The sequence below is a fragment of the Lygodium microphyllum genome, chromosome 13 (assembly GCF_053477565.2).
Source record: "Lygodium microphyllum isolate KBCC chromosome 13, Lygodium_microphyllum_v1.1.10, whole genome shotgun sequence".
Classification (NCBI taxonomy): Eukaryota; Viridiplantae; Streptophyta; class Polypodiopsida; order Schizaeales; family Lygodiaceae; genus Lygodium; species Lygodium microphyllum.
In genome coordinates this window covers 142,276,469-142,564,826 of record NC_141147.1, presented here as the reverse complement: position 1 = coordinate 142,564,826, position 288,358 = coordinate 142,276,469, and the positions used below count along the sequence as shown (strand labels likewise).

General features: G+C 41.3%; 1 protein-coding gene across 1 annotated transcript; it reads right to left on the bottom strand.

Annotated features, from left to right (window-relative positions):
- Window positions 1-55,857: 55,857 nt before the first annotated feature.
- Window positions 55,858-256,746, bottom strand: LOC148027293 (pentatricopeptide repeat-containing protein At2g27610-like). Its single transcript, XM_087690410.1, is given in 3 exon segments — window positions 55,858-59,426; window positions 254,560-256,269; window positions 256,390-256,746. Coding segments are annotated over 2 exon segments (4,518 nt in total). The 5' UTR covers window positions 255,509-256,269; window positions 256,390-256,746.
- Window positions 256,747-288,358: the final 31,612 nt, after the last annotated feature.

Genomic DNA, 288,358 nt, shown 5'->3' with positions numbered 1-288,358 from the left:
CAAGGCACTTTAAATAAGGCATTTTTGAAAATTGTAACAAGCATTCCATATGTTCACTTGACAAAAGGTGCTTTAGACAATACATTTTCGAAAATTGTAACAAGATGTCTATCTGTTCAGATAACATGATTCACTAGTTACTCGTAATTGTTGAGTTACTCATAATTTTCTAGTGGTCAACACGTTTCAAAAACATTTGAAGCAAAAATTTTCTTCATTAACCTAGAGTTTTAGTCTCATCACTAGCTCTACAACAAGGGGTGAGATTGTGGTGGGGACAGGAAATATAAGAGCATAAATAGTTCCCTATAGATGGTCCTAGTTTTGGTCTTGCCACAAGCTCATTGAAATACCATGCCTTTGCATTTATGATTATGCTCAACCACATGCTCACATAAAGGTGATGTTGCATAGGTCTAGTTAGCTTGGCTACCTTCCTCTACAACCTGATCACCCTCCTCTCTCTACATAACTCAACCATCCATTTGTGCAATTCAGTCAATGAACCAATCAACATTGCAAGCTTGGCCACCCTTATGCATATGCAATGAACTTTTAATTGTTCCTGAGGTATGAAAGATATAGGGAAATTTCCATGGTGATATCTAGAAAGGGAAATTTTATTCTATAGGAATATTCTCTAAATAGGAGATTTTTCCTAATGGGGTGGGTCACCTTAAGTAAACTCCTACATCTCACCTACTACTACCAAAAAAAAAAAATCATCTGTTTATCTTTCTGTTCTCTTCTTTAGCATTCACATCACATTCATCTAAATCATATCTATAAAACCTGTGGTATTTTCCTCCTGTTATAGTTATTATTCACACTTTAACTCTTGTTTTTTGAAAGTATGACATGGAAATATTAAAAAATAATTGATATAAATTCCTAATTTCAATCAACATATATGATTACTACTAATGCAACCTTACTATTGCAACAATTTTAGTTTTGCGGATTGGACCCTATTAGAGATTTGTCTTTTAGAAGAATCCTGCTATATACTAGAACAAATCTACAATCTTTCTCTACTACTACTCTCATAGGTCAATTTTGTCAAATATCTACTAATGGTTCTCATGAACCTTTCCTATTGCATTTATTCACATTGAAAGTTTTGTTTGGGATAAAGGCACCTCTACCCAACCGCCCATGCATTCATTACAATGACAGTACTAGTAAATTGCAAGTGACACGTGTCCATTACTATCACTTTATTCTTTATTATTTTAGTGACATTTGAGTAAGGGAAAGCCATACACACATTGGGACTATTGGAGTTGCCACATCCCATGTCTCTTACATTGCTCTTGCTTCCTCACTCGCACGGGATTCCACTTTGGGCTTTCTCTCTTCAATTTTACTACTATTGTAAGTGAAAAGGTAAGATGGATGAATATGGAATTATTTGTATTACACATCATATAGGTTTGGAATATGTTTACTGTTTATGATGTACGCCATGTACTAGCTTTTATCAAAAGCCTACTTTCAGTTAGAAAGTTGTATGATGTAGGTTATATTGTGTCTTTTGGTGATTCCTTATGGAATGAAAGGCGACGATGTTAAGATGAGGTGCCAAGTTTGGTATCATCTTAACATCGCCGCCTTGGGCATATGTCATTGAAGGGAATGAAAATGCTTACTCATTTGCAATATCTTCCACCCATTGACCATAAGTCATTAGTCATTAACTGGTGTGAAATATTTTGTTACTTTCATTCACAATTATTCACATAAGGTCTAGCCATATCCCATAAAGCAAAAATAAGAAAATTTGGCTACATTTTAGTGTTGTCTTGCTTTTGTTGAAAATTAGTTTGGGTAAAGGTTGAAATGCCTATGACATAACAATAGGGGTGAGTATTTATCTAATACCTTTGAGAAGTTCTGTGAGGAGAGGGATATTAAGCATTACCGTGGCTATAAGTATCTCTCAATGTTGGGTCTACATTGGCTGCAATGTTACTAAAGAAACCTCTAACATTCAGATCTCTAGCTCTTGTATTTTGCCTCGAGTGTGAAGAAAATTTTGGGTTCTCTTTAATGCAAAACATTCATTTACTCAGGACAATGTTGAGTAACATATGCAAGGGTAACTAAACAATTTGAAGGATAAGTCTATGATACGAAGAGCATCACTAGAAGTATCCATCAAAATGGGTCCAAGGTCCACTAAACCATCCACCCCAAACTTGCTATCTAGAATATTATAGGACTGCAAAGTAGAGGTCTTTGCGAGATCCCCACGCTCTATACTCATGTATGTCCATCAAGCTTGAAGTGTTTTTCCTAGATGGGACAAACCTATCCTAGTCTTTTACTTTCTTATTTCTAAAACATGAGAAAATGGACAAACCTCTCCCTCTTGTCGTGATGTACTTTTTTGACCTTCTAAAATATGAGAAAATGGAGAGCAAGAATGCTAGAGTGCAAGAAAGTGGAAGAATTGATTACACATTGTATCCAAAAGTATGGTCTAAATACAAAGTGCCTCATTATGAGGTTAATGTGTAGGTGGAAAATTTGTCTGTAACATGTCTGCTTGTCCACTGTGGGACACGTCTTAGCAGTCCATCGGGAGGGGAGTCTAGAAAGCGCCACATGGCACTCGCAAGGAATGTCACAGGTTTTTCGATCTAGGTCTTCCTGAGTCTACCCTGAAATGGAAGTATTCGGCCATTCCCACTTAGGACCGACCTAAAGTCAAGGTTTCTTTCCTATCAGCCAAGTCTCTAGGAAGTAGCTAGTGTCGAGCTCTAGATGACCCACTTTGAGTAGGAACAATAGAGTCGAAGCAAATTTATGCTGCACTTGGTTCATGGAGAATGGAAAATGAGAGGGATGTGAAGCTCAACCTCTCTGCCCATAAGGCATAGTCCCATTCCGCTCCCCTAAAACAACATAAATCGAGATTCTAACTCTACTAACTCTAGGTCTTCACAGTTTCGTTATCACGTCTTTTGAGAAAAGTTCCCAGCTAACAGGGACCACCCTTCCATAGGACGGATCCAAGTCATGTCCACCGCACTTTCCTCGGGTTGCTTAGTTATCTAATTACCTACCACATTATGTTTGACATGCAAAGGTAGCTTCCTTAATTAATCAATTTAAACACGAGTTCCTTCACGTAACTTAGGCACTGACACAAAAACAATGTCAAGCAAGTTCATTTTTCAAATATCTGATCTTTATTTATCATAGTCCTGGAATATATCAAGTATCTTGCCCGAAGGCTATCCCAGCAATCATTAGGATTGCTACTCCAAGTTTCACCCGTAGACTAGTACATGGGCCTCGAGATCCCATCTCGAGTCACATCAGCCTCTTGTGCAGGATCCGGAGCCAAGGAATTTACGGCCAGAGCCTCCCCTGGCACCCAAGTGTCCTCTCGCTCCAAGCAGCACCCACGGAGAGACCTCTCGTGGCGGGTTCGGTCCATGCACCCAGCACGGCTAACAACCCCCTTGGATAGGCCCAGGCAGGTAGTCGAAGGTAACTAAACCTGCCTCTCTGTTGAGTGTTGAAATGACTTGTTTTTTGGCTGATTTTTGTTGTTTTTGAGAGCTGAATGGTTGATTTTATGGGATGATTGATTGATTTGGAAGTGGTTTGAGAGTGTTTTAGATGATATTGATTGTGTTTTGGAAGTTCATGATGTTTGTTGATGGTTCTGTGATGTTCTGATAGGTTTTGAATGGTTCTGTATACCTTCTGTTTTGTTTTGTTTTGGTCTATTTTGTTCTGATTGTCTTCTGTAAGGAGGGAAGGAGTATTGATTGATGAAGAATGAGATATTGTGAAAGTTTATTGAATGGTTTGTGAGAATTTGGAATGATTTGAGAATGAGTTATGTGGTTTTGATAACCTTCTGTAACCTTCTGTAGGTCTTCTGTAGAGCTTCTGCTTCTGTTCTGCTTCTGTTCTGTTTCTGTTCTGTTCTGTACTGTAGCTGTTCTGGTACTGTTCTGTATGCTTCTGTAAGTGTTCTGTGGAATGTATATGTGACTTTGGGAAAGTTTTCTAGCCTTGGAAAGAGGTAAATACAAGTGCAAAAGAGCTGAAAGAAGTGGAAGAAGTAGCTGCTGAAGACTCAAGAGAAGACTAGAGTGAAGTGACAGTAGTGAGCTGTGAAGAGACACTGTAGTGGCTCTGGTGACCCTTCATATCAAACATACCTCTTGGGAGGGGTATCCACGACCTAAGAGTGATTATTGAGAGTGATTTTGAGAGATTGTAGTGAGGATATGATGTATTATTGATGGAGTGTGAGAGAGAGAGTCAGAGATAGCCAATTCTACTGAAACAGAGTGATTGTATGTGAGAGATTGAGAGAGAAGACTATGAAGATATTGAAGATGAATACTATGTGATGTATTTCCATTCAAAGATGGTGTATTCCTTTGCTTTCTTTGTTCTATAGATGGATTTTATGAAGATATTGAAGAATATGGTTGATTCGATTAAATCCGTGGGAGATTTACATGATGCTGCATGAAGATTTGTTGTGCCTGGTGTTCTTTTCTTCATTGTGATTATATGAACCATGATAAACAAGCTTGTTGATGTTACAAGATAGATTTTCTTGCAAGAGAATTCCCTTTTTCTTGGTGTTCCTCTCGGGGCTCCATGTTTTTGGTGCGCAAACGGGGAAACTTGCCAACAACAAGCACCAAAAGAGGCTGAAAATGAAGGAAATGGCATTGCCAAGAAGCGAAGAATTCAATGGATGTTTGTAAAGTTCCTTCTTCCACAGAGTTGGAATTCCTCATAATCAAAGCCACTTTCCACAAGAAGTTCATCCCACAATGGCGGAAACACATCACCATCATGATGCATGCTCTATGTGGTGGATAGTTTCCTCTTCCTATTGAAGCAGCAGAAACTTGCGTCTTGGTGGCAAACTGTTTGGGAACAAACTGAAGAGCAAAAACAGAGAGAATGACCATCCATGGAAGATTTTGCATTCATTGAGAAGTTTCCAGACAACATCAAGTGGGAGATTGTGAAGAAGCTTCAGGAGTCTTGGTCTGTAGAGGTTCACAGGGACAAGAAGGAAAAGAGTTGGAATTTGTTCGTGGATGCTCAACAGCAAGATACATGGGATGCTTGGTGTACTGATAATCTTCTGTTTGTTCAATTAGCAACCCACTGGAAGTTGGTAGATAGAGTGTTTTTCACAACATACACTGTTGAAACCATCAGAAGCTGGCATTATTATGATGATGGCACCACCACCATGCTCAGACGTATGCATTTTGACACCTTCAGAACCGAATACCTTCCTCTGTGTAGTGGCATGAAAGCAGAATTCAGGGACGTTGAAAAGAAAGAAGTAGAAGAAATGTTGGCAAGAGAGTCCTCCAGATACTGAAGTCTTCTGTTAACCCTCTGTGGAGCACTAACAACATAGTGGAGCCAACCCCCTGATGAATGACGCAATAAAAAGGCAAGCGTTAGAACGAGTCCAGAGGTACGTTAGAAGAGAGAAAGCAAGAATCAGAGCCGAGAGCAAGCTCACAGCAGAAGCTGCCTTTGACGCCCTTGCGGAACTCTTTACAGAAGTCCCAATGGCACATCAACCCCTTCCTCCTCCTGCTGGAGGTTCACTTCCAAGCCAGATCCGTCCTGGAAATATTGATGACAGACCAGCGAATGTAGTCCCATTGCCAGTTTTTAAGGGAGAGTACAATGAAGACCCCGATCTTCATGTAGCAGAGTTTATGGTAGCGTGTGTGGCTAATAATGCCAGAACCCCTGAGCATTGGTTAGAGATATTCCCCGCCACTTTCAAGGACGCGGCGTTTCAGTGGTATGAGAGACAAGCAGCAGGAACTTTTGGCACATGGGACGACCTGAAGTTGGCCTTCCTCACTAAATTCAGGCGTGAAGGTTTTGAAGAGCGGATGAGAGAGGAATTTATGAACCTAAGTCAAACCTCTAGAGAAAGAGTAGAAGCCTATGTCTCACGAATGGAATCCATCCTGAAGAGATGGACTAACCATAATCTAGATGATGGCATTCAGAAGGGAGTGTTTCTCAGAGGATTACAACCAAAAGTCCGTAAGTTTGTGGAGCTACAAAGACCAGCCACCTTGCAAGCTGCAACAGAAGGTGCAAGACTGTACGATGAAGTGGAAGCTAGATTGGCGATGAATACAGGAAGAGGAGTCCTACCTCCTCTAGTGCCAGGAATGATGTACCCACCAAATGCAGTTCCAGGGACTGTTCCCTACCCTTACCAACAGATGCCCCCGATATCACAGTACAGTGCACCAAATCCACAGTGGCCACAATCCATGCCTCAAATGGTGGTTTAACTGCAACAACAATGGTCCCAACCAATTTCCTCAATGCCAAATCAGCAGCAACAGTGGAATCCTACCAACTGGAGCCAACAGTCAACAGTTCAAACCGGAGCTTTGAATCAGAACCAGAACAGAGACCCCTCTGTACCAGTCCAACCAGTTTATGCAGTGATTACAGAAACTCCTCAAAACCCTCCTGCCAGTGCCTCAGGAGGAGAAAGCTTGAAGGATTATTTATCCAACTCAGTTGCAAACATCAAAAAGGAGTTGATGGATGTGATTACAGAGCAGCTACAGACGATGAAAGTGAACACAGTGAGCATATCCAACGTTGCAGGAGCAGGAAGAGATGTGATGCGGTCAAATACTTGGTGTGGTAAGTGTCATCAATCAGGACATTTAGCCACTGAATGTACATGAAAACCAACCATCCCTGGAGCCTTCTGTTCCTACTGTTTGCGGAAGAACCATACAGAGGACATTTGCTCTCTGAAGGAGATGCATGATAGGAGAAGGAAGGAAGAAGACGCAAGATTCAACTTGCTGGAATCCAAAATGACAACACAAGATATTGGACCCAAGCCTAGAGAGTTTGGTCCTAATTTTGGACCCAGAAGATTTCCTTCTCAAAGTTACAGAGGAAGACAGTCTGGCGGTGGTCAGAGATCAGAAGTGGAATGTTACAGATGCGGAGAAAAGGGACACATTTCACCAAATTGTCCAAATCCTCGAAGGTCAGTGGATTACAAGCCCTTATGCAGTCGATGCAAAGGAAAAGGCCACACTGCAAAAGACTGTCCAAGTCCAGCCCCAGTGAAAAACAGTGCTACTGATAGTCCAGCCAAGGCCCAAGAGCCTACCTCCAATTTAGTGAAATTGGAAGTTGCTGCCATCACGCCTGCAAAGCAGAAGGAATCACCTACCCAGAAAGAAAATAACCCTCCTGCCAGAACAGTGAAGTTCAGTCTTCCACCAGAAGAACAAAACAGAACAGAGCCTAACAGTGACGTACAGAGCCCTACAGTGCCACAGAGAGTTACAGAGACAGTTACAGAGACAGGACCAGAGGTCCAGGAGACAAAAGAGGTGGACGTGCCACAATTGGCAGAAGAAGCTCCTGTAATTTCTCTGATGGAAGAAAGAGGGAAAATGAAAATGGGTGTTGTCCCATTCCCTAACCGATTAGAGAAGCCAGTGGATCCTATTAAGGAATACGATTTGGTCAGAGATCTAGATACCTTTAGACCAAATCTCACATTCCGACAATTATTGATGTTGTCTCCCAGTTGCCGGAAAATGTTCAAAAGTATACTGACAAGAAGACGTGGCTTAAGGATTGCTCCCTCAACAGCAACAAAGCCCAACAAGGCTCCAGAGCCTGTAAAAAAAGTGGATGTGGCTAATGCTTTCCTAGATCTGGGTACTCCAGAGACTGGCGTGTGGATAGAAGGCTGCTTCATTGCAAATGCACTGATTGATGGAGGCTCATCAGTGAACATTATGACGGATGTGACAATGAAGGATTTAGGCCTACAAGGTGTGCAACCAACCCAATGGCTCATTAGACTGGCGGATCAGAGCAGAATCAAGCCTTTGGGCATTCTTCCATATGTGAAGACTACAATGGCTGGAAAAGATTATTGGCTAACCTATCTGGTGGTGAAGCCAAACTCTTATGGTACATCCTATCCTTTGTTACTGGGCAGACCATGGCTTTTTGAAGCCCGAGCAAGGACGGATTGGTTTAAAGGAACTTTGACCTTGGGTAGAGGACCCAATAAAGTGGTGCTGAAACTGTATGGTTCTCAAAAAGGACATGGATCCACCTCCTTGGAATTATCTTCTGAATCCCCTAATGAGGCTACAGATAGAACATCAGCAGACGAAGATGCTGTCAAACAGATCCTTCCCAAGAAAACAGTGGCACATTCCTTAACAGTGGATAACTGTAAGCCGACTTCCAAAAGATGCAAAGCCATTATCAATGGGTGAATACTTCCTGCCTGAACCGGGAATGACTTCTGAAATCACTTCTGATAGTGAGATAGAAGCATGGATGTACTGCTCTCCCTGTTACATGGCCATAGCAGAAACAGAGACAGAGACAGGAGAGGAAACAGAGAATCTGTTCTTCTATTACAGAGCTCCTACAGAAGCAGAAACAGCAACAGAAACAGAAGCAGAGGCAGAAACAGCAGCAGAAGCAGAAGCAGAGATAGAGACAGAAGAGGATGGATATGATATGGACGAAGAAGATTATGAAAGTGAAATGGAAGAGTCTATCCCACCTGAAGAGGATACATTTGAAGAAGAAGTTCCAGAAGCATCAGAAACAGATGAGCTCATGCTATGGGACAGAATGGTGATGGTACCATTTGGTCTAGTAAATGGATCTTCTTATATGCAAAACCTTTATAAGGAATGGATTAAGAAGAACAAGCCATCTTTTAGCAGTGGCTCATGCCGTCCTAATCCACCCTTGCCGAAGAAAGATGATGATGATGCACCGTGCCAACAAGCACCAGTCCCACAAACCCAACAGGCGTCAGAGGGTCCCTGTTATGTGACGTTCCTGGATGTATCATCAGAAGAGGAGTCTTCAAGCCAAGAGGTAATTAATTTTGAAACCAAACCCGAAACAGCTTTAATCCCGTTCCAACATCTTAAGGAGCAACCTAAGTCTCCACCAAAAGAAGAAATTGGTTCTAGTGGGACATCAGAAGAGGATACCACTCCCTTGAAGGAGTCAGATCTGTATCCAGAAGCAGTCCGTGGGACCTTCATCCGTGAAGTAGAAGGTGAAAGGCAGTTAACCTTTGTGGATGCAGAAGGCACTGAACGCCACTTGAAGGTGGGTAGCAGTCTCCCAGAAGAGGAGTTGTCAACCTTGTACAACTTGTTGAAAGAAAATTTGGACGTGTTTGCATGGTCTTACAAAGACCTAAAGGGGATTGATCCCACAATATGTCAACATCATATTGACTTGGAGCCTGATGCCAAGCCAGTACGGCAATGACAGAGGCGAATGAACCCGAATTATTCCACATTGGTGAAAGCGGAGCTGTTGAAGCTTCTAGAAGCCGAGTTCATCTATCCAATGGCAAATAGTGAATGGGTTTCACCCATCGTGGTTGTACCCAAGAAGAATGGCAAATTGCGAATATGTGTGGATTTTCAAAAGCTTAATTCCAAGACAAAGAAGGATCGCTTTCCTATCCCTTTTATAGACCAACTGTTGGACACAGTGGCAGGACATGAGCTTTATTCCCTTTTGGATGGGTTCAGCGGATACAACCAAGTCCAAATCGCAGAAGAAGACCAATCCAAAACAACCTTCACCACAAAATGGGGGACCTACGCTTACCGAGTGATGCCATTTGGGCTCTGCAATGCTCCTGCTACTTTCCAATGAGTCATGATGGCCGCATTTCAAAATCATCTGCACGACTTCATTGAGGTATATTTGGATGACTTCTGTGTCTATAGTTTGATCCATGAACACTGGGAACACCTGGAACAATGCTTTGATCGATGCCGGGAGTATGGGATTTCCCTCAACCCCGACAAATGCATCTTTGGGGTCTCTTGTGGAGTTCTGTTGGGCCACATTGTCTCTGCACAAGGGATATCAACAGACCCTGCAAAGATTGAAAAGATTGCAGCTCTGACAGCACCCACCAACCTCAAACAGTTGAGGGGATTCCTAGGCCATGTGGGTTACTACAGGAGGTTCATAGCCCATTTTGCGACAAAGGCAACTTCCTTGCACAAGCTTCTGAGGAAAGATGCAGAGTTTACTTGGACAGAAGAATGTGACAAAGCCTTCCACATTCTGAAGCAGTGTCTAATTGAGGCACCCATTCTGCAACCTCCTGATTGGACGAAAGAGTTCCATGTACACACTGATGCATCAATTGAAGGCTTAGGTGCTGTCCTCTGCCAAAAGGGCTCCTCGAAGTTGGATCAACCGATCAATTATGCAAGCCGAAAAGTCACTGATAGGGAACGGAACTATACAGTGACCGAGCTGGAGTGCTTGGCAATGGTGTTTGCCCTAGAGAAGTTTCGCCACTACCTCCTATCTACCCACTTTAAATTTTGTGGATCATGAGGCCCTATCCTTCTTGATGAACAAAGCAGATGTGAAAGGACGAATGATGAGATGGCTCCTTCTATTCCAGGAGTTCGACTTTGAGGTGATTACTAAGCCTGGTCGTTCCCATGTTCTGGCTGATCATTTGTCGCGTATCCCACAAACTGCAGACAAGGAGCAGGATGATCCAGACCTCCCTGATGCTTCCCTATTCTTGGTAGAAACTGTAACTCCCTGGTATGCAGACATTGCTAATCTGCTAGCAACCCAACAGTACCCTCCTGGTATTTCTAGTCGGGAAAGGAAGAAGCTTATGCTAGAATCAGCCCCCTACACCCTGTTAGGCGGTGCACTGTACAAGAAAGGCAAAGATGAAGTGCTCAGAAGATGTGTTGCAGGAGAAGAGATTGGGATTGTTCTGAAGGCTTGCCACGACGAGCCATGTGGAGGTCACTTTGCAGGAGAAGCTACAACCACGAAGGCTCTGCTGGCAGGTTATTGGTGGCCTACCATTCACAAAGATTCCTATGATTACTGGAAAAGATGTGATGCCTGTCAAAGAATGGGGAAACCCACGAAGACAAGTGCCATGCCATTGCAACCTATCCTTCCCTTGAAGCCGTTTGAGAAGTGGGGCATTGACTTCGTAGGTCCGATCAATCCTCCCACTAGAAGGAAACAGAACAGATACATCCTCGTCTGTACGGATTATGTCACAAAGTGGTGTGAAGCTAAAGCCCTAAAGCGGGACGATGGTAACAGCGTGGCCCTGTTCATGTACGAGAATATCATCACCCGTTTTGGTAGTCCCTTAGAGCTGGTAAGTGACAGAGGCACTCATTTCCTCAACAAAGTCATGGAAGAGTTGACAGAATTGTATAAGATCCGCCATCGCAAGTCCACTCCTTATTACCCCAGAGCCAACGGCCAAGTCGAAGTCACGAATCGCATCCTCTGCTCGATCCTGACAAGAACAATTGCCACACATCGTCGTGATTGGGATGATCGACTTACAGAGGCCCTTTGGGCGTACAGAACCTCCCATAAAGCAGCAACGGGACAGACACCTTTCCAGTTGGTGTATGGAACAGAAGCTGTTTTTCCTGTTGAACTAGAATTACCCTCTTTGAATCAAAGAGCGTTTGGGGGATGATGATTCATTGCAACGTTGTCTCCTGCACTTGGAATGTTTGGACGAAATTCGTAGGATGGCTCTACAGTGCATGGAAGCCACGCAAGCTCGACGCAAGGCTTACCATGATAGTTTCATCAAGCACAAGGAGTTCAAAGAAGGTGATTTGGTCCTAGCCTATGATTCACACTTTGGCAAGTTTCCTGGCAAGCTTCAACAGCGGTGGATGGGCCCCTATAAGGTACTTGCCGTCAACCCTAATGGTTCTATCCAAGTGCAGACCGTTGATGCCTCTGATGATCCCTTTCTGATCAATGGATATCGCCTGAAGAAGTACTTCCCTCCTTGGGGATCTTGACAATTACGGACACTTGATCCTTTCTCTCATTGGCGTGGCACTATCCTTCTTATGATGCTACTTTTGATAGCCATTCTTCAGCCACTTCTGATGAGGTGGACGCAACCCTCTGTCCCCTCAAAACCCCCTTCCAGCCTTGATCTCTTATCCTCTATTTTCCACCAGCGACAATGGCGAGGTTGGTCTTGATACATGGTCTTTCTACCATTCCCTTGCTCAATTTGAAAAAAAAAAAAGAAGAAAAAAAAAAACATATCGGTCATGGGAGAAAAGGACTTAGGTCCCTATCATGCCGACCTATTCTTCAAGAAAAGGTGGTAAACACCCTTGGGCGAGAGGCTGGCTGTGGAAAAGGTGGAAACACCCTCGGGAATAGGGGAAAACAAGAAAAAAAAACCAAAGAAGAAAAAAAAACAAAACAAACAAATCTGTTATGAGAGAAAAGGAAGCAATTCCCTGTCATAGCAGGCCTCGTGCCAAGAAAAGGTGGTAAACACCCTTGGGCGAGAGGTTGGCTGTGGAAAAGGTGGTAACACCCAGCAGTCCAGAAAGTGGATTCATTGATTGATATCCCTCGGATCCAATTCCGAAGCTGCCTCCCTTGGTACGCTGTGTCCTCGGTCTCTTTGCAAAGTGACTACCTGTCCTCTAGCAGATGACATGTTCCTGTCCAATACAATATTCGATTTGATGGCTATCTCCCTGGGTACGCCTCTTCAACAACTGATGACGTGATCTTCATCGACAAACAATCGAGTGATGTGAGCTTTCATCCTAACCGGATGGGGATGTGAGTATGGGCTGCCCTCTTATAACTATCAACAGAGAGTGAGACAGAGGGTGGGTCGAGAGACCAGTCTTTTCCCTTCCAATTAAATGAGAGGTGAGAAGTGTGAATGAAGAGTTGCACGCACGGGATGGGCCTCTCAAAGCACAAAGCACAATTTGTTTCTATGCACTGTACCATAAGGCTCCCTGGCCTTCCTTCTCGCACCGTATGCCGGCATAGGGCGGGATGCACAGTTGCACCATCAAATGCGCACAAGGCATACAATCTTTGCACAAGTGACTGTGAGGATTACATCAATGGGTTTCAGGAAAAGGCTGCCCTCCTGTAACTATCCACAGAGCGTGAGATAGGGGTGGGCTGAGTGTGACTGGAGTTTCTTCAATCAAATACCGAGAGGTGAGATTGAGGGACGTTACGACACTTGGAGTCAGGTATGTTCCCGTTTCCCTATGCACCCACGGGATGGGTCTTTACCGTCAACACAAGACACTTCACCCTGTTCTGTACACTGCACCATAAGGCTCCCTTGCCTTCCTCCTTGCACTTATGCCAGACGGGTTAGACGCACTAATGCACCATCAAATGTGCACCCTGGCATACTCCTTCTGCACCATTTCCCCTTGTCGATTCCTCAACCGGGTATGAGATATGGGTTTTAATCATTCTTCCGCGAGTGATATTAGTCATGGGACGAGTGACTGTTCTTTCATTCCAATTGAGTGATTGTGAGTTGAGTGTAGTATCCCTCATCATCGACGAATTTCCTGCGATTCCTTCCATCAGCTACCTCCCTGGGTGCTGCCGCGTGGTCCCTTCCATGACGGACGTGTACGCTATAAAGATGCTTTGGTCCCTCCCGCGCCGACAACCACACTGGACGTGCCGTCAACACTCAACCTTGATTCTTGACAAAACGGGCCAAGTTTTTCTAACCCTACACTTTGGTTTCTTCGTGCCGGTCATGTTTTAAGTGTGGGAAAGTTAGTGGATGGTCTGTGGTGTGGTCCTAGGTCCATGTTGCTCGGTTAACCCTATCCGTTAAGGTCTTAAGTGTGGGGACGCGTCCCTGCGCGTCTATATTGCATACCCCTCTGCATATGCCTTACCTTGCTCATGCATGTATACCATGACTTGCTTTTACCCTAATGGGATCCCTTTCCACCCATCCAGTTATGTTCCACCCACCCTTGGGACTGTTCCCTTGCAGTTTTCCTTCATTCCCTAATTTTGAGGTCCTGCCATGTGAATGCACCCTACGTTCACCAAAGTCCCCATCCAACCTTATAACCCCGTTCCTCCCTTTGAACTGACCATTTTTCCTTTTTACCTACCTTTGTTCCGGTGCACGGTTTTTGAGTTATTAATTTTTTACGCATTTTGCGCAATTTAGCCGGTTTTTCATGTGAACGCGCTTTTCTTGCATCGGAACCGTGATCTGCCATCATAGCCTTACCAAGAATTTTTCCCTTGACATTTTTCCTTTTTATTCCGCATCATTCTGCTACACGGTTTGTCCATTATTAATTTTCCGGTTTTTTAAGACTTTTTCGTGTGTATTTTTGCTATTTTTCCATGTGAACCTACCCTATTTGTATCGGAATTCCAATTTGATTTGACAGCCGTGTCCCCTGTGCCTTCCTCCACCTTTTTCCTTTTTCCTCCACCCTTTTTCGACTTTCGGATTTTTACTTATTCATTTTTAAATGCGTTTTCGGGAGTATTTTTGGAGTTTTTCACATGTGAACCCCTCTTACTTCCACCGGAACTACGGTTTAACATGATAACCCTGTGCCACCCCTTCCTGCGGACATTTTTCCTTCTTACTGCATGTCATTCCGGTGAACGGTTTGTCCGATATTAATTTCCGATCCCCTTTTCGGGTTTGTTTTTTGGATTTTTTCCATGTGAACGTATCGTACCTCCATCGGAATTATGTTTTCATGTGATAGGATTGTTGGGCACATCTTTCTGCACAGTTTTCCTTTTTTCTGCACTTCGTTCCGATGCACGGATCTTTTGCTATTAATTTTTAATTGTGTTTTTTGGTTCGTTTTTTGTGTTTTTTTGCACGTGACCGCCTTTACCCCTCCCGGAGCCTCTGTCATATATTTTTCTTGTTTTCCCCCTGTTGTCCTGCCCACTTTTTGTTTTTACGCTATGTCATTTTGATGTCCGGATTGGGAGTTATTAATTTTTCTTTATTTTTATGTTTTTTCTCGCACCCATTTTGCGCGTGAACGCGCCCGTTTTCGATTTTACGAGTCTCCACGCGCCCTGGTCGTGTCCGCGTAACCCGTACCGTTTTCCCCGTGTCATTTCAATCCTGTCACGGCAAATTTTTTTACCCCGCCCCGCGCACGAGCGCGGGACGGGGGTACGCGCCCTTGCCCCCCATCCCTTCCCCCCCCAACTGCCCACCCCTTGGCCCCCCCCATGGGCCCCCCATCCCTTCCCCCCCCCCCCCCCCCCCAACTGCCCACCCCTTCCCCAACCGCCCTTCTCTTTCTTTCTTTCTTTCTCTCTCTCTTTCTTTCTCTCTCTCCTGCTGCGTCCTCTACCTCCCTGCCATCTCCACCCTCCCTCCTCGTCATTCTCCTCTCTTCTCCTCCCTCCCACGCGCTACCTCCCTCTCCATCCTCTCCCGCCGCCCCTTCTCCCTCCCTTCTCCCTGCGCCTCCCTTCTCCCGCACCTGCCTCCCCCCAGCGCCCGCCGTCTGCCTTCTTCTCCTTCCCCTACCTCCCGCCGTCTCCTCCCTCCTTCCCCAACCCCCCAGCCCGTCGCCCTCCCTCTCCTCCTCTCCCGCCTGCCTCCTACCCTTCTTCTGCGCCTTCCTCCCTACCCCTCCAGCCCGCCTCTTCCTCCTCGTCCTCTGGTCGACCGCCTCCCCCTCCTCTTCCTCTGTCCGGCCGCCGCCTTGGACCCGCCGCTGCCGCCAGGAGTCGCTTCGCCGCCGCCGCATCTGCCACCACCACCACCTCCTCTCCCCACCACCACCACTACCCTTAACTGCCTCCACTAACCCTATTCTAGTTAGTACACTAACCCTAGTTAGTTCAAACCTAACTAACCTAACTAAGAACACTAACCCTAGTTAGTTCAAGCCTAACTAACCTAACCTAACTTAGTTGACTAACCCCAACCTAGTTAACTTACCTTAGTTGACTAACCTAACTTAGTTAGCTAACCTAGCCTAGTTGACTCACCTAAGCAACCTAGACTAACCTGACTTGACTTAGGTAGACTAACATGACTTATCCCACTAACCAGACTTAACTGACTTATGCCTCACTGACTTATCTGATTAATGTGATTTAGGTGATTTAATTAATCACTACATTAATTTTTCCCTAAAAAAATTCAGAAAAATTTCTAAAAATTCCTTTTGCCTTTTGCCAATTTTTGGGAGTTTGTCCGCTGGAAATTGCCTACCCTATAATTTTTGAAAAATCAATATTTCCTAATTTCACCTCCAAATTGCCAATAAATGTAGAAAATTCATTTCAAAATAGTAAAAAAATTCTAAAAATTTTCTTAAAAAATTCTTAAAATTTTCCCTCACCTCCTTTCATCATTTTCCCTTTATTCAAACATAAATAATCACAACTTAACACAAAAAACAATAAAAAAATATAAATTAAAAAATAAAAAATAAAAAAATAAAAAAAATAAAAAATAAAAATCAACATAAACAACCAACACAAACCAAATCCACCCATCCGCTAAGGTGTTGTCATTGTTGTTTCATCAGTGGTCTTTACTTTTCCTTTCCTGGATTCCCTTCTTTTGGTGGACTCTTCCGTGTGCATTCCTGCATTACATACACACCCCTTCCAGGTATTTATTTTATGTGCTTTATTTATTTTTCATTTCCCCCTTAATCACAAATTAATTGTAAAAATGAACCCTTTAATTCACCCACAGTTTCCACGCGCATTCGCGCTAAACACACATACTTTTTAAATTAAAATCAACCAGCAGTTCACTTAGCACGCGCTATGTGCGCTAAAGAGGCACTTTAATTTTTTTTAAATTAAAAAGAACCAGCCGTCACATGAGCACGCGCTGGCAAAAAAACGCTCCACATCACTTTAATTTATAATCAATGAATTGCATTTAGAGACCCAGTCGGGAATCGAATAACTGCATCGTTTTCACCTAATAATTGGTAATTTAATTTATAATAAGGAACCGCCGTTTTCTTGTTAAGGTTTATCACCTAATAAAAATTCACCCATTTTTAATAAATGCTTAAAATCAACCCTTCATTCAATTAATTCCCCCCTCACTGCACTTAATTCCCCTTTTTAATGAACCGTTTCGTGGGATGGGTATACGCAGTCATTAGTGTTATTTTCCTTGGTCCAGTCTTGGTTCTATCACAGATGTAGTTTTGATATGTGTCGGCTATGGTATGGTTTTGGTTTCATGTCTTTGTTACGGTTACGGGTACGATATGCAGTTTTTTTTCTTTTATTGCCTGATACGGGGTTCAGGGTGTTTGTCTGATGCATCACATGAAGCTTTCGGTCGCATTTGTCTTGAGGTCATGTCAAATTTTTTCTAGGATGTGGTTTGCTTGGGGTTAGTTCCCTCCCTGAACAGTCTCGTTTCAGGAGATGCCATTCCTTTCCTCTGCAAGGATATTCAAAGTTCCATTGAGTTGTCAGTGACAGCCTGTGTTCAACAGCTGTACGCATCTTTCTATGAAGAGCTCATGCAGTCCAAAGACTAGTTGCATTAGGCAACATCTGAGTTAGCTTCTGCTAAGGATACCCTAGCAGATTTATTTAAGCAAATGGAACAGCAAACCCAACTGGTTGCCACCCAAAGCGATGAGATTTCTTCATTGAAGACCCAGTTACTAGAGGCTCAGTCACAGGTTACTAACCTTTCAGCAGAGAAGGAGAGGATGTCCAGTGAAGCGAAGGAATTCCAAGCTATCTTAGATGACAAGCTTTCAGCTTTACAGATGGCTAATGACACAGTGGCCAACCAAGCTTCCCAAATCCAGCAGTTGCAAGATCAGCTTGCAAAGTCCCGCTCTGTTCCTCCAAGCCCTCCTGTTCCATTAATTTCTTCTCTTTCACAGCAGGATTTGGCTGCCCTACAGAGACAGGCTACTTTGTGCCCTCTATTCCAAGATAAAGTGGAACGATTGCAGTCCAGAATGGACTTGTTATGGTCTACCTTTGAGCAGTTTCAGGAATATGTCTTACCTGACCATTCTTTCTTTGTCCACTACCACTTACAGAAGTTGGTCTTCTACATGAAGCTTTCCACGATGGATTTACCTTTTCCAGAGGATGGCTGGAGTGGGGCTTGGTCTGCTGAGTTGTTGACCAAGGTAGTCAGAATGGTCTTTCAAGATTCTGTCATGCCAGATACCATGTTGATGTCATACATGTATCTCCGAGGAGATTTGTTAATTCCAGATGAGGTAGATATGGCATGGTATGTGGGGGATGTGGTCTTACAGGCTGTTTTATATGTCAATTATTTGGAGTTGCGCATAGCTGATATGTTCCAGAGTTATTCCTCCAAAGTAGCTGATTGTCAGGATAATTTGTGGCATCCCATGATTGATTCGGTGGTCCTCAATCAAAGACAAAACATAGCTCCTACCTTTGTACAGAGTACTAACCAACTGAGGATGGATCTCTTAACCTATCTTTCCAAACATAATCCATTTGATGCTACCTTCTTTGATGCCTATCATAGACGATCTCTCTTGGGATCTTCTGTTCCTACCCTCCTCTATTACCAAAAAATGGCTCACCGCTATGCTATATATATTTCCCTTTGTCAATCTAATTCCACTATTTTACCCCTTCTTTTCCAACCTTCATCTTTCCCTCAAATTCCTATTTTCACTTACTGTTCCTTTATTGAGGATAGGGTATTTTCCCCTTCTCCACCCTGTCCTTCACCCCTCATTAATGTACCCTCCACATTTCCTATTTATCACTTAACACCGTTCCTTAGTGATTCCTTACAAATTTCTGCCACTCCTTCTTTAACCTTTTCTTCCTTTTATGATTTTTCCTATCCTTCCCTTCATCCACTTTCCCTTATTCCACTACCCTCTCCTAACACTTCCATATCTCAACCACCCCAGTTGGTTAGTGACTGTGACGGGTTTTGATAATCAGATTTCCAGAAGAAGGGGATGGAGTTCGAATGATTGCCTTACAGGACCGCAGATTAATTGGCCAGTAATTCCAGGAGAATGGACAGCTTCCAGTCAAGCTTATCAAAACTATGTTCATTTTGCCCAACAGTATTCACAGTCTGCAGATCCCTCAGTGAGATTAACTGCTCACTTTGCTTGGTACCTGGCGTATATGCATAGGCACTCTCATACTGATTCAAAGCCTATTCCAAAGTTGTGCATGAATGTCAATGTTAGCATTGATTCTCAACAGCTGGAGATACTGTATTTTCATGCTCTCTATTTGCCTAGCAGATACCTGGTCCTGTTGGAAAGGATGTGCTGTCTCCAAATTTTCCAAAATCCTCCCAAAAACTTTGTAGATGAATCCTTATCTATGGATCGATTCCGACAACATCAATCTTTTAAGAGGGATCATCTTCATTGATGCCTTTCCAATGTATGGTGGAAGCTTTTAATGAACACCTCTCTTTTTGCAGAAGTCATTCAGATGGTTGTGTTGTGTATTAGTGTTTGTGTTGTGAGTTCATTTATGTCAAACGAACGTGGTGGTTTCCTATTGGATTTCGTGTACGAGCTATGTTTTGGAGATTTGTAGAGTTGGGGTCGTAGTTGGAGAGTTGAAGCTGATGCTGAAGAAGAAGAAGCAAACTCTTATATCCTTTACAAATTTGTGGTGATTTTTAGTTTGATAAGAGGTGTTAATGTATAAAGAGTTTTCCTTTCTTTATATTTTTTATATCAGAAACAGGTTATAAGTTGGGGTCGTGGTGGACGGATTCTTTTTGTGAGAAGATATTGAAGATCAAAGTTGAGCTTTTCCTTGAACTTGTATTCCCTTTTTCCTGGGTTGCGAGGATGCTTCCTTATTAAGTGTGGGGATATGTTGAGTGTTGAAATGACTTGTTTTTTGGCTGATTTTTGTTGTTTTTGAGAGCTGAATGGTTGATTTTATGGGATGATTGATTGATTTGGAAGTGGTTTGAGAGTTTTTTAGATGATATTGATTGTGTTTTGGAAGTTCATGATGTTTGTTGATGGTTCTGTGATGTTCTTATAGGTTTTGAATGGTTCTGTATACCTTCTGTTTTGTTTTGTTTTGGTCTATTTTGTTCTGATTGTCTTCTGTAAGGAGGGAAGGAGTATTGATTGATGAAGAATGAGATATTGTGAAAGTTTATTGAATGGTTTGTGAGAATTTGGAATGATTTGAGAATGAGTTATGTGGTTTTGATAACCTTCTGTAACCTTCTGTAGGTCTTCTGTAGAGCTTCTGCTTCTGTTCTGCTTCTGTTCTATTTCTGTTCTGTTCTGTACTGTAGCTGTTCTGGTACTGTTCTGTATGCTTCTGTAAGTGTTCTGTGGAATGTATGTGTGACTTTGGAAAAGTTTTCTAGCCTTGGAAAGAGGTGAATACAAGTGCAAAAGAGCTGAAAGAAGTGGAAGAAGTAGCTGCTGAAGACTCAAGAGAAGACTAGAGTGAAGTGACAGTAGTGAGCTGTGAAGAGACACTGTAGTGGCTCTGGTGACCCTTCATATCAGACATACCTCTTGGGAGGGGTATCCACGACCTAAGAGTGATTATTGAGAGTGATTTTGAGAGATTGTAGTGAGGATATGATGTATTATTGATGGAGTGTGAGAGAGAGAGTCAGAGATAGCCAATTCTACTGAAACAGAGTGATTGTATGTGAGAGATTGAGAGAGAAGACTATGAAGATATTGAAGATGAATACTATGTGATGTATTTCCATTCAAAGATGGTGTATTCCTTTGCTTTCTTTGTTCTATAGATGGATTTTATGAAGATATTGAAGAATATTGTTGATTCGATTAAATCCGTGGGAGATTTACATGATGCTGCATGAAGATTTGTTGTGCCTGGTGTTCTTTTCTTCATTGTGATTATATGAACCATGATAAACAAGCTTGTTGATGTTACAAGATAGATTTTCTTGCAAGAGAATTCCCTTTTTCTTGGTGTTCCTCTCGAGGCTCCACTCTCCCTCCAGGCTTTTAACCTGAAGCATTAAGTTTTTTGCCTTGAATTAGTTCCTTGATCAAAGAAGTTCAAACAATGTACCTAAGTGTACAATCACAATCATTTCAGTGGTCGTTCGTATGACCAACTACTAAGGTATGATTCCATTTTTCCTGAATACTCCCAACATTCAATCCTAGATCGTTCGCGACTTGGTGAGATTCCGAGGGCTTGGCAAGCTAGGTGGCTTGTTTTCCCTTTTTCTTTGGGTTAGGGTTTGTACCCTACAGACCCCAATTAAAAATACCTTATTTTGAACCCTCATGATGTACACATATATTCATGAGTAACTTACCCAAGCAAAAAACACCCAAAAATCCAACAAAAAAATAGCTAAAAGCATAGTCATATCAACCCTCAACAATCTTATTCCAACTTATCATCCTAAAAGCATCCTTAATGTTAAAGAGATGCATGCAAAGGCTCTGAAGACGCAAGATCTCTAGAAGGCACAGCAAGTTAGAAAAGAGGAGGGACAAAATAAATTGTGATGAAACACAAGAAGAGAAGCTAATAAAACTTCTAATTTCAATTTCTATCAGTTTCTCTGAACTCATCCACTCGTTGTCATAAGTCACTATGACCAAAGAAGTAATCAAACAAACCTTAGTAGCATGAAGCATAAATAGACACAATGAAGCCATGAATCCAAGTGCAAGCATGATTAGACTCCTTTCGCCATTAAGCTCTTTCCTTCAAAAAAAATTATAGACTATTGTTAGCTCCAGTCCACCTAGTAGTTCATGTGATCACTTTATCTCTCTTCTACCATCATCAAGTATGTAAACTTCAAGTCCAAAGACAAGCTATTATTTTGGAGAATTAAGATTTTGATGGTTTATATGATATGGCAAGAGATGGAACTTGATACCTATAGAGTGGCAACCTCTCTTTAATTTTAGGTTAGTTTTTCTTTTTTATCCACCTTGAATACTTTTGAAGCAATTCTTGAAGAGATCCATATATTGATTGAAGTAGAGTTGTTATGGGAAGCTTCAAGCATGTGTATTTATTATACTATTTCTTACATTTGGAGTTCCTTTAGAAAAAATGGCATGTAAATATGGCTTGAGGGTAATGCCTTCTCATATATTTAATGCCCCATCTACAATAATAACTAGAGCCGCACTAGCTATGTGAAATATGAAAATAATATGTATTTGATATCAAGTCCAAACTTTAGTTGTCTTTTTGCTACTTCATCATTTGCACCCCCAATTGAGTCTACAAGGAATGAATTGCCTCTAGCACATAAAGGTCATGCCTTCTGGCTTGTTTCTCTTGCTCCACTGATCAAACAAAAAATTCGACACTTCATATAACACACCAATTTGCTACTATAGTGCCCTTGAAAAATAACAAAATCCCCTATTCCTAATCATAACAATTCCTTCCATAAAATCAACATTGCTCTCAACGTCAATAAGCATGGTGAAATGATCCAACACTCCCCCAACCTACCATCTGATATCCATGCAATGCTACTAATCTCTAGAATGTACAAACAAGCCCTCCCCTTTCTTTCTAGAAATACAACTACTGAACTCAATCTCATATGCTGTATTGAATCTCAATTCACTTATATATATCGCCCATAGAATCAAGGTATCCACCTCTAGATACCTTATCGTAACTCAAAAGACATTGCCTATAATTATGTTGCTAAGGTGATGAGCCTGCTTCAAATACACCGGTAGGTTGAGATGGTTCACTTCATGACTTCTACATTGTGAAGAGAGACTGCCCTAGTTTTTTTTTAATGCACTAGTCTTGACATCTTCTCTTGGCTCCAAGTTCTAATCAACTATGTTCCTCTCGGACTAAGTATGATGAACCTTTGACCCCTCTTGGGTATGCTTTTTCTCCCCTTGATGATCTTTTCTGTCCCCCAAAAGCATGCGCCACCCTCATCTCCAAGTCACTTTCTCTCCCTTCTTTCTCTTCTCATTAAATTGTATCCTTCTCTCCTTTGTCTTGCATGTCCCAAAAATAGGTAGCCCTTTCCCTAAAGTTGTCACATGTTGTCACACTAGTATCCATTACTAAGAATTAGACGTTTCTTGACACACAAATGTAATGTCTCATAGTTTATCATATCTAGAATTTTCATGTGGTGGATAAAAATTCGAGCGACAACATGACTTATAGTCATGATGATGTGAAAATTTATTACAAATGGTGGAAACCATACTCTTAATAATATTGATTTCAAGTGGTTGTTACGCCCTATCCTCTTGGTTGAAACACATAATATTTAGAAACTTCAAATGCAAGGAAAGATTGTGCTTTTAAGTCTCTAATCATGAAATTATGGTGCTTATGGCTCGCAAACATGGTGATACGGATACTAAGTCATAATGAACAAAACAAGGATTCAAAGTCATGAAATCCTGATGATTTGAGCTCCCAATCATGGAATCGTGTCTATACCATGTTGCAATTGTGATGATGTGATGGATCTCTCCATTTCTAGTTAAGCAATCATACAATACTCCTGGTAGATTTGTTGTGCATAGATCTTGTTGCCTATATAGTTACCATTATGATTTCAATCTAGGAAGAGAAAAATTATTAGATTTATGGATTAAAGAATACCAATCCATCTAGATGAGGAAGGGGCAAGCAAGAATAAAACAACTTTACTACATGCACCAATGTATCAAAAACAGGAACAAGTCTCATACACCTTGTAGGCAATGTGGGGGATGCAACTTTGACATTCAAGAAATTCATTGTCCTTAACAAGAGAAATAGAAAAAAATATTGAGTGTAAAGATTAAGAATCAGAATGTTTTTTTGTGGACAACGAGGAAAGATTATTTACATCTTACTATTTAGAGTGTAGGTCATCCAAGTTAAGAATCCCTAAGCAAGATTTGACAAGTTCTTTGAGGTCTTCATTACATCTATTACACGGGGCTAGATGTGCAATTTATAGTATCACGTGTGACTAAAGTTACACATAGGAAAAATGTAAAGGATTGGCCACATATGAAGCACAAGAAATGTGTTGGCCATCCTAGACCATTGGTTAGAAATTGAATTGCTAGACTAGTCACTTGAATAAATACATCCACGATGGAACATTCGCCCACCCATTATAACCCATCATAACTCTCTCTCTCCCCCCACATTAACCCATTCTCTCTCTCTCTCTCTCTCTCTCTCTCTCTCTCTCTCTCTCTCTCTCTCCATCCATCCATCCATCCATCCATCCTATGACCCTTCATTCTACATGTTGTTGAGATGGCAAGCTCAACACGTTCGGACATTGATAATGGACCGCCTATCTAGATGGGTCCGCAAGTCTACACTTAGCACGTTGGTGGTCATTATGATACTCACATGGCCAATGGCTTATCACTTATTATATTTAGTTTGTTACGCCTACCTATAGCTAGCAAAGACATAGCGCCAGTCGATTAGTGTAGTCAGTTATGCACTATTTGACTTAGTAGGCCAGTTTCCTTTGAGTTGTATCTTATCTACACTTTGTGTACATTGTATTTTGTGTGGAAGAAGAAGAAGAAATCAGCAAGAAAACGTTTTGGCCTCCATCTCTCTTCTTGTGTTCTTGAGTGAGCTTTCTCTTGTGTATACAGTGTGTGTTTGGCGCCGCAGCTCAAGCAAGTCCTCCCACCACGCAATTCTTGACATGGTATTAGAGCTGCGTCACTGTGAGAGGCTAATTTCAAAGGCTGAAGTGAAGGATAAGAAGCAAGGTTCGAGCAAGCAAGCAATGGGTAAGAAGCTCTCTCATTCTTCCACTCTCTCTCTTGGATAGTGCCTATGGAGGCACCAGAAGTTGGGTCGAGCAAAAATCTCAGACTGCTGTGAGATTTGATGTGCAAGAAAATCACTGTATATTCTAAAGACAAGCCCTTTAGGGCTTGTTCGCAGTTATTTTGGGTATCTGAGGCCGTTTCAGACCCCGTTTTAGAGCTGCAAGGTTGGGGACATCAGTTTTAGGGTACACTGTGATTTCGCCTATATTGATTGAAAGTAGATGCACAGGTTACAAATTGTGAATCTATAATTTTTGAGGTGTTTGCAGGAAGCAAACATAAGGTTTATTTGCAAACAGGTTGCAGATTACATGTACTATTGAGCAATCAGTGAAAAATGTTGCTTAGTGTATTGATGTGCATGTATTGTGAAAGATTGCAGAAGACTAGCTTGTTGTGTGGTATCCTTGTTTGTGATAATGGCAGAGAACAGTGGAAATTTGATTATTGAGAAGCTCGACAAGAACAACTACCCTTCATGGAAGTTCCGTGTGACGAACTTTCTTATTGTAAAGGGCCTTCATGAGTTTGTCTCAGGTGAAGAAAAGGAGCCAGAGCTGGGTATCCCTCCGACTGCAGATGAGTTAAAAGCATGGAAAGAGTGGAATGCAAAAGACAAGAAGGTCATGTATTGGCTATCTGCAGTAATTGATAATACTATACTGGGACATATCAGGAATGCAAAAACTTCACATGCAGCTTGGACGATTTTTGAGAGCATGTTTTCAGTAAATACAAAGGTACGAAAGATTCAACTCAAGCAAGAGTTGAATGCCTTGAAGAAAGGGAAAATGTCTATCAATGAGTATGTGTTGAAGGTGAGGAGCATTGCAGATGCTTTAGCAGCGATTGATGCAATGCCGGATGATGATGATTTGGTTTTATCCACTCTTAGTAGCCTTAACAATGAGAAGGCATGGAAATCATTAGTTACTTCAATATATGTATGGAAGCCATTTCTAGATTTTGATGAGATGATCTCTCTCATGATTACTGAAGAGATCAATATGCAAGGTGATTCGTGTGAAAGAAATGGTGAACAGGTCCAAGCATTTTACTCGAGTTCAAAAAGGGGACGTGGTAGATCCTCTTCGAGAGGCCGTGGTATAGGACATGCTAGCGATAACCAACAAAATAGGTTCAATCAACAGTTTGGTGAAATGCAAGTTCTTGGAGGCAGAGGAAACTTTAGAGGCAGGGGGAGCTCTAGAGGAATAGGTGGATGGTAGAATAGAGGTTCTGGAAATTCTACTATTGTTTGCCATTATTGTGGCAAAACAAGCCATATTGCAGCCCATTGCTATGCAAAGAAGGATGATATTCGCAGTGGTAAATTGCATCAAGGAAACTATGCATCGTCTTCATGACAGAATGAAGACAAAAATGAGTGTCTGTTTGTTATGAAGCATATGATGAATGCACTTACAGGAAAGGGGACACATGATGATGTATGGTATGTCGATTCAGGTGCATCTAATCATATGATCAGTCATGTTGAATGGTTTGGAGAGATGCAGGACTTACAAAACCCAGGTTATGTGCAGATGGGTGATGATTCATGCCACCCAATTTTACACATTGGAAAGGTTCCCTTGTCCTTGTATGATGGCCAAACAAAGAGTCTGACAGATGTATTACATGTGCCATCAATTACAAAGAATCTAGTATCTGTTGGCCAAATGGTAGAGCAGGGGTTGCACGTCCAATTCAATGCAAAAGGTTGTTTTGTAGAAGACTTTAATTATAAGTGTAGGTTGGTCGCAAAAGGAAGTAGAGTTGGCCGAATATTCACTTTAGATGCTGGAATTCCTGCAATGGATGCTGCTATGTATGCTAAAGGAAAATGAGTAGTTGCAGATATTGAAATATGGCATAAACGTATTGGACATGCAAATGTACAAAGGCTGAAATTAATGCAATCCAGAGGATTGGTTACAGGGTTTCCTTCTTTTAGAGTTGCAGAATTGCATAAAGTCTGTGAGGCATGCCAGTTTGGTAAGCAGGCGAGACAACTCTTCTTGCATGATAGAGAAGTGAGCAGAAACATACTTGATGTAGTATATACAGATGTCTGGGGGCCTACACAGAATGTATCTCTTGGTGGCAGCAAGTACTTTGTCACATTTATTAATGACTATTCAAGGAAGTTATGGGTATACTTCATGAAGGAAAAGAGTGATGTGTTTGAGCACTTCAAATCTTTTAAGGCAGCTGTTGAAACAGAAACAGGCTTAAAAGTGAAGTGCTTGAGATTAGATGGAGGGGGAGAATACCTCTCTAATGAGTTTAGTGGCTTCTTGAGGACTCATGGGATAAAGAGGCAATTTACTTGTAGGTATACCCCACAGCAAAATGGTGTTATAGAAAGAAAAAACAAGTATATTGCAGAAGTTGCATAGGCATTAATGGCTGAAAAGAATATGCCCAAACATTTTTTGTCTGAGGCTGTCCATACTGTTGTTTACATTATGAACAAAACTCCCACAGCTGTAGTTCATGGGATGACTCCTAAAGAATGCTTTATTGGCAAGAAGCTCGATGTATCTCACTTGAAGGTATTTGGTTGTGTTGCATACGTTCATGTGCCAAATGAGCTACGGAAGAAGCTTGATCCAAAAGTAGAAAAATGTTTTTTTATTGGATACTCTTTAGAGTAGAAAGGGTATCACTATTATAACCTTGTCACAGTTGAATTTAGAGTGAGCAGGGATGTTATCTTTGATGAGATGGGAAGTTGGTATACACCTACTGGTGATATTTTGGATGATGATAATGATTAGGATAGCTATGTGCATAAAGATAAACATCACAGAGTCTTAGTGGACTAGAAACATCATCTGGTACTACACCTACAGTGAACCCTTGGTCTGGGAGACTAAGGAGTAGCCCCACATCTTCAAGTGGATCTATAAGTGTTGCAGGGAAGGACAAAGGAAAGAAGAAAGTGCTGGATGGTAATGATGCATCTACCAGTCATTTGGGATTGGATGGAGATTCTAGTGGTTCGGAGATCTTGGATGATGAGCTTGGTACTCCTTCAGTCAGGACACCAGGTGTACAAAGAGCTCATAGTAATGTAAAGGCTCCATTGAGTGATCTGATGGTATGCAGATCTAGCAGGGTTAGATACCCTGTTAAAAGATTTGGTTTTGAAGGTTATGCAGCTCACCATTATGCTTATATGGTGAAACCAGTTGAGGACGTTGAGCCCACTTGTTTTGAGGATGCTATTGGTCATGCTCATTGGGATGTAGCAATGGATGAGGAGATGGCTGCATTAGAAGTTAATAAGACTTGGGATTTGGTACCCTTACCTAAGGGTAAGAAAGCCAGTGGCTGTAAGTGGGTTTACAAAGCAAGCATAATGCAGATGGTTCAGTTAGCAGGTATAAAGCTAGGCTGGTTGCAAAAGGCTATGCTCAAACATATGGCATAGATTATGAAGAGACATTCAGTCCAGTTGCTAAGATGGCAACTGTTAGATGTATAATTGCCTTGGCAGTAGCCAAAGATTGGAATTTGTAGCAAATGGATGTTAAGAATGCCTTCTTGCATGGTGAATTGCAAGAAGAAGTGTATATGGAGCAGCCAACAGGTTATGAGGATTAAGAGTATCCCACATATGTGTGCAGGTTAAAGAAGGCGCTCTATGGGCTGAAGCAAGCACCTAGAGCATGGTCTGACAAGATTGGAGAGTATCTTGTCAATATTGGATTTTGTATTTCTGATCCTGATCACTCACTTTATGTGAGAAAGGGAGATGCAGGTTTGGTCATCATAGTCATCTATGTGGATGACTTGATTATTACAGGTGACAATGACAATGGGATTGCTGAAGTTAAGGACTTCTTGAAGAAAAAGTTTGAGATGAAAGATTTGGGTGAGCTGAGATACTTTCTTGGTCTTGAAGTGATTAGATGTGATGATGGTATATGGCTATCCCAAAGGCAGTATGGCTTGGATATGTTATCCAAGTATGGTATGACAGCATGTAAGCCTCTTTCAATACCATTGGAGCAAAATGTGAAGTTGAATGCCTATGTTGGAGATGAGATAGAAGACCCTACTATGTTCAGGAGGATAGTAGGGAGTTTGATTTACATGACTATCACAAGGCCAGACTTGAGCTATGTTGTTGGCCTTGTCAGTCAGTTTATGCAGATGCCTAGAAAGCCTCATTTGGATGTTGTTAGACGTATATTGAGGTATGTGAAGTCTACTTTACATTATGGAATTTTTTATGAGGCAGGTAAGGACGAACATGTCTTTGGATACACAGATGCAGATTGGGCTGGTAGCATGTCGGGCAGAAGATCTACAAGTGGATTCATGTTTTCCAGATTTGGAAAAATGCAAATTTTGGGCATGGTGTGCATCAATCTCCTTGATTTTCTATGCCAAGAAGTTATGCCTTGACTTGAAGAACAACTCTCGAGAAGAAAGCTTGAATAGATATGGCCTGGTTGATGAGAATATGGCTACTCCAACAGAGGTAGGTAGGTGTTGTCCACAAACACAGCTATGGCAACAACTCTGAAAAGAGGCAATGCTGAAGCTATAGTTGCCAATCTCAATGATTGAGGAGCCAATGAGGAGCTCTAGAAGTAGAGAAACACTTCTCCAGAAGGAAGTTCAAAGAGATTTGGCCTGTGGAGAGAGATATGAAAGCTTCAAGCTAACAAGGATGCTGCTGGCTGTGGCTGCCATGGAAGCTTCATTGAATGTAGGAATGCAAATGAAGTTGGAGATAGGGTCCAGTACTCAAACTGAGCTGAGTAGAGATGGAAAAGAGCTGAGAGGAGTGAAAGGATAGTTCAGCCATTTAAAAATTCCAGATCTAAGTATTTTTCAACATAAAATCCCAACTCCAATGCATGACATCAAGTCCATATGACTTCCTAGCATATATCTATAATTCAACGGTACTCCTTAACAAGTTTGAGAGCTCCAAGCTCATGTTAGAGGTGCATACATGCTGTAGGTTGTCTGTATATAGCAGACCACTGTTATTTCAGATCTGTAATCAGTTCTTCAAGCTCCCAGATGAGCTCTCTGATAATTCTCCACCACTTACTTGAAGCATAGAACTTCACACAAGCAAATGCATACCTTTCAAGAATAATGGCTGCATGTCTGTTTCCTGCAGTAAACAGCCAGTCTATACAGGTCTATGCTGATTATCTCAAAATCTGTGAGGAATTTGAAAATTTTCTTTTGCAAAGTTGTAGACCACGTCAAAATGGTCGGGGGTCGCAAGCCGTTTCTCCAAAATCCATTTTTGTAGCAAGATATAGCTTCTGCAAAAAAACAGGCTATAGGCACAATCTCCTTTGAATATGTTTTTTTTAGATCTGATGTTTTGATGTCAAATAGCTACTGCCAAGCCTTCAAGCTTCAAGCATTCAAGCTCTAATACCATGTTAGAAGAGAGGGGGAGAGACAGAGTGGAGCAAAAGATGAGCCTCAGCTCATTGTTCTTCTTCCATCATACTCACTGAAAGAGACTTACACACATAAAGATAGATTGACTAAAAAGTAACGGGAGCTTGATATTCTAATACCCCAGTGTCATATTCTATAGTACCGATTTTCCTTTCACTCTCATCACTTAAGGAACAACATTCTTCATACTTGTCATCAGAGTTATCTCTGTCCAATTGGTCCTCACTTTCCAAGTCCTAATACGTCTCTTCTTACTTAAAGCCCAATTGTACCTCAAGTTTAAATCTTGTACCTTGGACCATCGCCATTCAAGCTTGTTTAAGAGATCTTGGAGTGGCTTCAAATTCATCGTTGGATTGCCAGCCAACTTGTCGGTCAAGCACCCTAGGATCTCCAGGAGCTCTCACGTAGGCTTCCAATCATCATGTAGACTGGCACCAAGGGTGTGTCCTTGGATCTGCCGATTGCCTTGATGGCTTGTTCGTACTTCTTAGTGTCTGATAATGGTAGGTCAATGGTAGCAAGGACATGCATCCAATATCGCTCGTCCTCACGGTATGGGATATACTTGGTAAGGACCTCATAGGATCCCCTAGTCTGTTCATCGCCCTTCAGCATGGTGGAGATGTCATCCAAGTCAACAGGCGTAGTCTTCAATGTGTCCATCTACACTCTTACAGCCTCTGTTTGATTGCCCAGGAAGATAAGACCGTTGCCCCAATCCTTTACGACCCTCGCATTACACATCCAGGGTCGGCCTAGCAGGATGTCGTAGTCCACTCCTTTCATGACTATAAAGTCAACAGAGAATTGGACTCCTGCAATCTTTAGTGGCCAATTTTTTAACACTCTGAATGGTCTCACCTTCATTCCATTATCTAGTGTGAATTGAACCTAGTAGCCTCGACCAATGGGTTACCCTAAGTTTGGAGTATCATATGGCTTAGCACACTCACTCCTGCCCCTGTGTCCACAATCCCCTTTTTGGTGGCGTCCCCCAGGGCTAAGACTAGTAGGACTGCGTGCATTTTCATGTCCTCCCAAAAAGCATTAACGTGCAAGGATTTAGGCATGGAGTACAACGTCAAACTCAGTATCTGAGTTTCTGCATCGTGCTCAGGCAAGTCTCTGGTACTTGGCTCATTTGGTTCTTCAATCCGATGTTTCTACTCTAGCCATAGCATTAGATGTTGTCTAAGCAGATCGCCTAAGCTTAGAGTTACAGGGGTGGTCACCAATGTATTGAGGAGGTTGCTAGCCGCTTGCCTTTCTCCTAATTCTATGGTTCTTGGCCAATGGACCTGACTAGTTTGCTGGCCCTGAGCATTTAGACTTTGTCTAGGCGGCCCTTCTTGTGGTGCCATCGCCACCCTTGACTTTGGTTGTGGGAGAGAGATTGGCATGCTTATGCTTGAGAGATCATCGATCTCATCTTCTAGTAGGCTCAGCATCCTATAGGTGCTCCTAGGCCTCCTTCACCCATTCTTTTACCTTCTTGATGGCTTCAAGTTGGCGCTTTGGGTTGGGGTACTCCCCGACATTAGCACTTCCCTTTTCGGCCATTCGTGGAGCCAACGCTTCTTCCTCTGTGTCAATAACTTTCCTCCCAATAGGTAGTGTTGTGGCACTTTCGATTTTGAGGGTGACCTTAGCGTTTGGTCTTTCCTTCCTTCGTCTCCGACTCTTCTTTCCAACTGAGGTTGCGTCAAGGTTGCTAGGCCCTGGCAACAATATGCCAGTTTGCTTCATCTACATGCGGGTTATGACATGCAATGGGATAGGTGCGGCCTCTCCATCGAGTGTCTCGACACCAAACAACCCCAATGGAACCGATGGCTCATTTTTCAAACTAGAGGATGGCCTTCGCCTAGGGCAATCGACTAAGAGATGAGTGATTCCACACTCAACGCATATCAGGTCTACTTTATCTCTATTTTCTTGCTCCCTCTTGGGGCAGGACGAAGAAATATGTCCGGGGTGACCGCAAGTCTGCTCTTGGGTCTGCCCTCTAGGCCTCTACCTCTCCCTCTACCTAATGCCATCACCGATACTAGTTGGTAGTCCATAAGGATTGTGTTGCCTTCCTCATCATACGACACATATGGACTTACATAAGGCTCATCGCCGCTAGGCTTGTCCACATAGTGGACTGGAGCATCACTCGATGGGTGGGTCACGTAGGGTCCACGTTGTCTGGGGATACATGTAGGGTTTATTCCCTTCCTTCGGGTGGACGGATTGGTGTTGTTAGGTGCCGGGAGAGCAAATGGGGCTCCTCTTGCAAAGAATTTCGGTGGCCTATTCGCAAGGTAGGGTAGACCGTAAGGTTGCGGGTATGGGAGCCTCCAAGGTAATCGACAATGCATGGTGTCATGGCCGAACCTACCACAATTAGCACAAGGTCGTGACCTATGGTCTTGACACTCAGCTGACAAGTGGTTTCTGCCACAATGCACACATTGGACATGTGGGCATGTTGGCCGTCTCATCATCTCTTGTAGTTTGGCTATGTCCATCCTAATCTCTGCTATCTCTTGTCCCAAATCAATGCCCTTCCCTTTGTCTTGCGTGCTTGGGTCTGCTCTCTCACTCGGTGTTGAGGCCCTCTCGGAACTCCTAGCACTAGACTCTTCTCGATCTGAGTCTCTGGAGCCTCTTTCCTTGAGCTGGTCATCCACTCTAATAGCTTCTTCAAAGACCCTTGCTAGTGGGTCTCGCTGTAAGCTCGAGTTACCGACCAAGGCTTTGTAGAGCTCTTCACTTCGTATTCCATTGACGAATACCATGCATACCGCTCTTTCAGTTGGTCTCTCGCCCATGGGGATTCTCTTGAAGAGGCTCCTCACATGGGTTACATAATCTTGAATATCCTCTTTCTCCCTTTGCTTGGCATTTATGAGTCGCACTAGCAGGTTATCAGAGTACCCTGGTTTGAAAAATCTATTAATGAAGAGATTTTTCAAGCCATTGAAATGGGCATGCTCTATAGCATCCAAACTCATGTACCATGTCAGCCCTTGTCGCCTAAGCACAGTCCGAAGGCTTGGGAGCGTTGAGTAGGATCAGTGTGGCCGTTGGCCTCACATACCTGCTCAAATTGTTCCACAAAGATGTATGGGTCATCGTTTTCTTTTGATATTTGTCCAGCTGCTTTGCCACCACTGGGATTTTTTATTGGCTCTTAGAGCCTTGGTTAACCCCTAACCCTGCTAGTAGTGATGTTGCTAATACTGCAGTGCTTTGCTATGTTGCCATGGGTTCTAACAGTTGCTTCGTCAGAAGCTCGCTCAGTGTGAGGTCTCCCTCTAGTCCTCTCTCGCTCTCCGATTGATTTTTGCATGCTAGGGCTAACACTCTTTGGATCTCTCACATTTCCAAACTCTAGCACAAGCTCCTAGATTGATGGTCCTAGTTGTACACGACTAGGCCTTGCAGAGCCCTGCTACGAGCCAGCTTCCTCTCTTCCTCGAGGTGTGCTATGATGTCCTCTATAGGTCTACCATGGTGTTTTAGCCATGTTTGAGCATCGTATTTGTGCAGTAACTGTTGGAATGGTCTCAGGAAAATCGCCTAGGTCCAACTCTTCATTGCTTCTACGGCCTGCGCTACCCTCTTTCATGTCCAAAGCTTCTTGTTCTGCCAAGTTGTCGATCAAGTTGATAAGGCTAGGTAGATCCACTTCCACGATAGTGCCTGTCCTTGTTGCATCCAACTTTTTAGCTATGTTCTTTACTTGGGCCTACCTTTGGGGATTCAATCACCCATCTATGTCTTTGGGTCTTCTCTTACTGGTGGGTTCCTTCAAGTTCTTAAGTTTGGGTGAATTCCTTGTTAATTACAACCAGTCCTCAACTTACCCTCGCTCTGTGTGTGTGTGTGTGTGTGTGTGCTCTTTTCTGTGTACTGTGTGAAATCAAGATTTTAGCTCTTTTCAAGTGTGCTTTGAGGTCTAAAAATCAAAGTGAGTGGGAAAACAAGGTGTCTATGCAACTCTAGAGCTCTTGTTTATGGGTTGGCTTGATAGGATGTGTTCGGTTTCTAATTGTCCTTGTCAGCTTATAGGTTTTTTCATCGTGCTATTCTGCTCAACTTGCTCATGGTCAAGTTGTGGTCTTACAACCAATCCACAATACCAGCCATGATTCCAAATTGTTCGGCCACGATTTCTAGGTCTGTAACTACCTATGAGGCGTTTAGTGGGTTCTTCCGATAGCATGGATTCTGTCGGCCAAAGTACGTGTCGATCACATTTTTTGTCAAAAATCTTTACTCAATTGTTGCTAGCACCTACAAGGACTTCTAGGAATCAAGGAGGAGTGTGGAGCAAGGCTGGGTTGTGAGTTTGGATTGGTGGAGTGAAACATTAATTTCCTTTCTCAATGGAGAGGTTTAGATAATAGTAAAGGATTTAGTTTAAACCAAGAAATCGTGTGTTGCATTGTTGTGTAGTACACAACACCTTAGATAGACTAGGCACAATTTTTCTCTGTGTATCCATCTCTTTGTGTGGTGCATTGTATGAATGGGTTGCATCACATTGATCTTGAATCGTACTCCTTTGACAATCATGAGTGCTAGAGCATGAAATTCATCTTCAAAGATATTTTCATTAGGAAGTGCCACATTCACAAATTCAAACAAAAGTTGAAGAAATTTTTGAAGGACCAAGTCTCTTCTCATGCAAAGTTCTATTATGTTCACGCTTAGCATGGCTCTAGAGCATGCATGACATTGGCAGCGCCTTGATACAGTAGTGAATGAAGCTTTGATAGCATTATAAGAGAAGTGATATTGAAATTCTCACTTCAAGCTTCTAGCAAATGCGTACTCCAGTGTAATGGACAATATGTGGTACTATAACATACTAAGACTTTTGTACATAGGCAAATTAGAGAACCTTTTTCATAATGTGATTTTATTTTTATATTTAAAAAGAAGAAAAGCTCAAATTATTTTTCAAAAATCATCAACTAAAAATCCAAAAGAAGAAAAAATGTAGGAACAAAGAATGGAGAAGGACGCATACTAAAGGCTAAGGCTCTCTAGCAAAATAGGCAAGGGTGGTGCTTATTAGGGGGGATAAGCAACTTGAGGTAGAGTTCCAATAGGTAGATGTTACATAAGATTACGAGTGTCAATATCTGAAGTGTATATGTAGTCTGAAGGCACTAAGGAGTCAGGGTACTAATATGTTAGTGGGATGACTATTATCTAGGGAGCTAATGCAAATTTTCATGCTAAGGCCAATGGCAATAGTGAGAGCTAATCATAATTTTCGAATACTACTCTCCTTTGGAAAATGTGATTATACAAAGGGATTACTAGCCATGACCTTTAGTGTGATGTCAACTGAAGTTGTTGTGGTGACATTCGAGAAGGTGGCACATGTGATGTGCCCAATGGTTATTGTAAAGGATGCAATTTGTTTTTTTGATGGGCATCAATGCTGTAGAAGTGATAGCATTGTTTATGGTTGTTCCTCTATTGGAGATGGCTAATGTAGATGCAGTTAGAGAGTGAGAGTTCTCTTCCATTAGGTGGTAGAGATTCTTTCACAAGGTAGCATTATTGAAGGGATTTTTTACCATTGCGATTGAGAATTTATGCTTTATATGAAGGTAAAGTTGTAGGGCAGCAATTGACCATTGGACTTGGAGATTGAGTTTCAAAGTTTGTAGTCGTATTTTATTATACGTTGGTAGTGATTTCTTGGATGGTGGTTGTCCAAGGAAAAAGGTGATAGTTTTTAACTTGGAGGAGGTTATTTCATCAACTCAATCAATAACTTTTAAAGCATGGTTGTGAAAGCTAGCATCCTTAGAGTGAAAAGCTAAGACCTTGCAAAGTTCGCATTTATTGTGAATGTGGATCATAAGGCTATTGGTGGTGAACCAAGGGATTAGCCTTGTTGGGATGACATGCTACTTTGAAAGACCAACCACTTGTTGGAATGATGGTAATTGTTACATGAAGCCTTGGCAATGTTCTAATGACTTGTGGATCTAGGGTCACACTTGCCTTGCGACATTGGCTTTCAAGTTTGTACTAGGCAACTTCTCCTCTTCTTTGCTATTTCAAACCCAAAGTTGGCATTGTTCAACTTTTTTCTTAAGTATAAGGTTCTTTTGAAGAATTTGGATTATTTTTTTGTTAGATTGGAATAGAATATTTTATCTTTGTACATAGTAGCAAGCTTTTTTGGTTGGTGTTGGAATTGGATAGTAAGATTGTTTTGTGCTTCATTGCTTCCCTTTAAAGACAATACTTCTTCATATTCTTGTTGGAATTGAGGGTGAAAACAAAAAGGGCGCAAACTTTTATGTTCTTTTGTAGTTCTCTTTACAAGAACTACAATAGATATGTTGCTTTTGGGTGGTTTTGTGATTAGATGTTATCCCCTAAGTATTGTTTGTGTCATTATTTGAGTTTTGAGCAAAATAGATAAAGAACTCAAGACCTTCACATTGTATTGTTGCTTTACCCTAACTACTAGAGGCACTTGGGGCTATTATATTGAGTTTTTCCTCGGTTGGGTTGTGAGTCATTTATTTTTTCATTGAATTTAACATCTAGTCAAGGTCAATCTTATATGTTGTCACTCCACTCCACAATGTCAAGTTGTAGATAGTGTTTTCGTTGTCTTTCGCTTGCTTGTCCTATGAGAGACCATATTGAATGTCTTAATCTTGATCATGAGCTTCAAGAGTCCTCCATTAATTAAAGAGGTCATAGAGATAGTCTATACATGATCCAGATTCTTCCTTAATGTGTGTATCTTCTACACCAAATTTCAATATAATAAGACTAGCCTCTTCCATTATTTTGAATACACCAATATATCTTGGTCTTTTCTTGACCATTTAGTTATAATGACAAGTCTAAGTCTTCTTGCCATGTGGCATCCATTACAATGTTAACAATTGTTATAATAACAACTAGTGCTCCTTGCACGTGGAATGCTATGCCGCTTCACAACAACTGCATGCTATCACACAAAGTAGCATCATGAGGAAAGCTACTCTCCCGCAAGGAGTGGCACAGGGTTATCACGTTAAACCGCAGTTCCGGTGGAAGTAGGAGGGGTTCACATGCAAAAAACTCCAAAAATACACTCAAAAACTCATTAAAAAATTAATAATAATAAATCCAGAAGGTGAAAGAGGGTGGAGAAAAAAGGAAAAAGGTGGGGGAAGGAACAGGGGACACGGCAGCCAAATCAAATTGGAATTCCAAGGCAAACAGGGCAGGTTCACATGGAAAAATGTCAAAAAGACGCACGAAAAAGTCGTAAAAAACCCAGAAAATTAATATTGGACAAACCATGTATCAGAATGACTCGGAGTAAAAAGGGAAAATGTCACGGGAAGAGCGGTTGTCAGGACTATGACGTCAGATCACGGTTTCGAAGCAAGCAAAGTGCATTCATATGGAAAACCGGCTAATGGGCGCAAAATGCTTCAAAAATTAATAACTCAAAAACTGGACACCGGAACAGGGTAGGTAAAAAGGAAAAATGGTCAATTCAAAGAGAGAAACAGGTCTAGAGGGTTGGATGTGGACATTGGTGAACGTAGGGTGTATTCACATGGCAGATCCTCAAAATCAGGGAATGAAGGAAAACTTCAAGGGAACAGCCCCAAGGGTGGGTGGAAAATGAACGGGTGGGTGGGAAGGGACCCCATCAGGGTAATAGCAAGGCATGGCATACATGCATGAGCAGGTTGAGGCATATGCAAAAGGATATGCAATGTAGACGCGCAGGGACGCGTCCCCACACTTAAGACCTCAATGGATAGGGTTAACCGAGCAACAGGGACCTAGGACCACGCCACAGACCATCCACTAACTTCCCCACACTTAAAACATGACCGTCACGGAGAAACAGAAGGTGTAGGGTTAGAAAAACTTGGCCCATTTTGTCAAGAAATAAGGTTGAGTGGCGATGGCACGTCCTTTGTTGTTGTCGGCTGCTGGAGGTACCAAGGCATCTTCTCGGCATACGTTTGTCATGGCAGGAACCATGTGGCAGCACCCAGGGAGGTAGCTGATGGAAAGAATCGCATGAAATTTATTGATGATGAGGGATATTGCACTCAACTCACAGTCACTCATATGGAATGAAAGAACAGTCACTCGCCCCATGACTAATATCACTCGAGGAAGAATGATGGAAACCCATATCTCATACCCAGGTTAGGAATCAACAGGGGAATGGTGCAGAGGGAGTATGCCAGGGTGCACAGTTGATGGTGCATTAGTGCATCCAACCCGTCTGGCATAAGTGCAAGGAGGAAGGCAAGGGAGCCTTACAACGCAGTGTACAGAACAGGGTGACGTGTCTTGTGATGACAATAGAGACCCATCCCGTGGGTGCATAAGGAAACGGGAACATACCTGACTCCAAGTATCGTAACGTCCCTCAATCTCACCTCTCGGTAATTGATTGAAGAAACTCCAGTCACACTCAGCCCACCCCCTCTGTCTCACGCTCTGTTGATAAATACAGAAGGGCAGCCTTTTCCTGAAACCCATTGATGTAATCCTCACGGTCACTTGTGCAAAGATTGTATGCCTTGTGCGCATTTGATGGTGCAACGGTGCATCCCTCCCTGTGCCGACATACGGTGCGAGAAGGAAGGCCAGGGAGCCTTATAGTGCAGTGCACAAGAACAAATCGTGCTTTGTGCATTGAGAGGCCCATCCCGTGCGTGCAACACTGCATTCACACTTCTCACCTCTCATTTGATTTGAAGGGAAAAGACTGGTCTCTCGCCCCACCCTCTGTCTCACTCTCTGTTGATAGTTATAGAGGGCAATCCATGCTCACGTCCCCATCTGGTTAGGATGAAAGCTCACATCACTCAAGGGGTTTGTCAATGAAAATCGCGTCGTCAGTTGTTGAAGAGGCGTACCCAGGGAGGTAGCCATTAAATCGAATGTTGTATTGGACAGGAATATGTCGTCTGCGAGAGGACAGTTAAGCACTTTGCAGAGAGACCCGGGACACAGCGTACCAAGGGAGGCAGCTTCTGAATTGGATCCTGGGGATATCAATTAATGAATCCACTTTCTGGACTGCTGGGTGTTGCCACCTTTTCCACAGCCAGCTTCGCGCCCAAGGGTGTTTATCACCTTTTCTTGGAACGAGGCCTGCTATGACAGGGAATTGCTTCCTTTTCTCTCATAACAGATTTTTTTTCTTGTTGTTGTTGTTTTTTTTTTTCTTTGTTTTTCCCTATTCCCGAGGGTGTTTCCACCTTTTCTCGAAGAATATGTCGGCATGACAGGGACCTTAGTCCTTTTCTCCCATGACCGATATGTATATTTTTCTTTTTATTTTTTGTTTTTTTTTTCTTCGAATTGAGTAAGGGAATGGTAGAAAGACCATTTGTCAGAACCAACCTCGCCACTGTCGCTAGTGGAAAATAGAGGATAAGAGATCAAGGCTGGAAGGTAGGATTGAGGGGACAGAGGGTTGCGTCCACCTCATCAGGAGTGGCTGAAGAATGGCTATCAGAAGTAGCATCATAAGAAGTACAGTGCCGCGCCAACGAGGGAAAGGATCAAGTGACCATGATTGTCAGGATCCCCAAGGAGGGAAGTACTTCTTCATGCGATATCCATTGATCCGAAAGGGATCATCAGAGGCATCAACGGTCTGCACTTGGATAGAGCCATTAGGGTTGACAGCAAGTACCTTATATGGGCCCATCCACCGTTGTTGGAGCTTGCCAGGAAACTTGCCAAATCGTGAATCATAGGCTAGGACCAAATCACCTTTTTTGAACTCCTTGTGCTTGATGAAGCTATCATGGTAAGCCTTACGTTGAGCTTCCGTGGCTTCCATGCACTGGAGAGCCATCCTACGAATTTCGTCCAAACATTCCAGGTGCAAGAGACAGCGTTGCAGTGAATCATCGTCCCCCAAACACTCTTTGATAGCCACTCTCAAAGAAGGTAATTCCAGTTCAACAGGGAAAACAGCTTCTGTACCATACACCAGCTGGAAAGGTGTCTGTCCTGTTGCTGCTTTATGGGAGGTTCTGTACGCCCAGAGGGCCTCTGTAAGTCGATCATCCCAATCACGACGATGTGCGGCAATTGTTCTTATCAGAATCAAGCGGAGGATGCGATTGGTGATTTCGACTTGGCCGTTGGCTCTGGAGTAATAAGGAGTGGACTTGCGATGGCGGATCTTATACAACTCTGTCAACTCTTCCATGACTTTATTAAGGAAATGAGTGCCTCTGTCACTTACCAACTCTAAGGGACTGCCAAAACGGGTGATGATATTCTCATACATGAACAGGGCCACGCTGTTACCATCGTCCTGCTTTAGGGCTTTAGCTTCACACCACTTTGTGACATAATCCGTACATACGAGGATGTATCGGTTCTGCTTCCTTCTGGTAGGAGGATCGATTGGGCCTACGAAATCAATGCCCCACTTCTCAAACGGCTTCAGGGGAAGGATAGGTTGCAGTGACATGGCACTTGTCTTGGTGGGTTTCCCCGTTCTCTGACAAGCATCACATCTTTTAGAGTAATCATAGGAATCCTTGTGAATGGTAGGCCACCAATATCCTGCTAGCAGAGCCTTCCTGCTGTAGCTTCTCCTGCAAAGTGGCCTCCACATGGCTCGTCATGGCAAGCCTTCAGAACAATCCCAATCTCTTCTCCTGCAACACATCTTCTGAGCACTTCATCTTTGCCTTTCTTGTACAGTGCGCCACCTAGCAGGGTGTAGGGGGCTGATTCTAGCATAAGCTTCTTCCTTTCCTGACTAGAAATGCCATGAGGGTAATGTTGGGTTGCCAACAGATTGGCAATGTCTGCATACCAGGGAGTGACAGTTTCTACCAAGAATAGGGAAGCATCAGGGAGGTCTGGATCATCCTGCTCCTCATCTGCAGTTTGTGGGATATGCGACAGATGATCGGCCAAAACATGGGAACGACCAGGCTTGGTAATTACCTCAAAGTCAAACTCCTAGAATAGAAGGAGCCATCTCAGCATTCGTCCTTTCACATCCGCTTTGTTCATCAGGAAGGACAGGGCTTCATGATCCACATAAAACTTAAAATGGGTGGATAGGAGGTAGTGGCGAAACTTCTCTAGGGCAAACACCATTGCCAAGCACTCCAGCTTTGTCACTGTATAGTTCTGTTCCCTATTAGTGACTTTTTGGCTTGCATAATAGATCGGTTGATCCAGCTTCGAGGAACCCTTCTGGCAGAGAACTGCGCCTAAACCTTCAATTGATGCATCAGTGTGTACATGGAACTCTTTCGTCCAATCAGGAGGTTGCAAAATGGGTGCCTCAATTAGACACTGCTTCAGAGTGTGGAAGGCTTTGTCACATTCTTCCGTCCAAGTAAACTCTGCATCTTTCCTCAGAAGCTTGTGCAAGGAGGTTGCCTTTGTTGCAAAATGGGCTATGAACCTTCTGTAGTAGTAACCCACATGGCCTAGGAATCCCCTCAACTGTTTGAGGTTGGTGGGTGCTGTCAAAGCTACAATCTTTTCGATCTTTGCAGGGTCTGTTGATATCCCTTGTGCAGAGACAATGTGGCCCAACAGAACTCCAGAAGAGACCCCAAAGATGCATTTGTCAGGGTTGAGGGAAATCCCATACTCCCGGCATCGGTCAAAGCATTGTTCCAGGTGTTCCCAGTGTTCACGGATCAAACTATAGACACAGAAGTCATCCAAATATACTTCAATAAAGTCGTGCAGATGATTTTGGAATGTGGCCATCATGACTCGTTGGAAAGTAGCAGGGGCATTGCAGAGCCCAAATGGCATCACTCGGTAAGCGTAGGTCCCCCATTCTGTGGTGAAGGTTGTTTTGGACTGGTCTTCTTCTGCGATTTGGACTTGGTTGTATTCACTGAATCCATCCAGAAGGGAATAAAGCTCATGTCCTGCCACTATGTCCAACAGTTGGTCTGTGAAAGGGATAGGAAAGTGATCCTTCTTTGTCTTGGAATTAAGCTTTCAGAAATCCACACATATTCGTAATTTGCCATTCTTCTTGGGTACAACCACGATGGGTGAAACCCATTCACTATTTGCCACTGGATAGATGAACTCGGCTTCCAGAAGCTTCAGCAGCTCCGCTTTCACCAATGTGAAATAATTCGGGTTCATTCGCCTCTGTTGTTGCCATACTGGCTTGGCATTAGGCTCCAAGTCAATATGATGTTGACATATTGTGGGATCAATCCCCTTTAGGTCTTTGTAAGACCATGCAAACATGTCCAAATTCTCTTTCAACAAGTTGTACAAGGTTGACAACTCCTCTTCTAGGAGGCTGCTACCCACCTTCAAGTGGCGTTCAGTGCCATCTGCATCCACAAAGGTTAACTGCCTTTCACCTTCTACTTCACGAATGAAGGTCCCACGGACTGCTTCTGGATACAGATCTGACTCCTTCAAGGGAGTGGTGTCCTCTTCTAATGTCCCACTAGAACTAACTTCTTCTTTTTGTGGAGACTTAGGTTGCTCCTTAAGATGTTGAAATGGGATTAGAGCCGTTTCGGGTTTGGTTTCAAAATTAATTACCTCTTGGCTTGAAGACTCCTCTTCTGAAGATGACACATCCAAGAACATCACATAACAGGGACCCTCTGATGCCTGTTGGGTTTGTGGGACTGGTGCTCGTTGGCACAGTGCATCATCATCATCTTTCTTTGGCAAGGATGGGTGAGGATGGTATGAGCCACTGTTGAAAGACGGCTTGTTCTTCTTAATCCATTTCTTATAAAAATTTTGCATATGAGAAGATCCATTTACCAGACCAAATGGTACCATCACCATTCTGTCCCATAGCATGAGCTCGTCTACTTCTGATGCTTCTGGAACTTCTTCTCCAAATGTATCCTCTTCGGGTGGAATAGACTCTTCTAGCTTACTTTCATAACCTTCTTTGTCCATATCATATTCATCCTCTTCTGTCTCTGTCTCTGCTTCTGCTTCTGTCTCTGCTTCTGTCTCTGCAGGCGCTCTGTAACAGAAGAACAGATTCTCTATTTCCTCTCCTGCCTCTGTCTCTGTCTCTGTTATGGCCATGTAACAGGGAGAGCAGTACATCCATGCTTCTATCTCACTGTCAGAAGTGATTTCAGAAGTCATTCCTGGTTCATGCAGGAAGTATTCACCCATTGATAATGGTTTTGCATCTTTTGGGATTTGGCTTACAGTATCCACTGTTAAGGAACGTGTCACTGTTTTCTTGGGAAGGATCTATTTGACAGTATCTTTGTATGCTGATGTTCCATCTGTAGCCTCATTAGGAGAGTCAGAAGATAATTCCAAGGAGGTAGATCCATGTCCTTTTTGAGAACCATACAGTTTCAGCACCACTTTATTTGGTCCTCTCCCCAAGGTCAAGGTTCCTTTGAACCAATCCGTCCTTGCTTTGGCTTCAAAAAGCCATGGTCTGCCCAGTAAATAGAGGATAGGATGTACCATAAGAGTTTGGCTTCACCACCAGATAGGTTAGCCAATAATCTTTTCCAGCCACTGTAGTCTTCACATATGGAAGAATGCCCAAAGGCTTGATTCTACTCTGATCCGCGAGTCTGATGAGCCATTGGGTGGGTTGCACACCTTGTAGGCCTAGATCCTTCATTGTCACATCCGTCATAATGTTCACTGATGAACCACCATCAATCACTGCATTTGCAATAAAGCAGCATTCTATCCACACGCCAGTCTCTGGGGTACTCGGATCTAGGAAGGCGTTAGCCACATCCATTTCTTTTACAGGCTCTGGAGCTTTATTGGATTTGGTTGCTGTTGAGGGAGCAATCCTTAATCCACGTCTTCTTGTCAGTATACTTTTGAACCTTTTTCGGCAACTGGGAGACAACATCAATAATTGTCGGAATGTGAGGTTTGGTCTAAAGGTATCTAGATCTCTGACCAGATCGTATTCCTTAATAGGATCCACTGGCTTCTCTAATCGGTTAGGGAATGGGACAACACCCATTTTCATTTTCCCTCTTTCTTCCAACAGAGGCATCATGGGAACGTCTTCTGCCACTTGTGGCACTTCCTCCTCTTCTATCTCTTGGATCTCTGGTCTTGTCTCTGTAGTAACTATCTCTGTAACTCTCTGGGGCACTGTAGGGCTCTGTACGGCACTGTCAGGCTCTGTTATGTTCTGTTCTTCTGGTGGAAGACTGAACTTCACTGTTCTGACTGGAGGGTTATTTTCTTTCTGGATAGGTGGTTCCATCTTCTTTGCACGCGTGATGGCAGCAACTTCCAATTCCACTAAATTGGAGGTAGGCTCTTGGGCCTTGGCCGGACTATCAGTAGTATTGTTTTTCACTGGGGCTGGGCTTGGACAGTCTTTTGCAGTGTGGCCTTCTCCTTTGCATCGACTACATAAGGGCTTGTAATCCACTGACCTTCTGGGATTTGGACAAATTGGTGAGATGTGTCCCTTTTCTCCACATCTATAACACTCCACTTCTGATCTCTGACCACCGCCAGACTGTCTTCCTCTGTAACTTTGAGAGGGAAATCTTCTAGGTCCGAAATTAGGACCAAACTCTCTAGGCTTGGGTCCAATATCCTGTGTTGTCATTTTGGATTTCAGCAAGTTAAATCTTGCGTCTTCTTCCTTCCTTCTCCTATCATGCATCTCTTTCAGAGAGCAAATGTCCTCTGTATGGTTCTTCCGTAAATAGTAGGAACAGAAGGCTCCAGGGATGGTTGGTTTGCATGTACATTCGGTGGCTAAATGGCCTGCTTGATGACACTTACCACACCAAGTATTTGACCGCATCACATCTCTTCCTACTCCTGCAACGTTGGATATGCTAGTAGTATTCACTTTCAGCGTCTGTAGCTGCTCTGTAATCACATCCATCAACTCCTTTTTGATGTTTGCAACTGAGTTGGATAAGTAATTCTTCAAGCTTTCTCCTCCTGAGGTACTAGCAGGAGGGTTTTGAGGAGCCTTTGTAATCACTGCATAAACAGGTTGGGTTGGTGCAGAGGAATCTCTGTTATGGTTCTGATTCAGAGCTCCTGTTTGAACTGTTGGCTGTTGACTCCAGTTGGTAGGATTCCACTATTGTTGCTGATTTGGCATTGAGGAAATTGGTTGGGACCATTGTTGTTGTGGTTGCACCATCATTTGAGGCATGGATTGTGGCCACTGTGGATTTAGTGCACTGTACTGTGATACTGGGGGCATCTGTTGGTAAGGGTAGGGAACAGTCCCTGGGACTGCATTTGGTGGGTACATCATTCCTGGCATCAGAGGAGGTAGGACTCCTCTTCCTGGATTCATCGCTAATCTAGCTTCCACTTCATCGTACAGTCTTGCATCTTTTGTTGTTGCAGCTTGCAGTGTGGCTGGTCTTTGCAGCTCCACAAACTTACGGACTTCTGGTTGTAATCCCTTGAGAAACACCCCCTTCTGAATGCCATTATCTAGATTATGGTTAGTCCATCTCTTCAGGATGGATTCCATTCGTGAGACATAAGCTTCTATTCTTTCTCCAGAGGACTGACTTAGGTTCATAAATTCCTCTCGCATCCGCTCTTCAAAACCTTCACGCCTGAATTTAATGAGGAAGGCTAACTTCAGGTCGTCCCATGTGCCAAAAGTTCCTGCTACTTGTCTCTCATACCACTGAAACGCCGCGCCCTTGAAAGTGGCGGGGAATATTGCTAACCAATGCTCAGGGGTTCTGGCATTCTTAGCCACACATTCTACCATAAACTCTGCTACATGAAGATCGGGGTCTTCATTGTACTCTCCCTTAAAAACTGGCAATGGGACTACATTCGCTGGCTTGTCATCAATATTTCCAGGACGGATCTGGCTTGGAAGTGGACCTCCAGCAGGAGGAGGAAGGGCTTGATGTGCCATTGGGACTTCTGTAAATAGTTCCGCAAGGGCGTCAAAGGCGGCTTCTGTTGCGAGCTTGTTCTCAGCCTTGATTTTTGCTTTCTCTCTTCTCACGTACCCCTGGACTCGTTCTAACGCTTGCCTCTTTATTACGTCATTCATCAGGGGGTTGGCTCCACTATGTTGTTAGTGCTCCACAGAGGGTTAACAGAAGGCTTCAGCCTCTGGAGGACTCTCTTGCCAACATTTCTTCTACTTCTTTCTTTTCAATGTCCCTGAATTCTACTTTCATTCCACTGCACAGAGGAAGGTATTCGGTTTTGAAGGTGTCAAAATGCATTCGTCTAAGCATTGTGGTGGTGCCATCATCATAGTAATGCCAGCTTATGATGGTTTCAACAGTGTATGTTGTGAAAAACACTCTGTCTACCAACTTCCAGTGGGTTGCTAATTGAACAAACAGAAGATTATCAGTACACCAAGCATCCCATGTATCTTGCTGTTGAGCATCCATGAACAAATTCCAACTCTTTTCCTTCTTGTCTTTGTGAACCTCTACAGACCAAGACTCCTAAAGCTTCTTCACAATCTCCCACTTGATGTTGTCTGGAAACTTCTCAATGAATGCCAAATCTTCCATGGATGGTCATTCTCTCTGTTTCTGCTCTTCAGTTTATTCCCAAACAGTTTGCCACCAAGATGCAAGTTTCTGCTGCTTCAACAGGAAGAGGAAACTGTCCACCACATAGAGCATGCATTATGATGGTGATGTGTTTCCGCCATTGAGGGATGAAATTCTTGTGGAAAGTGGCTTTGATTATGAGAAATTATAACTCTTCAGTGGAAGAAGGAACTTTACAAACATCCATTGAATTCTTCTCTTCTTGGCAATGCCATTTTCTTCATTTTCAGCCTCTTCTGGTGCTTGTTGATGGCAAGGTTCCTTGGCTGCGCACCAAAAACATGGAGCCCCAAGAGGAACACCAAGGAAAAGGGAATTCTCTTGCAATAAAATCTATCTTGTAACACCAACAAGCTTGTTTATTATGTTTCATATGATCACAATGAAGAAAAGAACACCAGGCACAACAAATCTTCATACAGCATCATGTAGATCTCCCACGGATTTGATAGAATCAATCATATTCTTCAATATCTTCACAAAATCCATCAACAGAACAAAGAAAGCAAAGGAATACACCATCTTTGAATGGAAATACATCACATAGTATTCATCTTCAATATCTTCATAGTCTTCTCTTTCAATCTCTCATATACAATCACTCTGTTTCAGTAGAATTGGCTATCTCTGACTCTCTCTCTCTCTCTCCATCAATAATACATCATATCCTCACTACAATATCTTAAAAATCACTCTCAATAATCCCTCTTAGGTCGTGGATACCCCTCCCAAGAGGTATGTCTGATATGAAGAGTCACCAGAGCCACTACAGTGTCCTTTCATAGCTCACTACTGTCACTTCACTCTAGTCTTCACTTGAGTCTTCAGTAGCTACTTCTTCCACTTCTTTCAGCTCTTTGGCACTTGTATTTACCTCTTTCCAAAGCTAAAAAACTTTCCCAAGCTACACTCTCATCCATCAGAACACATACAGAAGCATACAGAACAGTCACAGAATAGTACAGAACAGAACAGAAACATAAGACCTACAGAAGGTCATCAAAACCACATAACTCATTCTCAAACCATTCCAAACTTTCAAAAAACATTCAATAAGCTTTCACAATATCTCAATCTTCATCAATCAATACTCCATCCCTCCTTATAAAAGACAATCAGAACAAAACAGAGCAAAACAGAAGGTATACAGAACCAATCAGAACATCACAGAACCACATATCTCCATTAATAAACATCATGAACTTCCAAAACACAATCAATATCATCCAAAACACTCTCAAACCACTTCCAAACCAATCAATCATCTCATAAAATCAACCATTCAGCTCTCAAAAACAACAAAAATCAGCCAAAAAACAAGTCATTTCAACACTCAACAACTCATCTACAAATCATCAATGATAGCAACAAACCAAGCTATATCCTCCTTTTCATACCAATATTTCAACAATAAATTGAGCAAGTGGGTGTTGCATCCATTGTAGGTAGTTTGTGGATAGCACTCTTGTACAAATGCCGTAACATTTTTGTAATTATTTCCATTGTCCATAGGTACTTCCATGACATGTTGAGACCCTATCTCCAAATTTGCATAAAATCTTTGCAATGTACTCACCTTATTTAATCTTGCCTATGTTGTCTATGGCTTTTAAAAGTGTATGCCACCTTGGTAAAGCCGACATGATGTTTGTCAACGATTGTCATTGAACATTGGACTAACTGTTTGACACAATGGTACATATAGTGATGTTTAAGTTTCTTAGAACAACACTTTCAACATGTTCTTACCACTAAACAACAACAAAAGTATGAACTACAATTGCCCAAGCTAGGATGTTAGTCCAATAAAGAGATATCACACACATTTTACTACTTTTGTGTACTGGCAACTAGAGAAACACCAAATGTGGTAGGGCTCTTCTATTTATAGAGGTTTCTTTTTACTAGCAGGCCCACCAAGCTGTTTCAATTTCCTGGCATGCCCACCATGAAATTGACATAGCCCAATAGGCTAACCAACATAGCCATTTTTTTCCTAAATGAGTTTTTCATTGCTATTGGCATAACATCTTTAATCCAATGATGTGTATAATCACATGATTACAAAACTATATTCACATTTATGCACTAGAGAAAGACTTTTGTAAAAATTGTACAATTGAGGCTCCTAGCATAAGTAAAGTAGTTAGGGTAGGAGAAATTTTTTGTAGGACTTTTTGGGAAGAGATGTTAAGATTTTTATCAAGCTATCTCGCATCTAGTACTTAAGCTTGAGGAAATGATGAAGAAAGCAATTTATCTCAAGTGATACAACAATATATTGGGTGCTCAGAAGGGTTGGAAAGAGAAAGCTGCAAAATTGTTCAAAGTAAATCTAGCCTTAGACCTATTTGCAGCATGAACTACTAAGATTGATTTTAGAAGAGGAATAACTTCATGACAAATGTGGTACATTGGGTTATAAGTACATGACTTTGCGAGGCTTTGTTGAGTATGTGGCTTGCTTGCCATGTGGATGGGGGCTTGTAAGCATTAAACTCTAAGTGTTTTCAAACCTTAGGAAGGCTTAATGAAGGAAAATTGGCTTATTATGAATTGTGATAAGGAAATGCCCTCCACATGGGCTTGCTTGCCATGTGCATGGGGGCTTGTAAGCATTAAAGTCTAAGTGTTTTCAAACCTTAGGAAGGCTTAATGAAGGAAAATAGGCTTATTATGAATTGTGATAAGGAAATGCCCTCCACATGGGCTATGCCTGGAATAGAATGATCTAGATGATCAATAGTTTGCAACTTTTATCAAACCAACTTGGCTTGGGGGCAAAATTGGAAGGAGATTGAGAGATTGCCAAGTGTCGAATGAGTCAAGAGCTTGCATGGAAGACATGTGGACTTACTAGCAATGGCATCTTGGAAGAAAATGCTATAGAGTGAGCTTGGAAATTATTAGCAAAATCCCCAAGCCCTTTGTTTGAGCATTAGAAAGAGGCTACCATGAAGGGTTGCCAAAAATAATCTATTCTTTCTTCTTCTTTTTGGCATGACGATGGTCTAGATTACTCTTTACCCTTAAACTCTCACCCTTTGTTTCAGATCTTAGCCACAAATTAAAGCTTTGGATGTTCTCTTTAGATGCAATGGACATCCTAAGGAAGAAACAACTATTTTCATGAAGGTTCTTTTTTCAAGGCATAATTGAGTCCCTATCCCTATTTTTGAAAGACTAGTCCTTAGTCTATTTGACAAGGGAGACTTGCCTTATGTTTGTTACTTTTGATGGTTCTACTCACTTATTTTGTTTGTCAAGGAAGGAGAAGGGTGTTTTAACTTCCCACTTTGTAGTTCTACTACAAATGGATTAAGAAGAATAATTTTGCTATAGAAGCCATAAAGAGATTGTGTTCTTCTCAAAGGAGTACTGAAGCCTTTGTTGTGTCACTATAAACATATTTAAAAATCGATATCATAGGAAAAATACTTTTTTGTATAAGAACAAGCTTATGTGCTGTGGGGCATGTCTTGAACCCTCGGTTTGAATAGTGTGAGTGAAAGACATCCACTTTGAAATTCTCTTTCAAACTTGATCCCCAAATTATCATTCATTGTAATAAAAACTCTGCTCAAGTGGTAATCCATGAAGTCCTCCCAAATTGCATTACTCATGTAAAAAGTCCATGAATAAGTCTCTTGCAATTTTGTAACTACCTTGTGAACCAACTTGAACACATGCCTCTGTATTTGATTTTGGAGGTCCATAGGCCATGAACCATTCTCATACAATCCACGCTCAATGACACTAATCTCGGACGACCCATGGTGAAGCAAAGCAATAGAAGGAGTTTCACGCTCCCCTATTTTCACTACTGTTTCAGTGGTAGCCCTTGCCCAATGATTTCTTGTGTAATGACTTTGACGAATAAATCATAGAGTCTCTTCCCCATATTATTGCATCTGCCTTATTCTGCCATGCATATTGCTACAAGACAATGCATTTTCAGCCACTTTCTTCTCTTTTCCACATGGTGTCCATTGATTAGCAACATCTTGCATAGATAAAGTAGCACTTACATCATGCTCATATTCAGCCCATAGTCTTGGTCATAATCATGTATGGGTACCCATGTACAGAGGTAGTATCATGGCCATTCTCAGATGAGTGGACCAAAAGAGTTTCGTTGGATCTAGTCTATAGTGTGTCAATCGTTCCCGAGGAGGTCTCATCTTGAGAGCCTTATGTCAAAAATACCATTTCCTTGTTAAAGCTTGTAAATGCTCCAATGAATAACACATCTAGTGCATATGTACAATTATGGAATAAGAATAACGTTCTTTTAAGAGGTTTCTTCATGGTTTTTTTGTGGAAGTGCTATTATAAAATGGTTTATGAGTTTTAGTTTCCATAGTACCATGGTTCCTTGTATGGGAAAGAGGCAATATAGGTTTATGTTGCTTTTCACTGTCGTTTCCCAACAATATCATCTTTGATCCTTGGCCCTAATTGTATGTGGGGGAGTTTGAAAAGAGGGGCTAGGGGTTAGAGATAGAGCTAACCAATTGAGACCACTCAACACATCTAAATTGGGAACCCCTAAGTGTATGTGGGGGAGTTTGAAAAGAGGGGCTAGGGGTTAGAGACAAAGCTAACCAATTGAGACCACTCAGTGCATCTAAATTGGGAACCCCTAAGTGTCATGTAGTGCTTATGGGTGCATATTCCTTTTTCTTTTTATTTTCTTTTTCTCATCATTTTCAATAAATTATAAAAAAGAGTGCAATATTATCATCGTTCCTATCAGGCCTTTCAACCTTGCATGGATAGACGTGAAAATATAAGAGAATGTAGACTAATTAAAGATATTATATTTGGCTTTCAGGAGCATTGGGGCCAAGACCTTAGAAGTAGAAAGCCATGTTGGTGATGAGAATTGTTGAAGAAGAACCCAAGTGTGCCGATGAAGACTTGGGTTATTGATGAAGCAAGTTACAACTCCTCTCAAGTGTTATGACTAAGGTTAAAGCCAAGATATTTCTTTCTTGAAGAATTTATGGTATAAGGGTTAAATTTTTATTTTTATCCTTCCTATATTCCCCATTCACATGCTTGTAAGGATTGAGCATTTTTGAAGCTTATAAAGACAAGTTTTCATGGTAGAGCTTCTCAAGACTTGGATGTACTTTAAAAGTGTTGAGATCTTCCCACTACTTCAAGAGTTCTCATGTAAAAACCCCTTGACCTCATGTCTTCTTGGCCATGAGCAACCATTCCCTTATTCAATCTCTTTCCTTAAAATCCTTATGAGTATCTTGGAGTCTTGGATACATCAATTTCCTAAAATGGGTCCAGATGCTCAACATCATTATTTCTTGGATCTCATGTGACATTTAAAATAATCATAGAACTAGTGCAAACCTAAGATCAATATCAAACGCAACAACGTTTCTTAACTAATCCTAGCAATGCTTATCTTTGTGCTTTCTGACTACCTGTGCAACTAACACTAGTAGAAAAACATAATCTACATCATTTACAAGTGCCTCTCCTTTTAGGCAGGCAAAAAGAGCCCATCATATTCTCCTTGCTAGCTACTAAAGCATAACTATACTTAGCACAACAGTCAATAATTTGGCAATGTTATAAACTTATTCTTGGTCTTCATATGCATCATTTGTACCTTGGATTTCATCTACATCTTGTACCATTGCCATCTATCTAGCAAAATATTTATTGATTCTATTGTCATTCACTCTCCTTTTGTGAAATGCACCATCAAGGTCTTTCAATTGATATGTCCTATTGGCGAAATTCTAATGTACTTGGAATGGTCCCTACCACTTAAATTGAAATTTAGTTTTGAAGGTACTATCCAAAGTACTATTGTACCTTAGACCAATATCACTTTCTTTAATACCCTTTCGTTTCACCTTCTCATTATTAGCAATCCCTTAATTCTTCTCAAGTAGACTCTTATAGTGTTCTTGTGCTTGTAAATGGTCAAGTTGCAACTCATGTAAACCAAGTAGTCTTTTTTGTAGGTTGTTTCCACCTTGTTCTAATTGTTTCACCAACACCTTAAGTGCCAATATCTCCACTTTTATAGGAAGTAAAGCCTCTTTCCCATAGACTAGTGATACAGAGAGAACTCAGTCCATTGCTTTATATAGTAACCTTGTAAGCCCACAAAACTCCTAGAAGTTCTAGGTCCCAAGTTGTTCCATAACCCTTCATAGTTTTGGTGATTGTTAAGATGAACTCATTATTGAACATATCATTCATACCATTACATTAACAGTAGTATGCCTATCTTTTCTACCAATTTTACACACAAGATACTCAATGAGCTTTCCTCTAAAGCGTGATCCATTGTCAAATAAGATTTCACCTATCAATATTCCAATTGCATCAATATTTCAAAAATCTTATTCCATTGCAGTTAGACTACATCAATATTCCAATTTCAAAATTTTTGAAAGGCAAAAACACTTGCCTTAGTTCAGGCTTCAAGATCCTTGGTCCCATTTGTTGGCACTACATAAAAGTTGTACACCAATGTGCAATATCTCTTACTCACCAAGGTACTCATCTCAATACCAAATCTATACCCTTCATATACCAATCATCGCCCACAAGAATATATTTTGTTACCTTCTTCACAAAAGAATACTTATGATTCTTTTGTAGTCCACTAGGATTTCACCTATCAATAGAAAGTCGTCTTCTTTTTTTAGAGTTTCCCTACTATGAATAAGTTAGAAGCACTTTGCAAAATTGCTAGCCAAGAAACATTTTGCTATGCTATAGTATATGCCTCTTCATTTTGTGTACGGTTGATGTGTTTTATAGACCATTTTTCAAAATTTTTAAAAAACCTATTTACTCTTCCACAATTGTTTCAAATTTGCATTTTTAATCGACCAAACACCAAATACTTGTCTTACAATAAGGCATCACCAAATATCTAAATTTTATTGATCCCTATACCAAGGATAAAAGACGACCCTTTTAATCTCTACTTCATTGTGACTTTTGGCATGCAAAGAGAAAATATACATTGGGTAACTTACTTCCCATCTAGATCATAAAGGACAATACCTCTTGAAAACTTGTTTGAGTCCTTCGATAAGACCCATAAAAGGGCAATACATATGCATCCTTATCATGTGTGCTTCCTCCTCTTCAACTTCCTTTTGTTACATCACTTACCTCACATGCAATGGACTATCCCTATAAGTAAGTAGATCATTCAAACTAGCCCTTGTTGAACTTTCAACCAAAAAATAAAACCCAAATTACTATATTTCAATCACCCACTTCAGTATCCATTTAGACACATTGGTGTCATTCAATAACTATGGCAAGAGATCATAACATTTTAAGGATAACAAATGGATTTGGAAAAAGATAATGTGTAAAACATCTACAAGAAAAAATGAGGCTTGCTACGACCAAATCTACTTCTTCACATGCCCTCTCTATAAGGGCCTTGATTCTACTAGCATCGTAGATAGGTTGCAAATACATACTTGCATTTACAGCCATTGTGAATTAGTTAATAGCCTCATGTATGCTAGTTAGTAGTGCTAGTTAACAGTGTTGTTTACAGTAATATGTATCTTTACAAGCAATTGCATGCTAGTTAGCATAGTTGTCTGTATGCTAACTCGTATGCTAAATAGTAGCTCTATGCTAATTAACATATGTATATGAATTAGCAACTGTCTGTCAGCAATTGCTTGTGCTAGTTACTAGTTGTCTAACTACTAGTTAGCAATTTTTAATATGGCCGCGCGCCCCCCCCCCCCCCCCCCTAAGTGGCTTTGTGAAGATATCTAAAACTTGATCATGTGTGGAGCAATGAATCAAATCAATCTCTTGATTCAAGACTCTCTCTCTCGTGAAGTGGTAATGTATCTAAATATGTTGGTCTTGGCATGCAAGATAGGATTATTGGCAAGGTAGATACTCAAGAGATTATTGCAAAAGACTTCAGTGGGTCCTTCAAATGGTACAACAATATCTACAAGCATTATTCTCAACCATACAACATCATAAGTGACATTAGCTGCTCCTCTATAGTGATTTTAATTGATGTCATGGAGGAATCTTCATAGGGGACATACCTCATGGCTAGTTTCCACATGGCATAGGATCTTGCAAGTCCCTCTCCATACAAAGTACGCTACATTACATGATTAATTAAGGCAATACTTTGGGGTCTCCATGCATTTTCATGTAGTGATGACAGATCTCATCTTGTTGCGTCTATGCAAGCCAATTGCCAAGTGAAAGCCTTTCATGGGCCATCCTAGCCAGAGTCTCACTGCAAGAAGGAGAACCTCCTAGGTGACCAAATCACATATGCACTTCTATTCAAGAGTCTTATCATGCACTGCTGTGGTGTGCGTCTTATTCATAATGTAGCCTGCACACCACGCTATCTCTATCCAAAAATATCTAGGCAGGTGCTTCTCATTCGAGAGAGCCCTTCCAACCTCTGCAATGCTGTGATTTTTGTGCTCTGCAACACCATTTTGCTCAGCTGTGTATGCGCATGAAACCTGCCATTGAAATGCCATGCATATCCAAATAAGAATTGAACACCTTGGACATCCATCGGAACGGATGGTAACTACCCCACAGTGAAACATTTTACACTTTCCAAAGACTTCTAACTTTTCACAGAGAAAATAAAACCAGGTTTTCTGTGTGTAGTCATCAATGAAAGAGAAATAATAACACAGCCCACTCATCTTAGGATGTGAAGCTGTCCATATAATCTGTGCAAATCAGCTCTATCACTCTCTGTGCTCTTCCCCACTTTGGGAAATGGCCTGCGAGCTTGGTTGGCTAACTAGCAAGCACCATATATACATGATGGCCCTGTCACTTTGAACTTTGGAAGTCCTGTGACCAAACCTGAACTAGGAAAGCCTTGCAACCATTGAAAGTCCATACGTCCCTACCCACAACTGATCACATACAATGGTCAAAGATTGGTTGTGCTTCTGCTACATATAGAGGGGAGGAGAATAAAGACTAAGAATATGATGTGAACAAGAGCTATGATACTTCAAGGATTGTGGAAGTAAAAAGCAGCATGCAAGAACACAGTGAGGGATATTCATAAATAGCCTCAAGTCAAAAAGTAGGTCAATAGGACGACAAAATAAGATCTCTACATGTAAGAGCATTAAATGGAAAAGCCTTCACATGTAAGAGTCCGATTACCAATAGTCCTTACAGGAACATGTTCCATGTTCGAAGATATGAACACAATTAGCATCTCTGAGCACAATTTTTCGCTTCTCTATTTCAGATATGAGTGCTGTAGCTCGATGGCAATCATTACAGACCCGCATATTCTTAACAACACTTATAGTTGACCCCTCCGGTGTGTTGATCAAGGCACAGGCAATTGCCAACTTCTCACTGTGCTCGCACAGGACATCCTTCTTCATGTCATCAGATGTGTTTTGTGAAACACCCAAGCTCGGTGAATAACCCTCCTGTGACATTTTTTCTGTAAGATCTTGTAGCTTCTTGTAAATGTATTTGCTTTGTGGGTGCTTTTTGTCCCCAACTAAAAAGGAATGACTGTTTCCTTTGCCATCAATCCACCAACAACATCCTGGCTTCTTCCAAGCCTTATTTGCAACTCGCATGACTTCAATCTCCCCAGCATCCTCTTGCATTCTAGCTGCTGCATAAATATTAGCCATACAGACGTAGGTTGAAGCATCAGTTTTATCTATTTGAAGGATACGATCAAAAGCCAGTCTCCCAAGCCTCACATTCTTCCACTTCTGACAAGCACCCAACAAAGCCATCCAGACTGGAAGATAATCACTAGGTGGCATCATTTCAATAACTGCTAAAGCCTTGTTAAACTCCCCCGCACGACCAAAGAGATCAACCATACAACAGTGGTGTTCTACATCTGGTGTGACACCAAATTTGGCACTCATTTTCATAAAATACATTTGGCCCTCATCCAGTAGACCTGAGTGACTGCATGCATTGAGCATGCAAACAAAGGCACCTGGGTCTGGAGACACGCCCTCACATTGCATCTGTTCAAAACAGTCCAATACATCTGCATTATGGCCATGACTTGCATACCCTGCAATTAATGCACTCCATGAGACCACATTCCGCACAGGAAGTTCATCTAACACTTCCTGTGCTTTCGCAAGTGCACCACACTTGGCATACATATCCACCAAAGCACTGCCAAGCACAATGTCTCCTTCCAACAACCCCAACCTAACAATCTCTTCATGAATTTCTTTACCCTTGTCAATGGCACCTATGTTAGCACATGCTTTCAAGGCGCTCGAAAAGGTGACTGCATCAGGAATGTGACCCTCCCATTGCATCTTGTCAAAACATTTCAATGCTTCCTTACCTTGCCCGTGCTGTGCATATCCTGCAATAAGCGAACTCCAAGAGACAACATCCCTAACAGGAAGCTCATACAACACTCCCTCTGCTTTTGCAAATGCACCACACTTGTCATACATATTCACCACAGAATCGCCAAGCACACTATCTCTCTTCAACCACCCCAATCTATTTATCTCATCATGGATTTCTTCACCCTTTACAACTGCTCCTACATCTGCACATGCTTTCAAGGCACAAATGAAGGTGACTGCAGTGGGGGAGTGGCCCTCATGTCGCATTGCATCAAAACATTTCAATGCCTCCTTCCCTTGCCCATGCCGTGCATACCCTGCAATCAGTGCACTCCAAGTGAATACATCACGGACACGAAGCTTGTCCAAGACCTCTTCTGCTTTTGCAAATGCACCACACTTGGCATACATGTCCACCAAAGCACTGCCGAGTACAATATATGTCTCAAACAATCCCAATCTAACAATCTCATCATGAATTTGTTCGCCCTTATCAAGTGCTCCTACACTGGCACAGGCTTTCAATGCACATGTAAAGGTGACTGAATCAGGAAAGTGACCTTCGTGCCGCATCCTATCAAAGCATTTTAGAGCTTCATAACCATGGCCATTTTGTGCATACCCTACAATTAGTGCACTTCAGGAGACCACATTCCGCACATGAAGTTCATCTAACACTTCCTGTGCTTTCGCAAGTGCACCACACTTGGCATACATATCCACCAAAGCACTGCCAAGCACAATGTCTCCTTCCAACAACCCCAACCTAACAATCTCTTCATGAATTTCTTTACCCTTGTCAATGGCACCTATGTCAGCACATGCTTTCAAGGCGCTCGAAAAGGTGACTGCATCAGGAATGTCACCCTCCCATTGCATCTTGTCAAAACATTTCAATGCTTCCTTACCTTGCCCATGCTGTGCATATCCTGCAATAAGCGAACTCCAAGAGACAGCATCCCTAACAGGAAGCTCATACAACACTCCCTCTGCTTTTGCAAATGCACCACACTTGTCATACATATTCACCACAGAATCGCCAAGCACACTATCTCTCTTCAACCACCCCAATCTATTTATCTCATCATGAATTTCTTCACCCTTTACAACTGCTCCTACATCTGCACATGCTTTCAAGGCACAAATGAAGGTGACTGCAGTGGGGGAGTGGCCCTCATGTCGCATTGCATCAAAACATTTCAATGCCTCCTTCCCTTGCCCATGCCGTGCATACCCTGCAATCAGTGCACTCCAAGTGAATACATCACGGACACGAAGCTTGTCCAAGACCTCTTCTGCTTTTGCAAATGCACCACACTTGGCATACATGTCCACCAAAGCACTGCCGAGTACAATATATGTCTCAAACAATCCCAATCTAACAATCTCATCATGAATTTGTTCGCCCTTATCAAGTGCTCCTACACTGGCACAGGCTTTCAATGCACATGTAAAGGTGACTGAATCAGGAAAGTGACCTTCGTGCCGCATCCTATCAAAGCATTTTAGAGCTTCATAACCATGGCCATTTTGTGCATACCCTACAATTAGTGCACTTCAGGAGACCACATTCCGCACATGAAGTTCATCTAACACTTCTTGTGCTTTCGCAAGTGCACCACACTTGGCATACATATCCACCAAATCACTGCCAAGCACAACGTCTCCTTCCAACAACCCCAACCTAACAATCTCTTCATGAATTTCTTTACCCTTGTCAATGGCACCTATGTCAGCACATGCTTTCAAGGCGCTCGAAAAGGTGACTGCATCAGGAATGTGATCCTCCCATTGCATCTTGTCAAAACATTTCAATGCTTCCTTACCTTTTCCGTGCTGTGCATATCCTGCAATAAGCGAACTCCAAGAGACAACATCCCTAACAAGAAGCTCATACAACACTCCCTCTACTTTTGCAAATGCACCACACTTGGCATACATATTCACCACAGAATCACCAAGCACACTATCTCTCTTCAACCACCCCAATCTATTTATCTCATCATGAATTTCTTCACCCTTTACAATTGCTCCTACATCTGCACATGCTTTCAAGGCACAAATGAAGGTGATTGCAGTGGGGGAGTGGCCCTCATGTCGCATTGCATCAAAAAATTTCAATGCCTCCTTCCCTTGCCCATGCCGTGCATACCCTGCAATCAGTGCACTCCAAGTGAATACATCACGGACACGAAGCTCGTCCAAGACCTCTTCTGCTTTTGCAAATGCACCACACTTGGCATACATGTCCACCAAAGCACTACCAAGCACAACATCTCCCTCCAACAACCCCAACCTAACAATCTCTTCATGAATTTGTTCGCCCTTATCAAGTGCACCTACATTGGCACAGGCTTTCAATGCACATGTAAAGGTGACTGAATCAAGAAAGTGACCTTCATGCCGCATCTTATCAAAGCATTTTAGGGCTTCCTCACCGTGGCCATTTTGTGCATATCCTGCAATCAGTGCAGTCCAAGAGAATCTATCATGAATAGTACGTTTGTCAAGCACTTGTTGTGCTTTTGCAAGAGCACCGCATTTAGCATACATAGTTATTAGAGCGGTTGCAACATAGGGGCTTCTTTCAAGCAACCCCCACTTGCGAATGTCCTCATGTAGCCTTGTGCCTTTGAATAGATCCTTTTGCTTTGCACAAGCCTTCAAAAGTCCCACAACATGAGCAATCTCCTCTGGAAAGACAGCTCCTTTCTCCTCTCGAGCCTCCCCTTCACTCAATTCAAGTGTCGATGCTGGTTCCATTTTTCTGAGCTCTTCAAAAACCCAGGTTGGATTGTACCGGCAATCCAACCACAAGGCCTCTGCTGTCACTTTGTGCTTGAAATCCGGAGACCTTGCCCTGGCCTGCGGTTGCAGTGGGGTGAAAGCAAAAAAAACAAAGCCATGTCTCTTAGAGCTGCCAAGATTTCATGTTTTGCAGAGGCTGAATACGTTGTAATCAGATATATTGGGGCAACTAACCTTGCTGTTGCGATTGTCCCACCACTGCGAGGGATCTTTGAAGTACTGCGTCCATAAGGACTCCGTCCTCACCTCCCTGATGTTCGATTGAATGCAAAGGGGAGCCATGGACTGCAAGACGGGCTCTCTGCTGAGACTACGGAATGGATTGGAAACAAGCCATGGGTTATTTTCTCACCCAGAACCCTCTCCCAAAATAGAAGATTCCCACGTGACTCCGCTTTTCCATATCTAATTTGGGTTTGTGTTTGATGTTCTTTGCCCCACTTAATAGTGGTCCACCGGCGCACATAGCATCACTGAGCGACGCTACAACTGCCCTCCTCGCCTTCTCCCACTTTTATAGGTTGACTAGAAATTCGCCGCCACCTCCTCCTCCGTTTTGCCCTGTCTCCCATTTATCGTCTGCATCATTGTCCTCGATTTTGGCCTACACCTCTGCATCTAAGGTTTTTGAACGACCTACTTTGAGACTCCTCTATCACCACAGTGAGCATCGCAAAGGATGGAAAGGAATCTGTTGCTACTTGCGGGTACCATCCTGGTAAGCATTCTCGATCCAATCATCTACAAACCATAATTCTATTTTTGTCCTTCTGCATTTGATATGTCGAAACAATCTTCCTTCATAGCTCTCCTTCTCCCTTTCGCCCGTCGTATGTTTCTCATGCGCAGTGAGGAGATTGCCTGCACCACTCGCAACAGCCTGAGTGCATCCTCTTGAATCATCGATCACCACTAACTCCAGCTTCTGTAATAACCTTTGCAAATAGAAGAGGTTGCCTTCAATTGATTTCATGCTATCAGCTCATGGTTCCTAACTGTCAGGTGGTGTTGGTATGCCTATTTCTAATCTCATCAAACCATCAATATCTGAGGTGCAACACTCTGTGTACCACCATGTGCATTTCACCTCTTCAAGTACCACAAGTAATGGCTTGTGAGCACCCTTTGTAATCGATGTCCACCATGGATTCCAACTCCTCCTCTCGTGACCTTGCCATCATGAGTAATTGCCTTAGATTTAATTCGTGATGTGTACTCATTCTTCCTAACTTTGATAAGTTGTTGGCAAGCCTAATTTTGATTAAATCAAAAAAGGATTATTTGAATTGCAACACCTCGGTGTTTCACCGATTGCAATAGCTATCTCCAGGTATTCATCCATACGAATCGGATGCTTTATTCACATGCACAACCTATTAATCCCAGTTCCTGGTTTTGACTATAAATGTGTCACGTCATCGAATACAAATTGCACAATAGGCATAGATGCATGCATGTTGTTGTTTTGCACATTCGTTTGACTTGCGAAAAATAGGCCTGCATCATCAATACTTGCTACCATGTTTCATAGACATTGGCACATGGTATGTGGATGAGGCATTCCGTAATAAAAAACGTACTAAAAATCACACACAGTGAACGAGAAACTGTCAACATTTGAACTCAGAATTCTCGATTAAGTATGTGTAACGTGTCCGCCCTGTCCAAGCGCGTTTTTAGTGGTCCATCAAGTCTAAGCGACGTCGTCCAGCACTTCCATGGAATGTCACGCGTTCCCAGTGGTCAAGGTCTCCTGACAGCATTCTAGCACCTGGACATTCTACTTTATGCAGAGATACCCAAGCCGAAGTAGATCCATGCCGCACTTGGTTCAAAGAGAATGGGAAACGAGATGGATGTGCCGATCAACCTCTCTGCTCGTAGGGCATAGTCCCATTCTGGTCCCCTAAAATGGTATGAGTCGGGGTTTTGACCTAACAGTACTTAAGGGTCAAATGTCGGTAAAACCTTGTGAGAAGCCTCCCAGTTCTCTGAGACCACCCTGCCATAGGACAGACCCGTTGGGGGGTTCCGCCCACCCGCTTCCCTTAGTAGGTGTTCTTTGGTTATCTAATTAGGTCCTATCACATTTATGTGTGACATTCAAAATCGGCTTCCTTAATTAAGCCTTTTAGGGAACATGGTTTGTTCGCGTAACTTACAGCACAGACACGAAAACAGAGCAAGCAATCCTTTTGACAAACAAGTTCCTTAACTTATCTTCAAGTTAATCTTTGCCTCTTACTCATACAGGAGAAATTATATATCCCTTCTGTCCAACAGAAGTACCCAGTCCAAATCACATGGCACCATAATTTACATCCATTATCTAGAATAAGATCTTCCAAACGCCACAAACGTTGGGCTCACGGCAGTCTTCAACTCCGTTTCAGACAGGCAAGGGGTGTCCAGAGCTCCACTGACCCCAAGTGGCCTAAGAGTGAGAGACAATTTCCGTGGTTGGTCTTTTCACCACTCGACCTTCCGCCCGTGAATCGAGTAGTGCCCTCTCGGGTTGAAACACAGCGTGATCTTGGAGATGATCCACCCACACAAAATATCCTTCCTTAATTAATCCAATTAAGAACCAAGCACAATCAAGGCAATCAACCTGATATCATCTTCAAAGAAAACATTCCTTTATTCCCCATGGCAACTTGTCATCACTAACCCGTGCCATGAATTTTCCAACAATCATAAGCACTTGGAATAATCATCCAAACCACAATCCAACAATTAGTTGAATGTAAAAGCATTTAGGATGTTATTTGATCAATCAACAAAAACAATGGTATCCTTTTCTAAACATTGCAGGAATAGTCGCGATAACCTTTTCATCGCGTATTTGCTCTCCCCCTTGGGATCAGGAGCAGTTCTATGTAAAATTTACTTAACACACCCTTCTTTCGACTAAGGCATATGTTAAGGTTTCAAACACTGCACAATACATAAGTTTTATTAATCACTTACATTGATCGATAACCCAGCCTTCTTCCCAACAAGTACAAAAGCATCGATCTTTCCTTCATCGACTTAGGGTTTCCTAATCCCTAGAGCTCTCCACTTGCCTTTGAAGCTTGGAATTGTAGTTTGCACCTAGCTTAATCCCCGAGTTGGGTTGATGAAGGCTATGTTGCCAAACGGACCCCAAGGCATCTTAGTTTTTGCCCGTATGATTGTTGCGCTAACTATGTATAATATCAAGATCCCAGTGAACTAATAGTTTGTGATATCAACGAGAGGGCAAAGATCTTAGAGATTCGAGATTGATCTTCACCTAGGTTAAATTACTTACCATGCAATCCATCAAGCGTGCAAGCTACATCATACTTTCAATGTAGGGAAATACATATCTATTATCTTAACGAAAGGAAAGTCAACATTACCTTGGAATGCTATTATGCTATGTATGAACTTGTCGCATAGCATCTAGTTTACTTCTCTTGATACCCGCACTTTGCAACTTTATCTTTCGAATATTTAGGATGAACTTTATCCTTTCAATTAAACCATCCTCGTATGGCATAGTATGGTCTAATGCATCTCATGCGAAAATCAAAGCAAGCATTCGTAAATTTGAAAATGCATTACTTTTAACCAGTACTGCAGTTGGATTGGTAGTGATGTCCTTGCCCGAGGCTTCATTGCGAATTATGGGATTTTCTCCCGCACTCAATATTCTCCGCTTCGGGGCCATTCCCAATCTTCCTCGTTCCTAGGTGCAACCTTCGCAAGGTTTTCAACAGTCTCTTGCCTAAGAGAAGGGGGAAACAATTGGGGGGAAGTCGGCTCGTGGGATAGGGAATCCACTAAGAAAAAGAAAAGTGTGTGTGGCCACCCTCTAAGGAGAGGAAAAGAACCTTTTGGGGGGTTCTCTCTCTCTCTCTCCTCACCTCTCTTCCTTCCTCTTCATATTCTTCTTCTCTCTCTTCTCACCTCTCTTCCTTCTTCTTCTTCTTCTCTCTTCTCACCTCTCTTTCTTCTTCTTCTTCTCTCTCTCCCTTCTCACCTCTCTCTTTCTCTCCCTCTCTCTTCCTCCCTCTCTCTCTCTCTCAGGCCGGCGGGGGGGGGGGGGGGGAGGGAACAGATAGTGAGGGGAGGAGTGAGGTGGCACACGTGTGCCCCTCCCCCTTATTGTCATCTCCGTTGACTTCTACTTCGTTGGTGCCGTCGCATCTCCTCCACGTCGTTAGTGTTGGCGCCGTTGTCGCCCTCTTCTACCTTGTCAGCTTCGCCAGCTTCCCTTCCTCCCGCCTTGGCATCGTCGTCAACCTCCTTCCCCTCACCACCTGTTCGGCGGCGGCTGGGGGGTGGGATTAGAAAATTTAAACTAATTTTTATTAAAATTGTAGGGGGGGATTCGTATACGGGGGTATTACAGTATGTTATCAAATTTTCAGTTTTGAATGAGACACTGACCTTTTTGGACAACCATTGAATAGTGCAATCAAATTCATGCACTACATACATCTCCTGGTTTAATTTCTAACTTTAATCTTGCTATGCATCACGACATGTCTTATAATCCTATTCTTCTTGTTATACAAGAGTACTAGCTAGCATTTTTTCTCTCCCATGGGATAACACGAAAATTACTTGATCATTAGACGTATGTATCCAATTTGTTTAGGTTGTACATTATTTCCGATGGCAAAGATGTTTGCTAAAATATGTCAGTGATTTCATTTTCATAGTCTTGCTACTTGTGTTTGTTGAAATCATGGAGTTAAAAGTTCTTCTATAACCATCAAAACATAAATGTTTTCATTCAAGGATAGCAAGAGTGGTCTCACATGATGAGGTTGAGGTGCTAGATGACTCTTTTGTGCCATCATCTCAACTCAATGATCACACTATTGTTTCTCCCTTCCACTCTACATTGGGCCTTCATAACACTCTAGGAATGCATGTTGCCCATCGTACCAACCTACCTTTCTCTATTGTGCGACCATTTGGTTTTGGATTTGGTACTCCACACTTCCCAAGTGCCCCCCCCCCCCCCCCCCACATAATTCCACAAAGGCCCTGGAGAGGTCCAACTAGCACTTTCTCACCTGCCTCAAGCATTCCACTCAATACTTTCTCCCATACCATTCCTCAAATGGGCTTGTCTATACCGTTGCCTGTCAATGTGACATTATCATCGCCTTGCCATCAAGGATTTGCACTACCCAATCACAGTGGGAAGCTAGAAATACCAACTCCATCAAGCTATTGCATCAAATCCTAGAATGGGGGCAAGTATTATGCATGCATTCTCCCATGTCCACATGCCCCCTACTAAGTGCTTGGGTATGGTGTTCAATGTGCATGTCCAATCCCCTCCACACAACCCAAGTTGTTTTACATATGAACTAATAGCATGCCATTGGTATTTGTATGCATAATCATTCATAATGGTGTGACCTATAGAGACAGTTTCCTTAGTGGTGGGGTTGAGCAAGCACATTTAGAGGAGCAACAAGTTTGCATTGTTTATTGTAGACATTTATTTCATCTGTTCATTTGGCCACAAATACCAAGCATTGTTTGTACTGCAGAGCATGCAGCAACACAATGTACTCAAAAGACATTTGTATGCACAAAATAAGTTATCTAACTATGATGCAACTTACAAGATGATGTCATGCATGACATACGAAACCATCATATGATAGTCAAAGGACTAGCAAGGCAATAGTTTGAAGTGACAGAGGTGTATTGCACAATACTATGAATTCTTAGCAAATTCATACATATTCATCCTGAAACTGAATGATTTGCTAAAACTAACAATTTCTTGTTTCATCCAACATGTAGGTACAAGAATATGTGCCCTTTACTTATGATAAGATTTTGATCCCAGCAACAAACCCTTCAATGCTATCACACAGTTTGTGAAAATGCATTCTTCTACAAGGCAAGTTGGATAGCCAGATGTGAGAGATTCTGATGATTGTGTTTTATTTGATGAGAAGTGCATGTCTAACATCTCATTATCCTCCCATTTGCAAAGCCTTCGAACATTTAACTGCTAAAGGTTCCTGCACATGCAAAGCTATCATGAAAATCACAACTAAGATTTAGAACCATATTTTCCATTGACTATTTTGGCAAGAGTCAAGCAAAATGTTGGTGACTAGATTTTTTGTGATCTCTCACCATAATAGGGACTAGTCACATCAAAGGTATAAGCAGGGACTACTCTTGTGCAACATTTCTATAGTGCTAGCAAAGCGTAAAAGCACAGATTGTGCTATTGAGAAGGCTATGGGGAGTTGCAAAAGCTACAAAAGAGTTCTTGGTAGTAGAGCACACTGGGTGGTGCAAAGAAGGTGACAAGAGGAGGAACAATAGAGCTATTGATTGACTTAGAAGGGAGACTAGAATTTTGAAGTTTTAATTTATTTTTATTTTTATTGGGGGGGTTGAAAACCCTCCCATGTGGCCTATAATTTTTTCTAAAAACCATTTTCTCTTGTGTACTTTTTAAAAAAATATTCCCGACTGGAAGCCCTTGCGGGAACAACTCCTCAATTTCTCAAGGCACACAAGTGAGGTTTTTATTTTTTCCCATTTAGATCCAACATAGAAAACTTATTTTGGAATTTGAAACCAAGACAACAAGTTGAAATTTATTTTTCTTTTTTGGGAGGAGAGAAGAGAGTATGAACCATAGCTCCAAAATGACATCACTTGAGAGATGCTCTTTTGGATTACAAGGGGATAAATGTCTCATAATCTTAATCTGGGAACTATAAGCTATGTTAGGATGTTCAAAAGTTTTGAGTCTTTAGTTGTAAGGAAGCTTAAGGGCTCCTTGAGAGCATGAGCTTGTAACATAGTTTGTGTGTGTGTGTGTGTGTGTGTGTGTGTGTGTGTGTGTGTGTGTGTGTGTGTGTGTGTATGTGTGCGTGCGTGCGTGCGTGCGTGCGTGCGTGCACGCGTGCGCGTGCGTGTGCCTGCGTGCGTGCGTGTGCGTGTGCGTGTGCATGCACGTGGGCACGCATGCACGCGCGTGTGTGCACGTGTGTGCGTGCGTGCGTGAGTGTGTGTGCGTGTGCCTATTACTAGGAGACATTAACAAACTTGAAAGTAGAACGTATGGTAAAGATTCAAGTAAGTTTTTGGACAATAATGACCTCCTTCCATCATATTATTATACGATAACCCAACAACAAATTATGAATAAAACAAGAATTTGTGAAAGAGTTTTGTCTTAAAATATTTAGCAAGTTGAGGTCCTAGAAAAGTATGCCGAGATAGGGGTAAAGGAGCGAATTGGGGGTACCTATATGATCTGAACAAGCCCACATATTAGTAAGTACTAATAAGTAGTCATGTGTCACAAGTGTCAATTCTCGAGTCCTAGTTGCCATCCCTTTCCACCCATATACAGAGGTTAGCTTTGTGGAGCCAATATTGTTGAGTAGTTGCTAGAGGTTTGCTGTTATAGATTAGGAGAAGGTCCTTAGTGAATGCCATCAACAATATGAGTAGGAAGGAAACATCCATGTTGGGGGGGGGGGGGGGCTATATAAATCGGGTTTAGATGAAGAGGAGTGTGTCCTCCTTTTTACAAAGGATATAGAAGTGGAGTGGATATTTAGCTAGAAAGAGGGTACCCCTTGGTTGTAAGTGCTTGGGTAGTTACAACCATTGGGTGTCTATGGCAAGAGTACGAATTTGGGCAGCTGAAGGAGTAGTACATGTTGTTGATGGATTATCTACATACAACATGTCATGTTAAAGTGTCAATATGTTATCTGTTAAGATCCAAGGGCATACACCCTAGCATGCAAGTTTAGTGTAGGTATATGTGCAATTGCATAATAAACTATATGGGCATACATGCATGTATGTTGGGTACATATGCAATGAGTGACCATATCTAATGGGATTGCATACCACAATATCCAACATATCATGTTACTATGATCAAGCATCCTGATATAGAATATGTGCCAGCATATGCATGGTGCAATTTTCTAGTGAGAGATCACATTTAACTAGACTATGTATCGCAACATGCCACATTTTTATAATGTATTGGGCTATAATATATCATGCTAGTGTAGACATGCATCATGACATGGATTGTGTCACTACGTATATATGGCTATCACAACATGTATTGGGCTATAATATATCATGCCAGTGTAGACATGCATCACAACATGGATTGTGTCACTGTGTATATATGACTATCCCATCATAAGGACATACATCATGGGATGTGATGGTGATGTGTGAGATGATGCAATCATATCACATGCTATGGGTGCTATATGCAATGCAACAACATAACGTGTACCACATGACACTGTAATTTTTTGGTAGGAATCAAGGTAGCCAAAGGAGTAGTACATGTTATTGATCGATTATTTGCACACAATATGTCATGTTAAAGTGTCAATCCATTAATGTGTGAGGGCATACACCTCAGCATGTAAGTTCAATGTAGGTGTATGTGCAGTTGGGTAATAAACTATATGGGCATACATGCATGTATGTCATGTACATATGCAATGAGTGACCATATCTAATCAAATTACATACTATAGCATTATTTAGCATATCAAGCTAGTGTGATCAAGTGTCTTGGTATGGAATATGTGCCAACATATGCATGGTGAAAATGCAGTGAGAGATCACATCTAATTGGAGTGTGTATGCCACATATTTATAGCGACTTGGGCTATAGTGTATCATGCCAATGTAAATACTCATCATGATATGGACTGTGTGACTGCATATATATGGCTATCCCATCATAAGGACAAACATCAAGAATCGGATGTGATGGTGATGTGTGAGATGACACATGCATATCACATGTTGTGGGTGCCCTATGAAATGTGGGACAACATAACATATACCACATGACACTATAATTTATTGGCAAAGTAAAAGCACCCCAAGATGCTACATAGCCATATATGCATGGCTTGCAGAGTCAAATTTAGTACTTAAAAAGATACATCATAAAATATAAGATGTAGAGCACCATTGGATATTGCATAGCCACATATGCACAGCTTGTAGTATCAAGATCAAAACTCCACATATGTATGGGATGCCAAGCATCTCCGGTCATCGTCCATAGTTAGTATGGGGTTGGGTGATTAGTTAGCAATTTATTATATGATGTTTAGAGCTAGAATAAAGTGTCTAAGAGGAGGTGCCTGTGGAAATAATGGTTTGAGAATGATCCATGGCCTACCATAGAGCCATAGAGCCATAGAGACAGAGAGCCATAGAGTGGAGTGAGTGATTTTAGTACAAAGAGCAGGTAGAGTAGATAGGCATAGGGTAGTAGAGCAATATACGAAAGCAATGCCAAAACATAGGCTCCCAAGAATGAAAATAATTACAGTGGTATCCATTTGAACAAAGCATAGTAACCCTAACTTTGGATTGTGGAGGGTACGACACTTACCCATCCAGTTCTCCATTATTAAATCTTCCTCATTCTAAACTCGTCCACCTTGTCTTGCATTATTAAATTATTCTTCGGGATAAGGAATTAGGTAAGGAGTAGGAAATAGCCACCACACTCAACCACATGGAGACCCTGTGGCACAATTGTCCTTATCATTGAACATAATGTACTAGCCCATGTGCACACCCCCATGTAGTAGTCCACAACCCCCCATACACTAGCGGAGTACTCCTTCGACTTGTGCACTAAGAGTTGTGTGCACCTAGGACCTTGTGTACCTAACACCTCATGCACTGGCCCATATGCACACCCCCATGTGCTAGTCCACAACTCCCCCCATACATTAGCACAGTACTCCTTAGACTTGTGTAGTAAGAGTTGTGTGTAGTAGGATGACCTAGTGCACCACAACCCCCCTGATACACTAGTGCAATACTCCTTAGACTTGTGCACTAAGAGTTGTGTGTAGTAGGACCTGGTGTACCACAACCCTCCTGATACACTAGTGCAGTACTCCTTAGACTTGTGCACTAAGAGTTGTGTGTACTAGGACCTGGTGCACCACAACCCCCCCCCCCCCCCCCCCGCCCATACACTAGTGTAGTACTCCTTAGACTTGTGCACTAAAATTTGTGTGTACTAGGACCTTGTGCACCTGCTGGCACCTTGTGCACATCCATGTGCACAGCTTGATGCACCCCCCACTCTAATAGACCATACATTCATGCATTATAGTCATAGTGCACTAGGCTTGCACACTAGGAACACCATGCACATGACCCCCTTGCATTTATTCACACACACATAGAATCACTTGTGCACTAGTGCACACTAGCCCCTATATGTACACAACGATACATAAGAGTCTCGAACATACAAAAATTTTCATGCACATGTCTTGTGCGCATAAGGTTTTGTGCACACTATCACACTCTTTGGATCTATGACACCTTCCCTTTTTGGAAGGGAAAGTCAAAGGAGAGTTAGGAAGGGACTAGTGGGCATTGAATGCATTGAGTTGAGGGGGGAGGGGGAGATGGCTCATATATTCTTGTTTGCACATTATTTAATGTTGTGGTGTCTCCATCCTTTTAATTCCACCTTCTTGCACTCGATGACTTAGTTTTAATGCATTGCGGCCACCCCTATGCAGGATGCCAACCCACATGCACATATGCACACAACCTAGTGCACTTGTGCACACAACTAGACCACTAGTGCATGTGTGTACATAGTTAGGACACTCTACACTACATAGACACGTAGCCCTGTGCACAGAGCTTAGTGTGCACATCCCCATGCACACAATCTGTATACACAAGCCTCCTGCACATCAACTTTCCCACACATACACTATCATTCACCAACCAACCCTTATGAACCAGAAACCTTGCACTAAATGCATAGCCTCTTGCACTAAAAACCAAGATGCACACAACCGTTCATAGAGTCTCGTACACATAGAGACTCTCATGCGCGTGCCTCTTGTACTTATAGGATCTTGTGCACACTATCACTCTCATGCACGATAACTTGCCCTCTCATACTCTAGTGCACAATAAACAAAAACCCTTGTGCACAAACCCTATACATAGAGACTAGTGCACATGTGCACCCTCATGCACCCCGTGTGCAATGCATGTGCACCTACAAGTTGAACCCCCATGCACACAAACACCCACACCCCCATGTAGAGTCCCTATAGTCTTGTACACAACCTTGCACCAAATGAAGAACCCCAATGCACATAGACTCATGCATACAACCCTGTGCATATAGCCTCATGCATACAAAGTCTCATCCATAGCAATGCTCTTGCACTAAGCCTTATGCACTAGTTTAGGACCGGCTCCTCATCTCCTTCGCGAACGACGGCGGTGGCAGTGGTGGCAGCGGTGACAAGCCTTCTTCCTCTCCCTCTCTCACTCTCTATGCAAAACGGTCGCTCTCTCTCTCACTCTCCCTCTCAAAAAGTTTCACGAATGTGCGAAATGAAACGCGCTCGGGTTTCGGCCTGCTTTTTTTTCTTTGTGGGGCGTTGCTATTTACGTCGCTATTTTGCGACACTAATAGCGACGCAAATAGCGATGCCGCTATTCTGCGTCCCTAATCAGTGTCGCTATTGCTTTGTTTCCTTGTAGTGCTGTAGACATTTTCAGTCAGTTTACAGAGGTAAAGAGTGAGTACTAGCACTGAAGAGAAGGTCTCCCAAAGAGGTTTTGCAGACCTCAGTAACCCCCCCTATTAGTTTGGCACTTTAGTTGGGCACTACCCATCTCTTACAGGCCAAAACAGTCCCCTACTACTCTCAAACAGGGTGCAAGACTGCATAAAACAGCTACAGATTTTCTATTACAGAATTTCTATACTAAACCTGTAGCAATGTGCTTATGCTCAGTTTGAAGAGGACACCCTTGGCTTCAACTTGAACAAAAAAATAGGTCAATCGGAGCTCCCTAGCTCAAGTTACGAGCATAATAGTGAGTGGGGGTCTAACGGGACTACACTTAGCCATGGCAGGGAATAGGGGAAAAGCTAAGGCAAATGATGACCTCCAGCAACAAATAAGGGATGCACACGCCCCGAGGGCTGAAACTAACCCTGAGGTGGAAGATGAAGATTACTCTCATGACGTGGGGAGCCTCAGCGCACTCACTAACATCCTCAGTTTGCATGAGACAAAGTATGTTGAGAGGCATAGAGAATTGATAGAAGGCATTGGTCAAATGAGGACCACTATGGACACCCTTGTTGCTTGCCCAGCTCACTAAGTGGATGGAATTCCAAATGAAGGGAAAAGAGCAAGAAGATCGGTCACATGTACATATTGAAAGAACCACCTTCCCATCAGTTAATGTAAATTCTCATGGGCATTATGCACTCAATGCTTATGCTTATGGCCAACATGTATATGTTGATGGTACATACTATGACCTGCATGCATCTTATGAATATGGACAAGAGCAAGATGCAAACGAACATGAGCAATATGCAAGTACATCTAGACAGCATGTTAATGCTTATAGATATGATGTACCATGTCATAATGCAGAGTATCACTCCATTAAACCTTGGCAACAAAATGGTTACTATGGGCAACATGCTTATGCTTATGAGCATCTACCTTTTCAGCAACATAGTCATGATTATACATGTGAACCTTTCTTAGTTTAGCAGCCTAGTTCTTATGGACGTGATAATAATGATCATGCTTATCGGTACTCTTCTAGCTTTGATTAGCGGCAAGTTCATAACTACCATGGTATCATATATCCCAATCAATTCATACCTCATGATTACCCAAATGTAATGATGAGTTCTTTTCAAAGTGCTGATGATGAAGAAGAGAGCAATGAGCAGGCTAAACAACAAGACTAGGATAATGAGCAACATGATCAACAAGAAGATGAGCAAGAAGACCAAGAAGATGTACAAGAAGGGAACACTAAAGAGCAAGATGTACAAGTTGATGACATCTTAGGTGATGAATCACATGAGATACTCACAAATGTAGATGGTTATGCTGAAGGTTTTAGACTCTTTGAGAAACCTCATGATGATATTCTTGAGCATCAATTGACACTTAATCAAGGTTTACAACAGCCATTGAACGCATTTGATAATGAATACCTTGATCATGGTTACGATGACTGGTATATGTTTGATGATGATGATATACATGATTTGGGCATATATGAAGATGAAGATGGCATTGTGCTTCCCTATGATCCGGGAGATTATGGATGTAATTATGGACCTGATTATCGGGATACTTCACTATATCCATTTGATCCGAGTGGATTGGAGTATGTGGTTGATGGGCATTCTCTTCTGTTGGACAACCATTATGACAAAATACCTTTTGATCCAAGAGGCTAATTGATTGCTTGGGATCTCATTTAGACCAGCATCTATATTTTTTGGTAGACTCTTTTGGTTGAAGATTGGTTATCTATGGCCATATTTTAGTGCAAGGAAGATTGCAGACAACTCACTATTTTACACCGGATTTTACTCTAAACTCTGAATAGTCAAACCCAACCTACATGGGCTGAAAGCACTTACCAAGAGCTCCGTTTTGATGTGTAGCATGCCTTGATTGGAGTTCTCTATAGAAAGTTATCTCAAATTTACTATAGCAAGGTCTTGTAGTAAACAGTTTGCTATCCACTGTCTGCAGCTCGCATTTACTCAACATATGTGGGTCAAATTTTCATTTTTATAATTCCCCAATAAGGCTTATGTACCGTACATACCCCAATGACCCATCAGACACAATAATACTTCTTCATTCATTAGTATACCCCTGCAATAATGCAGCAGAGTAGTACTCTGATCTACTCTTGCCCAGTTATCATAAGTGCCCAAATTGTTTTTTAGGGCAAAAACCTTTGGGTCGGGATGGAATGTAAGAGAGGGGAATTTAATAAATACAAGCTACATTGGTTGGTATATAAGGTGTTAGGGACTTGATTTTTCACCATCAGATAATAATACAAGTCTCCTTTCATCTTCACCTCTCTCTCCAAGCTTTCATGGCTTCTTCTTCTCTCTTTCTGTCTTTCTCTCTCCTTTTCTAGTCTTTCTCTCTCTTCCTACAGTCTTTCTCTCTCTTCCTACAGTCTTTCTCTCTCTTCTGCACTCTCTCTCTCCACTTCTCTCTCTCCTATCCTCTTCTTGACACCTAAAACGGGCCTGACACTGGCTCTAAGCACTAGTCGGGCCTCTCTATACTCAAAGAACACACCCCCTCGGCCTCGCTGCCAAGAGTGTCTCTAAGGACATACTACCCTAACCTAACTTCTATCGTAAATTTTGCATTTGTTTTAAATTGTAGTCCAATAATTAAGCCTTCCCCACACTCCTCAGAGGAAGTCCCTACACATATATCGATGTTAAAACACCTCGTAAGCACAAACAAAAGGAGGCACTCCTCAGACTGAATGCCCTGGCCCCACTGCAGCTCTCCTACACCTCGGGGATTGGCCCCTCGATGCACCGCTAAAACAAATAACACGGATGTCACAAATTCATCTGTTATTTTAAAACGTTCCATGAGACAAGATATTTCCTCACTTAACAGTTTTCCACAAGGAACAAGATTGCCTAAGCCTACAGCTTGGGTATCTCACAACTTAGCGTGGGTGATATGTATAGGAAACCAATTGCAATGCATCCAGGAATTACACCATGTGATATGCCCAATGCAACTGTGAATGCCATAGTTCTCAAATATTTTATTATTTATAAATCAGCATAGTGAAGTGCAACAAACATGTATTTCAATGATTTCAGCCTACACGTCATGCTGCCTTGCTAAAGGTCAACACCGAGCATCCTCATGCTGCTTGACCCTTTTAAACTTAATTTATAAACGTCCTATATGTTATGCACAAAAAAATAGATCAGAATTTCAAACATTATCAGCAACTAATCAGCATCAAATCCCCTCTTTCCCCCTACCGTTTAGATTACGTATCATTGATAAGTGTAGAGAGCGGTATTTTCATGTGTTTTTCTTGTAAAAGAGGTAAAAAACGACTTTAACATGAAGACTGAACTGAGGCTTATCCCTCATGCTCCAGCCATGCCATATACTCATGAACACAAAGCATTTTTTTTAAACTTTTCTAGCGCAAAAATCTAAAATTTCTCTTTTTTTCCCCCTATTTTTCTTCATTTATTTAGATAAAAATTCAGATATTTTTGATTTATGAGTTGGGACTGATCACAAGTGCTGAGAATTGATTTTATATTCATTTCTACTCCATATGAACCCCAAAATCACAACAAAAGCCTCAAAATTTATCATTTTTATGAAAATTTCTTGATGTTGTTTCTCTTTAGGTTTAGGAAATTTCTCTTGGATCAATAAGAAGCAACCAACTATGGCATTATCTTCTACCGAAGCAAAGTACAAGGCAGCTTGGTTTGCTGCATGTAAAGTAGTATGGTTAAGGAGGATCTTATGGAATATGGGAGTACAAGATGAAGATCCAATAATGCTAGGATGTGACAATCAGAGTTGCATCACTATTTTCAAAAATCCAGTTTTTCATATACGCACCAAACATATTGAGATCTAGTATCACTATGTGTGTGACTTGATCGAAGATGGGATAGTAGACCTGGTCTACTATCCAATGGAGGAGAATGGAGTAGATATCTTCACCAAAGCTCTCATGAAGGATATTCTTCGATTTCATCTTTAGAGACTCATCAACATTGGGCCAAGAATGTAGTTCACCTATTGGGTGGACATTGAGGGGGGTGTTAGATATGCTCAATGCCCCACCCTCATAAGGTGCCACGAATGATCCATGTTGCTCAAAGTTGTAAGGCCCCCATTATGAGGAGAAGCTATGTGTGAGCACAAACCTTGGGTTGGTCCTAACTTGTATGGTAGATGAGGTCTATGTGATTGGATGGCAAAAAGGTAATCTTTGTGTATCTAGCCTTTGGGTTGGACAGAGTAGTTATGCTGGTAGCAACTTGAGGCACAATGCATCGAGTTGCAAGGTGTGGGAGTTATCAAGGGCCTCTATTGTGGGTTTTGAGGGCCGTAGAAGTGGCCCTTGGCTAGGGGGGTCTCAAGGGGGCCAGCAGCCCCCCTAATGGGGTCCGAGGACAATGCCTTGGCCCAATGGTAAAGGGAATATTCCCTAGAATATTCATTGGCTGACTAGGGAAGGTTCATTATATAGTTGGACTTGCCGACTAAACTATCTTCCTGGCTATAAAAGGAAGACTCCTCTAAAGCCATCATTAATCTATCTTTCACCGAGTCAGAGTCCTTCTAGCTATCCTAACCACTTCACCTATCATCTGCCAAGATTGCCATCTAAGCTTCATAGTGGAAGTGTAAAGGTGGTTAGAGCTATCTTTGTATCACTTTGTTTGAAATTAAAGCATTCTCTATTTTTCTCATATTTACTATGTGTTCTCTACTCCTTGCTCAGATTTTGTCTGCTCTACCATGTAAATTCTACAAGATGTTTACTCACTTTCAAAGCTTCAAAGCTTTGGTTGAGAAGGAGACATGGGTACATATCAAATGCCTAAGGTTGGATAAAGGGGTAGATCTTCTCCAATAAATTTTTTGATTTCTTGCAAAAAATGGTATTCAAAGGCAGTTTACATATAGGTACACTCCATAGCAGCAAAATGGAGTTGATGAGTGAAAAAATATGCATATTGTAAAGGTGGCTTGAGCATTCGTATCTAAAAGAGACTTGCCTCATTTAGTATTGGATTGAATTAGTTGCTATTGTTGTATACATTATGAACAAAACACTCACTGTGATACCTAGGAGAAGTATACATGCAAAAACCAAATCTCTCACATATGATGTATCATTTATGTGCATATTCCTGATGAGTTGTGCAATAGATCTGATCTCAAAGCAAAAAACGTGCATCTATGGAATATTCTCTTAAGCAAAAGAGGGATACAAATGCTATAGCCTTACCATACACGAATTGAGAGTTATTAGGGACACTCTTTGATGAAATGAGGAATTGGTATAGTAGTGTGATAAATACATTTGGGGCTGATGTGCATGAGAGTATGGCTATGTAGAAACTAGGTCAGTAGTCATCCAAACATTTAGTGGGCCATAGGAGTTTCCTAGTCATGGATCCATTGATAGATCCTGGAATGGTAGATTACGATCATAGGTCGCTCCACCAAGTATATCACAAGTATCAAGGAAAGGCAAGAAGAAGGTTGGATGCTCATCTATTATGACTTGTACATCATCATGTTTTTCTTATGTGAATGTGGATTTAGATGGTACTAAGCAAAGCTTAGGCGAAGAGTTTAAGATTCTATCTATTAAGACACCTAGTCTAAGAAAGACAAAAGAGGATGCTAAGACACCCGAATAGGGATCAAGGTAAGCCGATCACTCACTTTACGTATGTGAGAGTGATGTGGGTATTGTAGTCATCACTATATATGTAGATGACTTGATTATCATTGGTGATAATGACATAAAGATTGACCATGCGAAGAGTCTTCTCAAGGCAAAGTTTGAAAAGACATGGGACCATGTCTCACCATGTCTGAGGAATCCCTTTCTCATTTTCCCCTCTTGATTTGCTTTTACACACTTTCTCACTAGGTATGTCCATGCAAGGTTGTCCATCATTAGATATAATGTTGGGTATCTATTTCCATATTGTCACTATCTCGATGGCCAAGACTTGACCAAAAAACATCACTCGAGTCCACCCATGGCTTCTTGAACATTCTTGAAGAGGCTCCTCCAATTAATCGTGATTAGTGGTGCACTTGAGTTCTAAATACTTTATTTGCATACTTAAGTTTTGCATCAAGTATCTCAAGTTTATAATTTCTCTCTTCAAACTACAGTATGTGTCAAGATTGGATTCTTGATTCAAGGGTGTCACTTCATGTTATTCTTCATATGGACTAGTTTGCTACCTATGATGCAAGTAAAATGGGTTGTGTTTGCTTGAGAAATAAATTTCTTGGTTGTCTTAGGTACTAGAAAACATATGATGTCCTTTACCATTGCAAGGACTATGAAGTCTTCATCGAGAGAGACAATGTATCCAATCTTCTCCCTAAAGAATATGCACTTGCTCTTCTTGGCATAGAGTTTGTTCTTAGAGGGTTTGTAGTGCAACCCTTAGATGAACCTCATGATAACGCAAGGTCATCTAGGAAAGGCCAAAAGCTATCTTCCATCAATCAATTAAATACTACCATGGTATTAGTCAATCCAATGGACATGATCAAGAGTTCATATTATCCATATCTAGCATTGAACGTTGTTTTCAAGATGTCATATTCTCTAATTCAGATTTGGTGATACTCAGATATAGAATCCTATATTTAAAAGGACATTGGCTCTGTGTAATCAATCTAGGAGTTTGTTAATTCTGGACATAGGATACTTACTCTTGGCCATCACTTTGTTCAATCCTATAAAGTCAATGTAGAGCTTGAGAGATCCATCTTTCTATTTGTGGAAAAGGACAAGTGCACCCTGAGGTGAGTTATTGGGGTGGATAAATCCTTGCTTAATTAGTTGCCGTAATTATTCTCTAAGACCTATGGCTTTTAGGTGCACATATCTTGTATGATCACTTGGATTCTCCAACAAACAATTCTATTTCATAGTAGACCTCTCAATTTGGGATAGTTGCATTGATTCTTCTAGGAAGACATCTTCAAAGTTGTTGATCTATGAAGTAAAATGCCTTCCTTAACCTTCTCAACATGTAGAATTCTTATAGTTGTTAATATCTCTCACCCACATCATCACCTCTCTCTCTCTCTCTCTCTCTACTCTCTCTCTCTCTATGTGTGTGTGTGTGTGTGTGTGTGTGAGCATACATACATATATACATATTTAGTTGAATCATAGAGACTATTTGTCCTTTCTTAACCCCTTCCGAAGTTGACTTGCCATAGCTAGACTCTAGTCTTTCTAAGGTTTTCTGGGATCTTCAGGTGTTTCCTTCCAAGTCTTAGAAGATAACTTCCTCTTTGGTACACAAGATTTGGTCTTTATTATTATTGAGCCCATTCATACCCAAGATGCAATCATAGAAACCTAGTGGTAGGACTCGAAATTTGGCTTCAATACTTTGATTGTTTATTTCAAATCAAACTTTCTACAATTTTACTAAAAATGATTATCCAACTCTACAATCATCTTCTTTATTTCCCTAGAATGTAGATGCAACATTTTCCCAATGGTCCCATGTATGGTTGCTCTTTTGATTTCCTCACCCAAGGTGCATTCTCCTTTTTCTAGCTATCACATCATAGTGTTCACTCGAGCTCTAGCTACTCTTCCTTGTCCATGGCCTCTAGTATTATTGTCATTTCCACGACCTCTTTCACTTGGCTAGTTCGGATTAGGGTTCTGAGAACAATTTGGGTAATCATCTCTATAGTGTCTAGTCTTTCCATACTAATAGCATTGTTCTTTATTTAGCACACTTTTATTCCTTGAATAATAGCATTGTCTTGTCCATTTCCTCTAGTATTTCTAGCATTAGCTCCATGTTTTAGATAGTTCATTTTGTCGTTATTACTTATAAGATGGTTCTCTTAGCCATTCCAAGAAATCTATTTGTATGTAGGCTTTGCTTTCATAAGGGCATCTTTGAGGGTTGTTGGCCTCATTAATTCTAGATGAGTGTTCAAGGGTGGATTTGATTGGAAGAACCTTGTGATCTACTGAGTTCTTTTCATTGGTGATGCATACTAGAAATGGCTCACAAACTTCGAATAGTATCCTTCCAAGGTAAAGTTCAATTAACAAAGGCTATAGAATTCATTCATCTCGTGGAGACAAAGGATGGGAGTAAGTATCTTTCTTTCATTGCTTCCTTCATTTATTCCCAAGCTTCTGTGATTCCATTATGATGGCACCATTGTTTCCACCAAAGTTTAGCTTGATCATCAGTGAGATGAAGGTGTGTAGACATAGATTGATTTGTTATAGTAATCTCTACAGCCTTGAAATAGTCATCCATGTTTTTGATCCATGCTTTTACATCTTGTTCCATCTTGGATCCTTCTCCATTAAATTTAGTGGTGGGGTGTACTTCAAAATGAGTTTCTTTCTTGGAGCTCCTTGTAGGTGTTACCCAATCACAAGTATTTGCAATTTTGGTTAATACAAAAGTCAATTGTTTTAGAACACCATCGATCCAGAATATCAAATCTTTCTCTCTTATGCAACACAATAGTAACAAGATAATGCAACTTTCATTTAGTAAGGAAAAACCCAAAGCTCATAAGCCCATTAATTCATCTACCATGGGTTTGAAGGAGCCTATGTGTCCGCCAGTCTCAATCCAAGGCGCACCTTTTAGTAGTCCATCAGTAGGTTTTCCAAAATGATGTCGCCCGGCACTCCCTTGGAGTATCACGGGGTTTGTCACTTAGGCCCTACTGAGTCTACATCACAAACAACGGAAGAGTTCCGACCGAACCCACTAGGATCGACCTGAATTTTCGGGTTCCTAAAATCAATTGAAGCAGCCAGTTAGCGTCAATATTTTCGAGTTTCCACTTCCTACAGGATTACTCGAAAATTGAAGCGGACTTGCCATTGCACATGGGTCAAAGAGAATGGGAGATGTAGGGGAGTGCGGTACATCAACCCTCTTGCCTATAAGGCAAAATTCCATTTCAGATCCCTAAAACAATGCAAGTTGGTTTTACCTAACGACTAGTTGATCGTCTTTCTATTTTTATCACTGATTTAGAAAAGCTCCCAGCTAACCAGGACCACCCTACCATTGGACGGACCCGTTGTCGAGGGTCAAGCCCACCCGCTTTCCTTTGATAATGGTATCATCTTTAGTTTTTTAATTACCTACAACACATTTATTAAAACATATACAATCAGCTTCCTTAATTAGTCCGTTAAATCACAAGTTCCTTCACATAATTTAGTCCATGGACATGCATACAATTCAAACAACCCTTGAATAAAAAACAAATTTATTTATTATATTGGAATTTTATTACAATTTTCATCTTTTCGACCCCCCTTGGCATCCACATTTCCTACTCTAGCCTCACTATCTTTCATTTTTTCTTGTTTGTCAATGTCTTTAATCAGAGATCTAGATTCTAGCAAACACAAACAATCCACAATGATAATTACACCATCGTGTAGTTCACAGCTTCACATAGCCAAGGTAGATCCTTAACCCAAGGTAACCTTACATTCCAACAAGGATTCTTCTTTTCATAAAAGAGTGTCGAGTACAAATCTTTCAATGTTGTTAAGAAAGACCCGAATTTTCCATTTAGGGCTAACTTACCTAACATAAGCAAATTTCCTTTAGTTGGTACTTAGAAAAATATTGTGTCAATAATTTAACGAGATGATTTACAAGATTATTTAAATAGACTTTCACTTTTTAAGCGTTAATCAACTCCTAAGCATTATCGTGTTTGGCAATACATATATCAAGTTATTTTACTAATCTCAAGTTTGCATAACGTCCTTTACTCATTTCGTGCAATAACCTCTTGCAATTATTTCCATCATGATTCTACGAATTATAATCTCGATTAATCTATCTACAAATCATAGGTAGTAGTTAACCGTTTGTGCATGTATTAATACACTCTCTAGACAAAAATGACCACTCATGTAGGTGTAAATACAAAAGCTAACATTTTATGTACTTAATTTTAGAAAAAACCTTATTATTTTATATGATGATATGAAAATAATAGCCTATTTTAGAGTTATGAACAACCTGGTTTGGCACGACATCATTGGGAATTTCATCTTTACTTGCGCTTGCGTTCACCACACCCGACGTTCCATTGGTAGTGGCAATTTTGACAACCTCGGGCATTCCCCTATCTCTGGCAATACCCATTCTTTGAACGGTTGCGGTGGATTTCATGGTCTTTCTACCTCGTTGCTTTGGAGCCATCGTTCGCAAGTGGATTCGAGAGATAGAGAAGGTAGAATGAATTTGGGATGGGAGAGTGTGAGAGCAACTTGCCGAGTGTTGAAGACCGAGACAAGGGAGGTTGAGTTAATTCATTTCCTCTCTAACCCCCTCTCTAATTTCCTCTCTTGCAGCCTCTCAAGATCTTCTTCCCTCTCTCTCTCTCTCTAGTTCTCCCCCTCTCTAGCTCCCTCTCGCAGCCTCTCGTGAGGGGGGGTGTCCTTCTACCTCTCTCTCTTTTCCTCCCTCTTGCTCTATACTCCTAAGAAGGGCCTGTCCCCTCTTGCTCCAACCTCTCTCAACTACTCTCCATGCCTCTTATTTATAGCTAAATTAGAGAAGAAGGGTTGTGGCTAAGAAGAAGAGCTCTTTATGGAGGGGATCTTGGCAAAATCAACAATCTGAAGCTTCCAAGATGCACATTTGATGTTCAAATCACAAATCTGATGGTTTCATTGGCTTCGAAAGGGGGAAAGCCCCAAGACACCTGATCAAAAATCTTCCAGATCACTCCTTCTTCTCCCCATTTTCGGAGTGATGTTTGTTGCCTATAAAGTGCGATCGTGACGTGCGCAATTTTGCCAATCCTCCTTTTTGCATTAAATCTCTAAAACTGGCTGAAACAACCACTTGTTTTTTTTACATGACACCCTGTTCTAGAAGTTTCCATAGCTTTTTAGGATATTTACAATAAATAATATATAAAATATCAAAAATAATAAAGAAATAGTGAGATGGAGGGACATTTGGGAGATCTAATATTCCCCAGCATCTTATGTTGAACTTCTTGGAGAGACAAAGCACTATTGGAATTATGTTAAGAAGGTCATGATGATGTCTAATTTGCAGCATGAAATAGGTTGAAAGGGTTAATATGTATGAGGAGACATAAAATCTATGTGTGATCATCCATGCATAATCTTCAAAGGGGTCTAGAATTGTAGGAAGAAATCCTTTTTGAGAGAGGTAGAGGTCCATCATTTATCTATGTGTATGTGGTTAGTCATCCTAAAGATGATTCAATGTAATTGCTAACATTTTGGCCTGAAAGACTAGGCTTTTTAAGCTAATAAAGAAGAATCTTGTATTGATGAACTCATCTCTTTAGAGATGTTATATAACACAATACTAGTTGTCCTAGTTGACAATGCCCATTACCACATTTCACATGGTTAGCATCATTGTGAAGCTAGCAAGGCTACACCTTGCAAAATTGAGTGGCATGCTTCACATGACATGTAGTCATACTTCACACACATTGATGATTAAGCATGGGGTGCACCCTTTGAATGCCGATTGTATTTTGATCCCTCATTGTGCTTCCACTTGCTCCCAAAAAATGAGGGGGCATCCTTCAAATGATATCTAGTCATACTTCACACCTAACAACATGTTAAGCATTGGATGTAGGTGGCACTCTTTGCATGCCATAACATCATATTTCATGTAATAACACAAACACACACACACACACACACACACACACACTTGATAAGATGCCTCCTTTTACATAGCCTCTCATCTTAATAATGTTCCAAAAATTATATGAACTCTAAAACCAACAATCACGTGACATCTCTCTTCCATTCTTCATACCTCTCTCTCTCTCTGTCTTTCTCTCTCTCTCTCTCAATATGCTATATGTACATACACATACATATATACATGCATACATAGAGACATACATATACACATATATTTATAATTTTCTTAAAATCTTCTACACAATAATCACCTTTGGGCTACACAAGTCAAACTCTACTCAAAGAAATATAAGAGTGCATGCCACTTTGCATGTAGCACGAATTAGAGAGAGACACACACACGCACACGCACACACACGCACACACGCACACACGCACACATGCACACACAAACACACACACACACACATAGAGATCATTGGTTGCTAGATTTTATGCTTGCATACATCCCTCAACAATGCTCTAAGTCCTCTTAGCATGACTATAACATGCAAATCACATTACTTACTACACATGGTTCATGGGGACATGGAGTGCATCCTAATCTTTGTCAAATTCAAATCTAGCTATGGTCTCACAACATAAACCAAATTCAACTTATCATCTTGAGAAAATACGAAGGATAAAGGGTTGAAGCTAGCTCTTTGGATAGTTATTAGTTAGGGCAATGTTGTTGCATGTATATCTTTGCTCTTAGTTTTTTGAGTATGAGGCCATAGAGGCAAAGGCTTAAGCCAATCTAAACCTTTGATTATTGAGAGAGAGAGAGAGAGAGAGAGAGAGAGAGAGAGAGAGAGAGAGAGAGAGAGAGAGAGAGAGAGAGAGAGAGAGAGAGAGAGAGAGAGAGAGAGAGAGAGAGAGAGAGAACACATGCCCATTATTCCGATTTGACTAACTAGTAAACCTACAAAATGTGAAACACTCATGAGATCTTAGGAGCAATCTACTTCTATTGTAGAGGACTAGTGCACCTTGTTAGGCTTTCTAGGTTTATACATCATAATATAGAATGCATTTTAGACCATCCGAGATATGGGTAAATTTGGATCAATTGTGAAGCATATGATGATTGACATATAATCATTTAAAATATATGTATCATTTATAATTATCATATTTACCATCATAAACAAAACAACACCATACAACCTTTTCTAGAAAAAACCTATGCTCATACCAACCATTGCACATCCTTTGAGTTTCAAAGTAGTTGGCTTCACTCACATGAGCTTAAATGTAGGAAAAACTACAAAACTGGTATGATTCTTTCTATATGAGATAAAAAACAATTCATCTTTGTTGAGATGATCAAATTTCACTCTCTTCATAGCTAACCATTTCATATGTCACATTGTTCACATTCATATAGACCCAAAATTGGACTTGTACCACTCCACATAGTTAAAGAGATTGTTCTCTTATGTATAAATTAGTATAACTTGCACTTAAATATCTTTTTATGACTTTGATATAACCAAAGTAATGAAGGGAGAGGCCCAAGTGGAAGCATGAGGAAGCAAAAGCAAGAGAGATGCGAACTATAGAGGATAGAACAAGGGAGAAAGAGAGAGAGATAGAGAGACAATATGTGAGAACTCTGATAGTCACAATGTGTGACCAGCCTTCCCTTATTCAATAGTCACTAAAAGAATAAAGAATAAAGTGACAATGATAGGTTCTATGTTTTTTAGTCGTGGTCATATGCTTGATGTTTTCTTTTGCAAACTCCACACCCCATTGCCCAACTTGGGTTTTGAATTGTCACTATGCCAAAATTAACTTGCACTTCACATGTGCATCTCCTTTGTGAAGTGATAGTGCACCTCAATGTGCTTTGACTTCACATGGAAGACCAGATTCTTGGCCAACTAAATAGCACTCATAGAATCCAAATGCAGTGTAGGAGTAATAGTAATACCAAGGTCTACCACTAACTAACCACTAAACAACCTAACCATAGGGCCTCCTTGCAAGCCTAAATGGTTGTAATATAATTTGCCTCAATAGTAGATAATTCCATGCATTTCTACACCCTGGATATCCAAGAAATAGCAGCTCTAGCAAAGATAAAGACATATCTAGAGATGGTTTGGACTTCCTACTATTTACATGTCCTATATAGTCAGTGTCAATGTAACCCATGATTATAATATCATGGCCACCATAGCAAACACACATATATGTAGTGCCTTTTAGTTACCTCATTATACCCTTTAGAACATCCCAATGTTGTTGAGCAGGTGTATCCATATAGCATGCCACAACTCCCAGTGCAAATAATGCTATGTCAGGGCAAGTGGCTATCATGGCATACATCAAATAGTCCACTACAAATGCATAAGGGATCTTGGCCATCTCAGCCTTCTACTCATCTAAGTGGGGACAATTGTCCTAACAAATCTTCACATGGGAAGGAAAAGGACAACCAATAGGCTTAACATCCTACATATGAAATTTCTCAAGCACCTTTTGTATGTATGCTTGATGTGATAGGTAAAGGAGCCCCTTAGAGTGATCGTGCATGATTTGTATACCAAGAATATGTGAGGCCTACCCAACGTCCTTTATCTCAAAGCTCTTATTGAGTTGATTCTTCATGGCATCTAGCTCATCAACATGAGATCTCCTAGCAATCAACATATAATCAACATAAAGTACCAAGAGAATAAGGCTACCATCATGAGTATTCTTTTGTAAAGACATGGATCCATATCACTATGATTATGTCTCTATAAATGCATGAAAGCATTGAACTTATGGTACCATTCCTTGATTTTCCACTTAAGGCCATATAGACTCTTTCTTAACTTGCACAATAGGTGTTCCTTGCCCATTTCCATGAAGTCCTTAGCCTACTGCATATAGATATCCTCATGCATCCCCATGCAGAAAAGTTATTTTCACATCCATCTAATAAATGTCCAAATCTAAATGTGCAACCAAGGCCAAAACCAATTGTAGGGTAGTCATCTTAACTACATGAAAAAAGACTTTATCAAAGTTAACACCATACTTCTACTTAAAACCAATCTGACCTTGTATATTGGCTTGGGGTGTGCAAGGGTAGTCTTCAACTTGTACACCCACTTGCATGGCAATGGATGTTTTCCATTGGGCAAAGGAATCAAATCCCATGTATGTTTTTCTTGCAATGAATCAAACTCAAATTGTATGGCCCTCTCCCAAGAGTGACTTATCACCTCTACTCATGGCTTCCTAGTAAGTAAGAGGCTCATTAGAATCTATCACCATAACATAGTCCATGGAGAGTGCAAACAGATCAAGCTCACGTCTATCTCTAGTAGACTATCTCAAAACAAGTTGTGAGTCATGCACATCCTATCTAACATCATGGTCATGGGCCATTAGTGCATCAACTATAAGTTATTTAGCTAGCTGTATGATAAGAGGAGGCTCCTTCTAAAATATCACCTTGCATACTTTAACTACATGCTCAGGAAAATTTAGCATTTTGTCCTTATGGAAGACAACATCATGGCTATAGATGACCTTCCAAGCCTATGGATCCCATAGGCGATAGCCCATCTCACCTGCATCCCCATAACCAAGAAAGATGCATTTCATTGACTTAGAATCTAGCTTATTGCATTGTTCTTAGGTACATGGAAGAAAGTCTCACATCCAAAGACTTTAAGATGTACATATAGGAGAGGTTTTACAAAGCATACCTTCTCTGCAACTTGACAACTAAATAGCAGTGCATGGAGATCTATTTATCAAATGTACTACAGTAGTAATTGTCTCAACCCAAAAATACTATAGTAAGCCTTTCTGACTAAGCATAGTACTTATGAACTCGTTCTTGAATGGTCATGTTCATGTGCTTGGCAATGCCATTCTTTGATGAGGTGTTTGGGGCAATCAATTGATTATGATAGGGCATGGAACCACACACATCAAAATACACAAGAGCTAGAGGCTCACCCATGCATGTTATGCTAGACTTCTTATGAGAACTGTGTGTCTGCCTACCATAAAGAAAATGGTCACAATAATCAAAATATTTGTAATCAAGAGGTGGAAGATACTATAAACAAGTAAGCATTTTTATTCCTCCAAGAACATGTGTCCAAGGCAACAATGCCATAAAGATATATATGTTATGTCAACCCCACAGCCAAAACATGGTCAAGAGATCTATATAAAAATGAAGAATAGAGATTGCTAGCCTTGGCACCTTGAGAAAAGATAACATTCCCACGGGTAATCTTCCATGCAGATGCACCAAAAGATACATAATAGCCTGCATCATCCAATTGTCAAGTAGATAAAAGGCTTTTGGTGGTCAAAGCTAGTATATGACATATATTGTACAAATAAAAGAGATGCATGAAGAAAAATGTAGCCCCACATCCCCATGCCAATAATATTCAATGAAAAGTCATTTCCTAGTCTAACAAGACATGTCATCCTGCGATAGGACTGAAACCAACCTCTATGCATGATAATATTTAAAAATTCCCCCAAATCAAGCAACCAACATTGAGAATAGATAGACAAAGCATATGTCAACTGAGAAGCATCAAGAGAGGAAGCTTCTAGGATGTGTTCATCATTTTACTCAGGCTACACTACATTTATCTCTTCAATCTTTACGCTGGACTTACTAGGGATAATGTTGTGATCAACAAATTTTTCTTGCACTTGGCCCTTGCCTTTCTCTTTGCACTTATCATCATGCGTCTTATAGCATTGCAACCAAATATGACCCTGATTCTTGCAATAATGACATGTAAGAGAGGACTTATGACCACAAGACATACTACAAGATTGTTCACAAGACTAAGACCTCCATGAGTCTCTACCATGGCAGTCACATTACCATTCTTACCATCATGTCTAGCCCTAATAGTCAATGCATGAGAAGCAATTGTATCTATATTCTTTCTATTTATCTCCTCTGTGAGTAAAGCACCATCAACATCCTAGAATTTAGCCATCCTTAGGCATATTAGCACACATGGTTGTACGGAAAGTGTCCCATGATTGGGGAAGTATCATAAGAAAGAATAAGAGAGGTAGATTATCTTTGAACTCAATATGCTACAAAGTCAACTAGCTAAAAATAAAATGAAACTCATTCAATTGAGTAGACATAGAAGTTCCTTTCTTCATGTGAAGGTCCATAAGCTATTTCAACCAATACATCTATGATCTAGGACTTTGTTTATCATAAATATTGCATATCTTTTCCTATGATGGCTAGGTATTATCCTCAAGTGCAACAACATTGAAATAAATATGTTTAGATAATGACAGTATAAGGGTAGATTTGCATAGCTCATCCAACTCATCTCAATCATCTTGATCCATGCCTTTGGACTTTACACTATTGGTAACGGCCTAACCTACTTCTTGTGGACTAGTACCTGATATACTTGTGTCTTCCAATAGGTAAAATTAGTGCAATCAAGCAATTTTCAATATTGAAGATCATATCACTATTATTCAAAGAACCAACCATAACAACAATATACCAATGCAAAATCCAAGAGAATTGGCTGCTATAAATGACTGCAAATTAGTCCCAAAACTCAACCAAACCAAGGGAAAAATAGGAGGAAATACAAAAGTAGAGAGCTGTCCACCAAGTACAAGCAATAGATGTAATATTTCCACTCGAAATATTAAGTTGACCTTAAACCCCACACACCCCGCACAATAAGGCACCCCAAAGTTATCTCCCACATCGTAAAAGTTGGTAGTTAAATGCTTACCCCGCGCGCGTGATAATAAACCCCAACTGCGTTGTGCAAATAAGGCCAAGGCTAAAAGACCGCAAGGCCGCACGAGAACACTCTCTACGGGAAAGGTAAATGGATAATGGTTAAGATTAAGGCAAATTTTTTTATTATTTACCCCCTCCCCTCAGCCGATGCATGGCAGGGGAGAGGGAGTGTGAGAGGAATGGCGTAGTGTGGAGATGCATGAGGGAGGGGAGGCATGCAAGCCGTCCACGAGGGAGGCTATCTCCCCCCCCCCTACCTTTAAGACCTCCCCCCTAGAGCTTGGGAGGGAGGCACAAGGAGAGAGAAGGGAGGACGACTGCTCTGCTGCTGTCGTGCTGTGCTGCCCATGCCATCGCCATTTTGCCATGTAGTCCGCCTGTAGACGCGCTGCTACCACCCACTCCATCGCCATCATCATCGCCTTCATAATCATCATCTTCATCGTCATCTTTTCCCCTTCCCAATCATTTCCTCCTCTCATGTCATCCCTGTACCTCAGAAGCAAAGAAGCTTCTAAAACAAGGCTTCTATAAGCCTTGTTCACCTCACCATTGCGGGTTAGCCTAAAATCACATTTTGAAAGGGCTGTGTTCGGTGCAAGATAGAAGATCCAGGGCAGCGATACGCGAAAGAGTCAAAGAGGAGTTGCTGAACCAGAATTCGACTCGTCAATGGCTCCCAAGAAAATGGCGAGAGGCGCTCACGCGGGAGTCTCCAACCCAAGTTTACATGTGGACATCGCTGCGAGTCCTCATGCCCAGGTTTTTTAGAAGTTTAATTCCGCATAAAAGGAATGCATTGGGCACATTTAATTTTCATGGGAAAGTTATGAATGCAAATTACTCATTTGTCTTACGAGTTTAGTTGCATGTTGCTCTTTGCATGCATTTCCAAAGTGACAATCCTAAATGCATATCGCATAGATTAAAAAGATGAAATTGTTTAAATGCATCAAGAAAGAACAAGCACTTAATGCATTTAGGCAATGATTCCCTAGATGTGATTCTGGAAATAATCATCGACGTCCATAAAAATGTTGTCCAAGTAATTGCATTACATGGAAGGGATTTATGTACCATGCATATTGCATGCGATGCTAATTGCATCCTAGGTTCGTTAAGTGTCGAAGGACAAATTAAAATCATTAATGGTCTCGTGATATTCATGAACTTCTTTTATCAAAGATGTGTTAGAAAAAGATGCATTTCATGTTAAATCATGAATTCAATGCATTGGACAAAGGGTTTATAGGAATAGTTCTTAACGTAGATTTCTATACGAGTTAGTCTAAATCGTCAATCACTACGATTTAGGCAAGGAAAAGAAATGGTTATTGCAAGCCTTATAGTAGCAAAGAAGGTAAAGTCTATGATTTGCATACTCACATGGAATGTTGCATTTTGGGATTATTTACATCTTTTTAGGGAAAAAGCATTAGCATCTTAAGGAAAGATCCCTTCTTGTCAAGAAAGTTAGTTCGAATAGGTAATTCGCTTGTAGTGGTGTAACTCAAACGGTGATTACCTCAATGCGCTAGGTAAAGTTTAGTACGCTGAAAATTCTGTCTAGTATCACACTTGGGATGCCAAGTCAAGACTTTCAAACCCAAAAGTCCTACCCACATTCACAGAATGTTAGGGTTAGTTAGTCGCCCATACAATAACGACCTAGGGTTTTTACCCTATGGATCAATGGCAAAATACTAGACTTCCATTTGAAATTAGAAACCTTAGGGCCAAACGTTGTCGGCCTAGTATGGTTAGGGATGGGTCAAGAGGATTCCCAAACCCTAGATCTTGATCAAGCGTATTTCTTGACCAAGAAATGCCGCTTGATGAGAGAAATGATCCCACAAGTTAGGTGCGACACTTGTGCAACAAGTTGCAACGTCGACGGCATGGCTTTGTGTTTAAATCACAAGATATCTTGGGACAAGGTTGGCAGGTTCTAGTGCGAGTCTAGATTGCAAGAGGATGAGTAGACATCCTACTAGATTATCCTTCTTTGGGCTGATTTGCCAAGTTTGGGAAGTTATGAATTGCCTAGCAAGCAATTGACAAATCAAGTTAGAGCGACAAAGTCTCTAGGATTTACTTTCTTAATTTGAGGAACCTAAGGTGTTGGTTAATTTGGGTTAACAAGGTATGACCCTAAACCAAGGATAAAAGGGTAAATAAGCAATGAAACCCTTGGGGATGTTGCCAAGTCGCAATTGATCCCGGATCGAATGCTGGATGCATTTGGAGAGAAGGATTTACACCTTAGCAGTTGGCCAAATAAATGACCATTGGATTGATTGTGTTTGTACAAATTAGGAGCACTGTTTGTATTGCTTTGCTCAAGGAACTAAAGATGGAAAAATAATTAATGCTTTAGGTTGAAGGCCTGGAGGGAGAAGTAGCATCAGTTACCCCCAACTGTCTGCCTGACCCTATCCAAGGGGGTTGTTAGCCGTGCCAAGTACGTGGACCGAACCCGGCAAGAGGTCTCTCTATGGGTGCTACTTGGAGCAGGAGGATGCTTGGGTGCCAGGGGGGCTCTGGTCGTAAATCCCTTGCCTTTCGGGTCCTGCACAAGAGGCCGACGTGACTCAGGATTGGATCTCGAGGCCTGCATACTAGTCTACGGGCGAAAACTTGGATTAGTAATCCCTGTGGATTGCTAGATTGCCTTTGGGCGGATTATGGATTAGCCTTCGAGCTGGATTATTATAATGTATTCCAAAGGCTAATAAGCAAGATCAATTGTTGAAAAGGAACTTGTTTGACACTGTTTTTCTATGTTAGTGCTTAAGTTACGTGAAGGAACTAGTGACTAATTGGCTAATTAAGAAAGCTATTTTTGCATGTCAAACTAAATGTGGTAGGTAATTAGACAACTAAAGCAACCCCCCAAGGAAAGTGTGGTGGATGTGGCCATGGGTCCGTGCTACAGATGGGTGGTCCCAGTTGGTCGGGAACTTTTCTCAACAGAAGTTGACAGCAAGGAACAATGACCTAGAATCTAGGTTACTAGAATCCTGATTTATGCTGTTTTAGGGGAACAGAATGGGACTGTGCCTTATGAGCAGAGAGTTCGAGCTTGCATCCCTCTTGTTTCCCATTCTCCTTGAACCAAGTGCAGCATGAATCCGCTTCGACCCTGACGTTTCTGCGTAAAGTAGTTTTCCTGGGGTTTCTACGTAAAGTAGTTCGACGCTAGCTACTGTTCTAGGAATTTGACCACCAGGAAAACCCTGATTCAAGTCGATCCTAAGTGGGAATGGCCAGAATGCTTTCACTACGTGGCAGACTCAGGAAGACCTAGATCACAAACCCCATGACATTCCATGGGAGTGCCGGGTAGCGCCTTTTGGATTCTCTTCCTGATGGGCTGCTAAGACGTGTCCTACGAGTGAATAGGTGGACATGTTACAGTTGGTATCAGAGCAAACCAACGAGGAACTAATTTACAAGAAAAGTTAATGAGGAGAAGTAGAGCAAATGTTGCCGTTAAGAACATTTCCTTACTTATCAATGTTGACTTGCAGATTCATGAAGCATGGAACATATTCTTGGTGTTCTAGGTTATGTTTATGATTGCGATGCGTGTTTCAGATTATCGACAGAGGATCGATATAATGAATATCCTAGACCGCATCTACAATCCTTCACCCTTGTAGGTGGAACGGAGATGGATGGGTGATTTAGGAATCTATTACATAGCCACCCACTGATTTGCGTACCTTTGAACCAACTTAAAGAGAATCAAATGGTTGGAGGACTTAAAGATCGTGAAGCTATTCATCTTTGTTGAGGCTCACGCAAACACAACCCTACATGTCGGTGGTCGAAAGGTTATGCAAAATAAGTATGTGTACGAGGAAGTGACTTGAATAATCCTTGCTGACAGAATCAAGGTGTTGGGACGTTATGAGAAGAACAGGTATCGAAGAAAAGGATATCCTAATCTTCCAATGACCTATTGATTCCTGAAAATCCATGATCCCAATCCATACTATTACCCAGTTCTCGTAGCTCAATGTAACACAATCTTATTCTCCCCGAATTAATGTATCAGCTTGTTCCATTTTCCCGAGAATAATTGTACTCGAAAGGGCTATGCCCATATGAATGGAATAAACTCTTTTCTTTTCAATGATTGTCTTGACTATGAGTATTGATAAAGAAGTTAAGCAATTAGGTCACTTGGCTGAAAGCTGAATTGAGCATGTAAAGTAGTGTGGGAAACGCTTAGCAACTTTTTAACATAAAGTATCTCAATGCCCAAGCACAACCTCAAGTGCGGATTCCTAGTCCGACCCCAAGTACGACTGTGATTCAGGAGAAGAAGTTTCTTCTCAAGCAAATCAAGCCACCAGAATTTTATGGCAAGGGAAGGACCCGTCTAAACTGATGCCGAGATCTAGATCGAATCCATGGAGGATTACTTCAAAGTGGCAGGTACTGCACCCACCAACCAAGCAATGCTCGCCAAGCTGAAGCTTACTGGTGAAGCAAGGCTCTGGTGGAAGCAATGGTGTAGAGACCAAGGGATCTCAGAAGGGTCAGTTACTTGGGAAAAGCTAAAAGATCCGTGCGCGGAAGATATCTACCACCTGCCTACTGCACGCAGAAGATGAACGAGTTTTATGAGCTGAAATAGCTTGGTCTATCTCTTGATGCATACTATTCAAAGTTCGTCTCTCTTTTGAAGTATGCGCCACAAATGGATATGACACAACAGGTGTCGAAGTTTTGTAATGGATTAAACCCCCCGTAAACACCCGCCTCGAATCAATGCCCCCAACAGACCTTCAGGATGCGCTCATTTGAGCTGCACCCATAATACAAGAGGTGCAAACTAGGCCAAGAAATAACAAGACTTGGTCTTACAAGGATTAGAACAAAGGAGTGTATAGGTCCCAGGCAAAGAGAGCTCAAGGTCAAAACCAGGGACAAAGGAAGAAATGTAGGACTAACAATGTCAATAATTTCGTTCTTACCCAAGGTAATGGCCGCAATCTCCATTGCTTCCATTGCAACGAGCCTGGTCATTTCAAAAGGCAATGTCCCAAGCTTGATGGAGGACAACATCAAGGACCATCTCAAGGAACCATTAGTGGCCAAGGAGCTACCACTAGGGCCAGAGGAAGAACCGCCAGTGTTGCTGACAAAGAATTCGGTGACGAAGAAGATGCGACCATGGAAGCAGACTTTGAGAGGCACTTCACAAGAAAGGCCCGAATTGCCAATTCTAGGTGATTTAGACTCCATCGGATTATCAAGGTAAAAGCTTTAGAACCTTGATTGATTGTGGCAGTACACATTTCTTTATTTCACCAATTTGTGCAAAAAGATTAGGAATAGCCACAAAAGATGCACTCACCTTGCTTGTGGAATTAGCAAATGGTCGTGAGGTCACTTGTACCAGGCAAACTGCTAAGGTGGAATTCCTACTGGGAGGAAAGTCGACTTTGGTCAGATTCAGGGTTATGAACCTAGGTATTCACGAGTGTTTGCTCGGAATGGATTGGCTTAAACCTAATGATGCCCACATTCACTGTGGAAAGGGCCAAGTTTCCTTTTGAAATTTTGAAGGGGAATTGATTACAACTCAAGGAGAGGTTGGGAAGCCTAAAATTCAATTGGCCAAAGCATCTTGGATAGTAAAGGGAGTTAGAGAGGGGCTACCTGTCTATTTGATTAAGCTAAATAAGCTAGATCAGAATCAGGAGTCTAGTAAAGAACCTTCATGGCTAAAGGAGTATGCAAACGTATTTCTTGAAGAGCTGATAGAACTTTGCCTCAAAGGGAAGTTGATCATGAAATCAAGCTAGTGCCGGGAGCTGCACCAATTGCAAAGAGACCATATAGAATGTCCATTTCAGAAGCGATTGAGCTGAAGGAGCAACTCAAGCAACTGTACACAGACGTATTTCCTGAAGAGCTAACAGAACTTTGCCTCAAAGGGAAGTTAATCATGAAATCAAGCTAGTGCCGGGAGTTGCACCAATTGCAAAGAGACCATATAGAATGTCCATTCTGGAAGCGATTGAGCTGAAGGAGCAACTCAAGAAATTGTTAGATAAAGGTAACATTCATCCTAGCAGTTCACCATGGGGAGCTCCAGTGCTATTCCAGAAGAAGAAAGATGGAACGCTTCGGTTATGTATTGATTACAGAGGGTTGAATCAATCAACCATTAAGAACAAGTACCCTATTCCAAGAATAGATGAACTTCATGACCGTCTTCAAGGTGCAAAGATCTTCTCCAATATTGATCTTAGGTCTGGGTATTATCAGATAAGGATCAAGGAAGAGGATATCCGAAAGACGGCATTCAGCACAAGATATGGACACTTTGAGTTCCTAGTCATGTCATTCGGGCTGACGAATGCTCCTGCTACCTTCAATAGGCTAATGCAAGATATCTTTAGGCCATATCTTGATGACTTTTTACTCATCTTCTTTGACGATACCTTAGTCTACTCCAAACAGGAAGAAGATCATGAACCCTAGATTCGCATTGTCCTTGAGACAATGAGGGCACACAAGCTTTATGTCAAAAAGAAGAAGTGTGCATTCTTCAAGCGACAGATTGAATATTTGGGATTCATTGTATGAGCAGAAGGAATTTCAGTAGACCAAGCCAAGGTCAAAGATGTTCTGGAGTGGCCAACACCAACAATTGTCAAAGAAATACGCAGTTTTCTTGGATTGACAGGATGGTACAAGGTCTTTATCAAAAACTATGCCTTGATTACAGTGCCTCTGACGGATCTCCTGAAGAAGCAAATATCAATTGTATGGTGAATTGTTGAACAATCTAGCTTTGACAAACTAAAGCAAAGCTTGGTATCAGTACCTATCTTGAAACTTCCAGACCTTAGTAAAGAGTTTGAAGTAATAACTGATGCTAGCGCACTTGCCTTAGGATGTGTGTTTATGCAAGAAGGTCATCCTGTAGCACACTCTTCGGGAAACTGAAGAGCCATGAGAGAAATTATGCTACTCACGATCTGGAGCTATTAGCTGTCATCAATGCTCTCAAGCTTTGGAGACACTACTTGCTGGGTAACAAGTTTACCCTAGTGACGGATCATAAAAGTCGCAAATGCATCTTTACCCAAAATGAGCTCAACATGAGGCAACGTCGATGGATTGAAGTGCTAGAGGAATATGATTTTGAAATCAAATACCAACCTGGAAAGGAGAATGTAGTTGCCGACACACTCAGTCGCAAGGCATTTCTAAATTCTCTAATCTTACAAGATCCATCAACAACTAGATCTCTAGTCACAAAGGTATCCATCCCAAACAACCCAATACTTGAACTAGCTAAAGAAGACGCATGCCATGATCCAACCTACCAGAAAATGCTAAGGGAGATCCCTATATCAAGGATCCGTATTAAGAATTCTCTATCGATAGTGGACTTGTCTACTATAGAATGAGATTATGTATATCGGCAAGCTAGTCACTCAAGCAGAAAATACTTTGGGAAGCTCATGACTCCCCTTTTTCAAGACATCCTAGCTATGCCAAGACCCTCAATGCAGTCAAGAAGAGTTATTATTGGGAGAGGCTTAAAGGTGATGTTCTCAAATATGTCACTGAGTGTTTGTCTTGTCAACGCATTAAGGCCGAACATGTCAAAATGCTAGGGAAATTGCAACCACTCGACATTCCCCAAATGAAATGGGAATTCATTAGTATGGATTTTGTTGTTGGCCTGCCCCAAGTTCAGGGAGGATACAACTCCATTATGGTTGTGGTGGATATGCTCACCAAGGTTGCACATCTTATTCCTGTTAAGACTCGGAAAGGGGACAAAACCACCAAGGTTACACATGTATCATTAATTGCGTAAAGGAAAAGACTTGGAAAGGGGACGAAACCACCTGGAATGGCCACAAGAAGCTTTTTTCGCAGCAAAGGCTCCCTCTAGTGACTTCGTCAACTTGTATGGTGCAATCACTAAAACAACAAACCATTAAACGTACTTGCACCAAATAGACATAGGGCTCTCTTGGTCTAAAGAAATGGCACATTTCACTGCAAACTAACTGGCCCTCTTGGCCTAAAGGAATAAATCATGTCACTACAAAATTGGCAGGCCCTCTAAGAAATCAAACATTAAAACCTAAAAGAAACTGGCTCCTTGGCCTAAAGAAATCAAGCAAACCAGCACATAACCATCCCTCCTTGGAAGAAGGCAGATATACGAAAATATGCTCCATTCCAAGGGGAAAAATAGGGCTCTTAGCCCTAAACTAAATCCATCAAGTTATGGCCCGTCCCTCCTGCATATATAGCAAGAGGCGTATGCATAACATGTCGTCTGATCAACCTATGGGTCCAAGATAATAGTGATAGATGGGTCTTGGCCACTCTTTGTATTACCCACATCAACCATCGCCTACCATATAACATGTGGTCCGATAACATTCCCCACAAATGACCTGGTCCTGTCTCATTAGCAATAACAACATCCAAACTAGAACCACAGTTGAAGAAGAGGTCCTCCTCATAAGCAAAATTGGCCAATGAATCCGCAAACTGATTCCAATAACGTGGGATCAGCTGAAGAGAGACGCTCTCAAAATCATCAAGTAGGGTTATAGCAGTTCAATGATACATACAAAGGATGGGATTCCAGACTGTATATGTCCCATTTAGTTTATTTAAGATCAGCTAGGAATCCCCTTTTACTAACAACTGCCGAATACTACCTTTCTTGGCAATATTCAGTCCCATAATCAAAGCTTTATACTTTGCCATGTTGTTAGTGAATCCTACCCCAAGATAAGCAGCTAATTTCATTGCAAATCTATGCTGGGGATCTTAGATAAATACTCCAACACTTCCCTTTTTATTAGGGCCCTTGGATGCTCCATCAAAGTATAGCAAATACATTCATAATGGTTTACACAGCCATCTATCAAGAACTCCCCTATTCGTAACGATGATAGTCAAAATTCAACATATTTAGAGGATGAACTGACGGCTCCATCCCACCTTCTTCATTAAACTCAACAAGGATGCTTGTCAAGATTTGTAAACAGTGATGGTAGAAAACTTTGATCTCCCATTACCTATCCTAACTACCTTGTAAGGGCCGTCCCATCTAGATTCCAGCTTCCCTGGAAAGAGCTTCTTACGCACATCATAATACAAAACTAACTGTCCTTTTTTAAAGGTATATTTATTTGCTTTTAGATCATGCAATTGCTTCATCCGACGTTTAGCTACCTCTCCTAGTGTAATAAACTCTATAGTTTGAGCTCATCCAAGTGGGCTATAGTCGTAAACAGCTCGAATAGAGCATCTTCCTCACCCAAAGAATAATTGATTGCAAATCTTATGGTCAGCAAATCAATTTCTAAGGGCAAGACACACTCCTCCCCATAAACTAATTTAAATGGGGTGTGTCCAATGGCTTGTTTAAATGTTATATTGTATGTCCATACTGCCACATATAATTTTGTATCCCAATCCCGTTTCTTTTCGGAGACTATCTTGGACATGATATCCACAAGCTGCTTATTGGTGCTTTCAACTTGTCCATTTGCTTGCAGATTATAGGGAGTCATCTTGTTATGCTTAATTTTCCATGCTTCAGTCAGGATTTTAGTCACCTTGTTCAAAAAATGGGTTTCACAGTCCGATACTATTTCCTTTGGCGGACAAAATCGGCAGATGATATGCTCTAATAGGAAATTGACAGTTTCTTTTGTATTGTCCTGCCTCGCCCGTGCTTTTGATAACTTCGTAAAGTAGTCAGCCGCTATGATAATATATCACTTTGGAGTAGTAGACGACAGGGTAATAGGACCCATAAAGTCAATGCCCCACTTCTCAAATGGAAGGGTAGCCATAATAGGCATAAGTGGGCGCTTTCTATTCTCTCGACTGTCATGTCTTTGACATATATCACATCTCTTAACATACTCAAATGAATCTTGGAAGATGGACGACCACAAGTATCCAGCTCTTAAAGCCTTCTTTGCCGTCAATCGTCCAGTAAAGTGCCCTCCACAAGCGGAGTCATGACACTCCTCTAAAATAAATGGAACCTCATCAGGCATCACACATCGGCGATAGATATCATCAACACCCTGTCGATATAGTGCTCTTGCGATCAAGGAAATTTTCAATGCTTGCTGTTTAATTTTCCTCTTCTCGGATTTTGATAGAGTAGCCCCAGTCTCTCTCATAGATAGATAGTGTGTTATAGCAGCATACCAGGAAGGAATAGATGCTGTATCAATCTTAAACAATGTTTCCATGTCACTTCCTTCAGCTAAGACCTCTTTTGGCTCTTCGAAATCCACAAGGCATTCTACAATGCCCTATAGCCTCAGTGGCTTGCTCTTGATCTCGTAATCAAACTCCTGCAAAGTGATTAACCACTTTGCCAAACGATCAGACGGTTGTAACTTATTTAACAACAATCGAAGCCCTTTTGCCTTCATATAAAAAACCACCTTCTCATAAAGAATGTAGTGCCTAAACTTTTTGGTCGCAAATACCATCGTAAGGCACAACTTCTCCATATAGGCATAGTTAATTTATGATATGCTCAACTTCCGAGTAGCAAAGGCTATCGGGTGGTACCACTTTCCCTCCCAGATTTGGGATAAGCAACAGCAGTAGTTGATACTATACATGGTGGCTGCTGAAAATATATAGAACATTTTGCCTTTTTTAGGTGCTTTGGCAAGCTCTTGCTTCACATTGTCAAAAGATACTTTGCAAGCATCACTCCATGTAAACTGACAATTAAAGGATAAAAGTTCGTCAGTGGCAACGTTCTTTTTTCCAAGGCATTGATAAACCTCCGATAATACCCTACTGAGGACAGAAAGCTATGCACCTTCTTCTGAGTCCGTGGCAAACTCATAGTTACTATGACTTTTATCTTTTCAGGTTCAGTTGCAATCCCTACTGAACTAACCACATGGCCTAACAATAGCCCATAGGGCACTCCAAAGATGCACTTCCGTGGCAAAATTGTCTGCAATGCTCAAAACACTTCCACAAAATAATCAACTGCCTTTCTCTTGTGGTGGCTGCCCCCAGGTCATCAATAAATACTTTCAAATCCTCTAGGAAGATGTCAGCAAAGGTCTTGTCAACCATTTTTTGCCACGAACTAGGTGCATTACATAAACCAAACGCCATCACATGGTACACAAAGATACCAAAGACATTAATAAATGTCATTTTTAGCCTCTCTTGCTCTGCAATTTCCATTTGCTTATACCTTGCAAAGCAGTCCATGAACGAATATATTTCTCTACCCGCTAGTTGATCCAAAATTTGGTCAATAAATGGCAATGGGTAGTAGTCTTCAATAGTCTGCTTATTCAGCTCTCTAAAGTTTGCACAAAGCCAGATTTGGTTATTTTTCTTTTTTTTTATTACAACTAGTGAACACCATTTAGTATGTTGAACATGGAAGATCAAACCCACTTTCCACAACTTTTGTAGCTCCTCAAATAGCCCATCCCTTAATTCAAAAGACATGCATCTTACTTTCTGATGTATAGGATGGGTACCTTCCTTTACAGGAATAGTATGCACAACCAGACTGGAGGGAATGCCCCTAAGTTCCAAGCAAATATGTTGCGGAACTCTTGAATTAAGGGCACATAATCCTCTCTTTCTTCTACACCGAGCATGGAACCTAATTTAATTGGCCATGAATCATTTGGCGTACCAAGGTCCAACTCAATAATGTCTGCATCTCTTATTCTATTCTAATGATCTATTGGCTCATTCAATGTAATTTGATAAATGTCCTTTGTAGTGGACCCTTCTTTAGATTTATCATTCGACGACATCTCACTAGTAGATGGATCATCTATTATTTCTAGTTCAGTAGAGGATAAAGGAGCTCTCTTACTCTGAGGAGACTCAGGGTAAGCATCTACTATTACACAATTGGCACCTCTACCTAGAATCACTCGACCAATGGGTATATCGACTTGGCAGTCTATTCGTAAAATCCATGGCCTGCCTAGCAAGACTCGATAGCTAGGACGTCTTGCAAATCTTATCACCCTAAAGTCTAGATAGCATTCCACGCTTGCAATGATAACGTGAACTTTAGTGATGCAACCTTCCGGCTGCCTTAGACTATCATCCACCATCCTAAGAAGTGTAGAGCCGTCTTTTTGGATTTCTAGACCTAGCCTCTCCATCAAGTCTGAACTCATGATATTGATGGAGGATCTAGTGTCCACGATAGCATGCTCTACTAATATTTCATCCACGTATGATGGAACCCTAGGACAATGCTTTTTAGCATGATCAAACCAATCTTCTCCCACTCATGCTATTGTAACTGTCGCCTTCAACGAAGTCTATTTTTCCCTTGAAATTTAGAATTTTTGGCTATTTTTAAGCACTTCTCGGAGTCAAAAATCATATCTCAAAATAACAAGAATACTCAGGGAGAGGGCCCCAAGAAAATTTTGCAAAGGGATAAAGCCACACTCGAGAAAATTCCCAGTGGAGTATGTTTGGTTGAAACTTTGCCAATTAGTGAGAATTTATCTCCTAACAATCACTACAAGATACATTCCTTACACCGACGTTTAAAGCGATGAAAATGTTTATAAATAAATTTACCCCCGTCGTTGCAAAAAACGTCGGTATTAGCGACGCCATAGAACAGTCGATATTAGCATTGCTATTTGCATCGTTGCGATGCATTTTGCAACGCTGATAGCGATGCGTACAGTAAATTTGCGACACTAATAGCGATGGTAACAGGGAAATTTTTTTTTGGGCCATACAAAATAGTTTCAGTAATGTGTACAATGCTTGTGTAAATAAATGCAAAGTGTACTTGAATCACAACACTGATACATGAAATAAATACATGGTTGCGTAATGAAAGCGACCGGTACAATCATGGCAAGATACTACTACTACATAGAAAATGCCCACACAAATTACATGACCAAAAAAGAAGAGTATGGAAGCTCCAGGGATCCAAGGGCGAGCTATAGATCCTTGCCATCCGAAAGCTCATCTTGCCGCAAAGGAGCATCGAACGGACTCTACAAAGAAAAGAAACAACTACACATCAGTCCACCATACAATAATGCATTTTAATTAAACTTAGTAACTACGGACAAGAAAGATGAGTGACTTATAGGGCCGCCGCGTCTATACAATTGGTTGATCAATGCAGTGAGACCGTGTCTCTCTGCATATCGAGTCTCTAGGCCAGTGGGATCGCGGTTTGTAATGGAGTGCTACAAAGAAAACAAAATACAACTATTAGAAATACGATTGTCAGTACAAGGGATATTGCAAAAAAAAAAGCAAGCAGAACAAAAGAAAAACTTACAAAGTCCTCTAGATATGTCCCGTGGGGCTGCCACTCCCAAGATGATAGACCACTCTTGCCTCTAGTCGTGCCCTCCCCACCTCGCACTGCTATCTCCAACGTCCTGGACAATCTATAGCCTCCTCCTTGAGTCATCACTAGTCGTCCGTGTCTAGCCACTCGGGCTTTGAGGCCCCACTCTTAAGTGCCTTACGTGCATCCAATCGTCTGTGTGACATGTATGCACACATGCACTCCATCATCTAGCCTGTCGAAAACCTATCTGTTGCGACGGGTACCGGAAACTTCTCATGCAAGGATGCTACTATGTAGTCCTTGCTCCCCTCTGGTATGTTCTTCCAATGATCCAATACGTTGTGTCAAAAAACTTGTTGGCACAACTCTCTCATATGAGGCATCACGTTCCTCCCCTTGTCATTCATGATGATGGCTCCTGACCTGTCATCTACAAGGTATCTATACCCCTCTGGGGTATGTCTAAGATGTGTTCTCTCCCACCCACGACCACACTCTTGGGCATATCCAGGAGACCCCTGTACATCTGGTGTACTCACGGGGGTGGTATCTCTCAGAGTAGCACCCATAGGGGTGCCACCTGCAGATGGCTGAGCAAAAGCTGGAGTGACAGGAGTAGACATCCCCACAGGTGTGACAAATCCCACAGGTGACGCAACTCCAACAGAACGACGAGATGGAGACACTGTGTGTCGGTACCTCCACAATAACCACCTGAGCCTCCCTCTCTCAAACCTGGATGAGAGCGAGGAGTAGCACCTATATCCCGAGTTGACCGTGGACTCACTGCATCCACATCTCTGCAGCATCCCCTAGAACCACTCCCTCCATCCAGCCCAAGTCTGGAGGGTCGACCTCGTCTACTGGAAATTGAAGCATCAGAGCACACCGAGGTAGATCTAACATAATGGCTTGATGGTGTCCGAGACAACTCTTGGTCCGCCATATCTCAGAATCGAGCCATCTAATCTGGAGACATACGTGTGAAGATCTCCTATAGCTCCTCGTTGCTCATCCCTTGACTCATCGTGCAGATCCAAATATCCACAAAGGTCACTTGCACATACAAAAATTGATGTTAGCATAATCAATATAAATCAAGCAAAGCACGGTAATATAAATCTTTAAAAAATGATATTACTTAAAACACATATCTTATGTACCCTTATAAGCGATTCTTCAACAAATTGAGTAGGTGGATGCTTCAAGTATGAAGTACCCTATGGTCCCATGTCAAACTCCTGACACAACTCCACATACACTGGAAGTTCGATAGACAGGTCACCACAAAAGGATGAGTCCACCTCGTTCTCAAAGAATTCTTGGACTCCTGTATTTCCATCATTGTGGCCCGATTTTGGCTCCTCTACATGCTCCAAGCTTTTGATGGCTTCCACCCCTTGCAATATCGACCCCCCTATTTACATACTGTCCTCATCTACATTGGGAACATTGCTTTGATTATACACTCTTGCACTTCGGGGAGTTGAAGATATAACATACCACCATCGAGGTTATCAAGGGTTTGGATAGAAAATTACATGTTTGTAATCACATACAAGAGAGATTTAACTTTTATGACATGTACCATGTCGTAATAAAATTGAAAAAAACATGAGTTCATGCACCTGTTCACAATGGGTGGCAATACAAAGGTGTCGGGAAAATCCGTCCATCTTTTTTCAGAATCTATTTCGAGAAATCCAGATGGACCTTGTCGAATTGTTGCTCCAGCTCCTTCAAGTACCACTTTGAATCATTGCAAATTGAATAGGATCATGGAGAAACTACAGTAATCCACCAAGAGAATACTTTGCAAGTTTCCAAAATACTCCATCTCATCTATAACGGTATTTGGATTCATTGCTCGTCATCGGCTCTCTTACTCGAACTTTGCCATGATACCACAATCAGTTGTGGAGTGCATTTTGTCGATACGCTCCATGCAAAAATGCCATCCACGTGTCCACGCTGCACTATGTATTTTGTACTGTATATCATAACAGTCAATTAGTTGTGCATATAAAATGTAGATACGAAAAACCCTAAACACGTGTCACCTTTGGACTACATCCCCTCGAGAATTCCCACTCGTTAGTTGAGACCTCCGCTCCTTCGTGAGACGCTGCGGTCAAAGCTCCATGCAACCATCGTGTTGACATAAATTGCGACATCTCCTCCATCCCCTCGGGATATCGAATCAGTCGATGGTGCGTACCACGTCAAAATTCAGATCGCACTTCTTCCCGATCTTTCATGGCTTGCTCATACCCCATTTCAACCCATCACATCTCCGGTTAGTCTATCATCGTCCTTCAGCGCGACGACCATAGCATACTGTTGTCTGAATCCACCGTTGGTAGCCACTGTGAAATATACACTAACGCCTCAGAAACCAACCAAACTTCAGCCATGCCACCTTCTAGCCGAGCTCGTTGTCGCACAAAGCCTTTTAGGGTTTTCATGAAGCGCTCCAAGAAGAACATCCATCACGTGTGGATAGACCCAACAATCTCCACTTTATCTACAAGATGCATCAGAAGGTGGGTTTGTATCGTGAGCATGCTGGTGGGCAGGTATTTCTCAAAGAGACAGACCATCTCCATTGCTCCCTGCCTTGCGGATTCAATAGAGGATGTCTTAATCTCCTTCTGTGAGATCCATTGCACTAAATTTCACATTCTGTAAATCGCCTCGCGTATTTCTGGAGTAAGGCATCCTGCGATCGCGATCGGTAGTACAAACTGCCACAAATGAAGAAGCATTACAAACAACGACTACACTTCAAATAGAAAAATATGCAGGCCACTTACAATCCATTCATAGTACAAACCCTGACATATCTTATGCCAATCATGGGATTTTAGCCCTGATAATTGGTCATCTTTAGAAAATGCAGACCTGAGAGAACGCATCATACCCGTCAGAGTGCGGATAGACTTAATAATTTGCTTCACAATGCGCTCTTTTTTAGTGGACAAAACCCAAGGAGCGTGAGGTAGCTGCAAGCGACCATCAGCACTCGACTGTGGCCAAAGTGCCTACATCCTGTCTACCTCCTTCAAATCCATTCATGCCCCTATGGTGTCTCTCTTTCCCCTGTGATGCGGTCCCATAGTAAGTTGCCCACATTCTTGAAAATATGTATGGGATCCAACAAGTGGTTGATCTGTAACTGGGTCCAATAAAGCAACTTGTTAAAAACTCAGAACCGTCACATTCCATTTGGATGTGACTCAGTGTGGACCATTTCTAGCTCATACCAGCTTTAGGCTTTCATACGTGATGGAGATCATCGAAGAAAACATTTCCTCAGTTCATGAATCTTCTGTAAGAAAGCGGCGTGACCTTGATATACCATCTTCTTCATGGTTCGTGATCTTTGGGAGTCGAACTATGGCCTACACAATGGACACGCATGATAACCTGAGGTAACCAGACCTGTCCCAATACCTCTATCCAATGAATACAAACTTGAACGAGCTATGATAGATCTTACCAACGAGAACGGAAGTCTACTTACATGAGCACTCCTTGAATCCTGGAAAGTCATGCATGGTCTACATGAGAATGGATCGAATATTGGCGGACCGTTGACCATCATGCTTGCTCATATCTTCCATGGTGACCCCCACCTCCCACAAAATCTTAAGCTCATCGACTAATGGATGAAGATACACGTCCATATTTTTGACTTTGTAGCAGCCGGGAATGAGCAAGCTAAGGATGGGGTGTCCTTTCTTCGTAGAAAGCCATGGAGGAATATTGTAATTGATAAGGACTACAGGCCACACACTGTAAGAAGGAGCGCAAACCGAATGGGTTAATGCCATCCATAGTAAGACCGAGCCGAATATTCCGTGCCTCTTGAGCAAAGCCTAGAAAGGTAGAGTCAATGTGGCTCCATGCTTGTGAATCCGTTGATATTCGTTTAAATCCATCTGTGGATCTATTCTGCACATGCCACATTATCAAGCTTGCCATGTCGGACGTATGAAACATGTGATTTATGTGGGGGATAAGCGAAAAGTGTCTAAGAACTTTTTGAGGGATGGTTTGTCCTTGCAAGTCCTGTCGATACCTGTGAGCACCACACTTTGGACATGTCTCCATAGTCTCGTATTCTCCTCGAAACAGTATGCAATCGTTGATACATACATGGACGTTGTTGTAGTCCATGCCAAGCTTTTGAAAAACATGTCGCACATCATCACGAGACTCAGGCATGGTATTTGCAAGTGGTAATATATGATACTTCAGTAACCTGAAAAAAATCATAAAATACCTTGAAAAAGCACAAATGTTTTTTATGATAGTGCTGAAAAGAAATCAACGAAGCATAAGTGCAAGGTACCTGAACAACTCGGTCACACTCGCATCCCTCCACTTGTATTTTGCTTGCACACTTAGGAGTGTAAGCAGTGTCTTCAGGCGAGATACTCGGCATCCATCATATAATGGGATGGATGCTTCCTCTCTAAGTAGATCAGATGTCTCGACATCCATGGACATCAATGCATCAATCATTGCCTCCATCTCAGGCTCCAAGATTGTAGGAAAGTTTGGAAGGCTACCTGTCTCCTCTAGTATTGACGGTATAGATTGGGTAGTACCTTCCAAGTGGTGGATTGGCTCAGGGTCTCCATCCATTGCACACCCACAAACTCTTCTAACTGGCTGCAAAGGGTGCACTCCTCCTTGGGATGAGACGTCACCTCCTTAGATAGAAAATTTGCCAGCCACACCCAATGTTTTTGTATATGGTATTCAATTAGCTTGTGAATAAAATGCATGATTGATATACACTTTTCTTACCGTTTGCTCAAAATTTGAGATCACTTGATCAATGATCTCACTGAAGCGTTGTACATGTTCTATAAACAATCAACGTTTTCGTCTAATTGCCAGCTTACATTGAGAGCAAGGACATGGGACATACTGATTAAGATACACCTCACAATCTTGAATATCATGACCTTCATCATTTTCCATTTGGTCTACGTTACAACAAACAATTTGTTCTTTTTATCATTCTTTTTTTCTTTCTTAAATTGTTTGAGAATGGAAATTTTCTCTTGTAACTTAACAAAATTATCGTATGTTAAGTCTCCACCCACCCACAAATTAACGTATGTCGGAGTGTTTCTCATCTCGTGGTATTGTACCGGACCTCACTGAACCTCACCACCACCACCACCATCACCACCACCACCACCACCACCACCACCACTACTACTACTATTACTACTACTACAAACAAGAAAAGAAGATGTTAAAGAACAAGATCTTACCCTCTCTTTGTTTTTTATCCATTCATTATCTTCTCTCCTTTCATCTCTTTCTCTTTTTCTCTTTCTTTATTATGTTGTATGTTTATTCCCTCTCTCTCATTCCTTCTTTCTTTTTCTCTTCCTCTCCCGCTCTCATTTCCTTTAACAAAACATCTCTCTTTCTCTCTACTACCACTACCACTACCACTACCACTACCACTACCACTACCACTACTACCACAACAACAATAAACAAGAAAAGAAAAGAAAAAAAACTACTAGTACCACAACAACAATAACAATAACAACAAACACCACCACCACCACCACCACCACCACCACCACCACCACCACCACCACCACCACCACTACTACTACTACTACTACTACTACTACTACAACCACGACTATGACGACTACGACCACGACTACGACTACACAACAACAACAAACAAGAAAAAAAGAAATTAAACAACAACTACTACTATCACTACCACTACCACTACTATTACTATGACTACCACAACAATAACAAACAAGAAAATAAGAAATTAAACAATATCAACTACCACTACCACTACCACTGCTACCACCTCCACTTCCACTACCACTACCACTACCACTACCACTACCACTACCACTACCACTACCACTACCACTACCACTACCACTACCACTACCACTACCACTACTACTACTACTGTTTCGACTACCACAACAACAACAAACAAGAAAAAAAGAAATAAAACAATAAAAACTACTACTACTACAAACAAGAAATTAAGAAATTAAAGAACTACTACTACTACTACCACCACTACTACTACTACCACTACAAACAAGAAATTAAAGAACTACTACTATTACCACCACTACTACTCAAAATAAGAAAAGAGGAAATTAAAGAACATGATCTTATCCTCTCTTTGTTTTTTATTCATTCATTCTCCTCTCTCCCTCCCTCCCTCCCTCTCTCTTTCTCTCTTTCTCTCTTTCTCTATTATGTTTAATGTTTTCTCCCTCTCTCTCTCTCGTTTCTTCTTTCCTTTTCTCTCTTCTTTTCCCTCTCTCATTTCCTCTCTTTCTCTCTCAATACACATGATTTTTAACAAAAACAAGAGAAAGAAAAGGAGAAAAAACAAAAACAAAGCAAGAGGGAATAATGCACTCACCGCAAAGGTCCGAGGATGAATTCGGTAGCTCCTCTTCGTGATGGAGTCTTCTCTTCGCCCTCTGTACACTTCCTCCTCTTCTTTGCAAAAGGCGGTGGCAGCAGTGAGAAGTTTTCATTCTCCCTCTTTCTCTCCCTCTTTCTCTCCCTCTCAAACACAAGATGGAGTCTGCTCTCCCTTTCGCTCTCTCTTTTGTTCGTTTGCACAAAATGACGCGCTTGGGTTTCGGCTTGCATTTTTTCGCCTGAGTACCATCGCTATTTGCGTTGCAACATCGCTAATTTAAATCGAAAAACCGGCATCACTATGCGCTTGTATCCTTGTAGTGAATATTAGGGTAGTGACAAGGGGTTAGAAATTAAAAGATGCTTAGAAAGATGACCCTAAGTATAAGCAAAGTTAACCCTATATCTAGTAGGGATGAAAGGAAGGTATTAGATGCCCAGACGAGCCCTCTAAAAAATTATGTTATTTTAGAGGAGCTTGTGGTTTTTAAAAAAAAGAAATCAAAAGAAAAGGAGGGTACTAATATTATCAAGAAGCCAAAAGAGTGGTTGTTGGTGTAGAAAGAGAAGAGAGTAGTAGAAAACTTCCATGAGTTTGACGACCTAGCAAGCACGCTTTGTGAAGTTAAATTGGATGTGAATCTACTACAACTCATTCAATTATTATAAGGCTTATTTGACCTAACAAACATGCTTTGTGAAGTTAAACCAGATGTGAATCCACTACAAATCATTTAATTATCACCAAACATTCGTAAGGAGTTTAAGAAAATTCTACGAACGGGTTATGTCGTAGAACCTTTTGGTGTCCATTGAGTGGGTAGTGAGTGGTGGGATCATGTAGAAAAGCATTTCCCTAGCGTGCATGTATATGTCGATGGAATCTTGATAAACAATGCAGTGGCGGGGACCTTGGCTCATCCGTAAACATTGTAAGTATGGATTTATTGGAGAGGCTGGGTCTACGAATCCAAAAAGATGTCACGACGGTTTAAAAAATGGCCGATGATAGCCTAAGACAACAAGAAGGAATGGTAACGCAAGTACATGTGACGGTTGCTAACATTGAGTGTGTTCTTGACTTCCCTGGGTGTTATCTAATTTACTGGGAGGCGGACATTTGTAGATATTACATTCCGATTGTTTGGTGGATATCCCAGTTGGTCAACTGATTTTTGGACATGGGTTAAAGAAAATAATTTTAGATGCATACCTTGAGCGCCTGTTGGATTTACCTCCCACTTACAGAATGGGAGACACTCGAGGGAACTTTAGCCGTCGGAACCTCAAGTTCCAATGTTCTTGAAGAGGATTCTATGATTGAGAAGGTTTACCAAGTATGTTTAAATGAGCTAATAGAGGCAAAGGACAGGATTTGTAATGCTAATGTGATAGAGCTAGATCTTGGGACTCCCAATGATCCCCACCCCATTAAACTCAGCACTATGCTATATGCTAATGAGAGTGTAGATTATGTGGTGCTCCTTGTTAACCCTCAGATGAACAAGGTGGAAAATCTAGAAAATCTAAAGTAGAAGACAAGGCCAAGGCAAAAGTGGAACAGAAGACGAATGCGCGCCAAGAAAAATTTGGAAATACAAGAAGTGTGAAAAAGTCCTAAATCAAGGAGAGAGGTACACAAGAAAAAGTGCAATACAATACTTTTGTAAAAGAGCGCAAGGTGCACCATGATTTATTTTAAGAGTGTCGGGGTTCTCACCCGTGCAAATTGTAAAGGTGGATGGGCCGTAGGAAGGAAGCTAGGAAGATAGGAGGACAATGGAAAAAAAGCGGCCATGTAAAAAAGGGGATAATGGAATGACCGCCCAAAAGGGATTTAGGGTTTTGTATATAAAGTTCAAAAATTGAACGAGAGCTCATTCTTATGTGTGGTAAAAAAGCTTCTTCTTCTTCTTCTTCTCTTCTTCTTGCCTTCTTGTGTGCACTTGAGTGAGGGAGTGTGAGAGAGTGAGTGTGTGAGAGTGAGGGATCGAGGAGAAAAAGCTCCCCATCTCCTCTCTTCATCTTTTTCTCTTCTCCTCTCTTCTCTTGTCTCACACGGCTATGGAGGATGTTTGACGGAGAGGGGTCGAGGTTGCTTGAGCTTGCCTCAAGGATTGTGGAGCTACCAGTATGCAAGAAAGAGGAGGGTACTCGATCGGGCATCAAGGTAAGCTTACTACACTCGTAGAGAGGGATGGCGCATTGGCTATGTGAGAGGTAGCCATTAGTACTCACTTGAAACACTTGAAAAATAAGCGGTCTATGGGTCTTGGCTATTGAGTGTGATCTCCATACATTTTGGTTCCGTTTTGCCAGGACCAACGGATTCAAGCTTGAGTGCTTGCGTGCTTGAAATCAAGCATCGAAGTAAGGGTTTCATCCCCGAACCGGAGCTTGAGATAGATAGGAGATTTTGGGTCTTTTAATCCGTGCTACAAGTAAGTATTTCTAGTTTTTGGTGATTAGTTGAGTAGGAGAACTCTGTTCAGTACTTTTCTTTTGATTTTTGTTGCATTTAGAGTAGGATAGGAGGGAGAATTCAGAGTGGGAAGCTTAAGGTTCACTTCTATAGAACAGTTCTGAACACGGCAATAACAGGGAAAAATGGAGAAAAAAGAGTGCTTAGATGCCTTAGAGTCGCAAGTGGAGTAATTGGGAAGGCTAAGGTGCTAGCTAGCAAAGGTTTAAGGTCCTGAGTGACCAGGGAAGACCTCATTTGCAGTCCTGGCATTTTGTGTGTGTGTGTGTGTGTGTGAGAGCTTGTAGGGTACAAGACTATGTCAAATCGATTGGAGCGTGTTGGAGCTTTTGGTGAGATTTAGGTATACACACTCCTTCATTCACCTTAAACTCTCTACTTAATATTCTTAATTGAGTAATGGGTTTCCCAATAGTGCATGTGCAAGGAATATGTGTGCTCATTGAATGGTACACTCTCAATGTGTTTGTGCCATATAGTTGTAGTGGGCCTCATGTCATGCTGTGCTCAACTATGGTGCAATGTGAAAAAACCCATCTCATGGCATGGAAGCAATTTCAAAGAATGGGAGACGACCTCGCAGTGTAGTGAATCGACAAGATGTGCAAGTGATTTGCTCATGAAACCCAGATCGGCGATATGCAAAAGGCAAAGAAAATATACTTGATCTCCACATTGAGCAACTCCCATCAAAGTCCAAGTTCCACCAGTGACCAAAACAAACACCCTCTTGGCCAAGAACATCAAGTATGCCATGCAAAACAAAATCAAAATGATAAAAATCAAAGTCAAATCACACATCCAAGAAATCCTATGCTATGAAAAGACCAAGTAAGCAACTATGCACTCTAACAATCATACAAAATCCTAACCATAAGCAGTCTAAGGGTTCCTCTCTTTTCAAAAAAGTATAACAATGGCATAGTGATAAATAAGATGAGTTCAAAGATCAAATGCAAGGGGGAAACGCTATAATTGAGAATGAAACTTGGATAAAAATGCCTAGATTAGCTTGACATTAGCCATAGCATGTCGAGCTATATAGTATAAAAAAAGATTAGGGTGGTCAAGTTAAGGATTGGATATAGCTTGTAGATGAACAACTAGTTCTCAAAAACCTTGGAACTTATGATTGCTCAATGCTTCAATAACCTTATCATTATGTTGATGATGATACACATGCTCTAAAAACAAAAGACATCAAACGTAAAATCTTCAAAATATGAATGGCCTTCATATCAAGCCCAAAATCCCAAAAGTCCCTATGAATAGCCATGGTTCCAAGTAACAACCCACTAATCATGAGGGAAAACCTTGAAACACTATCCCTTACAATATTTGGTCCTTAGTTGCCAAAAACTTTGAGATCAATCATGTCTACTATAATGTATAAAACATACTTAGTCCATCCTCTATGTGTCCATTGCATGATTGCAAGTCATTTTTGGATGTTTTGAAAATGTTCCACAATGTTAGGCTCTAATATTTTGAGGGAAGTTAAATTACTACAAGAGAATGGAAGCAGAGATTTAAAAGGTTGACATACATATGTGGGAACATTTACCAACCTAATGCATCCCTCATTTAACCTTGCATGGTTGTGAATGAAAAACACACTCTTATAAATGAGTAATTATACATGAATAAAAGGAACAATATTTCCACAACATTTAACATGCATGGTAAATTCAATGCAAGTCAAACTTAAGTATTCCAAACCCCCCTCCCCCCTGAAAAGAAAGGAGAAACATTGGTGCAAATAGAAATGAAATAAGATGAGAGAGAGAGAGAGAGAGAGAGAGAGAGAGAGAGAGAGAGAGAGAGAGAGAGAGAGAGAGAGAGAGAGAGATCATCCATGGTGCTAGTAGGTGCTCGAGCTTGTATATCCAAGCATGGGAGCTTTTGTCAGGTGGAGAGAACCCTTTTCTTAAAAGATCGAAGGGTTTGACTCACTTCAATTATCACAAGAATCTATGGTTTGCATCAATTTCTTTTGCTTATGTAAAGCTCGTTCGTTATTATTGTTCTTCATTGTTTATTGTTGAAGGATCTCAAATTTCTATTCATACATTACATTTCTTTCCAATGCTCAAGTCAACATGTTTTAGGTAGATATTTTTAATGATCTTATAAATGGGCATGCTAATGCTTGCTTAAACTTGTTATTAAACATGATGTTGGCTATGCAAACCCTACCACAAAGGTTTCTTTGCTTTGATTAAATACCACTTTATTGGATTTTTGAATGCTTGTTTTAATGATTTGTTAAACTTTGAGTTTAATGCTTGATTGAATGGTTTCATAAAAGGTTATGTTAATGCTCGCTTGAACTTATTTTTAAATGCAATTTCTATTATGTAAGCCTACTATTAGGGTTTGCTTTGATTAAACGCTGCATTTAATGGGTTTCTGAATACATGTTTTAACAATTTTGTGAACATTGAGTTTAACACTATGTTAGTTTTAACACTTTTTAAAGGTTGGATGAATAAAGAGAGCACGTTGAAATCTAGACAATGTGAGCACGTTGAAATCTAGACAATGTAAAAACAATCAAACATCTATATTGTATGAAGAGTCAAGAGTATATAAATGATGTATCATTTTTTGAAGATGCTACTGTGTGATTATATTATTTCTCATTGATATTTTGTGTGCTATGCTATAAGTTAGGTTTGATATTTTTTGGTCCTTTTTAATCTTTATCTTTCCTCCATATACACCTAATGAATTTAGTAGCTCTTCTACTTTCTCAATAGCTCCTTCCAATCTAGAGGGAGATTTCATTGTGTATACATAATTGATATGCAACCTTCAATAACTTGTCAAATATGTACATGAGAGGGCTCCCGAATTCATGCAGTGCACAATCGTAGTTTTTAGGTAGCAAAGAGCACTTTGGATAGGAAGAAGAAGAAGAAGCGATCCAAGAGAATTCTAAGCAGGTGTCTTGAGGTTTTACCCCCCTTTCAGAGCCAACAAGATTGGGAAAATCTACACATTAAAGATATTTTTTGAGATGGGTTGGAACTTGTAAGTAATTCATGCACTTAATATAATTTATTTTTAGTGCTTTCCTTTAAAGCTTTATGCACATAGTTATTCAAACTTAATTAAAACTTTTAACAAATTTCTACTAGTTGTGATCTCTGAGGGTGTATAGATTTATATTTGAATAGTTTTGCATCATTACCTACAATTTCTAAATTTTTTGGTTATATGCAAATCATGTTATGACATTATTTCAGATATAGTGATGCAACACAAAATCGAAGGTTTATCGGCATTAGGCTTCATTCTTCATCACCCATGGGTATGCTTATAATAAATTTAGAGTGTTACTTGATGGGCATAACACGAGATATAGGCTTACATTTTTAGGAGAATGCAAGAGGAGCAAGTGGAAAGACTAAAGGGACTTATAAAAATGCTATGAGTTCAACCCAATGAGTTACAACAATATTGTTGGCCGGAATACTACAAGATTTCATAGATGTGGACATTGTTGATCTGGATGTGTTGGAGATACAACTACCCGAGCCATTACATTTATGCAAATTTTTAACTACATACGATTGCAAGTGCCTTTGTTAAAACGAAGCTTGCAATGATGAGACATAATTGAATGAACAAACTACATTCATTTTAAGTACAACAATTATTAGTTTCACATTCAAGCACACTCTGTGTGTGTGTGTGTGTGTTGGTAGAAACACTGTCTATTAATTCGATTAACAATATCACATTAGTTTTATGACTGATCATCTAACGATATTTATTAATTAATCGACAAAGACCACGATTAATTGCTTACTTAATGGACATAACATTAATTGACTAACAATATTTACTAGTCAATTATCTAATGGCATTAATCATCTCACACGTAAGGACATTGATAATTTAATGACATTCAACTAAATTTTTAATCACCTAATGAATGATCTAAGGGCATTATTTAATTAATCGATAAAACCATTAATCAATTAACAATAATCGATAAAACACTAGTCCAATTGCTAATGGTAGAAATGAATCAACTATTTGATTACATTGTCGAATCGGACCAATGTGCATAGGTAACCAAAGCGAGCAACCCAAAAGTGGGCAGCAACAACAGCTGAAGGTTGACCAAGGGACTAACTTTGAAGCGAGAGAGAGGAAGCAGCCCGGTCAGATTAAAGACATCAATGGCAAGGGGAAGGAGAAAAGAGAAGAGTTGAGTAGCAACCAACAAGACACGACATGCAAGAAGTCTAGTAAGGGTACGATGGATGGGAAGGAGGCCCCTTTGCCTTGGAAGCATAAAGATGCGAAGGTCAAGAGGAAAAAGCCATCTCTCAAGCAGCTTGCGTGCAAACCTCTGGTGGATAGAAACATCTTCACCATACTGGATGAAGAAGAAGACAACGAGGATACTGAGATCATCATTTATGAATAGCCCAATGCATAGATACACAACGATCACATGTAACATCAGAGGTTTGGAAAGTGACGCCAAAAAGGAAAAGCAGAGGAAACCTGACGCACTGGTGTTGCAAGAGGTCAAGCTAGGGGAGGATGAGGCAAAGAAACTCATCTTCAAGGGGTATTGTGTGCTAGGAGATTATTGCCAACAGGGTCAAAGAGGCACCTTAGTGATCATCAAGGAGACCTTAATGCCTAAGGTAGTCTTTGCAAGAGGTGACGGAATCATGCTTGCGGTAATGGTTGGATTAGGGAGGGATAAACTCGTGTTGATTTCCATCTATGGCCCTAATGTCTCCGCTGAGAGGGCAGCCTTATTATGGAAGCGCTTGTCTGCTATTGGGGGAGATGAGAATGCAATGCTCCTAGGTGACTGGAATATGACCTTGCAGGAAGTGGATCGGTCCCATGGAAAATGTACTATGATGGCCCAAGAAAGAGAGAACTGGAATGACTTGGAGGTAGAGCAAGAATTAGTTGACGTGGCCACAGTCTTTAGTAGGGATACCCCCCCTCCTTTTACGATGTCGTATTGCTGCGCATTTGAGGTGTGAAAACCACCCAAAAGTTGTACATGAGATTTGTTACTTTGTACATACTTTGGCGTAGACGTTGTGCTTTGCTTTGCTTGAACATTTTTCTTTCAGTTGGTTCATGTTCAATTTTACAGAAGAGACAAGCGCTGTTTGGGATTGAATCTGATATTTGGTATAAGCAAATTAGAAGGAGAACGGGTTCTAGATCTGCAATGAGTATGGTTTTTCCGAGCTTCACAAGATGTTTGCTTATGCTGGAGATGCAAATGGTATCAACAAGGGAGTTTAAGAAGACCAGTGAATTTTCAGATGAACATGAGGCTCATGTGTTATCCTTGATCATGGAACCACTGCTTGCCAAAATTCATTAGCACTATTGTTCATGTACTCAGCTGAGTGGATTTTATAGAACAGAAAAGTTTGAACCTTTGACATGCATTCAATATGCTTACATACACATGTGATGCTAAAATTGTGCTTTTCTTCCGAGCGGGAACACTTTCGATTGAAGTTCTTTGGCATTACAGCTCGCGGCTACTTTGGGCCTATTCTTCCTTGGTGCTTTTCTAATTCTAGAGGGAAGCTAATTTGAGAAAAAAAAAAGGGGAAAAGAAAACACGAAAAGAAGAGGAAAAAGAGGGGATTTTTGAAAAGCTAAAGAAGGAGGGAAAAAGGGGAACAGAGGATACGAATGAGGAAAAGAAGGGGAGCTATTTTGAAAGGAAGAAGAGGTATTTTGGGATGGAGGAACGCGGCAGAAAAAGGAAAATGAGGACCGTGAGTTCGTGGCTTGTGAGGGAAAAACACCACAGTGGCGGTCTGTACATGTTATTCGAGAGCGCGTCTTGAAGAGGATTGTGTCGTCGAAAGCCTAACATGCTGAAGGAACTGTAATAATAATGGATAGGGGAATCGACTGCGGTGAAAGAAGGGAACAGGTGGAGGATCGGCAGGTCATTATCCTGGGAGACGACTTTCCTAGCTCTCGGAAGCTTCAATGACGCATCTTCCATGTCGATCACCTTTGTTACCTGGGAGTGTATCTTCAAACTGATTTATGGGAAACGTATTCATTCCTTTTAAATAACAGTGAAACAGAATCTCCGTCATCGTAAAGAGGAGCAAAAAGGGTGTTTTCTTCCTCACTCAGAGGACATAATGGCAGTAATAGTTTGAATATGGCAGAATTATACAAGCTGAATTGGACGATGACAGTAAGAAGCGACTAAAGGTGACAGTGCTGGACGCAGAGGGCTGAATGACTGCGGCATATGTATTCTGATACGAGATGACAAACTCGAGCCATCATCTTCAGCTTCGGTTTCCCCTTTGTAATTCTGGACGGACTGATGATCTCTATTGCTGCTGTGGAGGACGAAGATTGAACGGAGATAAAAGGATTAATCCATGAAGTTCAGAGAGGGGCAGATGGGGAACTTCGACTTCCAGAGCCGCACGAATTAAAACCTGAACTGAAAATCGTCATCTGGAGTGCAAACAAAGGGCTAAAACGAATCGTTATTGCATCGATGAGATACAAATTCCGTTCCGATGCAGATTTCATTCTATGATACTACGATGACAGAAAAATCGATAGTGTCTGTACCCTGAATCTGCCAGTTCCTGAGTGACAGGACACACAATCTTGTACTCTCATCATGAAAAATCTGGCACTAGCAACGAACTTCTCCAACTTGAATATCTCAAGCCCTCTTTACCAGTGAGCCTTCTCTTTTATCCAAAACAAAAACATTAGCTAGTCTCCAGTTGCTTTTAAGCTTCAGAAGAATGTTCCTAAGAGCTGTTTCATGCGCCTTTCTAATGGGATTCTTGCACCTGGAGAGACTCTCATGGCAATTGTGATAAAATTCATTGAATTATTGGAGCTGGTCAGGAGAAGAATTGCAAGGACAGTTCACGATAGACAGTCTGAAGATCAAACCAGAAACAGAGTTTACTCCTAAACTGTTTGTAAAGCAGAAAGAGTATGTTGTAATAAAATGGGACCAGCAAGTGGTTTAATTGAATCCACAAGGTGATTATGAAGACATTGAGATTATAAATGATGACATCATGCAGGGCATAAGACATGAAATCACCCTTAAACCTGTTTATGGAGAAGCAATTATCTTACGCTGTCAGCCCAATCTTGTTCCTTTGAGAGAGTTTCTTTTACCCCAATGTGTTTTCCCTCAGTCCGTTGACACTGACTTTAGTGCTACATTCATGACACATACTAGCTGAGCTATCAGTTGAAGAAGAGTCTATTTTGAGGATATTCTCTTGAAGACTGGATGACATATCTGATGCTCTTGTATTCTGATTTATAACATAAAGTGGTTTTCTTGCGAGGATTGATTCTTTGGGTTGATCCATCTTGTTACTTGTACTTGAACCAAAAATTGTGATACATTTAAACCCTGGCATCATATTCGTCTTGATTATTTGATTTGCTTGATCTTTCATCTTGGAATTTCTCAAGAACCTCTGTGGTTACGACATTGCTTTCACAAACCCTTCGACAACGTGGCACAACAAACAAATATGAGAACATTAGTGGGCCGCGAGGCTCGATAGGGTGTACTGGGGTGGGTGGTAGGCAATGCTAGATGTCTGGACTCAGAATGCTCTTTTTGATCACATGCCCCTCCTATGCACTGTAAGGCTAGTCACAATGCAAAACAAGATAGGGAATGCCCACCATTGTTCAAGTTTAACACCTCTTTCTTACAGAAAGAAGCCTTTTGTAAGCAGCTCAAGATTGGAGGGGTTGAGAATAGGGTTGCTGCAAAGGGCCATGCACAAAAGTGGGTGCTGAACATGAGAAGCATCACTAACCTTGCCAAGTAGCATGGTAGGAAATAGGCTACAATGAGATGGAAAAGATGGGAAGGTGGTAGTCATGCTAGGGAATGCATACTGTGGTCATTGCACGTGCAATCGGATGACCCAATCCTACAATGTTTGTGAATGGAGGTGGAAGGGTTCCTAGAAGCTCTACAGAAGCACAAGATAGAGGCAACTAAGATCTAGTTGAAGAGTAGGTGGCGTGTCGTGGGAGATGCACCTGCAGCATGCTTTAGAGCACTTAAAATGAAAAAGCAAAGAGAGTTAATCACCATGTTTGATGAAGGCAACGGGAAGATCTTAAAGGATAGTGCAGAGATCGCCCAAGCCTTCACTAAACACCTTTATGCTATTGTAGGCTTGGAGGTTGATGTCCCGGATGACTATGATGCTAAACTGGTAGCTTTCCTATAGCCAAGTAGGGGCCTGGTCTCTTAGGGGGAGACTGTTATACTAGGTCGCCCTTTCTTTGAAGAAGAGCTAAAGTATGTGGTTGACAAAATAGTTAGGGGGAAGTCACCAAGAATAGATGGCATCCCAATGGAAGTGATTCAATCCTTGTGGAGTGTGTGCTCCTTAGATCTCTGCAACTTGATGAACAAGATCAAAAAGGAGGGGAAGTTCCCAGCATCCATGAACCGAGGCTTAATCAAGCTCGTTCCAAAATCAGTGGATAGGGCCAAATTGGGTAGGTGGAGACCACTCAGATGTTGGGAGTAGGCTATAAGATCTATGCCAAAGCCTTAGCATTTAGGATTAAGTTCACACTTGGGAGGATACTTCATACACAACAACATGGATTTGTTCAGGGTCGAAGGATCCATGATGCGATCCTAAACCTGATCATATCAATAGAACATGCATTGACCTTAGGGTCTGACTTTGTACTTATTAATATGGATTACGATAAAGCTTACAATAGGATAAGATGGCGCTTTGTCATGGAGGTTCTTAAAGCAATGGGCTTCGGGAAGATGTTCCTGCAAATGGTGGGCGCCTTATTCACCAATGCCTTTGCTGTAATACATGTAGGTCAATTGCATACTGTCCCCCCCTTTCGACATCAAGAGGTCAGTCAGACAGGGATGCCCAATTGCCCCACTCCTCTTTGCTATCATTACGGACACACTGCTGAGGAACCTAGAGCTGAAGGTCTAGCAGGGCATAATTAAGGCCCTTCCAATCCTTGGTGGCAAGCACTTTGTTGCACAATTTTTCACAGACAATAATTCAAATATGGTGAAGGTAGAGCTGCAGTCAGTCAATGCACTACTACATGTATAATATGACAAGTTTTCAAATTTGTCAGGTTCTCATATCAGCCAAACAAAGATTGAGAACTGGTGTATATTGGTTACAATGAGCCTCCCCCCTTGCTGTAGGACTTGGGCTTCAAGTTGATAAAGCATGAGCAAGTGTTCAAATATTTAGGTTGCCCTCTAGGGGTAGGCCTAACCATGAAACAAAGGGTGGATTGGATGGAATCAAAGGTCAAGGCCAAAGTTGAGACATGGAGAGGAATGCAACTCTCCTTTTTGGGGAGGTTAATGGTGATTAAGACAATGTTGGCGCCCACAATCACCTTTCTGGTCATGGTCCTCCATTTTGGCAGAGCTACATGGACGAGAATTGAGAGGCTTTTCTCTATAGCCTTGTGGGATAAGGAGGTTGTTCTATTGCTTGGCCATTGATCACAGCTAGAGAAATCAGAGGTGGGCTTGGCATCCCAAGCTTAGCTTCTAAAGCGAGATCCCTCTCGTCAATCTCACCAAGAGGATTGAAGGGAGTCAACCATGGGTGGTCCACATCAAGTACTAGTTAGCAATTAACGGAAGAAAGAGCCTGGGGCTCCCCAACCTCTCTTGGGTTGACACCCTACTAACGGGGAAGAAGCTAACTCTCCCACAGTCACAGGTTGCACAAGGTTTAGCATAGGCATGGTAGGAGGTGCTCAGTATAGCCAGTTGGATAGGGGCATAAGATTGAAGGGGTGACTCCTCTCTTAAGCATGTAATTTGGCCATTCAAGGAGGCATTCGACCCTCCACACAGACCCCTCCAAGAAAGGCCTCTGCTTTCCCACAGTGACTTGCCAATAGAGGTACGAACAAATGGGATGATCTATAGGACCCAGGTAGAATAGAATTCATGAGCATCGCTGATGTGGTAGAGAAGTTTTCCCTATCCAGTACACGGAAAGAGACTTAGTGGAAGGCATAATGGGTAGACGCATGACAGTATGGCCTACCTCCAAGCTAGTGCTAGAGGCTAGCATTACTAAGTTTATGGCTAGCCCAGCAAGTAAGGTACTGTGGAAATGCAAGAGTAGTAAGGATTTTGTCAAGAAGGATCCCTCCCACATACTCCAAGTTGTAGAGTACTGGAAGAAATGGCACCCTCATTCTAAGAAAAGGACATGGGTCCGCCGTGTTCTAAGAACAAGGCGGGCCACACCCTCCAAGAGGCTAATTTTTTTCCTCTGGAAAGTTGTAATGAACAAGCTCCCCACAAGAGAGAGGCTAAGAAAATCCGTGGACGTCTCGCCGCTTTGTGGGTTGTGCAAGCGTGAGAAAGAAACAGTAAGGCACCCTTTTTGGGAATGCAGGGAGGTACGGGGAGTTTGGAGAAAACTACAGACTTGGATTAGGAGAGGGGGCTTCATTGAGCAAGGTGACATCAAGATGGTGCTGTTTGGTGATCGTGGCAACAAAGATGACTAGACGATGAAAATGTGGAATGTAGCTAGCGGTGACTCTCCAAGAGATATGGAGAATAAGAAATGAGAAAGTCTTTGGTAGAAATAGGACAACTTTAGGCCCTAATGTACAATGGGCTAGGCTCAAGCGAGAAGTCTTGATAGCCCTTAAAGGTTGCCAAACCACAGATGAGGTCTTTAGAGTATTCTATAGTGCCTTGTCAAGGACATAGGACTGCTGTCTTGAAAATGGCCTAACTATAGGCTTTGTATATACCTGCGCCCCCCCCCCCCCCCCCCCCCCCCTTTTTTTTTTTCGTGATATTGATAATATCATTCTACCAACGCATTTAAAAAAAGAATTATTTGACCGACATTGCACATTGTCCAATCGGACTAGCCTCTCTAGGTTGGTAGATTACGTAGCTAAGAACGTACGACAAATATCATGAGCGAAAGATATGGATGATGAGCAACACAAGCGCAATGCCATTGTATCAGTAACAATTTTTTCTTTTTGCATTTCTTTTAGAAAATAATATTAAAATAACGTCCAGTTATAGGTTAAAAAATAAAAAACAATAGAAAATGCATAAAAAATTAAAAAAAATGGGGAAAAACGAGAAAAGATACAAATAACTGCGTCTGCACGCGTAAAAAAAGGGGACTGTGGATCCCTTTACCTTAAACAGGGGCTGTTCGTCGCCCTTGGGCGTGCCGCCCTAACAGCCCAACGGGCGCTGCCTACCAGGCCACAAGGTGGACGCGGCGCCAAAGAGAAGCACCGTCGAGCGTAGATAGCAAGTCCACATGCAATCGTGCGCTTCGACTTATGTGACTCACTATCCTGACTTAACTAAAGCTGGGGGTATTCGCATCTCTTCAAGCCAGCTTTTTGAAGTTCTGTGGCAGCGTTTCTCTTCAATCTTTTCCGCAGTAGTCAAAATCTTCCAGCGAGTCTGTATGGCACAACCCTCACTTTCAGTTTCGATAGTGCTGTAGCCACAGTGTGCGGAACAAGAAGATAAGATTTGACCCTCATTTGCTGGCTTGTAGGGGATTATAATCCTTTTGATACCCAGCCAAACATGTGTCTTGCCAAAAAGCTGATCATTCCTTAAATTCCATGTTCACATGAAGCGATGGGCTGTAAAAATAGCTCAAGTTTTTAAAAAAATAAAAAATAAAGGAAGCTTTAAGTATATATTAAAAGGAAAATTTACAAGATATGTAGTAGTTCGGGCTCCATTGCAGGGGAGTAACCTGGATCAAAAAGGACCATATCTTTATCATTGAACAAGTCCAAAAAAGCATGAGCTAGCTTTTCTTCTATTTTTCTAAACTCAGTTCCATTACTGTAGTCCCTAGAGCAGGTGTCTTCTCTTCATTCTTCATGATTCTATTCTGCATATTCTGCAGCCTTTTTTTTAATTTCTGCAATCATGGCTGTCACCTCCATCTCCTGAACTTCTTTCTTGATGTCTTTACATTGTTGAATGATCTTCTTTGCCTCATTTTCATCCTACAACAGCAAATCAGACTTAAAACCCCAAAGAGGATCAGCAAATTGCTTTTCAAATACCATTTTATTCTTGCATATCCATATGTTCCATAAATATAGACTTCTCAACCAATTCCAGACAGGGGGGGTACACCATAAATTTTCCCTAACAATAATTCTTTCCAAGTGATCTTAGCGGGGTGCCACTTCAAGATTAAAACTTGTAGTAAACAAAATATGTTAAAATTCTGAGAGCAATTAAGAAACAAATGAGGGATAGATTCTACCTGGATACCACACCTTTGGCATACTCCATTTCCTATGCCAACTTTCAGAGCCCTCTCATTGGTCCAGAGGCCTTTCACCGTGATCAACCACATCAGACAAGAAATTTTAGGCTAAATAGAGGTAGACCACAGGTTGTTGAATCTGTAGTTCCATTGATCTACATTCCAATTAATATGCCATCTAGCATTAAGTTTGTAGCATAGTTGAGCATTGTTTATCTTAAGATCAGATAGTGGAAGTAGTGACTTGTCTCCTTGCAAACACACCCCGCTGTGGTTGAAATGTTGGTTGAGATTTATTCATTTTGCTCTATGTTGATCCCATAACATTTTCCTTCCCCTTAAAAAATCAATTTCATGTTGTTTGAGGTTAAACAGTTCACCCATCTTTTCCTCTTGAATCCAGTTTTTGTCTTTATAGTCCCATATGTCACCCCAAGTTTTAATCCCCTTTTTATATAGTTTATAGGCCAGATTGGCCTCTTGGTCTTCTATTGCTCCATGAAAGAAGTTGAACCAGATAGAATCTCTGGAGCTCCAAGGGAGTGTGAGATTGATTTGGGAAGAAGGCCTAAGGAGACTCTTGTATTTGAACCAGGCTTCCCAGATTCCTTTGGCTAGTTGAGAACAATTTTTGGTTTTTATATTTACAAGGCTTATTGCTACTGTTAGAGGATCAAGTCCCTTCCACTTGGAGCATATTGACACTTGGAAATGTTTGGTTGCGGCATGCAGAAGGTTTATCCAATCTTCCTCCTCTCTGTTCAAGCTTCTTGCAATCCACTTAGCCGCTAGCTTTTCAGCCAGGCTATGAAGATTAGGAAGACCTAGCCCTCCCAACTTTTTGGGTGTTGTACATATATTCCAAGACACTTTAGGTATCTTGAATTTATCCCTATCTCCACTCCATAAGAAATTTCTGCCCAACCTCTCAAGTTGTTTCATCCTTGTCTTTGAGGGTTTCCAGCATGCAAGAAAATATATTGTTGAAGGGATAAGAATGTGTTTCAGCACAAGCACTCTTCCTGCCATATTGAGCTGACAGCCCTTCCATTTCTCAAATTTTTTGCTTATCTTATCTATCATCCAGTCCCACCTTTGCTTCATAGTCACATCAAAGCCCATAGGAATACCTAGCAACATGAAAACTTTACCAGATTCTATTTCTTTGCAACCAGCTTCTATCAGCCACCTAGGAGAGGGACTTATCAGGGTTTTAATTCCTGTCTTTTGAGGATTTATGACTGACCCTGAGGCTCTACAGAAAATTTGTAGGCATTGCCAAAATGCAACCAGGGAAATAGGATCATTGTTGACTATGATGTTTGTATCATCAGCAAACTGATTAAGTACCATATCCTTTTTATTTGGAAGTTTGATTCCTTGAATATTCCCTTTATCAACTCCATCTCGTATTAACCACCCTAGAGAGTCTGCAGCAATGGCAAACAGGAGTGGAGCCAGGGGGCAGCCTTGCCAAATGGATCTTCTAAGAGGAAAAGAGTCTGTCATTTGTCCATTGACTGCAATCCTTGTGGATGCATTGCCAAACAGAGTGCTAACAAATTTAATAAACCTCTTACCAAGTCCCATATCCTGAAGGGATTGTAGTATGAAATCCCATTCTAACATGTCATATGCCTTATCAAAATCAATTTTGAAGAAGACAAAATCCTGGTTTTCTTTCTGAGCATGCTCTATGCCTTCCCAAAGGGCAATGATAGCATCAAGTATAAATCTTCCTTTAATAAAACCTTTTTGTTCCTTTCTGATCCACTTATCTAGATGGATTGATAATCTTCTAGCTAGAGTTTTTGCAAATACTTTATAAGCTGAGGTCAAGCAAGTAATGGGTCTCCAATTAGTTAGGCTTTCCTTCTCATCTCTTTTATGTATTAGTTTTACTACTCCTTCATTTATAATATGTGGCAAAGCCCCATACTTGAGAGACTCTCTCCAGACTTTTAGTAAAGGATGAATGAGGAAGTCTTTGAATTCTTTAAAGAATTCATTGGGCAGACCATCAAGCCCTGGGCTCTTTCAATTTGCTAAAGAATCTATGGTGTCTTTTAGTTCAATTTCTGTGATGTCCCCCTCTAGGATGCTAGCTAAGCTAGAAGGTACTACCTTCTTCCTTACCCTTGCTATTTTGGCTTTAGTTGCAGTGTCATCCAATCTGCTCTCCCTAGGAATACTAAACATTTTGGAGAAGAACTCCTTGGCAATAAGGAGGTTCTCCCCATTGTTCTGGATCCTTGTTTAGATTGCCTATATTTTCCACCAAAGCTTGCTTCCAACGTAGTAATGATGAAGGCCCACTTTCTCAAACTCCTTCCTCAAACTCTTCTTGTGGAGTGGGTGAGGCTATGGAAGGCTACCTTGGAGGACCTTGTACAATGAAAGGAGAATGGAGCTTGAGTAGTAGCCCCCTCTCCTCTTCTATTATGGGCTACTCCTCTCCTACCGACCTATTGCTAAAGTGGCTCTACTAGAAGATAAAGTGGCTCTAGTAGAAGAATACTCAATAAAGACGGCTTGCTCTCGGAAGACAATTGAGTCTAGTAAGGCCATGAATTGGACGAGTGGGAAGCCCAAGTTCAAAACATGGTCAAGCAATATAGTGGCAGAGTGCCAACACTACTACACTACTAATAGGCATTGGACAAATGTCACCTGCAGTGACAAGACCCTTTGATGGACAAAGTTCCTCCAACAAATCCCTTCTAAGAGTCATATGACTCTCAATAAGCCAAGGCCTCTTTGTAGCTCGTAAAGAAGGCTCGGATGATTTAGCTCTATCCTTTGCTCCTGAATGAAGGTGAGGATATTTCTTCCAACACTTCTCTTCGGGATAAGTGCCCTTCCCATAGTGTGACTTATCCCTTCCCATAATGTGGACATTTAGGCTTCTCTGTGACTTCCAATGAATCGTTCTTGTTGCTTCCTCCTAAATGTGCAATAAAAGCCTTAGTAAGGAAATATATGTGCAACCGATCTCCTAGAGTCCCTCCTCATGCTCCAAAACAAGTGAAGCTAGATTTTTCCCTAGAAGAGTCTCCTTAACCTTGGAGGAGGTAAGCAAGTTGGTGTATAAGACAACATACTTGGGAGATGCCAATTGAGTAAGAAGAATCATTGCCATGTCCTTTGATGGAATCGTTCTATCGAGGTATGCAAGCTCATCCTGCATGTCCTCCATCTTGTTGATGTGATCCTGCATAGAAGGGAAATCATCAACAGAAAGCATCTGGAGTTTCTTCTCAAGGGTGATGTGGTGGGGCAAAGGTCTTTTGATGGTAGAGAGAAGAGAGCATTGTCTAGTTTCTTCTCCAGAGTGATGTGGTGGGCAAAGGTCTTTTGATGGTAGAGAGAAGGGAGCTTTGTCCACACCTTTGCTACGGTCCAAAGTCTATGCGCATGCATAAGGACATAATCCTACATACTTGTGAAGAGAAAATATTGTGCCCTAGGGTTGGTTGTGAAGGGTTGCTTGGTTCATCGCAGAACCAATGTCGGGGATCCTCCATTAGACAAGGAATTTTGGTAGTAATAAAGTCCACAAGTCGAAGGTGTCAAGTATACATTCCACTTTGTAGGACTAAAGGGAGTAGTTTGCACCATCAAGTCGATCTTCTTTGGGGAGAGAAGGAACCATGAGCACTTGAACAGAAGGTGCCATCATGACTATGTGAGGACCTATGAGAAACATATAGAGAAGTGGTTCTAGGAGGGGGGGGGGGGGGGGGGGGGGGGGCAGCAAAAGAAGAGTGTTCCAATCTTCTTGATTTATCAGCAAGAATGAGGCTTGAATGTTGATCTTTGTGCCGCTCTTTGTGACAGTTTGACTGATGGGATTGCCTATCGAAGGAATACTAAACGGTCTCCTCATCTAAGTTGTCAATCCTATCAAACAGGTACTCCATAACTTAACTCTTCAAATACATGTGCAAACACACAAAAAGGTCTTGCATATTGGGGTCGGGCTAGTTGAATGGAGGAAAGAGAAGTTGTAGATATCCTTGCACACTTTGCAGAAGGCCCAAACAAGGTAGAAAATGTGCATTCTTCATGATAGATCTTCTCCAAACAGTAAGTCACTTTGACTTTGATACCATGTGAGAGTGTGCAACGGAAAAGGAATCACAAACACAGAGAGAGAAGGGAAGATAAAGACTACAATAAAAGAAGAGAATGGAAGAAGAAAATCTGCACTAAATCTAAATGAAAGCTGAATACAATGAGGACTGATCAGTCCTTGCATGTAGCCCAAGGTATCAATGAGGACAATGGATCAAATTGATGATGGAAGGTAGCACTAGAAGACAGAGGAAAGTCCCTAAATGTCGAAATGTGTTGAAACCTGCAGAAGATAATGACGGTCAAGTGAGCCAAACAATTGACCAACGAGATCACGCCAAGCATTTAATGCTAGCCAACCTGCATTGAATAATGCAAAAAATATTGGCACAAATAAAAATGGTAGATCATCTCATATTGGCCAGTGTGAATGTAGTCCAAGACACTAAAAAAGAAATGCACATCCTAGAAAATAACCATCTAATATGAATGCACCTAAAGCGATTGGAAAATAAATGCATGCTCTAGAGAGAGCTGTCTACTTTGTCAAAACACATGATAAACTGACTGTCAAAGCTCCAAATGTTCGTGTCTTAACTCGTATTGAGGCTCATAGGCAAGGGATGATTGTGCATGATACTCATGATTGCTAACAAAAGCTTTGTAGCATTTTGAGTTTGGGGCTTTTTAAAATGAACTAATTAATGTTTAAACTAAAATGCACCTTTTTAACCTTAACATCCCCTTTCAAGCCCAAAATTGGAATCTGGGAGGTATTGCAAGCATAGCTCTCCCCAAATTGTGTCGAGAGGTCCTCCCAAAGCAAACAGGCCATCGGTCTAGGGGTGCATGATTGCTTCCCCCCCCAGAACCTACCAAGATTATAGACGCGGTGGTTATCTCCTCCTAAGAGACCAAAATGCCATTTGAGAGAGGCGTACTTGGACCTACAAAGGCAATGAAAAACAACTTTGATATGTGATGTGTGTTTTCCCCCCCTTTTTCCATATAAATTTGTATCCATGGATGAAAAAGGGATGGTTGGCTCCAATATCTCAAAACAAATGGGTTTACACAACCACCCGCTAGGGATGATGATGAAGGAATATAGATGTATAGGATATACTGCTATAGAGACTGCCATGTAATTTGCCATGAATATGTTGTTCTATTTTGTGGAAAATAGAGAATATAAAATTACACATAATCAACTCTTTGAGTGCCCATGTTTGTAGCACTCGTCAGCTCTTCGTTTGTAGCTATAGAACACCTGAATCCGATACCGTATGCAAAAGTTATGGCCAAAATACGACAGTGCTGTCAAACTACCATAGCTATCCACTACTTCTGTAACATGCTCTCTATATCCACTCAAAATGGATAGAATGGCTGCTCCTGAACTCAATAAGCACTCAACAAGGCTTAGCTAAGCCCTGAGAAGCTCCTTGACAAGTGGGGAGTAAGTTGGAACAAGCTACTTGGGAGAAAGGAAGACAATGTATACCTCAGAAGGAAGAAACAATGGTTGCCATGAAACCTTGAGCTGAAGCTTTGAATCCAAGCTGAAGCAAAGGATAAAGAAGCTCCTCAAATAGTTGGCTTTGATACTAGTTGAAAGATGGAATTCAAGTGGACACAAGCAGAAGCAAGTGGAAAGCAAGAGCTATGGAAGATGAAGTAAGAGAGCAAGAGAGAGAAATACCGTATATGGAAACTCCAACAGTCACAATGTGTGGTTGGCCTTTCCTTATTCAATAGTCATTGAAAGAATAAAGGATAAAGTGATAGTGATGGGTACTCGCCACCTACAGTGTATAGGTGTGTGAAATAAATATAAGGCGGCATAGGCATAGGTGCCTTTACCCCCAACATGCTTGTTTTGTCAGATGCCAATTGAAACCCCCCACCATCGGTTCCTTACTTGCCTTGCACAAGGAAGATTTGGTTACTACTATTGCCAATTTGTTTATGAGTGGTTAGGCTACCAATGCTTCCAAAGTATTGGGTATTTGGACATCTCGAGTGTTGTCTCTAGCTTGGCATTGCAGGCTCTCCATTGATGGATATGATTAAGGTGAGCTAATTGAGGGTCTGTGGCATAGGCTTGGTACCAACGAGAGGTCCCAAAGTCCTTGAGATTCAAGCACTTGTTGCATGAAGTTCGACCAAGTGGTGAAATTCTACCTGTTAAAATGAGTCTTATCCGTGAAGGCATTCTTGGTCGTTGCAAGAGGAGTGGTAGTGCTAGGAGATGGAGAAGGTGTATAATGGGGGTAGAGCGAATAGGGTGGATAGTAAGGTAGAGTAGAGTACTCTTGGGAAGGAATCCCAGAGTGCCCACCATGCATACGAGAAGTATGCATAGCAGATCCAAATGTGGGAAAGGGCAAACATGGTATGGGCATGATAATTGCTTGTGGAGCCCATGGTGGAGGGATAGGGACACGGGGAGCAGAGGATGGAAATCCCTATGTAGGAGTGACCCAAGGGATATGTGAGTAGAGGATGGATATCCTTGCTTCTAAAAGGTCATGTGGGGGGTTTGCGAGTGTCTAGGGGTAGTGAGGGGGATTTCCATCACAACCGTTCCAGAGTGGAAGAAGGTGTGGTAAAGTGGGGGTATGTGGAAGGTATAGTGTAAGGGTTGGCATTTCCCCTAATGATGCACCAAGAAGTGGAGTGAATGGAGGGTAGGTAGATGGTGGGATGGAGAAAGAGAAAGTGTTAGCAGCAGAGATGGAACATTCAACCCCTAGTGTGCTTTAATGAGCAAAAGTGGAATGTAATCCATGATTTTGGAATGAGGATGTGAGTAGATTAGAATGTGGAGAAGATAGTGGTGGGATGGGAGGGAGTTGAGAAGTGTGGTTTAATTGCTCAAATGAAACAGATGGTAGAGACATACCTGATGAAGGGTATATACTTTGAGAGCCTTCTCTATTAAAGTTAACATACTGAAAACCATTCAGCTATTGCACACTAAAAGGAGAAACAAGAGAGAGTTTTGGCTCATATGACTCAAAAGGATTATACAAACTTGACATAAGACCTAGCTGAGATAAAAGAGATGGATTGCAAGACAGGCTAAATGTCGTGGTCCCTCCAAGATCAAAGAGACAGGTAGTCTCACCAATTGGTCCAAATGGAGTAGCAACACTCGTTGGAGGAGTGTAAAACAAACTATACATGATGTGCAAGTACTTCTCAAACTCTTCATCTGTAAGAGGACCAAAACAAGAAGAAGAAGACAATAAATGTGAAGGTGTGTCTATCTCCTTCGAGACCATAATACCTTCTCAGAGCCTCTAATGATGATAGAGAAGCTTGATAGTCATAGGATCCAAAGAAGAAAGTGCCTAAGACATTATGAGTTAGAATTGAGTCACGTGTGAGTCTCACATAAATACTAGCCTCCACAATCACAGTAGAATACTCTTTAGAAGAGCACCAACTCTAATACCATGTGAAGATATGCTAGGGTTTGCACCAAGGAAACACAACATATACGACCAAGACCAAAACACAAAGAGTTAGATAGAGACAAGCAAAACTCAAACCCCAAATGTAAAAACTCAAAACTCAAACATAGAGAGATAAAACTAAAACTCAAAACTCAAACATAGAGAGATAAAACTAAAACTCAAAACTCAAACATAGAGAGATAAAACTATGAAGTGAATGAATGTAAGAGTGTATAAAATGCCCAAGGGTAGAGCAATGCAATGTCGGAGAGTGAAGTCCACCAAAGATAGATCCCAAGTGCTGCGACTACCAATAGGAGTGCGAGAAACACCAAATGTTGATCATTGGATTTCCCATAAGCATCACAGTCACAACATTGGGCCACTGTTTTCTAACCATGTTATATATTCATCACTAACAAATTGTTGATAGAGGTAAGTGCCAGTGTCCAAATCATACAGAATCAAATCAGCCCCCACAAGCGGAATTAATTGCATCCCACCAATAGCATACGAGATCATATATATGGACCAAGAGTCCCGATATCTCAAAGAACCAACCTTTGCACCTTGAGAAGTTTGCACAAGAGCCTGACCACACGAAGTGTGTGGAGGTCCTCAAGACATACAACCCAGACTGAGAGTGCGGCACTGTAACAGTGGGAAGGGGAGAAAAGGCCAACCAGGTGGAAATATACTTAAACCCAGCCTTGGTGGAGAAGGCATTGGGATTGGAGCCGAAGGTAGAGAAAAGGCATAAGAGAGATGTTTATGCCATGCTTAAAATGAAGAGGGAAGAAGTGCTAACCAATGACAGCATGAGCATCTAGGACATTCTTGATGCGGAAGCCCCCGTCTACAAGCAAAGCTAGTGTATGCGTTCTTCTCAAGCTAGCGCTACAACTCCTTGATGCATCGAATCAGCGTGCATGTGCTAGAGAATGTGGCAACTCGCACCTTGGACGAAGTCGACTGGAATGGCTATGTACATAAGACCATTGACCAAGCAGCAAAAGTGCTAGCTTTGGGCGGTAAACCAACAAGGGGGTATTCCCTAGTGTCCAAGACCACAGAAAGAAAGAAGGCCTCATCCAAAGTTTCATTTATTGGCTACGGAAGCATTTTGACTGCCCTCATTCAGGAGGCAGTAAAACAGGCTCAGGATGCAGAGGAAGGAGAAGGAGAAACACCCGAGAGATCGCCCCCTCACCAGGACAAAGAGGTATTTAGTGACAGAACTGAGAGTGAAGAAGAAGGGGAAGAACAGAAGAAACAAATGAGCAAGAAGACAGCAAAGAAACCTGTTAAACAGACGACAAAAAAGAAGAAGTAGGACAAAGGCAGAAAAAAGAGAAAGAGGATTTAGAGAGGGCAAAGAGCGAATCCCTCAAGGAAGCCGAAGAGAGGGAGAATAAGAAAAAACAGGAAGCAGATAGATTGGAAGAAGAGTCTAGGAAAAACAGAGAAAGAGAGGAAAAGAAGAGCTACTGAAGAAGAGGAGGAGCTAAGAAGGAAGGAGGAGGAAGACTTGGCCGAAGCTACACGCCGGTCAATCGAACAGCAAAGCAGGGGGCAGATGACCTAGGGGCTATGAGCCCGCCCAGAGAGAAGGGTCCCGGTTCGAGCACGTAGGTGCTAGAAATCGTACCGTCGGCCGTCATTGAGGGCAAAGGAAAGGCTCCCATCCACCCTATTCCGACCCTCTTGGTGCCTCCCACCGAAGCAACAACCCTCACCTCGAGCATCCCCACCAGTGCAGATGTCTCAAACATCGTGGCGTGGATGCAGTACTTTATTAACAAAGAACTAGCCCAAGGGAAGAGCACCGAGACCACAACCATAGGGCAGAAAAAGCCGGCCACGGATGCTGAGTCAAGGCAGGATCCGAAGCGCTAGAAAGTGGAGGCCTCGACCACTCCCATTTGCACAACAATGACGCCACCAGCTAATTACAACGAGTACGTTGTTGAGTTGCTCTCTCAATTGGAGAAGGCTAAGGAGGAAAGGAAGATAGATGTGGCTGAGTTGGCGGCAGAAAAGAGTCGGTGGTTGCATTTTAGCTTGAAAAGTGCCGAGTAATAGCCATGCAACAAAGGGAGATCTCTGATCTCAAACAGGAGCTGAAGGCTAAGGATAATAGGGAAGAGGGCTGGAGGTAGCAAAACTGGGAGGATGAAACACAGGAACTCGTGAAGATGCAAAGAGAATACAAGCTCTTGATCGTGCAACATGAAGAGTTGACTACAAAAACCAATCGGATCGAAAAGCTTATGGCTAAGATTACCACTAGGGACGAGGAAAGAAAGCAGGAGTTAGGGCAGTAGCAGAAAGAGATCGAAACCATGACTGACAAGCTGGACCAAGGAAAGAAAGAACAAGAAACCATGAACAAAGAGCTAAAGGACCAAAAGTAGAAACTCATGTCCCTAGTCTAGAGGTAGGGTGAGAGCATGGAAGAGATAAAGAAGAGAGCCGAGGAATGGGTAGGGCAAAATGAAAGAAGGGTGAAAATACTAGCGCGGTACCTAGCTCTGGTAGAAAAAGAGAAGATCTTTGCAGAGAGCAAAGCAGAAGCCGCCCAAGTAGCCTTTAATACCCAACAAAAGGCCTTCCTAGATACAGTGATGGACACCATCCACCCAAAAGAAGGAGAGTCATTGGAGGTGGTTAAGAAGAAACTCAGTATTGCACGTAGAGCTCTGCACGCAGGGCTATAGATGCCACCCCAACCTGTGGAGGTTAAGCTGAGCTTGGACGATCAACGAAAGTACTTGTTACTGGCCAGCCTAACCCCCCAGGAAATTGATGCAATAGGGTTTGAAGAGGAAACACAACAAGGAGACTGGCAGGGAGATGAAGATGAACTTCAATTCGCGATATGGGGAGGTTTAGAGAAGAGGTGATCTCACAACCCTCCTCGCCGGATTCCCAAGAGCAAAAACCGGTCGACACATCTATGAAAAGACAAGGCGCGCTCAGGGAAAGAAGGAAAAAATTAGTAGAAGAAACCAGAAAGCAGCTAAGGGCCAAGCCAGTCGTGTAGCCATGCGCGCCCCTCCCACCATGCCCTGATGACATCCCTGCAGGATTCCACACAGAACTGGTAGTTTGGGAGCGACAAGAAAGAGAAAAAGAGCCATTCACTTTCAGCTTTCTCATGCCCAATAGCCTACGGAGGGTCCTACCACTCAAGGTGATGGAGGAGGTGATTGGGATTGGTAGCCGACTAGGACAAAAGTGGCTAGAAGAAAGAGAGAAGAACCCCACTCTTTAGGGAACTGAAGAAGCCAAATTCTAGCAAAATAAAGTGTTTGAAATGCCACATTCCGTGCAAGGTTATAATTGCCAGCCCCTATGGAAGTGTGCAACATCAGCATGCTCGCCTGGATGGATTTTTGCAACACCCTGCCCTACAAGAGGAACAACCCTACATTCATGGTGTACCCTCATAGGGTAGGAGTGAATTTTGATACCACCCTCCATGGGCGATATAATTTTCCCATTATCTACAACTCTAATGTTGTCTCTTTTGAACATGCCCTCATCTTCAACTCGAAAAGCTTGGATGACTCCATGACTCGCTTCCTCACCGACTTCTCCTCTTGCCCTAATCCAACTTTCATAAATACATGTAATTATCTTAGGTTGCTTAAATTATTACTTAAGCAGGACCTGACTCTGCAAGAACGTGGCTTGCCTCCCCTCTTCTTTGATCCTAACGCCATCGACATCTGTACCATGGCGCGCCTGATGATGAGGGCTAGCCTCCTCCCGTCTTTTTGCCTAGCTCTCCTGGAAGACATGAATGAAAGCCAGTTCACCAGATGTAATCATCCCTTTCTCTCCACCACTTCACTTCATGTTCGCATGAATCTTAAAGGATACATGCAGAGCTGGCAATTTTTGAGCAAATCCATCTGACCCCGTTCCCCATCTAATTAAGACGATAAGAATTAGGCACTGACTGTCATCCTATTAGTGCAATACTTATTTATTTAAAAAAGAAGAAGAAGAAGAAGAAGAAGAAGCAAAAGAGGAAAAAGAAAAGCATGAAAGGAAAAGCAAGAAGAACATCACACAAGGACATGGAAAAAGCGACTCACTTGAAGAAGCAGTTAGCACCACATAAAACATGATCACTGCACGGTTAGGGCCCATCAAGGGCAGGACATACCTAGGGAGGTAACACTCGCCTATGGTTAGACCTGTCACCCTAAGCTACTTGCACCGCATCTCCCTTTGCATGAATGGGATCCTCAAGTGTGGGACGTCACCCAGGCTTGCGTGTGGTTAGATCCACCTCCCCATTCCACTAGCACAAGCACGATGCACCACACAATAAGGTAGACACTCCCCTCAGGTAGCGCACCGCACCTTCTCCTTCAAGCATTACAAAAGGCGACAAACCACCAACTTTGGAGGCCCCCATCATCCACTTGGCATCCAATTGGCTCCTCCAAAAAACATCATTACCAAGCTTCCACAAGCACCCGAGTCTACATGTGGCCCGATCCTCATCCGAACAATTTGCCAACTGCCTACCATTTCTCAACAGCAGCCAGAGGTGCCATGGGACTGGGACCTGTCTCGGAGGGGAGTAATGTTAACCCCAAGTTGAGATGGCAGAGAAATGAGGAAAAAAGCGAAAAAAAGATGGAAAAAGAGCAAGACATGTAGACGGCCTCTAAAGTTAAGCTAGGGCAAAAAGCACAATTTTAAATGAAAGGCGCCTCAAAAAGCTCTAAAAACTCTTGTAAAAGAGCGCCAGGCTCCCTCCTGTGCCAGTTGTAAAATATTAGACGGGTGTAGGCTAGAGGCATAAGACTAGAAGAGGGAAATAGAGAAATGACCTTGCCACAACAGCCGGTCATGTAAAAAAGGGATGGGTGCCCATGGGAATTTAGGGTTTTGTATATAAAGTTCAAAAGGTGAATGAGAGCTCATTCTTTTGGTGTGTGGCTAACAAGAGTTCTCTTCTTCTTCTCTTCTTTTCTTCTTCTCTTCTCCTTGCTTGCGTGTGCTCTTGAGAGAGGAAGTATGAGAGTGTGAGGGAGCGAGGGATCAAGAGGGTGAAGCTCTTCACCACCTCTTCTTCTCTTCTCTTTTCTCTTCTCTTCTCTTCTCTCACGTGCGCGGCTATGGTGGATGGAGCTTGGAGATGGAGAAGGCTTGAGGATGCTTGAGCTAGCATCTAGGATTGTAGAGCTACCGGCGTGTGTGAGAGAGGAGGCAACTCATTTCGGCATCAAGATAAGCTCACTACACTCATAGGATCGATGGCGCGTCAGCTAGGTGAGAGATAGCCATTAGAGCTCGCTTGAAATGCTTGAAACAATAAGCGGTCTGTGGGTCTCGGTGGTTGAGTATGAGCTCCCTCTACACTAAGTATTGCTCTAGTCTAGGATAGTATTAGCCAACTTGAGTTGTTCTATCTGGGCAGCTATCAAAGCTTTTAGTTCTTAAGCTTCCTTCAACAACCTATCCCTCTCCTTAGCCACAGTAACAACTTGGGATTTAGTCTTTGCCAATTGAACTTGCAAAGTAGAGATCTCTTTCTAGGTATCAATGACCTTAGTCTATTGCTCCATCTATGTACAAAGGTCAGAAAATTTTTCTTTGGCAGAGGCTGTAAATAACTCCTTCGAAAGATAATTAAAAGGGGTTTTGGTAGGCATAAACTTGTCTTGAAGGAAGTGGCACAACTGCTTCTAGAAATGATTGGAAATCATGGACACACTAATTCCTGAAGTAGTGATAACCCAATTAGGATCCAAGACATCCTAGGTCTACTTCTGTAACAACTTTAGAATATTCTCATTGGAGAATAGTTGATGAGCAATAGGGAAAGGTTCCCCATGGTATGGTAAAGAAAGAGCTTTGCCCAGGCTCTTAGATGTCACGAGGATAACTGTACCATGAACAGGGCCGAACCTCTTGCTATGAGAGGTTAAGAATTGATCACACATGTCAAAGTCATCTGGGACAAGTGGAAAAATGGAAGAGTCAAAAATTTGGATAACCCAGCCTTAGCAATAAGGTCTGAATCCAGCAATAGTCAATAATCATGCGGTACTAAGGGAGCATACTAGACCAGGGAAGGAGTATGAGGCACCATTCATATGGTTCACACACACCACATTCACATACACACAATCACAAGGAATGCATGCAAAACAACAAAATAACAGTGGATAAGATATCGACAACAAGAAACTCACCTGGACCTGACCGACTGATTGACCACCCTAAGCAATCCATATCCTAGAAAAAATTTCGGCATGACCTCTGTACTTATGCAACCAAAAGCTTCATGCTATGCATACAAACAAGCACCCAATATCCCCGTAGTATCAGGTAATCCAAATAAAATATAATCAAATCACACCATATTCATGACTCCAATCAAATGATGAACAAAAATTTGGACTAAACCAAACCAAAATTGACTAATAACCAAACCTCAACTGACTGAGATAGTTAATAGGGACTAAGATTGGCAACCACATTATCCACCCCATGGAGCACTTCATTGAAAAAGGGAATTATGTAATGTGAGGGAAAATGGGAAATTTAATTGAATGTTCATTTTATAAATTAATTAACAAGGAGTAAACTTTTATTAGGTGATAAACCTTAATAAAAAAACGGTGGTTCATTTTATTCATTTAAAAAAACTAATAAGTTTTACGATGCTTATTAACGTCCTCCGAGACTACATCCTAACTCAGGGTCTCTAAATGCAAATTTATTTTTTACAAATTAATGTGTGTAGTACTTTTTTATTAATGCATGCACTTGTGACGGTGGATTCATTTTATTATAAATTAAAAATGTGTGTTAGGCCCAAGAAGCATGTGCTACGTGAATGGCTGGTTTATTTCAATTAATTAATATGTGTGTTCATCATGAATGCACATGAAAAATGTGGTCAATGGGTTTCTTTTAATAATTAAATGTGATATTCTGCAAGTAAGGCCTTTCTGGCTATCACTTCTCCTACAAAGTATCCTCCACACGGCTCATTATGGAATGCTTTCAATACTACTCCAATCTTTTCTCCTGCAACACATCGGTGTAATATTTCATATTTTTCCTTCTTGTCAGTGTGCTGCCTAACAAGGTGTAGGGGGCTGATTCCAACATAAGCTTCTTCTTCTCACAGCACGGCAACTGGAGATACCAAGGGGATACTGTTAAGTAGCCAAGAGGTTGGCTATGTTTGCATACCATGGGGTTATAGTTTCAACTAGAAAAAGGCAAGCATCAGGGAGGTTAGGGACATCCTACTCCTCCTCCTCGCTCTGAGGGATCCGTGACAGATGATTAGCCAAAACATGGGAGTGACCAAGCTTGGTAACCACTTCAAAGTCAAACTCCTTGAAACATAAGAATCCATCTCATCATTCTTCCCTTCACATCTTCTTTGTTCATCAAGAAGGACAGGGCGTCATGATCCACATAAAATTTGAAATGTATCGACAGTAGGTGGTGTTAGAATTTCTCTAAGTCAAACATCGTTGCTAGGCATTTGAGCTTCGTCACTGCGTAGTTCCATTCTCTGTTGATTACTTTTTGGCTTGCTTAATAGATAGGTTGATCTAACTTTGAGAAGCATTTTTGGCATAAGACTGCTCCTAACCCTTCTACAGATGCATTAGTGCACACATGGAACTCCATCCAATCAGGAGGTTGCAGGATGTGTGCTTCAATTAGACACTATTTCAGGGTGTTGAATGCTTCATCACAATCAGTAGTCCACATAAACTCTGTCTCTTTCCTCAATAGTCTATGCAAGGGGGCGGCCTTTGTTGTAGTGTGCAATGAATCGTATGTAATAAACCACATGGCCGAGGAATCTCCTCAATCATTTGAGGTTGGTTGGCGCTGTTAAAGCTACAATCTTCTCAATCTTTGTAGGGTCTGTTGCTATCCCTTGTGTAGAGACAATGTGACCCAGAAAAACTCCCAAAGAGACTTCAAAGAAACATTTATCGAGGTTGAGAGAGATCCCATACTCTCGATATCTATCAAAGCACTACTCCAAGTGTCCCCAATGCTCACAAATTAGGCTATAGACACAAAAGTCATCTAGGTATACCTTAATGAATCATGGAGATGGTTTTGGAATGCGGCCATCATCACTCGTTGGAAGGTGGTAGGAGCATTACAAAGCCCAAACAACATCACTTTATAAGCATAGGTTCCCCATTCTGTTGTGAAGGTTGTTTTGGATTGATCTTCTTCTGCGATTTGGACTTGGTTGTATCCACTGAATCCATCCAAGAGGGAATAAAGCTCATGGCCTGCCACTATGTCCAACAGTTGGTCTGTGAAAGGGATTTGGATTGATCTTCTTCTACGATTTAGACTTGGTTGTATCCACTGAATCCATCCAAGAGGGAATAAAGCTCATGGCCTGCCACTATGTCCAACAGTTGGTTTGTGAAAGGGATCGGGAAATGATCATTCTTAGTCTTGGAGTTCAACTTTTGGAAGTCCATATATATTCATAGCTTTCCATTCTTCTTGGGTACTACGACGATGGGTGAAACCCATTCACTATTGGCCACTAAATAAATAAACTCAACATCAAGGAGCTTCAACAATTTGGCTTTCACCAGGGTGGAGTAATTTGGATTCATGTGCCTCTGTCTTTTCCTCACAAGCTTGGCATCAGCTCTAGGTAGATGTGATGTTGACACACCGTGGGATCAATCCCCTTTCAATCTTTGTAGGACCATGTAAACTCATCCAAGTTCTCTTTCAGAAGGTCATGCAGCAAGACCGACAGCTCTTCTTCTGGAAGACTGATACCCACATTCAAGTGATGTTCAGTACCATCTACACCCATGAAATTTAATTGCTTTTCACCTTCCATCTCACTGATGAAGGTCCCCTGGAAGACTGCTTCTGGGTAGAGATCTGACTCCTTCAAGGGAGTGGTCTCCTCTTCTAATGCACCACTAGAACCGACTTCCTCTGTCAATGAGGACTCTACTTGCTCATTGGGATACTGAAAGGATATCAGTGTTGTTTTGGATCTGGTGGGAGGGTTATTTATCTCTTGACTTGAGGACTCATCTTCCGAGGATGCATCCAGGAACGTTACATAACAGGGACTTTTGGATTTTTGCTTGGACTGTTAGACTGGTGGTTGTTGGCAAGCTACATCGTCATCATCCTCTCTTGAGAAGGGTGGACTCGGGTGACAAGAATCACTGCTAAAGGAAGACTTACTTTGCTTAATCTATTTCTTATGGATATTTTGTATATGATGTGACTCATTAGCCAGTCCAAAGGGTACCATAATTATTATGTCTAACGACATGGGATCTTGGGCTTCTATAGCCTTTGGAACTTCCTCATTTGTATCCTCTTAGAGCTGGATGGATTCTTCCAATGTTCTTTTATAATCTTCTTATGTACTGTCATCATCATCCTCTTCAGACTTTGTTTTCGCCTCTGTAGGGGCTTTGTAAGAGAAAAACTGATTCTCTATTGTATCCTCTGCCTCTGCTTCTACCTCTATCTCTACTTCTATCTCTGTCTCTATCTCTAACTCTGACCCTGCTTCTGTCTCTCTGCTAGAGCCATGTAACAGTATTGAGGGTTGAAATGATTTGATTTTTGTTGTTTTGAGGACTGAATGATTGATTTTTGATGGATTTTATATGATGTTTAGTTGTTTTGGAAGTGTTTTGAATGCGATTGATTATTTTTTGAAAGCTCATAATGTTTTATAGTGGAGATGTGATGTTTTGACATGTTCTGTTGATGTCCTGTTAATGTTTGATTGTGCCTGTTTGAGTCTGTTGATCTGTTTTGCTCTGTTTTTCTTTTGTATGAAGGGTTGGAGTGATGATTGATGAAGTTTGAGAGTGTTTGGAAGCTTAATGATTGATTTTTTATGAGTTTGAGTGATTTAAGTGAGCTAAAAGCTTTTTGATAACCTTCTATTAACCCTCTATTGAGCGCCTGTAGATCCTCTGTTCCTATTTTGTTTTGTTTTGTATACCTCTGTAAGTGTGATGATGGATGAATTTGAAGCTTGGGAAAGTTTTCCAATCTTGGGAAGGGATGAATATAAGTTCAAATAAGCTCGAAGAAGTTGAAGATCTAGTTGTTGAAGACTTGAAGTAAAGACTGAAGTGAAGTGATCGTAGTGAGCTCTCAAGGGACACTGTAGTGGTTCTGGTGACCTTTCATACTAAAAATACCTCTTGGAAGGGGTATCCACGACTTAATGGGGGTTATGAATGATTATTCTTGAGGATCTAATTGTACAATTGAGAGAGAGCATGTATGTGAGAGGGAGAGAGAGTGAGAGATAGCCAATATTATGTCAAACAATGTATCTATGAGTGAGAGATTGTGAGAGAAAGCTATGGAACCTTTAAAGAAGAATAATATGTGATATCTTTCCATTCAAAGTGGTGTATTGTTTTTGTGGTCTATCAATGAATTCTATGAAGAATGTGAAGAGCATGATCGATTTTGTTAAAGGTAAAGTCGTGGGAGATTGTTTCTATGATGCTACGTGAAGATTTCTTGCTCGTGGTGTTCTTTTCTTTGTTGTGGTCATATAAAGTATGAGATAAAGGCTTGTTGATGATATAAGATTTTCTTACAATAGAAACCCTGTTTCCTTGGTGTATCTTTTGGGGTTCCATGTTGTTGGTGCATAGCCAAGAAAAACTGCCATAAACAAGCATAAAAAAAGGCTAAAAATGAAGGAATTGGCATTGCCAAGAGGAGAAGAATTCAATGGATGCTTGCAAAGTTCCTTCTACCACTGAAGAATTGGAGATTCTTATTGCCAATGCCACTTTTTACAAGAAGTTCATCCCACAATGGTGTAAACATATTACCATCATAATGCAAGCTCTTTGTGGTAGACTATTTCCTTTCCCTCCTGTAATCATCAATAGAGTGTGAGATAGGGGGGGTTGAGTGTGATTGATTTCCCTTTCATCAACTGAGAGGTAAGGATTGAGGGACATTCTGACACTTGGAGACATGTATGTTCTCGTTTTCCTATGCACACATGGGACATGCCTCCTCTGCCATCACTCTACATCTCATTCTCTTTGGTGCACTGCACTACAAGGTCCCTTGGCCTCTCTTCTTGCACCTATGCCAAATGGGTTGGGATGCACTAATGCACCATCAATTGTGCACATTGGCATACTCCCTCTGAACCATCCCTCGTGTGGATTTCTAAACTGAATGTGAGCTATGGGTTTCAATCATTATTCTTCGAGTGACGTGCGCCATGGGTGAGCAACTAATCTATCCTTTCAACATGAGTGATTGTCGAGATTGAGTATTGTATACCTTGCCATCGACAACCTCACCAATGTTTCATCACCAAAGTGACCTTCCTGGGTGCTGCTACGTGGTCCCTGCCATGCTGGATGAGTGTGATGTGGCGAGCCCTAGTACATCCTGCTGAGATGACTACGATCCTCCATGCGACAGCAACAGCTTCCCTCAATCATCTACAAATTGGGCCAAGTTTTTCTAACCCTACTCCTTTTGATTGCAAGAGTATGCCATGTTTAAAGTGCATGGACGTACGTGTATGGGTTATGATCCCGTGTGAGGACTCTGTTGCATCGTCAATCTGATTTATTAAGGTCTTAAGTATGGGGACGTATCCTTGCGCGTCCGCTTTGCATACCCTCATGGACACATCCCTATCGGAAAATTTAAGCATACCAAGTTATGATCGTGCCCTACTAGGGTCCCTTCCCCACCCAACCATCCTCTTTTCAACTCGTCTTGGGGTTGTTCCTTATCTATTTGCCTTTCTTCTTGGTTTTATCGCTTTTCTATGAGAACACACCCTACATTCACCATAATTACAATTTGACCTATTTGTCCCTTTGAACTGGCCACTTTTTCTTTTTACAGCCCTCAGTTCCGAGCCACGGATCATGAGTTATTCATTTTTAACACATTTTTTGCCAATTTTACATGTTTCCATGCAAACACATCTTTTTCACTTTGGAATAGCCATCTGATGTAACAGCCCTAACCTATACCTTCCCTTTGACATTTTTTCTTTTTATTGTCCATCATTCAGATATACGGTTTGTCCATTATTAATTTTTCCAAATTTTTAGAAATTCTTGTGTGCATTTTTTGTTGTTTTTCCATGCGAACCTGCCCTAACCACCTCCGAATTCACTTCTGATTTGATAGCCCTATCCTTGCTCCCTTGCATACTTTTCCTTTTTCCCCTCCTGTTTCGACCCACCGTTTTTATTTTATTAAAATTTTTGTGCATTTTTATGCTTTTTTTTATTATTTCCATGTGAACGCCCCCTACTGGCCTCAGAATTGCGTTCTGATTTGCCATCCTTGTCCCAACGGTTTTCCTTGCTATCTTTTCTTTTTGTGGCGCACCGTTTCGATGCAAAGATTTTCTCATATTAATTTTTGACTTCGTTTTCGTGTGTGTTTTTGTTGTTTTTACCATGTGAATACGCTCTACCACCCCCAGAATTGCATTCTACCTTACCCATCCTGTTCAACTCCTCACTGCGGACATTTTTCGTTTTTACCTTGGTGGGTTTCACACGACAGATTTCTCTGTATTAATTTTTCTTTTCAATTTTGGGTGCCATTTTTTGGTTTTTCCCATGTGAACGCATCCTATCCTTGTCAAAACTGCGTTCTCATCTGACAGGCCTGTCAGCACGTCATTTTTCCCACTTTTTCTTCTTTTCGCATTTCATTTTGGTGGTCGAATTTCTCGAAATTATTTTTTAAATGAATTTACGTTTCGATATTGCGCGTGTTTGCGTGCGAACATCCCCGATTACAGCTTCTAAGGCGCATCGACGCGTCCATCATGCCATGCTCCACTCGTGCGTGTGCCTGCACATCCTATCAGTCCCAGGAATGAAAACTTTTTTACCCTCACCCGTGCGCACACGCACGAGACGAGGGGGACGTTAGTCCTTATGAAAAAAAAAACACAAAACACAAAAAATACCCAAAAAAAACACACACACAACACGCCACCACCCCTACCCCATGCCTACCCCCCTCTATCCCATGTCCACCCCCCACCTTCCTATTCCCGCCCCACCCCCCCCCCCCCCCTTCCTCTCCCCCCCCTCTTCCTATGGCCTCCCCTAATGTCCCCCCCCCTCCCCTGACCCTTTTCACCTCCCTCCTGCCCCCCTCCCTCAACCATCCCCTCCCCTCCACCTCCCTCCTCTCCCCTCCACTACCTACCTCCAACGAAAGCCCTGCCCCCTGACCCGCGCGTCACGCCACTGCCAGCCCACAACCAACCTCCCCACCGTTGCCTTGCCCCCGCATCGCCACTACCGCCCGTCCGCATGTCATGTTGCCGCTGTCTGCCAGCGTATCACTACCCACTGTAGTTGGAGTACACTGTCCATGCCATGTCCTGCCCTTGCATGCCATTTGGGCTTCTTGGTCCTCCCCGTGCCGCCCTGTCGCTCCCTGCTGGTGCCCCAACTGGCTGCTTCTTCCGCCGTCAACGTGCCCCTTCCTTTCGCCTCCCTTAGCCCCTACCTCCTCCTCCTCCAAACTCATCTCACCACCCTGCACCCCCCTTCTCCCATTCGATTAAGCAAAGCCTAAATGCTATGGGCCAGTGAATCAGCCAAGGCCATTGGCCAGGAAGCATAGGGACAGGAGAGCGGCAAGCATCTCTAGCAATCTCCTCACCTCACTGATAACCACCCCTGTGATGTTGAGATTTGCTTAGGCAGCATCTGCTGCTATGATAAGAGCTGAAATAGTGGATTGAAGGATCAATGGGGCAAGATGCCGCCGACTTGCACAAACACGACGCAGAAATGCAGATACCGAGTCTGACGCTGCACTTAGTGCCAAAATCCTTACATGTCAATGCTTTCTGGGAGGGCATTGAAACGCATGGTATCTTGCCGGTCTTAGCTCTAGGCAATACCACAAGAAAAGGAATTGTAGACACGAGAGCGGGAGTCAGTGTGTTGAGCCATGCATGGTTGAGACAACCAGGTTTAATGTCACACTAGCCAATGGAATGAAAGTGAAGCCATTTGGCGTATTAAATAATTGGCCAGTAAAAATTGCAGGAGTCCAATTCTCAATTGATTTTATGGTCATGAAGGGAGTGGACTACAATATCCTGCTAGGCCAACCCTGGATGTGTAATGAGAGAGTCATAGAAGACTAGGGCAATGGTCTAATCTTCGTAGGAAATCCAATGGAAGCAGTAAGAGTAGAAATGGACACTTGGAAGACCACACCGATCGACCTAGATGCCATCTCCACTATGCTGAAGGGTGACGGCCAGAATAAAAAGTCTTACAAGCCATTGACTAAGTATATCCCTTGCCCTGAGGACGAGTAATATTGGATGCATGTCCTTGCTACAATCAACTTGCCATTCTCGGACAATGAGGAATACGAGCATTGTTAAAGCAGTTGGCAAGACCGGAGAAAAGCCTTCAGTGGCAATCCGCATGATGGCTAGGAGCACGCAGAGAGAACCCAATCTAGTCTCATCCCAAGTACCAAACAACAGATGAGAGCTCCACTAGATCTTGGAACACTTGACCAACAAGTTAGCTGGAAACCCGACATCAAACCTTAAACCGCTCGAAACAAACCTAAGTGGCGATGGACCAAAATGCACGACTTAAACTTGATGTACAATTGGGCCTTAGTCACACCGATGAGATGGACGGAACATATCAAGGCTTGGGAAATGATGAGCTTTCAGATAAAGATAGCTTTAACGATGAATATGAGGACTGCTATTCTTTTAGTGACAGGAGTGAAGGAGAGATTGAGACGATAGAGTACGACACTGAGGGACAGGTGATAGAGCAAATACGGGTAGACTCCAAACCATGCAAGGAAAATGCCTTTAGAATCGAAAGAGGAGTCATGTGCATGGGTTGCGATCGCACCTAGTTGGAACATGTAGATCCAATAGACTTTGAGCAAGCAGGCCTAGCCCAACCAAGTGCCACACCATTGCTTGAGACAAATTCACCATCAGAGCCATGACCACTAGGAGAGATTCCCTCTTTCTAGCAAAATCTGAGTGTTCGACTCCAAATCAGAAGTAAGCTCAGATAGTGATCCCGAATTACCTCGATCTTCTAAGACTAGACGCACCAAAGGGGACTTATCCGTCCACCTCAGGCACCGAAGGTTAAAGGAGGAATCAACCTAAGGACGCACATGTAGAGGAGCAAAGAAAACCACAAGATCTACCAAGGAGATTCACCAAGTTCAAGAAAGGCGATAGGGTAGTGATCTTGCTGGGGGCCAAACGCTAGGGGCAAGCAAGAGAACCCAAGGACTTGCTAGGGTCAAGGAGGTCAAATTAGCCAGGGAGGGGGAGACACCCCAACCTGTCTTTATAGCCAATGATCTAACCAAGGGAGAGAAAGCAAGTCTCATTGCTCTCTTGCAAGATTATATAGACATCTTTGCTTGGCCCCTGGAGGAACTCAAAGGGGTAGATCCAAGAGTAGTGACTCATAATATACCCATGATACCCGACGCAACGCCGATCAAGCAGTGACCGTACCCCATGAATCCATAGCATGCCCATGCAATCAAGGAGGAAATTGATAAGCTAATGAGAGTAGGATTCATCTACGAGATTGAGCACACAAACTAGGTCTCACCCATAGTCATTGTACTAAAGAAGAGTGGAAAGATCAGAGTGTGCATCAACTACAAGAAGGTAAATGTTGCTACAAAGAGAGATAATTATCAATTGTTATATACTGAGCATATGCTTGAAAGAGTAGTTGGCAAAGAGGCCTAAAGCTTCCTGGATGTCTTCTCGGGGTATAACCAGGTGTAGGTGCACCCTGATGATAGGCACATGATCGCCTTTGCCACTAAGTGGGGAGTCTTTGCCTACATAGTCATGCCCTTTGAGTTGACTAACATGCCAACTACGTTCCAGAGGCTCATGTGTGCTATATTCAAGGATATTCTTAGGAAGGAGTTAGAGGTTTTCGTCAACGATCTATGTGTTCACTCCACTTGGAAGGAGCATGTAGACAAACTCCGAGCTGTCTTTGAACAGTGTCAATCATATCGTCTCTTGTTGAACCCCTTAAAGTGACAGTTCTAGGTGAAGCACGGATGCATCCTAGGGCATGTAGTGTCGAAGAATGGCATTGCCACCGACTTCTCAAAATTCAGGGTTATCATCGATCTCCCACCACCAAAACTGATTACAAGGGAGTTCAATGCTTCTCCTAGGCCATACAGGGTATTATCGACAGTTTGTGTTGAACTAGCTAGATCTCTATACAAGCTGTTGGTCGTATTCGAATGGACCGAGGAATGCCAACACACGTACAAGCAACTAAAAAAGGCTCTAACCACTGCATCAATTCTATGAGCCCCAGATCGGACAATCACTTTTCATGTTCACATTGACACTTCTAAATTCATTGTAGGTGTTGTGCCAGCCTGGTGAACACAACTTAGACTATCCTGTGAGCTTTGCTAGCAAACAACTCACGGATATAGAAATGAATTATTCAACAACAGAGAGAGAGGGGTTAGCCATGGTGTTTGCTGTAAACAAGTTTCGGTATTATCTTTTGGCTACACCTTTTACCTTTTTTGTTGACCATCAAGCCTTGCTCTATCTTGTTAATAAACCATGTGCTACACATGTCTTGCATCCCCATGGGAGAAGCCGCTGGGGACAAGGCATTGCAAACAAACTACCTAATGCACATCTACTTAGTCTATCCATCGAAAGAGATTTGTTTAGAGCTGATTTGACACCTTATTGGGCAGATGACATAGTCCAAGTGCTTGAGCACGGACTCCCTAAACGACCAATAGAGAAAGCCTGACTTAGGCGACTCATTCTCAAAGTCCACCCCTATCATAGTAGCATGCCAACTCTATCTATTAGGGTAAGACAGATTGTTGCGTAGATGTGTGTGCGAGCATGAGATGACGACGTACTTGTAGAAGCACACGATGGAATAGCAGGAGGGCATTTCAGAGCAGAGACATAACATCCCACAAGGTACTATAGTCTCAGCTATGGTGGCCTACTCTTTTCCGCGACGCATCACCATTCATAAAGCATTATGATGGGTACCAAAGGACCAATGCACCATTTTGCAAGGACAAAATGGAGTTGAGTTCAATCATTGCAAGGCAACCATTCGAGAAATGGGAAATCAACTTCATTGGGTCAATCAGTCTTGTAGCACAATACTCACAAGAGAAATACATCACTATTGCCACACAGACTACCTCACGAGCTACAAGAAAGAATGACACTAGGACCATTGCCAAGTTCCTTTGGGAGCAGGTGATCTCATGATTCGGCTGCCTGAACTCGTTAGTGACCAAGGCACACACTTTAATGAAGTGATTGCTCACCTCCTATTCACCTTTCTAATCATCCATCAGAAATCCTCACCATACTATCCTCAGGCTAATGGCCACTGAGTCTATGAACAAAATTCTATTGAACGTCCTGACCAAGGTAATCTATGCTTCGCGCAGCGACTTGGGATAACAAACTCATGGCAGCCTTGTGGGCCTATCGCATACCAAATAAAACGGCTATGGGACAAACTCCCTTCAGGTTAACCTATGGGACTGAAGTAATTCTACATGTAGAGTTCTTTGTTCCTAGCTTGAGAATCGCTCGTTAAGATAGATGGGATGGAAAGGAGGCATGGACAGAGCACCTAGTTGAGCTAGAATGTCTGTCAAAAACTCGACTTCTAGCCACCCATGCACTAATATGCGAGAAGGCAAGACACAAAAGCTAGTTTGACAAGCATATTAAGCAGCAAGATTTCAAACAAGGAGACTTAGTGCTCTTGTACTCTATCAAGGGTCATAAATAGAAGATGAAGTTTAGAGGGCTAGGGCCTTTCAGGGTCCACGCCATCAGTAGAACTAGTAATGTGGAACTTGAAACCCTGGAAGGAGAGGGCATAGGCTTCTTCAATAGTAGTCGCATCAAGAAGTATTACCCTCCCACACACCCATTACATGAGCCTCCAATGCTGGAGCCCCCTATCAACGTACTGTCAAGATTGTGGGAGAGAAGGAAGGAGTCTCACTTGTAGCTTTCTTGCTTGCACAATGGGGAATACACACAGAGGTGGAGGCTGAAAACAGTTTTCCTCTTCTTAGTTGTGTAAGCCAAAAAGAACTCTCGTACATAGAAATAGAAGAACCCTATATATGAGTCTCAAACCAAACTCAACTAACTAAGGTGGCATATTAACTGAGCCACGAACTAGAATAGATAAGGATAGCTGTCATCTAGCTATTATTCATGGGCGGTGTACCAACCACATCTGCAACTGACAAGTCGGTGACATAAATGCACAACGGTCACCCTGGCATATCACGAGTGGAGCTCGATATCTCAACACTCCCCCTCGAGCTCAATCCCAATTCTTGCACACCAAGTAGGTCTCTGAACTTGCGCAGCTTCTCTGCGCCCAATGCCTTCGTAAATATGTCAGTTACCTGATCCTCTGTGCTGACATAAACTAGATCAATAAGACCTAGTAAAACCCTCTCCCGCACATAGTGATAATGCACCTCAATGTGCTTTGTTCTAGCATGATAGTCTGGGTTATTTGCCAAGTGTATACTACTCATGTTGTCACAATAAATGACAACTAGCCCATCTGTAGGCTGATGCATATCATAAAGTAGCTTATGCAATCAAGCTACCTCACATGCAGCCATTGCTGCACCCCTGTACTCAGCCTCTGTGCTCGACAAGGCAACTGTAGGTTGTTTCTTGCTGCTCCAAGTGACTGCAGCACTCCCAAAAGAAAACACATATCGACTGGTAGATCATCTATCAGAAATGCTACCAGCCCAATCAGCATCAGTGTATCCATGCAACTGTATCTGAACCCCAGTCTCATAAAATAGTCCATACTGCAATGTGAACTTCACATACCTGAGTATGCGTCTAGCCGCATCCAAATGCGGTTTCCTTGGAGCCTGCATAAACTGACTTACCAATCCAACAACATAGCTCAAATCTGGCCTGGTAATAGTCATATAAATCAAACTTCCTACTATGCGTCTGTACGTAGTAGGGTCTTCCAAAAGCTCACCTGCATCTGCGCTCAGCTTCACATTCTGCTCCAAAGGAACTGAAATAGGCTTACAACCTGTCATCCCATATTTGGACAGCATGTCCAATCCATACTGCCTCTGTAAGAGCTGTATCCCACTTGGTGATCTAATCACCTCAATGCCCAAGAAATACCGCAGCTCTCCCAAATCCTTCATCTCAAACTTCTGCTTCAATAGCATTTTCACATGAAGAATATCTTCATCACTGTCACCTGTCATAATCAAATCATCAACATAAATGACAAGTAGCATAATACCTTTCTCTATTTTTCTCACATAAAGTGAGAAATCTACCTTGGAAATCTGAAAGCCAAAAGTGACAAGATACTGTTCTATCTTGTTAGACCATGCTCTAGGTGCTTGCTTCAAGCCATACAAGGCTTTCTTCAACCTGCAAACAAACTCATGATGAACAACATGCACATAACCTGGTGGCTGCTCCATATAGACCTCTTCTTGCAAATCCCCATGCAAGAAGGCATTCTTTACATCCATCTGATGTAAAGACCATCCCTTTGATGCAGCCATAGCAATGACTGCTCTTACGGTTGCCATCCTTACAACCAGACTGAATGTTTCTTCATAGTCAATGCCATATGTTTGTGCATACCCTTTGACTACTAATCTTGCCTTGTATCTATTCACAGAACCATCTGCATTGTGCTTCACCTTATAAACCCACTTACAGCCAATTGCATTCTTACCTTTAGGCAAATGTACCAATTCCCATGTAGCATTTGCTTCCAAGGCATCCATTTCTTCATCCATGGCTTTCTCCCATTTTTCTTTTCCCATGGCTTGCTCAAAAGAAGTGGGTTCTGGTTCCTGTATCACTTTGACCATATATGCATAGTGAATGGCTGTAAATCCATCATATTTCAACCTATCCACAGGATACCTAGCTCTGGTAGACCTACGCAAAGTAGGTTCACTCCCTGGTGCTCTCAACACATCCCTGGTCTTCCTTACTCCAGGTGTAACAATAGAAGGAATACCCAACTCATCATCAATGCTCTGTTCTGAGCCACTGGATTCACCATCCACATAAGAGTGACCTGCATTCACATCAAACATGGGCTGATCAACCTTCTCTTTTCCTTTTCGTGATACCTACATACCACTACCTGCATTGCTTTGAGAAGATTCTCCTGATCTCAATCTGCCTGTCCATGGCGAAGAATGTGAACCACTGCTAGAGGATGCTCCAGGTCCACTAATATTTTGTGACTGCTGCTGTGAATTCTGTGCAGCATTACCATTTTGTGCATCTACATCATCAATCACATTTAGTGGTTTATACCAGCTACTCATCTCATCAAAAACAATATCTTTGCTCATTGCAAACTTACGAGTAGAAGGGTTATAGCATCTATACCCTTTTTGCTGCAGAGAGTAACCAATAAAGATGCACTTCTCAGCTTTTGGATCCAACTTGGATCTCAACTCATCTGGCACATGTACATAGGCAATGCAACCAAAAATTTTCAAATGAGAAATATCTGGTTTTCTACCAGTATACCTCTCCTCTAGAGTCATCCCATGTATTGCTGCAGTGGGAGTCCTGTTCATTATATAGACTGCTGTAGCAACTACTTCAGCCCAGTAAAAATCTGGCAAGTCTTTTTCATTGAGCATGGCACGAGATACCTCTCCAATATGCCTGTTTTTCCTTTCTGCAATTCCATTTTGTTGTGGGGTATGACTGCATGAATATTGCTGCTTTATGCCATGCTCCTGCAGGAACCTTGCAAACTCATTTGAGAGGTACTCTCCCTCTCCATCTGACCTTAGGCATTTTATTTGCAGGCCTGTTTCTTTTTCAACCATAGCTTTAAGAGTTTTGAAATGCCCAAAAACTTCACTTTTATTTTTCATAAAATACACCCAAACTTTTCTGCTATAGTCATCAATAAAAGTGAAAAAATAATGACAGCCTCCAAGAGATGCAGCTTTAGTAGTCCACACATCAGAGTGGATTAATTCCAATGGCTTCTCACTCTCTTGAACATGTCTAGGAAATGGCTTCCTTGCCTGTTTTCCAAATTGACAGGCTTCACATACCTTATGCATTTCTGCAAACTTGAATTTAGGCAATCCTGCAACAATATTTTGGGCCTGCATTGATTTAAGTCGCTGTACATTAACATGACCAATGCGTTTATGCCAAATATCAATATCTGCAACTACACCGGTCCCATGTGCAAACATTGCTGCACTCAATTCAGACATGTCTGCATCCAATGTAAACATTCTGCCCTTCTTCTTTCCTTTTGCTATCAAGCGACCTTTATTTTTCATATCCTCAACAAAGCATCCATGAGGATTAAATCTGACCTGCAAGCCCTGCTCAACCATTTGACCAACAGAAACCAGATTCTTGTAAATATTCGGGACATGAAATACATCGGATAGGTATTTCTTTTTCCCATCCTGCATAGACAAATGAATTTTTCCAATCTGCACAATAGGATATGTAGTATCATCACCAGTCTCCACAAATCCTGGTTTTTCCATTTTCCTTGCATCCTCCATCCATTCTGTATGACCTGTCATGTGGTTTGATGCACCTGAGTCAACATACCACACATCGTTGCTTTCTTCTGCACTTGTCACAGAATTGTTCATGTGCTGCACCATAAACAAATGCTCATTTCTGTCATCACCCTGTCTACTAGAAGATGCATAATTTCCTTGTTGCAATTTCCCATTCATGATATCATTTTGCTTTTTATAGCAGTCTTTAGCCATATGACCCATTTTACCACAGTAGTAGCATTCAACATTGCTGTTTGCATTTTGGCCTCTTTGCCATCCACCACGACCTCTTTGGCTCCCCCTGCCTCTAGAGTTACCACGTCCTCCTCCATAGGACTGGTTTTCTTGAGTCTGCTACATATTCTGATTTCTACCACGGCCTCCAAATCGGCCTCCTCTACCTTTGCCTCTACCTCTTCCAGCATTTGAGTAGAAGACAGTTTCTTTTGAAGTTCCTCCTGAAGAAGATGCACCACCATTTCTTTGCTCCTCAGAAATTAGAAGAGCAATCAACTCCTCAAAATCACGAAATCTTTCATGGACGGAAATGGATGTTCGAAACTGTGCATAATCCTTTCCTAGACCATTCAAGGTCACAGAAACTAAATCATCATCTTCCACTGGCGACCCAATGGAAGCAAGTGCATCTGCAATCTTCTTCACCTTCATGTGGTAGTCATTGATGCTCATATTTTCTCTTTGCACATTATGCAACTCTTGCTTGAGCTGCATTTTCCTGGCTTGCGTATTTGTGCTATACATTTTTGACAAAGTATCCCATGCCTCCTTTGGCATACTTGCATCCTGAATATGCACAATCATAGAGTCTGAAATACTGATAGACAGCCAGTACATAACTTTCCTGGCTCTCTCATGGCATGCTTTGAACGCTTGCATTTGTTGTTGATTGGGAACATCAGGAAGAACTGGTTCTTCTTCATTTCTTGCAACAAATTCCCAATATCCTTTTCCCATAAGGAAATTCGTCATTCTAAACTTCCATGCTTGGAAGTTGTCCTTGTCAAGCTTTTCAGTGACAATCTGTGAAAGAGAATCAGACGCCATTACAGAACACTGCAAAAAATTCTGTCACTGCAAAGAACACGACTTCACCCTCATAAGGGCAAGTCTGCAAAACGAGCGAAAGTGGTATTTGACCACACAGTCACTTCCTAGTGACGATTTTTCATAAATAGGAACCAAGGATGATTTTGTAACTCCCAATGTCTCTGCACACAAGCATACGATGCAATTTCTGTGGTAACTTTTCACCGACCTGTAGAACAGTGGTCGCACAACATAAAACTAGGCATTTTCCTGAGTGCGTGCAGAAAACTTCCGCCTCCAAAACAGGCCCCGAAATGGCCTCAAATAAAAAAAACAGGGTCGCCAAGGGCTAAAGCCCTCTCCCGCAGCATATATTGTCCTCCTACCAGAACACCGCGAGCTTGGCTTGCTTTCTTGAGCTCCTTACCACGAACAAGGCTCTGATACCATGTCAAGATTGTAGGAGAGAAGGAAGGAGTCTCACTTGTAGCTTTCTTGCTTGCACAATGGGGAATACACACAGAGGTGGAGGCTGAAAACAGTTTTCCTCTTCTTAGTTGTGTAAGCCAAAAAGAACTCTTGTACATAGAAATAGAAGAACCCTATATATGGGTCTCAAACCAAACTCAACTAACTAAGGTGGCATACTAACTGAGCCACGAACTAGAATAGATAAGGATAGCTGTCATCTAGCTATTATTCATGGGCGGTGTATCAACCACATCTGCAACTGACAAGTCGGTGACATAAATGCACAACGGTCACCCTGGCATATCATGAGTGGAGCTCGATATCTCAACACGTACGAGTAGCCACAATTATGGAGATTGAAGATGAGGACGAGGAAATAGTAGAACCATCTTACCTAAGTATAACAGTCTCACCGCCAAGTACACGACCACACTCAATGCATTGATCAATGAGGGAGCTGACTTTAATGTCCACCCTCAATGCACTCATCGATGAGGGAGATGACTTTAATGTCCTATCTCTCGAGCATTGGACCCAAATTGGCAAACCACAATTACAGCCCACTAATGTCAAACTCACCTCATTTGGGGGCCAATCATATGCACTCTTGGGAAAGTGCAAGGCTACAGTCTCTATTAAGTCCGAAAGCATACCAATAATCTTCTATATGTTGACAAACACCAAAGAAGCAGGTACCGAATCGTTGTTAGGATGCACATTTAAAAAGAAAGCTCATTGCAATGTCGACTATGAGTCCCAACGTATTCACCTTGCCATAGGCAACGTAGTCACTGCTTTTAGCAAGGGCTGTGCGACTCCTTCAAAGACCACAAAGCCACTAGTAAAGAAAACCACCATCAAGTTTAAGGAGGGGGGTCGTGACTTGTCACCACCCACCAAACTTAAAGACTTGCAAACCACTGAAGCCAAGACTAAGACCCCTGAACCAAGGCTTCAATGGACACCTAAACATCAAAGCTTGCCCCCTAGAAACACACATCCCCAGCCCCGCAAGGGTAAGAACCCACATTCGAAACCTAGGAGGCCAAGACGAAACCATAGACATCGACGTACAATCAAGCTGCGATGGGTCCCCAAGAGCTTATTGCAAGCGCAAGGCTACTATGAGGGTAACACATGGATCTGGGTACCTAAAGCCAAAATGACCAAAGGTCCTACTCAAATGCCACCCTTAAGCTTGACCACACTAAACATAAAGATAGATTAGTCACTTAGACCACAAGAGACTCAGGGTGCTAAATCTCTAGAACCTCTGAGCCTTAGGTCCACAAAATCTAAACCAATCTTTATAGGCCAAAATTGCAACCCGATACTAACAAAATGTCTCAACCTAGGCCTACTAGTGCCCCTCAGGCCTCAGAAGCACCAATAGTAGCCGCAAACTAGCCTATTGAACAAGAGACTAAGCCACAACCTCACAAGTAACTCAGGCTACAACAATCAGCTGCTAAACTCTCTAGTTCTAGTCAAACCCCAACCACCTGCAGGCCTTAGACCCTCTTATGAGCGGAGATCAATTCTAACCTTGGCCGCGGACTTTGCTGAGAACACGGGGGATGACTTGGTTGCTTGCCTTAAATGCTTGGATGCTACCTTCATGACACTTGCTAAAAGTTACGATAGACTGGATTTAGGTCTTTTGGATGAGCCTATAGCGACGGAAGTACGTTCACTTCCCTATTCTTGGGAAGAATCAGAATTTGTATTCATTAAGGCCTTCGACGCAGTTGAGGAGCTAATTGCCAATGAGGTCTCCAAAGAACACGCATGAACTCAACATCTCATTACGTCACATCACAAGAGCACTATACCTTACACACGGAGACATAGAGGAGTTAAAATAGCTTGCTCTCATTGACTCATCTTTCTTGAGGAAATGATGTGCTCTTTGACTTCAATGGGAGCTCTCTGGATACCAAATCATGACCAACGTTGAGCAACGAAGATGAGCCATCAAAACCTCAGAGTATGACCCTACTTATGTAGCTCCAACATCCTATAGGATGTTGACCACCGTGACCCCTAGAAGAGCACCTCCTAACCCAACCGTATCTAGATCGAATTCTGACCGAGGAGGAGTTACACATTGCCAGTCGAGTAAACTCCGGTGAGTTCCTCATGGATGTTCTCACCTACATCACTCAAGCAGGCATCCACCCTTTCGACATGGACAACTATGCTAATTTAGAATACAATCCGAATTTCTATACTTGGCTCATGTGGAAGTAAAGCCCCAAAAAATGTGCTAAATGCCCTTAATCTCTCAACCCCTAATCCTAGGAAGGATTCTTCTCATTCCCAAGGGGGGAGGGGGTAAGGTGAAGTAAGGAGAAATCAAGAAAAAGTGTCATAAAATTTTGGAAATGAATAGAACTACTCTAAGAAAAATTAATCTCTCAACCCTTAATCCTAGGAAGGATTCTTCTCATTCCCAAGGGGGGAGGGGGTAAGGTGAAGTAAGGAGAAATCAAGGAAAAGTGTCATAAAATTTTGGAAATGAATAGAACTGTTCGAAGAAAAATTCCCTTTTTATGCTTAAAGCATATTCTTCTTTTCATAAAAGCATGATCAACTCCTGTTTATGTTTTAGCAAGAAAATGTCTTAAGAATGCTAATGGTGAACCATGATATATGATAGGAACCTAAAATGATAGGGCAAGATAAAGGTAGCAAGCTTCCATTACGGAGGAAGAGCAAGTTAAGTATGGCTTGACGGTGGAAACGAGGGGCTATAGCCAGGGTGATGGGACCTAAAATGGGCCGTCACTGGCTATGGACCTCATGCACATAACATACAACCCCACCACACGACCTTGCGGGCTAGGAGCGTCTCAGCCTCCCTCTACACTAATCGATAATGCGTTTGTATTGAGTCGTAGTCCAACGTTCACCATCTCTTCTCCTCCGAGAGGGAGATCCCATAACATATAGGCATAGTTCCTAGTAACACAAATATAGGGAAGCACCTCTCGGCTGACTGCCACAGCTCCACTGCGACTCTCCTACACCTCGAGGATTGGCCCCAAGATGCGTCGCTTCAACATAAAATACACACGATACAAGACCCACTCCTTCATCTTGAACGTATTCCAGGAGATACCATGTGTCCTTACCAAATAATTTCCGAAAACCGATCGACTAGCCTATGGATTAGGTCGTCTCACACACTCAAGTGTAGGTCATCATAATGGAAAACAAGTGCTATGCATCTAGTTCTTCATATTCCGATACCATGGTTGATATGCACATGCAAAAGTGGATGATCCTAAAGTGCTCAAATAGAATTTTCAATCAAAAATATGTCGTGCACAACCAGGCTTTCCAATGCTCATTTACTAACTCGTTGCGATAATGTAAGGATAGCACTGAGACAACGCTCATGCTACTATCCTCTTAATTAAAATATAACGAACTCTATATCATACTATGCATTAGAAAAATCAGCAATAAACAGCCCCCAAATCACATCATCAAACACCCCACTCCCTACGTTCATGTATTGCTTCCGTTGCATAGGTGTAGGGGTTCATTTTGTCATGTTTTGATGTAATAAAAGCGATAAATCACGAACTTTGACAAAAAGATAGGGAAAATTGAGGCTAAACCTCATGCTCTACCACTACCATACATTCACAAACATTCATTGTATTTTTTCTTATTTTTATGAAGCGTATTCTTATTTTTCCCTTATTTTTTCTTATTTTTTGCTATATGTTTGTTAATAATCACTATTATTTTCTAATTTTTCTCATATCAATCATTTCAACATACTGAAATTCAATTTTATTCTCTATTTTCCCCCATAGGAACACATTTCCCCCACCCGAAATGGCAAAACCATCATTTAACCCTTAAAAACCGCATTTTAGGCTTTTGGGATTTAAATAATACATGTAAATCATTATGAAATCAGAATTTTCTGATAAATAGAAATTAAACATGATGCAACCAGCACTCAAACAAATTTTCATTGCATAAGAACATCATTTCCATCATAAAATGTAAAAAAACCTTCATTTCCTTCATAAAAAATAGTCATACCGTGTTTTTACGAAACCCGAGATGCACTAAATGACTGCATGACCAGTGGACGGAGCCTCCATTTCTCTCAATTCCATGCTGCACATCAAGCCTCACCATCTCCATTAATTTCCATCATCAATTGCTTCAATCTCCTTCGTGGTTCTTTCTCCAAGATCATGTGCATGAACAGTCCATAGAGGGGAGAGAGAGAGAGGAGAGAGAAAGATTGATTTTCATTCTTTCTGCATAGTGCATCGTTTCTCAATCAGATTTTGGCAATGGAGGGCGAAGAATAGAGGCATCTCAGGCCCAAAAGGATTCCTCTCCACTCTCCTGTGATCAGAAAATCATAAAAAAATGGAGATTTTGGAGGTGCCGAAAAACAAAACCCCCCCTCCCCCCCCCCTCCACATGGCATTTCATATTTTGAATTAAGCTATTTGTTAAGAGCTTTAAGATTTAAACCAAATAACTAGTTCATGCTTCTTGGTTTCATACTATCGCAAGTGGTGGTTTTTTTCGCTTTTGAGGGGCCAAATGACGTCGGAATTTAGATCCCTATGGATGGGTGGTTTCGTGACATCGAAATCTACAAATCTGGGCCCTGTCTTGCTCTTCCTAGCTTCCGGATCCAATAGCTGCTTCAGAGCGCTGAATCTTGCGGGGATTAAATGGGGGGGTCAAATGACCTCCGATCGACGACTTGCGTTGGATTCCTGGCGTCGAAATGCATCTAGGAAAACTCTAGCTCGGCCATTCGCCACCGTTTGATTTTTCATGAAAATTGGCTCTTTGACTCGTCTCGGCATCCAAATGGAGTTTTGAAAATTCCTGGGCATCCGTCTTGAAGTCCCCCACTGCCGGGCATCTCCCAGAGTCTCATAAGACATCATGGGAAATTATGAAAATTCCCCAACCATCGCTCGGTGGGTCTTTAAAGCACTTTAGGGACTTGCCACTTAAAATTGTACTAACTGCAGTTGCCGCCTTTGACAAAGTCTATTTTTCCCTTGCAATTCGGATTTTTGGGGTAATTTTAAGCACTTCTCGGAGTCAAAAATTATCTCTCATTGGTGATCACGGGATAGGGCGACTCAGCTTGTCAAATCCCACGAACTGTAACCTGTCTGCTTGTATTTTCACGAAACGTCTTAGCAATCCATCGGAAAGGATATCTAGAAAGCTCTGCCCGGCACTCCCATGGAATGTTACGGGGTTTGCGATCTTGGGATTTCCGCGTCTGCCACGTAGCGGAAGTATTTCCGCCGTTCCCACTTAGGATCGACCTAAATTAGGATTTTCCTGATTGGTCATTTCCTAACAGCAACTAGCATTGGACCCAAGCGAACTACTTTACGCAGAAACGCCAGGTCCGAAGCGGATTCACGCTGCACTTGGTTCAAGAAGAATGGGAAACGAGAGGGATGCAAAGCTCAACCTCTCTGCCATAAGGCATAGTCCCATTCTGTTCCGCTAAAACAGTGTAAATCGGGTTTAATCATAACTCTAGGTCAACGCTTTTGTTGTTCATGTTCTTTGACGATCTTCCTACTGTCCATCGCGATTTGAGAAAAGTTTCCAGCCAACCGGGACCACCCATCCGTAGGACGAACCTATGGCCCATCCTACGCACTTTCCTCGAGTTGTTTTAGTTATTTAATCACCTAACACATTAGTTGGACATCTAACAACCAGCTTCTTTAATTAACCCGTTAGGCATTGGTTCCTTCACGTAATTTTATCACTTGACATAGAAAAACAATATCAGACAAGTTCCTTATTAACATGTTATCATATTTATCTTCGAAATACAAAGAGTCCAGCCCGTAGGCTTATCCACAATCCCCCCGAAGGCTATCCAACAATCCACAAGGATCACTATTCCAAGTTTCCGCCCATAGACTAGTACGCGGGCCTCGAGATCCAATTCCGAGTCACTTTAGCCTCTTGTGCAAGGCCCGGAAGGCAAGGGATTTACAACCAAAGCCCCCTGGCACCCAAGCATCCTCCTGCTCCAAGTAGCGCTCAACGAAGAGACCTCTCGTGGCGGGTTCTGTCCACTTGCCCGGCGCGGTTAACAACCCCGTTGGTTAGGGTTAGGCAGGCAGTTGGGGGTAACTGAAGCTGCCTCTCCCTTCAGGCCTTCAACCTGAAGTATAGATATTCATTTATCTTTTAATTCATTGATCAAACAAAGCCAAATAGTGCTCTAAAATCTGTAGCAAGCACAAACATTTCCATTGATCGTTTTTGTTGGCAAACTGCTAAGGAATGAATCCTTCCTTTCGAATGCAACCAGCACTTGATCTCGGATGACTTGTGAAGAGCACCCTGCCACGACACCATGAGAACCACGAACCGGCCAAGAGAGGCTACAAATACATTTGTTGGCCACAAAAACTTGCAAGAAAACTCTCCTTCTTATCACCAAGAACCATGCTCTCCAAACACACAAGAGGAAGGCACACAAGAAATTTGACAATTCTTCCATCCTCACCCTCTTCCTCTTCCTCACTCTCCATTAGATTTGACAAATGAGCATAAGAGAGAAAAGAAAGAACAAGAAGGCAAGTGTTGTGCCAAAATGAGAGAGGGAGAAATGAACCGTGACAAGAGAAGATAAAGGAAGAGAGAGGGTGTAACCACCTCAACCTCCCACCTCCCCAAATCCCACGGTTGCAACCACCTCCTTTTCCTTTCTTGAATTATAAAATTCAAATTTTCATACATTGGCTAAGGTCTAAGGACCTTTCCTTTTCCTTTCAACATTTTTTTAATGTGAGCCTTTTGGACTACACATTTTACATTGCTTCATATTTGATTTTTTTACAAGAGAGTACAAAAGCAAAGTGTTAGTTTGCAAAGGATGTTTCCATGTTGAGCACATTTTTGTAACTTGCAACTTGGCAAGATCCCCTATATCCTGGGTTAGGGCGTACCCTCTTAACCCAACTTGGTCAAACCTTAAGTTCATTGGGTACTTTAGTTTATCGGCTGGTCTTTAGTTTCCAATCAATCTTCTTTACTCAAGAAACATCACTAAATTAGGATGATTATTCATCCTCTTGCAAGATAACTTGCGTAAGGACATGCCAACTTCATTGCAAGAACTTGGCCATCCCCTTGTGATCCAATCACAAGATCAAATGACTCCGCACTTGTTGCACAAGTGCTGCATCGAACTATGAGTCTATGGAGTCACGAAACAATCTGTTTCAGGTTACTAGGCTGACATCGTTAGACCTAGGGTTTCCAAGTTTCATCTTGTAAGATTCTTAGGGACAAACCCTAGCTCACTTTACGATTACATTTCACTGTCCCTACATTCAATGAATGTGGGCAAGTATTTAAGGTATAGGCATTCTTGGAATTTAACTTATTCGGAACGAGTACTCCGCGGCTTAGGTGTTTTAGTTTTATGCCAATTTGGTTAACTCTAGAAGATAATTTCGAGATTACTTCCACATGATTCGTTGACTATGCGTAAATTGAATTTTCAACCCTAACTTATCGGTTTGAGGTCAGACATAGGTTAGGTTAATTTCAATTAATCTTCCCTTTTCTTTGTGAACAAAATTCATGCTAAATAAGCAACCTTTTTCTTGCTAATTTATGCAGTTAACAATGATAATTTCATAAAGTTTATGCATCGTAAGAGTCGTTTCATGCTTTGCACTTTCCATGATGATTCATGGTGATATGGGTTAATAGTGCGAGATGCAGTTTATACTTCTAGGCTTAACCGAAGTATACTGTTTTAATGGATAATAAATTCATTTCAATGCATAAGCTATTTGCTAGAAATGATTTTATGCTTTCTTTATTTTTCATGTTTCATTAAAAGTATTAATGACTAAGTTCCTTCGTCGTGAGCATCTAGGACAAAAATATATCCTATTTCTAACAATTAACCTTGCATGATTGAATTATAACAATATTAAAAAAATTTAGGAAGGAAAACCTGGGTTTGGGGTGAGATATCCACATGGATGCTGAGAGACGACCCTCCCGCGGCTGCGCCTTGGACTTTCTTAGGAGGCATCGTAATTACAGTCTTTCGGACATGGAAGCAGTTTTACAACTCCTCTTTGGAATTCCACCGTTGCTCCCTTGCACCGTCCGTCGAAAGTAGTTTTAGAAGGCTCCCTCGAGGCTTTTTAAGTGGAAAAGGGAGGTATTAAAAAAAAAAACCTTCAACACTCTTCTTCTCTTTTACGAGTGGGGAAAAAGAACAAAAGCCCAAGGGTATTTTGCATAGGCAAGGAACGGGCTAAGGTTTTAACCACAGGGGAAAATGGGGAGCAATCCCAAAGTCCAAGGGAAAGGGCTTAAGGAAATTTATAAAACGGAGGGGGTTTCAAAATCCACGGGAAGCATGGGAAGGCTAAGGGGGAAAAAGGGCTTACGAGCTTTAAACACGAGGGGGGGTGATAAGAGGCACAAGAAGGGGCCCTTGTAAGGTTTTACAACACGGGGGGGGGGGGGCTGGGGCGGTGAAAGGGTTTTCAAGAGATAAGACACGGGGTAATAAGACCTTTAAGTCCTTAGTTCTTCCAGGGGGGAAAGGGGACTTATAAAGGTTAAAAATCGGGGGGCTTCAAAGTGAAGGGAAAGGGGTTTAAGGGATTAAGCACGGGGGGAAAAGGATGGTTTTCCAACATTCATGGGAAAGGGCCTAACAGGCGTGTGAGCATTTTAAGCACCGGGGGGGGGGGGGGGGGGTGATAAGCCCAAAAGAAAGGGGGCTTAAGAGGATTTTAAACCCGGGGGGAGGGGATTTGATGAGGCACAGGAAGGGGGGTTAAGGAGGCCCCCCCCTTGGAAGCTTCTGAACTTCCAGAATATTACATGGGGGGGGGGGGGGGTGTGAGAGGACCGTCTGTCCATAGCGAACGAAGGTGGTGGCTCCTCCCTCCTTCCTTTAGTCCTCGATGGCGTCACGTCCCTCTGCCTAGGGCGGGCAGCGCAGAGTCCCTCCTCCCTTCTCTCCCACATGCACTTAGAGAACCCTCTCTTCCCTCACGTCAGGCGATAGCGTCGTCTGCCTTCCCTCCTCTTTAGCCCGTGGCCCCCCTTCTGGTTAAATAGGGGGGGAGGGGGATCCTCCCTCTCCTTCATGTCAGCTCGCATGAATCCCCCTTGTTTCAAGTTCCAGCAAGGAGCTTAGTGTCCCATGCTTCCCTCCCTCTCCCCCAGCTTGACAGTCGGCTGGGGGAAGGAGGGAATAATTAAAAAAATTTACCTTTAACTAATAAAAATGAATTATCCCAAAGCCCTATTCATGCGTGATAGAATTAGATTGTTACATTCTCTCCCCCTTAGAGGAATCGAGATGTCCTCATCTCGAGATAAACTGGGGATATTGATGGTTGAGAGTGCCTTCATCTACCCAAGTGGCATCCTCTTCGGGATAATCTGTCCACTGGACGAGGCATTCTCTCAGGGTTCTGGATCTTAATTGTCTCTCCCTAACATCTAAGATCCTATCACGCCTTAGTTCAAGGCCTCCTTGACTAGGCATTACAACTTGTTGGTCATCAAGTACATGGTTAGGATTAGGTACATATTTCTTCAATAGGCTGATGTGGAATACATTATGAACCTTTAGGTTCTCAGGGAGTTGTAGTTTATAAGCATTAGGTCCTAGGCACTTGAAGATCTTGTACGGTCCACAATACCTTGGACTTAGCTTCTTGCAATCTCCTAAGGATAGGGAACTCTTTTTAGGGCGTACGCGAATGAAGACCATGTCTCCTTCTTTGAAGACTCTATCTTGACGCTTCAAATCTCTTCCAACATCTGCCTCGAAGCTTCAGCCCTTATGGCTGGATCTGAAAAGTTTAGGGGACTTTGACAGTCATGACCATACAATTCTTGGAAAGGGGTCATCTGAATGCTTTGCTGGTAAGAAGCATTGTAGGCAAATTCAACCAAAGGCAAATATTGAATCCACCTCTTCGGCTCACGACAGCAGTATGCCCTAAGCATATCCTCGATGACTTGATTTACTAGCTTTGTTTGGCCATCCGTTTGGGGATGGTAGGCGGTGCTAAAACAGATTTGAGTCCCAATAGCTTCAAAGATAGCTCTCTAGAAGTGTGACGTAAAGAGAGAATCACGATCACTAATGATTATTCTGGGTAAACCATGTAGCTTGAATGTCTCCTTGATAAACAATCTTGCAATATCTTAGGCTTTATAGTTTGTCTTTACTAGAATAAGGTGTGCAACCTTAGTAAGCATGTCAACCACAACCATGATGGAGTTGTATCCTCCCTGGACTTGGGGTAGGCCTACAATAAAATCCATACTGATGAATTCCCATTTCATTTGGGGGATGTCAAGCGGTTGCAGTTTCCCTGGCATCTTGACATGTTCGGCTTTGATACGTTGACAAGACAAACACTCGGTGACATATTTGAGAACATCACCTTTAAGCCTCTCCCAATGGTAGCTCTTCCTGACTGTATTGAGAGTTTTGGCATAGCCAAGATGTCCTAAAAAAGGGGAATCATGAGCTTTCCATAATATCTTCTGCTTAAGTGACTGATTTGCTGGTATACACAGCCTTGTTCTATAATAGACAAGTCCACTATTGATAGAAAATTCATGATACTTAGCCCACAACTTTTGGTTCTGATCCTTGATAGAGATATCCCTTAGTATTGTTTGGTAGGCCGGATCATGGCATGCATCCTCTCTAGCTAACTCAAGTATTGGATTGTTTGGCATAGATACTTTTGTAGCTAGAGATCTAGCTGTTGATGGATTCTGTAGGATTAGAGAATTAAGGAATGCCTTGCGACTGAGTGCATCAGCAACTACATTCTCTTTTCCTGGTCGTTACTTGATTTCAAAGTCATACTCCTCCAACACTTCAATCCACTGACGTTGCCTCATGTTGAACTCATTCTTGGTAAAGATCCATTTGAGACTCTTATGGTCAGTTACTAGAGTAAACTTGTTACCCAACAGGTAGTGTCTCCAAAGCTTTAGAGAATGGATGACAGCTAGCAATTCCAGATCATGCGTAGCATAATTCTTTTCATGACTCTTCAATTTCCTTGAAGAGTATGCTACAGGATGACCTTCCTGCATGAGTACACACCCCAAGGCAAGAATGCTAGCATCAGTTACTACCTCGAACTCCTTATTGAGGTATGGAAGTTTTAGAATAGGTGTTGATACCAAACTTTGCTTCAATCTGTCAAAGCTATTTTGTTCGGGAGTTGACCATGCAATGGAAGTTTTCTTCTTCAATAAGTTCGTCAGGGGTGCTGCAATCAAAGCATAGTTTTTGATGAAGACCCTATACCATCCTGTCAAACCAAGAAAGCTTCGTATTTCCTTTACAGATGTTGGTATTGGCCATTCAAGCACATCTCTGACCTTGGCTGGGTCCACTGAGATTCCTTCTATTGATACTATGAATCCCATATATTCAATCTGGCGTTTGAAGAATGCACACTTCTTCATCTTAACATATAGCTTATGCGACCCCATTGTCTCAAGGAAAATCCGAAGTTAGGGTTCATGATCTTCTTCATGTTTAGAATAGACTAAAGTTTTGTCGAAGAAGACAAGCACGAAATCATCAAGATATGGCCTAAAGATATCTTGCATTAACCTGTTGAAGGTGGCAGGTGCATCCGTAAGTCCGAATGACATAACTAGGAACTCAAAGTGCTCATATCTTGTATTGAAGGCCGTCTTGGGGATATCTTCTTCCTTGATCCTTATCTGATAGTAACCTGACCTGAGATCAATCTTGGAGAAGATTTTTGCACCTTGAAGACGGTCAAGAACCTCATCTATTCTAGGAATAGGGTACTTGTTCTTGACTTTTGATTGATTCAACCCTAATCAATACCTAGTTGAAGTGTCCCATCTTTCTTTTTCTGGAATAGTACTGGAGCTCCCCATGGTGAACTGCTAGGCCGGATGTAGCCCTGATCTAGTAGTTGCTTGAGTTGTTCCTTCAGCTCAATTGTTTCTGGTATGGACATTCTATAAGGTCTCTTTGCAATTGGCGCAGCTCCTGGTACTAATCTAATCTCATAATCCACTTCTCTTTGAGGCGGAAGTTCAGTCAACTCTTCAGGGAATACGTCCGCGTATTCCTTTAGCCAAGAAGGTCCTTCATTAGACTCTTGTTTCTGATCTAACTTGTTGAGTTTGATCAAGTAAATAGGTAATCCTTTTCTGACTCGTTTTATGATCCGAGATACTTTGGCCAATTGGATTCTTGCTACTCCAGCCTCACCTTGGGTTGTGACTAATTCCCTTTCAGAGTTTCGAAAGGAAACTTGACCCTTTCCACAGTGAATGTGGATGTGATTAGGCTTAAGCCAATCCATTCCGAGTAGACACTCATGGATACCTAAATTCATGACTCTGAATTTGACCGAGGTCTTCTTTCCTCCTAGAAGGAATTCCGCCTTAGTAGTTTGCCTGGTATAAGTGACCTCACAACCATTTGCCAATTCCACAAGCAGTGTAGGTACTTCTACTGTGGCTATTTCTAATATTTTTGCACATGCTGGTGAGATAAAGGAATGTGTAGTGCCACAATCAATCAAGGTCTTGAAGCTTTTACCTTGATAGTCCGATGGTGTCTGAATCACCGAGAACTGGCGATTCGGCCCTTTCTTGTGTAGAGCGGCATGGACTGTCGCTCTTTCAAACTCTGCTTCCATGGTCGGATCTTCTTCTTCTTTTTCTTTTTCTTCTTCTTACATTTGCCTATTGGCAACGCAGGCGGTTCTTCCTCTACCTCGGGTAGCAGCTCCTTGACCACGGCCCGTTCCTTGGAAAGGTACTTGGCGGTGTCCCCCACCAAGCTTGGGACATTGCCTCTTGAAGTGACGGAGTTCGTTGCAGTGGAAACAACAGAGGTTTCGGCCATTGTTTTGAGTAGGAACAAAGTTGTTGACATTGTTAGTCCTCGCTTTCTTTCTTTGCCCCTGATTATGACCTTGAACTCTCTTCATTTGAGGTTTGAATGCTCCTCTGTTCGGGTCATTATAAGACCAAGTTTTGTTACCCCTTGGTCTAGACTGCACCTCCTGAATTATAGGTGCCGCTCGAATGAGTGCATCCTGAAGATCTGATGGACGCATAGATTTGAGACGGGTATTGACTGGTGGATTTAAACCCGCATAAAATTTGGACACCTGTTGTGTCATGTCCATCTGCAGTGCATACTTAAGAAGTGAGACAAAGTTAGAATAGTATGCATCAAGCGTGAGCCCCAGCTGTTTTAGCTTGTAGAACTCATTCATTTTCTGCATGCGATAAGCAGGTGGTAAATGTCTTCCTTGCACGGCTTTCTTCAGCTTCTCCCAGGTAACGGATCCCTCTACGATCCCTTGATCCCTGCACCATTGCTTCCACCAAAGCGTGGCTTCGCCGGTGAGCTTTAACTTGGAGAGCATAGCCTGATTGGCGGGTGCAGTACCGGCTGCTTCGAAGTAATCCTCCATGGATTCAATCCAAATTTCAGCGTCCGCTTGGATGGACCTGCCTCTCCCGTCAAACTCAGGTGGCTTAATCTGCTTGAGAAGGAACTTCTTCTCCTGGATTACAGCAGTACTTGATGTAGAAGGCAAATTAGGAACCTGTACCTGGGGTTGTGCCTGGATAAAGGTTTCTTAACGTTATTATACGATAATTGTTATTGATTTATATTACATCTTCAATTCTGCTATCACATAAGCAATGTAGCTACTTAACTTTTTATCAATTCTCATGCACAATCAGACATTGATAAAAAGAAGTCTTATTTGTATTTATATGGGCATAGCCCTTTCAGAATACAACATTTCTTGCGATGATAAGCCAACTGTTACATTTAGTTTGGGGAGAACAACGTTGTATTACATTTATCTACAGGAACTGTATAGTAGTATGGTTTCGGGTCATGGATTTTCAGGAATCGGTAAATCATTGGAAGTTCAGGATATCCTTTCCATTGGAATCCATTCTTCTCATGGCAGCCCAACACTTTAAACTTGTTGGCAGGGATTACACAGGTTACTTCCTCATATACATATGAGTTCATCTCAACCCTCTGACCTCGAATATGTAAAGTTGAGTTTATGTGAGCTTCCACAAAAATGAACAGTTTTACGACTTTCAGATCTTCCAACCACTTGATCCTTTTTAAGTTGGTTTGTAGGTAAGCAAACTGGTGGGCGGCTATATAGTAGATTCCTGAGGCACCCGTCCATCTTCATTCCATGTACAAGGGTGATGAATTATAGATTTGCTCTAGGATATTCATCATCTCAACCCTTTGTTGATAATGCGGAGAATGCATTGCAGTCATAAACATGACTCGAAATACCAAGAACTTGTTCCACACTTCGTAATTCTGCAAGATAGCATTGAAGGTAAGGAAATGTTTGGAACATCAACATTTGCTTTACTTCTTCTTATTAAGATTTCATAAAACAATTCCGTTGTTGGTTCGCTCTGATACCAAATGTAACGTGTCCACTTGTATTTTCAGGTAGCGGAAGTATTTCGACTGTTCCCACTTAGGATTGACCTGAATTAGGGTTTTTCTGATTGGTCATTTCCTAACAGCAACTAGCGTTGGACCCAAGCGAACTACTTTACGCAGAAACGCTAGGTCCGAAGCGAATTCATGCTGCACTTGGTTCAAGAAGAATGGGAAACGAGAGGGATACAAAGCTCAACCTCTCTGCCATAAGGCATAGTCCCATTCCGTTTCCCTAAAACAACGTAAATCGGGTTTAATCATAACTCTAGGTCAATGCTTTTGTTGTTCATGCTCTTTGACGATCTTCCTGCTGTCCATCGTGATTTGAGAAAAGTTCTCGGCCAACTGGGACCACCCATCCGTAGGATGGACCTATGGCCTATCCTCCGCACTTTCCCTCGGTTGTTTTAGTTATTTAATTACCTAACACATTAGTTGGACATGTAACAACCAGCTTCTTTAATTAACCCATTAGGCACTGGTTCCTTCACGTAATTTTATCACTTGACATAGAAAAACAATATCAGACAAGTTCCTTATTAACATGTTATTATATTTATCTTCGAAATACAAAGAGTCCAGCCCATAGGCTTATCCACAATCTGCCTGAAGGCTATCCAGCAATCCACAGGGATCACTATTCCAAGTTTCTGCCCGTAGACTAGTACGTGGGCCTCGAGATCCAATCCCGAGTCACGTTAGCCTCTTGTGCAGGGCCCGAAAGGCGAGGGATTTACAGCTTGAGCCCCCCTAGCACCCAAGCGTCCTCCTGCTCCAAGTAGCACTCAACGAAGAGACCTCTTGCGGTGGGTTCTGTCCACTTGCTCGGCGGGGTTAACAACACCATTGGTTAGGGTCAGGCAGGCAGTTGGGGGTAACTGAAGCTGCGTCTCCCTTCATGCCTTTAACCTGAAGTATAGATATTCATTTATCTTTTAATTCATTGATCAAACAAAGCCAAATAGTGCTCTAAAATCTGTAGCAAGCACAAACATTTCCATTGATTGTTTTTGTTGGCAAACTGCTAAGGAATGAATCCTTCCTTTCGAATGCAATCAGCACTCGATCTGGGATGACTTGCAACTTGTCAAGATCCCCTATATCCTGGGTTAGGGCGTACCTTCTTAACCCAACTTGGTCAAACCTTAAGTTCATTGGATACTTCAGTTTATCGGCTGGTCTTTAGTTTCCAATCAATCTTCTTTACTCAAGAAAGACCACTAAATTAGGATGATTATTCATCCTCTTGCAAGATAACTTGCGTAAGGACATGCCAACTTCATTGCGAGAACTTGGCCATCCCCTTGTGATCCAATCACAAGATCAAATGACTCTGCACTTGTTGCGCAAGTGCTGCATCGAAATATGAGTCTATGGAGTCACAAAACAATCTGTTTCAGGTTACTAGGCTGACGTCGTTAGACCTAGGGTTTCCAAGTTTCATCTTGTAAGATTCTTAGGGACAAACCCTAGCTCACTTTATGATTACATTTCACTGTCCCTACATTTAGTGAATGTGGGCAAGTATTTAAGGTATAGGCATTCTTGGAATTTAACTTATTCGGAACGAGTACTTCGCGGCTTAGGTGTTTTAGTTTTATGCCAATTTGGTTAACTCTAGAAGATAATTTCGAGATTACTTCCACATGATTCGTTGACTATGCGTAAATTGATTTTTCAACCCTAACTTATCAATTTGAGGTCAAGCATAGGTTAGGTTAATTTCAACTAATCTTCCCTTTTCTTTGCAAACAAAATTCATGCTAAATAAGCAACCTTTTTGTTGCTAATTTATGCAGTTGACAACGATAATTTCATAAAGTTTATGCATCGTAAGAGTCATTTCATGCTTTGCACTTTCCATGATGATTCATTGTGATATGGGGTTAATAGTGCGAGATACAGTTTATACTTCTAGGCTTAACCGAAGTATACTATTTTAATGGATAATAATCTAGTCTTATAATTCATTTCAATGCATAAGCTATTTGCTAGAAATGCTTTTATGCTTTCTTTATTTTGCATGTTTCATTAAAAGTATTAACGACTAAGTTCCTTCATCGTGAGCATCTAGGACAAAAATATATCCTATTTCTAACAATTAACCTTGCATGATTGAATTACAACAATATCAAAAAAAAAAAAAGGAAGGAAAACCTGGGTTTGGGGTGAGATATCCACATGGATGCTGGGAGACGACCCTCCCGCGGCTGCGCCTTGGACTTTCTTAGGAGGCATCGCAATTACAGTCTTTCGGACGTGGAAGCAGCTTTACAACTCCTCTTTGGAATTCCACCGTCGCTCCCTTGCACCGTCTGTCGAAAGTAGTTTTAGAAGGCTCCCTTGAGGCTTTTTAAGTGGAAAAGGGAGGTGTTTTTAAAAAAAACCTTCAACACTCTTCTTCTCTTTTACGAGTGGGGAAAAATAACAAAAGCCCAAGGGTATTTTGCATAGGTAAGGAATGGGCTAAGGGTTTAACTACAGGGGAAAATGGGGAGTAATCCCAAAGTCCAAGGGAAAGGGCTTAAGGAAATTTATAAAAAGGAGGGGGTTTTCAAAATCCACGGGAAGCATGGGAAGGCTAAGGGGGAAAAAGGGCTTACGAGCTTTAAACATGAGGGGGGGTGATAAGAGGCACAAGAAGGGGCCCTTGTAAGGTTTTACGACACGGGGGGGGGGGGGGGGGGGGGGGGCTGGGGCGGTGAAAGGGTTTTCAAGAGATAAGACACGGGGTAATAAGACCTTTAAGTCCTTAGTTCTTCCAGGGGGGAAAGGGGGCTTATAAAGGTTAAAAATCGGGGGGCTTCAAAGTGAAGGGAAAGGGGTTTAAGGGATTAAGCACGGGGGGAAAAGGATGGTTTTCCAACATTCATGGGAAAGGGCCTAACGGGCGTGTGAGCATTTTAAGCACCGGGGGGGGGGGGGGGGGGGGGGGGTGTGATAAGCCCAAAAGAAAGGGGGCTTAAGAGGATTTTAAACCCGGGGGGAGGGGATTTGATGAGGCACAAGAAGGGGGGTTAAGAAGGCCCCCCCCTTGGAAGCTTTTGAACTTCTAGAAGATTATGTGGGGGGGTGTGAGAGGACCGTCTATCCACAGCGAACGAAGGTGGCAGCTCCTCCCTCCTTCCTTTAGTCCTCGACGATGTTGCATCCCTCTGCCTAGGGCGGCCAGCGCAGAGTCCCTCCTCCCTTCTCTCCCACACGCACTCAGAGAACCCTCTCTTTCCTCACGTTTGGCGACAGCGTTGTCTGCCTTCCCTCCTCTTCAGCCCGCGTCCCCCTTCTGGTTAAATAGGGGGGAGGGGGATCCTCCCTCTCCTTCGTGTCAGCTCGCATGAATCCCCCTTATTTCAAGCTCCAGCAAGGAGCTTAGTGTCCCATGCTTCCCTCCCTCTCCCCCAGCTCGACAGTCGGCTAGGGGAAGGAGGGAATAATAAAAAAAAAATACCTTTAACTAATAAAAATGAATTATCCCAAAGCCCTATTCATGCGTGATAGAATTAGATTGTTACACGAACAAATCTGCACATAAACACAACCAAAAAGAGCATCAAGTTGATACAAAATAGATACACAACAAAACACTTCACAGCTCTCACCCTACCCTCTGTCAAAACCAAGGCATGAAATCCACGAGGAGTAGGCCTAGCATAATCTGATAAGAAAGTTGGAAGCTATTCACTAACCGACTGCTACAACACTCCCAAGCTACAAAGAACTATCAGAGAGGTCATCCTCTCAGTGGTGGTCTGAACAACCTACCTAACTAAGGACAACACAACTAGGAGCTTCTACTAGGCGAGGACTCCTACAGCCTGATCAAGACATATTATCTTTTAGCACATTTTCCTTCGAGGCCTTTATTTTCCATACTCGGGAGTGTAAAAAGGAGGGAGTTGAGCGTACTGACCCAAGGAGAACAGGGCATCGGCAGGTGGTGATAGCATTAAATGCTGTCTAGTATAGGCAACAATCAGATTTTAGGCTTTCCTGCATGAAAATCAAAAATTTCTCTCTTTAGGAATTCTCTTATCTTCTCCATCTTGTGCTCAGTCATTCATAGCATCTCTCAGCCATTCTTGGTGGATGGCAGAAGGATTTCTGCTGTAAAGCCTAAATTTTTGCAAAAATTAGGGTTTGATAGCCACCTTAAGACCCATGCCAACAAGAATAGGTATCATACACTCAAATTAATACCTGAAATTCATGGAATTGATAGGGATTTTAGATGTTGGGCCATCCAGTGTGAATTAGGGCAGCATTTGGCTAGTTGGTGGTTCCATTTGTGCAATTCTTGGGTGAAAATCAAGGGGCAATTGGCCTAAATTGCTTGCTGATTGTATGTACAACAAGGGGATTTTGGATCAGCAAAGGAGATTGTGGAATCTCGACTTACATACTGCCCATTAGCAATTAAAGTTAAAGAAATACTGAAAGGGGTTCCTGTTTGGGGCCAATCAGGTGCCTATTGTCCAAGGTTGTTAAGGTAATGTGTGCATTTCAGTTTATGCTCAGTTATTAATTGCTATAATTAAATGCTTGAGTAGGTTTTACCACCCTGTGCAAGAAGGAAGGCTGGTTACAATTGCCAGAGATTGGGGTGAGCCCCTTGCCACATGTATCTTGCATTCGTGGCAAGTAGCATAGAGATGCTATTCTCAACAAGGCTTGACAATGGGCTAAGGAGCCCTTGGAGCTTGTTTCGATAGACTTAATGTGGATCCATGTGGATGAAGTCCCTTAAGGGGAGTTTGTATTTTATACTAATTGTTGATGATTTTAACAGGATGATATGGGCTTATTTCTTGGCCTTGAAGTCCAAAGCATTCTCATATTTTAAGGATTGGTTGATCTTTGAAGAGAATAGGCTTGGCAGGACACCGACGACCCTGCGTTTCGACAAGGAAGGGGTGTTTGTCCTCATGAGTTGACTTGTTTTTGTATAGATTGTGGCATTCATTAGGATTTTTCCAACAGGAATACCCCTTAGGAGAATGGCATATTGAAGCAAAAGAATCACAATGTGATCGAGATGGCATGGACTATGATGGAGCATTAGTAGATACATTAGTGTCTTTGGACGGAAGCAGTGGCCACCGCTGTCCATATTCTTAATCGATCCCCTAGTTTGGCCATGGTTGGTATGATCCCTTTCGAGGCTTACTTTGGATAGAAGTCGGATGTCTCTTATTTTAGGGTGTTTGGGTGTGATGCCCATCTTCACACCCCAAAGAAGAAAAGGGACAAGTTTGAGCTTGGCTTCCAAGAAACAAGTGTTCATGGGATATAGCTTGTAGTCCCAAGGATACAAGCTTTATGATCCTGCTTCTCGAGAGGTGTACACGAGTCAAGATGTTCGGTTTGTGGAGTTTCCAATTGCAAAGGGGGGTGTTGAGCATCTCATTCTTGGAGATCCAGGTGACAATTGGGCACCTACTCCAGTACCTTTTAAGCTTCTAACTATGGAGGCTTCACCCTTAGTGGAGGAGGAGATTGCTTCACTATTGGATTCGCTCGTTGAGTCGGCCTTGGTGGATCTTCCAGAGAATTTGGTGGAAGGAGAGTAGTGAGGATAGTATCAACCTCCTCCTTGTTGGATATGTGATACACTCTGTGATTTAGGGATTGAGGGAGTCCTTGAGGAGTGGCAGCCATAGGATGGCCCGCAGTGTTTTTGAAGGATCGTAGCACATTCCACCAAGATTGTTTGTATTAACTCCTATTTAATGACCCTTGCCATGTAGGATAGGGAGTCCATCTCTGTGAAGGAGGTTTTGCAGTCAACATTTGGAAGAAGGCTATGGAGTAGGATTTGGATGTTATTGTAATGTAGGAAAAATTTCCATGTATCTAGGATACCATTACAGCCATAAAATGGGCTGACATATGTAAATATACCCTATAATTAGAGGATTAGGGTTAGCTAGGTTTGGTTAGGGTTAGCTATAAAAGGTGAGGCCAACCAAATGTAGCATGATCATTAGATCATTTGGAGAATTCATGTTTTGGTAACTTTCTTGTACTTCTTTCCTAGTTTAGCTATGGCTGCCAGTCATGATTAATGTAGATTAGTTCCTTTCCTTTCAATTTGTCTTGTTGGTTTCTTGTTGATCATCCATGGTTGGTCATGGATTTAGGCCAGTTTAGGCTAAGCTAGGTTAGCTTCATTACATTGGTATTAGAGCATTAGTTTAGATCCTGTCAGAAGTCATTTTCATGCATTAGATCTAGTTGCAGTGACTAGGGAGTGAAAACCGCAGTTAAAACTTAGTCACAGGAGTTAGTTCTTCCATAACCGTGGTCAAACATGGAGATCTATCACAAACTATGACTAAGATGGAGGTTCTTGGCATGAACCAATGGATAATGGCAGGCTCCAGCTATTTTGGCAAGTCGTGACCAAAATTTTGACCAAAATCTAGGGTAAGATGGACAAAATGAAGGCTACAATCTTTAATGGAGACCAAACTTGAGTTGCTTTTTGAACGACAAGGTTTCTTCTCTTTCTTCAAGCTTTCTTTCATGGATTTCATGGAAAATTTCCACTCCTACCTTGATTCTATGACTTCTACCTTGCAAAAGCATTCCATAACAAGCTTGCCAACAAGCACCATTTATGGTGGTTTTGCTTCAGCTATGTTGCTTGTTGTGGAGCTTTTAAAGTCTACAAGCACCATTTATGGAGGTTGTGCTTCAGCTGTGTTGCTTGTTGTAGAGCTTTCAAAGGCATCAGTGCACAAGAACTGGTGTTCACAGGGAGGTAGCTTCAAATGTTGATGAAGGACAGGTAGAAGGTATCTCAGACACTAAGCTTTCATCCTAGAACAACACATAGGAGAGACAAACATTAATGAGTTTAGGGCCAAACAAACCATTCACTTTGTTCAATCTCATCAGATCAAGAGGCACTTGATCATCGGGACGTCATTTCCTATTGTCAGCTTTCGTTCTAGACTACACAGAGGAGAGATAGACATTGATGAGATCATGAGTTCATGATTAGTCGTTCCAAAACTGCATGCAATGGCAAATACGATGAGGAGATTGAATAATTGGATAGATCACAAGATCTTCCTGTTCATCACATTCAGGCAGCCATTCTCCAGATGATTCATGTTTGGCTTCAGCTACTTGTTCCTTTTCTCAGTAATCCTTCTCCTTTTCCTTTGCAAGCGTACAGAGAAATCTGGACTGACAATGCATCCTTTGATCATCTTGCATCTTTGCTCACCCTAACGTGGAGAACTTTGGACTGACAATGCATTCTTTGATCGACTTGCATCTTTGCTAGCCTGAGTCTGCATCTTCCTGACAAGGGGAGTGTTCTAGGGAAAGAGAAGACGTCGAGTACCATAAAGGATGGATGAGCAGGTATTGGAGAGGATGAACGCATTGTAGATGGAGGTGCAGGAAATTGCTTCGCTTCACATCTCGATTGGAATGCTTGTGGCCATAAATGAAAGCATTTAAGATGACCTCTATGTTGTTTGTTTTGAGCACAGACTAGCAAGGCAACATTAAATGTCTCCAAGGCAAGGCCAAAGTGGTGTGCCTGCACTTGGGGTTTGATATTGTAGGACTAGAGCAAGGCGGCGTTAACTATTACTGCAGGACTGGCAAGGTGGCATTAACTGTCTCCAAGGCAAGTCCAAAGTGGTGTGCTTGCACTTGGGGCTTGGGAAAGGAGGAATGAGGGTGCCATCGCCTGCCCCTTCTTGGGAGGATGCTCCGCAAAGCTACCTTGTACTAAGTAAAAAACCAAAAGATTGCTCTCAGGAGGTTGTTCCTTACAAGATATGGCAAAGTCTGATGTTATGGAGGTCTTACTGAATGATGATTCTATTGATACATCATCTCGAATTCTTCCATGACCATCAGCAAATGTCATTCCTCTTGGGACTAAAAAGCCCATAGCATCATACAATTTGCTCAACACTTATTCATCATTCCAATATCTCATCATGGCTATAGGTTTCACTGGTTTAATTTCTCCAGAATAGGCTTCAAAGGAGATAACCCTTCACCGACCGAACTTGAAGAATGGCTCAATAAATTGGAAATGTATTTCACTCTCTACCCATGCAATGATCAAGCAAATATTTGTTATGCAACCCTACACCTAGAGGGTTATGCGCATACGTGGTGGAGATACATGAGCAAGATTGGAGAGAATATTCAATCTTGGGAGGACTTCAAATCAGGCATGACTCAAGTGTTTGTGTCACCAATGGAGAAGGAAATGCTTGAAAGGAAATGGTATGATCTTAGGCAAAGGGGTTCTACCGTGAGGGAGTATTCCAACCAATTTTTAAACCTCTGCATGTATGTGGAAGGCATTTCCGATTCAGCCAAATTGAATAAATACATTTTGGTCTTAACCCAAACCTTTCAACTGAAGTAGGGGCAGCCAAGCCTACAAATGTTCATGCAGCTATTCAATATGCTGAGAGGTATAGCCAAAAGTATAGAAGAGATTTGACCTCATTTCAGCCCAAAACAGGAATGAATTATCAATCCAAACAGCCTTTGAGATTTGGACAGCAGTTCATCAACAAAGAGAAGGATTTAGAGCTGAAAACATGTTTCAAAATAATTTCAGCAAGGTGCCAACCTATCCTATAGCATATGCTTCAAAATAGGGTAATAATTTCAGAAATAATGCTAATCCAAAAGGAGATTTCAAAAGGGCTAAAGGTGCAAATAGGCAATATCCCAATAACAACGGTAACAAGGCACTTCCTAATGATAAATCCAAGGGTCTATGTTACAAATGGTCTCTTGAGCACAAGCAGAAGTGCAAGGGATATATAGCAAAGTCTAATATGCTGAATATTGAAGACTCTGATGAAGAGGAGATACAAGAAGGACATCTTTTGCAAGTAGAGTCAGTTCCTACTTGTGATAAGATGCATGAACATGATGTTCAGGATGACACACAGGAGGAATTAGAGCTGGTTAGTAATTTTCCTTATGATCCAGGTGGTCCATTTGATCCTGGTGGATCAAAGATTGATGATCCTTCTATGGTTACTTGTCAGCCCATGTTATGTTCTATATCTCAGGATGCATGGATGGGTTGTAAAGGTGAAAGTACACTTTGGCTGTGATTCGCTTAAACAGCTTGGAAATTTTTCCTTGGATCTAAATCGGATGTTCATAGAGTTTACTTGGAATGGGCAGCAAGTAAAACTAAATGGCATGGAGAGAAAGCAAGTGGAAATAATCAGCAATAAGAAGATGAAGAAGGAAATTAATGCGATGTCTTGCATTTTCACACTTCTTCTATCAAAGGCAGATGAAAATCAGCAATCTACTTCACCTAAGGAGCAAGATCCATGTCTATATAAACTCTTGGAAGAGTTTAGGGATATATTTTAGCCACCTACATCATTACCTCCTCAGCGTGAAGTGGATCACCCTATTGATTTAATGCCTGACACTAAACCCACTCCTTACAGATTATCTATGAGAGAGAGAAGAAGTAGAGAAATAGGTTAAAGAATTGCTAGAAATGGGATTTATTCAGCCGAGTCAGTCACCTTTCGCTTCTCCCGTACTACTTGTCAAAAAGAAAGGTGGGTCATTCAGGATGTGTATTGACTATAGAGACTTAAACAAGAGCACCATAAAGAACATGTACCCAATTCCCCACATTGATGATTATCTCAGTACCCAAGAACCTACCAAGCCACCCCTAGGAAGACAAGGCATCGGCCTCGTGTCTGACTTGTCCCCAGGAACCTACCAGACCTTCGCAAGTTGATGAACAACTGTGTAAGGATTTTGCTTTCTTTCCTTTTCTATTTTTATAGGGGTTAGAACCCCTTTTTACACATCTCTATACATTTTTATTCTTTAGCTATTCATGACTGTGCTTCTCTGCATCATCATTTTGTCTGGCGGGCTTTTCTAACTGCCTCACAACTAACAAAAACTCCTAGAATGGCCGCCTAGCAGGTCAACAGAATAGGGTCACTAGGACTGCCTTCTAAAATAGGTCATTTGGCACTTGAGTATGCCTTTGCAGGAGGTAATGACTTCTCAGACTTCCCTCAGACATACCTAACCTAAACCTGGGACTTCATGCCTTGATTGCTAGTCCCCAATAAGAAAAGAAATCCCCCACAAGTACACAGACACATATAGCATAAAAGAATGGTACTCGTAAAAGGAAAGATATCACTTGGATTGGGCCACAAGAAGCTTTGGTGCGACAAAATATTTCATCTTATCTGGCTAGCCGAGACCAAAGACATCATAAGATATGAGGGCTAGCCACATACTCCTTATGCGAGTCAGCTCAAAGCTTGATCTTGGGCTTTTGTAGATCCACTAGCCCAAGCCTTTCTATTGATATCTCACTAATAAGGGCCATCTCTTCTTGGGTACTATGAGCTAAATGAATGACCTCATTGGGCTCATGAATCACAGCTTTGTGCTCATTCTTTCGAACCTTCCCTGTTTGGATTTTGGCATGGGTCAATGTTGCAACCCAAACTAGGTAGAACTTCGACCCTAGGATGCAACTTAGGGTTGTGCATATTGTCAGATGTGTCATTATGGCCATTGATCTCATCCCCTTGGGAAATCGTCAAGGCATATCCACATGGAATTCGTGGCCTTTCATCTGGCACCGCAACCACACATTTAGAAAGTTTGGGTCTCCAAACCCATCTCATATTCCTTTTTATATTCTTATACTGCCTCATTTTGTCGCATTGGTCTAATGGACTCAAAGCAAACTTATTGCTATAGCCAGATGGCCTCACATCCTTAGGGCTTCTACTTAGCATAGGTGGACCTTGGGCATGGTACATCTTCTTCACACGAGATGTCTCCCCTTTCTTTTGTCCACTCTACAACTGCTTAGCTATAGAAACCATGCTTTTACTAAAAGGAATAGCATCTACTTGAATGCATGATTCATCCATAAATTGAAAAGGCTTCTCAAGAGCCTTGCTAACAGCACAACTAGGGCCACACATAGCATGCTTATCCATACTCATAGGCCTAATGGTCCTATCAATTCCGCCATCGCAACTACCTCTCATGGATCTATTGCAAGCCTTGATGGGACTTGATGGGCTTGGAATATTTTTATACCCAGGGGTATATTATCCCTACTATTGCCATTTTCTGCTTGGAGATTTTGGCTACCAAGGTTCCCCTCATAGGCTGCCTTGGTATCAACAAGTGATCTATCTCCTTGTAGAAATGGTTGGAAGCTAGGATGCACTTGTACTAAGTGGAGAAAAATCCAAAAGTTTTCCCAACATCTCTAAATATGTCCCTCATAATCAATGGCATGAATCTTTGCTTCTCTTAATGACTTAGGATTCCGCATTCCCACTTGGATTTGCATGTTAATCTCTAAGCCACTAAAAAGAGCTCACATAGCACATCACCTGGCAATGCAGTAGCTCTTCTTGGCCAAAGCCTCAGAATATCATCAAAGGCTCTAGCATATTCTTTAACAGAAGGATAGGACTCGTGCCTAATCTACATTAGCTGCCCTAAAAATTGGGTCATAGGCACCTTCTTCTCATATTCATCTAAAAAGGTGCATATGACCCAAGTTTTAGGCCCAAGGGTTTCATGGGACTCAACTCCTCAAAGGATTTAATGGACCCCCTTGGGAGGCTCCAGTACCATTTTCTAGCCTCTCCCTTTAGGGTAGAATACAAGCATCCGATGAATATTATAAAACCCACTTGCAAGGCAAGTTAGGCCGTATTCTCGTAAATGCACCATTGGATCCTCATTAACCAGCCCATGAAACACAGGGAGATCTTCATAAGGAGGAGGACATTTAGTCCTTTCCTTCGGGATTAGTACTGGGCCATTAAAATCCTCATATTCCTCTTGACCTAGTACCAACATGTTAGGGTCTTTAATTTCTTCCAGTTCCACCTTTATTGGTGTTGAAAAATCATTGGCTCCATGAACTTCCCTTTCCGCCAACTCATATAGTGGTCTAGGGAGTCCTATGCTACGCAATAAGGAGTCTACTCCATCACCTGTTGATGATGTTTTAGTCATTCTACCCTTATTTGCCATTGTTTTCCTAGAATGGAAGGTAGGTCCCAATAGAATCTTCCTCTCTAACAATGGTTTCCCACATATATAGATATCATCCAATGCTTTATGGATTTGCAAAATTGCGCTTTGGGACCCAACTGCATCAGGCCCTAGCATCAGATGTATATCTCGCTCATAGGCATATATTACTTTGACTAGTGGCATCACGGTCTTTTCCTTCAAAACCTTATCACCATTGAGGATCGTAGACGCCTGTGCCTTCCTAGCCTCACTTTTACTTTCTAATCCTTCCTCTAGCTCCCATGGACTATTACAGAAATTGACTCCATGGATGCTTCCCCACAGTGACCCAAACTCAAGCATGGTGTCACTTTCAGGGCAAAGGGTAAAGTAATCGGCCACATTTCTAGCCAAAGATCCCACTAAACTATTTAAAATGGACAAATTATCTCTATGGTTAGGGGGATTCCTTGGTTTCATCGTCATGCTCATGGCCGTCAATCTAGTTTAACATCCACCGCTTCAAGGCGGCTCTCGACTATAGAATAAAGCTAAAAGATCCCTTATATAACCAAGATTCGGAAACCGCCACTTATAGGTAGCTCCTGGCGAGCGCACCATTGATGGGACCTAAAATGCGTCGGCACTAGCTATGGCACTAGCCCGACCTCATGCACACAACAGACAACCCCACCACACGGCCTCGCGGGCCAGGAGCATCTGAGCCTCCCTCTATACTAATCGATTCTGTGTTTGTATTGAGTCGTAGTCCAACGTTCATAATCTCTTCTTCTCAGCTTAACTATGGGTAGCAAAAGACCACAGCTAGGCTGCGCGCAGCCTGTTGTCAGTGCATTAGTTAGTCAAGTGCATATATGTCTAGTAGGTGCATTTTTTTCATCTAGAAAAGATGAGGTTGTCTAATAGGCTGCTCACTTTTCTAGATGCAAAAAATGCACCTACTATAGTGGTTGCACTTTTTGCATCTATGTCTAGTAGGCTGCTCACTGGAGTGGTTGCCAAAGCAGCCATTGGATAGACTCTAGAGTTAAAATATTATGTCAAAGGGATATTGGAGAATGTCAAATTCTTCATAGTGCTATTTGGTATTATAGAACACCAAGAAAGCATAGGTTCAAAGGCATGTTAATGGGGGAGTCTCAAAGTATTATGATCATCCATCATTCTTATGTGGATTACTGAACTTGTTTTCCTCTTTGTGGTGTCCTGGGCTTGAGATGTGAACATTGCTTGACCTATTTCAGCTTGTGCAAGGCTAGGATTTTGGTGCAATCTAGACAAACTTGTACTTAGAACCATCTCCTTAACTTGGATCACAACTCAATTGTTATGTTTGGGGTCTTTTAGATGCTAAATATTTTGCATGCAAAGTCTATTTGGATTCTTGAGTAGAAAGTTCAAAAGATTATCAATCTTGTTGTGAGAAGGGTCACTAGTAAGGAAATGCTAGGGCAAATAGAGAAGGCACAATTTTTATGAGGCATATGGCAATACAATCTAATTGAACGCCCAATGAGAGAAGAGTGTATCAAAATGAAGTATGTACACGGAGGCCTTTGGTCTTCATGTCTCGAGGGCTAGGATTGGAGGTGAGTTGATGGAGTTAGAGATATTGGAAATGGCTCCAAGAGGATGTTGCATTGAGACAAATCCTGAATGTAGTAGCAATAGTTAGACAATGATGATGGGGCAACTTGCACATGCTAGAAATGGTGACATTTGAGAATGTGTAGTAGTGGATCACTTGAAAAGGGAAATGATGAGCAACATGTTTTGTAGAAAAGCATCATAGGATGTAGGTAGCCAAATTGTTGTGAGAGTGCATAGTGGAAAGGAAAGTGAACTCGGAGAGAATAGGGGAGGTGGCTTGAAAGAAACGTAAGAGTTAGAAGCAATAAATTGACAAAAAATTGAATGACAAGGTTGCAATAGTTAGCCCCAACATGCAGCTCGGAGCGTTTGTGTGGGTGCTAGAGGGGGATGAGATAGAATGAGGAGGGCTGGCTGAATGAAGAGTGGATGATGGATCAGTGGAGTGAGGGGGTAAGCTGCCTATAAATGGGCAAGTTGTAGTCTCAACTGGTATACCAATTGGCTAGGCCCAAAATATTGGCACCTAGGTGAGCTTACCCATTGATAAAGTGGCCATCATGATAGAAATGAAATGTATTGGTGCAACTTCCAATAAATTTTATGGGACAAAAAAGATGATAGACAAACACAATTCTAGAGCTTCAAATATCATTGTTTGACTTAAGCTCAGGCTCATAGGTAGGAGATGACGAGACATGATTGCTAATATCCCCTCTTAGATCCTAGATATGGTGGGAGGCCAAAGAAGATGGAATAGATCCAAGGGTGGTAGGAGTGCCACTATTGATGAAGTCCATCAATGATGAATGCCAACCAAGGAGTAAAAGAACAATAGAGAAAAAGGGCCATGGAATAGGCATGCAAGCGCTATGGGATGGTATCTCGATGATGAAGAAAAGAGACCGTCACATGAAGAAAAGGCTTGTGGAAGATTGTAATGCTTGAAGAAGTTCCTCACAATCTTGGGTATCCCTATCTAAAGCACAAAGGCTAGGGAATCTAGAGTTGCATATTTGATATTGTTCCCCTTTGAAAGGAATGGGGGGTACAAGAAAACAACCAAAAGATATGGCGGGGGTGGGGTAGAATCTGTGGATGGATGGTACACAAATGGGAATGAAGGGTGCAACAGGACACTACCTCGGAGGGCCCTTTACAAGAAGGGGTATGGAGCCAATACAACTACAAATCCTATCAACTTGTCATAAGAATGGCCCTTGAAGAAGAATCTGTAGAGTGAGTACGGCTTGCTTGGTAAAGACAACTTAAGTACCTAGTCTAGTAAGGCCATGGATTGAGAGAAGATGAAAGCCTAAGTTGAAAACATGTAGGATTTTCAAAATGGAGCTTGAAGATAGATGGTTGGGCGAAGATGAGGGTATTTTTCCCAACACTTGTTTTGAAGGTGTGAGGTCTTCCCATAGTGTGGATACTTCGAATATCCATTGTGCTTCCCCTTTGTATTGTATCAGAGTCAGAAGATGACTTCCATTTCTTGGGCCTCTTCTTCCCTTCCTTTTGCTTGCCTTGTCCTTGTCAAGAAAAATGATGGGATGGCTCAGACCATATCAGGGAGATAGTAGGGATCGCAAGGAGAAACACAAAGTGTACGGCAAGCACTAAGATTTAAATCTAAGGGTCAATAAAGGTTGGGGAGTACTCCAAGTTGCAAATGGCCTAGGCAAGCTAATTATGGATGGGAAATTTAATTTTGGGCAGGGTTAGAAGGTCTGAAATTAATTTTTTGAATGATTTAAATATGAAAATTAATTAGTGGCTTGATAATGCTGGAAAATGGGTTTAGAAGGCTGTCACTTGGCAAAAATGCCCATGCAAACTGAAGAACTATTTTTGGGGACTGGAGAGATGGATTCAGTTCACTCAGCCTGCAAGAGAGAGAAAGAAGATACTACTGGTCTGATCGGCAGCCATTAGAGGACCATTTGAAGCAGCCAAGAGCAAAGGAAGATCAATCTAGTGTTATGGCAGCCATTTTAAGGTGAAGAGCGACCATCGTGTACTAAAGTATCTCTCAGCCAAATCTTTCTCCCAAACAAAGACAATGGTTAGCTACACTTCAGGGATATGATTTTGAGATTTCTTATATGGCAGGCAAGGATAATGTAGTGGCAGATGCTTTATCCAGGATGTGGGCATGTTATGTTTCTAGTATCTCTACCATACATAAGGATTGGATCCAGAACATTCAAGAACAATATCTTTTAGATGAGCACACTGCCAATATTATGAAGAAATTACAGCAAGATGATGGATCTGAATTTTCCAATTTCAAATGGAAAAATGGACTTCTTTGGTTTAAAGGGAGAGTATATTTGACCCCTTAGTCATCATTTAGATCTCGAATCTTACAGGAGATGCATTCTTCTCCATTGGCAGGACATATTGGATTCAAGTTTAAAACTTTTGACAAGATCCATAAATGTTTCTATTGGAAGGGACTTTGGAAAGATGTCAAGGAATATGTGATGCAATGCTTACCATGCCAATAGAATAAAGACTCAAATCTATTGCCTAGTGGTCTACTTCAGCCTTTGCCTATTCCCCATGGTAAATGGACTAATATTAGTATGGATTTTATTACAGGGCTTCCTACCACAAAGTAGGGCTGGAATAGCATTTTTGTTGCGGTTGATCATCTTACAAAATCAGCCCACTTCCTACCTACCAAAGTCCAATATTCAGCCAAACATGCAGTGGATCAATTCATGGAATATATTTTTAGACTTCATGGATTACCTATGAAGATTGTTTCTGATAGGGATTCCAAGTTCATGGGGAATTTTTGGAAATGTCTTTTTACTTCCATGGGTACAAAACTAGCTTCAAGTATTGCTTATCATCCACAAACATATGGTCAAAATGAAAGGGTCAATAAATGGTTAGAAATCTACCTTAGACACTTTTGCCATGATACACAGAATACATGGGATCATTGGATTCATCTTGCAGAGTTCTGTTATAATAACACTCATCATATGAGTATTGGTATGTCACCATTTGAGGCATTATATGGATATAAAGTCCAAGTACCTTCAGCATTGTTTCATGATGAAGTGAATCCTCTTGCTCAAGAAGAGTTAGAAAAGATGGAAGCCTTAACGAAGCAGTGCAAAGAAAATATCAGCAAGGCACAAGAGACAATGAAATCAAATGCGGATGATAAAAGAAGGCATGTGAGGATTTTGAAGAAGGAGAATGGGTGTTTTTGATAGTACCTAAATCTTGTTATGCTTCTCTCAAGGGTGGACATAATAAGCTTGCTCATCGCTATTATGGTCCATATCAAATCACTAAGAAAGTTGGGAATCTTGCTTACCAACTTGATCTACCTCCTACCACACGCATTCACAATGTTTTTCATGTGTTTCAACTTAAGAAATACATTAGGGTTAACATATAAGTTCTTGAAGAACTACCTCCTCTTGATGAAGATGGCTTAATCATCTATGAGCCTGAAAGCATTGTTGGCAAGAGAGAGAAGGTTCTAAGGAACCATATTGTTATGGAATATCTTGTCAAATGGAAGGGATTGCCTATGGAAGAATCATCTTGGTAGCATGCTTCATATTTGGATCAGTTTCCATGGCTTCTCCAAGAAGATAATTAGTTCATTGAACAATGGACATCTTGTTGTATTCATTTTCTGTCATGAAAATAATTGACCTATCGACGTCAAAATTGGATTTTTATTATATGGATGGATACCTTATGAAGTATACTTCATTTCTATACCTCATATGTGACAATATGACATTTCTATCCAAAGTTATGGGTCATTTACTATCACTACTCTGTTTAGGACAGCATTCTAGATTTCCATTGTTTCAAGCTTACTTTGGAGATCCTTTTCAGTGGCACATTATCTTCTTCAATGGACGACTTCAACAAGGATATTCAGCATTGGCCTCTCTCTTCTTAACACTTATCATTCATTTGTCCTTACGCTCTTCAAAGTTTTGAGGACAAAAACTTTTGGGTAGGGATGGATTATAATAAAGCAATTTTCATATTGCTTTAATTAGGAAATTAGCCTAGTTTTGACTGGAGTATAAAAGGCAAGAGAGTGCCAATATAAATCATCTTTTAATCATTTTGCACATCTCCACTTCTTGGAGCTTGAAGGTATTTCCTTCCCCACCATTGTAAGGTGTGAGTTCCTTGCAACAGCCTTCATCAATTGATTCTCAAGCTTCCATGGCTTCAACATCTCTTGTAATTCTTGGTTGTAATACATCTTGACTTATGAAATGGCAAGCTATGGTTTCCAAAATTTCTTGTTAATCTAGCATTTCTTGTTAGTTCTATGTTAAATTTCCATTGAAGTGGCAACCTTCTTTACAACTTGTTACATTACATTGAAGTACTGTTGTGTGTCTAGCTATGGGATACCACTTGAACCAGCACTTTGAACACCGTGTTGCAACTATTTGGCCATATATTGTCAACAACAATGCACATGATCATCAGCTCCACTCAGTGCATTTTGTGCTGATTATGCAGGCTCAGCAACAGTTTCGTCAGTAGGCTAGAATAAACAGTGGAGACAGAAAAGCCTATGAATGCTTCCAGTGTATGGCATTGTGGCAAGAAGGATGGGGATATTGGATTCAGTAGCAAGTTGTACTCTCTAATGGGCATATGTAATGCAGGGGTGAAAATGCAACGAATGTATAATGCAATCTATTTCAGCCCTACACTTAGAAGGGTTTGTACTTTGGAGTATGCAGTGGTATTGACAGGACATACATGTTCATTGGCATTCTTATGGTCACCTACAAGCAAGATTTGATTCAACTTTGGATTTGTAGAGGTTATTTTCACTTACCATAGTAACCTACAACTCTTCCCTATTCTCTTGAGTGCTTTGGTATTGGGTATTGGCTCAAATTTGGATGAGAAGTACCAAAAACACTCAAACAAGGCAAAATAGGGTGTTGTCTACTGTAGACAGACCTAGAGAATCATTTCTAGAATAGGTTGTAGGTACAAAATAATGCAAAATAAGACTCCTAATTGAAGATAGACATTGTGGGCTTCGAGTGAAGCCATCAAACACCTCATTCCAATAAGTATTTCTCAAGTTATGGCCAAAACAATGCAAGTAGGTACTTGGGACAAGGTGTTGTCTACTGTGGAAAGACATGGTAAATCATTTCCAAAATGGGGTATTGGAATATTTCAATGTGAGCCAGGACATTTAATTAGTACTAGACATTGTGGGCTTCGAGCAGAGCCATCAAGCACCTCATTTGGATCAATATTTCTCAAGATATGGCCTAAACTATGCAACTAGGTACCCGGGACAGCTTGTCTACATGGGAAAGTTTAGTGAAGGATGTCAGAGAAATGAAGTTAGAGGTTGAAAACCTTGTGTCTCTTGTTGATAAAGGTTTTGGACTAGCATCTACGAATTAGCATGCTCATGCTTTTAGATTTAATGCTTATGGTTATGCTTCCTATGATACTCCAGCTCATTGTCATGACAGTTTTGGATCTCCTACTTCTTCCTTCACTAGTGGGCAATATTTTAGCAATTCTAGGGGATACTATGGTCATGATAATGCATGCCAAAATGAGCCCTTCTCAAATGGTTCTTACCAGAAGTAAGATGGTCTTATTAATGATAATCGCTATCATGAGAGCCGTGTTTACATCATTCCTTATCAAAGCAATGTCTATGAGCAAAGGCATGATGTTTTAGAGCAGCGGCAAAGTCATTATGGTGGATCTTATCCATGCGGTGATTATGCTTCATGCATTGAAGAAAGGTAGTATTCACATGATGTTGGTCAGCAACATAATGATTATGATCAAGGGGGATATATATGCAGTCATACTTGGAAAACCGACACTCTTATCAGATTTTCTTGTGTACCATCTTCTTTTGAGAATGATCATGGTGGCCATATCTATGATGGCTATGTTAAACAATCACATATGTATTCTTCTTCCTGCCATGAAGTTGGACAATACTCTCATGGTTTTTAACAATAGCAAGGTTCTTTTGGTCAGCCATATTTACCTAATGACTATGTTTCTTCTTCAAGACCATGCTCAAATGCTTCTGGACATCATACTTATGATAGTGCTTACGGAAATGCCTATAGCTATGATCAGCATTATACATATGTATGCAGTGGTTTTGATTGCTCCAATGGACAACATCCTAATGGGAATCATGCTACTGTCTCTCAGCCATATGCAGTAGACAATGGACAACACCATACATAATTTAATGCGGGGATGTGTTCCATACTGATTGATGTTGATCATACATATGGAGAAGAGTTGAAAGCTGAAGGAGTGGGCAGCATTGAAGAAAATGAAGAATATGAAGTACATGACGGCTTACAAAATGAAGAAGAAGATGAAGAAGAGGACAATGCAGTAAATAAGGAACAAGATTATGATCAAGAAGGGGATCAAGGAGAAGAAGATGACATTGAAGACACTCAAGATCCTTTTGTCTTTCAAGAAGGATATGACAGTGATAGTCTTGTAGATCTTTGTGGTGGCTCATGTGCATCATGATGCTTATCAGTCTATTGATGATTATGATCTCTACTATCATGGCACACACATGTTTGATGAGAGTGATGGTGATATTGATGACTTTGAGGTATATGGGGCTGATTATACAGATCATGGGCATGACTCTTCTTATCCTTTTGACCCAGGTGGTGGTCAATATTGTGTTGATAGTTTTGATGTTGATTTTCCTATCCTAGATTTCTATTATGATGGGATAATCTTTAATCCGGGTGAGGATTGGGTTCATTGGGCTGTAGATGACTATTACTTTGGAATCCCGTACGATTCGGGTTGATTTTGGGAGAATTTCATGTGGCTGGAGACAGGGGATAGTTTGCTATATTAATTTTCTATGAGAAAATTAATCAGTATAACTTCATCAAATAGGGAAAATTTTGTTATGGGCTAATAGCTTATATTATAAACTTTGTTTCTAGTGTTCATACGCCTCGTTTGGATACTCCTGTTGAAAGTTATGATCATTTTTCTACAGCTACCCTATTCAGCCCCCAGATTCACTGTTTCATGGCAGATCTCCTATCCTATGAAGACCATTCATTGAAGATCAACTTTTGGAGTTTATCATGAGTTTTGTGTCATGTATTCTCTCCTATTACATGTATCCATCCTTGTATTCATTGTAATTTCAGCTTTGAGGACAAAGCTTTTCCAAGAGGGGATGGTTTGTAATGTAGGAAAATTTTCCATGTATCTAGGATACCATTACAGCCATAAAATGGGCTGACATATGTAAATATACCCTATAATTAGAGGATTAGGGTTAGCTATAAAAGGTGAGGCCAGCCAAATGGAGCATCATCTTTGGATCATTTGGAGAATTCATGTTTCGGTAACTTTCTTGTACTTTTTTCCTAGTTTAGTTATGGTTGCGAGCCATGATTAATACAGATTAGTTCCTTTCCTTTCAATTTGTCTTGTTGGTTGATCATCCATGGTTGGTCATGGATTTAGGCCAGTTTAGGCTAAGCTAGGTTAGCTTCATTACAGTTATTGAGTGGAATGGCACTTGCGACCTTGTGCCTAGGCATGTTCATGGGAAGGTGATTGGTGTTAAATGGGTCTTTAAGACCAAATATCACAGTGGTGGCACTTTGGATAAGCACAAAGCGTGGCTCATTGCAAAGAGCTTTGCATAGTGGCTAGGAGTGCATTTCCATAATACCTTTGCACCTATAGCTAGGATGGCTACCATTAGGGCAGTTCTTGCCTTAGCTAGCCATAATAGATGGCCGATTTATCAGCTTGATGTGAAGGCTACCCTTCTCAATGGCGATTTGAAGGAGGAGATCTATGTTGAGTAGTCTTTAGGCTTTTCCATCATCAGATGGACAGTGTATAGGTTGAAGGCCCTTTACGGCCTCAAATAGGCCCCATGTGCTTGAAATGAGAAGATATACTCATTTCTCCAGGGGAAGTTGGGGTATTGACATTCCTCTTCTAATCCCCAATTGTATATCCACACCTTAGTTGGAGAGCATGCGTTGTTTATGCTTTATGTGGATGATTTTATCTTGACAGGTGACCATGTCCAGAAGGTCACATAGACTAAGGAGGCACTACATGAGGTGTTCAAGATGATGTATATATTGATCTTCTCCATTTCTTTTAGGTCATAAGATTTACTAGACTCTGAGGGGGTTTTCATCTCCTAGTAGCTTTATGTGTAAGAGCTTTTGGCCACATTTGAGATAGATGGATGTAAGGCCATTTCTACTCCTGTGGATCTGAACTAGAAAGCTATGGCCTATGCAAATTCACTAACAGTGGATGCTTCCCTCTATAAGTAGTTGATTGGGTCCTTGATTTGGCTTCTGAACACTTGGGTTGATTTATGCTTTCTTGTAGGTTTGTTGGCTAGGTTAATCAGTGAACCCCATGTGGTTCATTGGAAGTTTGCTATGAGGATTTTGTAGTTCCTGAGGGGGCCATTTGATATTGTACTCATTATCTAGTGGGTATTGGAGATTCGCCTTTGGTTCTTACAGGTCGGATGGATTCAAATTGGGTTGGAGATGTTGACGAATGGAGGTCAACCAAGTGTTATCTCTTGGAGTGGCAAAAAGCAGCCCACAATTGCCCTTTCTTTCACAAAGGTGGAGTATAGAGCAATCTTCTACCACATGTGATTCAATGTCAAGATGTGTGATGATGTAGAGAGAGAGCAGGGTTTGCGGGGAGAAACATAGTGTGTGTACAACAAACACTGAGAGAGAAGAGAAACTCAGAAATACAAGAAGAACATGGTGATGATGCATTAAATCATGCTATGAGAAGAAAGTTTACACAATGGAGCGGAAGCTCTAAAGATGGCTAGTCATGGAAGCAATGAAGTCAACATACTTATGTATTATTATTTTTTATAGTATACAACCTTTATCATACTACACAATCCAAATGTATAAGACATGCTTTGGACATGTGGATCTTGGAGTCTTTTGCATATAGCTCTATGTTATAATGCTATTGTAAAAGTTTCATAATATTAACATCATGTTTGAATATCTATCTTAGATCATTATGAGAATTCCATGGCTAAAATATTGTAGTATTATGTTTTAATTTGAATTGTATAGAAGGGGCCATGAAAATGCACATTCGATTTGAATTTTAGATTTACAGAGGGGATATAATTATTGCCTTAAAAATTCACAAAAGGGGTTTATATAAAATGATGAAATTTTTTTAAAAAGGGGTTTTAAAAGTATCCTTTGAGCGCCTGTTATATAGAGGGCTTCTATAAGGTGACCCCCCCACCCCCTCATGTTGAGATATCGAGCTCCACTCGTGATATGCCAAGGTGACCGTTGTGCATTTATGTCACCGACTTGTCAATTGTAGATGCGGTTGGTACACCGCCCATGAATAATAGCTAGATGACAGCTATCCTTATCTACTCTAGTTCGTGGCTCAATTAGTATGCCACCTTAGTTAGTTGTCTTTGGTTTGAGACCCATATATAGGGTTCTTCTATTTCTTTGTAAGAGACTTCTTTTTGGCTTACACAACTAAGAAGAAGAAAACTGTTTTCAGCCTCCACCTTTGTGTGTATTTCCCCATTGTGCAAGCAAGAAAGCTACAAGTGAGACTCCTTCCTTCTCTCCCACAATCTTGACATGGTATCAGAGCCTTGTTCATGGTAAGGAGCTCAAGAAAGCAAGCCAAGCTCGTGGTGTTCTGGTAAGAGGAGCAGTGTTGCTTTCATTTTCTGTTTTGGGAGCAAATCTCTGCAGGTAGCACAGCCGGAAATTGCAAGAGTGCATTGTCTCAGGTTGAGACGCCCTTCGCGGTGAAGCAAGAGGGTAGTATATGCTGCGGGTAAGGACTTTAGCCCTTGGCGACCTTGTTTTTTTTATTTGAGGCCATTTCGGGGCCTGTTTTGGAGGTGGAAGTTTTCTACACGCACTCAGGAAAAGGCCCAGTTTTATGCTGTGCAGCCCACTGTTCTACAAGTCGGTGAAAAGTTACTATAGAAATTGCATCGTATGCCTGTGCGCAGAGACATTGGGAGTTACAGAATCATCCTTGTTGCCTGTTGATGCAAAATCGTCACTAGGAAGTGACTAGGTGGTTAAATACCACTTTCGTCAGTTTTGCAGATTTGCCCTTGTGAGGCTGAAGCTGTGTTCTCTGTAGTGACAGAACATGATGGTTCCCTTTTTCTCCACTGTGCTTATGGGATTCAGGCATCCTCTCTAGTAAATTGTTTGAGTCTTGCCCTATTGCTCCATACAAAGAGGCTATCACATGGGTGTGATTGCATATTTCTCAACAAAGAGAGAGTAGGGGAAACCCATGATAGATTGCCTCACCATGAACAAGCGCAGTCCAGTGAAAGGACTATAAGTGATAGGGAAGAGTAGGAGACGCAGTCTAAGCCGAAGGTCGAAGAAGGGAACCCCATCAAAGCTACAGAAGGAGATGAAAGAAACAATGAAAAGGGAGGAGCAGGCCAAGCTGAGGAGGGCCCAAAAAGAGTCCATGAGGGCTGAAGATGAGAGAAAGAGAAAAGCAGAGTAAGAGGTAGAAGAGCTAAGAAGAAAGGAAGATGAGGACGTGGCTGAGGCCATACACAAGTCAGTGGAGGAGACCTTGGGCATGGAAGGACCAACCACCCTCAGCCCCCAAGGGTAAGGAGAGCCAAGCGACAGTGCCAAGGCCTCAAAAGTCAAAGCAGTCGTAATAGTAACGGGCAAGGGTAAGGCCCCAATGCACCCCCTCCCCCCAATCTTCATGTCCCACGCTCCGACCGCCTCAACAACCTAAGAAATTGCAGTCATCATGGACATGAGCAAGTTGATGTCCATGATGCAGTTTTTGGTAACAAAGATGCAAGAGATAGCTCCAAATTCGAAAGCAAGGGCCCCCCTTGCAGGAGCCAAAAGACTGGCTATGGTCGATGCTGAATCAAGGCAAGATCCCAAGAGGTAGAAGCTAGAGGCCTCCATGACTACAGTATCCCCTACAATATCTGCTGCCACAACGTATGATGACTATGTCAAAGAGCTCCTAACATAGCTAGAAAAGGCCAAGGAGGAGAGGAGAGCGGCAGCAGCCAAGCTGGAAATCAAAAGAGAAGCCTCAGTTGCACTCAAGTTGGAAGCAACCCACCAGGTGGCAAAGCATCAATGAGAAATCCAAGAACTAAAAGAGTAGCTCAAAACCAAGAAAGGAGAAGAAGGAGAGTGGGAAACAAAGTGGGTGGGCCAAGGAGAAACGGAGCCAAATAAGCCTACTACAGCTCAATGAGGAGCTGGAAAAGTTGGGTGAGGAGCCGCAAGGGAATATGAACAACATCCTAGAGGCTACAGAAGAGCTAGAGGCTGCAATAGAGGAGAGGGCATGGAGATACAAAAAGGAAATAGAAGACTTGAAAAGAAAGATTGCCCTAGAGTTGGTGGAGTAAGGCAGACTCGAAAGGGAGATCAAACACTTGGAGAAAGAGAGGGAAGAAGCCATCAAGCAAGCAACCCAAAGGCTGCAGAAGGAGCTAGAAGATCTGAAATAGGAGGTGAAAGAGATAAAATCCATGGCCAACTCCAAAAGTCAGCGGCAAGAATGAAACCAACATGTCCACGCACGGAGGAACGAAGATCTATCCAAGAGGCTGTCAGAAACTTCCATGCAGCTCTCTGTGGCGCAACAAGGAGCAGTTGAACCATCAGAATAAGCCCAGAGGATAGCCGGAACCATCGGAACAAGGAGAAAACACACATGCTAAATGTGTGGAATGAACATCAACAGGTGGGGATGATACTATCTCAAAGCATGGAGAAGGGCAAGGAGCAGTTGGAAGAGAGGGCCAAAAAGTGGGAAGAGCACAACTTTGAATGAGTGTGAGAACTTGTTGAGCACTTGTGAATACGAGCAGGTGTTGGCAGAGGCCAGGGTCAAAGCTGTAGAAGTGAGTTCAAAAGCGCAATGGCAAGCCTTCTTGGGCACAGTGCTCCATGTAACACAAGAAGAGGGCAAGGATTCCATGGTGAGTATGAAAAGGAAGCTACAATTGACCACCAAAGCCTTAAAGTATGGCCTCACGAGTGATCTCTCCCTACCGGCACTAGCCTAACAAGAAAACAACAATGCTAGTATTTGAGGCAATCCGGCCTCTCCACGGATGAGCTAAAGGAGCTAGCGTTGAAGAGCATGAGATACCACATCCATCCCTAGCTCAGACTCCACAGGAGCAGCTTCCAAAGGAAGGGCCAGATTTTGAGCAGGAGCTAGAAGAAGAGCAACAGGCTCGAGAGCTTAGCCCACCATTGCCAGATGAACCCCAAGAAGATTCGGAAGGAAGCCAAGTACTAGAACGTGTCATTGATGCTAGGAGAAGAAGATGGGAATTGGTGGAGCAAGCATAGCAAAGAACTAGAGCACAGCCCCAACAGCTTCCTGGAGAGCCCATGCCGCAACGCGAGGATTTCTATCGTATCAAGTGGCCCTAGGAGGTGAGCATTTGGGAGCAAGGAGAACTCAAACCTAGCCCTTCGAACTATCATTCCTCTACCCACCCATGGGCCTTGGATCGAGTCCTACTAGTGGAAGTAGTGGACGAAATAATTCAAATGGCCAACAATTTGGCAAATTGATGGGTTGCGGAGCGGAGCATAGTTATCACTCGATGGAGGCGGAAAGCTCCAGACTACTAGCAGTAGGACAAGGTGTACCAGATTCCCAAGACAGTCCAAGGCTTTGAAGCACAATCCAATTGGCGGAGGAGGATCTGGGACACGAACCTTGATGCATGGATGGCATTCAACGGCACACTCCCTGAAGAAAGGAATGATCCTATCTACATGTCCTACCTTCGTAGGCACGGAGTAGACTACAATAGGGAGGAGCATGGTAGGTACGACTTCCCCAAAATCTACAATGCCAGTGCAGAGAATCCCAAGGAGTGCCTAGCCTTCAAGGCAGGGGACCTCCGTCCTTCAATCACACGCTTCCTCGAGGATTTCTCGTCTTGTCCTCTAGATCCCACCTTTATCACAACTTGTAATTATCTTAGGACCATTAGGCTTCTACTAAAGCAACTGCCAGCCACCACCGAGGAGGCCCATCTACCTCCACTCTTTTTTTATCTCAACCTACGAATAGATAGTTGTAACATGGCTTGTCAAGGGCTATGTTGTTACCCTCTTTTTGTATAAAGGTGCTCAAAGATATGAGCGATAGCCGGTTTACTAGGTGTGGACACCCCTTTTTTTCAACCACACCTCTAAACATCAGGGCTAATCTCAAGAGCTACATGCAAAGCCGTGCTTTTTTTAGAAAATCCCTTAGGCCACCCCGTGATGCATCATGAGAAGAGGACTAGGGTATAGCCTAGGAGTGCCACTGTATCTTAATAAACAAATTTTAAAAAAATAGAAAAAGAAAAGAAAAGAAAGAACGAAAGAAAGCAAAGATGAAAAGCGAAGAAATTACAACAAACAACAGTTTACACCACATATTCCATAGTCAGTGCACCTAGGGGTTCTCAAGTTAGGTGCATCCGTCGGTGGCTTCGGTCATTCGGCTCTATACCTAATCCCCTAGCCTCATTTTGATAACCCACTTCACGCTTAGATCACATCAAGGGTAGGACATACCTAGGGAGGTAACACTCACCTATGGTTAGACCTGTCACCCCAAGCTACACGCACTGCACCTCCCTTATGCACAAACTGGGTCTACAAGTGGGGAACAACACTCAGGCCTTGACCCAACTCCTAGTTTTGCTAGAACAAGCACAATGCACCACATGACAAAGCAAACACACCCCTAGATAGTGCACCTTCTTTTCTTTTCAAATACAAACAAGGCTTCAACCCCCAACTTTGGAGGCCCCCATCATCCATGCAATGCACTCCCAGCCTACACCACCTTAACTAGGTGACTCGTCTCTTTCCAAGACCAATTCCCCCGGAACCCCATCATCATCGACTCACATTTTTGCCCTTTTAATTCATCAAACCTTCATCAACTCAAAACCAAAAGTGTCCTAGAACTAGCACTTGTATAAGAGAGGGGTCATCTTATACAACATGTCACCATGCAGACGAACCACAACAAGTACAGACCCAGGTAGCCCTAGTCAAAAAGTGAATGAAGAAGCTCATTTGGAATAGTGCAGGAGAAGGTAAGCTCAGACAAAAAGGGAGCTCCAACTACTTTAATGAGGTCCTCCCAGGATGGGGCAGGCCCTGTCAAGGATGCAGGATGCTCTCTCAAAGACGATGGATAGCACCGAAGATTCTAGCAAGGATCTCTCAAGGATGAGGGAGAAGTCTTGAGGACTCTCCCAAGGAAAGTGCGAGACGTAATGTAATTCATTTTATAAGGCATGCATGTTTCCTCCGGGGTGCAAGTGGTGAACTATACACAAACATAGATGAAGGGATAAAGCAACTTGAAGGGAATAAGAAAACACCAAGTTGAGATCGCATCATAGCAAACCATGGAGGGCAAGAGGACGGATCTGCCCATTACTATATTCAATTTCAAAGGACAGATCCATTCAAGGCTAGCATTAAAGAGGGACCCGCCCCAACCTCATCTTCAATTTCAAGGGCCCCGGTCCATCCATCACCATCCTTGCAAGGGCTTGAATAAAAACTCAAAAAAGCCATCTGGCTACACTTATCCCACCTTCCAACTACTGCCCATCAGTACCATGGGATTGGCACTAAACTAGGAGGAGGGTAATGTTAACATCAGCACAAGAAGAAAGTGGAAAAAGTGGAAAAGCGCAAGTTGGGTCACTTAAAAGAGGTGGCCCAAAAGGAAATCGAACACAATGGAGGAAGCAAGAAGGGAAACGATCAAAAGTGCAAGGATGGCCTCAAAAGCCAAGTCAAAGGCAGAATCGCATTTTTAAAATGCAAGGACATCACCAAATTTTTGTAAAAGAGCACCAGGATCCCTCCTATGCAAATTGTAAAGGTAGATGAATGGTAGAAAGGAAGCTAGGAAGAAGATAGGAGGACAATGGGAAAGAAGGCCTAGGCCATAACCAGTCATGTAAAAAGGGGATAAAAGGATGACCACCCAAAATGGATTGAGGGTTTTGTATATAAAGTTAAAAAGTGAATGAAGAGCTCATTCTTTGATGTGTGGCAAAGTGGACTCATCTTCTTCTATCCTTCTCTTCTCATTGCTTGCTTGCTTGTGAGTGCTTGAGGGAGGGAGTGTGAGTGAGTGAGGGAGTGAGCATGTGACGGTGAGGGATGTTGGAGGTGAAGCCCTCCTCCATCTCCTCTCTTCTTCTTCTCTTCTCTTCTCTTCTCTCGTCTCGCACGTGGCTATGGAGGATGGATCTTGGAGGAAGAGGCTTGAAGATGTTTGAGCTTGCATCATGAATCGTGGAGCTATCGGAGTGCTCGGAGAGGAAGCAACTCAATTGGGCATCAAGGTAAGCCCACTACACTCGTAGAGAGGGATAGCGCGTCAACTATGTGAGAGGTAGCCATTAGTACTCCCTTGAAACGCTTGAAGGAATAAGGAGTCCGTGGGTCTTGGCAGTTGAGCGAGAGCTTCCATTATAGCAAGTGAAGTTGAAATACCGCTCGAATACTAAAACAGATTGGGAGAACCCCATTGTACATCAAATTCTTCTTCAATTAATTTAAATAAATACCAAAAGGGGCACCATTTTTGGGGCCAGTAGGGTGTCCAATGTCCAAGATTATATGGTAAAGTTTGCATTTCAGTTTTGTGAATTTGTTAATTGCTGTAAATAGTGCTTAATCGGGTTATTTACCACCCTATCCGAGCAGGAAGGCTAGTTTCAGCTAGTATGTTGCAAGCATATGAGAAACATTCTACCACCACTAGCCCATCCCCATCCTGTGCCCTTTCATTTCATAATCTATAAATCGCATCTCAAACCATTCCCTAGGTGAAGAAAGACCACTGTGTTGGACTACAAACCTGTAGGGGCTGTATAGGTTTGGCAATTTATACATTTTGTTATTGATGATTCCCCTTCTCCTACTAGTATGGATGATTTTCATGATGAAGGACATATGCAAAACAATTTCTAGTTTATGATTGAGTAATGAGAAAGACACAGATTTCCTTATGAACTCAAACCTAGGTAAGTAGTTGAAACAAGAAACTGTGAGTACTCCTTCCTCTTCTTTTCCTTCAAACAATTTTGTTTTCAAAGGTCAAAATGAAGTAGGTGCATCATCATCATCATCATTTCAATTTAATGCATTTAATGGACAAAAGAACCCACATCTACACCTATCACAAATCCATTTAATCTCCCTCCATCCCACCCTCTTATTCTATTGCCACATCCTTTCAGCCTCCATTAAGTGCACTGCATGTTACATCTCATGTAGGATCACATGTTTTTTCATTCACCACCTCGGGGGGTTCTTAGGCACAGTCGTTATGACCTCATCTCTTCCTCAGTTGGGTGGTGTTCCACCTTCTCCTCACACACTTTTGGGATCATTGCAACCTGGGTATTCCCCCTAGTCTCTCCTAAGTGTGGATCCGTTGGTGCCACAATTTATCTCCATGGCATTACCTAATGGACCCTTTGGTTATTATGTTGTGTCCCAGCCGACATTTGGACAGGGCTTATGTGTCCCAATGCCTCTACCTCCAACGACACCTTATGGAAACATTCATGTTTTTGTGCCTCCACATCAATCAACACTCATTGGACACTCACAGCCTATTTCTCCCTACCCACTCTTCTCTCTCCTCCATCTTATCAACCACATCCACCATCTTATCCTCCACATCCATCTTACCCCACATTCCTAACACCTCATGGTTCTACCTCAACTTCTGCCAAGCATGCATTCAATGACAAGACTTGTTTTAACAGGTCAAACTTTACAACTTGGTCGAACTTGATGAGACATGTCCTTAACTCACAAAACCTATGGGATCTTGTGTAGGGGTTGGAACCCCAACCTGATCCCACACTTGTTCCATACGAGGTCATCCGCTCATGGAAGGCTAGGAATACCTCTTCTATTGTTGAGCTGATGCAGGGCTTATTGCCTGAGTTCCATTCTCAACTTCAGCACTTTGACTTAGCATGAGAGTGATGGGTACACTTGATTGACCACTATATGGCTCGTGATAGGACCCATCGAATAAATCTTGACCATGAGCTTCAAAACTTCAAAATCACTGGGATAGCAAGGGATAGTGGGAAGGTTAGACCCACACTGCCACCGATCAGCCATCTCAATTGACAATGTTCTCAACTCCAGAGGGCTTTTTTTCTAACTGGTCTGCAGAGGCCCACATCATGTCCATAGAGACATCCGATGTGAGTCTCATCCACATCTATGAGTTGCCTCCTGATGAGGTTACGCAGAGGCCCACTCGTCACAACATAGCACATCAACACCTATTTGGATTGTGGACAGTGGAGTTACATATCACAAGACTCCTATAGAGGACATCTTATGTACTCGAGCCCTTACAGCTGTGTGGGTTCGCGTAGGAAAAAACTCCTCAGTCAAGATCTAGGCTCAAGTTGCATCATTTTTGCCACTAACAAGGGTTGGCTTCACTGGAAAATGTTACTATGTCCCTCAACTTGGGGTGAACTTGTTATCTGTTTAGCAGCTTTGCTAGTTGGGGCGAGTAGTTTTCTTTACAGCAACCATCATCGAGGTCCTTAACTCTTTGACTGGTTTAGTGATTGCTTGTGGTGAGGCACAACCTAATGGCCTATACCATATGACCCATTTTCTTACCAAGCTGATAGCCAAGGGCTCTGTGCTCCATAGTTTCCATGCATTAGCCACATCTCGAGAGCCTAGAAACAATGAGCATCTTTGGCATTTCTTCCCAGGACATCTTAGCTATGACTCTCTTTATGAGTTGTCTTGGAATGAGATGGTTAAGGGCCTTCCTCGCTTGAAGCTAGCTTAAGATGTCTGTAAAGCATATTAACTTGGGAAGCAACACTATACCCCATTCCCTCAATAGTCTTCATATAGAGCTGAGATGGCTCTTAGATTGATTCACATTGATCTTTGTGGGCCAATATCCACGTTAAATGGCACGATGTACTTCTTTTTGATAGTGGATGATCATTTGAGATACATGTGGGTGTATTTCCTCAAGCATAATTCTGAAGCATGAGTCATAGAGCGTAGGAACTGGGCAGTCATGGAAATGGTAAGCTCTATGTTGTTAGCAGTAGAGATCCCTGAGCACCTTTGGGTTGAGGCTACTAACACTATGATATACATCCTCAACAAGTGCTCGATTGTGGCTCTTCCTTCTCAAAAGACCCTGTATTTCTTTGGCTTTTAGCCTATTATATCCCACTTCAAAGCCTTCGGGTGTTGTGCATACACACACATGAGCTGATCTCCTTATCTTTGTCAAATATTTCTTTGAAGAAAAAGCCTATCATTTGTTCAATCCTCTAATGAACAAGGTGATTGTTAGGAGGGACGCCATCTTTAACGAGAGGGATATCGTGCCATCCTTTGCATCAGATTTCGATCGATTCCTCCTTCCACATCATTGGAGATCATGCCAGCCTAGTCTACTACCCGCTCCCCTCCTGACCTACCTGCGGATTCTTCAACTCCCAAGCCCCCTTCACGAGACCCGTTACCTCATTGGTACCAGAAAACCATGCAGGATTCAAGGATCTTACCACCAGCTTCCACTCCGGAGAGACCTAGAAGATCTGGTCGACTTGCACCTTAGGTATCATTTGCATCGCTATTTACAGCTAATTACATATAGCCCATTTTGAGTTGGATACATGGCAAGAGGCTTTTCAGCACCCTCGATGGCGAGAGGCCATGGAGAAGGAGCTAGAGAGTATTGACCGAAATGAGACTTGGACATTGGTGAATCGTCCGAGCCATAAGAAAGTCATCGGGATGAATTGGATTTTTAGGACCAAGCTAAAGGCTGATGGGACTTTAGACAAGTACAAGGCTCACCTTGTCGTGCAAGGGTTTTGAAAAAAGGATGGTTTTGATTATGAAGAGACCTTTGCACCTATTGCGTGGTTGACATCTTTTTGGTTATTACTCGTGCTAGCTGCTCACCATGGTTAGCCGATACATTAGATATATGTCAAAAGTTCCTTCCTGAATGGTTATCTAGAGGAGAAAGTCTATGTGGAGGAGCCACCAGAATTTCCTTCTATAAAACTTGAGGGATAAGGTATTCCGCTTGTTGCAGAAAGCTCTTTATGGGCTGAAGCAAGCACTGCCATCTTGATTCCATAGGATGGATGAGTTCTTACAGACTCACGAATACCATTCTACCCCTTATGGCCTGAACTTATATGTTTGATCTATTGCAAAGAGGGTCAACTACATCCTGTTATATGTTGATGACTTACTCCTCATAGGCATAGATTCTACCATAGCAAAAATCAAGGCAAAGCTTAGTGCTACATTTGAGATGATAGACCTTAGTTTGTTGTCTTACTTTGGGATGGAAGTAGTTCGATTTGGGGGTTGTATTTTTGTGTCACAGGAGAAGAATACACTTCAACTTGTGGAATAGTTCACTACGGAGGGATCAGACACTGCCAATGGTGTGGCCACGCCTCTCGATCCTACTGTTCACTTGTCGAAGGATACCCTTGGTCAGCCCTTCGATGCACATACCTATAGGTATGTTGTAGGGAGACTTCTTTGGTTAATTCATACTAGGCTAGATTGAGCTTACTCAATCAGTATTCCACAATATCTAGGATGTCACATTGGATTACATGTCTTTGTATGTTTCATTATTTACGGTGTACTTAGTCTTATGGCCTCACTTATGGTTTTGGTTTATGTTTGCATGGGTACACTGATTCTGATTGGGCAGGAGATCCTGATACCCGGAGTTCCCATGGTGGCTACCTCTTTACCTTGGGCGGCATGGCTCCCATTTCTTAGTCCAATCTCGTAAAGCAAGAGATAGTGGCAGCTTCCACAGTCGAGGCTGAGTATAGGGCTCTCTTCAATGGCACCACCAAGGCCATCTACGTGAGGAGCTTATTGGCGATGCTTAACTTCCCTTGTGACTCTCCTACCATTGTCTACTGTGACAACCAGAGTTCCATTGCCCTTGCGGGCAATCCGATCATCACACATGAATGTGGCATGTGAAAGTCCACTTTCACTTTTCTAGAGAGCAGGTTGAGCTAGGCACTATCTGCCTAGAGTTTGTGCCTTCATCAGACAATTTTGCAGACATTTTGACCAAAGCAGTCAACCAGCCTATTCTTCGGTACCTTCTACCTAGGATCGGCTTGGGTACACAATCACACATTGTGTGCCATGCCACTCATCTTGTGCTTTGTACATGTCATATTAGATCAGTAGGTCACCACAACCCCAAATATGCTCAGTAGTTGCTATAACTGTCATAGTCACTCTCACAACAAGTAGTGCCACTTTCACAACAGTCAATCATTGTTGCTGTGCAAGCACTACATCATGAAGAGCATGACTTGTCACTATCAGTTCATCAAGTTAGTCATCACATCCCAACCACTACATTCCTATCACTTATTGCAACACTGTCATTGTGTGGGGAGACTGCAGATGGCTAGCAGACATGTGACCTCACTCTATTGCACTACCGTTGAGTATCACACAACATATGATTTTCCAATAGTGTATGACCTTCCAATTCTGTCAGTTCCAATCACTCCATCGCGACAACATTCACAGTATTCAATAGTGTATGATCTTCCAATTCCATCAGTTTGAGTCACGACAACATTCACAGTATTCAACTCCATCTAACTATTCAATTGCATCTCGAGACTTTCAGACACACAAATGCATCTCATTTCATTACGATCAAAGCATTCACATTATTTAGTCATGCCAACATTCATACAGTAGTCAGTCACTCCAGAATTTTGTCATAGGTCATGGTATTTCATCACTAGGTCACTCCATTTCATTCCAAGTCACAAAATTCATCATGGATCATAGGACATTTTCCCTTGCTACAAGTGTTGACCACAACAACAAGGCAAGATAGGTCACACTTGCATCTCACGCTTAGAGTGGTCACACATTCATCATCACATCAATAGGATAGGCCACGCCTGTATCAGGGGGAACATTTGTCACATGTTGCTATCACAGACAACTCTCGCCTGAATCTCTCATCACATGGAGAGCACCACGTGAGTTACTAGACATCGGGAACTCTCTCGCATATTTGGCGCACCTGTAATGCCTTCATTTTTTATTCGGCCTCAAGTATTCATGGTTACGTGGCCCATGTTTGAGGATTTCTATTATGGTTGATCTCTTTCATGGTTTTAGTGGCCTTGGAGAGAGAGAGAGAGAGAGAGAGAGAGAGATTTGTGACTTGGCTTGGAATCAAGTCAAGCTTCAATGGAGGGAATTGATGGAAGCAGATATCATAGTGGAAGAAGAAGAGGGTTGGGATGGCCTCCCTAATGAGCTGATTTCAGCCAATGTGGAATAGCCTAAGGACTAGTTGGCTCACCTTTGCTATCATGTCTAGAGATCCAGATTGATGCCTACAACTTGGAAAATTGTAGTTATTTGTTTGTTGCCCAAGGTTTCTTCACCATCCTAGTGGAGGCCCATTTTGGTTATAGGTTCATTATATACAATATTTTCCAAATTCATTACGAATAGATTGTAGAAAGTGTTTCCAACATTGATTTATCCCCATCAGTATGGGTTCATTAAGGGACAAAACATCATGCATGATGTTTTGAATGTTCAAATGGGGATTGATTATGCCAAAGCCTCTAGCCAATAGATAATTATGATCTAGTTAGATATTGAAAAGGCTTTTGATCATGTCAGTTGATCTTTCATGCAGCAATTGATGTCTACCATGGGCTTTGGTCCCCCGCATGAGTTCTCTTATTGACACTATTAGTCAGGATGCAAAGGCACATGTTGCACTTAAATGGGGGAGTCACAGACGAAATTTCTTTATCTCGTTCTCTTCGTCAAGGATGCCCTCTCAGTCCTTTATTATTTGCACTGGTCACTCACCTCATGCTTTCTTTGTTGGATTGGTTGGCCAAGGATGGCAAGATTGTTGGTGTATCTCTTCCCAGTGGTTTTCAACTTCTGGGTCAATCTTTGACAGACGTTTCCTTTATATTTCTTAAGGCTGACCAAACTAATGTTAATCATGCAATGGTAGTTTGGAATTTGTTTGCTTTGGCCTTGGGCCTTCATATTAATGCTAAAGAATCAATATTGATCTCTTCTGCAGAGAAAGATTTGGAAGAGGAGCTATTGTTTTGAAAGGAGATATTATCTAGCAGTTGGGATATCCCATTGGTGTGGAAGTCCCTCTCAAAGCATTGCTTGATTGGTTGTCCTCTTGAATTCATGATAGGTTTATCTTCTGGAAATCTTAGGGTTGGCCTCTTCATGTGTGGCTCAAAGTGGTGGCACAATCTATCACGATTAGCAAGGTTGTCTAGTATGATATGATACGACATTAGTACGAAAAAGAAAACTTGGCTATTTTGGATTGTAGATGATAGAACACATGTTTAGAGCTAAAATAGCAATGTCACTTGAGCTAATAGGATAAATACATGAGGGAATCAAGGCAAAACCTCATGCGCAACACACTACAAGTAGACAAATGGGAGTGTACACATAATCTATCATACCTCATACATCATACATTATAGAAAAAAGTAAAATATAGGATGGATGGACAAGGAGGCTCTTCATTCTTGTGTGTGTGTGACCGACCAAACTTGATTAAGTTGAAGAGGGTGGTGACCAAAAAGTCTTTTGTTCAACTCCTAATCTCTCACGGTCATTAAGTATAGATGTTACAAAAAGGGAGAATTGAAACCAGATCAGTGGGTTAATAAAAACAAGTGGCTTACCACTTGATTGAGAGAGAGAGAGAGAGAGAGAGAGAGAGAGAGAGAGAGAGAGAGAGAGAGAGAGAGAGAGAGAGAGAGAGAGAGTGTGTGTGTGTGTGTGTGTGTGTGAGGCTTGGAATTGTGTATTCATCTTGGAAGTTGGGAGAGAGAGAGAGTGAAAGAGGCTTGAAATTTTCATAATAGACATAAGGCTTGGAAGTTGGAAGGTATAGTATGGTCTAGTCTTCATGAGAAAAAATAGCTTGTTTTTGGGTACGAATGGTACGGATACATACCGTACAGTACAGAACAAACTAATCCGTACATAGTACAAATGCAACTTTGATTATTAGTATGGTCTCTTATTACCCATATCTACTTCCTTAGACTAAGATGTATCTCTTGGAATTGGTGTAGCCTATCCATTTTATGTTATGGAAAAAGAATGGCAATAATTTGGGTTAGGTGTGGATATCTTGGTAGCATATTGCTACTCCAAAATGGTTGGGAGGAGTTGCTTTATTGGATGTTAATATTCACATGAAAGCTCTGAGAATGGCGCTTTTGTAAGCCCTTTGCGTGTTGATTCAACCTTGGATTGATGTTGCAAAATTATTTATTGAGGAGGCTGGTATTTCCCATGGTTGCATGATTATCTTGGCATCTTGATGGCATGTGCTAAATTCTATGAGGCCTCTTAAATTGACATAGTCATTTCTTCTGACTCATTTGATTGCCTCTTAGCAAGAGATACTTCACTTTACAGTTTGGCATCCTCCTAATCTTTGAAAGGAGGCTAATCCATTATAGGAAGAAGTGTTGGCCACATCCAAGTTGTTTCATTGGAAAAATAAAAATTTGTAGTGAGATAAATTGAATCTGTTGGCTCAATTGGGGGTGCAATTGGTACATGATGTTATCATTCCTCGGCAATCCCATCTTTTTTTTTCTAGCACATACACCATCACTTTCGGGTGCCTAGAGGCTATAGCCAAATCTAGTCGACCCTGCAAGAGAAGCTTCAACAGTATAATGCATTGCCTACTTTTCGGCCTATTTCACCTTGGTAGGATTGGATGTTTGTGAAACCTGATGATTTTCAAAAAAGGTCGGCAGTCTACCACAAGATGGTAGAGGATAAGCAATGGGTCACCAAGAAAGCCAATAAAATCTAGCATGCCTAGTGTAGCAGGGAGAAGTGGCGGAATAGGTTTCTTCATTTGAGGAGGTCCAAGATTCCTTATTAAGCAAAAGTTTGTGTGGAGGCTGCTTATCGGTGGCCTTCATGATAGGGATGTCCTATGTGCCCGCAAGATCTCATGAGGCCATTGTATCTTTTGCACTACTTGTGATTAGACACCAATTCACCTCTTCATCTCTTGCCCTTTGGTGAGATAGATTTGGAGCTTTGTGTCATGTGTATGGATCTCAACAACTTGGTATTGGATGCCCATCTGTTCTTGGGTCTTGGTAAGATACCTTCATTGTCTTCCTTGGCCTTTCCAATTTCTCAAATGGACACCTCTCTAGCACATTTGGCATACCCGTAATGCCTTTATTTCTATTTGGCCTAGGGTATTCATGGTCATGTGCCCCATGTTTGAGGATTACTCTTATGGCAGATTTCTTCCATGGTTTCAGCAAACTAGGTCCTCCCTAATGTGGTTACTCCCTGACTGTTCGCTCTACCCCAATTCTATAGCTTGCATGATATTTGTATGCTATATTTTAGTAGACTTTTGGCTTTGACTTGTAAGAATTTTGTGAGATCTGTCATAAGAGTGAATCTCCTACCAAGTAGGTAGTGGCATAAAATCTTTTGTATATGGATAAAGTCTATCAAGAAGCTCATCATTTGTAAGAATTGGGTGCTTATTCTTCACAATCACCTAGTTCAACACATGGTTAGTGAATGCAAAGATGAAGGGTTCCATCCTTCTTCTTTTGGAATAGGACCAGGACTCCCATGGCAAGTTACTTGGCCAAATGTAACCTTGATCCAATAACAACTTGAGCTATTCTTTCGACTCAATAACCTCAAGGATTGACATTTGATAAGGCTTTTTTTCTATTGGACCTACCCTTGATACAAGTTTAATCTTGTAATCAACTTCTCTCTTGAATGGAAGTTCAATTAGCTCTTAAGGGAAAATATCTGCAAACTCCTTCATGTAGGAGGGTTCTTCTTCTAATTCTTTGTCTTGACTAGTCTTATTGAGATTAGTCAAATAGATAGGCAATCCTTTCCCTAAGCCTTGTGCAATGTGTCAAGCCTTGGCCAACTAGATTTTTGGTTTATCAAGTTCACCCTATGTAGTCATATGATTTCCTTTTAAGTTTTGGAAGGAGACTTAGCCTTTTCCACAATGGATGTGGGCATAATTTGGAAGTACCAATCCATTTCCAACATGCACTCATAGGCATGTAAGTTCATGATACAAAATCTTATGCTAGTGGCCTCATTACCTAAATCAAATTGCACTTTTGTAGTCCACTATAAGGATATAACTTCTTTTTCATTAGCTAGTTCTAGTAAGATATTGGATAGGGGTACAATCTTTAAGCCTACTTCCTTTGTACCCAATCAACCACATGAGAAAAAATGCTTAGCAAAAGTGCCCCACTTAAATTGGAATGAAAGGGGCCGCATGCCAGTACAATTGAGATGCAACCAATTGGGTCTCTTTTTAGCAGTGTTCCATAGCATACATAGTCTAATTTGGTTGGCTGCTTTCAAACTTGGGCATACCAATACATGGTCTACAATAGCCATCACATCCTTAAGGAGGACCCACTAAACACCCGGTGGGAAACTCTCTACTTCCACCCATATTGGACATGCTTGCTTGAGTAAACATTGGAAGTCTACCATTGGATGCCATGAGACAATATGCACCAGCTATTTATCAAAGAAAAGGAGGTGCATATATTGAGGAGGAGCTCTCTCTCTCTCTCTCTCTCTCTCTCTCTCTCTCTCCCTTTAATAAGTGTGTATTAATGTATGAAAATTGTACACCACATGGGAACACCACACTTGAACTCTTCTATGCAAATCCTTTGAGGTAACTCCCATCTCCACTCCTAAAACTCCTCTTCAAGTCTTTAGTACATGCCAAATTCTGGAAAGTTCTCCCCCACACCAAAACATAAATCCGAAATTACCAGCATGGGCACGGTCTTGAGGTAAAATACACTTTACAACTTATTAGCATCTTTAAATAGCCCCAAAACATGCTTAATTAATTACTGATTTTCAGTGGGTCCCCAAAACCCTAATTTTTTGGGCTGTCCTCCAACATCTATAAATAGACAAGCTACCCACCATTTAGCCTACACCATTTAGCCTAGTTCTTTTTTTGCAGGTTTCTCACTCTATATCGTGCAACCATCAGCCACCTACCATGTGTTATCTAGCCATCATCGACTATAGCCCATCACTATCTAGCTCTAGGCAGCCTATTTTTGGTCATCACCTTACTATTTGGAGGTCTCCATTTGCTACATCATCATAGCAACTGATTAGCCTGCATTTCAGTTTCTGGTGCCAAGCAACAAGTTGCTGCAATCTCTTCCATCAAGTGATTGCTGCAATATCTACGTTTTTGCTATCCCTAGCAGACCATCTACATTAGCAAACACCTCTCTTGGTGTGAGGTTGCACTACTCGACAACTCTCTTGGCTGTTTCTTCCTTGGCCACCACATCCTCTATGTTATGGATGGTTCAAAATTTGAGCTGGTTGTAGGTGCGATTTTCTAGGGTGATGCAATATTGCATCCTTTCCTCCTCCGTGAATGGGAGTCAGTGGGTATGGTCTTGCTACAACATCTTTCGTTCCTATCATGAACCCAAGTTTTCATTAGTGCTTTCAAGGTAATAATTTGCTGGAAAAGGAAGACTCTATATGTTTATTGAATGAAAGCATTAAAATCCAATGTAGATTCTTCCCTTCAGATTTGACCCCTTTTTTTAAATTAATAAATAATAAATTTCAAAGTTCTTGTGCCATTTCCCTACGCCACTTGTTTTTTACGTGTTTATGCGTTTGGTTGATTTTCCTTGGTTTTGGTTTGATTCATCTTACCCCCCTCCCCTTCGAGCTTGAGAAGAATCCTTCCTAGGATTGAAAGTTAGGAGGTCAAGGGCATTCTTCAATGTGGTCTAGGATTTACTGACGTAGGAGCCAGGTATAGAAATTGGGATTGTACTCTAACTGAGCTTCAGGGTCTAGATCAAAGGGTTGAATGCCTACGTGTGTGATGTATGTGAGAACATCTGTTAGGAAGTCACTAGAATCGACACCGCTAGCAATATGTAACTCTTCCTCAGTCAGTAGGTGATCAAGGTAGGGTTTTCCTTTGATGTGCTCTTCCATGGGTTGGCCACGAAGAGTGGTTAACATTCTATATGAGGTTGGCACGGCATAAGTGGGATCATACTCCGTTTGATTGTGTGGCGCTATTCAGCATTGGTCATTATTTTGCATCCTTCAACTTCCCATTGCAATCAAAGAGTGTACCAGTGCCTTAAGAACGGGGATTCAGTATCAGCAAGTTTTGATAATTCTACGATTTCTTGGTTAGTAATGGTAGAAGTGGTTCGTTTATCATAGGATGTGATGAGGCACTGTTTGATGGCCTGCTCTTTGGATATCTCACTGGTGAGTAATCAGTAGCGCAGTTAGAGGCTTTTGCAAATTCAAATGTCTCCCAAGAACAAGTCATCGTTTAAACTTCATTTGCAAAGGGTCCTTGCAGTAGGCCTAAATCCAAGCAATCATAGCTTAGCGCAGTTAGAGCTAATGTCTGCTACCTGGTCTTCAGTCTTCACATGCTCCAAGTCAATCTGATCTGCTAAAACCATTTCCCTGATGAAATGGTAGTGAACCTCAATGTGTTTTGATCTTGCATGATAAACAGGATTGCTTGCTAACATAACACTGCTCAAATTTTCACAGTACAGCTTGACTTTGCTGTCCAAGTGTACTCCCAAGTCATTCAGTAACTTCTGTAACCACTTAGCTTCACAGGCCGCTAAGGCCGCACCACGATACTCTGCTTCCGTACTGGACAATGCAACTATAGGCTGTTTCTTACTCTGCCAACTCATCATGCTACTACCCAATCCAAATGCATAGCCACTGGTTGACCTCCTGTCATATGTGCAACCAGCCTAGTCAGCATCAGTGTACCCCATCAGGTCAAGGGTTTTCCCATATGCATAAAACAGCCCATGATCTGTGGTACTCTTTACATATCTCAGAATTCTTCTAACTGCATCCAAGTGTGGTTTGCGAGGCTTCTGCATGAATTGACTGATCAGCCCCACAGCATAACTCAAGTCAGGTCTAGTGATTGTGAGATAGATCAAGCTGCCTACCATCTGTCTGTACATAGTAACATTCTCAATCTCTATCCCAACATCAATCTGCAGCTTGACATTCTGCTCCAAAGGCATATCCATAGGCTTGCAATCAGCCATACCATATTTCTGTAACATGTCATGAGCATATTGCTTCTGTAGCAGCCATATGCCTTGAGGTGTAGAAACAACCTCAATCCCCAAAAAGTATTTCAACTCTCCAAGGTCTTTGACCTTAAACTCAGCCTGTAAACATGTCTTTATTTCTGCAATCCCATTTTCATCATCTCCCATTTTCTAGTTTTGCTGCGGTGTATAACTGCATGTGGGCTGTCTTCTGATCCCATGTTTAGCAAGATACATGTCAAAGTAGTTTGAGACATATTCACCTCCTCCATTTGATCTCAAACATGATATGTAACAGCCCAATTCATTTTCAACATGTTTCTTGAAGTCTTTGAATGCATCAAACACATCATCCTTATGTTTCAAGATATAAAGCCAAGTGTACCTGCTGAAATCATCAATAAATGAGACATAATATCGTGCAGCGCCAAAAGAAGCATTATGTGAAGGACCCCAGACATCAGAGTGTACCAACTGTAAAGGCCTAGTGCTGTTTTTTACATATCTCATGAAAGGAAACCGTGCCTGCTTCCCAAACTGACATGCAGGGCATACATGACCAAAATCATTATACTTGAATTTAGGTAATCCAAGTACTACTTCTTTCTGTTGCATAGATTTCAGCTTTTGTACATTGACATGTCCGATTCTCTTGTGCCAGATCTCTACATCTCTGATGGCACTCTCATCATGAGCAAACATAGCTACTTTAAGTTCAGGAATGGTCGCCTCCAAAGTAAACATCCTGCCATCCCTTCTGCCCTTGGCAATTAGCTTGCAGCCATTTCCATACTCCTCAATGAAACATCCATCCTTGTTAAACCTCACTTGCAGATTATGTTCTGCCATTTGACCCACAGACAACAAATTCTTTGTTATGGTTGGTACATGTAAGACATCGTGCAAGCCTTTCTTCTTGCCATCAGGCATCATCAATGGAACAATCCCTTTATGCTTTATGTCATGTTGGGTATCATCCCCAGTACATACATGACCATGTGTACCTGCAACCATCTCATCAAACCACTCTCCGTGCGGGGTCATGTGGTTTGACGCTCCAGAGTCAATGTACCATCTGTCATCTCTATCATGTCTCGATGCATTTTTAGATACATGCTGCATGGCAAAGAGTCTATCAACTGACTCATCATGAGCACCACTGGAAGATGCATAGTGCCACTGAAGAAAAAACTCATGAAGACATTGACTCTGACAAGAAAAATTGTCACACAAGTGAATTAGGTTCCAAGATTAAGACTTGGACTCATAAACACAATCTTGTGTGTGGATAGTGACATAGACACTTTATTGGAAAGAAACGAGTACTATCATTGCATTGAAAAAGAGTGCAAGTACAATGCTTTATAGGAAATGGAATGGTAGCACTTTTCCTACTGTGCATATGGGATTCTAGTCCTAAGCCCTCAATGCTCCTTTGAAAGAGATTGAAGTAGGTGTGATTGCACATATCTCAACAAAGAGATATCAAAGACATATAAAACTTGAGAGGGTCTATATAGGCTGGAGTAGGTGCTAAGAGAGGGTTGGTATGAACTAGACCACATGCTTAAGCTCTTTTCCAAAGTTATCTCAAAATCCTTACCAAAAGAGATGGTTGATACAATCTTAGACACAAAGGCATTTGAAAAACAAAGGAGAAATTAGGATTCTATATTGCCAAGGTCCTCCCTCCATAAAGTCATCTCAAATACATAGTGTTGATACAAGCTTGAGCATGCGCATGAGCACTGTCACATGGCCATCTCAATGAGAGAGAATAAAATATCTTGACATGGCCTTAAATGGAGAGTTAGGAATCATCATTACAAGCTCCTTCCACATAATGAGAGGATTGATGCAAGCTCAAGTTCAATCCATAAGACATATCAAAGTGACATAGTAAAGGAGAGGGTTGATACTAGCTTGAGCATGTACCCAAGCTTTGTCACGTCACTTTCTTGCCAAGCTCCTTACACCCTGTCTATGTGTATTGAAATCCATATAAAATAGAAAGTGTTGATGTAAGTTGTAGCATGTACTCAAGCTCTATCTCGTAGACATCTCGATGGGAGAGAAGAAACTATCTTGCCATTGTCTCAAAAAAGGGAGGGGGAAAACAATCATACCACCCTCTTATCCCATAAAGAGAGGGCTGAGACAAGCTTGAGCACATGCTCAAGCTCCACCACAAAGAGATCTTAGAGACACATAAAACTTGAGAGGGTCTGTATAGGCTTGGGCATGTGCTCACAAGCTATGTACCCCTATCTTGCCATGCTAATCTCCCCCCCAGTGGCCCTGACTGGAGCTTTGAAGATTAAGCACAACAAGACTACCCCGTATAATCCTCAAGAGAACGGTCAAGTTGAGAGTACGAATAAACAACTAGTGGGAATCTTATCTAAGGTCATATCAGAAAGCAAGCGTGATTGGGATAGGAAATTATATGTGGCAGTGTGGGCTTACAACACGACCTTCAAGAGAGCCATAGGCCACACCCCGTTCAAGCTAGTGTATGGGGAGGAGTGTGTTTTGCCGCTAGAAATAGAGCTCCCCACTATGTGTTTTAACTTCAATCATTCATTGGGAGAGAAAGAAGCGTTACAAGAACGATATACTTCTCTGGCACATCTTGATGAGATTCGATTGCAAGCTTTCCTACATCAAGAAGTAGGAAAGAGGAGAATGAAAGCCCTTCATGATCTTCAGGCTAAGAAGTACAAATTTGCGAAAGGTCAATTAGTGCTATATTATGATACTCGTGGGGAGCTCTTTCCAGGAAAATTAGAACCCAAATGGGATGGACCATACAAGATTACATGTTTAGGAAAGAATGGCTCTACAGCCCTTCTAGCAGATTTGCAAGGGGTAGAGTTTAAGACTAAAGTTAATTTTAATAAGCTGAAGCCTTACTATGTGTAAGGGCTAACGTTGGGCTTGGTGCCTGTGCAGGTCCTTCTGTATGAGCTGATTATTATGGCGTGGCCTATCAATGAAGCTTGGGTCTATACTTTGTATTTTGATGGAGCTTCCAGAGGGCCCACTAAACACGCGAGCATTGGTTTGGTCATTAAAGATCACCCATGTAGGGTTGTCATGAAGATGGGAGTCTATTTAGAACCCTCTTTTACTAATAATATGGCAAAGTTCAAGGCCTTGATCATGGGGTTGAATGTTGCCCGATGTGGTGGTATCCATCAATTATTGGTTAAAGGTGACTCACAGTTAGTAATCAATCAACTAAATGGGACCTACAGTGTGCAAGATCCCATCTTATGGACATACGGTCGTGTAGCCTTGGATTTGTTGCATATCTTTGAGACGGTGACTTGTCAGTTAGTTCCTCAACAATGGAATCGATTTGTGGATTCCCTGGCTAACTATGCTTTGGTGGAAGATGTCTTTTTCAATTGTGGTCCAAGGGAGCCCTTACAATTACCTTCTAACATTAGCCCTGGACTACTTTGGGGTCTTCTTGCTGACACGTCATATTTCGGTCGCCGATGGTTAGTTTGGATTATTAATTGTCAAGTAGCAAGTGAGCATCTTCCTACTCTATCATGGACGCATAGGATTTTGTATCGTCATATTGGTCGGACACGCCTTGCTATTTATGCAAGGGGGTTAGCTAATAACTTGATGCACTTAGTGTAGGGCCTACGAGGCCTTATCCTTGGTTGGTTTTGTGCTTTAGTTGAGTAATGTTAGGACCAAGGGATTGTTTCAACAATACATGGTGTTGAATTGGATTAAAATTTTTTATTTCATAAGGCCAAGAGGGCCGATTTTGTTGGTTGTGAAATGTTATATCTCTTTAGGCCAAGAGGGCCACATGTTTTTTTGGTGCAAATATGTTTAATGGTTTTCTGTTTTAGTGATTGCATTACACAGGTTGGACAAAGTGCTTGGAGGGAGCCTTTGCTACGAAGAAGCTTTTTGTGGCCATTTTAAGTGGTATCATCGCCTTTCTAAGTTTTTTCCTTAAGCAAATAATGTTATATGTATATGTGGGGGTTACTTTCTTTTCCTTTGTTGGGGACCCGCAATCAAGGCATGAAGTCCTACAGTTTGGTTAGGTATATCTAGGGGAGATTTGAGTAGTTGTCTACCTCTTGTTGGGACATTGTTAGGCCCTAAAAACCTATGATAGAGGGTAGCCCTTGTGACCCTGTCCTTCCTGCTTGCTAGGTAGCTGTCCTAGGAGTCCCTACTCGTGTGAGGCAGTTAGAGAAGCTTGCCAAAGTATTAAAGAAGAGCAAGTTCTAAATCTATCTCAAGATAAAAATTACAGAGGTGTGTAAAAAGGGGTTCTAACCCCCTCAATAAGAAAAGAAAAGAAAAAAAAAATCCTACAAGCAGTTGATTATCGCCTTGCGAAGGCCTAGTAGGTTCCTGGGGATGAGTCAGATGCCTTGTCTTCCTAGGGGTAGCAGCTAGCCGAAAAGAAAAGAAAGGAAGGTTAGAGCGAAAATAAAAGTGAGCAAAAGAAAAGGATTAAGGGTCGCCTCACGAGAGCTTGGTAGGTCCTTGGGTGCTGAATCAGGACCTAAGGCCAATGCCCTGTTCTCCTTAGGTCACTCTATGCTCAGCTCCCTCCTTTCTACATGCCCGAGTATGGAAACCTTGGAAGGAAAATGTGTTATAAGAAAAAAATGATGACTAGGCTATAGGAGTCCTCACCTAGTAGGAGGTCCTAGTCCAATTGTCCTAAGGTAGGTAGGTAGTTTAGACCACCACTAGGATGACCTCTTTGATAGGCTTTTTAGCCAGTTCGTGTTTGAGTAGTGGGTTAGCAACTCGCTCTAGATTTCTGTCAGATTATGTTGGGCCTATCCCTTGTGGATTTTCATGCCTTGATTCTATCGGGGGTAAGGTGAGAGCTATTATTGTGCTATTATTGTGCTTTGTTGATTATATTTTTTATGGCAGCTTGATGCTTTCTTTGGTTGTTGGTTGCACAGATCAATTCATGGGATTCGACGGGCTGAGTCGCCCTATCCCATGGTCGCCAATGAGAGCGGTTTTTAAAGCCCGGTGAAGCACGGAAAAGAAGCAGATAAGTGCAAATTTTAGGCAAGAACTTAAAGCCGATGGAAGTGGAACCTGAAGATTCGACAATTTTAAAGACCAAGGAAGATGGAAATGCAAAATTTTGACCATTGCGATGGTTGCAGATTTTTGGTAATTTTTTGACTGTCAGATGGAGAAGAGACAGCTTCTCGGCCATTTGGGATTTCGAGCCGGTCAAGCAGAAATTTTCAGAGCTCGAAACGGAGGTCGAACGAGAGAAATGTAGGAGGCCGCAGACATTGGAAAACCCAAAATGGCCAAGACTTTCAAAAGGTTGGGCATGGGCCCTTTGGGGGGGCCATTGACCCTTAATAAAAATGAAAAAATGTGATTTAGGGGGGCCGTTCAAGACGTGCCGCCCCCCTCCACAAGGTGATAATTTGATGGAAGATGCCATTGCATGGCTGAGAGCAATCCACAGATCAGAGCATAGCAATCAACTTCTCCATTTTTTTACTTCTTTTTGCTGCCTTCTATTCACAAAATGGCTGCCTCATGGTGGAGCTTGAAACCTAGTCTTTCCCTCTCCTCCCTCTCCTCTCTCCTCTAAGAGGCTGATCACACACAAAGAATCATGAAGAGAAGGGGATAAAGAATGCTTGTCGAATTGCTGTAAGGCCAAGATGATGCTGACAGGCAATGTCCATCACTGTTGAGGAATTGATGATGGTTCTGTTGGCTGCCTCGAAGCTATTTATAATAACACGCAAATAAGCGGTATGCTCATTTTTTACAAAAGAATATTTTATTGTTTTGATGTTTGATGCCTTAAATGATGTGCGCATGGAAAGAAAATTTGTATGAATCATGTTTCAAGTATATTTGCGGGCTTCACATGATAAAATTTAGGACCCCTAGTCACACATGATCGTAATAAATAATTTAAAACTCGAAATGCATCTTTTAAGAGAAAAAATGAGGGTTTCTTCTGTTTCAGGTTGGGAAATGAAGTTCATATGGAATAAAAAACTAATAAAAACCATTTTTCAATCAATATGATCAATCAAGAAACACAAATCAGAAAATACTACATTTTTATACATAAATAAATGAGGAAAAATAGAAAAAATAGGTTTTTGCATCTAAAAATTTAAGAAAAAATATACTTTATGTCTGTGAATGTATAAAAAGGTTGGAATGTAAGGGATAAGCCTCAGTTTAGCCTTGTTTCTATGTTAGAGTATGGTTTTTATCAATTTTTACATGAAAAGCTACACAAAAATGAACGCTACACCTATCCAAGGAATGCAAAACCTAAACGGTAGGAGGAAAGAGGGGTTGTAGAAGTGAGTGGTCACGCTGAAAATATTTCAAATTTTGATTTATTTGATTATGCATAGCATACATGCCGATCATCATTTAAATTTAAGAGAGACTAGTAGCAGAGGAAACTCAGTGCTAGTCTTTAGCAATGTCGCAACTCACATTGCTGGTTTTTTATCATAAAATGTTTAAGCACGAGGTGTGTCATTCAGAATTGCATTGTGCATATCACATGGTAACTCCTAGGGATGCATTGCAATTGGTTTCCGATATACATGACCCACGCTGAGTTGTGAGGCACCTAAGCTGTAGGGCTAGGCATTTGGGTTTTTTGGGAAATTTTCAAGTGAGGAAAATTTTTCTCCTAGATCGTTTAAAATAAGAGTGAAGCTTGTCACGTCTGTATTATTTATGTTAGAGCAGTGCATCGAGGGGCCACGGCATTTAGTCGAAGGGGTGCCTCCTTTATGTTTGTATCATATTGGTGTACTACACCAAGATGTGTGGGATCTCCCTCTGAGGAGTAAGGAAGGGCAATTGTTGGACTACATTCCACTACAAACGCAATATCTACATTAGCAATTAGGGCAGTGCGTCCCTTGGACGCTCCTGGCTGCGAGGCCATGTGGGATTGTCTTATGAGTGTTAGAGGCCTGGCTAGTGCCTAGAGAGCCAGTGTCGGGCCCGTTTTTTGTCTCGACAATCTTGGATAGTGCAATGGAAGGAAAAATAGATGGGAAAAAACCAATGATAAGTACATTTTGTTGTCTAGTTGGATTAGCAGACAACGAAAGCATAATGTTGCAAAGAGAGATTATACAAAAAAGGATATTACTTGCAAAAGGTACAAAGAATATAGATAAGGTTGGCATAGTTGACACGGTAAAATGGATCAAGTAGGGCCAAGTTGTGGATGTGGAACTACTTCCGATATTCAACACATTTGGTAAGGAAATATATAATAGCTGGGAAGAGTTGTTTAATAAATTCATGGTTGTGGAAAATATATACAATCAATTGCAAGAAATGTGCATTGACTAGATCAAATCAAAGATCCAAGTCAGGAGAACACATGTCAAGTTTCCTTCAAATGCTAAAGCATATATAAAGTGGTTAGTAGACCAACTAGAGGCAATCTAGCAGCCAAAAGAAGACCTCAAATGGAAATTATACATGGCAAGTAGTATTGAGATGGAAGGTGATTTTTTCTTAAATAGATGCTTTGCCATAGAAAGTCTATATTTGGGCATGTGTATGATTGACCAAATTGAGAGACATGCTTCAAAGTTGTCATGGGATTTCCAAATGTATAAAGACACTTATGCATGTTGTAGAGCAGACCATTATTATTTGATTCATGAAAATTGAGAGCTTTGTGGTGATGCAACGAGCCTTGAAACGAGATCTTGAAAGCATAATACCTTCTTTTGGATGGCAAGCACAATAGATCATGAACCTTTCAAGCATGTCCCTAACATTGTGCCGATATTGTCTTTATTGCAAAGAAACATGATTATGAGGGTTTTGATATATATTTGAGTGTTTTGAATGAAGAAATACTAGATCTTAATATTTGTAATTTAGTGGAAGGTGATCTCCAAAAAAAGAAAACACACTTGATCCATACGTATATTTGTAGATTTTGTAAGGTTGAAAACTACATCATGGATGCTTTCTCTAATGGACACACAGAAAGAAGGGTAGTCCTAGAAATCCAAAGATGTGTGATATGTTTGGTAGAAACACTAAAAATCCATTATGAAACATTGATGATGTGGGTGAAATCTCAACCAAACATCAGAGTTTTGGCAAGCCTACCAAACCAATAAAAGGGGCCACAAACATAAAGAGGATTTAAGTGAGAAATGAAAACAAACTCTAGAACCATAACTTGTAGATGATCCAAAATGTGCAAAAACCCTTGTAGCCAAGGAGGATGATATGGATATAGAGTAAATCTATAAGAAACTATAATGTACTCAAGCAGTTAGAAAACCCATGTACCGTGCATTATCTTGCATTGAACTAATTGGTTATGGAATAGCACTCATTAAGCTTTCCAAAAATCCAAGATATGGCTTTACTCTAGGAGAAGGATTTAAATATATGAGTGGTGCTAGGCTATAGAACATGGACATTCAATGTATCTAGAATATAGGCTACTATTTATGCACAATAATTTATAATGATAAGTAAGAAGTTCTACACAATGAAAGGCATATTTGTCCTATTTGAAAGAATTTCAAGAGATGCACAACAATTTAATAAAACAACTATCATAGGGTTAGTGAGGATTGAGGAAATAATTAAACAATTAAGCAGAAGATGATGTTTTCATGGTTTCTACTAGCTTAGACCCTATGGTGCATGGGAAGAATCTCCAAAGTTTTCAAAATGTAGGTTTGTGCACTGTAGGGACTAGGACTAGGTACCACATGCAATTTAGTAAAAATTAATTATCTTGCCTTTGGAATTACACAATGGACATAGGAGATGTAAAAACGTGTGGTAAAAGTTAATATATCACCTACCTTGAACTTGACTTAATGTTAGGGGCTAGCTCCATGCTCATTGTGAACTTAAGTGGAAGGAGATAATGTGATACAAAGTGGATTATTAGGGAGAGGAATGGAAATGCAACACAATATGATATTCAAACTAATATGGCCACTTGTGCCTAGCCCCCTACATTTACTTTGTAGATAGTGACAATACACTTGTACACTGTAGTTGTTAGCCACCTATCGTTGTCACTTTATTCTTTATTCTTCCTATCACAATAGAATAAGGAAAGGTAAATCACACATTGTGATTGTAGATCATCAAGTGAAGAAGTAGCAAGTATGTAATCATCTAAAGTGTACTCTGAGGCATTTATCTCCTCAACCTTAACAAGAGACTTAGGAGCAATGTAATCATTTGAAGACTTGGCATTATCCTACACTTTCTCTTTGCCTTTTTCATGCTTATCATTGTGTATTTTATGCCATTGTGGCCTTATCTGACCCTATTGTGTGCAATAAGGACAAGTAAGAGAGGACTTAGGATCTCATAGAAATTGTGTGACTACTCACAAACTTAGACTTGCCCCTCTTGGGATGTAAGTCACAATCATGCTTCAAAGATAGTTAAGATTTTAGAAAGAATATATGACTTTCTTGTTGTTTTCCACATTTGGGTTTGAAGAAAAAAAGAGAAATGTCAAAAGAGAATGGCTTCAAGTGCTTGAAGCTTTCTCAATATGTAACAAATAGCTTAAGCAAGAGGCATAGTAGATAAGCTTGAATGATTCATGGATGATTTTTGTGGACAAGAGGTAGTTGAAAAATGGTGCAAATAGTAGTAGTACATCCTCCCTTATTTGTTTTCAATGTGGTGAAGAAACACACCAATATAGTACTTACTGAGTAGCTAAAGATGCAAAGAAGATCATAGAGATGATCTCTCATGCCTTGGAGATGAATCGCAAGTGGTAGGACGTATTTCCTACATGGATCTTGTAGAAGATCTTCAAGTATAAAGAAAGAAAGTGTTAGAACAAGGGTCTTAAGTGGATAGGGTTTGTAGGGTAGCTCAAGCGTAATGCTAATAGTAGGAAATGGACAACTATGATGAGGTATTGATGGGGTTAAGGGGTCAATAGACATCCTAAGTTAGGGCACAAGGGTATATGAACCAAAGGGTCAAAGGATAGGCAATGAGTGTGAATAGACTCACTAAAAGTCGGGGTCTAAAAACAGTCCATGGATCTACCTAAAGATACCAATTAAGTGCTTAAAGAGGCTATTGTCTTGAGTGGTTGGGAGGCTAGTCAAGCTTTTCCTAACTTTTATGCTCATTGAAGGCAAGGCACTCATGAGTGCATTATAATGGTATCACAGCAAAGTTGTAGCAAAAGACTAGGGAGTTCACGACACCATTGCAACGGAGTGACTTGGTAACCACATGACTGACAACTATTGGATTGTGGAGGCAACCAAGGCATAGACATTGGTATACTTGGCAATGAGGCTATGAAGGCTTCCTTGGCACCGTTGGCTATGTGTGAGGTGGAAGAATCCACTTGAAGACAAAACTTCCCAAGAGGTTACCCATCCCAGTATTGTCTACACCCAAGCACACTTAACTACAAAGCAACTAACCATCAAGTTAAGCCTTGGAGTTGTTCCAAATAAAAGAACGTTTTCAAAAGCTTGCTTGGGAGGAGATAAAGAGCTTTTCAAGGACCTTTCAACTATCACTTGGAATATAAAACCTATAAAGCTCTACCACATTGCTCTTGTAGTTTTGTGAATTGTTTAATTTTGAAGACATTAAGGGTAAGCGGTAAATTTTCTATCTCAATTTCAAGCATCACACCATGTCTTCAAAATTACTGCATGAGCCTGTAAACATGCATAAGGATGCAACCATGAATGATTTAGATGCATTTGAACTAATGGAAAAGGGAGAATTTGGCACTTTAATGGCTTGCAGGATGGCATTAGAGAAAATTTGTACTACTCTCAATGAAAATGTTACATAGATCTCAATGCTTTCAAAGCAACAGGTAAAACAACAAGCTTCAGACATCATGGACATCCCTCTTGAAGATGGAGTTGCTCCTGGTGCAATTCCATGAACAAGGCTACCTCAAGGTGCCAAGGCCTCTGGATCTCTTGGTACACGAGTTTAACAATATGTTAAAGAACTTGAAGCCACCTATGTTTCGAGGCAAGAAGCGAGACCGTAATAAGGATGCATTCAACATGTGTTTACAAAAGTGGAGTGACTTGCATTAGTTACATCGTACCCCAATTTTTGTTAGAACCCTTGAGGCAAGCCTCACACTTGAGGGAAAGGCCTACAAGTGGTGGATGAGTCTTGATGCCACTACTCATCCTATGACATGGTCCAAGTTTGAGGAAATGTTCCAAAAGAAATTTCTTTCCGAGAATGACAAGGATCAAAATTAGACTATCTACTATCAGTTTCGGATTGAGGGTCTGGACATTAACCCCCAATACATCTCCAAATATAGAGAAATCATTCTTAAACTTGATGGCTTATGTGACTTTTAGAAGGTTAGAGGATTCATTTAAGACATAGACAATGAGTACAAGGGCAAGGTGAAAACTCAATATCCTAAAACATAGAAGAAGCCATCAAGAGTGCACAAATTTTTTATGATATATTAGATAGGAAAACATTTGCATATACATTTACACATTCAAAAACTACATCGACATTAGTAGGGAAGAGAAAGTTCAAAGCTACATCCAAGCAAGAGAATACTAAGAAGCCCAAAGAGGCTCAAGAGCCAATTTCGCCTTGTTGAGAGTGGAAAAAGACCAAATTTTTGACTGATTTTTGTTATTTTTGAGGTCTAAATGATTGATTTTTGATGGATTTAGAGTGATGTATGATTGTTAAAGGAAGTATTTGAGAGTGTTTTGGATGATATTGATTATGTTTAGAAGTTCATGATGATTCTCAGTGGAGACATGAGGTTTTGTGATGTTTTGATAAGTTCTGATTGGTTCTGTATAGCTTCTGTTTTGTTCTGATTGTCTTCTATATGAAGCGTGGATTGATAATTGATAAAGATTGAGATCTTTTGAAAGCTTATTGAATAGTTTTTGAGAGTTTGGAATGGTTTGAGTATGAGTTATGAGTTTTTGATGACCTTCTTTAGACCCTTTGTAGAGCCTCTGTCTCTACTCTATCTCTGTACTGAAACTGTACTGTAACTGTATCTGCTCTATCTCTATACTGTAACTGTACTGTAGCTACTCTGGTAGAGCCTCTGTCTCTGCTCTATCTCTGTATTGTAACTATATTGTAGCTACTCTGGTACTGTACTATGACTGTTCTGTAGACCTTCTGTAGGTGTTCTGTAAAATGTATGTGTGACTTTGGGAAAGTTTTCTAACCTTTGGAAAGGATGAATCTAAGTTCAAAAGAGCTAAAACAGGTGGAAGAAACAGCTGCTGAAGACTGAAGAGAAGACTGGAGTGACAGTGACAGTAGTGAGCTGTGAAAAGACACTGTAGTGGCTCTGGTGACTCTTCACATCAAACATACCTCTTGGGAGGTGCATCCACGACCTAAGAAGGATTATTGAGGGTTATTATGAGAGCACTGTAGTGAGGATATGATGTATGATTGATGGAGAGAGAGAGAGAGAGAGAGTCAAAGATAGTAAAATCTATCAAAACAATGTAACTGTATGTGAGAGATTGAGAGAGAGAACTATGAAGACATTGAAGATGAATAATATGTGATTTATTTCCATTCAAAGATGGTGTATTATTTTGTGTTCTTTGTTATATTGAAGAATTTTATGGAGATGTTGAAGATTATGGTTGATTCTATCAAATCCGTGGGAGAAATCTACTATGATGCTGCGTGAAGAATTGTTGTTTTCTTTGTTTTGATGATCAAAAGAATGAAATAAAAGCTTGTTGATGTTACAAGATAGATTTTCTTGCAAGATAATTTCCTTTTTCCTTGGTGTTCCTCTTGGGGCTCCATGTTTTTGGTGTGCAGCCGGGGAAACTTGCCATCAACAAGCACCAGAAGAGGCTGAAAATGAAGGAATGGCATTGCCAAGAAGAGAAGAATTCAATGGATGTTTGTAAAGTTTCTTCTTCCACTGAAGAGTTGGAATTTCTCATTATCAAAGCCACTTTTCACAAGAAGTTCATCCCACAATGGCAGAAACATATTACCATCATGATGCATGCTCTATGTGGTGGACTGTTTCCTCTTCCTGTTGAAGCAGCAAAAACTTGCATCTTGGTGGCAAACTGTTGGGAACAAACTGAAAAGAAGAAACAGAGAGAATGACCATCCATGGAAGATTTGGCATTCATTGAGAAGTTTCCAGACATCATCAAGTGGGAGATTGTGAAGAAGCTTCAGGAGTCTTGGTCTGTAGAGGTTCACGAAGACAAGAAGAAAAAAAGTTGGAATTTGTTCGTGGATGCTCAACAGCAAGATACATGCCTGGTGCACTGATAATCTTCTCTTTGTCCAATTAGCAACCCATTGGAAGTTGGTAGATAGAGTGTTTTTCACAACATACACTGTTGAAATCCTCAGAAGCTGGCATTATTATAATGACACAACAACGATCCTAAGAAGAATGAGTTTTGATACTTTCATAACAGAATATCTTCCCCTCTGTAGTGGTTTGAAAGCTGAAAGAGATGTTGAAAAGAAGGAAGTAGAGGAGATGTTGGCCAGAGAATCCCTCAGAGACTGAAGCTCTCTCTGATACTATCCTGTTGAGTCCAAAACAACTGGTTGAAGCCAACCCCCTGATGAATGACGCAATAAAGAGGCAAGCGTTAGAATGAGTCCAGAGGTACGTGAGAAGAGAGAAGGAAAAAATCAAAGCTGAGAACGAGTTCGCAACAGAAGCCTCCTTTGACGCCCTAAAAGCACCCTTTACAAAAGTCCCCATGGCGACTCAAGGTCCCCTTGCTAGTCAGATTCGTCCTGGAAATATTGATGACAGGCCAGCAAATGTAGTCCCATTGCCAGTTTTTAAGGGAGAGTACAATGAAGACCCTGATCTTCATGTAGCAGAATTCATGGTAGCATATGTGGCTAACAATGCAAAAACCCCTGAGCATTGGTTAGCAATATTCCCTGCCACTTTCAAGGGTGCGACATTTCAGTGGTATGAGAGACAAGCAGCAAGAACTTTTGGCACATGGGACGACTAAAGTTGGCCTTCCTCACTAAATTCAAGCGTGAAGGTTTTGAAGAGCGGATGCGAGAGGAGTTCATGAACCTAAGTCAGTCCTCTAGAGAAAGAGTAGAAGCTTATGTCTCGCGAATGGAATCCATCCTAAAGAGATGGACTGATCATCATTTGGATGAATAAATCCAGAAAGGAGTGTTTCTCAGGGGCCTACAACCAGAAGTTCGCAAGTTCGTGGAATTGCAAAGACCAGTCAATCTGCAAGCTACAGTGGAAGGTGCAAGATTGTATGATGAAGTTGAAGCAAGGCTGTCAATGACTCCAGGAAGAGGAGCCTTACCTCCTCCCATGCCTGGAATGGTATACCCACCAAATGCAGTCCCAGGGACAGTTCTCTACCCCTATCCTCAGATGCAAATAGTGCCACAATATAGTGCACCTAATCCAGTGTGGTCACCGCAGACGACAGTGCCTCAAATGATGGTTCAACCCACTAGTTGCCTCAAACAGTTCCTCCAATGGCGACTCAACAACAGTGGAACCCTACCAACTGGAATCAACAACCCCAAGTCTCAACAGGAGCTCTGAATCAGAGCCAGAGCAGAGGACCTTCTGGATCTACCCAATCAGTGTATGCAGTAATTACAAAAGCTTCCCAAAACCCTACCACAAGCACTTCAGGAGGTGAAAATCTGAAGGACTACTTATCCATCTCAGTTGCAAGTATCAAGAAAGAGCTTTTGGATGTGATTACAGAGCAGCTACAGATGTTGAAGGTGAATACCACCAATATATCCACTCCTGCGGGAGTTGGAAGAGATGTGATGTGCTCTAATACATGGTGTGGAAAGTGTCATCAAGTGGGACATTTAGCCATTGAATGTACCCGAAAACCAACCATTCCTGGAGCCTTCTGTTCCTAGTGTTTGCGGAAGAACCATACAAAGGATATTTGCTCTCTGAAAGAGATGCATGAACGAAGACAGAAGGATGAAAATACAAGATTTAGCTTGCTGGAATCCAAAATGACAACACAAGATATTGGACCAAAGCCTAGGGAATTTGGTCCCAATTTTGGTCCAAGGAGGTTTCCATCTTAAAGTTACAGAGGATGACAATCTGGCGGTGGTCAGAGATCAGAGGTGGAATGTTATAGGTGTGGAGAAAAGGGACATATCTCCCCAAATTGTCCAAACCCTAGACGATCTATGGATTACAAGCCCTTATGTAGCCGATGCAAAGGAGAAGGCCACACTGCAAAGGACTGTCCCAGTCCAGCTCCTGTAAAGACCAATGCCACTGATAGCCAACAGAAGGTACAAGAGCCTGCTTCCAATTTGGTTGAGTTGAAAGTTGCTGCTGTTACGTACACCGAGAAGAAGGAACTAGTGGTTCAGAATGAAAATAATTCTCCTGCTAAGACTATGAAGTTCAACCTACCTACAAAGGGACAGAGAGCAGTACAGAACAGAACAGTACAGTACAGTAGAGAGCACTACAGTGCCACAGAGGGATACAGATATAGTTCCAGAGACATGACCAGAGGCCCAGGAGATAGAAGATACAGAAGCACTTCCAAAAATAGAAGAAGTGCTGATATTGCAATTGTTAGAAGAAAAAGGAAAGATGAAAATGGGTGTAGCCCCATTCCCTAGCCGGTTGGAGAAGCCTGTGGATCCTATTAAAGACTGTGACTTGGTCAAAGACCTAGACACTTTTAAACCAAACTTAACATTTCGACAGTTGTTGCTGATGCTATCTCCCAGCTGTCGAAAGAGATTCAAAAGCATCTTGACACGAAGGCATGGACTTAAGGATCGCTCCTTCAATAGCAACCAAGACCAATAAGGCCCCAGAGCCTATAAAGTAAGTAGATGTGGCTAATGCCTTCCTAGATCCTGGAACCCCAAAGATTAATGTATGGATAGAAGGATGTTTCATTTCAGATGCATTGATTGATAGAGGCTCATCAGTAAACATAATGATGGATGTCACAATGAAGGACTTAGGGTTGCAAGGAATTCAACCTACACAGTGGCTTATCAGATTGGCAGACCAAAGTAGAGTCAAACCGTCGGGCATCCTCCCATATGTAAAAACAACCCTTGTAGGAAGAGACTATTGGCTGACATATTTGGTGGTTAAACCAAATTCTTATGGGACTTCATACCCTCTGCTGTTGGGAAAACCTTGTCTTTTTGAAGCAAGAGCCAGGACGGACTGGTTCAAAGGAACCCTAACCCTAGGCAGAGGACCCAACAAAGCAGTGTTAAAGCTGTATGGATCGCAAAAAGGCAATGGATCCACATCCATTGAGGTAATAACTGACTCCTCTAATGAGGTAACAGATGGTACGTCAGGAGATGAAGAAGCTGTTAAGCAAATCTTTCCTAAGAAAACAGAGGCACAGTCCCTAACAGTGGGTATTGTAAGCCAACTGCCAAGGGAAGTAAAATCCTTGTCCATGGGTGAATACCTCCTGCCTCAACTAGAATTAACTTCTAAAATCACCTCTGACAATGAAATAGAAGCATGGATGTACTGTTCTCCTTGTTACAAAGACAATGTAGTTACAGAGCAGAGACAGTGCAGTTACAGAGCAGAGACAGTACAGAGACAGAGCAGATACAGAGTGGCTATAGAACAGAGATAGATCGGCTACAGAGATAGTCACAGAGACAGTAACAGATACATAGCCAAAGCCAGAGGCAGAAGCAGAGTCAGAACTGGTGACAGAAGAAAAAGCAGATGCAGAGGTAGAAGATCTGTTCTTCTCCTACAGAGCCTCTATAGAAGCAGAGACAGAGCCTCCAGAGGATGAGGATGAAACTGATAAGGATGAAAATGAAGCAGGTTATGAAAGTGCAGATGAAGAATTCCCTCTGATAGAGGGTGATCTTGTTGATGTTCCTACAGAGACCTCAGAGGTCAAATATCTTAGGGTACTGGATGGAATGACCATGGTTCCGTTTGGGTTGGTCAATGGACCCCAAAGTATGCAGAATCTGTATAAGCAATGGATTAAAAGCATAAAAATTAAGTCCATTAGTGGCTCCTGTCGTCCTGACTGTTCAGTCCAAAGAAAAGATGATGATGATGCCCCCTGCCAACAGAAGCCCAAGCCCTCAAAGCCATGGCCTCTAGCAAGTCCGTGCTATGTGACATTCCTAGATGCATCCTCTTAAGATGAAGCCTTGAGTCCTGAAGAGGTCACCACTCAAACAAAAGCAAATAAAGCTCTGATACCTTTCCAGTAACTTAAATAGACGAATGAGTCATCTGTTCGGAAGGAGGACACTGGTTCTAGTGGAACATCAGACGAGGATACTACTCTCTTGAAGGAGTCAGACCTCTACCTAGAAGAAATCCATGGGACATTTATCCACAAAGTGGAAGGTGAAAGACAAGTAATGTTCCTGGATGCTGAGGGTACTGAACGTCACCTGAAAGTGGGTCTCAATCTTCCAGAAGAAGAACTGGTGGTCTTGCGAGACCTACTAAAGGAGAACTTAGATGTGTTTGCTTAGTCCTATAAAGACCTAAAGGGGATTGATCCCACAGTATGCCAACATCACATTGACCTAGAGCCCGATGCCAAACCTGTAAGGCAAAGACAAAGACCGATAAATCCTAATTACTCTGCTCTGGTGAAGGCCGAATTATTGAAACTACTTGAAGCTGAGTTCATCTATCCCGTGGCTAACAGTGAATGGGTTTCGCCCATTGTGGTAGTACCCAAGAAGAACGGGAAACGTCAAATATGTGTCGACTTTTGAAAGCTCAATTCAAAGACAAAGAAGGATCACTTTCTTATTCCTTTTATAGACCAACTGTTGGACACAGTGGCAGGCCATGAGCTGTATTCCCTCTTGGATGGATTCAGTGGATATAACCAAGTCCAAATCGCAGAAGAGGACCAATCTAAAACAACCTTCACCACAGAATGGGGGACCTATGCCTACAGAGTGATGCCATTCGGGCTCTGTAATGCTCCTACCACCTTCCAACGAGTAATGATGGCTGCCTTTCAAAATCATCTGCATGATTTCATTGAGGTGTATCTTGATGACTTTTGTGTCTATAGTTTGATCCGTGAGCACTGGGGACACCTAGAGCAATGTTTTGACAGATGCCAAGAGTATGGGATTTCTCTCAACCCCGACAAAAGTGTCTTTGGCGTCTCCTCAGGAGTGCTTTTGGGCCATTATGTCTCTGCACAAGGAATTGCAATAGACCCGGCAAAGATTGAAAAGATTGCCGCCTTAACAGCACCGACGAACCTCAAGCAATTGAGAGGATTTATTGGCCATGTGGGCTATTACAGAAGATTTATTGCACATTTTGCAACCAAGGCAGCCCCTCTGCACAAGCTCCTAAAGAAAGAAGCTGATTTCCTTTGGACAAATGACTGTGAAGAGGCCTTTAATACCCTAAAATAGTGCCTAATCCAAGCACCTATTTTACAGCCTCTTGATTGGATGAAGGAGTTCCATGTGCACACAGATGCATCAGTTGAAGGGCTAGGTGTTGTCATATGTCAAAAGGGCCCTTCCAAATCAGATCAACTAATATATTATGTAAGCCGAAAGGTCACTAATAGGGAACGGAACTACATAGTGAGACAGACTTAAGTGCTTGGCAATGGTGTTTGCATTGGAGAAGTTTCAACACTATCTATTGTCCACACATTTCAAGTTCTATGTGGATCATGAAGCCCTGTCCTTCTTGATGAACAAAGCATATGTTAAAGGATGACTGATGAGATGGTTGCTCCTATTCCAGGAGTTCGAATTTGAAGTAGTCACTAAGCCTGGCTGCTCCCATGTCTTAACTGATCATCTATCACTGATCCCTCAAATAGAAGAGGAGGAACAGGATGATCTAGACCTTCCTAACGCTTCCTTGTTTCTAGTTGAAATAGTTACTCCCTGGTATGCAGACATAGCCAATCTCCTAGCAACTCAACAGTATCCTCCTGGCATCTCAAGCCGTGAAAGGAAGAAGCTTCTGTTAGAATCAGCCCCCTACACCTTGCTAGGCAATGCCCTGTACAAAAGAGGCAAAGATTAAGTGCTGCGAAGATGTGTTGCAGGAGATGAGATCGGCATAGTATTGAAAGCATGCCATGACGAACCATGTGGTGGACACTTCACAGGAGAAGCGACAGCCAGGAAGGCTCTGTTTAGCAGGATACTAGTGGTCGACCCTCCACAAGGATGCCTATGATTACTGTAAAAGATGTGATACTTGTCTGTGAATGGGGAAACCCACCAAAACAAGTGCCATGCCATTGCAACCCATTCTTTCCCTTAAGCCGTTTGAGAAGTGGGGGATTGATTTTGTGGGTCCCATTGATCCACCTACCAGACAGAAGCAGAACAGATACATCCTAGTATGTACGGATTATGTCACAAAGTGGTGTGAAGCTAAAGCCCTAAAGCGGGACGATGGTAATAGTGTCGCCCTGTTCATGTACGAGAATATTATCACCCGTTTTGGCAGTCCCCTCGAGCTGGTAAGTGACAGAGGGACTCATTTCCTTAACAAAATCATGGAGGAGTTGACGGAGCTATATAACATCCGCCATCGTAAGTCCACTCCCTATTACCCCAGAGCCAATGGCCAAGTTGAAGTCACCAATCGCATCATTTGCTCGATTCTGACAAGAACGATTGCCGCACATCGTTGTGACTGGGACAATCGACTTACAGAGGCCCTTTGGGCGTACAGGACCTCCCATAAGGCAGCTACAGGACAGACCCCTTTCCAGCTAGTGTATGGTACAGAAGCTGTCTTCCCTATTGAGCTGGAATTACCCTCTTTGCAAGTGGCAGTTAAAGAATGCTTGGGAGATAGTGAGTCACTGCAACGTCTTCTCCTACACTTGGAATGCTTAGATGAAATAAGGCAGATGGCCCTACAGTGCATGGAAACCACTCAAGCGCGACGCAAGGCCTATCATGACAGTTTCATCAAGCACAAGGAGTTCAAAGAAGGTGATCTTGTTCTAGCCTATGATTCAAGATTTGGCAAGTTTCCTAGCAAGCTTCAACAATGGTGGATGGGCCCATATAAGGTACTTGCTATCAATCCTAACAGCTCTGTTCAAGTGCAGACCGTTGATGCCTCTAATGATCCTTTCCTCATCAATGGATATCGCCTGAAGAAGTACTTCCCTCCCTGGGGATCTTAACAATCACAGTCGACCTACCCTTTCCCTTTTGGGCGTCGCATTGTCATTCTTGTCGTGCTTCTGATAGCCCTTATGATTCTCCTCATTATGCGGTCTCGTTCTGCTACCCCCTCGCAGAAACATCTCAATCCGACATTGTTCTCTTCTCGTCTAATCCAACAACGGTGCCGAGGTTGGTCCTGATATATGGTATTTCTACCATTTCCTTTATTAAGAAATTTTTTTAAAAATAAAAAAAGAAAACAAAAAGAAAAAAAAAGAGAAAAGAAAAAGTAAAAGAAAAAAAGAAAAGAAAAACAAACAAAACTGTTATGGGAGAAAATGAAGAAATTCCCTGTCATAACAGGTCTCGTTCCAAGAAAAGGTGGAAACACCCTTGGGCGAGAAGCTGACTGTGGAAAAGGTGGTAACACCTTGCAGTTCAAGATAACTGACTCATCACTAGCAAAACCTCTTCAGAAAGCAATTTGAAGCCACCTCCCTTGGTGCGCTGTCTCTACAATATCAATCCGTCTGCCCTTCTTAACAAACGACTCTTCTTACCAATCATTGAAGTATGGGATTTGTAGGCTGCCTCACTGGGTACGCCTCATCTTCAAGATCCTGATAACACCAACAGTCGACATGATCTTCATCACCAACCCCTTGAGTAATGTGAGCTTTCATCCTAACAGGATGGGGATGTGCATATGGGCTACCCTCTTATCTATCACAGAGTGAGACAGAGGGTGGGGCGAGTGACCAGTCTTTCCCTTTAAATCAAATGAGAGGTGAGAAGTGTGAATGGAGTGTTGCACGCACGGGATGGGCCTCTCAATGCACAAAGCACGATTTGTTCTTGTGCACTACACCATAAGGCTCCTTGGCCTTCCTTCTTGCACTGTATGCCGGCACTGGACGGGATGCACAGTTGCACCATCAAATGCGCACAAGGCATACAACCTTTGCACAAGTGACCGTGAGGATTACATCAACGGGTTTCAGGACATGGCTTCCCTCTGTATCTTTCAACAGAGCGTGAGATAGAGGGTGAGCTGAGTGTGACTAGAGTTTCTTCAATCAATTACTGAGAGGTGAGGATTGAGGGACGTTACGACCTTTGGAGTCAGGTACGTTTCCGTTTCCCTATGCACCCACGGGCTGGGTTTCTGCCATCAACACATGACACATCATTCTGTTCTACACACTGCACTACAAGGCTCCCTTGCCTTTCTCCTTGCACCTATGCCAGATGGGTTGAACGCACTGATGCACCATCAATTGTGCAGCCTGGCATACTCCCTCTGCACCATTCCTTTGTTGATTCCTAAACCGAGTGTGAGCTATGGGTTTTCATCCTGATTTCCTCGAGTGATATTAGTCATGGAGTGAGTGACTGCTCTTTCATTCCATATGAGTGATTGTGAGTTGAGTGCAATATCCCTCGCTATCGACGAATTTCCTACGATTCCTTCAACCAGCTATCTCCTTGGGTGCTGCCGTGTGGTCCCTGCCACGAAGGATGTGTGCTGTGAAGATATCTTGGTACCTCCTACAACCGACAACGATAGTGGACGTGCCATCGACAGTCAACCTTGATTCTCGACAACATGGGCCAAATTTTTCTAACCCTATACCTTCTATTGTCAGTGACGGTCATGTTTTAAGTGTGGGGATGTTAGCGAATGGTCTATTGTGTGGTACTAGGTCCCTGTTGCTCGATCAACCCTATCCGTTAAAGTTTTAAGTGTGGGGGTGCGTCCCTGTGCGTCTACATTGCATACCCCTTTGTATTTTCCTTAACCTGATAATGCATCTATGCATGCCCTGATTTTACCCTAATGGGGTCCCTTTCCCACCCACCTGTCCATTTTTAGCCCACCCTTGGGGCTGTTCCCTTGTAGTTTTCCTTCATTTCTTGATTTTGTTGTCCTTCCATGTGAATGCACCCTACCATCACCATACTTCCAATCCAAACTTATAGCCCCGTTCATCCCTTTGAATTGAACATTTTTCCTTTTTACCAACCCCTATTCCGATCGACGATTCTCAAGTTATTAATTTTTGAAGTATTTTACGTAAATTGGACAGTTTTCCATGTAAATGCATCTTTCTTGCTTCGGAACGGTGATATGACGTGATAGCCCTGTCCTCCCCTTCCTCCCTGGCATTTTTTCTTTTTACTCTGTGTCATTTCGATGTACGGTTCATCCGTTATTAATTTTTGCAGGTTTTCGAGTATTTTTCGTGCTTATTTTTTACAATTTTCCATGTGAACCTGCCCTATTTTCACCAAAATTCCAGTTTGATTTGACCGCCATGTCCTACCAGCCTTCCCCCCAATTTTTCCTTTTTCCTCCCTCCTTTTCTAACTGCCGAATTTTTTGTTATTAATTTTTCCGAGCGTTTTTTATTGTATTTTTCAAGTTTTTTGCATGTGAACCCCTCCTAATTCCCCCGAAACTCAGGTTGGATATGATAGGCTTGTGTCCCCCCCTTCCCTCGCACATTTTTTCTTTTGTCTACCCTCTGTTCCGATGAACCGATTTTTTGTTATTAATTTCCGACCTTGTTTTCGTGTGCCATTTTTTTGTTTTTCCCATGTGAATGCGTCTTATCTCAGTCGAAACTCTGTTTTGACGTGATAGGTTGTTGGATATGTTCTTCTGTACCTTTTTCCTTCTTTTTGCCCTGCATTCCGGCTAGCAGATTTTTCAATATTAATCCCCGTATATGTTTTCGGGCCTTTTTTTACATTTTTTCCATGTGAACGCCCTCATTTTCCTCCGAACACCCCGTCTTACTTTTCCATCATTTTTTCCTCCTCTCTCGGCCCATTTTTCTTTTTTATGAATTTTTGTTTCGACGAACGGTTGATGAGTTATTAATTTTTCTTTGTTTTTTCGTGTTCTCGTGTGCTTCGCCTTGCGCGTGAACGAGTGCGTTTTCATTTTTCCGTATCTCGAGACGCCCTCGTCGCATCTACAACTTGCATATCAACATCCCTACCCGTCGGGTCCCACCACCGGGTGTGGTCCCTTTCCCTCTTTTTTCTTTTAATTCCTTTTTTTTTTAATTTTTACTAAGCCCACTCAACGGGCACCCCCCCCCCCTCTCTCTTCTTCTCTCTCTTCTTCTTTTTCTTCTTTCTCTCTTCCCGACCCTTCCTCCCCCTCTCCCTCACCCTCTCACCTTCTCCCTCCACCTTCCTCCCACTCCCTCTTCTCCTCTGCCGCCCCTTCATCCCCTCCTCCTGCACACTACTCCCCCTCCTTCCCGCCTCTTCTGCCCCTCCCACCGGGCTGCCCTTCATCCCCTCCCCATTCACCCTCCTCCCATATTCCTCCCTCCTCTGGCCCTCCTGCTGCTGGCGCTCCTCCCTTCTGCGCCTACCCCCCCATCCCCTCCTCCCCCTCCCTTCCCCTTACTGGCTTCTTCCTCCCCTCCTTCCCCTCATCGGCCACCACAGCGCCTCCCCCAGGCAGTCTCCTCCTCGCCTCCCACCGGCCGTCTCTTCTGCGACCGCCAGCGCCCTCCCCAACTTCTCCCCCCTCGGCGCCTCCCTCCCAACGCCGCCCGCCATGTGCCGCTCCGTCGCCCGTCGTGAGCCGAGTCACCGCTGCCGGATCCACCGCGCTGCCGCCGCGCCTCTGCCCTCACCACCGCCGGCCACACCGTCGTCCTCGCTGCCACCCACTTCCTCCCTCCTCCTCCTCCCTGTGCCTAACAAGTTAGTTAGACTAACCTTCATTAGTTAACTAACCTTATTTAGTTAGATTAACTCTAATTTAGTTAGGTTAATTTTAGTTTAGTTTCACTAACCGAACTGTAGTTAGTTTACCCCCCCCAGTTAGTCTAACCCCCCCTAGTCACCTAACCCTGATTAGGTTAAACTAACCCCCCCTAGTCACCTAATCCTGATTAGGTTAAATTAAACCCCCCTAGTTAGTCTAACTCCCCCCCTAGGTCAACTAACCCTAGACTAGTTACTCTAACCCCAGTCTAGTCAACTAACCCTAGCCTAGTTGACCTCACCCTATTTAGGTTAATCTAACCCTAAGTTAGTTACACTAACCCTACCTTAGTTAAACTAACTTTAGCCTAGTTACACAAACACCCCTTAGATTAGTCCCCACTGACTTGGCTTAGCTTACTTACCTGATCTAGACTAACCCAGACTAACCTGGTTCCCTTTAACTAACTTGACTTGACTTAATTTGACTTACATGATTTACACAGACTACCAAGACTTAGATGACTTAATTTGACCCTACTTACCAAACTAAGTTGATTTTCCTAATATAACTAATTTAATTAATTTATAAATTAATTTCCACTCAAAAAAATTTGTAAAAATTCCCTTAAATTTTTGCAAATTTTTGAAAATTTGTCAGCTGGAAATTTCAACCCCCAAAATTACAAAAAATTCCATATTTGCCAATTTATTCCAAAATTACCTAAAAATGCAAAAAAATTATTTAAAATTAGTAAAAATTACGTTAAAATTTTTGAACAATTCCAGAAATTCCACCCAGCCCCCCTTCCCCCCCCCCCCCCCCCCCCGGGACCTTTTTTCATTCATTTTTCACTTTAAAATATTTTCATACATGGCATCCATATTTTTTTATAAAAAAACCAACAAACAAAACTTCACCAAAAAAATCCCCATATTATTTTCATATCCTAAATTGTGGATATTTCCTAACTGGCTGCAATTTTCTTTTTCCTTCATCCCATATCCATCTTTAATTATTCTTCCTTTTGAAAAAACAAAAAAAATACACAACCACATACAATTTATTAAAAAATAAATCCAGAAAACCACACATAATTCCCACTATCCCACATAATACCCCTAAAATATTTTTTAAAAAAAACAAAACAAAAATAAATAAAACAAACAAGAAAAAAATAAAAAACAAAAATCATAATAATAACTCATCATACAATACTAACAAAATAATAAAAATAAAAATCAACAAATCCGCTAAGGTGTTGTCTTTGTTGTTCCGTGAGTGGTCTTTACTTTTCTTTTACTGGATTCGTTCCTTTTGGGGGACTCTTCCGTGCACCTTCAGGCCTTGCATACACACCCCTTCTAGGTATTTATTTTATGTGCTTTATTTATTTTCATTTCCCCACTAATCACAAATTAATTGTTAAAATTAATTATTTATTCATCCACATTTTTAACGCGCATTCACGCTAAACACACAATTTCATAATAATAATAATAATTAACTAGCCGTTCACTTTGCACGCGCTACGTGCGCTTAAGAGGCACTTTAATTTGTAATAAAAATGAACCAGCCGTCACAAAAGCACGCGCTGGCAAAAAAACGCTCCACATCACTCTTAATTTCTAATTAAGGAATTTGCATTTAGAGACCCAGTCTGGGCATCGCAGTCCGGGTTGCGTTCATGCACCGTTTCAACTTAATAATTTGTAATTAAAATTTTAAGAAGGAACCGCCATTTTCTTATTAAGGCTTATCACTTAATAAAATGTCACCCATTGTTAATAATTTATTAAAATGAACCCTTCATTAAAATAATTTTCCCTCCACTGCACTTGTTTTCCCCTTTTTTAATTAACTCGCTTCGTGGGATGGGCGCGTAAACGTCAATTAGTTGACACTGATGTTCAAGTTATGGTCCAGTCTTGATGTCCATTTTTATGGTAGTCTGATTTGTCCATGTGTTACGATTACGGGTACGGTGTGTAGTTTTTTCTTTCTTGCCTGATACGGGGATTTGGGTGCTTGCATGTTGCATCGCATGCCAAAAAAATTTTAGGCTGTGTATTGTCTGGGGTGGTACTTGGGTTAGTTACGTCTATGTTTGTATGAGTGTCCTTTTTGGATTGATTCCTTTTTTATAGCCCTTTGGTTGTTTTGCAAGCATTCTTTGTGACTATCTGTGTTGTGGTGTGTGTTTACCATCTGAATGGCGCCTCACGCTCCTCCCCCTATCTAGTATGTCCCACTAGTCAATAGGGATTACTCTTCCCTACTCACTTTTGAGCCTCTCATGAAGGCGAGACTTGCGACTTTCGTAGCTGCCTCCTTTCCATTGCTTCCAGAGGATCCATCGATGTGTGATGAGTTCCTGGCCTCATACAGCAAGAAGTCGGGACTGGTCTAGGGTACTTCCATGACTTTGACACCTCGAGGCTTAGGAGAGGCTCTGTCTCTTCCCTACAAAGGTGAACCCTTTGTTACAGCTCGCCAGCTCTTCTCTAACGATGAGATTTTGAAGCTGTTATAAAAATAGACCAAGGAAATTCTGGATGTAAAGAAGGTGATCAACACTTTAGGAGTTTCCTTTTCCATGATTACTAATCCTGTGTGGAAGTTGGTCTGTCAGTTCCTCCAAGACAGGTTTATGCCTGCAAAAACGCCATCCCATTACTTGTCAAAAGAGCTCTTTACAGCTTCAAGGATGGTGTTAAAAGGAGTAGCTATTGATTGGAGCACTTATCTACTCACCAAGATGGATCAACATTTCGTAAAATTAAGTAGGGGCAATGTTACCAATGTTACCTATGGATCCTATTTGTCTGCCTTCTTGACCTATTTAGGTTTACAAAAGAGTGTGCCTCCACCTCCTCCATCTGATCCCGTACCTCCTCCTCCACCTTCAGATGAGTCAGAACCAATTGATATAGAGGATTTGGATTTTCCTCCTCCCCTGGTCATACAGCGCAAACGCTTGAAGTGGGTAGCAGATAAAGCTCCTTCAGTTCTTCCTTCAGTGCCCATTCCTGCTACATCTGGCAGTGATCTCCCTGCTTATCTCACTTGTAACAACCTATTCAGAGCACATAGAGAAGGTTCGTTGGACATATCAGTCCCCTCACTAAACAGTCTAGTATCGGGGGATGCCATTCATTTCCTATGTAAAGACATTCAAAGCTCCATTGAACTGTCAGTGATAGCCTGTGTTCAACAATTGTACGCTTCCTTTTATGAAGAACTGATGCAGTCTAAGGATCAATTGCATAAGGCAACATCCGAGTTAGCATCTGCTAAGGACACGCTGGCAGATCTATTCAAGCAGATGGAGCAACAAACCCAACTAATTAAAACCCAACGAGATGAGATATCTTCTTTGAAGATTCAGTTAATAGAGGCTCAATCAGAGGTCACTAGAATCTCAGAGGAGAAGGCGAGGATATCCAAAGAAGCGCAAGAGTTTCATACTCTCTTAGATGCAAAACTTTCAGCCTTACAGACTGCTAATGACACAGTGGAATCACAAGCTTCCCAAATCAAGCAGTTGCAAGACCAACTGGCAAAGTCACGGTCTGTTACTCCCAGCCCTAATGTTCCACTGATCCCTTCTCTCTCACAGCAGGTCTTGGCAGTTCTTCAAAGACAGGCTACCTTGTGTCCTCTATTCCAAGATAAAGTGGAAAGATTGCAGTCCAGGATGGATCTGCTATGGTCTACATTTGAGCAATTCCAAGAATATGTTCCTCCGGACCATTCTTTCTTTGTCCACTATCAATTACAGAAGTTGGCCTTCTACATGAAGCTTTCAACAATGGATCTTCCTCAGAGGATGGTTGGAGTGGGGCTTGGTCTCCTGAGTTGCTGACAGAAGTGGCCCGCATGGTGTTTGAAGATTCTGTCACGACCGATACCATGTTGATGTCATATATGTATCTACGAGGAGACTTGTTGATTCCAAATGATGTGGATATGGCCTGGTATGTGGGAGATGTGGTTTTACAAGCTGTTTTGTATGTCAACTATTTGGAGTTGCGAATAGATGACATGTTCCAGAGTTACTCCTCCAAAGTGGCTACTTGCCTTGATAATTCCTGGCATTCCATGATTGATTCTATGGTCCTGAATCAACGACAGAACACAGCTTCTACCTATGTATAGAGTACTAACCAACTGAGGGTGGATCTCTTAGCTTACCTTTCCAAAAATAATCCATTTGATTCCACCTTTTTTTATGCCTATCAAAGAAGATCTATCTTAGGTCCCTCTGTTCCTATCCTACTGTATTATCAACAAATGGCTCACCGTTATGGTATATATCTTTCCCTCTATCAAACCAATTCCACAGCCATCTTACCCCTTCTTTTCCAACCTCAATATTTTCCTCAAATTCCCATATTTACATACTGCTCTTTTATTGAAGATAGAGTATTTTTCCCTTCTTCACCATGCCCTTCTCCATCCATTCATGTACCTTCTACCTTTCCTATTTATCAATTAACACCCTTCCTAAGTGATTCCCTAAAATTTTCAGCCACTCCTTCTTTAAACTATTCCTCCTTTTATGATTTTGCCTACCCATCTCTTCATCCACTTTTACTTATTCCACTTCCATCTCCTGCCACTTCTATCTCTCAACCCCCTCAGTTGGTTAGTGAATATGATGGGTTTGATCATCAGATTCCCAGAAGAAGGGGATGGAGCTCGAATGATTCTCTTACAGGACCTCATATAAACTAGCCAATTATTCCAGGAGATTGGACAACTGCCAGTCAAGCATACCAGAACTTTAATCATTTTGCTCACCAATATTCACAGTCTCTGGATCCTTCGGTGAGATTGACAGCTCATTTTGCTTGGTATCTAGCATACATGCATAGGCATTCCCATAATGATCAAAAGGCCATTCCAAAACTTTGTATGAATGTCAATGTGAACATTGACTCCCACCAGTTGGATGTCCTATATTTTCATGCCCTATGTCTCCCTAGCAGATACCTTGTCTTGCTAGAAAGGATGTGCTGCTTGCAGTTTTTTCAAAATCCTCCTAAGACATTTGTAGATGAATCCTTCTCCATGGATTGCTTCCGAAACCATCAAGCCTTTAAAAGGGATCATCTTCATTGATGCCTTTGCCATGTATTTTGGAAGATTTTTAATGATATATCTCTTTTTGGAGGTGTCATTCAGATGGTTGTGTTAGTGTTTGTGTATGTGTTATCTTAATTATATGTGATGAGTTCGTGTTGGTTGCGAATACTTGTTCGAGACCTCTTTTCAAAAGATTGCTGGTGGATGGAAAGCCTATGGAGGAAAGCTGAAAAGAACCTCTTATATCCTTTAAAAATTTGTTATGGCTGTTAAATGATTAATCGGAAGAGTTAATGAATAATGAAGTTTTCCTTTAGTAGTATTTTTTCTATCAGATACAGGTGATAAGTTGGGGTCGTGTTTTAGTAAGATTATTGAAGATCTGAAGGAAGATCCAAATTGAGCTCTTTAGTGAACTTATATTCTTCTTTTCCTTGGGTCGCGAGGATGCTTCCTTTCTAAGTGTGGGGATATGTTGAGAGTGGAAAAAAAATAAATTTTTGACTGATTTTTGTTGTTTTTGAGGTCTGAATGATTGATTTTTGATGGATTTAGAGTGATCTATGATTGTTAAAGGAAGTATTTGAGAGTGTTTTGGATGATATTGATTATGTTTAGAAGTTCATGATGATTCTCAGTGGAGATATGAGGTTCTGTGATGTTCTGATAGGTTCTGTATACCTTCTGTATAGCTTCTGTTTTGTTCTGATTGTCTTCTGTATGAAGCATGGATTGATGATTGATGAAGATTGAGATCTTTTGAAAGCTTATTGAATATTTTTTGAGAGTTTGGAATAGTTTGAGTATGATTTATGAGGTTTTGATGACCTTATGTAGACCCTCTATAGAGCCTCTGTCTCTGCTCTATCTTTGTACTGTAAACTGTACTGTAGCTGCTTTGGTACTGTATTGTGACTGTTCTGTAGACCTTATGTAGGTTTTCTGTAAAATGTATGTGTGACTTTGGAAAAGTTTTCTAACCTTTGGAAAGGATGAATCTAAGTTCAAAAGAGCTAAAACAGGTGGAAGAAACAGCTGCTGAAGACTGAAGAGAAGACGACAATGAGTTTGTATTCTCATGGATGATAGGTTGACTCACAACTTCATTAATTGTACATTGGTTAAGAAGCTACATTTGTCCCAAGTACCCAATATTCATACTTATGTCGTCTGTCTCATGAATGGGGATGATAAGGATATATGGGATGCAAAAGTCTATGATGTTCCATTGGAAGTGCAAGGGCATACTATGATTATAAATTTTCAAGTTATGAACATGACTAGGGTAGATGTGGCATCGGGCTGAGAATGGTTATATTGTTTGGGTGACTCATTAAAATGTAGTTATAAGTATAACACTATTGCATTTGAGAGGATAATGGTGTGCATGTTTTGTTAAAAGGTGAGGAGAATGTTGTACCATCCCCTCTTATAGCTGAACTTCATTATTTGGCCAAACATAATGAAATAGAATATGTCTATTTTTGTTATGTATTGTCTTTTTTTGTTTCTTTACACAAGTCCTTGTCTTCTCTTAATGATATTCTAGATATTTCTTTACTAAAATCCAATGATAAATTAAGTGCATGCTCTCTCACTTTAAAAGAAAAATTATTACCTCAGCATTCTCTTACAAACTCTTCTTCTCATTCTCTACCATATGTACATAATAAGATGTGAAAATTTCTTGATGAATACAACAATATATTCTCTAGATTTGCCTCCAAGTTTGCCCCTTGAATGTAATGTAATGCATAGCATTTAAATTTTACCAAGAAGTAAACCCATTAGTCAACCACCTTATCAACTTAGTGCTAGTAAAGCTAGCAAAGTGGAGAAGCAACTAATTGATTATCTGGGCTTCGCCAATATTATTGGTGAATTAAAAAATGAGTTCGTGTGTATGTGTATAGACTACCATGGTCTAAATGCAATTACCATTAAAAAAATAAGTAAGTTCCTCAGGTGGATGAGTTGTTTGATCAACTCAAAGGGCCACAATCCTTTTTAAAGATTGACTTGAGGTCAGGATACCATCAAGTGCGTATACGCATGGAGGATGTTGCCTTTCAAATGTATTTTGGCCATTATGAGTTTTTGGTCTTATGCTAAGATAGTTGTTCCTATGAAAAATTAATTGAAATATCAAGGTCACATTTTCTCTTGGGATGAGGAACAACAACATAGTTTTGATAAACTTAAAGTGGCTATTGCTACTACTCCAATCCTAGCTATAGTGGATCCACACAAACCATTTGTGGTAGAAATTGATGCTAGTGCCACAGCGATTGGAGTTGTTCTCCTCCAAGAGGGTCAACTTGTGGCTTTTGGAAGTAAAAACCTAGATAAGACTCAATAGAATTATTATGCTTATGAACATGAGCTCCATGCAATTGTCTATGCTTTGAGAAAATGGTGACATTATTTGTATGCAACTCTATTTGAGGTAGTATTTAATCAAGAGAGTATCAAATGATTTACTACCAAAAATAGTTGAAAGGAAAAAAGGCTCAATGGACTGAATTTCTTCAAGAGTTTGACTGCACATTACGATATTGCAAGGGTCGATATAATGTTGTAGCTAATGATTTAAGTAGAATGCCTAAGATTGACACTCTTACATTTACAATATTGAAGAGTGATATATTAAAATCTCTACGAGACAAATGTGAGCATGATCAGTCTTATGAAAAGATGTGGAATGCGATTAAAAGAAGGGATCAACTCATATACAATCTATGAATTCCACAAAGGGCTCCTCTCTTACCAATGATGAACTCAATTGATGGAAGAACTTTACCATTGATGATGGGCACTTGCTTCACAAAGGTCAAATATATATACCCTCGCATTTAGACACATGGTGCCAAATTCTTTATGAGTGCCAGATAGTCATAGTTCAGGTCCTAAGATACAAATGACCTATGCTCATGTATAAAGACACTTTTATTGGTTTGGAATGCATAAGGATATAGAGAAATATGTTATTCAATCCCAAAAGTGTCAAGCAAATAAAGCCAAGCGCCTAAAGGTCAATGGGCTTTTACATTCTTTAGAAATTCCTAATGGCAAGTGGAAAGTCTCTCTATGGATTTTATTGTTGGACTTTCTACTATAGGAAAAGCTCAGTTAACCTCCAAGCCACTCAAGATGATAGTCTCTTTTAGCACCGCATTGGTATCTTTAGGCAAATCCATGGACTATTTTTAGACCGTGACTTTTAGTGAGTCTATTCACACTAATTGCCTATCCTTTGACCCTTTGTTCCATATACTCGTGCCCTAATGTAGGCTATCTCTTGACCCCTTAACCTTGTCAACTAGCATAGTGATCCATTACCTACTATTAGCATTATGGTCGAGCTATCTTGAGGAGCGAGTAAACAAAGTTTTAGAAGATATGCTATGAGCATATGTAGCCAAAAAAAAAAACTAATTTGGAAGAGTATTTACCCATATTAGAGTTTGCTTACAATAGTGCTAAGCACATGAATATAGCATTTAGTCCATTCATGCTTATGTATATATTTCAACCTTGCTCACCATTTACAATGGGATTTGCCAATGAGAAAATCCAACATGAAAAAAACTTTATTCAAGATCATTTTGATATGCTAAAAGTAGCACAATTGAATGTTAAGCAAGATCAAGAATATTATAAGAAATATACATATGAACATGGACATATGGTCACCTTTGAAAATATGATAAGGTCTACTTACATGCTTCCAAACATTCAAGAATTTTGAAGTCTAGAACAATTCCTAAGCTATCTCCCCATGATATTGTGGCCCATTTACAATCCTTAAACATGTTGATAAAGTTGCATACAAATTAGATCTACCCTCCTCTAGTAGATTCCATCCAATCTTCCATGTTAGCCAATTTCGAAGACAACTTGGTAATGATGATAGTTTGGTGGACCAAGGAGTCTTAGAAGAAATTATTGAACCATTGGTTCAACCTCATGAACCAGAATGGATCTTGGATTTTCATGAGCATCATACACATCATCATGTTTAAAAACAAGTTTTGGTTAAGTAGAAAGATAGACTTGAAGAAGGTTCTACTTGGAAAAAAATTACAATACTCGAGAAGCAATTTTCCACTTTTATTTTTGAGGATGAAAACTCTTCCAAAAAGGGGGGGACAAGGGTCTTGAGTGACACTGTCCATAGGATAGCTCGACCATAACGCTAATAGTAGGTAATGTACCACTATGCTAAGGCATTGACAGGGTTGAGGGGTCAACAGAGACCCTATATTAGGGCACAAGGGTATATGAATCAAATGGTCAAAGGATAAGCAATTAGTGTGAATAGACTAAAAGTCGAGGTCTAAAAATAGTCCATGGATCTTCCTAAAGATACCAATCCAATGCAAAAAGAAGCTATTGTCTTGAGTATCTAGGCGGCTAACCGAGCTTTTCTTGACTTCTATGCTCGTTGAAGGCAAGGCACCCATGAGTGCATTACAAAAAACCTACCTTACAAAAAGTATTAGAGAAACTAGTCTTCTCCAAGTCCCGTTGTCAAAGGGTTTTCTGTTCATGGCATAAAACATGGAGTTCTTATGTTTGCAGAGAACTTCATTAGGATCCACATAAGAAACTTTCATACATAATTCAGTCATTATTCCCTTACATTTGTCTTAGATGTCATTTAATCTCATAAGTTCCTTTGTAGCTTGACATGCAATTTTCAGTTTGTATCAAAGAAAAATGGCAATGATAGTATATATGAGGACCTTCAACTTGATCAACAGGTGGTAATTGATAGTTTATAGGTTATATCACATTGGCTTATGAAGTTCATTAGCTTGGAAGATCCAACTTTTGTCAAGAGCACTCCAAAGTTGACTAGGTCCACAAGTGACATGGAGTAATAGTTGCAAAGGACTTATATGACTTGTATATGATCTATATGAAGTCTTTTTTGTGTGGAAGAAGGAGAGGAGTCCAGCCCACATTTTGCGATGCATTTTTCGACATGTACACCTGTGGAAGATGGAGGGAGAGTTGAAGACTATGATGAATGCTCCAAAGCATGCGAACGCAAAGCAAACTGAAGATCAAGAGAAGATACAAACAAAGAAGGTAAGAGTCCTTTTGCCCCATCCATTTTTGTAACGTGGAAATGAGTTGTATGACAGTCCATGAAAGGGAAAAACAGAGATACAGTATTTAGCCTGCTCTTATAAGCTTCTGCTTCCATTCTCTTACCATATTCGTGTACCATTGAAGCCCTTCTTGTGCCCACGTACTTGAGTGACTTTAGGGCAAGTCAGGAGGTGATTCTTGCCAATGTATGGGCTGAATAGGCTCTCCCAAAACTTTCATAAATAGGGCAACCATTAAAACTCATTCATTTGAAGGGGTTTCTTAAAATCTAATCACTTCCTTGTGAAGACAATGCTCCCGAAACAATAGGTCATTGGTTGAGATTGTAATGAGAGACTTTCCCATGAGTTTGTATACATTTTTGAGTCAAGTTTGAGGGCTGGAAGTTACTGTTTTAATGCAGGGATGAAGTACATTTGTGGTTCTATTGATGCATTTTTATCATCCTTTGGACTCTATGTCAGTTGTAATGAGTTCTCTCTCTATACCTTGTATCTTGGGAAGTCTCAATACATGTATCTTCATGAAATGGAGGGCATTAGAGTTTGAATTTGTTGTAGGAAATGGAACAAAATCTGATATAGATCTATGTATAAACCTCATGGTTATTGATGTAATCGGATCCAAGTTTATTATGGTAAACTTGTATGACACGGCTATGTAAGATATTGGTTACTCTCTATCTCATCTACTCTCTCCATAACCCGAGAATCCATCAAACCCCAATCTTTTTCCTCTCTCCCCTTTGAATCTCTCACTCCTCTTCTGCTCTAAACCCCGGTGGTAGACCTTCGACCCCCAATACGACGACACCGTGAACCCCATTTTGTCCAAATAGTCTTCAAAATGACATGTAGAATTGTGAAGAGCTACCAAACTTGTCAAATATCTGCCATTTTCTTCTAGATCTCTCTCAAATTCTCCAAAGTAGTCATGGTTAACTATTGGAGAGCTTTGCTAGTCACGATTATGGCTTATAACCAAACCATGACTAGATCTATACCTGTTGTACCTTATCTCTAGAGAGTGTAACTAGAAAATGACTTACAATAAACTTTGACTTTGATCAAAGCAAAGCTCTTATACTATATAATGAACCTTACTCGTGAAAAGAAACATATGAAATACTTCCAAGAAATATAAGAAAAACGCCCAAAACCATAGCCATGACATAGCTAACTTTCATTAAGCACATGGCACAATGTAGCCATAATTGAGAAACAAGAAAGATACAAATGTAGGATACATGAAACACACCTCATGCAATGCTAGTCATGGAAACACACCTCCATGAAAGGTGGGAGGATGGAACCTCAAGAACTCCAAGTATGAGATGACAAATGATTATTCCAAATATGGTTACAAAGGCACATTCTTTTCTTTTATAAGAAACCCTAAATCTAGGATTTAGTACAAAGGCTAAGGTAAAAATTATTTTATTATAGGATTATCATCAACAAGGCCTACACTTCCCTACAATGTGTCATCAACATTCCTAAAATCACTCATAGAGGAGGAGGAAGGGCAAGAAGCGAGCTTTTGGAGTGAACTTTGGAGCAAGCATTTTTTACAACATAAAATAATTAGTTCTACTTATTCCAATTATTCCACCACTATCTCCATTATTGCCACTACCATCACCATAGCCAACACCTCTACCACCAGCATCATCATCCATACTATGCCTAATTAGAGCCTTAAAAATATTTTTTCCCAAAACTAAAATAACTAGAATTATACCAAAGGTTGTCTTACATTGGAGACATTTTGGAGTGTGATTTTCATGGGGAAGAGTTAAGAAATCTCATCAATGCCCTTAAAATGGGAAAAGCCTTGAAATTGATGTGAATTTTACCAGTAATTTTAGGATTTTTTAATTAACCCTCTTCTCAAAATCTAAAAGTCCCTTCAACATGGGGCCTCATTGAGTACTTACTGCCAAGGGTGTTATTAAGCTTAGAACATCGGGTCTTGTAGAGTAGTGAGTATAATTAAGAGTGTCATTAAGCTTATCGATTAAAAAATACAATATTGTGAAACCCATCAATCTTTTATATGCTCAAATGATCCTTAATTTATTTGTAGATGAAACTAACAACATAGTTGCAAATGAGGAAACCTCCCTCAAATCTTCTAGGGTTGTTGCAATACTAAAACCAATTACAATAAGATAGGGACTTGTTGGATTTGGGGCAAGCTTAAGAGAACATAACTCAAACAATATTGAGAGGTATCAATAGAGGAGATTTACAAGACTAAGCCAAATGGACTAGATTAATCCATAAAGGGAAGCCTAAAGCTTTGCAAAAAGCTTCAAACTTCTCACAAGACAAAGCCTTTGTATAAAGATATAGAAGCATGTCTTGTGTTAGCACATAGACTAAGCTAATCTCTCTTGCAATGAGTCTCTCCTTAACATAATGATAGTGCACCTCAATGTGCTTAGTACATACATGGAACACTAGGCTCTATGCAATTGCCTCTAAAAACTATCAATGAAGATGGTGGTGGCAGATGATTCTCCAAAACCCAAATCATCAAAAAGGTATCTAAGCCAAACACACTCAGCCATAGCTATGTGAAAGTTGCCATTTACTCAACTCCACAACTAGTGGCCATAGTGGGCTGCTTATTGCTCAACTAAAAAATACATGAACTGCCAAGGATGAAGCAAAACCCACTTATTGATAGACAAGTGTCATAACAACTAGGCCAATCAAAATTTGAAAAGGCATGTAAATTTGGTGGTAATGATACCCCTTGGGATAAAACAATCCAAGGTGCATGTAGTTCTCAAGACCAAATCTCGACAGTAATATCTCAACATACTTTGTTTGACACAAAGCAATACCTCTATCATACTACTTGAATTGAATGCCCAAATAATGATACAATAGGACCATATCTGACATATTAAAAGTTGAATATAACTCAACTTTAAGATTAGTAATATGTGTCTCGTTAAGACCAATGAGCAGCATGTCATCAACATAAACCACAATGAGAAGAGGCACATCACCCTCAAATTTGACATATAGCGTGCTCTCAATTGGACTATTCTAAAAACCATGTATAGTCATGTATGCATGTATGCCCATATACCAAGCCCGAGGTACTTGATTTAGACCATATAATTCATTTTTCAATCTACACAATTTGTTTTCTTACACCTTATGCACAAAATCATGAGGCTAAAAAACATACAATTTCTCATGTAAATCACCATTCAAAAGTACTTTTGATGTCCAAGTGATGTACATTAAAACCATTATGAGGTACCAATGCACAAGTGCTATGAACACTTACTACGGCAAGTGGGAGTAAAGGTCTCATCAAAAGCAATGTCCTTTTTTTAAGCATAACCCTTTGCCACAAATCTACTTTGTGGCAATCAATATTACGCATTTGGTTTGCGCTCTAACTTGTAAAACCAAGTGGTGACAACAATGGACTCCTTACCATGGAGAAACAACATAAGAATCAAGTACCATTTTTGATAATTGTATCATACTCAAATTGCATAGCATCCAATTTTTAAACTTGTCTGTGTTATCATGAGACATCTACATGGGCTGACAAACTACCTTATTTGGCACTAATGTGATTGCATACCACTGAAAAGAGGCAAAAAAGTGTCCTAAAAGTGTCCTCTAAGTGTGCATCCGTCTCTTTTATACATGAAAGTAAATGTTGAACAACATCCTCCATAAAGACAACATCATGGCTAACCAAGATACACTTACTTTATGGATGGTATAACTTATAAACTTTTATTTTATTATTATAGCCAACAAAAATGCATTTTACAGCCTTGTCATCCAAATTCTTACATTGTTGTATTGGTACTAAAGCATAAGCAAAGCAACCAAAAACGCGTAGGTGAGCCATAGATGGCTTTTTACTATGCCAAGCCTCATACCAAATCATAGATTGCAATGCCTTAGTGGAACACCTATTAAGTACATAGGCTACACATAAAATAGCCTCAAGCTAGAAACTATGCGGCAAATCTTAACTCTTAATCATCCATCATGCCACCTCCATGAGATATATGTTCTTCCTCTCAACTACACCATTTTGTTACGGTGTCTACAAAACTATAGATTCGTGTTTTATCCCAGATTCAACCAGATATGCATAAAGTTCTGTAGACATGTAACCCCCTCCCCCCCAATTAGAATGGAGAGTACCCACTTTACATTCTGAAAAAAATTCAGCCATGCTAAGTACAAGTAGTTACCAAAAGATATTGTTTGCATTGGACCACAAACATCACTATGTGTAACCTGCAATTTGTGAACAACTTTCATTGGACCATCTTTTGGAAATGAAGCACACTACATTTCACCCAATATGTAGCCTTCAAAAATGTGGTTTCTAGGTACCTCAACAGTAGACAATCAAGACATCATATTAGATTTCTATAGGTGTAGCAAACTAGCAAAATTCAAATGACCAAAACATGCATACCAAAGTTTCACATATGAAACTACCAATGAATCTACAACTACACATGTCGTATCTTCCATACATTTACCATAGTTATTGAGCTTATATAGCCCACAATATACTAAACTAGATGTAATAATTGTACCACCACAAGAGAGATCATGAACTATACATCTGTCTCGTCAACAAACTTCACAATCAATCTTGGCAAGTATAAAAATTGATCGTAAATTCTTCATTATCTCTTGTACATACATATGCATAATGGGCCTATTTTGCCTAGATTGTTCTTCTTGTAGCAAAATAGAAACCAAATCATCAAACGACCAAGAATTTGGATTACCTTTCATCATCAAACAATGAGTAGATGCAAAGTCTAATAAGAATTAGGCATACCTTTGAGAATAATATACACAAATGAACTATCTTGGCAAAATCTCATCTGCAACAAGCAACTACTCCTTAAGATCTTTGATCTTTGTCAAAAAACTAGCCATTGAGTCACCTTTATCCATGTGTTTACACTCTAACTACTTATGAAGGAAAGCAACACATGCCTCATTTCTTCCTTGATACAAACATGCAAGTATATCCTAAGCATCCTTAGTTGTCTTACATGAGCAAATATGTGGGATCGTTGTACATTTAACACACAGTGCAATCAAACCATGATCCTCTGCATCTCTGCCATCCCAATGAATCTGCTTAGGAGTAGGCAATGGTGGTGCTCTATCATTAACTAGAGCAAAACTAGAACATGTAGCATCCTCAATAACACATATTTCTAATGTTTCTACTACACTTGCAACTTTTGTAACACCATAGGATGTCTTTTACATGCACAATGTTTCAAACCCCCTTTGCAACCAATACATGATGCATCCTATAATCCCACAATAGATACTTGGTTCCATCCAACTTTTTCTCAACACCAACATATAGAATATATCATTATTGCTAGTCATGGCCATTAATTATACTTGATACAAAAGTTATGTACAAAGGAAAATGTGTACAAAACCATCTTCTACTATATAGCATACTACAAAGGAGATTGTAACCATCTTGTACTACATAGCATACTGCAAAGGGGATTGACTACCAAAATATGGTAACAAGGTCAAGAACATTCTAGTCCCTGGCTAGTTACTCTAGCAATGTTGCAATATTATTAGGGAAGGACAAATTATTAGGTTACTCGGGATCCCCTCCATCGATTTAGAGCGATCACTATTCAAACATGGAAATGGATTATGGATAATATTAAAAACAAGATGGAAATTTTTAATTGAATCTAAGACTAAGTTCATCTTTTAAGGTTTCTCTCAATTAGTCAAAGGGTTTTGGTCAACCTTGTTTACCTTTAAGAATTAGGCTAAAGCCTCCAATAATACCAACCTAATTCTTTCTTGGATCCACCTTGAGAACATTTTGGGCTGGTACCCTCCTCCCCCCTAGACCCTCTAACATCTATGCTAGTTTAAAAAATCTCAATAGAATAGGAATTAGAATATGGGCTAACTTATGGGATAAGCAATAAACAATTAGGATCCCCAAGGATGAGCTCAAAAGGTTCCACAGCCTTAATGAGCATTAATCATACCTTAGTAGAATAAGAAATTCTCTCTCAACATATTTCCTCCCTTGGACTCTACAATCATACCTCATTAGAATAAGAAATTCTCTCTCAACATATTTCCACCCTTGGACTCTACAATCCAACTTGGGCCTTTAATCTCAAATTGTCTACATCTAGAATAAGAATACCCCTTGATTTTCTCAACATGTCCTTGCCTTCTACCCCACAACTTGCCCCCCACTTTTAACAAAACGTGGAAACTCAACTAGATTAGACACCAATAGGAGATATTGAAGAGTCTAGTCTATTGCCATTGCCACCAATGTTCTTTCTCTACTCTAGCTTATTCTTTGCAAGAGTGGAATATAGTACAAGGTATCTCTATTACATATCAAGTTACATGGACCTTCCAAATACATGATTCTATAAGGTCTCCAATAAGCTTCTACACCTCTACTCTCAAAGGTAGGGCTATAACATCGATAATGTGGTAGGGCTTCTAAGCCTAAAGTATAGGTTCTTAATGATGATGATTGCACAAGCTACATCTCATGTTCATAGAGTTATTTCAATTGATGTTGTAGACGAATCTCCCTAAGGGACATACCCTCATGGCTAGTTTCCACATGGCATGAGATCTTGCAAGTCCCTCTCCATACAAAGTACACTACATTACATGACTAATTAAGGCAATACTTTGGGGTCTCTATGCATTTTCATGTAGTGATGATAAATCTGATCTTGTTGCATCTATGCGAGCCAATTGCCAAGTAAAAGCCTTTCATGGGCCATCTTGGCCACAATCTCACCACAAGGAGAACCTCCTAGGTGACCAATCGCATATGCACTTCTATTAGGTACATTTTAATAGTTTGGTGGTCTACTTTTCCCAATGATGGTTGTAATAGGACCTATACATGTACTATTTGTTGCATGGAAAGCTACAAAGAAAGGGTGAGCCATGAGAAGTGGTTTGGGCTATAGTCATGATTACCTTAGAGAAGGCCTACAATCCCCTACAAGGTGTTTTTGATATTCTTAAAATCCCTCATGGAGGAGGGAGAAGGGCTATAGTGATGATTACCTTAGAGAAGGCCTACAATCCCCTACAATGTGTTTTCGACATTCTTAAAATCTCTCAGGGAGGAGGGAGAAGGGCAAGAAGCAAGCTTTTGGACCGAGCTTGGAGTGAGCTTTTACACGAGATAGCGTTTGCCAACACACTATTATTAGTTCCATTTGTTCCACCACTACCTCCACCATCACCAAAACCAACACCTCTACTCCCACCATCTCCAATACCATGACCTTCACAACTACCTTCATTGTCACCACCTCCACCACCATTGGCACTTGTGTCTCGTCTCACTCACAACCCCCTTGTCCATAATATCATTGTGTGTTTCCAACCATCTTACAGCCTCTTGCATGTGGTCTGAGTCTCCAAGACCATGGGATGCTAGAACTTGCTGTGGTCAAACCACTGGCTGAGGCTTGTGAATCTCCAGCTTGTGCTTGTCCTTGCACTCTATTCTATCCACATCAATGAACACATCACATGTGGTGACCAATGGTGAATACCAACTAGCAAGCTCATCAAAAACATCCCCACTGATGCATGGCTTGCAAGTTACAAGGTTGTAGACCTATAGCCCTTTGATTCAGCAGCATACCCCATAACTAGACTTCTTGGCCTCGGGATCCTACTTGTTCCTCTTCTCGTTGGTAATATCCACATAACAGATACACCCAGCACTAGAAATGTCACAAATCTAGCTTCTTCCCTCGATACATCTCTTCAAGAGTCTTATCATGCACTGCTGTGGTGGATGTCCTATTCATAATGTAGACTGCACACTACACGATCTCTTCCAAAAATATCTAGGCATATGCTTCTCATTCAAGAGAGCCCTTCCAACCTCTGCAATGCTGCAATTTTTGCACTCTGCAACACCATTTTGCTCAGCTGTGTATGCACATGAAAGCTGCCACTGAATGCATGCAAATCCAAATAAGAATTAAACTCCTTGGACATCCATCCAAATGGATGGTAACTACTACCCACTCTTCCTCCCCCATAGTGTGAAAGATTTTACACTTTTCAAAGACCTCTAACTTTTCACTTTTCACACAGAAAATAAAACCAGGTTTTCTGTCTGTAGTCATCAATCAAAGAGAAATAATAACACATCCCACTCATCTCAGGATGTGAAGCTGTCCATATATCCGTGTGAATCAGCTCTAGCACTCTCCGTGTTCTTCCCCTCTTTGGAAAATGGCCTGCAAGCTTGCTTGGCTAACTAGCAAGCACCATATATACATGATGGCCTGTCACTTTGAACTTTGGAAGTCCTGTGACCAAACCTGAGCTAGGAAAGCCTTGCAACCGTTGAAAGTCCATATGTCCCTACCCACATCTGATCACATACAACGGTCAAAGATTGGTTGTGCTTCTGCTAACATATAGAGGGGCAGAGAATAAAGAGTATAAGATTATGATGTGAACAGGAGCTATGATATTTCAAGGATTGTGGAAGTAAAAAGCAGCATGCAAGTACAGCACAGTAAGGGAAATTCATAAATAGCCTTGTCAGAAAGTAGGTCAATAGGACAACAAAATAAGATCTCTACATGTAAGAGCATCAAATGGAAAAGCTTTACATGTAAGAGGCTGATTACCAATAGTCCTTACAGGAACATTTTCCATGTTCAAATATATGAACACAGTTAGCATCTCTGACCACAATTTTTCGCTTCTCTATTTCAGATATAAGTGCTGTAGCTCGATGGCAATCATTACAGACCCGCATATTCTTAACAACACTTACAGTTGATCCTTCCAGTGTGTTGATCAAGGCACAGGCAATTGCCAACTTCTCACTGTGACCACACAGGACATCCTTCTTCATGTCATCAGATATGTTTTGTGAAACCAGACCCAAGCTTGGAGAATAACCCTCCTGTGACATTTTTTCTGTAAGATCTTGTAGCTTCTTGTAAATGTATTTGCTTTGTGGGTGCTTTTTATCCCCGACTAAAAACAAATGACTGTTTCCTTTGCCATCAATCCACCAACAACATCCTGGCTTCTTCCAAGCCTTATTTGCAACTCGCATGACTTCAATCTCCCCTGCATCCTCTTGCATCCCAGCTGCTGCATAAATATTAGCCATACAGATGTAGGCTGAAGGATCAGTTTTATCTATTTGAAGGATACGGTCAAAAGCCAGTCTCCCAAGCCTTACATTCTTCCACTTCCGACAAGCACCCAACAAAGCCACCCAGACTGGAAGATAATCACTAGATGGCATCATTTCAATAACTGCTAGAGCCTTGTTAAACTCCCCTGCACGACCAAAGAGATCAACCATACAACAGTGGTGCTCTACATCTGGTGTGACACCAAATTTGACGCTCATTTTCGTAAAATACATTAGGCCCTCATCCAGTAGACCTGAGTGACTGCATGCATTGAGCATGCAAACAAAGGCACCTGGATCTGGAGACACACCCTCACATTGCATTTGTTCAAAACAGTCCAATACATCTGCAGTATGGCCATGACTTGCATACCCTGCAATTAGTGCACTCCAGGAGACCACATTCCGCACAGGAAGTTCATCTAATACTTCCTGCGCTTTTGCAAGTGCACCACACTTGGCATACATATCCACCAGAGCACTGCCGAGCACAATATCTCCCTCCAACAACCCCAGCCTGACAATCTCTTCATGAATTTCTTTACCCTTGTCAATGGCTCCTATGTCAGCACATGCTTTCAAGGCACTCGAAAAGGTGACTGCATCAGGAATGTGACCCTCCCATCGCAACTTGTCAAAACATGTCAGTGCTTCCTTACCCTGCCCATGCTGTGCATATCCTGCGATAAGCGAACTCCAAGAGACAGCACCCCTAACAGGAAGCTCATACAACACTCCCTCTGCTTTTGCAAATGCACCACACTTGGCATACATATTCACCACAGAATTGCCCAGCACACTATCTCTCTTCAACCAACCCAGTCTATTTACCTCCTCATGAATTTCTTCACCCTTTACAATTGCTCCTACATCTGCACATGCTTTCAAGGCACAAATGAAGGTGACTGCAGTGGGGAAGTGGCCCTCATGTCGCATCTTATCAAAACACTTCAATGCTTCCTTCCCTTGCCCATGCTGTGCATACCCTGCAATTAGTGCACTCCAAGTGACTACATTGCGATCAGGAAGCTTGTCCAAGAGCTCCTGTGCTTTTGCAAGTGCACCACACTTGGCATACATGTCCACCAAAGCACTGCCGAGTACAATATATTTCTCAAACAACCCCAATCTGACAATCTCATCATGAATTTGTTTGCCCTTATTGAGTGCTCCTAGACTGGCACAGGCTTTCAATGCACATGTAAAGGTGACTGAATCAGGAAAGTGACCTTCGTGCTGCATCTTATCAAAGCATTTGAGAGCTTCATCACCGTGGCCATTTTGTGCATACCCTGCAATTAGTGCACTCCAGGAGACCACGTCCGCACAGGAAGTCCATCTAACACTTCTCGTGCTTTTGCAAGTGCACCACACTTGGCATACGTATCCACTAGAGCACTGCCGAGCACAACATCTCCCTCCAACAACCCCAGCCTAACAATCTCTTCATGAATTTGTTCGCCCTTATCAAGTGCACCTACACTGGCACAGGCTTTCAACGCACATATAAAGGTGATTGAATCAAGAAAGTGACCTTTGTGCCGCATCTTATCAAAGAATTTTAGAGCTTTGTCACCATGGCCATTTTGTGCATATCCTGCAATCAGTGCAGTCCAAGAGAATCTATCATGAACCGTGCCTTCGTCAAGCACTTGCTGTGCTTTTGCAAGAGCACCACATTTAGCATACATAGTTATTAAAGTGGTTGCAACATAGGGGCTTCGCTCAAGTAAACCCCGCTTGCGAATATCCTCATGTAACCTTGTGCCCTTGAATAGATCCTTTTGCTTTGCACAAGCCTTCAAAAGTCCCACAACATGAGCAGTCTCCTCTGGAAATACAGCTCCTTTTGCCTCTTGAGGCTCCCGTTCACTCAATTCAAGTGTCGACGTTGGTTCCATTATTCTGAGATCTTCAAAAACCCAGGTTGGATTGTACCGGCAATCCAACCACAAGGCCTCTGCTGTCACTTTGTGCTTGAAATCTGGAGACCTTGCGCTCGCCTGAGGTTGCAGTGGGGCGAAAGAAACAAAAACAAAGCCATGTCTCTATGAGAGCTGACAAGATTTCATGTTTTACAGAGGCTGAATACGTCGTAATCAGATTATACGGGGGCAACTAACCTTGATGTTGCGATTGTCCCACCACTGCGAGGGATCTTTGAAGTACTGCGTCCATAACGACTGCATCTTCAACTTCCTGATATTCGATTGAATGCAAACGGGAGCCATGGACTGCAAGACCAGCTCTCTGCTGAGAGTTGTAAAAATGCTGCTGGTAAGAATGACGATCCGATGGATGATGATGATGATGATGATGATACCTTCTGCATCTCTAATTGCAATGGCAGAAATCAGGGCAGCCAAAGGAATAGTACATGTTGTTGATCGATTACCTGCATACAATGTCATGTTAAAGTGTCAGTCCATTAAGGTGTGAGGGCATACACCTCAGCATGTAAGTTCAGTGTAGGTGTGTAAAGTTGCATAATAAACTACTTTACGGGCATACATGCATGTATGTCAAATACATATACAATGAGTGACCATCTAATCAAACTACATACCAAAGTATTATTCAGCATATTATGTTAGTGTCATCAAGCGTCTTGATATGGAATACGTGTGAGCATATGCATGGTGCAAATGTAGTGTATTGCAATATGCCGCATTTTTATAATGACTTGGGCTATAGTATATCATGCTAGTGTACACAATCATCACGACATGGATTGTGTGACTGCATATATATGGCTAATCCATCATGAGACAAACATCAAGCATGGAATGCAATGGTGATGTGTGAGATGACACATGCATATCACATGTTGTGGGTGCCATACGCAATGTGCAACAGCATAACATGCACCACATGACACTGTGATTTACTAGCAAAAGTAAAAGCACATCAAGATGCTACGTAGCCATATATGCATGGCTTGCACAATCAAAATTGATACTTCAAAAGATGCATCATGAAATAATCGATGTAAAGCACCATAGGATGTTGTGTAGCCACATATGCATGGCCTGTAGTATGAGGATCAAAACTTCACATATGTATGGGATGGCAAGCATCTCCACTCATCATCCATAGTTAGGATGGGGTTGGGTGATTAGTCGTTTATCACACGATGAGCTGAAATGAAGAGTCTGAGAAGTGCCTGTGGAAATAATAATGGTCTAAGAATGATCCAGAGCCTACCGTACCACCACAAAGTGGAGTCAGTGATTTTAGTATAAAGAGTGGGCAGAGGAGATAGGTAGTTATATGCAAAATCCACGTATAAAGTAATCACAACAATGCCCCTATCACTTTGAAGCCCATAAAGTGAGGAATCTACATTTCCAACGTGAAAACCGATAGAGATAAGATGTTGTCCTATCTTGTCATGCCATGCTCTTTATGCTTGGTTTAGCCCATATAAGGCTTCATGTAGCCTATATACATAATCGAGGTCAACCATGTTCTCATAACCCTAGGGCTGCTCCATATACACTTCTTCTTGCAACTCACCATGCAAGAATATATTCTTTACATCCATTTGATGCAAAATCCAACCTTTTGTTGCAACCACTCCAATGACAACTCTTATAGTTGCCATCTTTGCCACTGGAGCAAATGTCTCCTCATAATCAATCTCATTAGTCTATGCATAACCTTTGGTAACCAATCTCACTCACACTTCCATCTATATTATGTTTTACTTTGTAAACCCGCTTGCAACATATAGCTTTCTTTTTATCAGGTAATGGTACCAAATCCCAAGTTTGATTTGCATCCAATGCATCCATTTCTTTATCGATGGATTTCTCCCAATGCACATGACCAATAGCTTCCTCAAAACAAATGGACTCAACTAATTTTATAGTCTTCACCATATATGCATAATGGCAAGTAATATACCCATCACATATCAACCTATCTACACGATACATTACTCTCATTGACATCCATACTTTTGGAGCACCTTATGTTCCCTTTACATTAGCCTTGGTTTTCCTTACACCATGTATATGAACAAGTGGAATAACTCCTCATTCATACTTTGATCTGAGGCATTAGAATCACTATCTATATGTGAATAGCTTGTAGAAACATGTAGCACACCAAGTGAATCAATGATCTTTTCTTGTCCCTTTTGTGATATATTTTTAGCACTTGTAAGAGTGCTACTTGTATGCAACCTATCACTCCATGGTCTCTCAATAGACCTACTAGAAGATGACTCTTCTAGCCTACTCATTGTCTATGAATGTGGATCCACGTTTTTTGCAATCACCTTTTCTTTTACATCATCTACAACAATTTGTTTTTTGAGTAGCATACCAACTACTCATCTCATCAAGCGCATCTTTGCTCACCTGTAACTTGTGTGTAATTGGATTATAACACTTGTAATCCTTTTACTCAGGGGAATAGTTAACAAACATACACTTTTCAGCTTTCGAATCCAACTTCTTTCTTAGCTCATCAAGAACATGTACATATGCAATGCATCCAAATACTCCAACATGTGACAAATTAAATTCCTTGCAAGTTGCTAGTAAACTTCCCTAGTGTCACATCATGTACTACAGCAATGGGAGTCTTGTTCATAATATAAATGTAATAAAGATAATTTCTCATAGCCAAGAAATACTCATGAAATATAAAAAAGCTATGATCAAGGTAACCATATCTAATTCTCATATTTATGTGCTAAAAATATATTACAAGTAAAAAGGAGATGACATCAAGATGCCCACCTCTTACATTGGTGAAGCAAGGTACTCACAACTTAGCTATGTTAGGAGATCCAAGAATAAGAGTCTTCAAGAGAAATTTTTTATTAATGGCAAAAAGATAATGAGCCATGTTACATCTTAGCCTTTTGTATTCTTCCATAAACCTATGCTTTAGTACAAGCCTACCTAGCTTAAAGAAGCTTTGATCTCAAAGCTTGGAATTGAGATGAAATTCAATGGAATACACAAAAAAGCTTTAGAATATGCAAATCCATACTAAAAATGAAGCCCATAGTTTGAAGGTCTCCCTTGAAGCAAGAATTACAAAGAAGTGAATAATTGCATATTAATGTAACTATACAATTAGGACTATTAGAAAAAAAAGTGCCATAACTTGGAATATCCATGTTTGAATTTAGCAAATGAAGTGTCATTACAAAGTAGGCACCATGTAGAAGCTTTTCCATCTATAAAGATGACATTTTGACCAAGTTAGGATAATTTATTTTGTGACAAAAATTTAATACATAAGCTACCCTATTCAAAAATTCATTGTTCTTCGTATAAAAACAATGGAAAGGAGTTAAGATAGGAGGATGACTTCCAAGTAGACTCTTCTATAAGAAAATCCAGCCATTTAATAAGGTATTCCAGTAGTGATTGGTTTCTCAAAACTTTCTCTTTCTTTCCAATGACTTTCTCGGGCTAATAGATAATGAGACTATCTTCACCCAGGAGGCAGTTCTTCGAAAACTTGAATGGCTAGACCCACATACTTGTTTAATTGAGAAACATGGAAGATCTCATGAATGCGCATTGAAGAAGGCAACTCAAGCTTATATGCAAGCTCTCCAACTCTGTTAAGGATTTGATAGGGCCCATAAAACCGATGAGCTAGCTTATTATGGCCTCCCTTCAAGGATGCATACCTAGACTTCAGCACCTTTAGAAAAATCCAATCACCTTCTTGAAATTCCAATGGTCTTCTTTTCTCATCTGCATATGTCTTTATGATGTCTTGATCTTTGCGAATGTTGTCCTTACATTGGTTATCAAAGCTCTCATCTTCTTAAGTTCAGTCTTAGCTTATGGATTCACATCATCATGAAAAAGGGCGGAAGGTATTTGCACTTTGTAATCATAAAGCACTTCAAATGTTGACATGCCAATGCTCATATGATGAGTATTGTTATAACAAAATTTAGCTAAATGTAATCATTAATCCCAAGAGGCTTGAATATCATGACAAATGTGATGAAGGTAAACTTCCAACCACTTATTGACACACTCCATTTGCCTACCTGTTTGGGAGTGATCTACTATGCTAGGAGTCAATTTGGTACCTATAGAAGAGAATTGACTCTAGCAAAAATTTTCCATAAACTTAGTATCATGATTGGATGTTATCTTTAATGGCATCCCATGGAGCTTGAAATCACCAGGTAGAAGTGTGGAATCTTTATTTTGTTGGCACTGTAAACATTCCATGGCATAATTTTCAACATCACGCCAAATTCCCTTCCAATAAAAGCTCTTATAGATAGTATTAAATGCCCTTCCAATGAAAGCTCTTATAGATAGTGTCAAATGTCTTAAACAGACCTTGGTGTACTGCAACCATGAGGAGTGTATTTTTTGCAAGATACAATGCTTGAAAGATATTTGGTACATCAAATAAACCCGTTTTTGTATCATAAAAGCCCATTATGCCATGAAAAATTAGGATACTCTTCACCTTTTCCTCGCTAAATTTCTCTCATTATAGTGATTATTTTCTCATAAAACAAGCACTCTTCTTATATGCCATGGATCCAATCTTTGTATAGGATAGAGATTGAAGAAAGTGAACATGCCCACATTCTTGACAAAGCATCTACCACAATGTTATCTTTACCCACCATATAGGAGATTTCAAAATCATAGCCTTGAAGCATCGACAACCATTGTCTTTGCTTAGAAGATAAAGTACATTGTGAAAGGAAGTATTTCAACACACAATGATCACTCTTGATCTTAAAATGACTGAATATGATGTAGTGGTGTCACTTTTTGATTGCGTGAAGAATTGCAAGCATCTCTTACTCATATACATGAAGTTGGTACTCCTTGTCATCCAATTTCCTACTTTCATAGGCAATAACTCCATAATATTGATATAGAACAACCCGTATACCTCTTCCACTATCATCTACACATATAGTGAATTCCTTAGAAAAATCAAAACACATGAAAATTGGTGCTAAAATTAGCAGTGACTTTAGCTCATTGATGTTTTGTGCGCTATAGAATTCCAAAAGAAAGCCTCTTTTTTCAGCTGATCAGCCAATGGAGCCACAACATGTGCATAATTTTTAATGAACCATCAATAGAAAGATAATAATCCAAGGAATCCTCTCAAAGATTTAAAATTAGTATGGGTAGGCCACTTTTTGACACATTGCATCTTCTTTGGGTCTACTCTAATCCCACTCTCACCGGCTATGTGACCTAAGTATTTCACTTTATCCTTCATAAAAGAACACTTTGACTTATTTATAAAGAGTTTCTGCCTTCTCAATGTGTTAAAAACCTCTTATACATGCCTTAAAATGCTCTTCTTTGGACTCATTATATATGAGAATGTCGTCAAAGAAAATAGGAACTGTTTTGAACAAGAATGGATGCAAAATCTTATTCATAAATACTTAAAAAGTGACTGGAGTATTTGAGAGATCAAAAGGCATCACAAAGAATTGGTATAATCCTCTTTTTGTCTTAAATGCATTCTTGTATTCATCCCTCTATTTCATACAGATTTAATGATACCCTGAATGAAGATTTATTTTGGTGAAAATCCTTACATCCTTAAGCTCATCCAAGAGATCATCGATATAGGGAATGGGATACTTGTTTTTTATGGTAGACATGTCTAACTCCTTGTAATCAATGCACATACGGAATGTCCCATCCTTCTTCTTCACTAGTGGCACTGGAGGGGTAAAAGGTGACTAGCTTAGTTGAATCAACCCCATGTGCAATAACTCCTTGACTTGCCATTCCATCTCCTCACCTAAAAATTAGACAATCTATAAGGGCTTGTTGATGGGCTTGTTATTAGGAGCCACATTAATAGGATGATCAACCTCTCTCTTGGGTGGTAATAAAGATAGAGATTGAAATAAGTCTTTTTTTTCTTCTAACAACTTGCACAATGCCAAATCTTCTTATTTTAAGTGGGTGTGGGACGGATCTTCATCCTCTTTGGAAAGAAAAAGAGAGAATATATAAGACTTAGCATCATGCTCTCTCTTCAAGATAAACTCCATTTGTTTATAATCCACCCCATGCAATGTTGCTGTCCATCCCAAGAAATTTTCATTTGCATTAAATTCAAATCCATGGTAAACCTTCCAAATTTTTTTCAGCCAATCACAACCAAATGATTATGTCAATGGGTCCTATTTCTAAGGCTACAAGATCAGCTTGAATAGTACATGACGGTGACAACTCAATAGAAGTGCATATGCACACTTCATGACTAGCTTCAAAAGCCCCATTGGCAACTTGCACCCTTTTAATGGCACCTCCATATCCTTAGGTAGTAACTTCAACCCATCCAAAGTTTTTGTAGTTACAAAATTTTATGTGTAACTTGCTTGTTCCCACAAGAATATATGCAACTCTACCATTTATAAGCCCTTTGAGATGAAGAGTATTTTCACCTCTACTACCCATCCATGTATCATGAGAAATAGTGCACAACATAGAAAAACCACCCGAGTCAAAAGAAAACCCATCCATAGGATCATAAAACTTCTCATTTGCAGCTTCTTCATCTTCATGTGGCTCCTCTACGATAGGCATAGATGACATTTGAAACAACTCACTTTTATTTGGTTCTTTATCTAATCCATCTTTAATAATCATACTAGCTTTGGCATTCCTTGATTTGCATTTTTTCTTATGATCAAGGATTCATTTCTCCCTATACTTGAAGCACAAACCTTTGGTGTATATCTCCTTCACTTTGTCATTAGTAATGTGCTTGCCTTATGCATCTTTGGTCGCAGGTTTTCCACCAAAGTCTGCCCTTTTTTAATTTGATTTTATTTCAACATTAGGCCTAGAATTTATACCTTGTTTTGTTCCATAAACTATAGGATAAGTTGGGACTTTGCTATAAAATTTTTGAAACCTTCCTTCTTGCCTAAAAGCCTCTCTTTGCTAGCTAAAATTTTATCCCAATCTTGAAGACTGATTTGAAAAATGTTTCCCACAATTTTAGGCTAAAAAGAAGATGCCTTTATACAGTATTTTTGGCTTTATTATCTTTTAGCAAATTGAATTGCCTCATTTATGGTCTTGGGATGCACAATACCAACTTGTAAAGAAAGATGAAGATTAATTCTATAAATATATTTATTTAGCTTTGTCAAATCTATAATTCCTTCCACATGCATTGATAGATTGAGAAACATGTTAGAATACTCCTTAATGGATATTCCTCTTTATTTCAAATCATACCACCTCCTTTGCGACTTCTTTTTTTTCATGGGACACACGAATACATTGAGCATTGTTCTCTTGAAGTCTTCCCAAGTCACAAACTCTTCCCTAATCTTTCGCATGTACCTCAAACAAGTGTGGGCATAGCCTTCAAGGTGAAGGGTTGCATAATATATCTTTGCTTTGTCAATCCTAGGGAGAGCGTAAAGTATATTTCCAACTTATTGATCCACTCCTCCCATTTTGTAGGTGAATAATTGTTTCCTTTGAAATTTGAAATGTTGATTTTCTCTTTGTACTCTTGGTCATTGCAAGGAGGTGGATTATTTGTATTAGGATGTCAACAAGATTATTGCCTTTAAGACTCTTTATGCCATGAATTTTGCTCCTAGGAGGGCTGCCCATTTTGATTTATGCCAAAACCATGAGGAGGGAATGATCAATTCCATGATTACAAGGCCGATCAAGTGATTGTGGTGCTCTCTAGGTACACGATCATGGAAATATCTTCTTCCATCATGCGTTTCTTCAAGGTTTACTTCCACCCTCCTTAGCAAGCTAGTTGGCTGAACTTGTAGAATGGATCACACCCATGATAGTCATCCTCAACTCTAGTGTCCTCTTCTTGCGTAGAATCATTTATTTGGTTGTGAACTATGGCCTTACCTTATTCTTTGGCTAAAAAGTGTCCCTATGTTTAGATGATTCTCCCTTCTAAAAAATGGTTGCATTAAGTTGTGGACTTGGAAATGGATCATGTGGGGGTAGAATAGGATCATGACAATAGGCTGAGGCTTATGCATCTTATTGCATAAAACTTTAATGATAATGATCAATTCATCAAGCCTAACGTGTCCATCTTTGCCATGGATTTATTAAATAAATGTATGCCCCCAATAATCCCCACATTCTTGTTATTTAACTCCTTAGATAATTATTGGTAGTCATTTGACCCTTGCGATGCATGTGCTTCTTCATTTTCATGTCACTTGTTTTGTACATTAAGCATACTTGTGCCTTCATCCTCTTTATGTTAATTTAAGGTTGCATTTGAACTATTTGGCTCTAAATGATCTACTCTCACATCCTCATTATGGTTTCCATGATTTGATCATTTCTTTTGTTTTTAGCCATGTTTACTAATTTCTATCCACAATGACCAATAATTAGTAAATTGTCAATATCTTTTGATATCGATGTTTGATTGAAGATATTTTTGTCCTAAAAGATCCATATAATGAAGTCCTCTATCCAATTATAATCTTTGTTTTTCATTATAATTGATTCAACCTATTCTAGAACCAATTTTCCTTATGTGTCCAAAACTGTTTAGAACCATGTTTGAGCCCTCTTTTTACATTTAGACCCTCCTATAACCTATATAAAACTTGTAATGGCCTATAGTACCTATGGGAGAAATCTTTAGCACCTATGAAGCCTACTCTTAGATCTGAAATGGCCTAAGGTACTTGTGGAAAAGGTTTTGGCACTTGTAAGACATGCTTTTGGCCCTATTTTTCAATGATGGATTTCTAAAAATGAGTGTGTGCTACTGAGTACACAATGGATCACTGAATCAGCCCCAAATCAATGGAAATTAATCCCTCCACTTGCAAATTTTATGGCCTTGGGATCATCGAGGGTTTGCAAAAGTTCCTCTCAGGCTAGGATGATGCATCCCTTCAAGGTCATAATCAATAAAGGAGATGCATCTATCTTTTGGCTTGCTGACTTGCCTACTCCACTTTTTCTCATAAAAATATACATGGAAAATACATACTAATTCTAAAGCATGGATGAGACGTATGCTAAACAGAGCATTTGTGATCTTCAATGATATGCAAGTATTGATAGTTATAAAGGGCTGAAATAGAATGGAAGGATTATGAAATTACCCTTCAACAATGACTCACTACTTTACAATGTTTCTCACTTACCATCATCATTGGGAGGAATATGGACTCTCTTTTTTGCCCCTTAAGGGGTTTCTCTCTCCTCTCTCTCTCTAAAAAGAGATTCCAAAATAATATTATAATAAGAGATCTTCTACAATCAAGAAAATCTCATATTTGTATTTTTAATAGATTTCACCTATTATTTTATTCCCAAACTGTAGGATAATGTTACTTTTTCTCAAAATCCTCATAACTAAAAAAATAAAATTCTATTTTCTCTAAAAACAGAGCCAATCATTAATATACGACTCTTTAATGCCCTCATGACATTTCAACATGACAATATATTAGAATCATTCTCATTCTTACTTCTTAAAAGGGAGGAAGTTAAAAAACGATATAAAATGACGTATTCATCAGATTTTAAGATTATTTTTTACCTAGAGACACCTTTTGGACTCGAGAGTTTCCTTGTAAATTTTTATCTTTTTTGGACAAGTATATGCCTATTTCTGGGCATTTTTTCATTCCCTCTCAAAGCTCTAGTTTTGTCCAAAATTTTGTGTACTCTTCTCCTTCCCTCTAGAATATGGTTTCTTGCATATGAATTCTTCTGAAGCAACACTCAGTACTATCTACAATACTCTCTACCCTACTACAAGTAATCTCACTAGTGGTTTTGTTAGCATTTGTTGAAATCAAATAATCTCTATCTACAACACTCTCTACCCTGCTACAAGCAATCTCCCTCTTCAGTACTATGCTATAAGATATCTTCCTCTTCAACACTCTATACTACAACCAATCAAGTGATAATGGATGTATCTTTATTTTTTTAATCTCTGTGATGTTATTATTCTTCATAGTTTTTGTTTAATCCTTAAGTGTCAATTCATAGAGAGAGAGAGGGGGGGAGAGAGAGGGAGAGAGAAGGGGGGGAAAGAGAGAGGACTGTGTGAGATAAACTAAGAAAATAAGTGGAGTGATAGAGAGAAAATTATGGTAGAAGATAAGATGATGTTATTGTTCTCCATTAGCCAAGCTTTTGTATAAACGTGTTTAAATATCTTTGATCAATTCTTCTTGAGAGAGAGAGAGAGAGAGAGAGAGAGAGAATATTTTGGATAGAACAGAAGATAAGATTGGATGCTAATTAGAGGTAGATTAAAAGCTAAGATTACATGTAGATTAGGGGTTGATTTGGGTCTATCATGTCCAAAATCAAGAGAAAGAGACAAGATCCAACTAGATAAAAAAGAACACAGATATAGTAAATCAAAGGGGTGTAATTGTGTGATTTGAATGTTAATCCAAGTTAAAATTGGCATATATTTTTCTTTACATGATGCAGGTGTAGGACGTACCAAGAGAAAGACAGATATTCACTTTCAATTGGAGGATGAATATGCATCAATGTTCAAAAGAATTGTGGAAAGGGATGATGTAATAAGATACAGGATGCAACAAGAAAGAAATGCAAGGGAAAAAAATGTGGACCTTTGGGTTGATGGGTGCATTTATCCACCTGATCCAGTCACTCAGAGGCCACCACAATTTGAAGGGCTTACATCATTTGTAAAGTTTGTTTGTGAAGGCAATGGAGGATTATATGGATACACATGCAAACTTGTCACACAAGGATTAGCAAGGGTTTATCAAGCCTTGATAAATATGCAAACAAGATTACAAGGGAATATGCAGTCTTTGATGGAAAAGGATAGATTATTGGCTGAGAAGGATAGGGAGAACCACAGCCTACAACAAGCAATGTCTGTCATTAAAGATGCTATGCATGCTACACACGTGCAGAATATGGAGTTACAGTCTAAAGTTATGGACTTGGAGAAGGAGAATCAAAACATAAAGAGGAAGCTCACAAAAACTTTGGAGATTGGGCCCACTTTAAAAACTAAAGAAGCACGTCGGCGCATCCGATTAGTTAAACCAATTCACCAATTAACCAAAGGAAGTAGACAATATCATAGACGGATCTGCTACAATGAGAAATATGTTCCCTCATGCAGAGAATGATACTATTGCCAAAGTCCTAAGCAAGGATATGGTCAAAAATGCATTGGAAAATTGTAAATTCAGGGACATTGTAGATGGTGTCGCAAGTGAACATCTTAGGGATGTGAGCAACTTGTTTACTACTACAGATGCTCAGGGATTATGTGACAAGGTGGGAATGAGTTCTAAGTCATATAGTATGCTCTACTAACAATTGGATACAGGTTTTAAGCAAGTCTTCAAAACTAAGCGAGTAATGCCTCTGCCAAAACCATTTGATCACGTGAAAAAGGCTCGAAAACAACTAAATGAGAAAATTTTAGAACTAATTGGTGAGCCAACGCTTCTAGAAAATACACACATATTGAAGTATGGTTCCAAAGAAGTTGCATTTGTATTGAATGCATCCAACAACTTTGTATTGGATATATGTAGGGTTTAGATTGCTATGGTTAAGTTCTACAATATGTCTATGGAAGAATGTAGACAAGCTTAAGTTTGTCCTCAAACTTGATAAGAGTGAGATTATTGAGGGGCAAAAACTTGAACGTGCAAGTATAACACTTATGAATCAAGCATTGGATCCCAACATCAATGAAAACCATCCTTTATACGTCAGTGTACAATCAGAGAATGAAATATGGTGGCTTGCAACATTTGAAGTACCAAAGGAGGACCATGAAGTACTTAAAGTTTTTTTTAACCTCACTAATATACCCAGTGTTATTCAACCGCAAAATAATGGAGCAATTTTACACATCAAGGGGTTTGGGGACTATCAAGTTTTTGAGATTGAAAATCATGAGGTTCAATTACAAAACCAAGAAAATACAACATTTGACAATAGTTTGAATGAATAATAAGCATGGGTCATGATGATCAGTTTGATTTTGAGACACAAGAATTTCTATATCAACAATATCATCATGACCAATTGCATGATTGCCACCTTGAAATTTTAAATCTTGGTTCATTTCCAAGAACCAACAATAGATTTTTCTCAATTCTGTAGTAGTATTTGACATTGCTTGGTAGGCAGTGCAGTCCCTCACTAGTGCCATTGTTGAAGAAAATCTTCATCTTTCTGATGTGAAGCTTTGACTTAGAGTTATAGAGGGTGAGATAGTAGACTAAAGATTTAAGAGAGGGCTTAATTTAATTAGAGTCATTTTTCAAAAAAATTATGCATTTCAAGAGAGACAATTTTTCTTTATTCATAAAGTGAGTGGTTTAGAGGACACAAGTTTTGCTTTTGATAACTTCCACACCGTTTGGAGAGTTGTAATGTTACCCAATGGGTGAAACACACTTGGTGTTTTTCCCATGATATAGCTTGTGTCATAGGTTGTGGAGTATGTGAGAAAACAAGATACTAGGTGTTTTACATCAATGCGTCATTGTGCTAAAGTAGGGTAGAGTTTCCCTTAGTGGATCGAATACCCCACAACACCTGACATAGGGCACATACTTTTTTCAACTCAAGAGAGATACTTTTAAATTGAGGTAGAGGACTATCACATCTTGTAGATCTTAATCTTGAGAGTCAATAATTCACTCACGAAGAGGAAAGGATAATCAAACCTGGGAAACACAAGCAAGGCCATTTGGAGCTTGAGTTAGAATATCTTGTGAATTAAAGAGAGCTCCCTCCAAACTAATGCTTGAGTATGGTTTCTAATCACATATGGGGAAATTCCTTGATAGAATAAATAGTGAGACATACCACCATGAGTTTTTTGATAGTAGATTCATCCTCAAAATTGGAGGGTGGTGTTGCAACAACAGTGTTTCTACTAGCATTGTGCACTAGAACTTTTCCAAATAGAAGTTTTGCTTGGCAATAGTTGTTTATGGGAACTAGACCACCCGAAAAGCTATGTGGACCACTTGGATGGCTGCATATGGACTACACACAAATGAACCCCCTACCTATAGGCTTATTGTTGTTCAATAAGGTCATGATCTTTTGAGTGGGTCAAGGAATTGTCCAAGGAGAATGTGAATATGTCAGTGGATATATGTTCAAAACATGTTTTTTTATATTGTCCGATAGCATGATGAAGTGTAGAATATATTGGATGTATTTTTTGAGTGTCTAACAATACCATTTGGGGTTGAGAGTATTGGTTCTATGATTTTAATTGTTTTCTTGATTGCTCAACTATCTAGATTGTGTTATGTGTAGGTTAGTGTGCAATAATGTAGTACATGATGATGAAGACACTTTGAAATTGGAATAAGATTAGAGCATATTCCTTACTATGGAAGAGTAGAGGTGTGAGTAGATATGAATCTTGTGATTTTTCCTTGAGGTAGTGATTGGCTACTATGCACTCTTAAAGATGTTGTAAGGAACATATCAACCATTAACTAATTTAGGGCCTTTTTTGGGTTGATAATCCCAAAATAAAGGTGCCTACAAGGACTTTGCAAGTAAGAGTGAGCATAAAGGTGGTTAACTATCATGCTAAGAGTAGAAATTGTGGCTTTATGTTAGATCCTATGGGGTTCTTGTGGTTAATTGAATCCAAAATCAAGCTAGTTGGAGTTGGGCCTGACATTTAGTTTCGAAACACCAACGCCAATTGCTGGTGTATCCTCTATGAACACCATATTAGAGAATTTGGGAATCTCCCAAGTCCCATTTTCAAATAAGGGGTAAAGATTTGACCATATAGCTAAATCTTAGCCCATGCTTCAAAGTGGGAATTGGAAAGACAACCTATATAGTAATTAGGATAGACTCCACTTTCAAGTAAGGGGCAAGATTTGATCATGTGGCCAAATATTAACTATATTGGAAGTTCCCAAACTATATGAGAATTTCCAAATTCCCTAATATAGTGTTTATGGATAACATCACATTGACCTCTATTGGTGTTGCTATCTCTCCTTACACTCGGTCATACCAAATGCTTTTAAGATCTCCCATGCATACTTCTTTTGAGAGATGAAGATTGTGCTAGGCACTTACTTCAATCCCCAAACAATAGTGCAACAAGCCCAAGTCTGTCATTTCAAACTCAAAGCTCAAAGCCTTTTGAGTCCAATGGATCACATACTCATAATCACCTGTAATAAGAAGGTTGTCCATATATAGGACAATCACTACATACTTTTTATTATCCTTGTTAACATACCAATTAGCATTTGAGGTATATCTTTTGAAATTCAAACCTAGAAAGAATTTATCTATCTTCTCTCGTACCATGCTCTAGGGGCTTGTTTTAGCCCATACAATGCCTTCTTTAGCTTACAAACATTGTTCTCATAATGGGGGGCCTCAAACCCTAGTGGGGCTAAGCCACATACACCTCCTCCTCGAGGTCACCATTCAGGAACACTGATTTAATATCTATTTGGTAAACTGGCCACTTCTTATGAGCATCCACTCAAGTATTATGCCAATAGTGGTCATTCTAGGAGTTGAAGCAAACAGTTCTTGAAAATTAAATCCTTCAACTTGTGAAAATCCTTGTGAAACTAATCTGGATTTATACTTTTCTAAGCTGCCTCATACTTTACCTTCCAAACCCATTTGGTGCCAATAATCTTCCTCTTTTCTGGATGATCCACTAGCTACCAAGTGTAATTCTTCATTATATGTTGTCATACTCAGCTTGCATAGTTGCTATCCATGCTGGATCGGCAAGTGCTTCTTTCAAGTCTATTGGCTCCTTTACTTCTCACATAATCTCAGCCATCAAGGCCATATCAACTATGTGGGCAGAAGCCTTTATTTGCTCCTCTACTCTCAAATACCTCCTTGGTCCATCTGCCTTTTTCTCAATTGTAGTAGGCATAGGATTACTATGATCATAGAGCTACTTCACCCATCGTAGCAATGGATTTTCTGGTGGTGTGATTGCAGGTTGGTGAACTTTGTCCTCATAATCCAAAGATGATGCTTCCTCCTCCTTGAGAGTAGGGATAGCTCTTGGGATAGGTTCATAGTGGACTACTTTTTCATTGGATGATAAAGTGGAAGAACTTATATTCTCCTCCTCCACTGTGTGTGGCTACTCCTTCAACACCACATCATAGCTCGCTATGATCTTCTTTGCCTCTTGGTGATACAATTTGTAAGCATTTTGCTCATCAGTATAACCCAAGAAGATACATTTTGTGCTTTTTGGATTTAATCTGTTTCTCTTATCCTTTAGAACATGTGCATAACATTCACATCCAAAAGTTCTAAAATGTTAGATAGATGGTTTCTTACGAGAATAGGTTTCATGAGGAGTTTTGCCCTTAAGAGCCTTTGTGTAACTCCAATTTGAGAATGTAGATTGTAGTAGTAACAACTTCTATCCAAAATTGGTTAGGCAATCCCTTGCCCTTAAGCATGCACCTTTCCATTTCCACAATGGTGTGATTTCGGCATTTAACAATGCCATTTTGCTGAGGTATATGAGGCATTGTCAAGTGATGTTTAATCCCTTTGCTCTTACAAATGTCTTCAAACTCCTTTGAGTTGAACTTACCACCACCATTTGTTCTAAACTTCTTCAACTTTGCCATGTTTCATTCTCAACAAGTTTTAGCCATTCTTTAAGCTTACCAAAATCTTGAGCCTTATCATGAAGGAAGTATACCCACATCTTCCTGTTGTAGTAATCGACGATCAATATAAAATAAAAAGATCCTTCCAAGGCTTTTGTAGGCATTTTACCACACAAGTTAGCATGCACCAACTCTAGAGGAGCCTTCACTCTATTCTTTCTTTCTTGTAGAAAGGCCTTTCTCTCTTGCTTGCCCAACATACAAGCTTCACATGATTCCTTTATTTCAGTTACTCCAGGTTGGTGAGCAACCATCCATTGGTCATGCATCTCCTTCAACACTGTAAAACCAATGTGACCAAATATTTCATGTCAAAGTTTACTTGTGCCCACACTAGCAGTGGCTATAAGAGCACTTAGCTTATATAGGCTGTTCCTCCTTTCTACTTTACCGATAACTTTGCCAGCACTATTGATAATTTATGCACCTGTCTTATAGTGAACCTCACCTCATGGCCTAGATCAGTTATAGAAGCAACTGATAGTATATTTCTCTTAATCTATGGAATATACAACACATTTGAAAGATTCTTGAGTTTACCATTTGTAGTAACAAAGGAAATAGTACATGTGCCCTCCTAAGCAAGGCATTTTACATCATTCCCAACAGTCACAATGATGGATTCTTGTAGAGGCTTCATAGAACTATATAGACCTTTCTTGTTGGTCATGTGACAAGAGGCACCACTATCCAATACTCATGAGTCACTGTTAGATATTTCTTGTACACTGAGGAATACACTTTCTCAATGGTTGCCACGAATAACTCTAACTCTACTTCAGATGTATTGACTATCTACTTCCCTTTAGTCTTCACGGTGCCATTCTTTTCATCTACCTTCTTGATACGACAATTTGTAATTATATGTCCTTTCTTCTTGCAATAGAAGCACTCTCCTTGAAACTTTTTCTTACCACCCTCATTTTTTTTGTCACCATTTGGTAGAGGAACTACCTTTGCCTTTTGAATTGGTGGAGAATGTAGCATCTCCATTGTTGCTACCTTCTCAGCCTTTTAACCCCCAACTCCTCCTCCATTAGTAGCACACAAAATTTCTCAAATCTCAAAGCTTGGGGTCTCATCTAAGTATTTAGGGTAGTTACCAATCCATCAAACTTTGGTGGATAAATCCAAAGACACCTCCGAGCTAGCTTCTCACTAGTCTTTTGTATCCTAGCGCAAGCCATCTAGTCATGTAGATCTTGATCCAAGTTCTGAATCCTTGTTTGATTTTGTGTTTCTACTGACTTCTCAGTACGTTCCAAGCCTCTCATGCCTTGGTTGTATGCTAAATCAAGGTCAAAACATTGTTAGAATAGCTCGTAACTAAGGCACACAATGCATCTGCATTCCTTTGTATCCAAGCTCATAGAAGATCTACATTTGGAAGAATTATAATACTCGAATTTGATGGGTTGAGGGTGGGTTGTGGTTTTGGGTCAATCCCCATCGCCATTTTCACAGCGCATAGGGTTGAAGGTCACCACAGGGGTTTGGTAAGAGAAGAAGAAATGGGGGTTCAAGAGCTTAGACTCCGAAGATGGTAGAGATAAGAGAAGGGTTGAAGGTTTCAAGCCAAGTTCTTGAAGATAGGAGACAACAGGGTGAAGGTAGATTTAGGGAGAGGACTAGACAGAAGAGAAGAGGTTTCAAGAATCTGAAGACGTAGAAGAATACTCCCAAAAAGAATTAGAAAATATAAAAGAATACTAACAGAGATGAAGCCTGTCAGTTTCTTTTAGCTTTATGAGAAAATATAACTCTAATAGACAAAAATGTGTACAAAATAATACCTTTCTCTATGCTACTTAGATTGCCAATCTAATATTTCCAATGGCTCCGAAAGGGGGGTTAAATACCAGGACACCTGGCTAGAATTCTTCCAGGTCACTCCTTCTTCATCTCCCACTTTCGAGGTGCTGTTCACTGCCTAAAAAAAGTGATCATGCGTCGGGCAATTTCGTTAATCTCTCTTTTTACATAATATCCTCTCAAATTGGCTGAAAGCTACATGCTTTCTTTTACATGTCCTCCTAATCTGGAAATTGTCTATAGTTTTATGGATTTTTACAAGAGATAATATCTAAAATATCATAAATGGGCTAAAAAGTTATCTAAACAAAATCTAATATTTTGAACCATGGACACTAACACTAATGCCTAAAGTGGCATTGGCTCTCTAAATCTAAAAGGAAGCCACACTCTAGAGTTTTTTTACACGGTGTGCGCGTAGCGGCACGACATCCACCCCCTCCTAACCTGCACATCCTCTGGCATGTGCCAAAGTCTTACGGATTTGCAGTGTAAGAAGAAGTATATTCTACCATATCAATGTCTTCATCTTCTACCTCTTCTTCTTCCTCTATGTCTTCATACTCTTGAATTATATTCAAGTCTTCTAGCTCATATATTGAGTTTCTCTTCCTTTGAAGAGCTTGATTCTTTTTCCAGCTATGGGTATCTTTATGCTTGTTCCATCCAATTCAGCCAACGAATATGTGGCATTGTCATGAACGACCTTTACCACATATGGGCCAAACCAACGCTTTACCATCTTCCTAAAAGCACTGTATTGATTGTCTAGGCTGCTTTCATAGACAAGCACCCAGTTAGAGAAAATGTAACTCTAATAGACAAAAACGTGTATAAAATAATACCTTCCTCTATGTTGCTCAGATTGCCAATCTAATGTTTCCAATGGCTCCAAAAGGAAGGTTAAATTCTAGGACACCTGCCCAGAATTCTGCCAGATCATTCCTTCTTTATCTCCCGCTTTCGAAGTGCTATTCACTGCCTGAAAATAGTGATCGCGCGTCACGCGATTTTGCTAATCTCTCTTTTTACATAATATCTTCTCAAATTGGCTGAAAGCTACATGCTTTCTTTTACATGTCCTCCTAATCTAGAAGTTGTCTATAGTTTTATGGATTTTACAAGAGATAATATCTAAAATATCATAGTTGGGCTAAAAACTTGTCCAAACAAAATCTAATATTTTGAACCATGGACACTAAAGCTAATGCCTAAAGTGGCATTGGCTCTCTAAATCTAAAAGGAAGCCACACTCTAGACTTTTTTTACACGGTGTATGCGTAGCAACACGACATCCACCCCCTCCTAACCTGCACATCCTCTGGCATGTGCCAAAGTCTTACTGATTTTTAGTGTTAGAAGAAGTATCTTCTACCATATCAATGTCTTTATCTTTTGCCACTTCTTCTTCCTCTATCTCTTCATGCTCTTGAATTATATTCAAGTTTTCTAGCTCATATGTTGAACTTTCTCTTCGTTTGAAGAGCTTGATTCTTTTTCCAGCTATGGGTATCTTTATGCTTGCTCCATCCAATTCAGCCAATGAACATGTGGCATTGTCATGAACAACCTTTACCACATATGGGCCAAACCAATGCTTTACCATCTTCCTAGAAGCATTGTATTGATTGTCTAGACTGCTGTCATAGACAAGCACCCAGTCAGAGAAAATATAACTCTAATAGACAAAAACATGTACAAAATAATAGCTTCCTCTATGCTATTTAGATTGCCAATCTGATGTTTCCAATGGCTCCGAAAGGGAGGTTAAATTCCAGGACACCTGACCCCAGAATTCTGCCAGGTCACTCCTTCTTCATCTCCCACTTTCGGAGTGCTATTCACTGCCTGAAAATAGTGATCGCACGTCACGTGATTTCGCTAACTTCTCTGTTTACATAATATCCTCTCAAATTGGCTGAAAGCTACATGCTTTCTTTCACATGTCCTCCTAATCTAGAAGTTTTTATAGTTTTATGGATTTTTACAAGAGATAATATCTAAAATATCATAAATGGGCTAAAAACTTGTTCAAACAAAATCTAATATTTTGAACCATGGACACTAAAGCTAATGCCTAAAGTGGCATTGGCTCTCTAAATCTAAAAGGAAGCCACACTCTAGACTTTTTCTACACGGTGTATGCGTAGCAACACGACATCCACCCCCTCCTAACCTACACATCCTCTGGCATGTGCCAAAGTCTTACTGATTTTTAGTGTTAGAAGAAGTATCTTCTACCATATCAATGTCTTTATCTTCTGCCTCTTCTTCTTCCTCTATCTCTTCATGCTCTTGAATTATATTCAAGTTTTCTAGCTCATATGTTGAACTTTCTCTTCGTTTGAAGAGCTTGATTCTTTTTCCAGCTATGGGTATCTTTATGCTTGCTCCATCTAATTTAGCCAATGAACATGTGGCATTGTCATGAACAACCTTTACCACATATGGGCCAAATCAATACTTTATCATCTTTCTAGAAGCACTGTATTGATTGTCTAGACTACTGACATAGACAAGCACCCAGTCAGAGAAAATATAACTCTAATAGACAAAAACGTGTACGAAATAATACCTTCTGCTATGCTACTCAGATTGCCAATCTAATGTTTCCAATGGCTCCGAAAGGGGGGTTAAATTCCAGGATTCTTGCCCAGAATTCTGCCAGATCACTCCTTCTTCATCTCCCACTTTCGGAGTGTTGTTCACTGCTGAAAACAGCAATCACGTGTCGTGTGATTTTGCTAATCTCTCTTTTTACATAATATCCTTTCAAATTGGCTGAAAGCTACATGCTTTCTTTTACATGTCCTCCTAATCTTAAAGTTGTCTATAGTTTTATGGATTTTTACAAGAGATAATATCTAAAATATCATAAATGGACTAAAAACTTGTTCAAACAAAATCTACTATTTTGAACCATGGACACTAACGCTAATGCCTAAAGCGGCATTCGCTCTCTAAATCTAAAAGGAAGCCACACTCTAGAGTTTTTTTTACACGGTGTGCACGTAGCGGCACGACATCCACCCTCTCTTAACCTGCACATCCTCTGGCATGTGCCAAAGTCTTATGGATTTGCAGTGTTAGAAGAAGTATCTTCTACCATATCAATGTCCATCTTCTACCTCTCCTTCTTCCTCTATGTCTTCATGCTCTTGAATTATATTCAAGTTTTCTAGCTCATATGTTGAACTTTCTCTTCATTTGAAGAGCTTGATTCTTTTTCGAGCTATGGGTATCTTTATGCTTGTTCCATCCAATTCAGCCAATAAACATGTGACATTGTCATGAACGACCTTTACCACATATGGGCCAAACCAATGCTTTACGATCTTCCTAGAAACACTGTATTGATTGTCTAGGCTGCTGTCATGGACAAGCATGCCGTCAGAGAGAATATAACTCTAATAGACAAAAACGTGTACAAAATAATACCTTCCTCTATGTTGCTCAGATTGCCAATCTGATGTTTCCAATGGCTCCGAAAGGGGGGTTAAATTCCATGACACCTGGCCAGAATTCTGCCAGATCACTCCTTCTTCATCTCCCACTTTCGGAGTGTTGTTCATCACTGCCTAAAAACAGCGATCGCACGTTGTGCAATTTCACTAATCTCTCTTTTTACATAATATCCTCTCAAATTGGCTGAAAGCTACATGCTTTCTTTTACATGTCCTCCTAATCTAGAAGTTGTCTATAGTTTTATAGATTTTTACAAGAGATAATATCTAAAATATCATAAATGGGTTAAAAACTTGTCCAAACAAAATCTAATATTTTGAACCATGGACACTAACACTAATGTCTAAAGTGGCATTGGCTCTCTAAATCTTAAAGGAAGCCACACTCTAGAGCTTTTTTATACGGTCGACGTGTAGTGGCACGACATCCACCCCCTCCTAACATGTACATCCTCTAGCATGTGCGAAAGTCTTACGGATTTGCAGTGTCAGAAGAAGTATCTTCTACCATATCAATGTCTTCATCTTTTGCCTCTTCTTCTTCCTCTATATCTTCATGCTTTTGAATTATATTCAAGTTTTCTAGCTCATATGTTGAACTTTCTCTTCGTTTGAAGAGCTTGATTCTTTTTCCAGCTATGGATATCTTTATGCTTGTTCCATCCAATTCAGCCAATGAACATGTGGCATTGTCATGAATGACCTTTACCACATATGGGCCAAACCAACGCTTTACCATCTTCCTAGAAGCACTGTATTGATTGTCTAGGCTGCTTTCATAGACAAGCACCCAGTTAGAGAAAATGTAACTCTAATAGACAAAAACGTGTACAAAATAATACCTTCCTCTATGCTACTCAGATCGCCAATCTAATGTTTCCAATGGCTCCGAAAGGGGGGTTTATTCTGCCAGATCACTCCTCCTTCATCTCCCACTTTCGGAGTGATGTTCTTTGCCTGAAAACAACGATCGCGCATCATGCGATTTCGCTAATAATGATTGATGAAGTTTGAGAGTGTTTGGAAGCTCTTTGATTGATTCTTGATGGTTTTGAATGATTTAAGTGAGCTAAAGGTTTTCTGATGCCTTCTGTTAACCCTCTGTTGACCGTCTATAGAGCCTTTGTCCTTGTTCTGTTCTGTTCTGTATGCCTCTGTAAGTGTGATGATGTATGAATGTGTAGCTTGGGGAAGTTTTTCAATCTTGGGAAGACATGAATATAAGTTCAAAATAGCTCGAATAAGTGGAAGAAGTAGTTGCTGAAGACTTGAAGTAAAGACTGAAGTGACAGTGACAGTAGTGAGCTCTCAAGGGACACTATATTGGCCCTGGTGACCTTTCATACTACACATACCTCTTGGGAGAGGTATCCACAATTCTCCCTATTTTCTCCCACAATTCTAGGGAGAGGTATACACAATTGTTGCAGTAGATTCCCTATTTTCTTGGTGTTCCTCTTAGAGCTTCATGTTTTTGGTGCGCAAAGCCGGGGAAAATTGCCATCAACAAGCATTAGAAGAGATTGAAAAATGAGAGAAATGACATTGTTGAGAGGAGAAGAGTTCAATAGATGCTTGCAAAGTTTCTTCAACCACTAAAGAATTGGAGATTCTCATTTCCAAAGCCACTTTCTACAAGAAATTCATCCCACAATGGTGGAAACATATTGCCATCATGATGCGGGCTCTATGTGGTGGACTATTTTCTCTCCCTATTGAAGCAACAGAGACGTGCATCTTGGTGGCAAATTTTTTGGGAGAAAATTGAAGTGCAAAATAGAGAGAATGATCATCCATGGAAGATTTAGCATTCATTGAGAAGTTTCTAGACATCATCAAGTGGGAGATCGTGAAGAAGAAGATTTAGGAGTCGTGGATAGTGAAATTTCACAAGAACAAGAAGGAAAAGAGTTGGAATTTGTTCGTGGATGCTCAACAGTAAGATACGTGGAATGCATTGTGCACTGACAACCTTCTGCTTATCCAGTTAGCAACCCATTGGAAGTTGGTGTGGATAGAGTGTTCTTCATAACGTACACTATTGAAACCATTAGAAGTTGACATTACTATGATAATGGCACCACAACGATGCTCAAAAGAATGAGTTTTGATACCTTTAGAATCAAATATCTTCCCCTTTGTAGTGGAATGAAAGTTGAATTCAGAGATGTTAAAAATAAGGAAGTAGAAGAAATGTTGGCAAGAGAGTCCTCCAAAGATTGAAGCCCCCTCTAATTCTGCTCTCTATGGAGTACAGACCAACTGGGTGGAGCTAACTCCTTGAAGAATGATGCAATCAAGAGGCAAGTACTAGAATGAGTCTGGAGATATGTGAGAAGAGAGAAGACAAAAATCAAAGCCGAGAACGAGATAGAAGGAGAAGCCTCCTTTGATGCCCTAGTGGCACTCTTTACAGAAGCTCCCATGGCGACTCAAGGTCCACTTCCTAGTCAGATCCGTCCTCAAAATATTGATGACAGGCCAATAAATGTAGTCTTGTTGCCCATCTTTAAGGGAGAGTACAATGAAGACCCCGATCTTCATATAGCAGAGTTCATGGTAGCGTGTATGGCTAATAATGCTAGAATCCCGGAGCATTGGTTGGCGATATTCCTTGCCACTTTCAAAGGTGTGGCATTTTAGTGGTATGAGAGACAAGTATCATGAACTTTTGGCACATGGGACGACCTGAAGCTCGCCTTCCTTCACTGAGTTCTTGCATGAAGGTCTTGAAGAGAAAATGCAAGAGGAGTTTATGAACCTAAGTCAGAGTCCTTTGGTAAACGAGTGGAAGCATATGTCTCCTAGAATGAAATCCATACTAAAGAGATGGACCAACCATCACTTGGATGAAGGCATCCAGAAGGGATTTTTCCTTAAGGCCTACAACCAGAAGTTTGCAAGTTTGTGGAACTGAGAAGACTAGTCAACCTGCAAGCTGTAGTGGAAGGTGCAAGATTGTATGATGAGGTCAAAGCAATGCTATCAATAACCTTAGGAAGAGGAGTCCTACCTCCTCCCATGCGAGAAATGGTATACCCACAAAATGCAGTCCTAGGGACAATTCCCTATCCCTACCCTCAAATGCAAACAATGCCGCATAGTACAATGCACCAAATCCACAGTGGCCGCAAGACGACGATGCCTCAAATGATGGTTCAACCACAATAGCAGTGGCCTCAAACAGTTCCCCCAATGGTGACTCAATAACAACAATGGAATCCTAACTGGAATCAACAATCTCTAGTCACAATAGGAGCTTTGAATCAGAATCAGAATAGAGGACCCTTTGGATCAACCCAACTAGTATATGCAGTGATTACAGAAGCTCCCCAAAATCCTACTGCAAGTACTCCATGAGGTGAAAACCTTAAGGACTATCTATCCAATTCAGTTGCAAGCTTCAAGAAGGAGCTGATGGATGTGATTACAAAATAGCTACATACGCTAAAGATGAATACATCCAATATATCCAGTCCTGTAGTAGGTGGAAGAGATATGATGCAGTCTAATACATGGTGTGGAAAGTGCCATCAAGCGGGACATTTAGCCACTGAATGTACCCAAAAACCAACCATTCCTTGAGCCTTCTATTCGTACTATTTAAGGAAGAACCATATGGAGGATATTTTCTCTTTGAAGGAGATGCATGAAAGAAGGAAGAAAGATGAAGAAGTAAGATTTGCAAGAGCAAAACAATGTAGTATAGAGCACTGCAGAGCCACAAAGAGCCACAAAGATAGTTGCAAAGACAATACCAGACATCCATGAAGAGGATGTCGAAGTACCCCCAAAAGTAGAAGAAATGCAAAAGTTACCTCTTTTGGAGGAAAGAGGGAAGATAAAAGTGGGTGTTGCCCCATTCCCTATCCAATTGGAAAAGCCCGTAGATCCTATCAAAGAATATAACTTGGCCAAAGACCTAGACACCTTTAAACCTAACCTAACACTCTGAAAGTAGGGATTGCTCCCTCAACAGCAACCAAGTCCAACAAAGCCCCAGAGCCTGTGAAAGAAGTGGATGTAGCTAACACTTTCTTGGATCCAGGTACCCCAAATATTGGCATGTGGATTGAAGGATGTTTTCTAGTAGATGCATTGATTGATGGAGGTTCATTAGTGAACATAATGACAGATGTGACAATGAAGGATCTAGGCTTGTAAGGAATGCAGCCTACATAGTGGCTTATCAGATTCGCAGACCAAAGCACAATCAAGCCATTGGACATTCTCCCATATGTGAAGACAACCCTCACAAGAGAGAGATTATTGGCTGACCTATTTGGTGGTCAAACCAAATTCCTATGGGATCTCATATCCTCTACTGCTAGGAAGACCTTGGCTTTTTGAAGCAAGGACACAAATGGATTGGTTCAAAGGAGCCCTAACCCTAGGTAGAGGACCCAACAAAGTGGTACTGAAGTTGTATGGATTGCAAAAAGGTAATGGATCCACTTCTATTGAAGTCTTAATAGACTCTTCCAATGAAGTAATAGATGGCACCTCAGGAGACGAAGAAGACATCAAGTAAATCTTTCCCAAGAAAATAGAGGCATAGTCCCTAACAGTGGGCACACTGTAAGCCAACTCCCGATGGAAGCCAAGTCTTTATTAATGGGTGAATACCTCTTGCTTGAACCCAAAAAAACTTTTGAAGTCACCTCTGATTGTTGCGAGATAGAAGCATGGATGTATTGCTCTTCCTATTACATGGCCATAACAGAGATAGAACCAGAGACAAAAATAGAAGCAGAGACAGATGCAAAAGCAGAGGCAGAAGATACAACAGATATTCTATTCTTCTCTTACTACAGAGCCCCTATAGAGGCCGAAACAAAGTCTGAAGAGGACGAATATGTAGAGGCCACATAAGTAGAAGATCCCTTGCTGTTAGATAGAATGACTCTGGTACCCTTTTTGGATTGGCTAATAGGTCGCGTCATATGCAAAACGTCAATAAGAAATGGAATAAGCAGAATAAGCATTCCTTCAATAGTGGCTCTTGTTGCCCTAATCCACCCTTCTCAAGAGAGGATGATGACGATGCACCATGCCAATGACCACCAATACAACAGCCCAAATAGAACTCCGAAGGTTCCTGTTATATGTAACGTTCTTGGATGCATCTTCAGAAGATGAATCTTTGAGTCAAGAGATAAATAACCCTCCTATAGCGAGCTAAGCCTCCATTGACAAAGGAAATTGGTTCTAATGGATCATCAGAAGAGGAAACTACTCCCTTGAAGCAGTCAGATCTCTACCCAGAGGTAGTCTATGGGACCTTCATCCGCGAAGTAGAAGGTGAAAAGCAATTAACGTTCATGGATGTTGATGGTACTGAACGTCATTTGAAGGTGGGTATCAGTCTTCTAGAAGAAGAAATTTCAATCCAGCATGACCTATTGAAAGAGAACTTGGACGTGTTTGCATGGTTGTACAAAGATTTGAAGGGTATTGATCCTACAATATGTCAACACCACATCGACTTAGAGCCTGACGCCAAGCCTGTGAGGCAAAGACAGAGGTGTATGAATCCAAATTATTTTTCCTAAGTGAAAGCTGAATTGTTGAAGCTCCTTGAAGCAAAGTTTATCTATCCAGTGGCCCATAGTGAATGGGTTTCACCCATCGTGGTAGTACCCAAGAAGAATGGAAAGCTACGAATATGTGTGAACTTCTGAAAGCTGAACTCCAAGACTAAGAAGGATCATTTATTTCCCTATCCCTTTCACAGACCAACTATTGGACACAGTGGTAGGCCATGAACTTTATTCCCTCTTGGAAACAACCTTCACAATTGAATGGGAAATCTATGCTTACAGAGTGATGTCGTTTGGGCTCTGTACTACTCTTGCTACCTTTCAACGAGTAATGATGGCCACATTCCAAAACCATGTGCATGACTTCATTGAGTTGTATCTAGATGACTTCTATGTCTATAGCCTAATTCGTGTGCATTGGGGACACCTAGAGTAGTGCTTTGATATAGATGTTGAGAGTATGGGATCTCTCTCAACCCCAACAAATGCATCCTTGGAGTCTCATTAGGAGTTCTTCTGGGCCACATTGTCTCTACACAAGGGATAGCAATAGACCCTGCAAAGATCGAGAACATTGTAGCTTTAACAGTGCCAACCAACCTCAAACGGTTGAGGGGATTCCTTGGCCATATGGGCTATTACAGAAGATTCATTGCACACTTTGCGATAAAGGTAGCCCCCCCTACATAAGCTCCTGAGGAAAGATGCAGAGTTTATGTGGATTGTTGATTGTGATGAGGCATTCAACGCTCTAAATAGTGTGTGACTGAAGCACCCATCTTGCAACCTCCTGATTGGATGAAGGAGTTCCATGTGCACACTGATGCATCAATAGAAGGCCTAGGTGCGGTCTTATGCCAAAAGGGCCCCTCAAAGTTAGATCAACCTATCTATTATGCAAGCTGCAAAGTAATTGATAGAGAAAGGAACTATACCGTGATGGAGCTTGAGTGTTTGGCAATGGTATTTGCCCTTGGAGAAATTCCGACACTACCCAATATCGACGCACTTCAAATTCTATGTGGACCATGAAGCCCTATCCTTCTTGATGGGATGGCTCCTTCTATTGAAGGAGTTACCAAACTAGGTCGCTCCCATGTGTTGGCTGATCATTTATCGTGAATCGGCAATGAAGCGGAGTAGGATGACCCCCAGACCTTCCTGATGCTTCCCTCTTTCTAGTCAAATGTGTTACCTCGTGGTACATAGGCATAGCCAACATCTTGGCAATGCAATAGTATTCCCCTGGTATTTCTAGTCAGGAGAAGAAGAAGCTTTTGTTTGAATCAGCCCCCTCCTACACCTTATTAGGGGGTGCTCTGTACAAGAAAGGCAAAGACAAAGTATTGCGTAGATGTGTTGTAGGAGACGAGATTGGAATAGTACTGAAAGCATGCCATGACGAGCCTTGTGGAGGACACTTTGCAGGAGAAGCAACAGCCAAGAAAGGCCTTGCTTGTAAGGTATTGGTGGCCGACCCTCCATAAGGATATCTATGACTACTGCAAACGTTGTGATGCTTGTCAACGAATGGGAAAGCCTATCAAATCTAGCGCCATGCCACTGCAGCCCATCCTTTCCCTAAAGCCATTCAAGAAATGGGGAATCAACTTCATGGGCCCCATTGATCCGCCAACCAGAAGGACGCAGAATATATACATTTTGGTATGTACGAATTATGTGACAAAGTGGTGTGAAGCCAAAGCTCTCAAGCGAGATCACGGCAACAATGTAGCCTTGTTCCTGTATGAGAACATCATCACCTATTTTGGCAATCCCCTATATCTCTCGTCATAGTGACAGAGGTATGCACTTCCTTAACAAGATTATGGAAGAATTGATAGAGTTGTATAAGATCTACCATCGCAAGTCTATGTATTACCCTAGAGCCAACGGCTAAGTTGAAGTTACCAATCGGATCCTTTGCTCGATTTTGACAAGAATGATTGCCGCACATCACCATGATTGGGATGATCGAGTTACAGAGGCCCTTTGGGTGTACAAAACCTCCTATAAGATTGCTATAAGATAGATCCCTTTCCAATTGGTGTATGGTATAGAAGCCATCTTTCCTATTGAGTTAGAGCTACCCTCTTTGTGCGTGACTATCAAAGAATGCTTGGGAGATGACGAGTCCTTTGCAATGTCGTCTCTTGTACCTAGAATGTCTAGATGAGACTTGCAAGATGGCCCTACAGTGTATGGAAGCCATGCAAGCTCGCAAAAAGGCCTATCATGACAGCTTTATTAAGCAGAAGGAGTTTAAAGATGGTGACTTAGTCTTGGCCTATGATTCCTGATTTGGCAAGTTCCTAGGAAAGCCTTGATAAAGATAGATGGGCCCCTACAAGGTACTTGCCATTAACCCTAATGACTCTCTCCAAGTGCAAACAATCGATGCTTTTGATGATCCCTTCCTGATTAATGGCTATTGCCTCAAGAAGTACTACCCTCCCTAGGGATCCTAGTAATCATCGCCAATACTCCTTTCGTTCCTTGCGCATCGGTCGGTAAAGCTTTACCTATTGCTCTTGATAGCCCTCCTACTTATTCGTTGAGGTGGCCTTATTCTTCTAGCCCCTCACAGTCACCTTCCACCCCAATGTTGCTTCCTTTCCATCTGATCCAACAAAAGTGGCGAGGATGGTTCTGTTACATGGTATTCATGCCATTCTCCTCTTTTAAAAGAAGAAAAAAAAAGAAAAAAATTTATATCGATATGGGAGAAAATGACTCCGATCCCTATCATGCCGACCTATTCTTCGAGAAAAGGTGGAAACACCCTCGGAATAGGAAAAAAGAAAACAAAATCAATAAAATCAAAATGGAAGAAAAGAAAGAAATTCCCTGTCATACCGATCCCTGAGCTAGAAAGAGCGTAATGGAGGCCAGGCTAATAGATTTCGATGCCACAAAGCCAGCCATCCAGTCCGTTCGTGATTCTGAGCTCATTTGGCCCTCCGTCTAGGTCGAAACCACTTTCGATAAGTGTAAACATGCAAAAACTGAACCAGTTAACTTCTAATGTTAAGGATTAAGCTAAATGCTTAATTAAAAAAACGTTTTTTTAGCATGGAGGAAGGGGAGAACAGTTTTTTTTATGCCCCCTCTATTTGGATGATAATGGCTTTTCGGATCGGATTGATTGGGCAGAGATGGAAGGCATATCCCTGATCTACGCATAGAAGGCTTCAATCCGACTATATGCATGCGCAATATGATGCAAGGGATGAAAATCTTTGATTACAGTCTTCCTCTCTCCTCTTTCTCTCTTCTTTCTGCATATTGTTCCCATGGCTTGATCTATGTGAGAGAGGGGTGGGCTGAAGCGATAGATTTTGGGTGTGTGATGATACTGAAATGTTATGGAGCATAAATCGAAGGTTCAGGATGCATCAGTGACATTGGAAGAGCATTATGGCTTTGTGACTTTGAAATACTTGCGGCTTCATATTAAATTAAACGCTTAAGTGCTCGTTTTTTATGTTTTATGATGAATCTTTCATGCAAATTATGGAAAATGATTTCAAATGATTGAATTTGATTTCTAGTGCTAGAAAAATAAAAATTCTTAGTTGGTTCTAATTGTTCGCAAAAGTAAAATAAAAATCGCAAAAACTTGCAGTGCAAGAATTGCAAGATTTTGGAAAAATTGAGGGTTTTATGAGTTTTCGTGGTTCTTTTGGTGTTCACATGGGATCATATGAAGTACAATGATGTATCTTGGTTCATGCAAGTTTTACATGTTTGAAAATTAAAAAAAACCATTTTTAAATAATAATATAAATCATTAAAAAATCAAGAAAAATGAGAAAAATAAATTTTACGTATGAAAAAATTACTGAAAATTATGAATGTGTCCTTGAATGTGTGGTGGGGCTAGAGCATGAGGTTTAGCCTCAATTTATTCCCCTTCTTTATGTTATAGTGCACACTTATTGCCTTTTATATATGAAAAATGCATAAACATACTCTTTATGTTGGGGGTAAAGGCGCCTCCGCCGTGCCGCCCCGTGTATTACTACACTGACAGTGCCGCCCCGTGTATTACTACACTGACAGTACCCGCCACTGCACACTACACGTGGCGGGCGCCCGTCACATCACTTTATTCTTTATTCTTTTAGTGACAGTTTGAATAAAGGAAGGCCCGGTCGCACATTGTGACTGTTGGAGTTCCCATTTCTTGTCTCTCTCTTTCTTGCTCTTGCTCTCCCGCCATAGCTCGCGTGCAAGCTTCGATCCTTCTCACCTTTCAACTGGTATCAGAGCTTGGCATTCTCTTGCTCGAGCTCGACTCGGTGCTTCCCGACCTTCGCATCGACTCGCTTCACGCATTGGGTCTCCATCCCGGCAGCCATATCCGATCTCCCCAAGCTCCTGTCACTCCCCGGCTTCCCGAGCACCTTCCCAGCCTATTGAGGCACCTTCAAGGCATTGATACTGAGGTATTTGATCATTCTTTCAGGGTTTTATTTCAGTCTACAGGCTACAAACAGCAAGGGCAGCCATGGCTTCAAACCCTTGAAGCTTATTCCCCTCATATTGTGCCTTACACCTATCAAGGCTCAAAGAGGCTTGTCATAGGCCTTTGATAGGCCCTTCTTGAGCCCCCCATTACCCCCTTTTCAGCCCATGTGGAGCAGCAGCAAGTTCAGCACCAATAGGGTAGATTGCATCAACTTTTTCCAGGCTGTGAGCACGCATCTACTTCAGCTCCACACTTGGCCATTGCTTCTTGCTCTCTACCTTGATCAAGAGGGCTATAGACTTCATGTTTGATGTCATTCAAGCTTTGGGCATTGGTCTTGATCATTCGGGGCTGATCTCTTCAGATTTGGGACTATTATTTACTGTTATACAGTGCTGGAAATAGGGCAGCCACACTTGGCATTGGCATTTGATGCTTATACTCTACTCCGGTTACCTTATTTGATGCCCGTATGCGGTCTACTTCCTACCCGGATGTATTGGGGATGTATGCATTTGGTTTGACCATGATTTTGGCTTGAATTCGGGGCTGAAATCTACTGTTTAGAACAGTAAATACATGCTGGAATAACAGTGGGCTAAAGGTACTTTACAGGCTTTGGCACTTACCTACCGATACCGGATGTATGCTTTGAGCTTTGGCATGATGTCTCTGACATTTGGGGACGGCTTGGAGCATATGTATGAGATTATGGGATGCTTTTGAGCTTTGCATTAGCTCCGTCTTCACTGGAATTTGGACCGACTTGGCATGCTCATGGACCGCCTATGCCTCATGTCTCTGCTTGACAGTTAGGCTTTTGCATTACATGCTTTGATTCGTGACATATGCTATTTGGTTCGTGTATGCCATACCGACATTTGGAGCTTGGATTTGGATGTATTTGAGCATTCCCGGCTTACTTGATCACTAATCTTGGTTGCTATTTGGATGTCATTGAGTTGACCGAGAGCTTATTTGGGCTTATGTATTGCTTCATGGTTAATACGGCCGGTGCTTCATGTATGTCATGCTCTCTTGGATGCGCTTGATGCATTGACAGGGTCACTTATCACTTGTGCTTTCTCTTGGGTTGTTTGAGGTTCTGAGCTCGCTTTGTACACC